Consider the following 288,358-nt stretch of genomic DNA (forward strand, 5'->3'; position numbering starts at 1 on the left):
CTCTCAACTTCCATTCAATCTTCCTACCCAGCTTCACACATGTTATTTGCCTTCTCACTATTCCAAGTTTAGTATTGCCTGCATCTAGGAACTTGTTAAAAATGCATAAATTTAGGCCGGGTGCGGTGGCTCACACCTGTAATCCTAGCACTCTAGGAGGCCAAGGCGGGCGGATTGCTTGAGGTCAGGAGTTCGAAACCAGCCTGAGCAAGAGCGAGACCCTGTCTCTACTATAAATAGAAAGAAATTAATTGGCCAACTAATATATATAGAAAAAATTAGCCGGGCATGGTGGCGCATGCCTGTAGTCCCAGCTACTCAGGAGGCTGAGGCAGAAGGATTGCTTGAGCCCAGGAGTTTGAGGTTGCTGTGAGCTAGGCTGACGCCATGGCACTCTCTCTAGCCTGGGCAACAAAGTGAGACTTTGTCTCAAAAAAAAAAATGCATAAATTTGGTCCTTACTCCTGATATACTGAGTTAGAATCTGAAATTACTGTTGACAATTCCACCATTTAACACCCAAGTAATTTGTATGCATCTTAAAGTTTGAAAAGCTCTAATTTCTATTAGACTACCAATTCCTGAACTTACACTTTAGGTAATGATGAGCTATAAAGTTTGAACTAAACCTCCAATGAAACAATTAAAAAGAACTGGATAAAATACGAAATGAGCTTAAGGCAGTCTCAGACTGGAAAGACTTCTCATGTGTCTGTCAGAAGCAAACAAAAAATTTCCCAAGGGGAAAGTTTCATCATCACAGGCCTAAAATTATTTATTCAAATAATTTTTCAAGGAGAATATCTAATAGGCCATCAAAGATACCAGATGTACAGAAAACTAAGAGGACCTGAGTGAGAACCAGCAGAACAATAGACTGTAGCAATAGACTCACTGTGACTTCAGATCAAGAAATTATCAGATACAAACCATAAAACAACTATGCTTATTATATTTAAAGAAATATTTAAAATATCTAAACTTGGATCACTTATACCTATAGTGAACACGAAGTTTTAAAAAGTGACAGGACAGATTTTAAAAAAGAATCAGGTAGAACTACAACTGAAGAATAGTGACTGAAATTTAGACACTATCGATGTGTTTAACAGCAGAGTAAGCTGAAGAGAGAATGTGTAAACTGGATGATGGTCAGAAGAAATTTTATAACAAGGAGAAAAACAAGAAGACTGAGTAAGACACAGGGCAAAGATTTACCATGTTTAATTGTATACACACACACACACATATTAAGTCTTAAAACCTATGCTTGAGGAGGAATAAAGGCAAATCTTCCTGTTACTATGACAGATAAAACCACTTAAAACTTAGGGCTACAAAAGAACAATTTTGTTCTGCTAGCAAATTCTGTGGGTTAAGAATTTAGATAAGACATAGCAGGGATGGTATATCTCTTCTCATTGGCGCATGGTGCCTGGAATGGATGATTTGAAGGTTAGGATCACTGGGATTGTCAACAGGAATGTCTACACTTGGTCTCTGCAGTCTGGTAACTTCAGCTTGGTCTGATTTGTTTATATGACAGCTGGATTCTCTGATGGTGCGTACCCAAGAGCACCAGGCAGAAAATGCATGACATCTAATGACCTAGACCTAGGAGTAAAATAGCATTATTTCCACCAAACACTTTTTTGTGAAGAAGTCAGAATGCCACCCAGATTCAAGCATGGGGGAAACAGACACTGTCCAATTAGCAGAGTGCCAAAAAATTGGCTGCCATTTAAAAAATAACCTTATCAAACCTAGGAAAAGCTGGATATAAACTAAGGACAAGTCTTCTTAAAGGTATGAATTATTATAATAATGTTATAAAGTTGGTCTGATATGATGTTCATGGTGCTTTATTGGGCATCTATTTTAATATATTTATAGGGCTACCAGTTACTAGAGGAGAAATGTCAAGCTTATTTGAATTTCTTTCCACAGAAAGATAACAAGAGAGTTCTTAGAGAAATAGGTAATTTTTTAACTGTTGAGCTCTGATATTAAACTGTTTAAACATATTGTCAGAATAATCTTCCAAATATTTAGGGAGAAATAAATTTTAGCTTCAGGAAAACTTAATTCAATAGAACCATATGTAATACCACAAATACTTGGTGTAAGAGTTAGAATAATGGAAAGTGAAAATAAACAAACAAAAAGCCCATTCATCCTAGTCAGTCTATTTGCTTAGACCACAATAGTCATCCACACCTTACCTACTTCTCTAGACTCAGTCATATACTTACCCCTAAATCCACCACTGTGGCCAAGGAATAGAATGCAGTGATTGGTTTTACCTAGGTCCCCTACCAAACCCTGGAGGGTAGAAAGACATTAGTTTTCCTGAAAGCCAGCAGATACAAAGATGGCAATCGGGAGTCATCGGGATGGGACAAATAGATGCTAGAAGAACTGTTTAGAAGTGTCCATGGTAGGAGAAGGTATATTCCAGACAGAGCAAACAGCTGTGTAAGGTTCTGCAAGATCATGGATTATGTGGGGGTGGGGGGAATGGCAAAGAACTATTATGACCAGAGTAAATAATATCCAAAATCCTTGGCCACCAAAACTGCAGGAACCACACTATAATTATGTTACACTTAAAGGTTGTTTCATTATCAACATTCTTTCAAAATAAAGCAGAGACCTATATTTTTACAAAGCTGAGGCATGGGACTGAAAAAACTACAGAGAATGAGAGAGTAAAAATGCAAAAATATAACATAAAAGTTTAATTCTTAAAAATCTCATTTATATTCTCAAAGATCTTAGCAGCTCTCCTTCCAGCTGATGTTAACTACCCTCAATTATAGGCTCTATTCATGGGGCCATGAACTTGACACTTAAAAGCTTCCCTTGAGAATTACCTGTCAAAAATATGCTTTGTCCAGATGAAAACTAAGTTTATAAATACTCCAGCCTGCTTGAACTCTGTCTCTGTAGACTAATATACTGTTTTTTTTTAAGTAGGTGTCATTTAGGGTGACCTTTCCAAAATAGAGTTAAGGATTCAGGAATCACACTGGCATTGTACCTTGGATATCACCTTGCTGCTTACAAAGCGTGTTTGTGAATGTTGCCAAGTTGATTACTTACAACAGCCACATAATGAAGGTATATTGATGCTCCTTTTGCAGAAGGACAGGCTGAGGCTTAAGAAGACTAACAGTTTTTTCAAAGATGCACAGATGGTTGGTGACAAACGAGACTCAAGGCCACACTTCCTTACCCCAAGTCCAGCACTCCATTGGCAGGTGCCCACTCCCGTCATTAAGAAAGCAGGTATCACCACAAGCTTCTCACTTATCAAAGTACAACTTGAATCACAGAATGCACAGCATATTTTAAGCTAATTCATATAACTTGAACTATGGCAACAATTTGCCTATATTCAGAATACTAGAGTAATAGAAAATGGATATAAACTACTCCCATTGTATAGTTGAACCAGGTATAATTTTTGACTCTCCAAACTTTTAAATATCGATAGCATGCTATTGACCAGAAGCCTTATCAATGATATAGTTGATTAACATGCATTTTGTATGTTATATGTATTTTACATTCTGTATTCTTTCAATAAAGTAAACTAGAGAAAAGGAAATGTTATTAAGAAAATCATAAAGAATATACATTAAGAGTACTATACTGCTATTTATTTATACCATAAGTTTACACCGTCTGTTTACAAGATGAATTGTCTTCCTAAAGTGGTGGGCAACCTCAGCTGCAGACCTCAATCTATGGTACATATCTGACATTTCGCCTTTATGTGGTAACATCCTGACTTTTCTCTGCTTCTTGAGAGCACTTCCTGCTCTCAAGCACTGCTAATGGCACTTTGTATGGGTTTCATTATGTTGTTCAAGGTTTATAGTATTGCACTAAACGTGATGAAACACATGCGAGAACCATTGAGAGATCACTTTTTACTGCAATATGCAATTTATTGGAGAGATGAACTACTCACACAGAGACAATTAGCATCACATGGGGTTTTAAGCAGGTGCAACGCTTGTGGCAACAACAACAGGAGGTGGCTATAAAATTGTTACAGTAGTACAGTATGTATTACAGTTAATTTTATGCAGTTATGATTCAATACTGCATCTTTACATTTGTTTACATTTCTATCAACTGCGAATGGTGCTGTGCATAGTCTGTTTTTGTGTAAGTTTTGATAAATTTTAACTTTTTATAAAAGATATGTGTATATTTTATGGTAGTCAATACCAAAATAGACTAGTATCTACATATATTTTATGCATTCATGACATAACTTTTTCTTAATTTTTTCTGATATTCTAGGCCACATGATTTGTTTGAGAGTTTTTCCAAATTGTAGGAAATCTCAAAAAAAAATTTCCAATATATTTATTGCAAAAATAATATAATAAAATAAAATATAATTGGACTCACGCAGCTCAAACCTATGTTGTTTAAGAATCAACTGTAATTTTTAGTTGAACACTATCATTTCGATAAAAAAATATAATTGGCATACAAAACAAAAATAAAACAATACAAATGTGTGCAAAACACCACATTGTTTGGAGGGACTCTACATCTGAGTGGTATGTTCAAGGCCTTCCACATTTTGACTCCTGTCACTTCCAGATCTTAAGTCCTTCCATTCTCCCTTGCTCCATGGCCCAGGTAGTTTCAGCTTTGAATTCCCCCTACTGTTGCCTATATCTCTCTCATGCATAGAACGATCTTCTCTCCACCCCTTCCATTTATAAATTCCCACATCTGATTTGGGTTTTTAGGCATAGTTCACACGAAATCTCAAGGCCATTTTTCTCTACTGACCCCTCACGCTATCTCGTAACTCCATTCATGTGCAGTCTCTATCTCAGAGTGTGTGTGCGTGACGGGAGAAAGGCAGATGGCGGCATTGTGGTTCTCTGCAGTGTTCATTAAATTGCCATTGTTTTGTCTTCAAACCCAGCTTCCTGGTTTGGGTTCTAGAAATAAGTCCAGCATTGCCAACCAGGCCAGGTGAGTCTTAATTGGTTAAATGTAACTTTCTTGTTATAAAATTACTGGCGTACCTATCTTAATAATCTTGCCAAAATATTCCCCCCAAAGATTTACCACTTGACATTTCCAGCAACATTGCACGAGAGTGCTTATTTCCCTGCACCTTTGCCAGCACTGAATGTTAGCAATTATTTAAATTTTTCTAATCTTACTTTATTTTTGTTTTAATTGGCATTTTCCTGATTATTAAAGAAGCTGAGGCATTTTTCATATGTATTTTGGAATTTCTTTCTCTTTTTCTTTAACTGTCATCATTATCTTTTGTCCATTATCTTTGGGATTTTTTTCTTTATCAATTATAGGAGCTTTAAATAGTGTACTTTATTTTTGTTTAATATTGCACATGTTGTAGATATTTTTTAATGTACTGTTTTTCTTTTGAATTTATTTATAGTGTTTTGTTATACTGTTTATAAAATTTTTACTTTGTTAAATATGTACCTGTTCTCCTGTCTTGCTTAGCAAGGGTAATTCTGACATTATTACTCAAATATTTTTCTATAATGTCCAATATTTAAAGATATTTAAAAATATTTACATTATATTAAATATTTTTATAGAACTATGACTTGGTTATTTGTTGATAGGTAAAATACAGTATTATCCTAAAACTTAGTGGCTTTAAATAATACCATTAATTTTTTCTCATGATTTAGTGGTTTGGGAATTTGGGCAAGGCTCAGCTGATTGGTTCTTCTGCTCCAGATGGCACCTGATGGTTCACTGAGTCAGCTGCATTCAGCTGACAGCTGACAGTCAGTCAAACTGACACATAAAATTAACCATTGCACTTTGCTTGAGGTGTTTTGTGGATATGCTACCCAAGATGGTGGCCTAGTGGGTATTGGGACCCAGGAAGAAGGGGTGTCAGGGCAGGGAGGAGGAGGGAGAGAAAGGAAGGATTGGGTGAGTCATCAACTGCAGGAAGAATAGGTAAAGCTGGAGTTGTGGTTTTGTCTCCCACTCCACAGTAATGTTAGAGAAGTGACCCAAAGGACCCTATACCACGCTGACACACACATCCCATGAGATAGCAGACATTTAGGTTTCTGACCAATGAGGGCACTGCTGGTGGGGTTGTATTAACCAAAGAAGCAATCATGACTATAATAGAATTGTAGTTGCACTTCCAGAAAAAGAAAGAAACATTTTTCCTGCTTCCTTTCCCTTCCTGAGTATCTGATACTGATGTAGATAGAACCAGAAAAGGCAGGAGAGGAAGAAAAAACAGCAGACACTGTCCCTCTTTTCACTTCGAGCTCTTTAGGCCAAGAAGCTTTTTCTAAGCACCTGACTTATGCTTAGAAAAAGGGAACTAGTGCTTTTAGTTGCATACTGCATACAAAATCCAGATCTATAAATTGGACTAGACTGGAGGGAAATTTTAGTAACAAAAGTGACCAGAAACTGTGGAATCTGCCCTAGATTCATAATAGAATGGCAGAAAAGAGAGTTGAAAGAACACAGTTGGTTTAGTAATTGAAGAAATTAAAAAATACATTGTATTTTTACTTGCCTCATGTAGTTTGGATTAATAAATGCTTTACATTTGCAAGTTGACTGCCAATAAAATGCTTCCTTGTTCAATTTTCCTGGGGAGTTGGAGTAAGATGGGGGTGGGGCAATGAGAGAGAGATGGAGAGAGAGAGAACCTTCTATATGATGCTTTCCCTTCAGATTGAGCCAATTTAGGTCCCATGTCTATTTCTGAGTTAAGTGCTCTGAGAAGGGAAAACTAGACTCTAATGGGCTTATACTACTAGTCCCTGTGTATCCTGGGAGATGGGAGGGAGTCAACTTCTCTTATGTCACATGGGCTATGTGGAGGAAGGTGGATTCCTACCAAAACAATCAGATAAAGAGGAGAGGGAGAAGGCATGCTGCTGACTAGGCACCAAAGCTCTACACTACATGGGGCCGCCATATGTGATAGTCATCTGCTTCCATCTTGGCAATCTCCCATGTGGCCCCGGGCAGTGTTGACTTATTTCCTTTGGCTTACTTCATGCCAAAGATTTCCTCCATTACTCACATTCACTATCTATGCCCAGATTGGGATAGGACAGTTGTCATTTCCAGCATATAACTGGTGACCAACAGTGGCATTGTGGTCACTTTATCATCCACACTCCTCTCCCCACTGGCCTGCCTCAAGGGAAGGCTCCTCTAACTCCCAGACCTGTAATGAATCAACCTTGGCATTTGTTACTTTGCAAATAACCTTCTGTTATTTTTTTGTTCTTTTCTTGTTGTCCCCTGGAGTGAAGTTCTAAAAACAGAATTTAAAATTCACCTCCCAGTGTGTTTATGATTTGTTCATTCTTCCCATGCTGAAAATGTGGCTGATGCACACTTCTTCTGCAATCCACTCAGCAATTCTGCTTTTGTGTTTGCTGGTTAATTTTTCATCTTGAACAGATGAATGGCACAGCATTATTGGTTGAGTATTTAATATAATATTTTAAAAGTTAAACATAATATAATATTTTCAAAATTATACAAGAAGCCAAATTTTTTTGGCACTTTAAGAAGGAACTTTTATTGAAATTTTAAAGTTTTGGAAAATATCTTATGACCTAGGGCTCTTCCAGATTGAGATTGCTCTTTCATGATTTTACATGTTGCAGTAAAATGTAGTATTTGCCTAGAGACAACTTATATAAATGATCTGGAAGTAGGGTTCCTTTGCTGGGTATGCTTTCAAACTGTTAACCCAGCCTTATATATAGTCATCAGCCCCACTTTCTCAGACTTAATTGCTCTGAAAGTCAAGTAAATAACACAGAGTTTTGTTCATCATTCTCTTCTTACTTTGGAAGCATCATGGTAACTGAGAACATATATGGTTGAATTGATCAGATGATTTGTGTTTGTGGCTTTGCTTCTTTTTCACTCTGCATTTGACCTTTGACCTCTGTTGCTTCTCATGACTCTAGTTGATGCTAATTTAAAACCTTGCATGATAGGCACCAGTTATTCTTTGTAGGTATGGTAAAATTTGGGTGTGAAACTATCTAGTCCAGGACTTTTCTTTTTAGGAAGGTTTTTTATTGCTGTTTCAATTTCAGTACTTGATATTGGTCTGTTCAGGAATTCTATTTCTTCCTGGTTGAACCTAGGGGGGCTGTGTGTTTCTAAAAAAATTGTCCATTTCCTCTACATTTTCTAGTTTATGTGCATAGAGGTTTTTGTAGTATTCATAAATTATATCTTGTATCTCTGTGGCATCCATTGTAATTTCTCCTTTATTGTTCCTGATGGAGCTTATTAGAGATTTTTCTTTTCTGCTTTTCATTAGTCTAACCAATGGTGTGTCGATTTTGTTTATTTTTTCAAAGAACCAACTTTTTGTTTTATTAATGTTCCATATAGTTTCCCTGTTGTCAATTTCATTTAGTTCCAAATTGATCTTAGTGATTTCACTTCTTCTGCTGGATTTGGGGTTGGTCTGTTTTTATTTTACCAGCTCTTTGAGACAATTCATTAGGTTGTCTATTTGTGATCTTTTCAACTTTTGGACATAGGCATTTATGGAAAAAAATTTCCTCTCAGGACTGCTTTAGCTGTGTCCCACAGGTTTTGATAACTTGTGTCTCCTTTGTCATTTAGTTCAAAGAATCTTTTGATTTCCATCTTGATTTCCTCATTTATGAAGTGATTATTCAGCAGAAGGTTGTTTAGTTTCCACGACTTTGTGTAGAAATGAGAGTTCCTGGTGGTGTCTATCCTGCAGAAATTATTCCACAACATTGAGAAGGATGGAATCCAACCCAACACATTTTATGAAGCCAACATAACCCTGATACCAAAACCAGGAAAGATACAACATAAAAAGAAAACTACAGATCAATATCCCTTATGAATATAGATGCAAAAATTCTCAACAAAATCCTAGCCAGTCAAATCCAGGTGCTTATCAAGAAAATAATCCATCACAACCAAGTAGGCTTCATCCAAGGGATGCAGGGATGGTTCAACATATGCAAATCTATAAATGTTATTCACCATATAAACAGAAGCAAAAACAAAGACCATATGATCCTCTCAATAGATGATGAAAAAGCATTTGACAAAATTCAACACCCTTTTATGATAAGAACGTTCTCAACAAAATAGGCATAGATGGGGCTTACCTAAAAATGATACAAGCCATATATGACAAACTCACAGCCAACATCATACTGAATGGGGAAAAATTGAAAGCATTCCCACTTAGAACTAGAACACGACAAGGTTGCTCACTATCTCCACTTCTATTCAACATAGTGCTGGAAGTCCTTGCTATAGCAATCAGACAAGAGAGCGAAATTAAGGGCATACAAATGGGAGCAGAAGAGATCAAACTCTCACTCTTTGCTGATCATATTATATTATACCTAGAAAACCCCAAAGATTCAACCAAGGGACTCCTTGAATTGATAAATGAATTTGGTAAAGTCTCAGGATACAAAATCAATACACACAAATCAGAGGCATTCATATACGCCAACAGCAGTAAAAGTGAGAATCAAATAAAAGACTCAATTCCCTTTAAAATAGCAACAAAGAAAATAAAGTGCCTAGGAATACATTTAACTAAGTAGGTAAAAGACATCTGCAGGGAAAACTATGAAACACTGAAGAAGGAAATAGCAGAGGATGTAAACTGGTGGAAGACCATACCATGCTCATGTGTAGACAGAATCAACATTGTTATAATGCCTATACTGCCCAAAGTGGTCTACAGAGTTGATGCAATCCCTATTAAAATGCCATCATCATTTTTCACAGACATAGAAAAAATAATTTTACGCTTCATATGGAACCAGAGAAGACCCCGTATAGCAAAATTAATCCTAGGCAATAAAAATAAAAGTAGGAGGTATCAATTTACCAGACTTCAAATTATACTACAAGTCTATAGTAATTAAAACAGCTTGGGACTGGCACAAGAACAGGGACATTGACCAGTGGAACAGAACAGAGAACACAGATATAAAACCATCCTCGTATAGCCATCGAATCTTTGACAAAGGAGACAAAAACACACACTAGGGAAAAGAATTCTTATTCAATAAATGGTGCTGGGAAAACTGGATAGCCACATGTAGAAGACTAAAACAGGACCCACACCTTTCACCTCTCACAAAAATCAACTCACACTGGATAACAGACTTGAACCTTAGGTGTGAAATTATTAGAATGCTAGAGGAAAACATTGGAAATACTCTTCTAGACATTGGCCGAGGCAAAAATTTATGAAGAAGACCCCAAAGGCAATCACAGCAGCAACAAAAATAAATAAATGGGGCCTGATCAAATTAAAAAGCTTCTGCACAGCCAAAGAAACTGTCAAGAGAGCAAACAGACAATCCACAGAATGGGAGAAAATTTTTGCAAGCTACACATCCAATAAAGGGCTGATAACTAGAATCTATGTAGAACTCAGGAAAATCAGCAAGGAAAAAACAAACAACTCTATCAAAAAGTAGGCAAAGGACATGAACAGAAACTTCTCAGAAGAAGACAGAATAATGGCCCGCAAACATATGAAAAAATGGTCAACATCTCTAATCATCAGGGAAATGCAAATCAAAACCACAATGAGATATCACTTATCTCCAGTGAGAATGGGCCTTATTAACAAGTCCCAAAACAATAAATGTTGGCATGGATGTGGAGAGATAGGAACACTCCTACACTGCTGGTGGGACTGCAAACTGGTTCAACCTCTGTGGAAAGCAATATGGAGATATGTTAAAGCGATACAAGTGGATCTACCATTTGATCCAGCAATCCCATTACTGGGCATCTACCCAAAAGAACAATTACACTCTATGAAAAAGACACCTGCACTCAAATGTTTATAGCAGCACAATTCACAATTACAAAGATGTGGAAACAACCGAAGTGCCAATCAATACATGAGTGGATTAATAAAATGTGGTATATGTATATCATGGAGTACTATTCAGCTGTAAGAAACAACAGTGATATAGCACCTCTTGTATTTTCTTGGCTAGAGCTGGAACCCATTCTATTAAGTGAAGTATCCCAAGAATGGAAAAATAAGCACCACATGTACTCACCAGCAAATTGGTATTAACTGATCAATACCTAAGTGGACATATAGGAGTAACATTTATCAGGTGTTGGGCAGGTGGGGGGGAAGTGATGTTTATATACATACATAATGAATGTGATACACACTAACTGGGGGATGGATACGCTTGAAGCTCTGACTCGAGGGAGGCGGGGTGGCAAGGCCAATATACGTAACTTTAACATTTGTACCCCCACAATATGCTGGAAAAATTATATATATATATAAAAATAAAACCTTGCAGCAGAAGTTAAGAGTGCAGGCTCCAGAGTTAATCTGCCTGGGATAAATCTCTCTGCCTATTTCTGGCTCTGTGACCTTAAGCAAGCTCCTTAGCTCCCTTTGTGCTCCAGATTCCTCAATAATAAAGTGATAATAATAATACCTATTTTAGAGGGCTGTTGTGGAGATTCAATAAGTCAACATATGTAAAGCACTTAAAATAGCATCTAGAACAGAGAGTTAGTGCTCAAATGTTAGTTGTTTTTGTCTCTGTTGCCTTGCTCCGATCCCCTCACACCTCTGAATCTTGATGTCCTTACCTATAACATTAGGTTCATAATTTCTTCTCACATTTAAATAAACTACGTGGACCTGAACGAGGAGCACAGAGGACGAAACCATTAATAAAATGTTGGCTAATTAGCACCAGGGAGCTTCTTGCCAAGGCTGTCCTGCAATTCCAGAAGCATTAGAAGGTGACCCTCCTCAGACTTCTGTGAGATGCTCATTAGCGGATCTCTCTCTCTTTCAACTAAAGGGCTTGCCCAAACCTCCAGCTGAGTCGGAAAACTGCATTTCCTTCCAGGAACAAATTCACTTATTATTAAATGTTATTTATTCATCAGTTGGGGGAGCTCCAGTGATGACAGCATTGCCTTTGACATTCTGGAAGATAAGACCCCATGACTCAGGGAACAGTCTGCTCGTGTGTCACCCACTCAAGTGCTCATGCAAGGCAAGTCTAAACGCAGCATGTGGGGACAGTGAGAGCTGGAGAACTCGGAAAACGTCATAAGGGAATGTGTTGGTGTCTTAGTTGAGGGTGGGTCGGATATATCACCCAAAGACAAGAGGGCAAGGGGGAAAACTGCCCAAAGAGTAGGGATGTGTCGTCTCTGTGCAACTTCTGTCTTTGCACCTATAGTTTACTCTTTCATCTCTGTTCTCGCCATTGTGCTTGGGATATTTGTAGTGTCGCAATTGTGACCAGCAAGCTCAGCCTCTGTTAGCTGCTGAAGTGCAGACTGCAGGTGACTTTATCACCACTTCTTACTTGGTAACAAAAATCACGTGTTTAGATTAATGCATAAGTAGTCAGGGACCATTTCAAGTGATGCTTTCTGATTTCTTCAAAAACTTTCGAATTTACCTAAAAATGCACTTGGAAGCACTGAGGGTAGGTATGGTCTAAATGAATGCTTCCCACTACTCTTTAATCCTTGCTTTGTTTTTTAATCACGTTTTTTCCCCAGCACTTTTCACTGATTCTGTGTGCTTTATTAAGATTTATATATTCTATTTCTGTTATGGCTCATCGTCTATCTCCCTTAGAATGAAAATTCTGAAATGTCTAAGAGCTTGTCTGCTCTCTTCTGCATTTTGTTGTGTTATGTGGGGCGGTGCTTGGCATGCTGGGTATTGACTGAATATCACGACATGAGTGGCTAACTGTGAGCACCCATCAGAACTCCAGGCATCCTGCTACTTCCCTTTCTTGCTTCTTTTTATCTGCGAGTTGGCTACTGGGCCTGCTATCATGCCAAGGCCCCGTGGTATAATGTCAAAAAGTGCTTAGCCAGGCATTTAACAGGCTGTTTAGGACATAAGTTACAGCTTCTTATTCCTTCAGAGGTATATTTATGAAAGTTGTGTTGCAACTGGTGCATGTTTAATTGAAAGTAATACGTTTCATCTGCTTTGAGTGGCAGGTGGTTAGAACTGTTACCTGTGTTTTCAGCAAACCTAGAGGAAGGAAGAACAAATGCACATGGTTTGACTGGGAGCTCAACATAAGGATCTCACCCCCCAGCAAGTGAGGAGAACTGGACGTCTTTGATGTTGAATGGAAGCCTCTTTAGGGGTCATAAATGGGGCCCAGTGCTTTGACTGAAGCATGAAGTAGCCCATGTTGGCATGTATTAGCCGTGGCCTGTTATATAAACTAAATTCTGTACTTCTACTGTATTTATAATCATCATAATAATTAAAAATAAAAAAATATTTCTTCAAAGATTACATTTTTTTCCTCCTTCCTTCCTTCTCCTTCCTTCCTTCCTTCCTTCCTTCCTTCCTTCCTTCCTTCCTTCCTTCCTTCCTTCCTTCCTTCCTTCCTTCCTTCCTTCCTTCCTTCCTTCCCTTTCCTGATGAGGACATGTTCTATTAAAAAATATCTTTAGGCCGGGCACGGTGGCTCACGCCTATAATCCTAGCACTCTGGGAGGCCGAGGGGGGAGAATCACTCAAGGTCAGGAGTTCGAAACCAGCCTGAGCAAGAGTGAGACCCCATCTCTACTAAAAATAGAAATTAGCTGCACAACTAAAAATATATAGCACAAATTAGCTGGGCATGGTGGCACATGCCTGTAGTCCCAGCTACTCGGGAGGCTGAGGCAGAAGGATCGCTTGAGCCCAGGAGTTTGAGGTTGCTGTGAGCTAGGCTCATGCCACGGCACTCTAGCCTGGGCAACAGAGTGAGACTCTGACTTAAAAAAAAAAAGAAAAAAAAAAACAGAAAAAATATTTAAAATAACACTCTTTTTGGTCCTATCTGACCCTTTTGACATGCTTTCCTTCTAAATAGATGAGTCCCAAAAGAGTAGGATTTCTTTAAACCCACATGTATGGGAGGATCCACTAGGCACCAGGATAGTACTGGGGGAAGGTCTAGGAGTGAGAGTGAATGAAGGAGACATGCGCTCTACTTTCCAGAAACGAGAGCTGAATTATGAAAAACAAACAAGCCTCTGAAACTATGCAGACAATCCATGTGTGCAGCTTTCCCCAGGTTTTCAAAAGAGCCTACACCGCAAACATGTTAAGAATTGTAGCTAAGTGTTTTTCTTAGTCTCCCTGAGCACTCCCAAACTTTTTCTCACCTTTTTAGCCAGAGTTGTTCAGAATCCGATTTCTCTGTATCTTGCCCCAGGTACACGTAGGAAGCAAATAGACAAACTGCTGCTGGGTGTTTAGGGGAAGCCGCTTCTGATCTTCACTTCCCTGAGATACCGAACCGCATTCAATTGCTTTCTCCCCACTTGCTATCCCCTTTATCCTCCTCTCTGTTGAACAACGATTTGTAAAATGTTCCATTCGAAGCAGCCTCATATATCATGTTAGCCACACATTTTAATTGTTATATTAAAAAAATTTAAAACCCCTAAGTTTCAGAAACGCTTGCTAATATGCTGGAGAGTTCCTACAGCTGGGACTGTGAGTTACTGCCTTTTGTACTATATCCCCGAACTCAAAGTTTGAAATAAAACTCTGCTGTTAAATATAAGGAAAGAAAGAAAGAATCGATCTAATTTAGTGAAGAATTTTTTTTTGACATTTCTGTGAGTTTCATAAAAGGTCAGTATGTGGTACGCTGACTTTATTATAAAATATTGCTAGGTTTAAAATAATTGTCCTGTTGCTTGAAATAGCAGGCAAGGGTACCCTTCTCAAATGTCGCACGTGAGCGCGGAGAAGAATCCAGGGCATCGAAGACTAGAGGCTCTCTCGGTTTCATCCACCTTTCTTTCATCTCAACAAACGGGCTCCCACTCTGCTCTCCTTTGTAAAGAAGAGAAACGCTTGCTACTGTCTTATCTGTGCTGCGTGCTGTTGTTTGTGGTTTGACAAGAGAAAGATATGTTGTGTGTGTACAAAGATTTTGTTCAGGTGTTCACCCCTAGAACAACAGAATTTGCCATAAAACAATATTTGCACCTGAGTTTTGCGTTCTCAGAGTGTCATAGTAAAAATCTAGAGTTCCTGCCACATTCTGGGCCAGAAATAGACAGAGTGAAGAGTATAGTAATAAGTGGAATAGAGTTCAATAAAAAAGTGGGTTCTTCCTAAGGCAAATAAAAAATGTTGATAAGTGTGTAATGAAAGGCCATCTCCAAAGAAAGAAAGGGCTTCCCTTCTCGTTTCATGGGAAGGAGCTGTGAAAACTGAAAAGAAAATGGGAGCCTGAATAAAGGACTTCAAGGAGGGCATTTTTGAAGGGACTGTTTAGGAAAAATTTAGATGGTCAAAGGATCTTTGCAACAATAAAAGTGGATTACCATTTTCTTTGTTCATGTGTAAATAATTTTTACCAGTGGAAGGCGGGCTCTAATTTTTTTCCCTCCTGTTTGCTTGATTCAAAGCTGTCTGTACTCAATTGGCTTCCAAGTCCTGTGGATAGTGCCCGGAATGTTACACAAATTCATTCTCAGACTTCTAAAATATTCTCAGTGTTGTGGCATCTAAAATATTTTAGGTCAAAGGTTCTTATGAAATTAAAATAAAAGGTAAATGTTTACATAAAATTTCACATGCCTGAATCCAAAAGTAAGTTCATAAGAAATCCTAAGCAGCCTTATACACCAGGCGGTAGTCTCTGGTAAGCTAAGAAGAACACATCAAAATGAAACTGCAATTTTAGAATTAATGATTGAAAATTTTTAGATGTAAATTAAGTTCTCAGTTCCTTAAGGCCTATTAGCTCTTCCAGCTCTACATGATATCTGCTATGGAGAAGACATTGTGCCAGGGACTATGGCAGAACCCATAGATGAATAAACCATGATTTACAACTTACAATCAGCAATGGAGACACATGCATTCTCCTTCCCAAGCTAGAAGACAGGAGACGATAGGTGCTTGTGCAGAAAGGGGTTAACTCAGGACGCCTGGGTTCCTCAAATTCTGCACATTCCTAAAAGAGGCCTATTTTCAGGACTGGCTTTTGGCTGACTCCTAGGAACCAAACATTGAGTCCTTAGGATATTCTGCCAGGTAAGAGTGTCTTTGTATGCCTGAGGCCTTGGATCATGCTGTATCAATTTAACCAGATAATTTAAGCCAACAATGTGATTTATCATAAGCACCCACTTTTGGTGTGTATCAAGCTAGAGCATGAGTAGCTGAGGTCAGGTACATGGGTGTTGTGTGCCTATGTCAGAGTGACCTCTGATCAAAATCTGGGCCCTCAGGCTTCCCCGGTTGGCAACACTTTGCACGTGTTGTCACATATCATTGCTGAAGACTTAAGTGCGCCCTGTGCAACTCCCCTGGGAAAAGACACATGGAAGCTTGCTCTTATTTCTCCTGGATTTTGCCCTAAGTGCATTTGCCTTTGCTGATCTTAATTGATAGCCTTTTGCTGTCATATTATAATTTGTAACTGCAGTAGGTGGCTTCTGAGGCCTGTGCATCCTTCTAGCACATCGTTGAGCCTGAGGTCGGTCTTGGAGACTCCTGATGCACAGCGCTATATAAGACAAGCAAATCACAGAGCTGTGGGGATCCCTTTACTCATGAGCAAGGTGGTCTTTCAAGGCATCAGCCCAAGTGTGAGGTATAACTCAGTGGGTCACGCATGCGTGCACATGTGTTATTTTTCTTACATGACCATCTGATTTTGCATCTGCTTTGATTGAGAGGAATCATTCTTAAAGAGTGCATTTTGGACTTCTTATGGATAAAAAGCCTCTTAAACTGTGGCTTCAGTTTCTATTCCCGGCTTCACATCTATTGCTTCCCTCAGCTCATACCTCCGTTATTGTATCGCATTCCCTGTGTCTCAGGGACATGTCCAGATCCTTGCTCGGGATCTTCCTTTTGCTCTGAATGTCCTCTCTTCAGCCCTTTAGAGCCCTGCCCCCCACTTGTTTAAATGACTTCCTCATACCCAAGACGCTGAGCTCCAATGTTTTCTCCTTGGAAGTGGCCCCCCTACGTCATCAGGGAGCAGTGAACACTCCCTTCCCAGGGCTCCCTGTTTTGCCAGTCCGTGCACAGTTACACATAGCAATCGTTATATTGCTTTGTTAAATGTCGTCGTGTCTCTTTCCCCTACAGTCTGTGAGCTCCTAGTGCCGGGCTGAGCATGATTGAGATCGCCATTCCAACTGTCTAGCGCGGTGCCCGCCACCAGTAGCTACTAACACAGTGTTTATTACAGGAAGACACCTGCCCCTGGACTAAGGAAGGAAGACACTGGGCCCCAGGCAGATGTCAAGGATAGTGGTTTCATCAGGACCACTGACCACTGACTGAATCTTTGATACTGGCAATGTGAGCTGTACCCAGCCCCGTGATGCCGGTAAACAGCCATGGCGAGAGAAATCCTCCCAACCGATTGTGTTCCAGAACAGGCTTCCTGCAAGGAACCATCCTTCCCCATGTGACTTGGATAAGACTCTCAGATGGTCCCTCTTTACCTCCGACAAGGCCAGACACAGACCCTCCAAAGTCCCATTTTTTATCTTGTAAATGATCAGCTGAACTGTGCCCATTGACCAAGTAGAACAAACTTGTTAACCAAACTTCAGCTACATTCCTCTTCTCTCCTTAGGCCCGTGAGCTTTGGCCCATCCTCAGCCAGAGCCAGCATTCAGCCGCCCTCCTGCAGGGCCCTCCTGAGGGTGGGCTGACCTCAGCCTCAATCTTCTCTGTCTACCGTCCGGCTACGCCATCTCGCTGGTCCGTCTTGTCCCCCCATTTCCCCCCACTTGGTTCTGTCTAGCCATGTTTACTCCTCTTTCTAGAAGAAAACCCCTCTGTGCCGAGGCCCTGGCACACTTGCAGATCTCATGGTCAGACGTTCTTGTCGCAATAGTTCCATCCTCCACTGAGATAGTCTTCCCCCGCCCCTTGCAATTATCCTTTTAAATAAAGCCTCTCCTTACCAATGTCTACATTTTGTTTTTATTTGATAAAACCCTCTGGTTGACTGGAAAATTCTTTGTATATAAGCATGTTCATGTCTCCTTATTTATGAATAAAATAAACTGCCTGTGATTCTCAATGCCTTGTTTGCATAAATGCTAATAATTCATTTCCTGAATTCAAAGAACATTCATCCATTTACCTCTAACCCTAATGAGTTTACTTCTAGTTTACTTGAGTCTAGGTTGGCTTACTCCCAGGGTTGAAGGGTCCTTGTGTGTCCTTGTGCCTCTTTCTCCTGTCCCCTGACTTAATGTAAAGGCCACATGCCATGGGCCCCTGGTAGGGGAGGCTTGGTTTGCAGGTTCCTACTGGGATTCTCCAGACTAGAGGCTACAGGCTCCTCCTCCTGTGCACTGACACCTCATGAACCTCAGGTCCTATTTCTTCAGTGCATTATTTACACCTGTGGTCCTCAACCAGTGATGGTTTTGCCCTTTATGGGACGTTTGGCAATGCGAGGGAGATATTTTTGGTTGCCACACTGGGAGGAGACAGTTATTTATTTATTTTTTTTTGTAAACGTTTTTTCCTTTTCAGCACATTATGGGGGTGCAAATTTTAAGGTTTCAAATAATGCCCTTGTCTCCCCACCCCACAAGTCTGAGCTTCAAGTGTGACCACCCCCCAGACGGTGATAGCAGCCAAGGACACTGCTAAGCACCCTGCAATGCACAGGACAGCCTCCTGTAACAGAGAATTGTCTGACCCCAAATGTCAGTAGTGCCAGGGTCGGGTAACAGTGGTTTTCGAGAATATTATAAACTTAGTCAAAGAAAATTTACTTGTTCAAAAACTGAAAGCAGAACAGCAAAACCTGTCTGAGGGATATATCTATCTTCCTCTGATCACCCTGCGACTATGTTTTCTATCAGGTGCTTAAAGCTCTTGGCGAAAAAAATGATCAACAGCTTGGCAACAGAAATTTATTGATTACTTTGCAACATTAGGTACAACATAGATAACTTCATCACATGGTTACAATCCAGTATTTGTGCTTTGTAAGATAAGTAAACATTTATTCGAGCACAAGAAAAGTTTAAACACAATATTCTGGGACTGTTTAAAAAATAAATATATCATTTCCCATTTTCTTTTTTTAGCACAAAGAAGCACATTTTAGTTTGAGATGGTGGATATATTTTAAAATTTGACATTTGGTTAATGTGTCAAATGAAGCATAAAACCTAAATTTTGACTATTTGTGCAATAAATGACTAATGAGCACTGGGAAAGATTCCTGGGGTGGGTGGAGGGAGGAAGTATAGCTTAGGAGGGAGCTTTCTTGGCATTTCAAGATCTGGATGATAGATCAGATGAGGCCAGCATTGATGGTGCGGGGGTCTTGTTCACATTTGAAATTACTCCATGATCATTAAAAACAGAATAAAATTATAGTATTTCTGGAAATCCTTAATAAATGTGTCTTTGATCAAGAAAATAAAAGTCAGTGTAGTTCATTTCGTTGGAAGGAAAGAAGACTTATTAGGGATACATTTAGATACCTTTATTTTCCAAAAGAGTAAATCTCTATTGTTAAAATACTTAAAATATGATAAAGTCTTCTTTCCCCCAAATTGAATGCTAATATCTCTGAGTTAGGGACAGCCTGTGATCCTAACTGGCCACGTCAAACACAAGGCTATTACCCTGCTTCCATCATCATTATAAATGTCGTTGGAGTGGCACGTCTGCTCTGCGGGAACCAGCACACTCATCATGGAACAAACCACTGAGCTCAGGTCAATATGTGACTTTAAACGTCAATCTCTTCATATCTTACGAAGCGCTAAGCTAACTCAATATATTATTTAAGATAATAATCTCTTCATAATTTACAATAAAATAAAGTGAAAGTTTATTTTTTATATATTTCAAGACACAAGCAGATTAATCTCAAAAGAGCATTTTTTTTTTTAAGTAACAAAACTTTCTGTTAGGGTAAGGATTCTGTAATCATGTTACCCAAGTAATATAGTGATGGAAACAAGACAACCTTCTATATCCCTCTCCGTCAGCTGAATGCCAACAGGTTCCTGGCTAGCTAGGAGCCCAGACATTGTAGGGGAGAAGTGAGATATTTATCAGCAGGTTGTAGTGAATAAATAAAATTACCTCCATGGAGGACACTGATATCCTTTTATCAATATCCACTGATAACTGGTCTGAAAGTGGAAATCTTTTATATAAAGGCCTGTGGATTTCTTGCCCATATCTTAAGTGTTTCCCTGGACTGGCAACCCCTTAATATGCTCAGAAAAGTAAAATATAGGTTACAGCGTAGTTTATAAATTGTGTTGACCAACGAGTTTATTTCCAGTTAATTTACCTAATTGCAGCCATTACAGATCATTTTATATGGTTAAGCTTAAATGAGTGTAGCTTTCCTGGAGTTTGGGCCTCATAACGAGCAAATTTCTCTTTTTCCAGCCCCTTTAGTGCAAGCTCTTTGGAACTCACCCGCGGGTTGTATGGGAACGAACTGACCTATATTTTGCATTCCCTCAGATTTATTCCATGTGCAGTGAACTTGAGTAGCAGATTTTTTATAGCTCTGCTAATGTGATGTGATGTTTTGAGAACAGTTAGAGCATTTAGAACAAACCACTGTAATATAAGCTGGAATAAAGGGAAGGAACAATCTACAGGGAAGTCTGCCTTATCCCAGTTCCAAGAGCCAGTCAAAGAGACTCAGGCTCCCATCCTTCCGCTCCTCATGCATTTTGCAGTACTGGACAACTGCATGAAAGATATCCCCCACTTTCCAGGACTTCTGATGGACCAGCCGCACGACATCTAGGAACTAAAATAAAACACAGGGTTAGGACTCAAGGATGGATCACAGAGGGTCTTCAAAGTCATCTCATTCAACCACCCTTCCAAAGATGTTGGCTCTCTCTCTAGTCTATGTTTGACCATCTTCGGTGCCAGGGGACTATTTTCCAGGACAGTCTATTTCCTTTTTAGACATTTCAGATTATTGAAGAGTTTCTTTCATGGAACTGGAATCTTCTTCCCTGCTGTTGCCATTCATCAATTCCAGGGGACTAGATGGAAAGAGACTAATTCTTCCTTTAACCATCAGTCTTTTAGATATTTAGTGCTTTCTTTGGGTCTGCTTTTCATATATCATGGGTCCCAATCCCTTTTATCTCTATCACAAATAATATCTCATTGGATGTGTGTATTTAGGCCAAATAAATCAAGTGCTGAACTTTTAGATAGGGCCACCTATTGGTTCCCTGTTGAGAGGCAGCCCCCTTCCCTCCCATGCTAAGATCAAACATCAAGAGAGGCTGGCTTTCCATAGAAATCGGAGCAGGAAAAATAGAGGGAACACCCCAGATTTGTCACTTGGTTACTGATACAAGTTTCAACTGGCCACAACCTAGAGAGGAAGTTCTGGACTGCAAGTGAATTGTGGGCTTTGAGGAATAGAAGATGGGGGACATCATTACAGAGATTATTCTCATCATGAAACTGTGTGAAGTCTAGCACAAAGGCCTCTCAAACTCTTTAGTCAAATACTTTTTAAGGAAAGTAATAACTAACGAGAGCCAGAAATGGCAGGAAGTTCTTTAACACATGGAATCTCATTCAATTCTGTCACAACCCTGTGAAATGGGCATTGGCAGATGCAAAGGTCATGGGCTCGGGAGCTGATAAATTGACAGTAGGATCATGGTGTTCTAACACTCCAGTCCAGTGTTCTTTGTACCACAATACCTTTCCATATTTTGGTGGCAGGAAAACATTAGAATTGATATTTATTTGGAACACTGGGAGAAGAAATAGCCTGGGAATCTGGTATCATTTCATGAAGAAGAAATTCTTATTTGTTAAAAACATGAGGACTGTGGTTCAGTTACTATTTCTTCATTGTTTCCTTCTAGAATATTTTTAGATCTAAGATTTTATTTTTCCTTTAAATCAAATGTTCTTATTGCATTTGTTTGCTGAGACGTCAGAGATCAGCTAGAAACTGTAATGCTAATGTCTTTCCAGTTTGAATTTGTTAATTCGTTTCAGTTATGGAGAAGTTGTCTCGCAGAGATCCACTGTTAAATTATGTTTCTTCTCCCAGCTGTGATGGTACCAACTATTGGCACAACTACAGAAATCAGTGCATCATTGTACTCGCTTGCCTTGTATTGACTTAATCAAAATGAAGCAATTTTCTAGGCTGGAAAATGACATACTTAACTTTTAATACCTAGAAACATAAACATTGGCTTAAGGAGTTTTAGGATGTTGTGAAAAGGGAGCCAGATGGAAGGCAGATGGCAACCACATACAGTAATCTCTGCAGGGAAGGACAACATCTTAGCCATCTTTTCATATCTTGTGCCTCCACATAGTAAGTGCTCAACGAATATTTGCTGAATAACATGATGGGTGGGAGACCAAATGTGAGTCAAATACATTCAAAGTTCTCAAGAGGCCTATTTGAAACATGGATGAACATCTAGTATCATTGAACTTTCACTAAGTATTCATTTTTGAGTTTTAGGTTATATATTTGTACATAGGAGAGTCTCTCACTGTGGTGATGACCACAGCATGGTGTCAACTGGCCCAAAGTTGTCATAAACCCCACCATGTAGGCCACTGTGCCAGAAGTTTGTGGTATGATCATTATCTGTCATGATTTCTAAGTCCAGGCTGATATTCTAATAAGGTGGCATTTAAAAATGATCTGGCCCCACTAAATATAGCCTGCTCTGAGGCTGTGATGACTTAATCTTAGATATTGAGACCTTGAAACATCTTTGAAACTAATGAGCAGGAAGGTTTCATGCTTTCTTTTCTTCCTCCATTAAAAAAAATAGATAACAATGAAAAAAATTGTAAAGAAGCCAGAAAAGGACATTTCTAGTTCATTACTATAGATAGACTTTCAAAACAACATTGTGCTTAGCACCTGGCCCTAGAGCTATCCTTATGCCTGCCCATGCTATTGTCTTGGTATTTTCATAATCAGCTTTAGCATGTCAGGGATCTGCGTTTTTCTTTCCACTGCAAGGAAAGATAAAAATAAAAAATTTTCATTTACTGCCATTTCACAGTCAGTAATAATTAGGTTCCCTTCCTATAGATCATACTTGGCATTTCTTTGAGCAAGTGTTTGTCTTAGGAAACTGGAAGAATTTACAATCTGTTGTGATGTATCATCTATAGACTCATTTGAAGAAAGACTATCACATGGGAGATGAGTTTATATTCCCAAGTGCATCTAATACATTAGATTCATTATTTATAAAATTATATCATGGAATCTATGGGCGATGTTGTGAGCTGTGTAATTTTTTGGAAACATTCAACTTAGATTTCTGAAAACCCACTGCCTTCTTTTGCTTCGAGGCAGAATTAGATTTCATTAAAGTGAGTTGGTCCCCATATTGCCCCTGCAGTTATGGCCTGTAGAGCCACAATTCTCTGCCTTGGCTACACCCTGGAATCCTGAGTACCTTTATAAAGGTACTCAGGGCCTCATCCCCAGAGGAAATTCTGATATACGATTGGAGTCTCGGAGTTTGTAAAAGCTCCCCGGGTGATTCTAACATACACTCTAAATTGGAGAATCCTGATTCAGTTCAAGACACTTATGTTTACAAATGAAGAGCCTTAGTATCTAATTCTTCCTAATTTCCCCCTTCCTTGGCGATATATTCCTTTGAAACTGATACTTTCACTGTAAGTATTTTGGATACTTAGTTTACCACACAATATCATCAACAATTCTTCTCTCTCATTCTCCTTCCACCACTTTGCACGTGGAACGGAATAAGGAGTTAGAGGGGAGACCACTTCTGTCTTCTGATCCTTGCTTTCATAGGAAGGTAAGCATATATGTTTCCTCTCTCTGCATATTTCTTTCTATGCACTGCCTCCATAAAAAAGAAATAATTCTCAACGCAGCCTCAAAGACGACAAGGGCACCAGTTTATTGTGAAGAAGCCAGTCCTCAGCTACCCCAGCTAACAGAACCCCCTGGAATTTAAACAGAAGAGAAAGAACTGGAGAGCAATGATCATTGCATTTAAAAACTGGGACGATTAGCCACTTATGTGCCTTTGTTTTTTTGGTTTTTTTTGTAACCAATTGCTGCCATGATTTTTCTTTTTTTTCTCTTCGCTAGATTAAATTCCACTGATATCAAGGCTTACCAATTGTTTTAAACTTTGAATGTAGGATTACCAGCAGTCTTTCCCCTGGAATTTAATATGCTTTAAGGCCACCTCAAGTTCTGGCACTCCTTTGTCATATTTCTTCTGGAAGGGAATCTCAAGCTCTAGTGCTCATTAGACTCATTCAATTGAGAGAAATTGTTAAAAATGCGTATTTCTGGGCCCTCTTCCCAAAAAGTGATCAGGGCCCAAAAGGGGCTTAGGAATCTGAACTATGGGTAAGTGTCCCAAGCCATTCTGTTTCATGCCTATTTGGCTCATGGGCATAGTTTGAGAAATACTAATTTCTCCCTGTTCCTCATCTTCCCTGTCCGGAATAGGTTCCCATCGTATCTCAAGATTGCTATTTACAACCTGAGCCCCTCTTAGTTTACGTTCTCCTTACCTTTGGCTCCATCCTAAACTAGAATGTAAATTCCCAGAGGGTAGAAAAGTTTGTCTCTTTTGCTCACTGTATCTCCAGAGCCTAGAACAGTGCCTGGCACGTTATAGATATTTGATTGGCTCTTGATGAATGTTTTGAATGTACGACTTCTAAGTGCACTTAGCATTTTAATGATTAGACAAAGCACAGATGAAAGCGAAAGCTTCAAAATGAAGACGCCATTCCTCAGGAGAGGAGTGACAGCACCTTGGGCACCAGAATATTTTGAATTTGCCTTTTGAGTTGAATATCACTAGAATTAGCTGTGAGTTGTCTTTCAGTGCCCTCCAACCCCAAGGCCAAGTTTGCAGGCAGCGCTGGGAGGACGAGCCTCCTCATGAGGAACTCATGACTCCCTCTTCCCCTTCAGCGCAAGCCTCTATCGTCCTAAGGCAGGAAGGTTAGTAAGTTGGGAACACCATAGTGGGAAACATGTTGCCGAAATTAATTTGTCCAAAAAAAAAATTTCAGGATTCACACAAATAGGAACTCAGGGTATTTATCTGTGAATGTTGTTCAATGCCCGAGTGACAGTGGGAAGATGACACGTTCTGAACTTAAGGGAGACATTTCTTTAACCTTCTCCAAACTGATAAGGAGCTAAGGAGACACTGCCTCTGTGAAAAGATACTCTCTCTCTCTTTCCCACATCACTTGAAAATAGCCACTTAACTACCTGGCTAATTAAAAAACAACCAGAATGAGGTCCCCCAAAAGCACTGTTGAGAGAAGAAAGAATATCAGAATGTTGGTTAAGGGTTTTCTTTCTTTAACCAGTTTAGTCACAGACAACAAATGGTGCCCATTTATGAACAAGCCACTACATGCAGAAAGCCTTAACCGGCTCTGAAAAAAAAAATGAGATTTTTTTTCCCCTAAAATTATATTATTTGGAATTAAAGTCCTTGAGGTGATGCTAGTGGAATGAGGAAAACATCACTTAATGTCTTTCTTGATAACACTAGTGGAATGTTTATTTTCTCAGAAAAATAGTTACGAGCAAAGGCGAGCATTCTCTTTGAGAATTGAAAACCAGGTAGGGATAAACAGATATCAAGTCAGGGCATGATTGACATAATCGAGGTGTTAGTGAAATACCCTTGTACCTAATGGGGATTTATGATATATTCATATGACATTATTGTTTCCTCAGAAAGGTAAATTGTATAAAAATCTATTCCATTAAGATACCATCTGAAAATGTAGCATGGAGAGTGGCTAGAGATGAAGTCACCTTTCATTTTCCCACGAGCTTGGGAATCTTCTCCTTCTGAGAATGTGCTTGTCCTCTCCCCATGGCAGGGGGTCTTTGGGACAGTCTATGGCATGGGGTGGGGTCAATTGCGATTATGCTCTTTCTCTCTGCCCTTTGCACTGGGCAGCTGGGTGTTAAGGTTCGAGGAGACTCACTTAAACAGTGAACCACTCATCACCTTGCAAATAAAGATACAAGTACAGGAGGGTACCTAGAATTCATTGCGGTAGAACATTAGGAGGCCTAGACGTGAAAAGAAGTGCAAGCTTGTTGAAGAAATACCGAAGTGGGAGAAGGCACGACAAATGAATTAGAACTCCTTTTTAATTTTTTTAGTAGTCAATCTCATTGTCTGGTGATACAGAGATGGGGAAGCTGTTTTAATTATCACGAGCATGGCAAGAAGGTGAAGGACATCTCATTTCAGGCTGCTAGAGTCTGGCGCTGAGAATTCAAACGCAATTAGGTGTTACAAAAATCCAGATTGTAACCCCAATGGCGTTTAACTTGACAGAAACACTTTTTAACTAAAGACGTATAGAGAAAGTAGAGCTCCGGGGACTAGGCACCACTATTGCTACCCGAGGAATCTCTCCGAGTCCCGATTTACTCATCCGTGAAAAAGGGACGGTAATATCTATTTTACTTTTCTCAAAGGACTGTTGAGAAACAAGTATGATGCGGTACATGGAGGCACCTTGTGACAATCAGACATGAAAGAGCTGTCCCCTGGCTGTGACAGGCAGATCCTAAAACAACCGCCAGGATTTTTAATACTGAGACCATGAATAGAATGAGATGTCCTGCCCTCTATGTGCTACCTCACCTGGCAGAAGAGATTCATCAATTAGCTTCGAGTTAATCGAAAGAAAGACTATCAAGTGATCTTGACCTGATCACAGGAACCCTTTAAAAAGCTGGGCTTACTCTGGCTGGTGGCAGAAGACATCAGAGACTGACAGCAAGAGCATGAGGGGGCCTTGTGGGGAAGGATATCGGGCAGCATGTAGAAGCTGAGAATGGCCCTCAGCTGACAGCCAGCAAGAAACGGGGACCTCAGTCCTACAACTGCAAGGAACTGAATTATGACAACAAGCTGACTGAGCTTGCAAGCTTGCTCTTCCCTGGAACTTCCAGATGAGAGCCCGGTCAGGCCGATACTTTAATTTCTGCCCTGTAACACCTGAGCAGAGATCGTAGTCGAACCCACCCTAACTTCTGACCTACAGAGTGGTGTGTTGTTTTAAGCTGGTAAATTTGTGGCAGTCTTTCACACGGCAATAGAGAATGAACACAGAGCAACATTATCATCAGTTTCAAATGATTTAAAAGGAGCATACTTTTAAACTATGGAAAATTGATCTTGAAGACATTGATACACAGATTCATGCTTTGATAGCTGAGATTCTACCTACCACAACTAATGGGAGGTTCTAGAGATCAGGAATTAGAGCGATAGTTGCTACGAATTTTAATGTTGACCAAAGATCTCTTCTCAGCTTTATATTTCTGGCGGGTGGAGAGGGACAGTGAGGAAGTCTCCCTAATGCAAACACATTTGGCAGGAAATTAAAAATACCTTCTCTTGGATACCAAGCCACAGCCTGTTTTAAATATCAACGTGGTCTCACTTTGGTTTCTTTCATATATCAAGTCCTTTCCTTTCATCTTTTATTTAATGAAATGTTATGAAGAAGTTTGTCCCAGAGCAAGAAAACACCAAACAATAAAAGACTCTGAAAAAAAGTTCCCATTTCCTCAATTTGCTTTTCTCACCACCACCAGTTAGCCAAGACGAACTGAGGATCAAAGAAATAGGAATTATGATTATATTTTTTGCAGGTGGAAGATTCCAAGGGTCCAGCCACAATTTTGAAGTCAAGTAAAATCAGGATCAAATAATTTAAATTCAGATAGATTAAGTGAATGTTTACTGGGTTTCTAGCGGTGATAAAAACACAAAGGGTTTCTAGCGGTGATAAAAACACAAAGCTTTACAGATATCTGACCCAAACATGGAACATGGTACCTTTTCAATTCTGTTTTCCTGAGATTTCTTAAAGTAGATGGTGGGAATCCCAAGTTCGGAGGCAGCGATCCACTGCAGGGTGGCTCGGAGCTCGGCGTCAGGACACTCTGGCTCCAGGTCAAAGTTGATCACCAGCAGACTCCTCTGGGCGCTGGCTGGTCCCACAGGCAGTTCGGTGGCTCGTTCTGAACACAGACAGGACCACAGCCTTACTCCCTTTTCCACAGGGATATCCCAGGCAATTGTGTGTCAAAATTATGGGAATGCAGCTTACCCTCTATGTTTTCTGACTGTCCTTTAAGAATCTCCTTTTCTTCTACTAATTCACTTTGGGAGAAAACAACAGTATATCGTTGGTAATATTTAGGAAGAGTAAGCTGTAAATGGAGGATGAGGCGATGGGTCTTACTGATCTAAAGGCTTCTGAAGTTCATTCTGGATTTATGGTTTGTGAGATGTAATGCAGGGGGTAATACCAGTGTGGCTGTTACGTAGGATTACTGGGTCTGCAATAAACATCCCCCTCCAACAGCAATAAGAAAAGTCAGATAACCTGAATGATTTTAGTTGGGATAATTAATGTGGGAAACTGAGAGATGCATTCTTCTCTCTTCTCCAACCTCCCGTCCATAAACCTTCACAGGTGTGAACAGTCAAGGAGAGATTTTTGTACGTAACTAGTTCTGATTTGGAGATTTATCTTTCTCTTGCATTTTACTTGTCATTTAATGGATCATAAGTTTCTATCTTGTCACAATATTTTGTTTCTATATTGTGATAGCAACATAAGCTTGCATTTTAATGTGGAAATATATATTTTACATACATATGGTTCTTTGATCTGAAATAAGAGAAAAGAAAGTCAATGAACTGCAGAAATTAAATTGTACAGTAAAATATCTCAATTAAAATTGTTCTTCTTTTTATTGGGGAAAAGTGCAGTAGGCTGAGGGTGGTCTAGAACAAGGGACTCATAACTGAAGTATTTCATTAGATACTGTAAGATTTAATGTTAGACGTGTTTGCATATGGTATTTGCTTATTACAGAGCCTTGTACCTTGGTGGGAGGACTCAGTAAATGCTTCCAAAGTGAGAGCATGTGGCCAACTACTAAAAAAATGTGACAATCTTGACAAGCCTGTGGTTGTCCTATACTTCTGTCCTGTATAGAAATTAGAGCATAGGTGACCTTCAAAAATGTGTCTTTTTGATGACAGAGGATTCTTTCTTGTTCTCTGTTACTGCTAAGATCTGGCTGATAAATTCCATTGAATTTCTGATGTTCAGAGAAAGAATATAGTCACTTTTTCATTCATACCTAATTATTTATAGACATGCCAATTTTTAGGGCCTAGATTTTCTTCTAGATCTCTGTGTGAGTGACATAAGTGGTATGACAAATGGCAGGGACAGTTTCTGCTATTAAGGAGCTGCAGGATAGTGAGTATGGGAGGTGATGGTCTTGGCTCTCCCTAAATACAGGATTTCCCTGGGTGCATCGGCTCATACTGCAGGTAAAGATGGAAAAAGTAGCTAAACAAATGTTTCCTGGAGGAAAAAAATAGATTTGCTTTAAAGTAGTTTTTGTTTATTATTTGGTCCCCTTTAAAAACTAAACTAAACTGAACGAAAAACAAGATAATGTGCATGTTCATCTCTACTTGTGAATAACAGGTGTGTGAAACAGTGAAGGCTGCCTTGCAACCTTCAATCACTGAGGAATATACCCAATTAAATGGCGAAATAAAAATGCGTTAGATACAGAAAGTGGTTGAAGAAATAGATCAAGGAGTAACTTTAATCTTATACCTATTTACTATTTTTCTGAAATTTCAGAAATTTCCAAATCGTAAGTCATAATGATCAAAAATATATTTCAACTCATTTAATTTTCCAGAGTAATCACAAGTTCTCGAAGTAGTCCTGACCTCATGTTGCCCTCTTTTCTGTGCCATATTTTATGAAGTACATGCTGTGCTTCTCTAAGTGCTTTCTTCTGCTGGTATTTCAGAAGCCCCCAGATTACGGGAAGCACAGTCTCTGAGTGAGAACAACACATCGCCATCATGGCAACTATTTGACATATTTCATGGTAATAACCCCATGTGTCCACATGTAAAAGAAAAGCTGTTTACACCCTGATTCTATTGGAATGACTACATTCTATAGTGAGGACTGTGGAATAGTCTTCTTCGATTGGCACGGTAGAATTTAAATGGATTTTTGCTTCTTTGTGTCCAAGTAGGTAAAATGCCATACAGCTCTGATTAGACTGATAAGCTTTATCTAAAATGATTATTCCATAGGGTGCAGATTCGAAAAACAGAAAGCAGGTGGTGGTAGGCTAGGGGCCATGCTGGGCCTGCAATCTTGCTCCAGTGACATGGAACCGTGGCAGTACAGACATGATGAATTCGGTGGCTGGGCACAACCTGAATGACCAAAATGGATTGCCAGATGGAATTGGAGTAGTGGTCTCACAATCACTGCATCTCAGTGGCTACTTACTTAATCATGGGAGGAGATGGCATGTTTTCCTGATAAATGTCCAGGTCCATAGTGCCAAGACTGCTAGTGGCACTACTGTTGCCATTGCTGACAAAGCAAAAGTTTACACATTAATGCCCGTCTCCACCCCCTGGCCATGCTGCTGCTCCATTGTTGTACCAAGTCCTTCCTTTGGTCCCCAGAAGAATATTGCTTTGTGTCTGGGACTCCTGAATTGATATTTATTTCTGACCAAATCAGGGGAAGACATAACAAGACACAAATTTAACAGGCTAAGCCAATAATAATAATAATAAATAATAATTTGTAATTTCTGAAGTGATGTCACAACTGGTGGATCAGATCTAGTGGATAACAATCAGCATGCCTTTTTTCTTTCTCATTCAGTTACAGTGACGATATTTATCTATTGGCAAGAGACTTCTTGCTCTTGGTATACCTGCAGAGATAAAGAAAACTCTGAAAATGCTGACTGGGGAGATACCTGTTTCTTGGATTTTGATAGAAAACAGTGGGCTCATGTTCTCCCATTGCCATTCAGGGAATTTTTCTCAGGGATATTTCATAGGATTTCATAGCGTGTGCATCTGGCTTGTTGTTTTTCTGTGGGACTACAGAATGTACAAGTACAAAGATGGGTAATATTAAAGTTTTACCCTGCAATATTACAATTTTCAAGGGAGCAACACTTGATACCTTTTGTATTGCAGAGAAGGAGGACCACATATGGCATCATTTTTGTAGGCTGCACAATCAACATATGGTCTAGTTACTAGCCTGGAACTTAATCACTGAAACACAGTAGAGTTGAGCCAATTTTTAGTGGCTCTATCTGTGCTGTAAAATGGAATGTACCCAATTTTACCAAACCTACTGAATCTCCTCATACCTTTTCTACTTCCAAAGATGTCTCTTCCAAGCAAAGTTTTTAAAGGATGAGCAGTGCTGTGTCTTGTAATGGGACAGTCTTCCCTTGAAAATACCATGAATAATCAACCGGATTCCCTCAATGTTAAATTCTTGTCTTAGGTTTTGGGTGGGGCACTGAATATATTGACAGATTAAAACATGATGACTCCAAATTGTACTGGAGATATTTAACTCTATAAACTTCTGCTGTTAAGTCCAAAGATCCAAGTTCTCTTTGCTTTTTGTTTCTATCTTGTAACATTTGCCGCTAGTTTTTGGCATTTAAGACAAGTTGTTTAACATTGTGAAATGTTCTTAAGTATAAACAGACTGAACTGCCAGAGATAAAACTTTCAAAGATCCACACATACACTCAGATGATTCCGAATCTCATTTTCTAATTGGCCTCACTGGATAGTCTATGGACTTGTTGGTCCAATATCAAAGAAAACTTTGGGCAGAAACATAGAGATTCTTTTAGGCATTCCACCTCAGAGAAATAGTTTTTAGTTCATGTCTCCTGATTGGCTTACGTTCTTCCGAATCTCATCTCCTAAGCTCCCCTCCAGCTTTTCCAGAGGAACAATACAGAGGTCAGGGGAGATACAGGGAGGAACAGCCAGGCCAAACAATACAACACAGTGTGGAAACACTTGCCTTGTGTAAACCCAACCTGCATTGCACCTGAAATACAAATGAACTGGAAAGCATAAAACACACCGGGTGTACTAGCAGCTCTCATTAAAAAAAATCACCATCATCATCATTGAATGTACTAGCCATGGCTTGCGGGGAAGGAAGCACAGCTAATTCTTAATCTTGGCCAAGGTAATTTAAACCATAACTGAATATTACAATTCCTTTCAGCACAACTCACTACAGGCTGGGACTCTGACCTAGTGGAAACTTTCCTTTTTGTGCTTTATCTCCCTATTAGAGACTGTTTGCAGAGAACCACTAAAATGCATTTTTGGATTTTGTGTTAAGACCAATTTCCCTGGGAAGTCAAGTGAAGAAGCAGGTACCTCAGGGATTGCTCGCTGAGCTGTAGAAAGCTGCTTGTGTCATCTGGGTTGTCATCCTCGTTGGCCAGCTGGGACCAGCTGCCTGTGCTCTCCTCGCTGCTGCTGGGAGGGTTGGGGAAATCTTCAGGGGCTCTGGCATCCGTGGAGACTTCAGCCTCTGGTACATCTCTGGCATCAAGGCTGTGACTGTAGATGGCAAGATATTATTACCAAGACAGGAGGCACAAAACGAGACTTTTCATGGAGGTCGCTCTGTTGAGCCCAGACAAGCAGGATGTTGCTGGACAGTCTCTCTTTAGGCTGACCCTTCTGCTGGTGCCCCCGGTCCCAGTTTGCCCTTTGGGGATACTCTCCATCAGCCAGGGTTCTTATCTCTTCTATGGATCTCTTTCCACTGACTCTCTCCACTCATTGGAAAAACAGATTAAAGTACCCTGGCTTGCAAAAATAAGAACTACTGAGGGACAGTGGTGTTTAAAAAGAAGATATGCAAAGCATTCCCCCCCAGAGATGATGATTTAGAGGTTCCTGGGAGAGAAGCCCAGAAATCTGCATTTTAATCAACCACCCCTGGTGATTCTAATGCACGTGGTAGGTAGAATGTGGGAATAACCTGTCCAGTTTGGGTGCTTTACCAAGTCGCTTTTCCTACAAAGACCTCCTTATTTTGAACTTGCAGCCACCTTTTACTCCTTCCCTTCCCTCTGAAACCCGTGATTTATATTAGCACTACCTTTCTGAGTTAGTGCTTGCATATTTAGACTAAGTAGTAGCTGTCCAGTGCTGTTTAACCCTTGATCTGACAGGCCTTTGTCTTTCTTGATCTCCTCCGTGGCCACCCTGCGAATTTCTGCCTCTCTGGTCCCCTCCTTGCCTGGAACCTGGTTCTCTGTTTTTCCTTTAAGTGTAGCTACAGCCAGCTCCAATTCCCTGCACTCATTTCCACAGTCTGTCGCTAGGTGCTCACATCTACTCACCTGTCTATAAATATAGCTTCCCAATCTGGGCCTCAGCCAGGACCCTCCTTTTTCAGTTAGTCTTCTGCATATCTCCAGTCTGTCTCATTAGCATCTAAAAATCAATAGATCTAAAGCAAATTCTAATTGCCCTCACACCCTCTTCCTGGTATTAAAGTGTGGCTCTTTCTAGCATGCTGTGCTGCTGAGCTTCATGAAAGAAGATCCTTAACAAGCTTGGTTTTCCTTTCTGAAATGTTGAGATTTTTTTTTTGCAACATGGGCAGGGAAGAAGCAAGGGAATAGATGCCATCAAAGAGACAGTAGTTACTTAAATTCAAATTAAAGAAGGTTGATTGATAACAAATGGAAACCATACACATATTCCCCAAAAATGCTGTTAGCCCCCAAAGCACAATGAGGTTCATAATTGGGAAAGGAGAGCTGTATTGCTCATAAAGGGTTGATGCCTGGGGTGGCCAGTCCCACAGGTTGGAAAGCAGAGCCTCGGGCCACAAGCCAGGAACATGTTGTTGGAGGCAGAGACAACGGAAACAGGAATTTATACTGAGTAGGGTAGCCAAGTATACATATTTAACAAGCCATAGGAGCTATAGGGACGTCATGAATATTTATGAAAAGAGAAACGCCTGTGCAGTCATGCTTATACCCCTTTATGGGGTCCATTCAGTCAGCAGAGGGGCTTAGGATTTTATTTTTAGCTTACAAAGTATAAATGAATCAAGGACTGGACACAAAAAAAGAGGGCTCCAATGTCATTTGCCTAGTTAAAAAGTAATTTTCTGGACTAATTCCTTACTAAATTAGAACCTTTTGTTATTACAAAAATTTGTTCCAAGATATTTCTTACTAAAGAAGTTACATCTCAGTGATTGACATTGAACATCCCGATTAAAAAATGAGTCTGTCAGTGTATTTTACTTTATCTCAATTTCATGCTCTATTTAAAGTAAATCTCATGTTCCATGTCACATAACTTGGAATTGAGAATGAATAATCATTATCTGAAACACCAGTTTTCTTTTTCTTTTGAGAGAAATTTATAGTTTTGCTCATTTATTTATGAATAATGCACAGATCTGGTATGCAGATGTATGCAGATGGCTTCTCTTCTTATTTTACAGTTCACACGCAGAGATTTAGAAAACCTTATATACTGTTAAATTCAACTGTATAATCTCTGTGTTGGCAGGGACTTCAGTGGTTATCTAGTCCATAGTTTACATTAGGGTTCACTTTTTCCATGTTCTATGGGTTTTGACAAATGTGTAATGACATGTATCCACCATCATGGTACCACACAGAACAGTTTCACTGCCCTAAAAACCCTCTGTGCTTCACCTATTCATCCTTCTACCCCAACCTCTGGTAACCTTTGATCTTTTTTTGTTTAGCCTTTTCTGAGAATGTCATATAGTTGGAATCATACAGCATGTAGCCTCTTAAGATTGGCTATACTTAATAATATGTATTTAAGGTTCTTCCATGTCTTTTCATTGCTTGATAGCTCATTTTAAATTATTTTTTAGTGTTGAATAAAATACACTGTTTGGATGTACCATAGTTTGTTTATCCATTTGCCTACTGAAGAATATTTTGGTTGTTTCCAATTTTGGGCAATTATTAATAAAGGTGCTATAAACATCTGTATTCATGTTTTCGTGTGGACATAAGTTTTCAATGTAGTTGAGTAAATATAAAGGAGCATGATTGCTGGATTGTATGGTAAAAGTGTATTTAATATTTCAAATAACTGCCAAACTGTCTTCCAAAGTAGACATGCTTCATTTTGCATTCTGACCAGGAATGAATGAGAGTTCCTATTGCTCCACATCACTGTCAGCGTTTGATGTCGTCAGTGTTTTGGATTTCGGCCATCCTAATATGTGTGTAGTGGTATCTTACTGTTGTTTTGATTTACAATTCCCCAGTGGCCTATAATGTTGATCATCTGTTCATATGCTTATTTGCCATCTGTATGTATATATATATGTGTGTGTGTGTGTACATATATTTGTGTGCATGTGTGTGAAGTGTCTGTTTAGCTCTTTGGCTGATTTTAAAGTTTTATTTTTAATTGACAAATAATAATTGTGTATACTTATGGGGTACAATGTGATTTTTTAAATACATGTATATATTGTGGAATGATCAAATCAGGGTGATAGCTTAGCCAACACCTCAAATATTTATCATTTCTTTTTTTATAAGAATATTTAAAATTTTCTCTTCTAGCTATTTTGAAATATACAGTATATTATTATTGTTACCTCATTATGCAATAGAATACCAGAACTTATTTCCTATGTCTAACTATAACTTTGTACCAATTGACCAACATCTCTCTTTTCCCTATTCCCCACCCCCCAGCTATTGGTAACCACCATTCTACTCTCTACTTCTATGTGTTTTACTTTTTTAGATTCCACATATAAGTAAGATTATATAATAATTGTCTCTCTGTCCTTAACCTATTTCACTTAACATGCTATCTTCTAGGTTCATCTATATTGTTACAAATGACAGAATTTCCTGTTTTAAAAATATATTATAAAACTATAAAACTTAAAACAGCATGGTACTGGCATAAAAACAAACACGGTTGACCAATGGAATAGGATACAGAACCAAGAAGTAAAACTACATACCTATAGTCAACTAATTTTTGGCAAAAGTGCGAAGAACACACAACGGGGAAAGGATAGTGAAAGCTGTGTTCAACTTGTTGACTGCAGCTAAACATTTAAAAGTCACAGGCTGTTTGTAAGTAATGAACAATGGGCATATGTCTCTGAAAGACAACACAGGCCTTTTCTCCAACATGTTTTCCAAGGCCAGAAGCTTAATTTTTGATTTTGTTTTCCTGTTTTGTTTAGCTAGAGACAAAAAAATAAAGAAATGATACAATGGTTTCATATTCAGGAATCTTATGAACTTTCTACAGAAAATGTAATTGTAAAAGGAACTGACACTTTTTTTAAGCAGCCTGAGAGAAATAATTACCTTGCCTCAAATTCAAATAGCATTGTCAACTACATTGCAATTTTCTGGAAAAGAACTGTTGAAATAACAATACTCCAGTGTTGCTTTGCACTTATACCGCCGGAATCACACCATGCATCGGAAGGGCCAGCCTTTGTGAACACAGTGTCCTTGCCAAGATCTTTAGGATAAGACCTAAGAAGAAAAACCTGACAGAAGAGATGCTAGGGAGAAGAAAAATGAGAAGAGAGAAAAATGATGCCAAAATATTTAATGTCAAATGCCAATGCTAAAATTTATTTAAATTTAACTATTTTCAAATAAATAATTTGGCATCATTAATCACTATTATTATTATTTGCTTGAGAATTGACATGAATGAATTTTAAAAGGTAGCAAACCACAGGAGACTAATTTGAATGGGAAGAATGATACTTTCTGCTATATAAATGAATTCAATTTGTTTTGGGGATTTTAAAAAGAAATTTACTTTCAACTTTTTTTTACAAGTGGGTATCATTGTTTTTTCTCCCCTCAGGAATTCAGTTCTTGCATCAATACAGTCCCTTTATGTCTAAGATTTAGCCAGACTTGATAAGTACTAATCAAGACGCAAACTCCATTCGCATGCACCCTCTCTAGTCCAAGAGATGATTCACTCACCTGCGGTTTTGACAGATGCTCACATCTGTGTCCCTGCCTCTCACCCCATCTGGGACTTTTTCTTCATTCAAATGCTCTTGGGCTTCCTCTAGGGGGCTGTTTTCAGAAAGGCAGAGCTGGGGTTCTCCGGCACAGGTTTCTCTCTGATCTGTTTCTATCTGAATCAAAGGCACTTCCCTTGAGCAAAGAGACTGTCTGGTGTGGTTTGGAGGGACAGCATCACGACACGAGGAAGTTTCCTTTTTAGAATCTAAACTGCTGTGGCTTGCAAGAGGAGCAGTTTTGCTTGGAGATGACCCTGGAAGATGTTTGCTTTCAGCAACAGAGTCTCTCCTGGGGTAATTGACAGGCTCCTGAACGCGCAGGGTTGGCCCGCTGTACACCCTGCTCGAGGCTAGTTTATTTGCACTTTTCTCCCCTCGTAAGGGGCCAGGCACAGGCTTGGTAGCCGAGGCCTCCGTGTCATCCACGATAATTTTGTTCTGGCGCATGAGGGCCTTAATTGAGCTTGCCCACGTCTCGTGAATTAGCATGTTTGTGATGTGATCAGTCCCACCTCTCCGATACAAGCAAGAGTCAGACTGGCAGAGACCCGACGAGGAGGCGCTCCCCACCGGCTGCACGTTTAGGAAATCTTGCTGGGAGCTCTGAGCAAAGCCATCTAAGGAGTTGGCTTTGATGGGCACATTGACTGTCAACTGGGCACATGGGGACCTGCTATCCGGCACCGACGACTGCCTGTAACACAGCGGGGACCGCAGGGAGGGGGACAGCAAGCCAGCCGTCCAATCCTGGCTGCTTCGCCTGGACGAGGCGCTGTCTCTGCTGTCTCTCTCGACGTCCCTCAGCATGTACCGATAGAACTCCTCGGTGATGCTCTCCGTGCTGGACTGCTTCGAGGGACAGCTCGGCCTCACGCTCAGGTGGTCACCTCTCCGGCACGCCTGTTGCATCGCTGAGCTCAGAATGCTGCTGGCGTTCTTGCCGGCGTAGTAATCCAGCAGCAACTCAAAGCCTCTCCCTTCACTCTCCATCTGGTTCACCATGAACCTGGAAAACTCGTCGGTGATGCTCTCGCAGCTCGACTGTTTGGAGACGGAGCTGGCCCTGCTGACTGGCTGGCTTAGGGTGCTCATTAAGCCCAGGCTGTTGACATAGGCCCTGGCTTCCGAGTCCTCCTCGGGAATGCTTTCGCAGCTGGAGGCCTTCAGCCGGCTCCACCTGTCCCCACTCAGTAACCGATTCCGGGGGTAGCTCTGGGCTTGCCACACGCCGTCCACCATGGAGAACTCCGTTAGGTTCATGATCTTGGCGGCCACTTCGTTTGCAAAGACATTGACAGAATCGGGGACGTCCTCAAGGTTCACAGACTCGTCCACGACCCTGTTCATAAGCTTCTCCTTAAGCTCGGGGTGCTCATCTGTCTTCCTCTTGATCTCACTGAGCCGGGGCGGCTTGTGTTTCCGCACAGCAGCCCCACCTGCCTGGCTTTCCTTCTTTCTCTTCAAGGACCGGCAAGATGCGTTGGGTGTAACCAGAAACTCGTTCCCTCTTTTCCATGCACAAAACCAGGGCTGTTTCCCATTGGCGTTGTCAAGGCAGATCGCTGCGATTTCAGTTGCCATGGAGACCACTGTCTCTGCTAATTCTTCGGCAAAGTCTGCAATGCAGTAGACGTCTGCATGCTGTGCTTGCAGCATGGAGTGAGCAGGAAGAGGCAAGTCATCCCCTAACAAGGACAGGTTACCTTGAGCTTCGTTGTTTAGAGGTGTGGCACAATCGTACTTTTCTTGGCTGTCTGGGTTGATACTGTTCTCAGCATCCTGGGAGCCACTCCTGCACTGGCCTATGGTCAGTGACCTTTCTGCTTTGAAACAGGCTCTGCATTCGTTCTCACCATGACTGGGTGTCTGATGAGGGTTTTTTGTATCCTCTGCCACCATTCCTTTCAGATGTATTTCCTTGGGGGATGTTTTAGCAGCGGAAGAATCGGGCACTCTGTGACTACATGATAATTCAGATGGCAGCATGGGGTTCTTGAAGAGACCTGGCCTCATGCCACCCTTGCGGTCTTGCTTTGGACGCATGTCATCCACAAGATCATTGGTGACATGGCTGGTGCCGTGCACATCGCTAAGTGGATAGGTGCTGGAGTGTTCAGTGGCTTTTGTCCGTGCTTGACCAGCAGCCTGATCCAATGGCTGGCAGCCTAGTTCTGTCTCCTTGGAAAGCACAGCAGGACGTTCACCAAGCTGTACGATATGGCTCATCTTCTTGAACGTGAAGCATATCACATTGAAGAGCAGTTGGTTTGTGCTTTCCATTAAGGTGTCCAGAGTTTCCAGGGAATGCCTGCCACCGTTGGGGTCACTTATTTTATTTTTCTGGTGAACTTCATCAATGGAATGCTTCAGGATCACATTGGACAGGGTCTGTGCCAGATCATTCCTGAGGACATTTTCTGAGCATAGGGTCTGAGGCTTTGAAGCGGTTTCTATGATTCTCCTGTTCATGGATTCCATGAAGTCTCCAATGCTGTTGTAGGTGTCAGGCCTTGTTAAAACCAGAGCAGCCTCCTTGAGCAACCCCTCCACAATGGCTTCCTTTCCCAGCTCCATGCTTCTCCCTGTTGCTAAACCATAAGGTGGAGGGGTTGCTTCAGAAGACTCAGCTGTAGGTAAGAAGCCACTTGGAGCCACAGGGTGCGTCGCCTCTTCTCTTTCATCCAGGCCACAGACAGCAACGGCACTTGCCACCTGAGTCATGCCACACAAAGCAGATGGAAAGGAGTATTCGCTGAGGGAAGGCTCCTTGGCTGCTGGGGATGCTTGCGTTTGCAGTGCTTCACTGTCACCCAGAGGACAGTGTGATGCCAAGGCCTCTTGCTCCATTTTGAGTCTTTCTGTGGCCTGTGGACTGGAAATGGTTCCAATTACAGTGGCTGCACATGCCAACGCTACTTCTAGAGCACTCTGGGGGTGTCTGCTGGTGTCCGCTGGAGCGGTTTCCACGGAGACTTCCGTCTCGGGCCACGAGGAGACGCCTGGCTCCAGGGCAGCATCGCTGCCATCTGGACTCTGGACAATGACGATTTTGGGGAGCTCATTCCATGACCGAGGGACCACGTTATCTTTTGTGGAATAGCAACTGGGAAGCAGAACATTTCCTCCAGACACACTGACCGCAGATTCCTGGGGTAGTGTAGGCTGAGACTGAGATAATCTAATAAATGCGTCTTGCAGCACGGATTCTGCTAAATTTGTAGCATACTCGCCAGTTGTGACTTCTCCGTCTTGTCCAGGAGGAAGAGAGTTTCTTGCATCTTCCTGGTCTCCTGGGTCCAGCTGGCTGGCCTGCTCAGCAACAGTGCCACATGAAGAAGGTACCTCTTTAACCATCGTGGAGGAGTAAGCTTCTCTTGGAATATACAGTGCCTGTGATTTTTTCACTTGACCTTTAAAGGTTTCTGAACAATAACAATTTGTGGCGTGTCTCTCATTCCCCACAGCCTCACCTTTCCACTGTGAAGGCTTGGCTGAGGGTCCCAGGCCCTGCAAGGCTGTGTTCTCTGCTAGGTTTTCTGGAGCTCGTTCTGTTTTAACGAATGGTGTATGATATTTGCCAATGTATTTGTCTTCCAAAGCATAAAACAACTTTGCCTTGTAATTCCATTCCTCCTGGGTAGCTTCCTTTGGCTTTTTACTCTCCAAAACATTGGCTGAGACATTTATATTTTCATAACCTAGTGTAGAGAAAAGGAAGATCACTATCACTTTTTGGATAGCAGGTTTTCATAAATCTAAAGTAATAATTACTTCCTAAAAATACCTTAAAGTATCAACTATCTTTTTTTCTTCAAGTATAGCATTTTGAATATTTATTTAATAAAAGTGAACCCCAAAAAGCTTTTGAATTTCATAATGGAATTCCACCCAATAAACTGGCTATCAGTGTGGGATACATATGCAAGCCCTAGAGTAGGAGAAGTTGTTTGGGCAACTGAGGGTTCACTGATCTTTAGGGAAAAGCAACCCAAACAACTGCATCTTAGAGCTTCCCATTGGGTACAGAGGGAGGAGGGAGGATGATTAGAGCAACATAAGTAGTGGGACTTGTTGCAAAGATTTGCTCTGAAATTTACATAGGACTTTCCCCAGGGATGGTGACAACAACATCTGGGGTATACCTTTCTCTGTGGCTAAAAGAGAGGAAGAGGAAACCATTGTTCATTGAGCTCTGTTAATGAGTCAACAGCAAGAGCTGAATAAATGAGTGCTAAGCACTTTCCTGGGTTATCTCCTTCTGTCCTCACAAAAATCGTTAGCTACAGGCACTGGTGAACTCCCAAATTACAGATAAGGAAACTGGAGCTCAGAAAGATTTGGTAACTGGCTCCAGGTCTCACAGTCTCTAAGTGGCAGTGCTGGGATTCAAATCCAGGCCAGCCCTACTTGGTTCCAACTAAAATATGGCTTGTATGGAAACCTCAGGGAAGTTAACTTTCCTCCCAGTGATATCCTCCATCTCTTGGCAGGCAGGAGGATTTCTCTTTAAAGCACACACATTTCCTTTGGCATCCCTAAGGCATCGTTGGGGAGTCTGGATCCATCCGACCATTAAGTCTGCTAAGTGCTTTTGTCAGCATCTTCACCGGTGTGCTCTCATCCTCCTTCCTTCCTTAACATTTAGCAAGTAACGATTGTGATGCGTCAGCCAAACTGACGGGGCCTGAAACTTTTCTGAAATCTCACCCAGACATTTTTTATATGGTGACTAATTTCAAGATGCACATTTGTTTTATTGGAAAGTTCTCACCATTCCTATATTCTTCCACCTCGCTTTCCTCCTCCAAGTGCTCAGATGCGGTGAGAAAGTCTTCCTCAATTGAGGATAAAGAACAGTTTGTGTCATCCTCCAGTTTCAAGACGTTTGTTTCCAGGTGGAGCTGCCGCTCCTGCACCAGTTCCAGACCAATCAAAAATTTGTTGATTTCAAAGATGATGCAATTGGTACTGTTTGGTCTGTTACCTCTTGCACATTGGACCAAGCAGATATCTGGTAGCCAAGGGCACTAAAAGTGGAGAGAAAAGAAGGCATTTAAGGAAAATAAAAGACTATTGCCTCTGACCTTTCTCTTTCCACCAGTCTCTCCTGCTAAAATGAGTGGGGACCTTTAAAATACTTCAAATATCTTCTGAGCTTATATTGATGGATTGCTTGAAAAAAATTCAAGTGTTGTTTGGGAACACAGGGTACCTAGGAGAGAGTTTGACTTAGGGGAAAATAAACCAGCTTTATTATATATTCTAGTTTCTCCTGGTCAAAGCAAAATCACACTAGGCAAAGTTAAATAAGAAAGAAAGATTTTATTCAAGGCTATTGCAATAGGGAAGAGAGGTCAAAACTGAGTTGGACCACAGCTCCACAAAAACATAAGACAGTAGGGTGGCTTTATTCAAAGGAACAGTAAACTTTCTTATATTTTTACAGCAGGAGTTAGTTTTACAACTTGGAGCAAGGCACCCACAGAAGTTAGGCTCCTGTGTGCCCACAGAGACTGGAAGATTGGGGCACTATCTTCCTTGATGTTTATATTTCAAAGAGACAACCCTTGGGTCCCAGTTTTGTATACATTCCTGTGAGTGAAGCTGGCAAGAGACTTTTAGAAAAAAATTACCTCTCAAAGGGGCAGGGAAAGAGAAGGAATTTACAATTATATGTTTTTTGGGTTGAATGTTCTAAGAAAAGGGAGGTCAGGGACTGGAGTCAGGAAGAGCCTGCCTAGAGCTTGGTCAAGCTGAGGACAATGTTAAGGTGGTCTTGGTCACCTCTATGGATAAACTGAGTTCCATTGTCTCAGATCAGTACTTTTCTCTGCCTTGATGGTATTCAGTAAGACCTATATCAGTACTTCGCATGTACAGTAAGTCCTCTATCAACTACAGTTAGAGTTTATAATTTGTATTGCTCATCTGAAGCAGCAGACAACAATGAAATTTAAAGAAATCCACTGGAAGTGAACTAATTATCTCTAAAAGACTGGCATGTGGGAAGAGCAGTGATAAAGAGGCCCAAATTATCGAATGGTGTCCCAGTTAGACCTGCCAATTCTGTTCAATTCTAGGGTTACAGACCAGATCCTTTGTCTCCACTATGTGGTTTCACTATTCATATTGTTGATCACTTGGATAGTAATAAAAAAGTTTTAATAATTCTAAGAGAGATGATTAAACAATGAAAAATTCAATCTTTTTCCAAGGGGTTCAGGAATCCCCAGGGGCTGGGAAATAGAATTCACTTGTGTGCATCTGTGATTAGGTCTGATTTTCAAGGAAGGTGGCCCATAGCCTTACTTTTCAAAGTGTGGGTGTGGACCAGAAGCTTAGACACCACCTGGGAGCTCCTTAGAAATATAATATATAATCTCAGGCCTCAGCCAAGATCTACTAGGTCAGAATCTGCATTTTCCATGAATCTGTTGGGGATTCCCACATGCATCAACATTTGAGAAGCACTGGGCTATAGCTTTTGGCGAATCCACGTGGGGTCTGTGATTCCCCCAAATGGTGAGGAACTGCAGCTATAGAGCAACCAGTAATTGGCTTGATTAATTATTTTTTCACCAAACTTAGACATATTACACTAAACTGAAACTTTCCATGTGCCTATTATACACTCAGGTAATTGTCCTGGGGAGTACAGGATAGTATACTCCCAATGGGTCAGCCACGAGTGAAAATAATTATACTTAAACCATATGCAGTTGCCACATATACAGGGGATCAAAATAGTTGCATATTGGCCATTTCATTTCATTCAAATTAAATATGTACAACAAAGGTAAAATGTGGTAGGAGCCAAAGAGATATTAACAAAGCGATATAAATAGTTAAGCAATACTTCAAGATGAATTTATAGAAAGAATTTTATTAAATGTGCAATATTACACTGCTATGGTATTCTTGGAAAAATATTTTATTAATAATCTTCTTGAATGTAGATAAACATCCTGAGAATCTTAGCTAAATAAAGGCCAAACAACATAGCCTCTATGACAGGGGTCCCTGAACTATGGCCTTTGGGCCACATGGGGCCCGCTGAGGACATTTATCCGGCCCGGCGGGTGTTTTTGCCACCGCTGCCTGTCCTGCTTAGCAGCCAACTCATCTGTCCCGGGCCCACAGTACGCAGGTGTGGAATGTGCGCCGCACTCTCTAAGGGCCCTCCAACAGTCTGAGGGACAGTGAACTGGCCCCCTGTTTAAAATGAGGACCCCTGCAAGATAATGGCAGATATCATCATATAATTTTTATGGTAGCTTATTGGGGGCTTTGCATATCTTTTTTGTCTCCAGAGCTCTTAGATAGAAAAGGTATGTGGAATTTTTAGCACTCTTTTGATGGAAGATCTTCAGTGTGTCCTTGGCAATTCAACTCTTCTAATCCCAAAGAATACCTGTGTTGCTTTTGTGCCCCAGCATCATTTACTCTTCTTGTTCTCATACTCTGTGGGGCACCATTTTCTGCCTCACTCACTGTCCAAGTGATTCACATGGAGTTAACTCACCTCCAACTCCAGAGGCAATCATGTGACTCAGGCCTGGCCAATCTGAACAATGCATTTGTCAGGCCATAATGATAGGTTCAGAAATGGGCATGTGACACATGACAGCCAATAGGACACAATGAAACTTCTGCTGAGAACCACTTGGGAAGTACATTTACTTTCTTTCTCTACTTGACTCCAAAAAGATATTGCCTCCTTGTGGGAAGAGGTTGTCTGATAATGGGGCCAAAGGAGAGAAAGCAGGAAAGAGGCTGCAAGAAAATCCATGTCCTGATGACATTGTGTAAGTCCCTTGATCTAATCTACCCACTGGAGATTTTTAGTTACTTGACACAATATATTCTCTTTGTGCTTAAGCCAATTTCCTGTCATGTTTAATTAAGAATCCTGTCTGGGATTAATCAAAGTCTAGCAAGTTTATCTCAAGGTCAGGTGCAATTAATGTCAATACCAATTTTCATAGAGATATTAAAAGAAAGCTGGGATTTCCCAGTAATAACTGTACTTGTCAAAAGTTAGGAAAAGTGCTCTATAAAACAGAAGCACTTTTAAATAAATCTGTTAATTTTGTAAAAAAAAAAAAATGGAAATTTACTCTCTGCTCTATTTCAAAGGCAAAATGCACAATTTGTTGACAAACCAAAAATTACTTAGGATTCATGTAAAATTTATGGTATACAAGCCTTGTGAGTAGCTACAAAGTCAGGGAGATCTGATTACCTAGAAATAAAACCTCCTCATTTATTAATTGACTTATCACTTTCTTTTAAAAGCAATTATTATGTATTTTGAAATTTGAAGATAAAGTGTTTTCTCTGAAATAGGATTTTTCAGAGAGGAATATAGTTTCAGTTGTATTTTTTGGAAAATATTGGGTTTCTTAAAATATTTACCCTGCCTCCTTTTTAGTAATAGAAAAAAATTAAATAATTTGTTTTAGACAAAGTGCTTTTTACCCATTTCATTTCATTCTTTAAAGTAATCCTGTAAAGTAGAAATCATTATTATCCCAATGTCACAGATGGGCAAACCAGGGCTCAGAAAGATCCAGACTCTGGCTTCAAATCCAAAATGACATTTGTTTTATTTTTTTGCTCCCTGGCTAGCAAGATTCAAGTTATAATAAACAGTGAAATTCCCACTTTATTTATGAAAACCGTTACACTGTTGTGTAGATATTTGCTCAGGCCAGGGGCCAAGAAATATTGCTTGTCTTCTGCCTTAATTTAGTAGGAAAGGAGCAAAGGTTTTGACTCCCAGGAGAGTCAGTTTTCTACTCGGGCTTCTCTACCTGAAGTTTCATTTGTTATATTGATGAGTAGTACTCTAGATGAAGCAAAAACCTTTTAACTGGTAAGAGCTTAACACCAGGGAGTAACAGCAGAGGAAATATAAACACAGGTCTAAATATTATTTGTGGTCATCATAGCTTTGCCTAACTTAGAGCCATTTTCTGTATTTTTTCAGAAAACTAAACTTCTCACTAAGGAAAAAATATTATTAGATTGATGTCTTGATTAGCAAATTATAATAGGCTATGTGTAGAGCTTCATAAAACATCTGGAGTAGAGTGCAAACTAGAGGATGATCTTCTGGGCTTTTTGAGATTTTGAAGCATTGAAGGGTAAAAGAAGAATTTAAAAACTGATAGCAAAACTAAAACCCAAGAAAGAACAATTTGATAGAAAACAGATGCCCATCACTTTAATCTGGAGCTATTTTATATCACTATAATGTATATTATATGTATTTTTCCTATAAATTAATTAAACAAGTTTATCTATTTACCTACATTTCTTCAAATAAATAGTGTTGTAGTGATTTATACAGTAGGAATGAACATTAATGCATTGAATGATAATGATAGTATTTTAGTTTCTATTTTATTTTTAATAACATTACTTTTTTCTGTGAATTTTATTCTTTGGGTCCAGGAAATTCCCTTTCCATCCTTGGGGCTGCCATCTTGTATTTACTAACTTGGCTAATTTGGTATCCCCTAAGGAATAAGTAACATCCAGAAGGATGGTATTCTGGGATTCTGGGATTGCATGGTATGAATATGAATTTTGGTACTATTACTAAGAGAAGACTATTCTGTTTTTCATTATTCAGTAGATTTGTAGAAAATCAAGTGAAATAACAAATGCCTAGTGCATCTAGCAACATGAATTTGAAAAGATAATAGAATTTACGAGGTGATATAAGGGAAGCTCTGTCAAACTCTAAGGAGCAATATTAGGAGAAATACGAATGAAGACTAATTTTGAATACAAATACATCATTGATTCTTATGTGACAAGACCTTATGAGTAGCATCTGTTTTGGGTTCATACCAATTTATGCAGAGCTAACTATAGATAACTTATCATTAAGTGAATGGCTTATCAAGAACTTATATTTCTTACCTGTGAAACTTCAAAATCTGCTTGGAGATTGCCAGATGCTAACCCACTTAGGAGGACAATTTCATTTTCTTTTGGCTGTTGGACGTTCATGGAGCTGATAAGTTTTGGAAGATCTGGTGAAACGTTGACCAACTTCTATAGGGCAGGAATCTTTATTAGTTTAGATGATGTTTCATTTCCAAAATGCTACTCGTAAACTATTTTACTTGCAAAATTCATTTACGCATAACTGTTCATACTACAGATTACACAATCTACTAAGATTATTACTAGAAGAAATTTTGTAAAATTAAAGGATAAGCATTTAGATTGGAATAGAAAATTTAAGCTTTAAGAGCTGTTTAGTTGTAATTTTCCAAAGTAAATATTTAGTATTAATAATTACTATCACACCATATGTATAAACAGTACTTTGGAAAAATTTTCCCTGTTAAAACCTTGAATAAGATAATTGTCTAGTAATAATCTTCTGTTATAATAAAGTCAAAATAATAAAAAAATTATGACTAACATTGATTCATTCTGCTTGTATACTAGGCACTATGCTAAAAACTATATATATGTTAAATCTTACTTCACTGAATCCTCACAACAACCCTGAATGGAGTAGGTACCATTATTACTTTCATTTTACACATGAGCAACCTAACGCCCAGAGAAGATTAGTAACTCGCACGAGTTTATGTAGCTAAATCAGTGCCAGAGTTTGCTCTTAGCCATAGCAGCAGATTGTCTGAAATCACTCACATAAACAAACACACCATTTTTAGATGCCAACTTGCTTTGGTCCTGCCTGCTCTCTCTTCGATGAACTCTGTACCATAATTCTAACAAATTAAATTATGTGCACAATTTCTTTTGAAAAAGTCTCAGTACTACACAGATGATGCTATTTGCAGCTTGCTGAAAATTTGTAATGGGTAATCTGTGTGGGCAGTTGGGTTTAAGACGTTTCAGGTGCAGCATTGTTGATATAGGAGTAACTGAGTGATTGCAGGTCTACCACTCTGATAGTCAAGCTGCAATTGGGGAGCTGCTAGACAATAAAGAGTATTACACCAAGTGATGAGCTGAAACCATCGTCAGCGTTGGGCATGGATCACAATCGTATCACAACCACTTAATTCTTCCCATTGTATCAGCAGGCTCTGACTCCAAAGGGCTGAGTATACCTTCGAGTCCTCACATGTTTTTGAGGATTTACATCAGGGTCCTCACAACTTTGGGTGCACTTGGGAAATTTAGCTGCTACAGGATGCAAAAAGTTCAAGCCCCAGATGAGTGCAAGACAAGAAAACCAAGGTTAAAGATAAAACACTTGATGAAGGCAGCAGGAAGATGCAAATCTGAGAGACAAAGGGCAAGGCTGGCTGGTATCAAGCCAGTTTTGGAGAAATCTTGGAAAAGTCATCTCAGACAGGGTGTTTTAGAATACAGAGGAAGGGAAGAGCAGAGAAAGCTACTTTGAAGCACTGGTAGGCAAGAGAAAATGAGGCTACATGGGAAAGCAAGCAAGCTTCACAAATGTAAGAAGAATGAACAGGAAGGTAGCAGGGAAAGGGCCAGGGAAACAAATGGGCTATGATGAAACCATCTAAAGAGTCTCCTACAAAATGAGCATCGTTTACAGACGAAATCATGTTGCATAGCCCTTGTGATGAGCTCCTGGACAGCTCGAATTCCAAGTGTTACCTGCTGCAGGTGCTCTGTGCTGCTGCGTTCATCCTTGTTCACATCCAGGTTCACAAAGCAGACCTGGGAAAGAGGGCAAAACAGTTAATTAAGGGAAAAACCCAACGGACCCTTTAGAAGAAAGAAACCAGAAATCAGTTTGAGGCAAATGATTTGAGAGTCCTATGCATTTTAGATAGTTTGGCAAAGAAAGAGTCATTTTGCCTTTGGGCTTCTATGTAGATCTCTGACATTATACTCAGTCTCCCACTGGTCCCAGAAACTGTCTTCTTCCTTCCAAGGCCTAACACTAACAAAAGTCTTGGTGTATTAGAGCCAACGTAACAAGAAAATCCTTAGGTCTACGAGGTGTTACTGAATCTCATGGAATACGAATAAAACCTTATAACGCTTTAAGCCTCTGTTTATAATTGCAATGAGCATTCTCTCCATTTTTCTCTTTCTTCTTCTCGCTTCCTGCTCCCTTTCTCTACCCACTTTTAATGAAGTGCATAACAAGTGGATTTCTCTTTGCCTCACTGTTTAGTCATTTTAATTTATTTAACCTTGTTATATAATTGGCCTCTTTGTTAGCCATCTTAGATAAATGTCTGAATAAGTTGGTCTAAAAACAATAGCTACATCATTAAATAATAATTTTGAACAACGATGAAAGACGTGCATACAGTTATGAGCCAAATAATGATGTTTTGGTCAACAATGAACGACATATGCGACTATGGTTCCATAAGGTTATAATACTGAATTTTTACCACACCACTTTTTTATGTCTAGATCTGTTTAGATAGACAAGTAATTACCATTGTGTTGCAACTGCCTCCTGTAGTCAGTACAGGGACATGGTGTACAGGTGTGTGGCCTAGCAGCAATAGGCTATATGACATAGCGTAGATGTGTAGTAGGCTATGCCATCTAGGTTTGTTTAAGTACACTCTGTGATGTTCGTTCAAGGACAAAATCGCCTAACGACATAATTCTCAGAACACATATTCCTGTTGTTAAGTGACTCATGACTGTAATTTAAGTCCTAAACACATACAGATAGAAAACTACTATGGCCATTCCAATGGGGCAATGGAGAAGAAAACTTAAGAAAAAGTTTCAAAGAGGTGAGTTGTGTTCTTGAAAGATAAAAAGTCTTCTGTTGGGCAGGGGATGGGGCAGACAGCATGAGTGATACTTGAAGGGGAGAAAGTGCAACATGCTGTCAAGAAACAGGGAGTGAGAAAAATCTGATTGTGAACCAGGCCTGGGGAATGGGAAGTGTTAGAAACAAGGTCTCATTAGGTTTGTGTTAAGGAGATAACGTGAAGGAGGTTTTATCTAATGTTTTGCTAAAAATCATCCAAAGGCTTTTATTTCTAACTAGTTGATTTGGTCATAGAAAACTGAGAACGTTAATTATCTAGAATTTAGTTAGAGGTTTGGACTTATTAGATGCCTGCAAATAGATGGTGTTTTCTGATTTCAGTTACTGTTTGGGGTCATGGTTTTTCAGAGTCCGTCCTTTTTCTTTTCGAGGTTAAAAAACATAATTGAAAGATTTCATGAAAAGCTTTAAATGCTCAAATAGTTTGTGCATTGCTGAAACGTATGATCACTACTATTTTCTTCCCAAATAGTGGGAGATTTCCTCAAGTCTCATGGGCTCACAGGGCAATAATCCTTGTAGTGCATCTCCAGGATGCAGATGCTTGTTAAGGATAACTCGATGGGCACTAGGGAGCAGGTAGGGCATGAGAAGACCCACACTCTCATTCTCAGGCTCTTTTCCTCTTGGTTAATAAGATGGGGACGTAGGGAGGGCCTGGACTTGAGCCCCTTTGCAGACAGCACAAATGCAGCATAAATAGTAGATGGAGCTCAGAAGCAGTTCATGGTCTGGAGCAGTTTGAGAATATACAAGTAATTGAAACTTTGTCCTTGGAAAACCAGGTCAATATCCATTGGTACTGAGGGACTTTTAATAACATGCAGCTAGGACTGCAGTTATTGAATTGATGAGGTGATTTGCCATTCACCTTAAAGAAAGTCCCATTACCTTGCCCCTGGGCATCAGAAAGCTCTTATTATTCTGCATCACAGTGGGAGAGGGCAAAGCAGAGACCAGAGACCAAAGAAGGCATCTATTAGAATGATTTGTCTGCCCTCCAGTATTTTCTTTGCTTCTCAGAGGATGAACTCTCTTTTCATGCATTCTGGGCTACAATATGAAACTCTGCCTACATCTAGAGTTCATCCTACACATTTGTGAGCTGGGCCAAGACAGGAACAAAGTGAGACACAAACGGACCACTTGCTCATACTTGACTCACAATCTTGGTGGGAGAGGAGGATCCAAGATTTTTGGAGGCCTGATGTGCATACTGTTTGGAGAGACCTTCTTTAAGAAAAGGAATGACAAAATTAAAAATTCTAAATGATGTGTGAAGAAGAATATTTACTTATTTAGAAGGAAAACAGAAATTGCAACAAAACTCAAATTTAAAAAGGTCATCAAATACCACAAACATGAAAACTTGCAGAAAAGGGATATTTTAACTAATCAACTGTCCTGGACACCTTCATAATACTTATTTTTTACACTTTTGGCTATATACTCTTTGATCATCTCTTTACATGAAAGTAGTTTTGAAATATCATTTTCTCTAGAGAAACTAGAAATGTAAGCCAGTCTTCCTCTACTATTATTGATCGAATTTTTTCAACTTCCAAATTTTTCTTGATAATATCTTATATGTTTTTCAGCTTACTGTCAAATTCAATGAGAAACTATTATGTAATTTCTTCCATATATGAGTTGTTACAGGCATACTCACTTTTTATAGTACTGTTACAGTTTTGTACTCTACAGATAAAAGAATTTGGATTGATTCTCTTTTGTGTGATTCCCATAAAAAACCATGCATGGTGCTTTTATAATTTTCAATGCTGTGTTGTCAAATGAATGCCTGCCAGGAGAGAACTTCTGGTTAACGAGGTATCAATTAGAACCCAATCTTGTGTTTAAATTCTACATGTCTGATGACTGGAAGGATTTTACATAAACTAACTACCAGCATGTCAATCTTATTTTTTCTCCTCTACCTACATATAACACTTTTGGTATCAGGACTGTAGGGCATGCTCATACAGTGGTATCCCTGACCTGACAACTTTGTGTCGCGATGTCTGGTTGAGTTGCCACTCTCGATGGTAAAAGAATTTCTGGAAGTCATTCCTATGTGTGGATGGCTAGCAATCACTTAACTGTACGTGAAAGTGACCTCAAGCCACGTAGATATATCTCATGTAAACACAACCCCACTGTTTCCCTTGAGCCAGATCCCATAACAGCCTATGGTCACTCCAATGACTCTCAACATGAGGGCAGATAAGATGTAGTAGGAGTCTAACTGGGATGCCGACAGTTGTAGTTAAAATATGTTACTTTTGAAATTTTTACAAAAACATATAGCCATGTGAATACATCGCTAGTCCCTGTCTGAGGGCCTTGGATGGTGGTCTATGTACCTGAGAACCCCGAAACCTAAGCCTTGTTAGTTTTATTAATCACTTCTGGTGAAATGGTCCATGTGGCCTGATTGCTCTTAGCAAATTTTCAGTCTCTGTGACCTTGGGCTGTTTACTTGAGATTTAGACATCCGCCAGTGCTGAACTCCAAGTAGAGAATATAGGACAAGCCTCTGGTGCCGTGTGCTGAGAAGACAAACAATACAAGGCATTGCTCTTGCCCTTGGGGAGTTTTGATCTGTCTAGAGGCAGGATACATCTATAAAAAAATAATAATAATAAAAAATTATGGGCTGTGTGTGCTGGATAAGGGAGTTTGGAGAACTGGGTCAATAATAAATGACATCTCAGAGAAGGCTGGATTTGAGATGAGCTTGGAGGGCAGGAGGGACACACTTAAAAGCAAAAAAGGGATAATTGCACTAAAAATGAGTAGGTGCTTTTTCCCAGATCAGCATCTGTTGATCAATGACCTGACAAGAGGCTCTGTATTAAGTAGGAGGTGAGGAGAAGGAGACAGGGGCAGTGAAGTCTGAGGCAAGAGCTGGTTTCTAGAGGAATTCCAGGGGTGAGACAGAAGCTGGCGGGCAGAACGCCTTTCTTCGTACACAGTGAACACTGGGTATCATTCAGGAGAGTTTCTGTCTACTGAGAAAAATTGCTGCACAAAAGAGAAAATTACAATTTTATGATACATTCTCTGTGCAATAAGGGTTGAGAGAGGCCTACCAGTTAGCATTGGATGTTAATATTTGCCTCCTTATCAGTGAGTCTGCTCCATTATCACAGGAGGTTATGAAGGAAACTTATAGTAATAGGAAGCCAACAGGAAGTTATTTTTTGGGTGGGGAGCAAGGAGGGTTGGGGTGAGTGCTATGTGTGACTAACATGAGAAAGCTGAGGGGATTCTGCATCTGGTTCTGTGAGCTGGAGGGAACCCCGTGGGCGGGGAGGCTGGGGCTGTGCCCCCCACACCAGCCCCCGAAGGATATAGCACAACTGCTGCCCTGACCCTTCACCTTGGTCTGGAGTGACTCTATTGAGCTATCTGTAAAATGCCTGAGTGAACAAATCCAAATATGCCAAATCACCCAGGAGAGGATATTTTTTAAAGTATGTGTGTTTATGCGATTACCTTTTTTCTTGTTTTCTTGAACATACAAGTAGTCTATGTTCCTTCAGCTTTCACTAGATGGTTATTTCATGTGGGCAGGCCCTGTCCCTCACCGTACCCTCCGGGTGCAGCATGGTGCCAGGCATTTGTGAGATGCTCGATAAATGCTTCTTGGTAAATACATATAAATAAATGAAGCGGAAGCACCGTCTCGGGTGATAAGAGAGGGACTCTTGGAATAACTGTTTCCGTTATCTATGTGATCAATTCCAATGCAGCCAATAAACACAATTTTCTTCCAATAAAGATATAAGGGACTATATGGAGAAGTTAGAGGGAATTAACTGGGCTAATAATCCAGCTATGAGCTCCTATTTAAAGTACTTAGATTGGCTGCTGCCTTGCAAATAAGGATTTGCTAAAACATAGAGAAAGACAAAATGTTGAGAACCATAATTGGTAATAAAGACACATAAAAGGTGTTAACGTTTTTCTTGGAAGAGAAGCTCCTTTCTCGTCACATAAAATCCATTTCGCTTGAGTCTGCAGATGTCCTGTTTGGACCAGCTGCAGACACGCTCCGCCAGAGCAGGTGGAAACAAACATCACCCCGAGGGGACACAAACACTTCTTCTCTTACTTAACAAAGCTAACTTTGTGGTTGTACTCTGACTTTTATGCTCCAATGCTGCTCTTCTATCATTATTATGTTTTTAAAATGAAATATTATGGGAGCAAATATCATGGAGAAAATGATGCTACTTTATGATTTTCACTTTTACATAATCTAATAAAATATTCTTCAAAACTGTTTATGCACAGCAAAAATGTAAATGTCTCTAGACAATATGCTGGTTTCTCTGTTTAGTATGGGTTATTTTAGTCAAGCAATCTCAATTATTTCTTTTATTTATAACTCTTTTTTCATAAATAAAGTTCCACGTAGGCATTTGTGAAAATAAAATTTTACTGTGATATTTTATTCGCTAGTGATACAAAATATATTTTTTGTGAAAAACTAATGTGAGAAAGAAGTTGATGTTAAAATTTAGTAAAGCAGGACAGAATAGAATAACTTTTAAGTGGGTTGTAATTCGTAGCAACTTTTGTGAGGTAACTGTATTTGCTATATAGCTTTATCTGGAGAAGAATTAAGTCATGCAAAAATATTACTATTATACCAGATAAAAAAGGTTAACTTTTTGAACTGAAAATATATAAAAAAACTGATGATGATGATTGGTAGCATCCAACACGTATCACATGTGGGTAGCTTTATGTTTTCACGTGTTAATTTTAGTCAGCATTTTAGGCTATTCTGAGAGTCAAATGCAATCATCAAAAAATGTCATTGCTCTCTACATCCACTAAGAACAAATCACTATGCAAGAAGTTAGATGACAGCAGCGATTTTAACCTAGAACGTGAGAACTTGAACTTCCTTTGCTGGGAATGTTTTTTTTCCTCCTAAAGTTAGCTAAAATTTTAAGGAAATCATTCTTAAAAAGATCCCATTTAGACAATATTAACCTAAAGCATGATGTCAAATTGTGTTTAAATTCTAGGCACTTGTGTATTGGATATGATCAGATATATGCTTATAGTTTTTCTTAGAAGAAAACCAATTCCTTCTTTCAGCAGCTTCTAACAATGCAGCCATCTGGCTGTGTAGTATATGACAGGATCTCTTAATTTGGTGTTATCAAAATGCTGATCCACAAGGCTTCCAAAGAAAAAATTGTTTCCTTTCTTCCAAAAGACTTCTGTTAGATTCAAGACTCTGGACCAGAATTATCTCCTAAAGAATATGGCATTTTTCACTGATTAGTCCTTTAGGCTGATGATACTAAAATGGCAATTTTTTCATCAATGTTGTCCTGCTACCATGCTTTAGGCATTCCGGAACACACTTGACCACATGAGAAAATACTGCATTTGTATCCAGCTTTTGCTTTGAAATGATTGCAGCAATCACTGCATGAAATGAAATATGAAATATAAACTTTTATTTACATTTGCGACTGTCAAACTTCTCTGCATTTTTCTTATTGTCAATATTTTTTAAAAAAATCTTCAAAATGCAGTTTTTGGGGATAGTTATTCAAGCCATTTGTGATAAAAGGCACAGGAAAGGTATAGAAATTTCTAAAAGATGAGAGATCTTTTAACTAAACATACATTCAGCCAATTTTATTGCTAGCTTAAAAAATAAATTTAAAAACATAAGTATGCCACTCAAGATTTGTTTTGCCACAAACATTTTAAGATGTTTGCTATCTTAAAAGTCATTTCTTTTGGAACAAGAGGATATACTTATATGTAATGTCTGATGTACATTTTCCAGATAAGTCACACATTATGTGTATTTTAGATTTCCATTATAAATATTTGTTGCTAGCAAGTGTTTCCTTCTTGCAAGTAAGCCCTAGGTAATTATTAATATTTGGACCAAATGAAAGCCAGAAACTCAGTAGACCAATGCGTTTCTATACTCACCTTCTTGGAAAAATGTTCTCTGGGTTATACAAAAATAAAGTGGTAACAGAAAATTCCATATTTTAAGTACATAATACCATAAGATGTTTTCCTACATGTTTTTTTAGGAAAAGTCTTTTTGTGATTTATGAGACTCTGGAAGTTTCTCTAGGGTGGCTGTCTATCAGTCAGCAATTATTTGTTGAATTCCACTAAATGCCAATACTAGACCGATCATGTGAGGACTTGTTCTCCAAGTTTAAGGCAGAAATGCTAGACACTGCTTTTTCTCTGGGATCAACATAATTTTTACCTCCAAGGGACTTCAGGAAGGTTAAATCAGGATTCCCCAAGTATTTGCTTACGACAAGACAGTTCTGTATTCCCTGACACATTAACAATCACTGAAGAGGGAATAATCTTGGCAAAGAGTCCTTGTACAACAAATAGTTGCTGAATGAATCTCAATGGTGATGATGGAGCTGAGGGTGCTGGCCAGGGAAGGAAGTATACAGTGGCTGGCTTTGCTCCCAGGTCCCGTGCTGCCATGGGGGAAGGAGACGGTAGCTAAGTTCAATGGCTTGTCAATCGTCAGGGGACTAGTTGGGTGTCTTACTATGAGGACTACTCTGATTTCCTGAAAGGGGGAGAAGAAAATGGAAGTGGAAATTCAAGTGCCCAGAATAGGAGAGAAAAGAAGTTAAAAAGAAAAAAAGGAAAAAAGAAAAGCAAAACCCCAAGCAAATAAACAAAACGACAGTAGAGCAAAACATTACGTATTGGTTTACTGCTGAAATGAACTGTATTCAAGGTCTGAAGACTAAGCTTAAATTTTCGTTCTGCTTCAAAGGGGCTTTATGACTATGAGCACTTAACCTTCCCGTGTGGCACATCAAAATCACTTGGGCCAAATCCTTACATTTGCTTACTCCTGGGCTTTCCACCAGAGCTAGGCAATCAAAATCTCTTGGGTTGGGGCCTGAGGTTATTTACTCATTTATTTATTAATTATTTCTATTGTTACGTATTTATGTTTTAAAGATAACTTTATTGAAATATAATTTACATACCATACGGCATACCCATTCCAAGTGTTTACCTCAATGGCTTTTAATATATTCATTGTTCCCAAGAGAAGCTGTACCCATTACCAGGCACTCTCCATTTCTTCCCAGATACCTTCTCCCCAGCCCTAGGCAACTACTAATCTACTTTATATCTCCATAGATTTGCCTGTTTTGGACATTTCATATAAATAGAATCATGCTATATTTATTTTCTTTGTGACTGAGATAGAATATTTATAAAGAACAGCTATTTCTGAGAATGTAAAATAACTAAAAATCTGTCTCCTGGACTGTAACTACTTTTTCTGCCACCCAAGTTCTATTAATATTTATTTGGTATAAATATTTATTTCCATTTAATTATGTAAACATTATTTGCTGATGAAAACATTAAATCGCTTTTTTTTTTCTGAGCCTTTATTACTTATGTATAAATACAGAATGTTACCTTGTTTTTCAGGGCAATGGATCATTTAATTAATGACTTCCCTGTTGTTCCCGGAAGCCTTTATGACTTAATGCATCTAAATGCCCACCAGCATCATGCACGCTGCCTATTATCATGTGTCATAATGCCAGTGAATGACTGCAAGAGACACGAAATAGATACCCAACGGCTTATATGGAAGTACAAAAAGTTATAATTTACAACAGAAATGTAAATCTGTTAAAAACATCAGCCATTCCTTAATCATCATTTTTTAGTAAATTTCTAAATAGGAATAGTGCTGTTTGAGGGGAACTTGTAGAGCTGGAGACAACAGATCCTTCATTATTAAGAGAAAAAAAATACTGGATCAGATGAGTAAATACCAACTTTTATATTCAGATCAACCACTTGAATCTAACGTATAATTTCAATTTCTCAACATAATGTATGAAAGGATATATATGGGTTAGCTTTATTGTAAATATTTTATTTTTTTATTTATTTATTTTTTTTACCACAGCCAACTCAGAAGGATATTGTAAATATTTTAAAAGATTAGTTGACAATGTACTTTTCTTTGATGTTGAAAAGCTAATCAGTTAATTGACAAAAATCTTCCTCTAGTATGATGGGATAATCCATTTTTGACTATGGTATAAGAAAAAATGCTATAGACATAATAAACTGAACAAAAATATTACATTTTAAAATCGTGTAGAATTCTGTTTTAACTCTTCCACTAAGCTTCCATGAAAGATTATTTCTTTTTCACCTTTAAAGTAACAAAATGCCATAACCTCTAGTGATTGATTTCTTCCTCTTCTTAAAGTCCTATACATTATTAGTGCAAAGAGAATGTAAAAAAAAATAGAAAGTCATGTTTGTAGTCTGAATAGCTCAATTATTTTAGAGTGGGTGAAAGGCAATAGAAACACTGAAAATCATTGGGAATAAATGATAGTGAATCTAATTTTAAAATGCAAAGAAGTTTATTTACTAGACATCTAATTTGCACATCTCATATTTTTGACAACCAAACCGTTAAATAACTCCAAACTTTACCTCATGGATACTTGATAAGTATTTTGTGCATTTTTAATAATTAAGTGATGCTTCAAACCCATTGATATAAGTAAAAGGTATGAAAAATAAAAACTCAAAACAGTTACTAAATGCACGTCCTGGGTGATTCTACGTAAGGAAGCGGAGTAGGACTAGAGGATTTTGTCCTCGAATCTAGCTGCAAAGAAAGGAAACATCCTTCTCTGTTTTTGAATCAAATTATCCAGATTGACTATTGATAAAAGGCATCAGAAAGTGGTGGGTTGTTCCCCCGAGACTCTCAGAACCTCTCTGTTTGGCTGTTCTAGGTCTGTATCCCAAGGCATGTATCCAAATTATGGTTCTTATGTTAATAGATTGGATTCACAGAACCCATAGAGACTCATTAATTTAAATTTTCTAACAGACTGGCAAATGGTGAAAAGTAATCTTTTAAAATAAATGACCATTGAATTCAAACTTTTGAAAAATCGAATTATTAGGTCTGTAGTTTCCACATAAATAGATAAAACAATTAGAGGAAAAAGAAAAACAGCAAAAGAAAATATGAGAGGGAACATCTATTATAAAAATTAATCTTTCTTATTTGTTTCCTTAGACAATGATTCTGATTAATGACTAAAATAGAAGCTGTAGGACATTATGATAGGTGAAATAAGCCAGACACAGTAAGATAAAAACTGCACGATCTCACTTATATGTCGAATCTGAAAGACTTGAACTCAAAGCAGAGAGTTGAACTGGGATTGCCAGAAGCTGAGGGTAGAGAAAATTGGGACACGTTGGTGAAAGGGCACAAGCTTTCAGTTTTAACATGAATAAATTCTGGAAAGCTGATATATAGCATAGTGACTACAGTTAATAGTACTGAATTATGTACTTCAACTTTGGTAAGAGAACAGATTTTAAGCGTCCTCACTCCCCTCAAACAGACAAATGGTAATTATGAGTGGTAATGGATATGTTAATGAATTTGTAATAATCAGTACACAATGTATATATATATATAATAATCAGATGTATACCTTGAAAATATATAATTTATATTTGTCCACTAAGTATTTTTAAATAATTTAAAAATTTAAAAAAATCTAAATCTAAGACTTTTTGCATGATGAATACTCTCATTTTTTTTTTCTTTTTCTTTCTTTTTCTTTTTTTTTTTTGGTCTCTGTTGGTAAATATGATGTATATCTGAATTTCTGACATTTTCATCCACTTTACTCCCCTAAACTTCATTTGGGCAATGATTTTTGGAAAAATGGCCTTCATGATGTAGGTGTAGTTTAAGTTAGCTTAGGCTTGTTAACAAATCATGGCAAATACATTTTGTACTTGAACTCCGGTTGTGGAATCAAGTGTTCAAAATACATAGGAAATTCAGAAGCTTGCCAGACAGTTTACATTCTCCAACCCTACCAAATATCATTGGCAGCCCCAGGGTAGGGAGCTGTTTTTCGCTTTTGTAAAGTTTCATATCTCAACATTTCTGACTCTATTCACTGAAGTACCCATTAATCTGACCTCATCGCTTACAGAAATGAAAAAAAGAAGAATTCTCTGTAATACCATTATGTTTTTCTGTCCGAGATTTAAAATTCCAGGCTGCAATGGAAGTACACTGTGAACTGTTTATTTGTAACCTTTGGAAAAGGCTCAGAAAGAACCCTGTCCCTGTGTAAGGAGAGACAACACTGGGCACTGCCAACTGAACGATGAAGTTCATTCTTTTGTCATTCCTCAACCTCATCATCGTTCCACATCTGTTGCCAGCTAACATTTCCCACTTGAAAGGAAAGCACAATAAGGCGTAAAAAATATTCCTGGGCTTCAAATAGCTCTTGCCAAACACATTTTTATTTCACTATGAGTACGTGAATAAGATAACAAACACAAGTGGAATAACTCTCCAAAATGTAAGTGCGAATATATACAGAAAAATGTGCTTCTAGTATTTTTATTTTAATATAGAGTCACAAAGTTTTACAGTGAAAAGTGACTTTAAAAATCATCTGGTGCTGATTTTCCTGAGTTCTATATAGATTCTGGTTATCAGCCCTTTATCAGATGTGTAGCATGAGAATATTTTCTCCCTTTCTGTAGGTTCTCTGTTTGCTCTCATGATAGTTTCCTTGGCCATGCAGAAGCTTTTTAATTTGAACAGGCCCCATTTATTTATTTTTGGTGTTGCTGTGATTGCCTTTGGGGTCTTCTTCATAAATTCTTTCCCTAGGCCAATGTTTATGTTTAGGAGTGATGAACAGATTGGAAGCCCCTGAGTGGTGTTTGGTTAAGTACTGGGTTTCTCTGCAGGTCGATTAGAGGGGACTCAGGCATATTCTTGGAAGACTTGACACTATCACCATGCATAGCATATTAGTCTGTTCAGGCTGCCATAGCAAACTGCCATAGAATAGGTGGCTTAAACTACAGAAATTTATTCTCTCTTAATTCTGGAGCCTAGACATCCCAGGTCAGAGTGCCTGATGGTTTGATGCCTACGGCTGTCTTTCTGATTTGTAGATGGCTACTGTCTCACCATGTCCTCACATGGTGGAGAGAGAGCTCAGGTGGTGTCTCTTCCTTTTTCTTTTCTTTTTTTTTTTAATGAGAACACAAGCCCTATAAAATTAGGGTCCTACCATTACAGCTCATTTAGCCTCTGAAATTTCCTTAGCAGCTCTGTCTTCAAATGCAGTCACATTGAAACTTAAGGTTTCAATATATTAATTTTGTAGAAATACATTCAGTCTGTAACAAATAGGTTGCAGTCCCTGCAACCAATCTATTTCTCCAGAGATAAAGTCTTTGATTTATTGCTTGGGATATGAGTATTAAAAATCTGTCTATCAATGTTCTTGTACCTTAGAAGTATGTGGGTCTTATGTGTAGAGATTTTCACTTAAACTCATTTTTCAGTACTGGAGCCTGGCTAGTGTTATTATGGAATATGTGTTGAGTTCCACAGATTTATTGAAAAACTGTGGGTTGAGTGCCTACTATGCACCAGTTACTGTGTTAGATGCTAGAGGTGCAGCAATAAACAAATCCTTTTGCTGAGATGGTGGCCTCTTCTGTAGGATCAGAGAGGGAGTGTAGAGCTCTAATTCTTCCTTGAAGAGACTTACAATGAACACTCCCATTTCAGCCTCCTGCTTAACTTCCTTCACTATGCTTGACATCTAATTTTTAATTATGAATAACTTCCTGAATTTTGAGATGTGAATTCACTTGGCATTCCTCACTGAAGTCTTTTAGTATTCAGTGTTCTGCTACAATCTGTTTGGTTTTTATTTTCTGAAACATTGACATCTCTCATCTATTGTTCCATTTTATTTGTCCTTTTTGTTCTACTTTAAGTTTGATTTCAAAAGAGAAGGGAAAATTCATGTATTTAATCATCTATACATAATAGAACACTTGAACATTTCTTCCCATGAAAGACAAGATTTCTTCAGAATGGAATTCTGGTGCCAGCTATTATGCTAATAAGTTTTCTTCATGTATTGCCTTGGCAGTGATGCGGAAGAGGAAGGCAAGGGAAATAATTTGATATAGGCAGTAGAAGTGGCCAAGGGAATAGAATGGAAGGAGGAAAGAGGCATTTCAGAGATAGCCTGGGGGGAATTTGATGACAACATGGGTGTGAGTGAAGGATGAATGATGGAAGAGAGGGTACAGGATTTTTTTAAGCCAGGGTTATTCAAATAATATTTCATTCAAGATACAATACTTTTGAGGCTGAGGGCAGGGAGCTTTCTTCAGTGGGAGAAGGCAGGAAAATAATAAAGGCAGAGCAAAATTCAGGAAATTGTAGGGATTGGGCAGAAGACATTGCAATGGGTTAAAGAGCTGTTAGGAGAAAGTAGCGTCAAGTATAGAATAATATTGGAAGAAGTTTGGCAATAAATCACTTAATCATAGACTGTTGAGATCAGGTAAACTTAGGGATTAAATATTATAATTTAGTTGTCCTCAACTGGGGTAGAAAAAGGAGGAGTTATCAGAATTTTCTAGGGATTTTCATAAAATATACACATTTGATTTCACAGTATCCTTCACAATCAAAATTTACTAAAGTGACCCAGTCAATGGGGAGGGAGAAATAAAGGAAATGAGAAAGAAGGGATGAACGGTACAGTAATGTGAGTAACAGAAAATGAACATATTAAATGGAAAACAAAACAAAATGATAGTATGAGCATGAGATGTCAAGTAATTAATGCTGTGCCACTTGCCTGCTTCTGGGATTCCCCCCATCCCACTGGGGAAGGTCCATCTCCAGGTCCATGGTTCTTGCCTCTTACATCTAGAGGGGAGCCCCAAGGAACAAAGTGTCTGGCAGGGGACACTCTAAAAACGTACTGCTGCTTCTGACAGTACATTGAAGATTCCTACTCCTTCTGCATCTGCCATGACTATGGAAAGGATTGATAGTGGTGACAGTGGAACTTCAAGTGAGAGTTCCAGCAGAGGCTAGGAGGAGCTGGGACACCCTTTTCTTAGCAAGTGCTATTGCATGCGGAGGACGGCTGATGGCACTGGGATTTCCAGTGGAGGGAGCTGAGGTTGCCACCTGAAATCTACTGCTCCAATGCAAGCTGTGCTTTATGGCAAATCTGCAAATGCCAACAGCAATATTTAAGTATAAATCTTCAAGACCCCAGGATTCTAAATTGCTACTTCAGTTTCATTTGATATATGCCTGCTAATGTCTCCAACAGTCCAGAGACCCTGGGAGTGAGAAACTGTCAATGTTAGTTTGATGAAGCAGTTCTGAGGGTGCTCTCAGGTTGGGTTTTTATGTTGTGTGCAACAGATCTCCTCATTCCATCCTCACTGATAGGAAGAAGCTAAGAAATGGCTGTGCAAATATTCCTTCTCACCTTTCAGATATCCTCTTAAGCTGCTACTTCCTCAAAGCAACCTTCCCAGCCAGCCTGCTATTATTGTCTCTTACAGCACCTTGCACCTGTCCTTTCATAGCAGTTGTCATAATTTACATAAACTTTATTTCCTTTTTTCCCTCAACTAGAAGGTAGTTGCAAAGAGAGGGACCATAGTCTATCACTGGTACGCAGCTTCTATCAAAGTCATGGCACAGCAGATGATGAGTAAATACTGCCAAATGAATGAAGAATGACCAGGTCATTGATGGACACTTGGAGATAGTGAAGCGACCATGTCAAATGTCCCACTTTGGTGAAAGTCTGTGTTGTTTTATTTTCTAAAATTTTTAATTTTTAGTTATGATGGTTACATAAAAATCATACATATTTATGGGCTACATGTGATGTTTTGATACAGGCATATAATGTATATTAATCAAGTCAGGGTAATGGGAGTATCCATCACCTTAACATTTCTTTGTGTTAGGAACATCCCAATTCCACTATCTTAGTTATTTTAAAGTATACCCTAACTTCTTGTTGATTGTAGTCTTCTTGTTGTGATATCAGATATTGCTCGTTCTATCTCCTGTGTTGTTTAGACCACCCCTTCCAGCACAGTTTAGTTGGCAGAAATGTTACAATGAGTCCTGGCATAACATCATGGTACCTGCTTTCCCTGGGCACTGAGCTAGCAATTCTCATCTTTTTTTTTTGACTTGAAAGCTTCTTAAATGTTTCTTTTTCAGTTTAAAACTAAACGAGAGAATAAAGCAAATAAACCAGAAAATTTACTTTGCTCCCCAGGAAGTATTATATGATATACGAGCACGAGCCAGAGAAAATCATATTTCCACAGGGAGAAAATGAAGTCAATAAAAGTTTGCTTATAGAGTATTGATAAATGTGCTTTTTAAACCAATTATCAGGCAGCTTTGAAGTATGAGTGGACAAAATCGCCTTTACACTCCTTGTGGCTGGTATTGGAAAGGCCTTTTATTCCTTTGAATGGCTGCATGTGTATATATTCATGCAGATTTTAAGGTGGGTTGGCCTGCCAGTGTAGCAGCAGCTCATGAGAGCAGGTAGGAGGGTCCCCAGGGTTGAGAAAGAAATAAAATCGCAAATCATCAGTGCTCAAAAGGCACATCTGACCTGTTCAATGGACTGAGAAAGTTGCATTGAATATCTGCACTTGACAACTTAAGCTTGTGCTCTCAAATGCCACTGCACAATTGGGAAGGCAGGCAGGACTGAAAACAGGAACTGGCTTGACTTTATCTCTTGCTTCTTTCTTTAAAGTCCTCTTATATACCATGAATGAAAAAAAATTCCAGTGTTCTCTGTTAGTATTCTATAATATCGTTGAGAGAACATATTATTAAAACAACATACTATCCATCATGCTTTAGGTAATGAATATTAAAGAGTTTTTTGTATTCATATAACGCTTACCTATTATGAACTCAAAATATCTCGACATGTTGTCATTGAACTGACAATATTTTTTATTGAGGGTAGGAGGCAGCAAAATCCTCAAATGCTCAAGCAGAATGCAACCAAAAGCATTTCTTTCAAACTCTATCCTTTCCTAGTGTTCTTGATAGAACTCATAATTTGTTTTATTCATAACTTGAGGAAATACTTGAACGCCCAGCGAGTAATAAAATCACAAATGCGAGGGGGCGTCCCTGGCCTTCAAGGAGTGTGTGCTGGAGGACATGGAATGGATAAAAGAGGAGAGAGACGTCCGAGCAAAGATTCGGAGGTCTCAGAGGCAAGGCGGGAGAGGATTCCAGTAGCCTTTGCCAAGGCTTTGTGACCAGAGGGAGCACGGTGCATTTAAGAAATTAAAAGGAAGAGCTGTGGAGTGTGAGGAGTGAGCAGAAGAATGGAGGATGTTGAAGCCAGAGGGATGAGCAGGTTTCCGATTATGCTGGGCCTTGTAGGCAACTGCAAAGACCTCCCCTTCATCCTGAACACAATGGGGAGCCGATGGGAAGAAAGACCCCAGATTGGGGGAAGTTGGCATGATGAGGTGGGCAGTTTCTGTAGCCTGCACTCTACTCTCCTCCCCAGCCCCGACATCCCATTAATAATTAGTCTCATTTAGTCTCCGTTTCTTGTGTACCTACTGAGTTGCTGGGATCGGCCTTCATTTCCCTTTTGTTCCTGCAGATTGCTTGATTCAGAACCTCATTCCCTGTGACCAGGAGCAAACGTCTCCAATGGACGTTTTCATCTCCAGTTCCCACATTCCAGCCCGTTTTGCTCTTCCCAGAATAACAAACTTTCATTTCTTTCTAATGTCCAGGGAAACCTTAGCAAAGGGTGTGAGTCATTGCATGTGCTAACTGCCTCTGGTACATTTTCTCACTATACATATATTATGTTATACTTTGCATTCTTTAATCCTCACATGCATTATATCATCATATATGCATTAGACCACGCATTATGCCATTTAATCTTCATCACCCCCAGTTAAAATAGGAATTATCATTTTACTGTGCTATGCTTGTGAACCCTGCACCTTAAACTCTGGCCAAACCTGACCAACAGTGTTTCCTGAACATGCCCAGTGGTTTCTTTCCTTTGCACCTCGGCTCACACCATTAGTGTTGCTGATGGCACCTGTCGCCTGTGCCCCACTCCCCACTCCTAATCAGAACATCACTCAGTCTTTAACTAATGTGCTAACTTCTTCAATGCCGACCCTAATAGATCTCCTAGTGTTCTGTGTTCCCCTTAGCATTTGTTAACAAGAGCTGCTATGTAGCCTTATAACATTTATATGGTAATACATAGAAAAGCCTTTTTTATTAGTTTATAAGTTCCCAAATAGGTGAATTTACTCATTCACTTTACAACTTTTTTCCTTGTAAATTTACACAGAGTAAAAGCTCACTCTTTTTGGTGAATGGTTCTATGAGGTTTGACACATGCGTAGATTCTTGTAACCACTACAGGACACAGAATGGTACAAACATGCCGAAGAATTCTTTGGTGCTGGCCCATGATAGATAGGTCCTCTCCCCACCTCTAACCCCAGCAATCACTGATCTGTTCTCTGTGTATTTTTGCCTTTTCTGGAATGGCCTATGTGTGGAATTGTATGGTATGTAACCATTTAAGACTTGGTTCTTGCACTCAGCAAAACACATGTGCCATGTATTTGTGTTGTGTATCAGTTGTTTATTTTGCTTTATTGCTATGTAGTATCCCATTGTATGGATGTACCATGGTTTTTTTTTTTTTATCCTTTCACTCATTCATCTAGTCACTGTACACAGATTTTTGTATGAATATAAGGTTTCATTCCACTTGGGTGAATATCTAGGACTGGAGTTACTGGGTTGTGTGTTAAGCGCATGTTTAATTTCTAAGAAGCTGCAAACTGTGTACCAGAATGGCTATAACATTTTTCATTCCCTGATTATTCACTTTGTAATTTTCTCCTTGTACTTGTAAAAAAAGATCTCCGCAAACATTTTCTAAATCGATTTCTACAAATGGTGGGGCTGAGCTGCAGGCATGGTCTTCAGAGGAAACTGCACGTGCCAGCTAAATATGCCAGCTAGTGACTGCAGAGGCTGATATGATAGGAGAGAGAGAGAGGAGAAAGATTAAATTCTTTTCCTGAAAAATAGAATCTTATGGTAGACTAGGAAATATGGGTTTATTATTTGCTACCTTATCCTCCTATTCTTGTTTTAGGTGATGTGAAACTTAAAATACAGTAAAAAGCATTCATTCAGATGCTACTATATGGAATTCAGGGTAAATTTTATCTTATCAATGTAGACTAACATTAAGCACAAATATAGAGGGCACTCTGCTAGCTGTTATGTGAGATATAAAGATGTAGAACACAGGATCTTTTCCTGCAGTGAGGTTGGTTGGCATATCTTTGTGCCATCCGCGTTGATAATTATATTAACAGCAACAGAAGTAATAAGCTTTACAATTTATTGAGGTCTGTGCTGAGTGCTTGCATGTACCTTAGCTCACTCAATCCTCATAACAACCAGATAAGCTTGGCATTGACCTGTACTTAGATATAGATGAGGATATTTGGGGGCAGAGAAATTAATTAATTCCCCAGGGTCATGAAGTCTATGAGCAGGGGAACTAAAAACTTGAAGACAATTCTGATGCTATAGTCTGTTCTTTTAGTCACTACATCACCATCACCATGCCTACCCTATGAGAAAGAGCTCAAAAAGGAAATGAACAGATTAAATAGGATTGAAGGGACGTGTCTAAATTTCCATAAAGACCAAAAGCTTTTAAGGACATAGCCACACTCCTTGTTTGTGTAGAATAGACTGAATAAATTCTTGGGCCTCTTATTCAATACAGAATTCATGGTCCCTTTCTGGTAAACTAATTAATGGAAAATTATTAAACATAAATTAAGACCAAAGAAGACCATTTCTTTTCACTCACTCAGGAAGGTAATTTTCTAAAATTGTGGATCAGTGACCAAACTCATTTTTATATTTAAAAAGAATAATCCCGAGGCCTTTTGTTTCTACCTGACTGCATTAATTAAACAATGAAAGAATCATTACTTAGAAATGTGAAAATAAAAATGTTCCTTGGGTTTAAAGTGGACAAATGCATTTTTTTTTGAGTGAAAGAAGCAAGTCTTAAAAGGCTACAATGTTTTTAAATCTGATTAAGATTTGGATACATTCTTAGCATTTCTTTCTAGTAGCCAAACAAGGGTGTTTTTCTTCTTCTTCTTCTTTTTAACCATGACAGTGACAGGAATGTGATATGTACTTCCATGACTTTGACATTATTTGCAGTCATATTCATGATGGTTGTTGAGGAGCCTTCACTACTCTGATGTTGGGTTCAATTGGTGGTTTGAAGACGGCCACCAGGAGCCCAGATGGAGGGGCAGAGCTGGGGAGAGGCATTCCCCAGGGAGACAGGGGGAACATGGGGTTTTTCATGGGGAGAAGCAAACTTCAGAAGTTTGATGGGTGATCGGGGAGGACCGTGGAAGGAAGAGACCTTATCAAGAGCAGCATGAAAGGGGAAAGCAGTAGCTTCATCTCTAAGAGGAGAACCCAGGCTGAAGCTGGTGACAAGGGCTCCATGAATCACCCAGCATTTGGGGCCGACCTTGAAACTTTTAAGGCACTTGAAATGCTCCATTTTCACATGCGTGCTTCAGACGTGACAGATGTGGATTTCCCTTTCGTAGTGTTAAACCTTCTCCATAACATAACACAGTAAGAGGGGATCACAAGAGTAGGTGTGCTCTATTGGTTCAAGATACATGTACCTAAGGGACAGCAGTATCCGGGATAAGAACAGAAGCCAGTTGCCATTATTATTTTTCATTATTGTCATTATTATCACTAGCTGGACTCTCAGCTCTACCTACTACTTGGTAAATAAGAGTTTACAATATGAGACTCAGATAAGGAAATTGCTTGCCAGTGGCAATTGCTGCAATATTTGGGCTGAGGTAGTTACACTCTGATTACTCAAGAAATGATTTTTTGGGGGGAGGTGGGGGAGGAATAGCATCAGCTGTGGCTACAACAACAACAACAACACCCCACAGAAAACAAAAACAAAACAAAACTCTTTTCATTGATAAACTAATGGATCTTCTGGCAACTGAATCTAGACTTTACCTTTATTAGCCTGTGAGATAAGGATTATCACCCACTTCCTTTCAAAGGTTACAAATGGGCATTCTCAGGTTAAATTTAGCAGTTGTACAGTCTGGAAAATGTTTAGTGAGGAATAGGGAATGTTTTAAGTGAAATCAAGGTAGCAATAAACAAGTGGGTGATTTCACATAAAGAAACCTGTATTTCTGGCCTCTTACAAAAACAAACCCTGGGGACAAGGAGCCTACATTTCTTCAGGGCAGAGATTACCCAGACCTCTTCCCTCGTGGTGCCCAGACCTCTTCCCACGTGGCAGGCCAGACCTCTCTGCCACTTCCTAGTGTATCCTGGTTAGTGTGGTCTCATGGAAAATGCCTGTTGTCATTGTTTTTGCACAGCAATTTATTTTAATAATAACACATGTCTCTGTACCATGTTTCTATTAAAAATGGAAAAAATTAAAATGCCAAGACTATGAGTATTTTAAAAAATGGTAGAGAGCCTGTTTCTTTGTGAAAGTGAGTACCAGATCTACCTATTTAATATGCAAAGTGCATCTGTATTTAAAAGAAACAACGTAAAATCATAAAGTAATATTACAAAACAATCCATCATAAAGCACTATACAGGTATAAAGAAAAGATGCATGATGAAACAATTGGCGATCTGTAAAAGAAAAATGAAATTTCAAAAGCATTTGTTTTGGCTGTGAGTAAAATAACTTCTTTTGTGAAATTAGTTATGCTTTAGGGAAAATAACTTGCTTGGGCAATTGCTTTTTACAGATGGTAGGTTTATTTAATAAAGCCTATTGACTACAGCAGAATTCATGTGTTCTGAACAGAAACAAGCTTTTATAAATAAAATTATAGCAGGGAATACTGTTGCTTGGCATGTTAAGCTATTGCTAAGATTTTATTATTTAATTTAATGGAAAATCATTTGTGGCATCTGCGGAAAGCACAGATCGATTTCTCTCTTGCTCTTTCTCTCTGTCTAGTAGTGCCCAATTAACTATTTAACTATATTTTTCTTGGTGTTGATGCCAATTTTTATTTAACCCTTTTGGATATAGCATCTCTGTCATAAAATGACTTATTTTGTATACTGAGAGAGGCTGCATACCTTATTTCAGACTGGTCAAAATTAGTAAGAGGTGGTGTCCCTGTTGTAGTTGGAGTTAAAGTCAGATTTACTATGAAACTGATATATATACAGTGGCAATGATTGCAAGAATGTAGAATTTTAGTTCCTATATTACATTATGAACTAGTTTTTGTTTTTGTAATTTTTTTTGGTTAAAAAGTTATAACTGGACAATATTATGAACATAGAAATTTATTTCGTGAACTCAATATGCTCCTATAGCTTTCACCTAAGTAATATTTCTGGACAAACTGGGAGTACTACAGAGTTTAGGTGGCTCTGTTATGATGAAGTGCTGAAGAGAGATTTAACTGCTGGAAGACTTTACTTATTCATCCATCAGTAGTTGAAAAGATTTCATTAAAGATTTCACTACTTTAATTGCCACTATAACTGGTCTAATCATTGAATAGTTATAGGAATGCAGTGTTTCCTTGGTTCATTTGTCTTGGAACTATGTATTTGGAGTTAAGAATGGGAAGAAATAAACTGGTCCATGTTTATATCTTAATAATCATTTCCCAAATGAAACTGAATTACATTCCCCATGCTATAGGTTTGAAGGTTGAGTTTTAAAAAGATTACTCTGATTGATGTTAAACTGCAAGTAAAATTATTTGCCATTGCTCAGCTCAATTTTTCTCTCTTTTAACATTTAAATTGGGAAGAGAGAACTACCAGTGGAGGTTACTGAAGTACCAAATCATAAGTCCTGGAATCTAAAAATGAAAACATTGGGATACCAGAATTCTGTAACTCTCCCAGGCATAGCTACCTTAAATGTAAGAAGCAGGAATCTAGTCTAGCACTTATGGCTCATTATAAAAGCAGTGAATTCTCCAAACTCAGTATTTCTTGGCTGTGATGCAATCTTACCATGTGTGTGGCACACACCTAGGACCCAGCTGTGTCACCCCTGTGGTTCTTGGGAGACAAGGGAAACCAATGCGACCGTGCTGAGTCGAGCTACTGCTAGTGCTGTGAGTGATAAAGTCCTTTTTCTCTGACCCAGCTGTCTCATGTCTTTTTCTAACATTCACAAAACAGTAACAGACTAGTTTATTAGCTTGAAAGTAGGATAACATCTCAGATTTTTCACACTCCTTGACAAGACAGAGGTACCAGCATTGCTAAGAGGTCAAGTAAGGTAAGGATTGAAGGAAAGTGTATTGGTTCTTGATAAACTTAGCAGAGAGCAGTTTCCACGGAATGCTGAGAACTGAAGCTTAATTGCAGTGGGTTTCATTGCTGCAGTGGAGAGACACCAAGTCTAAACTATTTCAAAAAGTTTGGGTATCAAAGGGTGCAGAGGGTAATCTCTAAAAGAGAAAATAGATTCAAAAGATAAATCTATTTCAATTTTTTTATTATTTCATTATGCCCGGCCCCCTTAGGCTTTTGAGTTTGTGATTCTTGACTTAGGGCTGCTGCTGTTGGTTGTGTACTGTATAACCTCAGGGGCACCAATAATTTTCTAGTCATGGAAGAATTGCAGGGTCCTCAAAATCCTTCTCTGGAGACAGGCTGTGCATGGATTTGAGAAAGGGCTGCCCTTCGGGTCTGAGACAACGCTGCCCCAGGTCACTCTCAGGATAAGTCTGGCACTGAGCAAACTAGCCCCAGACTGTCGAGATGATTTCCTTCCCAGCACTCAACAAAATTACCATGAGCCAACTATGCACCAGAAACAGTACTGGCGTAGCACATGGGTGTAGTTTTTGCAAAGACTTTCAGTTGCAATGATTCAGGTGAAAGAGGCTAAGGAGAAGTGGAGTGAAGCTTCAAAGAACGTCCTTTATTCCAGGAGACCCTTGTGGTTTAGCTTTGAAGGGCATAATTCACAGTGGAGCTCAAATATGCTCTTAGAAGCTGAGAAGCCAAAATCCTACAGAGTTACCAGAAAGAAGGAGAGAGGTACAATTAACTTTTTGTAATAATTACACAATTGAATAAGTGCCAGAGAAACTTCCAATGTTTCTTTTCCATTTTTTCTCATGCTTTCCCTTGTATTTTGTCTCCGAAAGATTTTCCAGCAAAATGTGGTTTATTCTACTACTAAAGCAAGCCTGTGTTCAGAAACTCCAAAGAATTATGATCCCAGTGCCCATGAACATCTGCCCTCATCATCAGCCACAGGTCACATCCTTTCTGTACCTCCCGTCCTCGGCTCTCTCTCTTGGGTCTCACCTTGACACATGGTAATTCATTTTCTGGAAAATGGTAATTTGTGCCTATTTGAAGTTTATCCTCTTTTAAAAAGGTTATTCATTCACCCTCTGTCCCCTTTTGCAGGGGACAAGCTGTTTGAATCTGCAGCTGCAAAGTTCCCCTTCACCTTCCAGGGAGAACTGACAGCAGAGCAGCCAGAGCCCCTGAGCCCCCAGACGCATGGGGATGATGGGGCCAGGGTCCAGGGCTGCAGTGAGCATGGTTTCCTGGTCACATATTGCTCAGGCAGTGGCAAATCATGCTCATTTTGGTTTCCATGCCAAGTGAAACACATTTCTCAGCTAGTTAGAGTGGTTTGGAGCAAAAGGAGCATCCTTTCTTCTATAATAAATTTTCATTGCAGCACAAACTTATCAGAGCAGATAATCTCCGCAAATCCACCCACTGTTTTTAGCACCCATTTAAACTGAGCTAGTAAATAAATGGAAGGTGTAATACTTCAGAGAGTGCAAATGTGTTTTTGAGGCATTATTGTCTGTTACTCTTCTCTTCCTTTCTTTCTTTACCCATCCTGTGTCATTATGTTTATTTTTTTTTTTAATGTGAAACATCTAGGATTATCTTTCTTCACCTAGTTTGAAAATTCAGCTCCACAGAAGTGACTTGAAAAGTCTATGCACTTTTAAAAATTTAAGTGGTGAGTAGATGTGTAGCCCAGCTACTCAGGAGGCTGAGGCAGGAGGATCACTTGAGCCCAGGAGTTTAAGGCTGCAGGGAGCCATGATGACACCACTGCACTCCAGACTTGGCAACCATAATGAGATTCTGTCTCAAAAATATAAAAATAAAAATTCTATTGTGCAAAAAAAAATTAAGTGATAGCTGAATTAGTGATGTCAAGTTTATTGCTGCAAAAATAAATAAAATGAATTACTTTTTTCAGATACTATGCTCATTATAATATTAGAAGCAAAAAAAAAAAAAAAAACAAACCCAGTAAAATATATGTAAAGTTGATCGGCTCTATCCTCTCTGACTTCTCCTATCCAGTACCCACACTCATGAGATTATCAATTTTGACAGCTTAGTGTGAATTCTTCCACACCTTTCTTAATACATATCTATAGCTATCTATCTGTCTATCTATTTATCTATCTGTATATTTATGCATATTCACAGATACAAGCATTTTATTAAACTGTTTTGCAATAATGGAATTTTATTATATATATTACATGTACACTCATGTACATGGACACTCGTGGACCTTTTTATCCCCAATTTTGCATATACACAGTATAATTTTCAATAGATGGGATCATAATATATAGTGGATTTTCCATTTGCAACTTATGAGAGAGTGTTTTCTTGGTGGGTAGGATGAGGAAAGTGCAATGTTTATTCTTTTTCTTTTTACTTATTAGGTCAGTAAATATGAAGTGTCCAATTTTAATTAAAAGTTTATTACATCTCAAACAGGAAGCAGTACAATTAATCAAAGTATGCACTTGAACTATTGACATAGTTTTGCCATCTTAACAGTAGATCGGTTATACCAGCAGTGAAGAAGTCTGCAGAGCAAGTGGCAATGAAATCGTGAAAGACGTTTTCCACGGCTTGTTGAGAATTGAATATTTTTCCTTGCTAGAAGTGGTACAAAGCCTGGAAGAAGTGGTAGTCAGTTGGTGCAAAGTCTGGTGAATATGGTGGATGACAGCGAATTTCCAAGTCCAGTCTTTGTACTTTGGGCAACCCCAATGCTCAATGGGGTTGAGCATTGTCTTGCAAGAGGATTGGCCTGTCTCTGTGGACCAATATCAGCTGCTTAATCACAAGCATCCTCATCATTTCATCCACTTGGTTGCAGTACACATACTCTGTCATTGACTGACCAGGTTTCATGAAGCTGTAGTGGATAATGCCAGTGCTGGACCACCACACAGACACCATTAGCATTTTTTTTTGAGGAATATTCGGTTTTGGACTGTTTTGGCATTTCATTTTCATCCAAGCATTGTACTGAATGCTTGCCATTGTCAAAATGAATCCATTTTTCATCACATGTAATGATACAGTATAGGAATGGTTCTCCTTTATGTCATCACAGCAAAGAAAGGCAAGCTTCGAGAGGATTTCTCTTCTGACATTAGTTTAATTCATGCGGAACCCATCTATCCACCTTCTTTACCTTGACATATAACATATATTCGTGTGTGCCCATGTATATATACATATATATTGGGGATTTGGGCATTTTTACTTTATTAAAATGACATCATATTATGTGCCTTTATTTATATCTGACTTTTCTTATTCAATAATGCATTTTTGAGATCTCTCCAAGTGTAGCAATATAGGTCTAATGCATTCTTCATAATGACTACATCCTATTCCATGGGCTGAGGTAGCATAATTCATCCACCCATTGGCTTATTAAGAGGAATAACTGTGCTTCCAGGTTTATTTCTGCTAATTTGTGTTGTTACTACCACTATGAAGAATGCTATGCATAGATTCTCATTTTCAGTTACTCTTATGGGTTCAATTCCAAAAGTGGGATATCTTGGTTGAAGGACACATATGTAATTTAAATTTTAACACGTGTTTGAGTCTCCTATCTAAATAGGTTGGAACAATCTAAATATCCACCAGCAATATGTGAGTCGCATTCATATCAGTAATATATGTGCATAGCTCTTTTAAACTTTTGCTCTTATAGCTAAGCAGCTTAGAATTGGAGGAGGCTTCCTTGATGAAGTACACTGATCTCTTGGTTCTTGGTTTTTTTGGTTTTTTCTTCCTACTCTGTGATGCAGTGGAAAAATTCAGGCTACAGAGACTTAGTTTGCCATTTCATCTTTCATTAATCTTTCCTGTAACTTGGTGAACCATTTCAATCTGCAGACTTGAGTCTTTTTATAGTTCAGGTAAACATTCCCTTTTAAATCATTTAATTATTATTTTTCCCTTCATTGTTTCTTATTCTCCTCTTGAAGCTCTGTCACACTCATATTTCCTAGGTCTATATCCAGCTTTTGTGTGCTTTTATTTTCTAAAATTAGAGGTTTAAGATTATTTCTTTTGCTTTAGTTTCCAGACTATAAGTTTGAATCTCTACAGTGACTGTCTTCCATTCAACCTATCTCCTGAATTCATTAGTTTTTAAATAATGGTTTTCAGTTTTAGGAGTTCACTTTTGTATGGTGAGTAGGTTTCCCTAAGTGCTCTGTACTGACCAAGCCTGGCCAGTCTAGAAGCCCCAGCATGTGCCTAACCCAAGAGAGGCAGCTGGGTTGGAGTTAGAACTGGGCCAAGAAATGGCTTAGAACTCTTTACACCACCTCCTTCTAGGAATATTCTGACTTTTATTTATCATTAGATTGTCAGATCCTTGCATTGTACCTAGTATACAGAAAGAGCTCTATTGACATTTACTAAATTTATTTAAAACAGTTTCTTAATATTTAATTGCCATAACCATCAGGGTTCTTGTTTGTAAACAACTGAAATGGATTCTGGCTAACACAAAGAGAAAAGAAATTTACCACCTGGGTATTGGGTGACATAGAACCAGAAAAGGGAAGACTGATGAACCAAGCTTGGAAAACAGACAGTATCCTCAAGAAGCTAAATGGTTGGATCCACCCTGGGTCAGGCCATGGGAAGACTCTGATTGTCACTGCCATTGTCACATTGGGAGTTATGACTTGCAAGGTTGCCATTCAATACATGACAGTGTTGCCAGCACAGAGTAAGTTCTGAACTGCCCCCACCTCTGGCACCAGGAACATGTGATTGGCCACACTTAGGTCAGATGCCTGTGCACTGGCTGGAGATGGAGCACCTACCTGTCCTCTCACCTTCTAGAGAAAGTGCAGTTGACCCTTGGACAATACAGGGGTTAAGAATGGTAACCCCCATGCAGTCAAAAATCCACTTTTGACTCCCTCAAAGCTTAACTACTGTTGTTACTTACTTACAGTAGCCTTCTGTTGACCAAAAGCCTTACTGATAAAATAAACAGTTGATTAACACATAGTTTGAATGTCATATATATATATATATATATATATGTATATATATATATAAAATATGCTGTATTCTTATAATAAAGTAAGCTAGAGAGAAAGAAATATTATTAAGAAAATCATAAGGACGAGAAAATATATTTACTAATCATTAAGTGGAAGTGGATCATCATAAAGATCTTAATCATTGTCATCTGCACATTGAGTAGGCTGAAGAGGAAGAGGAAGAGGATGGGCTGGTCCTACTGTCTTGGGGATGACAGAGGCAGGAGAGGTGGAGGAGCGGAAAGGGGAGGCAGGAGAGGTGGGTACAATCGGTGTAACTTTGCAGAAATGCATGGTATTTCTTACATTATTCGCTTTAGTTTTAGTGCTCATATCATAGAAAGGTCCATGTGGTAAAAGAAGTCAAAAGCAGTCTTGAATAATCTGAACCCTTCTGCCAGACTGTCTAATGTGAATTTGTTTTCTGGTACTGCTTCTTCTACATCTTCTTCCTCATCACCTGGCCTGGCTCAGAAGCACTTATCTCCACTAAGTCATCTTCTGTCATTTCTGTTAATTACCCCACAATCTCTTCCATGATTTCCTTGATTGGCTCTGTTGTAAATCCTGTGAGATCATACACAATGTCTGGACACAGTTTTCTCTAGCAGGAATTTATTGTTTCAAGCCTGATGGCTTTCACAGCTTTTATTTTATTTTATTTTTTTAAATAACAATGATGGCATCTTTAATAGTGTAATCTTTCCAGAATTTCTTGATGTTCTTTTTATCAGAACATTTGTCAATGAGTTTTATCAGAATTTTTGTCAATGCTCTTCCATAGCATTGACAATTGTTTCCATAAAGTACCCATGTAATTAGCCTTAACAGTTTCTATGACTCCCTGGTCCAGATGCTGAATTACAGATGTTGCATTTAGGGGCAAGTAGAACACTTCAACACTTTTGGTGTCGAGCTATGGGGTCTGGGTGGCTAGGGGCATTGCCAAAACATCAAAAGAACTTTAATAAGCAGTTCCTTACTGGCAAGATATTTTTTGACTCCAGGGACAAAGCATCGATGGAACCAGTCCAGAAGAGGATTCTTGTTGTCCAGGCCTTTTTGTTGTGCAATGGAAAGACTGGAAGCTTGTGTTTATCTTTAAGCCTTCAAGACTCAGGGGCTATCAGCTTTATGGATAAGCACGGTCCTGATTATAAACCCAACTGCATTTGCACAAAACAGTAGAGTTAGCCTATTCTTTCCTGCTTAAAACTTGGTGCTTGCTTCTTTTCCTTACTAATAAATATTCCTTGTGGCATTTTGTCCCCCCAAATATGATATTTTCAACTGCATTAAAAACTTGTTCAGGCAGGTGGGAAGGGAGAGTAGGGGATGAGTAAATTCACGCCTAACACGTACAATGCACACTACCGGGGTGATGGGCACACTGATAACTTTGACTCAAACTGTACAAAAGCAACTTACGTAACCAAAACGTTTGTACCCCTATAATACTCCAAAAAGAAAAAAACTTGTTCAGGAAGATATCCCTTCTCTTCAATGATTTTCCTAATGGCATCTGGAAACTCTTCTGCTGCTCCTTATTTGGAAACAGCTGCTTCTCCTGTTACACCAAACTTCTTTCTAAAATTAATAAATCGTTCTTTGCCAGCATTAAATTCTCCAGCTTTAGATTCTTTATCTTTCTTTTGTCTTAAGTAGTCATATAATGGCTTCACTTTTTCTCAAATCATATTATAGTGTACAGGTATGCTTATAGCAATCTAGCACCCACATAAAAGCCACATTTTCAATATGAGAGAAGAAGGTATTTCATAAAAGGTGCAAGGTTTTCAAACCTGATGGTGTAGCGAGCTGCAGTGATGGCTTCACGAAATTCCCTTCTCTTTTTAATAATCATCCGTACACTGGGTTTATTTATTTTGAAATGGCGGGCAACTGCAACTACAGACCTCAATCTATAGTACATGGCAAGCAATTCAACTTTTTCTTGTAATATCATGACTTTTCTCTGCTTCTTGGGAGCACTTCTAGCATTACCAGTGGCACGTTGTAACATGGGTCCCATGGTGTTATTCAAGGTTTATGATATTGCCCTAAACATGATGAAAATTTCATGAGATTCAGGAGAGATCACTTTTTACTGTGACATGGAATTTATTTGAGAGACAAACTCCTCACATGAAGAGGATTAGCATCACACAGAGTTTTAACAGGTACTTGCAGCACTTGAGCTTACCTCAATAGCAACAGGATTCTTACAGTGGTACAGTATGTACTACAGTTAATTTTATGCAGTTATTATTTATGCATCTTTACATTTGTTTACATTTCTCTTGACTGCAAATGGCATCATGTGTAGTCTGCAAATGTTCATGTGGGTAAGTTTTAATAAATTTTAACTTTTTAATAATGATAGATTTGAATATATTATATAGTAGTAAATATTAAAATAGACTAGTATCTACATATTTTATGCATTCATGACATATCTATCTTTTTCTTTATTTTTTTGACATTTCTAGGCTGCATGGCTTGTTTGTGAGTTTTTCCAAATTGTTGCAAATCTTGAAAAATTTTTCCAATATATTTATTTTTAAAAATTTATGTATAAGTGCACCCTTGAAATTCAAGCCCATGTTGTTCAGGGTCAACCGAAATCACTAATTGCTTGCCTAAACATAGGAAAGGGTTTCATATGCTAATGAGCCAAAGAGACCCCAACAGCAGTGTGATGGTTAATTTCATGCATCAACTCAACTGGCTGTCCAGATAGCTGGTTAAATATTATTTCTGGGTGACTGCCTTCCACTCAACCTAGCTGTGTATGTAAGGGACTTCTGGAAGAGATTAGCATTTGAATGGTAGACTGAATGAAGCCATAGGCCTCTTCAATGTAGCTGGGCATCATACTATTTGTTGAGGGCCCTAATAGAACAAACAGGTGGAGGAAGGGTATATTTGCTCTCTGCCTGACCCAGGAGCTGGAACTAATCTCCTCCTGCCTTCAGTACTGCAGGTTTGCAGGCCTTCACACTACAACTGGGATCTACACCAGCCAGTCTCAGGCCTTTGAACAACACTACTGGCTTTCCTAGGTCTCCAGCTTACAGATTGTGTAAGTTCTCAGCCTCCATAACAACATGGCCCAGTTATTTATATAAGCAGTTATCTGTAGTTGTTTACTGTGTCTACTAATTATTCTTTCAGCTAGCATGATTAATATTTTAACATAAAAATTCAAGAAGGTAGAAACCATGGTAGATTAATTCTATCCATACCAGACCAAACATATTGAGAAGCTCCATTGACATGATGTGACAATGTATTTTCCAGAGGTGGGGACACCAATATATATCACCTTATATGCTCTTTCTACAATGTGCCACTGACACTCCTCCAAGAAGAGGTAGGGTCAGTGTTCCTTTACCTTTTATCTGGGTGGGCTGTATCTACAGTGGAAATAACTCTGATGATTTCTTAAAATAGGCCATAAAATGTGATATAACTTCCATCCGGCTCTTAGGACACATGCCTTGGGGACTCTGAGCCACCATGTAAGAATTCTGGCTTCCCTGAACACCCTGTGCTGGAAAGACCACTTGAAGGGGCCACACAGAGAGAGAGAGAGATGCCCAAGGAGGCCCAGCTGTTTGAGGCCCCAGATGCTTGAGTCTTTCAAGCTCAGGTGTCAGGCATGTGAATACGCAAGTTTTCAGATAATTCCAGCCCTCGGGCTTCCAGCCAACGCAGCTGATACCCAATGGAGCCAGCCGTTGAGTCTTCCAGCTGTGCCTGAGACATTAGGGAGCAGAAAAAAGCCACCTGCCTTGTTTCCTATATGAATTCCTGATCCACAGAATTTGTGAGCATAATTGAAAGGTTGTTTTATGCTACTTAATTTGGGGGTCACTTGTTGAGCAGTCATACTAATTGGAACAGATAATCAGAGACTCATAAACTCTCAGAGATGGAAAAACTTTGAAAATAATTAGTAAAAGCAGTTTATTTTACATATGAGATAATTAATTCAGAGGGGCAGAATAATTGACCCAACATCTAACAGTTCATCAGTGGCAGAGCAAATGTTCTCTCCTTCCTTATGCTGCCAGGAGGGTACTGGTCTGGCATGGTTCACCCCACGTGAGTTACTGAATTGGGATAAGGCCTTCAGTTTGGATGAATGTTGGTTCATATATTAATAACTCCAGATACTCAAGATGAATAAAGTCAGGATGGAAGAGCTCTGGCATTGCCTGCCTTATAATACACGTGGCAGAGCCAGTCTAGAAAAACAATAATTATATGTGTATATGTGAGTATGTGGCTATTAGGTAGAAAACAGGAGGTGGAGGACTCTTTTCAACTCTGATTCAACCAGAAGTATTAGGTGGGTAGTCTTGAAAAAAAAATGCATCACTGATGTAATACTTAACACACAGAGAATATTAAAAGACTATGACTAAATAAAGCCTGAGACCTCAGGAATCTTTGTGTGTCAATGTATTGCTTAGATTTTAAGCTGTGCTGTACAAACCTTTCCAAATTAAAACAACATGTCAATAATCATGTACTTTCAAAGCAAACTGTTTCTGGTAAATCCTTTAGACTATTGTCACGTGGTTTCTTCCCTTTATCTGTTAACAGACAAACCTGCTACTTTCAGTACCCCATGGACTGAAAAGTTTACATACATCAGTCCCTCTGTGAGTAATTTTGATAAATGTGACTTTCACATTTACCTCTATGAGCATATGAGCATTTAAAATATTTTTTTAATAGCATAAAATCAATAACTTTGAATCTGAGGTTAATTGTGATTCAGTGCCATGAGGAAGACCAACCAAACAACTGCTCCCACTGACTTATGGTTAATTTTCCGCTTTATGAAATATTACAGGAAATGTACAGCAGTGGTAAAGCAGGGTCAACATTCAGTTTGCAGAAATCTTCATACAGGTGGACAAGGATAAAAAGCTGCAGATTTAAGCATAAGGTCAAAGTTTTCATAATGTGCTCCTGTGACCTTAAGCCAAGTAATTGTCTGAGACAAGGCAGATTGTATTTTTGGCAATTTAAAAAGAAGTATTAGCAATGCAAAAAAATTTACTGTATTATACAATGTCATGAAAATGTGTTTTAAGTGCAAAAAATCTATAATGGTTGTAATTTATATAATTCCAGATCCATGCTCTGTATTGTATATTAATGCTCATGACAAAATTAATCTTGAATTATTTAAAATGGTCAGAAGTATACCACTGATAGTACGTGACCCTGCTTTAATTTTACTTGAGCCTGCTTTCTTTCTCTTCTTCCTTCCCTTCCCTTCCTTCCCTTCCTTCCCTTCCCTCCCCTCCCTTCTCCTCCGTTTCCTTCCTTCCTTCCTTTTTTCTTTGCTTCCTTCATTCCCTCTCTCTCTCCATCCCTCCCCCATTCCTTCCTTCTTTCTTCCTCCTTTTCTTCCTTCTCTCTCTCATCCCTTTCTCCACCCTCCCTCTTTCTCTCCTTCATTAGTCAAAAACATGTATTCCTGCCAATCAAGTTTCCATTCAGCATGAGATACCCAATGCTTTCAAAGAAAAATTAGGTCATTTTATTCCTTTGCCAAGAAAATTTTGGCTCTGAGAAGGCAGATGCTATGTCTACCTCAGCCACCATTATAGCTTGAGGGAGTAACACGATGCCTATTAAAGTAGGAAGAACATAATTATGGAAGTAAATACAAATTATAGAATATGTTCACAAAAATGGGTCTCAAAGATCAGAGGGTTTTTATAATAACTGTATTATTTTCTTATGCTGCAAATATAGGAACCTTGAGCACATGTTTTTAATATATGCAGATGTTTCTGTTTTTCAAAATTAATAATCCTATAGTTAGAGCTCAGGTGCATGTGTACGTGGCCCCGTGAACTTACTTCCTGAAATCTGAGGCCCAGCAATAGGGAAATGTATAATATACTCTGATTACACCCTCTTTGAATTACATAAGACTTACTTTTCTTTTATAAGGGGCTGACCTGTGTTTGATCCTCTCTCTGAGTTTCAAACCACATATGAAATGTCTTTTCTGGTAGCTTTTGCAATTTCTGGTAGATTGTGACTAACAGGATACAGTAAAATGGGACAGTAAATTAAGGTTTATAGGACTAAAAATACAGTGCATAATTATAGCTTTGTGAAAAAACAAAAGCTAGATTTATATAGGAACTGATATCTTTCTTGCCAAAGATGCCAGATTCCTCTTCAAGAGGAAAAGAAAAGGCAATGTAAATGTCTAATTTTCAGATGTAAGACAGGGGGAAATGCTGTAAAACATGTAATTTCTTAGAACACTTCGAGTAGTTAAATTAGTAAAGCCTAGTAGAAAAAGCAAAGAAAGTTTGTACTAATGTAAAATTACAAAAGTTTGTACTAATGTAGAAATTGTTATGAAATGGTTATTTTGTTAAAAATTTCAAAGCAAATCATACATTATTGGGAAGCAGAGACCAACCAATTAAAGTCTTGTTGGTTAAGAGTGAAGTCCTTCAAACACTTGATACAAAAAAAGACCAGAAAGATTCCTCTGGTACAACAGGAATAGTTTTCTTTTTATCTATACAAAACCATCAATGCAGAGAAGAAGTATTTATCTTTCAAAATGTTGGCTGCTTGCTCTAGAACAGATGTTGGCATACTTTATCTGTAAAGGGCCACATGGTATTTCAGGCATGCAGGCCATAGGGTCTTTGTTGACTTACTCAATTTTTCCATGATGGTGGGGAAGAAGCCAGAGACAATACATAAATTAATGGGTGTGATTGTGTCCCAATAAAACTTTGTTTTATGGACACATGTCAACAAGATGGTGGAAAGGGACTCTCAGCCTCATTCCCCTCAACAGAAACATCAATTTGAACAACCATCCACACATGAAACTGTTCACACCTTTACAAGAGCTAAGGAGACCAGGTGAGAGATTATAGCATCCAGTATAGCAAAGAAATAAGAAAAGACCCACTGAAGAGTGTAGGAAGGATAGGTTTACATTACTCACATCATCCTTCCCCAATTCCAGACAGCACAGAGTGGAGAGAGGTATTCTCAGAGTGTGGGAAAGAGAGGGAAGAGAGTACCAGGTATTGGCTCAGATCTCAAAATTGGGCCCATACCAGTAAAGCTCAGCACCAGGCAGGCTGCCACAACCCCACACTCCAGGCTAAGACCTGTGGACTGAGACTCCAGGCCCACCCTGGTGCCAGGTTGGATCCCCTAGTCCCAGTTCCAGACCTATATGGAAGACTTGGTCTCTGGTTTCCTGTCCCACCAGGCTGACCTTATAGCTACCTTGGCTGTGGGCTTTCCCCCAGCATTGGGCTGTCTTCAGGGCCCCAGGCTTTAGGCCTGCCCCAGTAGACCCCCATGACAGGCTGTACCTTATGGACTGAAGCTCCCAGACCACTCTTGCAGAGTCAGGCGCCAGGTCAGTCTCCATGGACCTGGGACCTAGACCTGCTCCCATGGACTCAGGCTCCAAGCCCTCCCCAGCACCAGGCCAGCCCCTGTGGACTCAAGCTCTATATCTACCCCAGTGGACTTAAGAGCGAGGGCCAGCTCCTGCAGACTCAGGCTAAATGCTTACTTCAGTGCCAGGTCACCCCTATGGCCCCAGGCTTCAGATCAACCCATTTGGATACAGGCTGTAGGTATACCCTGTGGAGTCTGTCCCCAGGCTCCAAGCCTGTCCCCACAGATCCAAGCATCAAGTCCACCCCAATGGATCTAGGCTTTAGGCCCAACCTCAAAGACCCAGGCTCAAGGCCCACCTGCCTGCTGATCCAGGCACCAGGCCAGTCAGTGCCAGAACTCTGGCAGCAAACTTTCCCTCAAACCATGCATGAAGATATCCATATGCAGAAGAACAAAAGCAGATCCTTTTCTGACACCATATACAAAAACAAACTTAAAATGTATTAAAGACTTAAATGTAAGACCTAGAACTATAAAACTCCTTGAAGAAAAGAGAGGGCAAAAGCTCCATGATATTGGTCTGAGCAAAAATTTTTAAACCCGAAAGCACAGGCAACACAAGCAAAAATAAACAAATGGGATTGCATCAAACTAAAAATCTTCTGTACAGTCAAGGAAACAAACAACAGAGTGAACAGACAGCCTATGGAATGGGGGAAAATATTTGTAAGCCATGTGCCCAATAAGGTGGTAATATTCCAAATATATGAAGAATTTAAACAACTCAATAGTAAAAAATAAATAACCTGATTAATAAATGGACAAATGATCTGAACAGACATTTCTCAGAAAAAGACAAACAAATGGCCAACAGGTATATGAAAAAATACTCAACATTTCTAATTGTCAGATAAATCTATTAAAACTACAATGATATATCATCTCACACCTATTAGAATCATTACTAACGAAAAGGCAAAAAATAACAAGTGGAGAGGATGTAGAGAAATTGGAACTCAGGCACACTGTTGGTGGGAATGTAAATTAGTACAGCCATTATGGAAAACAATGTAGAGTTTCCTCCAAAAATTAAAAACAGAATTACTATATGATCCAGCAATCTCACTACTGGGTGTATATCCAAAGGTAATGAAATCAGTCTGTTGAAGAGATGTCCGCACTGCCATGTTAATTGCAGCATTATTCCCCAGAGCCAAGATGTGGAATTAACCTAAGTATCCATCAACTAATGAATGGATAAAGAAAATGTGGGGTATACATACTTGATGGAATACTATACAGCTTTAAAAAGAAGATAATCCTTTCATCTGGGACATGTTTGAACCTGGAGGATATTATGTTAAATAAAATAAGCCAGGCAAAGAAAGACAAATGCTGTGTGATCTCACTTATATGGTGAGTTTTAAAAAACTGAACTCATAAAAGTAGAGATTAGAATGGTGCATAAGAGGGGCTGGGGGTGACAGTGGGATTGTGGCTATGTTGATCAAAAGATACAAAATTTCAGTATCAAAAGGAATAAATTCAAGAGATCTATTGTACAACATGGTGACTATCATTAATAACAATATATTGGAATCTTGAAAATTGCTAAGAGTAACTTTCATTTACTTAGTTCTTTTTTAGAGACAGGGTCTTGCTCTGTCACCCAGGCTAGAGGGCAGTAGCATCATCAGAACTCACTGCAACCTTGAACTCCTCCTGGGCTCAATTGATCCTCCTGCTGCAGCCTCCCAAGTAGCTGGGACTACAGTTGTGTGCCACCACAACTGGCTAATTTTTTAGTTTTTCTAGAAATGATGTCTTGCTATGTTTTCTAGGCTGGTTTCAAACTCCTGGTCTCAAGTGATCCTCCTGCCTCTGTCTCTCAAAGTGCTGGGATTATAGGCGTGAGCTACTGTGCCCAAGCCAAGAGTAACTTTTAAGTGTTCTTGCCACAAAAAAATAAGTATGAGCAATGCGTATGTCGATATCTTGACTTAGCCTTTCCACAATACATACAAATTTCAAAACAACATATTATATAAGAAGAATATGTACAATTTTATCAGTTTAAATAAATAAATACTTTATTTAGAAAAATAGGCAGTGGGCCAAGTTTGGCCCAAGGACTGTATTTTGTCAACTGTTACTCTAGAAAATCAAGAATGATGACATCATAAAATTTTATTTTCCTAAATAGTCCTTAAGAGATTGCTTGGCATTTGTAATTGGAAGACCTGAGTTCAGGCACTGATTCCATCACTTTATGATCTTGGACAAGCATGTAACCTTCCAACAGCCATGCATGTTACTTTGCTTACAGTATCTGTTCTGGCTGCTTCATAGGGTTTCTGTGAAAACTCAGTGAGATAATATTAGTCTAAGCCCTTTGTAAGCTAAGGCATTATCTGAGTGGATAAAGCTGTTATTAACAGGTAGTAAGTGAGCAGAGAAATTTTCAGAATGTCACCTAAAATTGGTAGCAATAAAGAGGATGTACATTTGTTAGGTCACTAAACAATCACTTTTGTAACTAAGAGGACCTCTGTCTCTGTGTAAAAAGGAACAGGCTTATTGTTCAGTCACCAGGAAGTCACAGGGCTAGAAAGGGCTATAAGTAATGTGAAGACAGTGCAGGAAGGGCTGGGAGACTGGACTCTTGGCTAGATTGCCCGGGACTTACTCTTGGTTACTTTTTACTAGCTCTGTGACTGATCTGCATTATGCAAGTTAGCCTCGCCAGGAGATGATAATACTCCCTACCCTGCAGAGATGTTGTCGGAATTAATGAATCCACCTATTGTGCCTAGCTTAGCAGAGATCCTGGAAGACAAGAAGTTTTCAATAAATATCAACTCTTCTTTTTATTGAAATTATGCATAAAGTCATATATATTTGAAGTAGAAGATTACACAGAAGTCATTTAATGCATCATCCTCCGGGGAATATGGGAATCTCCTCTATGATGTTGTGGCTCTGTGTTCACCCTGTCTCTGTTTGAACCCTTTCTTTATTAGGAAGCTCATTACTTTGCACAGAACTTCTCAGTATAGGTAATCCATTCAATATTTCTCTCATTAGTATAGGAAAGTTATTTCTCCTAGAATAAAATAAAGCAGTAGTTGGACTATATCCTCTTGCACATTTACAAGCCCAAGTTACACCATGGCCAGCATACTGTCACCTTAATAAATAGCGCCCACTGGATGCAGCTTATAGAATGCAGCAGTGGTGAGTAAACCTTCCTTCACCTGCTTCTCAAAGGGATGACTGGCAAATCCATGCCCATCTCATTTTTTATAGGCAGTGCAGGTTACTAATTGCTTCCTGGCATTGATACTAATACATTTTTTAAATTTTAAGTATTAATATAGTTAATATCAGCTATGGCATTAGTAACAGAGTATGCCTACTGATAGAAAGGTAAACAAAGCACTGCACAACTGATTAGAAGCGGGCTGTGTGAATTTTTCCCATAATTACCATCACACTATGAAAATGTCAGATCCATTCATTTCACATTTTTATATGTTTGTATATAAGTATTGTTTATTATAAATTGGTCTCAGATTTGTTTTATTTTCAAATAAACGGTGTGATGTAAATTTTCATGCACCACAGGAATCCATTATTTTGCCTCATCTTAAATGTTCTGTGGAGCTTTGTTTTAGGCAATCTCTAAAATGTTTACCATTGATTAATTTTGAAAGGTGCTTTCATGAGCTAAAAACCCAAGTGAACTTTTCTTAAGGAAATTAATCTCCCCTTTAGTTTCCAGGCACATGAGTAAGCCTCATATCCAATTTTTTGCCTTTCCTCTTTCTTTGGAGCAAAAGGCTCCCTGCCTATATGAAGAGTGACAAAAGGTTGGAATAGACAGAGAAAAAGAGCATCTTTGCAGACAAACTTACTAAATGGAGAAAAATAGTCAATAAAATCGAGTTGTCATAAGAGTAGTAAAAAGCCTGTGGCATTGATTGATGAATTTCCTTTGCTGTTACTTCAGTCAACCAAAAATATACCCCTGGTTATTCTGCCTCTTAGGTAATTCAACAGGATGTGTTTTCACAGACTAAAGTATCAGAGCAGCAGTAATCTCCTTAGTTAACAGAATACTCTGCTGAAGGTCAGTGCAAAAATATCTATCTATATAATATATACATATAACTGCATATATATGGCAATAAAATTAGGCTGCTCTCACTAATTAAGAAAAATGTTACTTTCTTCCAGTTCTGTACTTTCAAGAACAATGAATAAGCATATAGAAAGGGTCTTACAATTTTGAGCTCATGTAGTCAAGTCACTTGGAAATTTGTGATGATAAATGAAATAGCAAGTAAATTTTTTTTCATACAGATATATTTGTCCATAAATTTCTGGTTGAAAATATATAACAGTTTTGATGATTTCAAGGATACAGGACTAAACGTACTGTAGGTGGGTGATATGATTATGTTGGAAAATAATGAGTGGCATAAATAGACAATTTGGTCTGCTATCCCATTAGTACCACAGAGAATGACTTAGTTTTAGCTATTCAATATTTACCATTCCTTGACAGTCCTCCTTTAATGTCTAAATAGCTTCTATCCGACAACCACATTGCATATCAATACGTGTAGTAAGGGGAACATATTACACATAATTTATTTTGTGGGCTCATTTTCAAATTATATATTTTTTAAATTTAAATAGTCAGGGCTGTTTAAAAAGTTATCAATGGCTGTCCTGGACATTGAGTGACACTTGTTAAAATGTTTTCGGAGAAAAATGAACAAAAGCATCTTCTAAAGTTGCCTCCATGTATTACAACAAATCTTGATTTTTTTGTTGTTGTTCTGAGGAAAACCTTGCTTTTTTTCACAAACATTCACTTGTCAACTTTAGACAAAAATGAGATGTTCCTCCTCGAGAACATTAGATGCCTTAACTTTTATGGGAGAATGTCAGCTGAACCCTGAATGCTAAAGGCTTAATGCTAAAGGATATTAGGCTGCCTTTAACTGAAGACATGAAACTGCTGACTCCAAGTCTGCCTAGAGTCACAAACCCAAACACCTCCAAGGACCAGGCAGGTAACGTAAAGTGAAATGAGCTGGAAATAAGAAAAAGTAGTGAGTTCTGGGTCTGGCATGACAGTGTGAGGAGCTCTGAGGACCAACTTCCCAGTGAAACAAGAAAAGTTGACCAAAACTATAAAAAAAATATTTTAGTTGTCTAGAAATTGCCCCAAAGGCATACAGAAAATGAAGAAACATTTATTAAAAAAAAAAAAATCTACTAAAACTCCCCATTGAAGAGAGGGTCTGTGACATTTAAACCACAACCCACGACCTCCTGCCTCCCTTCCCCCTGCTGCATTTGGGATGTGTATCTGCAAAGATCTTTCTTCCTCTTCTCTCACCTGCCAAGCAAGAATCACTGTGTCTCACTGGGAACCAGAGGCCGCCGGCATTTCTCATCCCCCTCAACTCCAAATTCCTGGTTAGTAAAGCCAGTAAACTGGGGGCTCCGATTATTATACCTGGGCTCTTTCCATAAGACTGAGATATCAACCCAGATTTAGAGGGTGAGAACACTAGGGCCATGGCCACCCTCACTCATACCTGCTTGAGGGAAGAGGCTCCACACCAGGAGAGGCAAGCCAAGCTCCAGGGGATGTCACTCCACCCAGGGCCCAGAGCAGTGGCTCAGAGAGTTTGCCCAGGAGGAAGAGGTCTCTAAAGCTCTCCTCAGGGGAACTAAGTGTTCTTGAAACTGAATCTGAGAAAGTTCAAGCCTAAGGGTACTCTGAAAAACAATAGCACCTCTTAATTAAGAGCAAAAAGCGAAACCGAAAGCCAGTTAGTGCACTAGAGAGAACCAGGGGAAGAGACAGCTAAGAAGAGCCCTCATGGGATCAGAATATGAGCTTCAAAAGCAACTCCTGCTGAAATGTAATTGGATTAGACTGCTGAGCAATTTGTACCCCAGGGCATCATTAGAAACAATAGAGCAATCACATGGTAAATAGTGAAGTCTAACAGTCAGGATTGCAAGACCAAAGGAGCAGACAGCTCTGTGATGACTCCCTGCACTCCAGGCTGGGCACCAGAGCGGGAACTTGTCAGAAAGTAAGAAAGAAAAAGAAAGAAAGAAAAGAAAGATCAGGGAAATAGGGAGTCCAGCTAAGACCAGTGTCATCCTAGGTCACTGTACAAAGTTTCAAGGCTGTGTGCTCTGAGGAATGATACCAAAAGCTTCACACAGCATGGGAGAAACAGACTTCACTAAAATAGCCCAGCCAAATTACAACAAGCAAATGAAAAATTAAGCAACAACAAAATAAGCCCTAGATAGAGGGGAGGGGAACTCAGTATCCAGAGTTACAAATACAGACAATATATTGTCTAAAATGGCCAGTTTTCAACCACAAAAATTATGAGATATGCAAAGAAACAGGAACACGTGATCCAAACACAGGGCAAAAAACAAACAAACAAAAAACACAAAAACCCTGGCAACATAAATTGACTGAGTAGGACTAGATGCCATATTTACCAACCCCGTGCAAACGGGAATAGAATTGCTCCACCCAACCCTATGGTGAGCAAGTCTATTATCGACATTTTCCCAACAGCAAGTGCTCACTTCATGTCTGTGTGCCACATTTTGATAATTCTCGTAACATTTCAAACGTTTTCATTCTCTATTATGATGGTGTGTGGTGAGTGATCTTGGATGCTACTATTGTGATTGTTTGGGAGTGCCACAAACTGCACCCATATAAGAAGGTGAACTTAGTGGATAAATGTAGTGTGTGTTCTGACCATTCCTCCAGCAGGCGATTCTCCTATCTCTCACACTCTCCTTGGGCTTCCCTATTTATTGAGTCAAAACAACATTGAAATTGGGCCAATTAATAACCCTTATCTCTCACTTTAAATTAAAAGCTAGACATGATTAAGCGTAGTAAAGAAGGTTTGCCAGAAGCCAAGATAGGCTGAAAGCTAGGCCTCTTGGACCAACCAGTTAGCCAAGCAGGGAATGCAAAAAAAAAAAAAAAGTTCTTGAAGGGAACTAAAAGTGCTACTCCAGTGAACACACAAATAAAAAGATAATAAGAAAGTGAAAGAGCATTATGCTGATATGCAGAAAGATTTAGTGGTTTGCATAGAAGATCAAACCAGCCATAGCATCCCTTAAGCCAAAGCCTAATCCAGAGCAAGGCCCTAACTCTTTTTAATTCTATGAAGGCTGAGAGAGGTGAGAAAACTGCAGAAGAAAAGTTTCAAACTAGCAGAAATTAGTTCATGAGGTTAAAGGAAAGAAGTTATGTCCATAACATAAAAGTGCAAGGTGGAGCAGTGAGTGCTGGTGTAGAAGCTGCAGCAAGTTATTCAGAAGATCTAGCGAAGATAATTGATGAGGGTGGTTACACTAAGAAAAAAAAAATCAATGTAGATGAAACAGCCTTCCATTGCAAGAAGACACCATCTAGGATTTTTATAGCTAGAGAGAAGTCAATGCCTGGCTTCAAAGCTTTAAACGACAGGGTGACTCTCTTGTTAGAGGCTAACACAATGGCGACTTTAAGATGAAAACAATGTTTTTTTTACGGTTACAAAATTCTGGGGCCCTTAAGAATTATGCTACATTGCCTCTGCTTGTGCTCCCGAAATGGAAGAACAAAGCCTATACGACAGCACATCTGTTTACAGCATGGTTTACTGAATATTTTAAGCCCATTGAGACCTATTCCTCAGAAAAATAGACTCCTGGTCACCCAAGAGCTCTGATGGAGATGTACAAGGAGATTAATGTTGTTTTCATGACTACTAACATAATGTCCTTTCTCTAGTCCACGGGTCAAGGAGTAATTTCAACTTCAAAGTGTTACTATTTGACAAATATATTTTTTAAGACTACAGCTGCTAGAGAGAGTGATTCCTTTGAAGGATCTGGGCAAAGTGGATAGAAAAATCCTTTGGAAAGGATTCACACCATTCAACACGCTATTAAGAACATTCACGTACTGATGGGAGGAGGTCGAAATATCAACATTAACAGGAGTTTGGAAGAAGTTAACCCCACTCTTCATGGATAGCTTCATGGGGTTCAAGAAATGTGGTGGAAATAGCAAGAAAACTAGAATTAGAAGTGGATCCTGGAGATTCAATGGGGTTGCTGCAATCTGACTATCCAACTTGAATGAATGAGGAACTGCTTCTTATAGGTGAGCAACGAAAGTGTTTTCTTGAGATGGAATCTACCGATGAAGATGCTGTGAACGTTGTTGAAAGGATAGCAACAAATTTAGAATATTGCATAAACTTAGTTGCATAATCAGCAACAAGTTTCGACAGGATTGATTCCAATTTTGAAAGTTCTACTGTGGGTAAAGCTATCAAGCATTGTATGCTACAGAGTAACCTTCTGTGAAATGAAGAGTCCATCAATGCAGCAAATATCCTTGTTGTCTTATTTTAAAAAATTGCCACAGCTACTTAAAACTTCAGCATCCACCACCCTCATCAATCAGTAACTATGGACATGCAGGCAAGACCCTTCCCTGACAAAAAGATTACAACTCGCTAAAGGCTCAGAAAATTGTGAGCCTATTTAGCAATAAAGTATTTTAAAACTGAGGTATGTACATTTATTTCTTAGACATAATGCTATTGCTCACTTAAGATACTATAGCCGTGTGTACATAACTTTTTTTTTTTTGAGACAGAGTCTCGCTTTGTTGCCCAGGCTAGAGTGAGTGCCGCCTTGGCGTCAGCCTAGCTCACAGCAACCTCAAACTCCTGGGCTCAAGCAATCCTTCTGCTTCAGCCTCCCGAGTAGCTGGGACTACAGGCATGTGTCACCATGCCCGGCTAATACTTTCTATATATATATTAGTTGGCCAATTAATTTCTTTCTATTTATAGTAGGGATGGGGTCTCGCTCTTGCTCAGGCTGGTTTCGAACTCCTGACCTCGAGCAACCCACCCGCCTTGGCCTCCCAGAGTGCTAGGATTACAGGTGTGAGCCACCACACCCAGCCTGTACATAACTTTTAAATGCACTGGGAAACCAAAACATTCATTTGACCCAGTTATGATGAAATTTACTCTGGAACTCCAGAACCGAACCCGCAATGTCTCTGAGGTACACCTATATAAGGAAATACTATGGACGGTGACATGCTGAAAAGTTAGATAACTTAGTTAAAATGGAAAAATTTCTATAAAGAAACAAACTACTGAAACTGACTTAAGAAGTACAGTAAATCTGAATAGATTCACAAAAGGTAAAAGATTGAATCTATAATCAAATAATTTATAATTACATATAGAAAAGCTGAGAACCAGATGGCTTCACTGGTGGATTCTATTAAGCATTCAAAGTAGAATTAATACCAATTTTTTACAAACTTTTCCAAAAAATAAAAGGGAAGGAAACAATTCTCAGCTCATTCTACAAGGCCGATATTACTCTAATATGAAAACTAAGCAAATATGTCAAAAGAAAACTATAGACTACTACTTATTATAACTATAGATGCAAAAATCTTCAATAAAATACCAGAAAATCAAATCCAACAAGGTATAAAATAGATTATATACCATAATTAAATGACATTTATCCCAGAAATGCAAAGTTTGTTTAAAACCTAAAAATCAGTTAATGTAATATACCACATCAATAAGATAAAGGAGAAAAATCACTTATCTTTTTACTTATTTTTATTGTATTTTTTAACTCCTTGATCAATTTGCATTGATCATATTAACAGACAAAGAAAAATTATTTTTAGTATTAACATCTCTTCATGTTAAAAATAGTCAGCAAACTAGAAATGTAAGGGAACTTCCTCAGCTTTATAAACAACGTTTACAATTCAAAATTAAAGAGACAAATGACTCCATTAAAAATAGTCTAGAAATCTAAATAGGTATTTTTTTCAAAGACTATATACAAATGGGAAACAAACACATAAAAAGATGCTCCATATTATTAGCCATCAGGGAAATGCAAATCAAAACCAATGAATTATTTCATACCCACTAGGAATGATGTAATAAAAAAGACAGATAATAATAAGTTTTGCTGAGGATGTGGAGAAATTGGAACCCTCCTACACTGCTGGTTGGAATGTAAACTGGTGCAGGTGCTTTGGAAAACACTCTAGCAGTTCCTCAAATGGCTACACATAGAGTTACCGCAACCCTACTTCTACATTTACACTTAAGAATAATAAAATATATGTCCACACTAAATTTGCACCATAATGTTTCATTATTATTTGTAACAGCCAAAAAGCATAAGCAATTCAAATTACCCCAACAATGGAATATTATTCAGCAACAAAAACAAATGCAGTACTGATACATAGCACAACATGGATCAACCTTGACAGCACCATGTATGATTCCATTTTTGTGAGTAGGAAAATTTATAGAAACAGAAATTAGACAAATCTATAGAGACAGAAGATTGGCAGTTGCCTGGGGCTAAGGAGGAAGGTGTGGTTGGGAAGTGATGACTCAGCAATGTGCAGTTCCTTTTTGAGGTGACAAAAAATGTTCTGAAGTTGATTGAGGGGATGAATCCACAGTTACACCAATATAGTAAAAACCATTGAATCCCAAACTTTAAATTGGTGCATTGTATGACATGTGGATTATATCTCAAAAAGATATTAAAAATAATTGACTCGCTTTTCAGACATGTTGAGACAGAGAGGGAGAGAGAGAGAGAAGATAAAAAAAGGGGGGGGGGCGAGAAGAGGCCAATAGCTCCTAGGCTCAGTTTGGAGGCTACAACTGATATTATGGGGGCTGTTAGCGAGCTGTTGGGTGCATGCCCCACTCTAGGGGACAGCCTGTATTCAGTTGTAGATGCTTAGTTCTGAATTCCCAAGAGAAGCTAAAATGGTATATGGATTTTTACTTTAAATCTCTGGAAATACAGTCAACTAATTCAAATATTAAAAACTACCATGCACATTAACACTGTGATTTGATGAGCAGATAAATTTTGTTTGCAAACATTCATTCTGGATATCTGTCAGATAATTTAACTCTTAATTCCCTGCCATCCAATTCATAAAGATTTAGTGGACAAATTCCTAAATCTTTAAGGTTTGTTCATTTCTTCAGATTAGTGCTTCCTAATATATATATATTTTTTGAGTAATAGATTCTACGGAGAAACTGATGAAAAATCCATATTCCCCCCAATACACACTCAACATTTTCATATAATTTCAGTGGTTCATGGATCTCACAGTAAGAACTCTTGGTCTAGAAACAGTACATCTTCTTCCTGGATTAAGCCAGCTCATAGAGAGTTTGTATGTGGATGCCTTAGGGTCCTACAAAGAACTACTTTCACTGATGGTACTTTTGCATCTGGCTGTCAGTCAACATTAGGGACAGTTCCAAAAATAGCTGTAGGGACCTCATTGTTGTGAAGATAATATTGACATAACAAATAAGAGAAACTATGTTACGGTGACTGTCTCTGAGGATTCTTAGTACAAATTTTCCAAAGGTCATAGAACCAGTAAGAGTGGGGTTGATTTAGAGTAATCAGTAAATGTCTGTTGTGTAATGGAAAACTCACTCCTTCTCTAAACTGACTGCCAGTAAATGTAGAGCAAAACTTTGCACTGTTGTGGAGCAAAGGTTTTGTACACCAACTATTCAACTATGTCCTTGACTTCATATTATTATTTTTTTACTCTTAATTTTCCATTATTTTGGCTTTCTTGTTTCTCTTAATTTCTTAATCTTGTTATGTTTTATGACATTTTTCCCCTGGGAGACACTGTTGCAATGGGGGGTGGCAGGTCTAAAGGAGTAGGTAAAAATAATGAATGCATTTGGTAACAAAGCCTTATATTTAAATTTACTCCCAAGGGCCTCACATTGCCACATGAGCAATTTCTGTTGTGTGTATGTCAGGTGGGAGGGCAGAGTGGGGACCACGGTGGACCACAGGGGCAAGGATTCATCTGTGCTTGTTACTGTATAAAAGAGAGCATCATTATCAGATTATCTCAACCTTCCTTTCCAGTGGCAATTCCTCCTCTTCGTTCCTATTCTGCCACCTACCCTCCCACACTATTCCCTGCATTACTCCACTTTTTTTTCATACTTGGGACTTGCCCAAAGTATTCCTGTTATCTGGTCTTATCTTGTCTCCATACCTCCATGTATCTGAATCCTACGTATTTTACAAGGCCTGTCTCCAATACACTGCACACTATGAGTTTTTTTTTTTTTTTTTCTGATTCTACTGTACCCAAGCAAGATTTAATTTCTCCTTACTCTCTACTTTTCACCCTCATTTTTCAGCCTTCTCTGACCCATAATTTATATACTGTGCTGAATTCATTATACTGTTAACTGTGAATTTCTTAAGATGCAGAAATCTATTTTGCCCATATTGCTGTAGCCCTCAGAGATTCTGGCACCACAGTTTGCACATCATTAAGATCGAATAAATGCCAGCTGGGCAATTAAGTGTAGGCATCGTCCCATGGGACGACCGAGGACAATGCTGCTTTGGTTTGATGGCACGGACATATCAGATCTTAATGACATTTATGCCTGTGGATGATATAACTAGGTATGACCTGAGAGCAATTTATATACAAATGTGACAATCTTGAATGTATTAACAGTAATCGAAAAGCTAAATACCTAGGAACTTTTCAGTAATACTAATTTTAGGTCTTCAGAATGGATTAATGAAAATCTTTTAAGCCTCAAATAAACATGATAATCCTATAACGAAGAAACTGCACCTTTTGTGACATTTTAATAATATTTGGGTGGGGGGAGGGAGGTCTCTACCAGAATACTGAAAAAATGCTATACCTCTGCATTAAAGGCTAGGGAATTTGAGCTTCAGACCTGGCTTTGCCACTGATTTACTCTGTAGGCTTGAGAAATATCTCCCCTTCATTGTTATTTTGTTTTCTCACCTGAAAAATAAGCACAATGGGCAATATATCTTTTCAGGTTTATTATAGCTTTCGGGTTCTGTGATTTTGCAAATGGAAGCTTAGTCACTTAGTTTGGCAGAATAGGAGAACACTTGTATATTCTGTTTGTTTAGCAGATGGTATAAATGCATTCACTAGTTGATATTTTATTTTGGTGCTATCACTAGGCTCTGGCAAATGAATATTGTGAGAGTGCTTCCAATGTCAAAGTGTGCCAGTGTCAAAGTGTTTTTCACTGCCCTGGCATTTTGCATGGCATTTTAAAAATTAGGATAAAGATGGTGAATCAGCTCCTTTCGAATTAAGATGCAGTTCAATTAAAAACAAGAAGCCATGCTTCTTCAATTAGACACTGAACTGACTCAGCAGCCCCTGGAGGAATTATGTGACACTGGGGGTGGCAGTGTGGGGGGTGGTCTGGGAATATAGTTATTCATAAAACCAGAACCCTAAAATAAATCTAGAAATTAGGTGCTCCAGAATTTCAGGAAAAAAAAAAAAGATACCAGCAGCTTTTCAAGATTGTTGGGGTCTTTTTGCTTTTTTCTGCATTCGTTTTCTCTTGATTTTTGCATATTAAATATTTACAACAAATATGTGGGGCTTCAGTCAATAAAATAGTGACATTGGAGCTGCAAAGGCATAAACAGAATTGAAAAATCAAAACAGTTTTGATAATCAATTTGAGATGAAAGTGAAGTTTCGAGAAAGTGTTATTCTGAGGATTATTGCTTGGGGAAAATGGGTAGATTTCACAACTACCAATAGAAATGAAAAAATTGGGAGGCAGAACATATTTTTGGACCCTTACCTTCAGTTTTATTATACTGAGTTTGGGTATTTTTGAAGGTTCAGGTGGGTGTCTCCAACAGGCACTTGGAAATACTTCTACAGCCCAGAGATGGTGATGGTGAGCACACAGACGTGGCTAAAGTCAGGAGATAGGGGTGAAATGGCCCAGTGAGAGCAGCGGGCAAGAAGGGACCAGGCTTTTGGACAGAACTTTGGGAAACACCACATTAAAGTGCCTGGCAGGGTGAGTAGAAGTCCAGGATGAAGACAAAGAAGTGATGATGCAGAGGCAAGAGAAGAATTAGAAGAGAGACTAGTGTTCTCACAGCCATGCAGAAATAGCCAGTTCTCAGAAGCTGGGTGGGGATGAGAGTCCACTCAGTTCTACCAGGAGCTAAGTAATGTAAGCAGTGAAACATGTCAGTGGATTTGGTGACACTAATGAGAGCAATTTCTGCAAAATGGTAAAAAGCGTAGGCCAGAGAGCAGAGACAGTGTACTTCTTATTGGTTTTTAAGTTTGGTGGTAGAAAGAGGGTCATAGTGGTGGTTTCACATGAAGTGGGGGAAAGTGGTTTTTGTTTTGTTATCTACTTTCTAAAGGCAATTTGGAGAAATACAAGTATTTATAAGGGTGGAAGAGAAGTACATGCAAGAATATAAGAGTGCAATGGTGAATAGCGCTTTTATTAAGAATGATGATCATTTGTTCTCTTTTATGACAAGATAATTTAAAAGGAGCACAATATTGAAGTAACTGAGAAATCAGCTGTCAGTTCCAAATAAAGTAACCTGTGTAGGAAATTGCAGTAAGTTTCCCAGTAATTAATCTGAAAGATAAAACGTGATTTGTTTTTCCCTGAATTGTCCTGAATAATAAATGCTTTAAAGTTTTAAGTAATGTTTAAAAGTTTTTCATGCACATAGGTGAACTGAAAATGTCCGTAAGAATTTACGAGGCAGAAAGCAGGTTCCAGAGTGGTCTAGGCCAGCAGTCCCCAACCTTTTTGGGACCAGGGACCGGTTTCATGGAAGGCGTGGTGGGACGCCTTTGGGACAATTCGAGTGCGTTCCATTTATTGTGCGGTCAAACCTCTCTGCTAATGATAATCTGTATTTGCACCTGCTCCCCAGCGCTAGCATCACCGCCTCAGGTCATCAGATATTAGAGTCTCTTAAGGAGTGTGCAACACAGATCCCGCACATGTGCAGTTACAGTAAGTTTCATACTCCTATGAGAATCCGATGCGGCTGCTGGTCTGACAGGAGACGGAGCTTGCGCAGTGATGTGAGCCATGGGGAGTGGCTGTAAACACACATAAAGCTTCACGCAGGCTCGCTCTCCCTGTCTCTCACTTTTTGCTCTTTGGCCCACTTCTGAACAGGCCATGTACTGGTACTGGTCCATGGCCTAGGGGTTGGGACTGCAGGTCTAGACTAACAGAAAACACGAGCAAAGGAGCACAGATGTTTGCAGAATGGCAAATATTCTAACAAAACTGGGAAAGGGGCAGTGAGGGAGAGTGAGGGCAGATTAGGAGGCAACGTGTGGACAGGGCTGGTGTAGAGGGTCGTGAATCTGATGCTTGGATGCAAATATACCTATTGGCTTCACTTTTATCTTTTGATCTTTGGGATCACTGTTTCATGGTTGGGTTGATTTTACTAGTACCATAGTTTTGACAGAAATATATATATATATATATATATATAAATGTATAAGTATACACACACACACACACACACACACACACACACGCAATTAAGTCCTACCAACATTACATCACAGATGCTGTGGACCAGACAATGCACCAGGTGCTGTCTGGAATATAAGGTGAAGGTTGTCTCTGGTTTATAAAAAATTGTAATATCCACCATGGAAGGGCAAAAATCTGCTTCTTCCTTTAGCACTTTTTCATTTCCTAATAAACCTTTAGGTTGAGCTTGTCTCGTTTTTACAAAAGAGGGAAATAATAATCCAGAGACTAAACTTAAAAAGCAGGTAACCTAGGGTGGTTAGTAGCCAAGGTTACCTTTTAATTTATTCTATTTTTTTAACTTGAGACTCCAAGTTATTAAAAAAAAAAACTATTACTTTTAACTACTTTTCCTGGGATTTTGGAAGGACTGATTAAGAATGACAAGTTAATTCAAACAAATAATTCAAGCAAATTATTTTAAAAAGAAATAGGAAATTATGTAGTCAATATCCTGGAAGCTTAGAGGTATTTTAATGAGAAACGTTTTTTCTTGTTGTTGGTTATTCTTGATTGACAGGCTTTCCCCTCGGAGGAAAATTGCTATAATAACAGATATTTTGTAAAGTGTGAAACTCAAAGCTACTCTGAGCTATTTTAATAATGGATTCTTTTGTCAAAATGAATTTTTAAAAAGTTAAGAAATGGTACAAACACCCAAGTTTTAAGAGTGCACTCAAATCTATTCATCTAACTGTATTTTTAGCGACAAAAATGTCAAGATACATAAAATACTTCATTATGTGTTTGAAATGCAGGTTCACGTGTAAAAATTATACTCTCTTGCTATTTTTGGGACCCTGAGACATGCAGATTATTGAGTACTTTTTATGAAAGGGCCCCACAATTTAAGCCTCTTCTTCTAGTTGGTTGATCTCTACTTTCTGAGGGTCTCCCTGAAGACCCTTAAATCTATATCTTGCTCTAATTTTGTCAACAAATACACCTTTACACCCAACAATTAATATTTACCTGACTTCTTCACTTGGATGAATAAAGGACATCCATCATAATCCCCCTTCCCACCTCCGACTCATTCTTCCCTCCTTAGTCTTCCCCAACAGAGTAAATTACACTTGCACGCACTCAGAAGCTCAAACCCAAACCATTGGAGTTGATTTCTCTCCTTCCTTCATGTAATCCACTAACATGTGCTGTTTAGTATATATGTACAACTTTGTAGCCTATGTTTTATATGCAGTTACACTGTGAACCTTTGTTTCCATGTGCTTAAATATTTTTTTGCAAACCTGGTTTATACGGGTTCCATAAGTATTCGCTGTGTAGATGTTCTAAGTTTATTTAACCATTTCCATACTGCTGGGTATCTAAGTTCTTTCTAAGTCTTTCTATCACATGCCACTAATTTTATTGAATACTTATCTGGTGCTTATTGTGAGCAGGCACTGTTCTGACATTTTATAATACAAATGATAGCACATTTAATCCTTACAACCTGTGAGATAAATACAATTATCATCTCTATTTTGCAGAGGAAGAATCTGAGACAGAGAAAGATTAAACTTGCTCAAGATAATATAGCTGGAAAGAGGGGTAGCTGGGGTTCAAACCAAAGTGGTCTGACTGCAGAACCCATGTTCTAAGTCAGTCCACTGTATTATCTTAGATCCATCACTTTGTGCTTTGATTGTATTTTACACCAACCTGCATGTAACTGATCATTCCTTTAGAATTTATTTCTAGAAGTGAATCAACAGGCATAACCATTTTAAATGCTTTGAATACAACATATTACAAAATTACCCTCCAGAAAGATTGTATTGACCTTATCAATTAACACTCCCAATGTCAGTTGCTGGGTGTCCGTTTTATAGTGCTTACATCAATATTGGGCACAATAATTTCAAAGAATCTTAGGCAGTTTATTCAGAATAAATTGTATAATAGTTGTGGCTGCATCTATTTGATTACCAGAGAGGGTGATTTATTTTCTAATGAGTATGCTAGCAATTGTATGTCTTTATTTTGTGAATTTCTTACATTGGGCTTTTGACAACTTTGCTATTGGAAATTTTCATTTCTCAAACTGAATTACAGAAACTATGTATTGAGATTAACACTCTGAGTTTTTCAAATATATTGCTTATGGTTATTTTCTAACACGGTTGTCATTTGGTTTTTTATTTTGTTTATGTTGTTTACTGAAGCCTGGACATTTTAAAATTGGTTTCTGTAGTTGCATCAAGCTTAACCAGTCATACAATTAATCACCTATATTTACTTCTCAATTGCTTCTCCTATTATGAATTATTAGAAGTCTCTCTGCTTATTTAATGCTTAGACATACATTGTAATTCCTTGAGTCAGAAAAAAAAGTTAATGATCTCAATTTTTATTACGTATAATTTTACCTACAATGTATGAGATACAATTTGGACTCAATTTTCAATGAAAATAAACTTGTAAAACTTTTTCTTTAATAGTTGCAGGATCTGAGACATTGATAAATGTATGAACTAGGTCTAAGGCCAATACTATACATAGTATTTACATATTACTGCTACTAATAGACTATACATTAGTACTATATTATTTGGCCATGTACTTTAGTCTTCAAATTATTTACTAAAACCTCCTCATTTATTACTTTTCTTGGTTTCTATTTCTTCCACCTTCATGGAGGTAGAGCCACCTAAGTACTTCAGTGTGTGACTATTCTCCACCATCCCTCTGTGTCAGGCTTCCCAGTAAAATGACTTTTCTAATTCATTAGCTTCCGGAAGCTCTGTGAGTTTTAGTAGAAATTTCATTTGACAGAGAGTCAAAAAGTTTTCTCCAGAGCTGTTGAATCTCCTGAGGTGCCTCAGGAGCCACTGCACAGGATGAGATGACACTATGCATACAGGTTCCAGGTTTCCTGCTGTACTTCACTCAGGGCTGCCTGGTTTTATCTGCTCTATTTAGAGCTGCATTGAGACACAAGCCTCCAAAGTAGATGCCTTCTGGACCTCTCTAAAGAGGATGGGCATTAAAACTCCTGGAAACATCTTAAGATGGAAGAAAGGAACTTGCTCTCTAAGAGCAGTACTAGATGAAGCTGGAACGGATAAGTTCCTGGTGGTGGAGCCTGAGAGATTCCTCTCTCCCCCTCACCCCTATGAGGTTACTTGCTCAAGTAATCCTTGATGCTGAAACTGATTTCTAAACTGAGTGGGTCTGTTTAAATATAGGCCCTTTATTTTGCTCAGAGACTGACTGACTTCTGTCAGCATTTGATTTTCTTTTTTAACTTTTCTGTAGACAGCATTCAGCTTCTCAAAAAACTGTTGAATAAATACTTAAAGAGTATCCATGTGCAGTGGGTACTGAATTAAAAGCCTGATAAGGATTTTTTCAGTTTTGGATTCAATCCTGGTTTTAAATAGTAATGTTCCATACTGAAGTATGTAGGGATAAGAGGGTATTGTGTGCAATCCATTCTCAAAAAGTTCAAAAACAATGATATATGTATATTTACAGACACACATATATACACAGAGAGAAAAGGATAAAGCAAGTTTAGCAAAATGTTAGCATTTGGGGAGTCTGGGAATTCTTTACACTCTTCTTGCAAGTTTTCTGTAAATCTAAAATTAAAGAATTAAATAAGTTCCAAACTTAATATTTTTAAGAAAAATATTAGAAGCTGCTCAAACACTTGGTAAATATCTGGACTAGATGATTTAAAATGTTCCTCCACAGTTCTGTAATTATGTATTTACTTGACCATGTGAGTCTAGATTCTTTCATAGAACAACTTATCCAGTGGGGTATTTGTCACATATGGTATAGATTTATTTGGAAAAATAATATAAAATAAAATTCAGTCATCTGAGATGTCATTTTATCATTGTAATCACTGGGTTGGAGTAGCATAGGAGACCCACAGAATAGTTGTAAAACACCTTAGTTTTACAATATCATGGGTAGAATGTGGAAGGGCACTTGAGAGTTTTATTTACTTATTTGCAAATATATAAGACATTTTTAAATATGGCGATTTATCAATTAAAATGTATGCTAGAAAGAAGGTATAATTTTTTTTGAGGGTGACAGCTGAGGGTTTTAAAATGATCACTAAAGAAAGAGCTTGGCAATAACCACAAATAGAAATAATGTGAATGGCCAATGTAATGTTGATGAAGCATTAAAATAAAAGATGTTTCCTGAAAAACCAAAAATTAAATTCCAGTAAGCAGCAAAAAGCAATAGAAGATTTAAAAAGACTAATTTAGCCTTTAATTAAAAAAAATAAGTGAAGAGAACTGAAAAGTCCAAATGTTACCATTTAATTAAGGACCTCTATTAAGATAATGTCTCAGCTGTTGGGTTTTGGAGATTGGCTTCCAATTCCATTATCCTTGCCCTCATTTCCTTTCTTTAAATTACAAGTTTTTTAAAAAAAACACACACACACACCTTGAGGATTAGTATATATATTTTTCAGTAGGGCAAGCCAGAAAGAAAATAAAATTCTATAGCATGGTAGGCAATTTTATTTAGAAACACATAAGCGTAGTTTTCATATCTGATGGCCTTAGAAAAGCTATTGAAAGTTCTTGTTTAGTGTGCCTATGGTATTCCTGGCAGCTCTAAATTGCTCTTCACCAGGACTCCTCATATTAGCTATGAAATGAATGTAGTTCCTTACTGAAGAAACAATTAAAACTCATTATTTGATGCTCAGAAACAAATACTGAGATATGCACACAATGCCCTGAATGTTTTCTAAGCCTGAGACTGTCCTTCAATAACAATTTTAAGAAGATGTCTTGAATCCAGAAAACATTGGTGCCACTGAGGTACTTAGTTCTAAGAATCCACAAATCTAAATACTAGAGAAGTTCGTTATAATGAATTCCAAGCCAATAAAAATTGGATATAAAAAAGTTGGCCACTAATTTCACACAGGAATAAATTAAGCTAAAGAAGGAGGGATTAACTTAGAGTTGGGTCCTCTCAAGTTATGAACAAATTGCAAAGCAATACAGAACAGCAGGACAGCATTGATAGGGTTTCTCAGATTCTATTGTGATTATTTGTAAATAGACTTAGGTTTGGTATGATTTTGTGAAGCTATTTTTTTAAAATTAAATTTTTATAAGGATATAATTTTAAAATGCAGTCTTTTATCCCCCTTTAAATTACACTTTTATTTTCATGCTGATGTGGAGAAATGATTTTGGAAAGAAATTAAATACTTTTTCCCTGACCATTTTGGCTACTCTTTCTGTGTGCCTATTTTGCTCCCAAGTTCTTTCTCCTGGTCCACAATCTCTATAATACAGTTCTATTTCTCCAGTAGCTAATAGCTTTCTCTCAGCAATGTGCAACTCTAGAGGCTTAACTTTCATCTACCCAGCTTAGAAATCTGTGCCACACCAGAAAGAAAGAAGGTTTAGAAATTAAGGAAAAGTGACTATGAACAGTGTTGAGAGATTAGGGCTAGTTTTTCATAGGGATCCTGAAATTTCTTTTAGGTTTATAGTCTTGTACAATTTTTTTTTTAAACATCTTGTTTTATTTTTTTAATTGAAAAATCAAATCAAATATATTTATTGTGTACAACAAAATGTTTTGAAATATACAGTATTTGTGGAATGGCTAAATCCAGCTAATGGACATATGCATTAACTCACATAGTTATCATTTTTGTGTTGAGAACACTTAAAATCTATTCTCTTAGCATTTTTCAAGAATATTGTTATTAACTACAGTCACCATGCTGTGTAATAGATCTCTTGTGTTTATTCCTCATAATTGAAATTTTGTATCCTTTCACCAACATCTCCTCACTCTCCCCCCATCCACCACCACTATGGCCCCAGCCCCTGGTAACCACCTTTCTACTCTCTACTCCCAGGAGTTGGAGTTTTTTAGATTTAATTTTTAATGTTTGTGCAAGTTCAAATTATTATAAACTATTGGTAGTAAATGAATCTTCCAATGTGCTCTTTGTTTGTGTATAGGTTTTGCCTCTTTTGGAAAGAACAGGGAGAACCACAAACACAAGATAAACAGTTCAACCTCACTGTTGTCATCAGACACTATATAGAGACAAAAGTTAGGAAAGCCATATAGTTTTAAGTCTAAATTTGACTCTGTGGGGATTGGTCAGGAAGAGGGGGTTTTCTTGCATATAGAAAGAGCCAATAGTAGTTCTTACATTTGGAAAAGTTAGCGTTTCTAATTGTAGAACTGAAATCCAGAGCCCCAAAACACAAAGTTTAGAGAAGAACTCTTTGCCTTTCACTACACAATATTTAGCATCCCAAGTCTCGTGAGTTCTTTAGGCGGGAGACTTTTTAAATATAGGAGCCACTCGAGTGACAACTTTGACCAAAATGTGTCCACTGATAGCTTTTCCCCTCCATTTCTTTCCCTTTTACAATGTATAGCTGTGTAGAGATCTGTATTAGAAAATGCCTGAATTTTCCAACTCAGGATTGAATTTGCAAACAAAGTATCAATATTAAATTAATTGTCACCTAATCCTTTTTTGTTTTCCCCAGAGATTCTTAGCTAGCAACCAGTTTTCTGGATGAGGGATCAAAAGTACTAAAAATAGAAGAATTATAATCATTTGCTTAAACAAAGAGATTGACTTAAGTGTGTTGAATGGACGCTGCATTTCTTGTACAGTGTGAAATATTTTACATCCTCTGTTTGCCGGTTCTGGTTCTTTAATTCTGCTCATTATATATATAAAAAGCCTCTCTATCCCATTTTAAGCTTCCTTCTTTTTTAACAGAAATGCTGGCATGCAACTTACCTCCAGGAATAGCTCAGAGCTGATGCTCTCAATTTAGTCACGAGAATTACATTACATTTCTCTACCCTTTGGAAACACTCTTTCCCAATCTCTGAAATCAGGACCCTATAGGAGCTAGGTGACTTCAATCAAAATGAAACATATATTTTTGAAGAATATATAGGAAGAAGTACATTTCATAACAATATATACTCACATTCTAAGCTATAGGAATTACATTGTTTATCTATTCTAGAGGAACATGTCTTTCTTTGAAAACGAAGGCTTTGTATGTAAAACTCAGCTCCAACATATTGAAATGCATGCCTGTGTATTAGGTTGAAAAGATTTTCAAATAATGATGATAACATAAGAACGGTGGAAAATTTTCATGTTGGAAAATACCTACTAGCAGGGATTATATTATATATTGAAAAGAATCCAAGAGAGCTGTTGGATGCTCTTTTATTTCTCATCAAACAGTTCTATTTCTGAAACTTTTTCTCAGCCATTTTTGAAAATATAAACTTTATTTTTTCTTTTCAAAGAATTTATCGGATTAATTTACCTGTTGAAATGAACTTGCAGAGAGTAGAAAAATATCAGGTCTGTATGTTATTTTGTTAATGGTCCATATAAGCCAGTTATGTAGTTTCAAAAGAATACTTTCCAGCCGTGTATTTAATGAATTATGGAACTTTATCAGATAATATCTTGAGAATTCTGTATACTTACAGAAGCACAGTTTTCAGACTTGTCTTCTACAAAACCAATTTGGCAGGGCGTCCTCTGATTCTGCAACCAGTAATCTGTTGACTCAAGCAGGCTATTGCTGCAAAGAACCTGGGCAAACAGAGAGAAAAACCTCAGTGCTTATTCAGCAAAGCTTTCTGTTTAATCAGGCAGCTCTTTAAAACAAAACAAAACAAACCCCACAAAACTTGTAGGTGTTTTCTTTTCCTAGGAGCATCTGCACATTAGAAAAGACTTGCAGGATAATAGCAACTATAGAATGAATATGTAAAATATCCAACCAAGAACTGGCTTGATGAGAACATATGGATGTTAACTCTGATATTTCTTCTCTCATCAAGTCCAACACCTGGAAACGTCAATGTATGTGTGACTTTTGCATAATTTACAATCACATGATTGCTTTGAGGTCTGGCTCAATTGCCAATGGGGATTAAACTTCATTTAGTGTTAGTGTCCTTCCATACTCTTTTTGAATTTTTTTTTTTATTTAAAAAAATGTAGTGGTTTTCTTTATGGTGTGATATTGATTCTTAAGTATTTCAGCTCTGCTAATATGCTGAAATACAAAAAAATAAATAGTATAGATTTGAAACAAGATATGATTTTTCTACAATACCTAGGGTACTAAGTTAAGCTTAATAAGTATTAGGAATAAGTAAATTGTATTCAAATAACCATTTTCTATAAAGAAGTAGTATGATTAAGCAAAAGGAATTTGAATATTGACAAAACCAAATATGATTACAAAGGCCTATTTCTGGACTTAGATTTTTAAAGCAAGGAAGAACAAGCATATTTTGGAGCCAAAATATTTTGAAGATAAAATATCATAAATAACCAAATGATTCAATTTAAAATGCATCTTTACATTATTCAAATACTGTATAATTTTTTTTCTTGCCTTATTTAAGACTCCCAATGCTTTTCTAGTGCCTTCTATTTTATTAGGGTACATGTCTGCTCATATTTGACTACTACTTTCACTTAAGCAACATAACAAATTTAATCACTTTGGTTAATGCCACTAAAATAGGATGGAACTTCAATTACATTTCATTTGTACAACAAAGGACCGTCTTGTTTTGTAAAGATAGAGATACATTAACTTTTGTCTCTGTATAGAGTTAATCAGATATAATTGTAAAAGATTTCTATATCATTTTGTTTTAGATGAGTATTATAACATTACTTTTAAACCTTTTCCCACTCAATGTTTCTTATTACCTAGTGATGATAAATATTCATCATTCTTTTCTGGAATAGTACAAAGAGACACTTTGTGGATGAGGAAATAATTGAATGATGAACATGGGTTATTACTGCAGACAAATACTGGCTATGGAATTTCTCAGTTCTCTTAAAGATTTCACCTAAACTTTGGTTCTTACAGTGTGGACCAGGACCTCTAAGGGCCCCAGAGATCTTTCAGAGGGTGGAGTGGGCAAACTATTTTTACAGTAGTACTAAGACGTTATTTGTCCTGTTCATTCTCGTTGTCTCATGAGTATTCAGTGGAGTTTTTCAGATGGTGCATGATGTGTCATAGCACAACAGACTGCAGAAGCAGTGAGGGAAGCTCAGCTGTCTTCCATTAAGTCAGACATTAAGAAGATTTGCAAACATGTTAAATTGAAGTCACTCTTCTCACTGAAAGGTTTCATTTTGGAAAACATAAATATTTTGTATAAAAAATGTTATGTTAATGTGTTTATCATTGTTTTGAAATTATTCTTAAAATAATGAGGTATTGTTATTTTAAAATTTGCATTGTTATTTGAAAATTATGCAAATAAAAATATTTCCTAGCTTTAATTTGTAATATGGAAAATAGCATTAAGGGTAATCAGTATAAACAAAAGTTTCTCGAGGTCCCTAATACTTTTGTTAAAATGCAAAATAATTTTGGGTTCAAAAAATTGAGGACCATTGACCTAGATGACTTTTATTCACAATAGAAAAAGGGTCTAAGTCCACATCCCCCATTGTCCTTTACTTTTAATTTCAGCGTAGAATAAAGTGTAAGAACATGGGCATAGGCGGTCTCCCTGGGATGACCTTGGGCAGATCACTTTAACTCTGAGTCTGTTTCCACACCTGTAAATGGGCATGATAATATCCACCTGGTGAGATCACTGGGGCATTCAGTGAGATGCTATGTGTGAAACACTGAAACGTGCAAATGGAAGGTTATACTCTCAGAACAGGGTTTCTATTCTCACTATTTGAAGGAAACTGCAAAGGACAATAAAAGCTGGGTGCCTTCTGCTTGAAATTAGAGGATTGAGAGTATTTTAGATGTGTTAAGGCAAATTTTCTTTAGCGAAGATTCTGGTCTAAGGTGTAATTTTAGTTATGCATTTTGTAGTATGAATAGTTACAGATACTATTTTTGCATGCTTAGAATCTTCCGGGAATTGTGCTAGAATTTTCATATATATAGTTTTTTTACTTTTACATTTAATCTTTCTTGCAATGCTATAAGGTAGGAATTATTTTGAAGGTAGTGATCTTTACGAAAATTCTCATTTTGTAGATGAAGACCTTGAGACTCAGACAGATTGGGGTTTCTGCCCCAAGTTGTTTGGAGCCTGACTTTGGATCTGATCTTGAAGACAACAAAACCTATGTGTGAAATCACTTAACAGGGCTGCCTTCCATGCTCATACCAATGGGTCTGATTTGGGGTGTGTTTCTGAAAACTTATATGCATCTAATTGTTATAAATAAAACTACATTTTTATGGACTTCCATGTTAAAGTTAGTTTTCCATCAATGAAACTCTGAGGTGACATTTTTCTTGTAGGAGGGGAAATTTTTTTCCTCCTACGAGGATGTGATGTAAATTATACAATTTAATTGATCTGCTTGGCAAGTCTTATCAGTATTTCAATTTCTCAAGGGAAAGCATGCTCTTACTTCTATTTGAGTGACCATGAGACAAACTGATGTCATCATGTTTCTGCTCCTTGCCTCCCCTTAGAATTCAGAAAGCCCATCAGTACAACAAAGCACTTAAACTATTAATTCTGCATCATAATAACTTTAGAGATTTAATACAGGCATCAAACGATCATACTGGTTAATAAAATGCCTCACAATGCAGTTTAATAAATCTTCTGACTAGAATCACTTCTTAGTCATTCCAAAGCTCACCCTCAAAAGTCAGGTCCCAGACCCTGTATACATTCTAATATATGTAGGGTATATGCTACCATGGTTGCAACACAATGCCAACAGAAAAAAGCAACTGTCACTTGTCAGTGTTTGACTTATTCTTGTCCTAGGTCAGCCTTAGGTAGGGGACAGAGTTCAGAACAATTCCCCTGGGGCTTTCAGGAAAATAGTGGGCTGAGTGGGCACATTTTCCTGGTAAAAAAACTGAGAAGTGAAGGAGGAGGTACCAAAAGCCATCAGTCTGACACCTCACACTTTGAGATTCCTACAGATGAGAAAGGGGCTGTCTGTGGGTGAGGCTGGCTGGGAGAAGAGCTGCCTACCGGTGGGCTTTCACCTGCGTTTAACTTCTCTAGCAGAGGGAAATGTGCACAGATAGCTGAATCTTTCAAGCCTTCTACTTTAAGGATATTTGGGTTTTTGCACCTATTTTTAAAATATCAATTAATGACAACTAATAATTTACAAAGACCCTGTTCTATCCTATCTGAGAAGTTAGGAAAATGTCAAGTGATTTATGGACCCACTCACTCAATGGAAAATGCTAGAAACACTTCTTTTTTGGCTATTTCATGTCCCTTGGGATACTGGGTATCTTCCCAAGGCACATCTTTGCTTTTGAGGAAACAGAAATAGATGAGTAATCAACTGGAATTTAAAATAAAAATTAAATCTTTCAATGCTTAAGAAGAAATGTTTTGAAGAGAGAGTTCTTTGTCTAGGGAGAGTATTCATTCACTATGTATCTTTAAAATTTCAATTTTATCATCATAATTAAAAATCAGTTCATATGATTAGATCAATAATTAAAATAAGATGTATTTCCCTATAAATTTCATTAATATGTAGATTATTAATTATTAAACATCTTTATATTCTTTAATCATTGGCCAAATACTACTACTTTTATTGAAAACTCTCTGGACTAAAGTCCTAACATACTTTATCTGAATTAAACTCCTAGACTTGTGAGGTAGAATCTAAGGGCTAATGTTTGTGAAGTGCTTACAACAATGCCTGGCTTATTGTAAGTGCCCACTAAAAGTTAGCTATCATACTAAGTGTTATTCCCCTTGACCAGGCTTAGAGGGGTGAATAAGTTGTCTAGCTATTGCAGAACTAGAATTTGAGTCAGGCCTAGAATTTGAGTCAGGCCGTTAGATCTTAGAGCCTACACTGAAGCAGTGCTCCATTGCATGTTGGTGAAATTACAGTTTCTTATCCTCAGGTTCTACCAAATAATGGTCTACACATCTATCCATCCCTCTCTGAGCCCTGGTATAGGTGGTCAGGGGGTTTGAGTCCCAGTCCTGACTCACTGTTAGCTATCTGTGTAGTTAAGTCAGCCACTAGCTTCCCGCCTCCATTTGCCTTTTGTAAACAATCAAAGCAAGAGAACTGAAAGCCCCTTCTACACCAAACATTGTGTGATTCCTTCTCCTTCCCCCTTTGCTCCTCCTGCCTCTCCATTTCCCAAATACATGAACAGCCAAATAAGCAAAGATAATAAAAATGCAGGCTTCAATAAACCACTTAGCATTATATGTTAAGCAATTCCAACCTGTGAAAAGCTTTTGGCTTAATGGGTTGGAGAAATCATTGCAAGAAGAGGAGTGCTTGAAGCAAGAATATGTGCTTGAGAGTTTAATGATTTTGAGGCTTTGTGAATATAATCTCCCCATTGAGTCACTTTCTGAGGGGCTGGGGGATAGAAAACCTCACCAGGCTCTCGATGGCTCATTTATTTATCTGCTATTTTTAGTTGTGGGCTTACTTATTTAAGAAGAGCTAATAATGAATGTTCTATGTCTTCTTAAGTTTGAAGTAATAATGGCACTTATTCTCTTAAAAGTTCACGAGTGTCCTAAATAAGGAAGAAAGGTCCTTTTGCTCCATGTGACAGTCACATTCCTTTTTATATAGAGAACCAAGTTGCAGGAATTTAGTATCGATATTAGACAGAGAGGGACAAATAGATGCTTTGTAACTCAGAAAGAGTCTTAAATATTTCTAGGCAGTGCCTTATATTTTTTTAAGGTAATTTATATTGGAGAAGACAGTGACTTATGATTAGTTGCAGAGGTTTGGAGGCAAAGTTGAAATTCTATTCCATCCCATCTCTTACTGAGTGACAGTCACTTAACTTCTGTGGGACTTAGTTTTTGCATTTATTATATGAGGGCTATTAATTCTAAACCACTTCGGAATATTGTTCCAAGGATCAAATAAGACAATGCTTGTAAAGAGCTAACCTCTTAACAGATTGGGCAATGGATACATGATTGTTCTTAGTATCAGAAGTGTATTAAAATTTAGACAGTATCTTTTCCATCTGAACATTTTCTTGACATTTTCACATTTGACAATTCCTCTTCTTTTGTTTATTATTTATGATATGTCATTCTTATTTTCCTCTTCCTTCTCTACTTTCCTGCTTCAGTCAGTATTCAGTCAGTAAATAGTCATTGAGTTCTTTTGATGTTAGACGCTGGGAACATTAAGATGAATAAACTCTATTAGAGAAAGAACAAGCACTCACAGGACTGTAATAAAGGATAAGAGGTGCCTTGATCAATAGCAATCCAGGTCAGATATCACTAAGGATGGAGTGGTCAGTTCTAGCTGTGGGAAGGGATGACAAAAGACTTTTACACTCGACCAGAGTGTTGAAGGAGGAATCTGAGTTGCCGGGAGGTGTCAGGGAAGGTGGGGGAGCCATGTCTCCCTTTTAAACTAGTGTTTCCTCCTCTGATGCCCAGTGTTAAGTATTCCCTACAATTTGGCCTTTTGTGTGTTGCTCTTTCACTCCCCTCAATCATTTTCATTGTTTCTTAGTCATTCCAGGACTCTTGGGGCACTAATGGCCGCCTGTAGAGATGACTCATTCATCTGTAGCTCCAGCTTTGACCTTTCTCCAGAGCCTGACTTTTCATATTTCCAACTGTTAGTTGTTACTCTTGGATCTCGTGCTGTCATCTTGGACTATTCCTTTCTACATTCAAACTCCGTTCCTCCCCGATTCCGGTGCCTAAAAGAAACCCGACTCTCTGACTTCTCTGTTTGCAGTTGATAGCACAACAATCCTCCCAGTTACCTGGCTTGAAACTTTTGTGCCATCTGGAATACCTCTTTATCTATTTTTGGTCTTACAGTCTGCTCTCCAAAGTTTAATTTGTTCTCTACAATGGTGAGTAATACAGAACTGGTCTTCACATTTATGGAGCTTGAAAGCTTAAATAAGTAAAGAAACATTAAAATACACATTTAGTTACAAATGTGGTAGGTGTTGTGAAGATATCAACATGGTAAAATGCTAGAAGATAAAAGAGATGAAGATTGCTGTGGTCTTAATGTTCATGTCTCTCTAAAATCCATATCCCCAATGTGTTGGTATTAAGAGGTAAAGCCTTTGAGAAGTGATTAGGTTAAGAGGGTCTCACCCCTATGAAGGGGGTTAGTGCTTTTATAAAAGAAGTTTGACAGAACTTTTTTGCCCTTCCTCCAGTTGAGATAGAGCAAGAAGTCACAGTCTATGAGGAATGAGCCCTCATCAGATGCTGAATCTGCCATCACCCTGATATTGGAGTTTCCAGCCTCTAGAATTGTGAGTAATAGCTTTCTGTTGTTTATAGGTTACCCAGTCTTTTCTTATAGAAGCTGTAATGGATTAATACAGGGATACTTGGGAATGGAGTTAGGGAAGGCTTGACATACACAGGTGCCCTAACCATTCATATCTAATTCTCTCTCTTATCATTCTTTCTCCCCTACTCCTTACCTCTTTAATCTATCTAGCTCACTGAAACCAGAATAAATAATAAGAGTCTAGGCTTTGAAGACAAACCTGGTTTCAAATTTCAGTTTTTCCATTAATTACCTGTTTAGCCAAGGCTTCTTTTTACCTGTAGCGACTTCACCTGTAGTGACTCAATTTTCCCATCTACAAAATAAGGGTGTTATTCCTACTCATAATGAAGGATCTTTTATAGACATTAGAAATAATGAATATAGATAGCATATGACTAAGTGTTCACAAAGAGTAGTTAGCATTATTATTATTATTAATATTACTGATGTTATAAAATTCTATCCCAAGACCTTAACCTCAGTTTACCCAACAAACATCAATATAGATCTTCTAGAACTATCAGGAACTAGCTGGGCCCTACAGAACGCAGAAGAAGGACAGTATTTGCTGCAGGTGAGGCCCAAAATTTTATGGGCTTGTTGCTAAACAATGGCCTGGCATTCAAGACAGATCCTAATTCAGCTAATCATACAATGAATAGTTATTAAGTGCCAATGACTAAGATATTGCACTTTTTCCAATGTAGGTGATTTTTTTAGGCTTTTTCTTTGATTATTCTACTCTGCTATAATCTACTGGTTTACTGAAGAGCTGCATCTCACAGCTTTTGTGATGCAAACATTTTTCTTCACATCACTCCACCTCCCCCTTGAACATTTCATCAATATTCTCCAGCCATCAAGATCTAACTGAAACCAAGCCCCACTTCAATGTCAAATATTTCATAATTCTTGTGAAATATTTATAATGAAAATAAAATTTCTATTTCAGAATATTGGAATGTACATGCAAGTCTTTTCCTTCCCAATGTATATGAGTATTAAAGTATTTTATTCAATTTCTATATCACAATTTTCTCCCAGTATATTGTTGGTACTGAGTAACTGTTTGTTATTTGACAACAAAGTCTATTTTATTTGATGTAATAGAGATGTATAATTTTCCTTTCCAATGATTGTGTTTCCAAACAAAAATCTGTGAATTTGAAAAATTATGTGACATATTCATTATGAAGAAAAAAGTTATATCTGTGCACACAATGATATTTTATATTTCTGCAAGGCTTTTATTTCCCACAAGAATTTTATAAAAAGGTAACAAAGAATTTTAATGTTGAGTAGGATCCCTACTTTCTAGTCCTATACTATCAAAACATTTCATTTTCTGATCATTGTAAGCACAAAGATGTGAAACATCCTCAAAGCTCTTAAGAGAGGGAAATGTCACACACAAAATGCTGTATTTGATTAATGTATGCACTGTGATTAATGTTAGAATCCTGCTTAAAATTAACCACATAAGTTATCAGAACAGGACATTTACTCTTCTTTATAAACAGAAATTTATCATTTTCCCCACCCCAATCCCAAATAGCTGGACTCAGAGAAGTTAGGATATGCAGAGATATTGAGACATTGATGCTCTCAGCTGTCTGGAGACTGCACAGAGCCTGGGGTGCCCAATGTAGGGCAAGCACTCATGTCTATCTTCTTACTCAAGGATTCTAAACAAATATTTAAATATGTGTCATCATGTGCAAATGGTGTAAGCACTGTCCAAAGGAATGTGCTTTTAAATTTATTTTATCCTTTTTAGTATTCTTTGAAGTCTGATAATGTGATGCCTCCAGATTTGTTCTTTTTGCTTAAGTTTGCTTTGGCTACATGGGTTCTTTCTTGGTTCCAAACGAAGCATAGAATCACTTTTTCTAGATCCATGAAATACAACATTGACATTTTAAGAAGGATTGCATTGAATCTGTACATCACTTTGGGTGGTATGGGCATGTTCGCAATGTTGATTCTACCAATCCACGAGTGAGCATGATATGCTTTTAAATTTGTTTGAGTCATCTACAATTTCTTTCCTCAGTGTTTCATAGTTCTCTTTGTAGAAATCTTTCACCTTCTTTGCTAAGCATATTCCTAAGAATTTTATTTTGTTTGTAGCTGTTGTGAATGGTATTGAGTATTAATTTGACTCTCAGCTTGAGTGTTATTGGGGTATAGAAATGCTACTGATTTCTGTACGTTGATTTTGTGACCTGAGTCTTCACTGAATTTATCAATACTAGGAGTCTCTTGGTGGATATTTTGGGTTTTCTAGATATAAGATCATATCATTAGCAAAAAGCAATAGTTTGACCTCCTCTTTCCCACTTTGGATTCCCCTACTTTTTATCTCTTGCCTGATTGCTCTGGCTAGGACTTCCAGCACTATGTTGAGTAGAAGTGGTGACAGTGGGCACCCTTGTCTTGTTCCAACCCTTAGTAGGAAAGCTTTCAGTTTTTCCCCTTTTGGTATGATGTTGGCTGTGTGTTTTCCATATATGGCTTTTATAATTTTGAGATATCTTCATTCTATGCCAAATTTTTTGAGGTTTTCTTAATCATGAAAAGGTGCTGAATTTTGTTGAATGTTTTTTCTGCATCTATTGAGATGATGGTAGTAAGTTCTTTGTTTTTACTTCTGTTTATGTGGAGAATCATATTTATTGATTCACATATGTTGAACCATCACTGGGATGATGCCCACTTGGTCGTGGTGGATTTTTTCTTTTTATGTATTGCTGAATTTGGTTTGATACTATTTTATTGAGGATTTTTGCATCTGTATTCATAATGGATATTGCTCTGTAGTTTTCTTTTTTGTTATGTCCTTTCCTGGCTTTACTATCAAGGCAATACTGGCTTGATATAAAGAGTTGGGGAGGATTCCCTCCTTCTTGATGCTATGAAGTAATTTCTGTAGTATGGGTACCAGCTATTCTTTGTAGATCTGGTAAAATTTGACTGTAAATCCATCTGGTTCTAGGCTTTGTTTTGTTGGAATATTTTTTTTTTATTATTACTGCTTTAATCTTGCTGCTCATTATTGGTCTGTTCAGGAGATGTATTTCTTCCTGATTGAATCTTGGGAGGTTGTATGTTTCCAGGAGTTTGTCAATTTCCTTCACATTTTTATGTTTATTTGTTTATAGATTTTCATGGTATTTACAGATGATATTTTGTATTTCTATGGTATCAGTTGGAATATCTCACTTTTCATTTCTGATTGAGCTTAATTGAGTCCTGTCTCTTCTATTCCTTGTTAATCTAACAAGAGATCTATCAATTTTATTTATTTTTTCAAAGAACCAACTTTTTGTTTCAATGACTGTTTATATTGTGTTTATGTCTTCCATTTTGTTTAGTTCTGTTCTGATGTTAGATATTTATTTCCTTCTGCTGGCTTTGGGTTAGCTTGCTCTTCCTTTTTAGTTCCTTGAGATGTGTCATTAGATTGTTAATTAATAATCTCTCTGTCTTTTTGAGGTAGGCATTTAAGGATGTGAATATTCCCCTTATGGCTGCTTTTGCTGAATGCTATAGATTTTGATAGCTTGTGTTCCTTTTGTCTTTCAGTTCAAGGGATTTTTTTCATTTCTATCTTAATTTCATTTTTGATCCAATAATAGTTCAGCAGCAAGTTGTTTAATTTCCATGACTTTGTATAGAAGTGAGTTTTTCTCTTAGAGTAGATTTCTAGTTTTATTCCACTGTGGTCTGAGAAGATACATAGCATGGTTTCCATTTTTTTTTTTTTTAATTTGTTGAGACATGTTTTGTGGACTAAGATGTGATCAATCTTGGAGAATGTTCCATGTGCATATAAGAAAAAGACTGTATATTCAGTATTTTTTCTGTAAAATATTCTGTGAATGTCTGTTAGGCCTACTTGTTCTAGAGCTCCATTAAAGCGCAGTGTTTCTTTACTTATTTTCTGCTTGGATTATCTGTCCAGTTCTGTCAGTAGCAGTTGAAGTCTCTGGCAATTATGTTGCTACTCTTTATATCTTTGCTTAGGTCTAGTAATATTTGCTTTATGAATCTGGGTGCTCCTGTATTAGGTATTTAAATATTTAGGATTGTTATGTCTTCTCATTGAACTGCTCCCTTTATATAATGACTATTTTTGTCTTTCTTTATCATTGCTGATTTAACATAAATTTTATTTGATATAAGAATGGCTATACTTGCTTTCTTTCAGTTTCTATTTGCAAGGAATATTTTTTTCTCCATCACTTAGCCTTGAGTCTGTATGAGTCCTTGTGTGTTAGATGTGTTTCCTGGTTACAGCAGATACTTAGCATTGTATTTTTTCATCCACTCAGCCAGCCTATGTTTCTTGAGTGGGGCATTCAGACAGTTTACATTAATTGATAGAATTGATACGTGGGGTGCTGTTCTTTCATCCTTTTGGATAGTACCTTATTACTCTGTTTTACCTCTTGCAATATGTTTTATATGAGCTTCGAGCTTTAGCTTTTGGGTGGTTTTACCTGGTGGATATCTATTGTGTTGTCTATGTATAATGCAGTTCTGAGTATTTCTTGCAGGGAGGTCTGGTCTTGATACATTTCCTAAGTGTTTGCTTGTCTGGAAAAGCCTTTATTTCTCCTTCATACATGAAACTTAGTTTTGCAGGGTACAAAATTCTAGGTTGGCAGTTGTTCTGTTTAAGAAGACTGAAGATGGGGCCCAAATTTCTTCTGGAATGTAAGGTCTCAGTTGAGAAGTATGCAGTTAGCCTGATGGGCTTTCCTTTGTAAGTTACTTGATGTTTTCACCTCATGGCTTACAGGAGTTCCTTCTTTATGTTGACTTTTCTCAGTCTGATGACTATGCGTCTTGGTGATTGCCTCTTTGCAATGAATCTCCCAGGTGTTCATTGAGCCTATTGTACCTGGATATCTAAATCTCTAGCAAGACCAAGGAAGTTTTCCTCAATTATTCCCTCAAATGGGTTTTCTAGCCCTTGTATGTTTTCTTCTTTACTTTCATAGATGCCTATGATTCTTATATTTGGCCATCCATTTTTCTTGTAGGCTTTGTTCATTCCTATTCTTTGTTATTTAATTTTGATTGACAGAGATAATTTGAATGAGTTATCTTCAAGGCCCTGAGATTCTTTCTTCTCCTTGGTATAGTCTATTCTTAAAATTTTCCATTGTGTTTTCCAGAAGTTCTCTATTTGTTTTTTGTTTTTTTTTTTTAAACATGCCAGTCTCTATAGTGAATTTTTCATTCATATTTTAAATTGCTTTTCTGGGTTATTTGGATTGGTTTTACATTTTCTCTTGGATTTCACTGAGCTTCATTACAATCCATATTTGGAATTCTTTATCTTTTATTTCAATCTTTTCATTTTGGTTGGTATCCATTGTTAGAAAGCCAGTGTTCCCCTTTGGAGGCATTCTTTTGCTCTGATTTTTCATACTCACAGAGTTCTTGCACTGATTTCTTCTCATCTGGAGCAGTTGTCACTTCTTATTTTTGGATTTTCTTTTGTTCAGAAGGGGCTTTCTTTTCCCCCTCACTCATAAACATGTGCATGTATTTTTACCCATATGTTGGGTAAGAATATTTGGCTTTGCTTATGGGTGCTTTGAAGGTGACCTATATTCTAGATAGATGCTTTGGTTATAGATATCCTTACCGTGGTGGTTGTCTCAGTTGCTAATTGGTTGTAGGCTACAGCAGTGGTGAGCTATGTGTGTGGGCAGATTCCCTAGCTCTCCTTGATGAAGGAAGATACAGGTATTTGGAAAACTTTCTCTTTCCCCAGCCCTGTGGTGTTCTTAACAGCATGAATTGTATAGGCACACCCAATTTAATCTCTGAGACAGTAGGTTGTGCTTGTGGGTAAGAATCAACCACACTCTGTGTGGTTGAGTCAGTAAATGCTGTAACAAGTTCTGCAAATTGACCTCCCTGTAAGTAGGTGGTACTTGCCAGAAGGAACAAGCTGCAGATCTGTGAGATCTGTGACTGGATCAAGCCCTAAGGTGGAGCACTCAAATATCCCAAGTGGTGGGTCCTAGGACTTCCAGGTGAGTCCTTATTCTCCACCACAGGAGGGGTGGGTGGGGAGTGAGAGTCAGCAGGGCTAGGTTGGGTGAGCCTACCCTGAGGCTCCTCAAAAGCTGGTAAGGTAGCTGTTTCGGTAGGCGTCCACTCCTAGGTTTCTGGGAAGAATCACCAAGGAGGAGCTGAGGTGGACCAATCCAGCCAGAACATCTGCTTGTAGGTGAGAGTCCATCTGAGATTCACAATCTGGCTGCTGGGAGTGGGTTTTGCTCTTCTTTCCACTCCGTTGCTCTGAGGTCTCCCTTGTGTCTGCCTGTAGGCAGGCGCTCAAACTAGCTCTTAGTTTGAGCTCCTCCACTGTGGTGATGCAGGCTAGGACCTTCCCTGTCCAAAATCCCACCCTGGACTAAGATCATGGCTTTTCTGTGGGGGGCATGGTGCTCTGTGAGTGCACTGTGGCTCCACACTGCAGTCTATTTTCAGTTCTGCCCAAGTGGGCTACCTCACTTCCCAGGATTATTTCACAAATATCCCCTCCATGCCCCCAAGTAAATGCTCGAATCCTGGGAGTATAGGATCTGGCCTGTGGGCCTCTTCCTGAGTCCCTGAAGATCAATCCCTGACTGTGCCAGGGTGAAGCATGCTGGTCCTGAGTTGCCTATGGGGTGCTCAAGCAGGTTTTATGTCTCTCTGCTTTGACATATGCCATGCTCTGATGGCCCAGCCAGGCAAGCAGCTCTGGCTACGGTCAGTGAGCAGAGAGCTACAGTCTGAGCATCCTTTAGTCCACCACAGGTCTGTAAGAGGAAATTTTTTGGCCCCCTGTCTGTGGAAGCCTTGGTATGGTGGATGCACCAACAGAAGAGAAGCAGTCACTCTCGAGAGCCCTGGCTCAATCCTCTCTGTCGGCAACCATGGGTGGGGGAGGGAAAGGGAAGGCAAAGAGTCTGGATGGAGGAAAACTAGCACTCTGGTTGTCTCTGTCATTCTCTCCAGAAGCCATCCTGCCCAGAATGTCCAGGCTCTGGGGTCTCACAAGTCCCCCAGAGGACCCATGGGCCCCTGTGGCTCCTGCACCTGGGCTGGAGTTGGAAAATGTTTGTGTGTGAATAAGCAAGGCAAAAACTGAGGGGCTGAAGCCCCCTGAGGAGAACGAAGGTGCACAGTGGATTTAGAAGCAATATGGTGCCTGCTGTCTTGGCTCAGCTCTGTGGTGACAGGAAGGGACCCCAAGGGGGGTGGCAGCCTGGTGCTTTGTCCTCACGAAGCTCCTAGTTCACTGCTGCCAGCAGCTTTTGGGCTCTTCAGAGCAGAAAGGCTCTCCAGCAGCTCCGGAGCCTACTGACTGCCAGAGATGGGAGGGAGGGAGGAACTAACCACCCCACCTACCCACTTTGCTGGACTCCAAGCCTCTTAGAGGTTGATCTCTGCTGATATCTTGCTCCTTCTTGTTCTGCTCTGTAACTTCTTCCCATGGAATCTCTGGTAGGTTCTGGCACTTTTCTCACAGAATTGTACCTGATTTGTTTGATTGTTTTCTTTTTCATCTGAAACTTTTCCTTCTTTCTGAGATGATGTGGCAGCTGATGTCTCTGGTCAGCCATCTTGTCTTTGCCCCTCTTGAACTCAAGAAACTTTTATCTTTCAATGAAAAGAAATCAATTGCTGACCTCGGCCAGATATTCTTTAATGTCTTAAAGCAATCTAAGATTCTACAAAAAATTTTTTAAGTCTGGAAAGTTTAGTCACTAGCTTAAGTGATGCTTAATTGCTGACTTAAACATTTTAGAATATCTTAAAAGTCTAGCATACACACACACACACACACACACACACACACCATATACACATGCTCATGCAGGACTAGAAGTCATTAGATTTTGTGTAATTTTTCACACTTAACTTCATGTTGATTTATCCTATGCCATAGCAAACTTTCTAAGAATTCTGTAGTCTTTTGTTTTCCTCTCTGGGATATAAATACTTTCCCATTGTTTCATAGGGAAACTGTGTAATGCCTATTTAAAACACACTGAACTACTGAGAGGGAAACAATGACACAACCTGGAAATAAAATTATTGTGTTGAAAAAAAAATTGGCATCAAAACCCTAGTGATTTAGTCTCCATTTCTCAGAAGGTTTAATTAAATGTTAAGATAAAAATATTCCTTTTAATGACGATTTTACTGGCTGACTGCCTGAATTCTTGTGCATCAGCCTCCTTTGACACAAAGGAAAACGGTTTTCAAAGTATGAAAAATCATGTTTCATTATTATTCTGTAATTCTGTTTGGATATAAAGCATTTTTGTATTATACTATTGACACCTACTAAAATTTGGAAACCTTATAACTGATGATTAGAAATGTGTTGAGAAAATAATGGAGTCTTTTAGCCATTGGAACAAAACAATTCTCCATGATCAAGGAGAATTCACCAGATCACAGGCATAGCCAGTTGGAAGTGTTGAGAAGGAAACAGCGATGGTCCCCAAATTCATTTTCTCTTCTGCAGAGGCAGTGGGAGAGAATGCCCCCAGATAAAAAAGAAGGTGACATGGTCATAGCTGATGATGAACATACTAAAGACTAGCCTCCACATAAACTAATTGTACTTTTCTGGCAGGACAGTCCTTATTTATGGAGTGATTTTTGCAATATATATTTGGTCTGACTAAGCCTATTTCTGCTAAATAAATATGGACTGCTGTGATTTGTGGAGCATCCATCACTGACAAATGTCACATAAAGATATAACTGAGCGTAAAATGGAGATTTTCATGAACAAAAGGGCTCCTTTCTTTGAAATAAATGTCCTTATATATGCAATTAAAAGACTTTGTATCTTAACTGGATCAAAGTGCATTCTAAGAAATGAACTACACAGCTTCAGTACAATCTAAGACATCTCACTGTATTCTTTGTGCCTCTCAATTGCTTGTATCTTGGAAGCTACACTGTATCTCAATGTGGTCACAAGGATATGAGCACAGAGGAAAATTCAGAGTGTGGGGAATGATTGGGGTTGGTAAAGAAGTATCAAGCCACACTTGTCTACTTCTGTCCTATCACACAGATGTCAGCTGGCTGAAGAATTCTTTGAAAGCTTATTAGAGCTTTTTCCACATGAATGTGATAACTGAGTTTGAGTCTCAAGTAAAAAAAAAATGCAAGAGTAACAAAAATACTAAGGAAATGCAAATATAGTATAATTTATGAATGACCAGCAATGGTTTAAACAGAATCAAGTTAGACATATAAATAGAAGACAGCTGATTAATTTCTCTTTAATTGCTATTTAGAGTCAGTATAATGCTGTCATATTTATAAGATCAGTGAAAGGAATGTAATTTTAATGTGAGAAGAAGCAAAATACAAGAAGAAACACAAATGTAGAAAAATATATGGAGTGCATTAAAGCCTACCATTGATTTTGGATTATTTTGTGTTGGCACATTAAGTGCAGACAGTGCAGAATTTGCCACTGGACGGAAGAACAGTGAATTCAATGGCCATGTATCACAGTATTTGTGTATGCCTCTGGTCTTGAATAAACAGTGACAATTTTCTTTTCTCAGACACTTTTCTTTGGGGGGAAAAGCTACTGGAAACAACTACCTTTTAAGATGCATGCAGATGAATACATAATTTGCTGAGGGATACACCTGCTTCTTGGATGCTTTATATCCTGGAAACTATGAGCTCTGGTATGGGTTTTTCAGGGGTGAGTCTCCTTCTCAAAAGGCAGAGATGAGCCTAATAAATGTGGGCACATAAAGGAGGGGCTCACTTTAGGGGACTCATGTTCAGATGTATCTGAGTCATAGCCTTCCTTCCCACTTTGACACTGGCAGGGCTGAAAACTTTAATCAGAGGGTGAGCCTGGCAGCATACAGGAAAGATGGATACTATTAGGGCTGGTGGGGAACATAGTGTCTACACCAAACTACTGAGCTGAGAGGGTGTCTTAGATGAAGAACTGCAAGCAAAGAGAGGAGGCTGCAAGGCTAGTGATAGGAAGCAGGGATGGCTAGTCTCTCATTAAATCCTCAAAGATAGAAAGGAGAATTTTGAATGCCAGATTAGATATTTTTAAAATTCAAGACCCCTTCCATTTCTGGATAGAAATATTTAATGCATAACTTAAAGAAAGTTTGGGGTCATTACAATAAGAATTCGGCAAAACAGACCATTTGCTTAGTTCCAGCAGTGCAGTATTACTCTCAATTCCACAAAATGTGCTAAGCTATTTTAGGTTGTTAGAGTCCTACTTTTTGGTTAAAAAAAAAAAAAAGAAAGAAAGAAAGAAAATAAAAGGCATGCAAGACGCAAGATCCTTCCAGGAGTTCTTCACACATAGCAAAAAGGACATTCAAGGAACTGAGCTGTGGAGAATAGAACACGACTAACATATCGGAATCTTAAACATCATATAGCAAGAGTGTGGGAGGCTAATAGAAGTGGGGCAAAGTCCAGGAGTCCTGAAAATGCTGACATTGGAATAACAAGCTGAATCATATTCAAAGTGCAAAATAAGCCATAATTGATCGTTTTAAACAAAATTTCCCACGTAGGATCACCATGCTGATGTTTTGCAAAGAATGAATTCTCCATGTAGCACAGGCAGCCCCACGTCTCTGTTTCTGTGTGGAACCAGTTGCTCTAACATCAAAAGAAGACATCCAGCTTCTTGACCTGCTTTTGCTGAAGGCAGAGAATGTGGGTCTCTGCCAGAAGCCTTCATTATTTGTATTGTCCTCAGTGCAACCCTGAAGCTTCCCAGAAGTCGCTGGGGCTCAGCACATACACAAGTTTCCTTAGGCAGTGAGTGAAATTGCCCCCAGAGAGAATTTTGTGCCTGGCTCTTTAGCTGCAACTAGGCTGCCTCTGGACTCATGGCTTCTCCTCCTCTCTGCTTCCCAGTCCCCCTTCCCAGTGGTTCATTAGTACTACCCTTCAGGAATAGCTTAGTCTAAGGAGTCAGAGTTCATTCTTCTGTTTAACCCTCAGGGTCACAGAGTCCTACTGATCTTGACTTCCAAATATGTCCCACCAGGTTCCTTTACCTCTCCTCCCACTGCCCCATCCCAGTTCTATCTCTTTCCCCGTCCTCCCTGTCTCCACTAAGTACGCCCCTCCTAGCATCCGGGTTTCCAGTGTCCCCTTGCTCTGAGGAATTCTTTTTGGAATTACCAGATTAGCTTTCTTTAAATTTCACTTTTAGTTAGATAATTGCCTATTTCTTTTCTTTAAAATATCTCTGTTTCTTCAATGCTTCTGATTACTGTTACCGAATGGTGATAAACAGGACATTTAGCTACTTGACAAACATTGGCTCAGCCATTCTCTGGTATCAGAAGCTGGCCTGAAACCATTAACAGGCAGCTTGATCAGAAGAGAGGGTTTATAAACTGAAGATCGTGTATACTTCAGGGGAGAAATCCTCACGTCTTCCTTCTACAGCTCAATCATGTTGATTTTGTTTCAATTTACTTTATTTATTTTTAAAGTCCTTCCTTCCTTTAAGGAATCCACTTCTACAAATAAGGAATATTATACCTATTTTACATCATGTGAATATCTAACTTTTAAATACAGTGAAAATGCTTCTTAGCTTCTTGGAAGTATTACTGGGGCTCTTGTCCAAGAGCAATCCAATTATGATTAATAAAAATGTCTTTAGAGATATGGAGCAGATTGTGAAAAAGCCTTCTAATTTGTATGGCTGTCCCTGCACGTGTTAATTAAATTGCTTTTGTTAATTACATGTCATCAGAAAGATATGGGCTTAGATAAAAGTGTATTTTACAGAATAAGATGAAACATCAAGGGACCTTCGTCCTGTCATTCTCCAGGTACATCTGTGCCCCTGTTGACAGCAAATTTAAGTCAGTTGAAAGGGGGCCCGTCATGGCCAACAATGCTCTTGAAACTTCAAAAAGCTGTTCAGATGTCATATTAAGATCAAACTCTGCCTCTGGGAACCCGAAGTATTTTCAGTCTGCTGTCTTTGATAAGTCCAAGTTTAAGGCGGATTTAATTAACATGACATAAAAAAGGGAAGGATATTTCAGGTGTTCATTTTTCTCATCACATGAATCTTATTAGGAGGCTTGTTCCCGCTGTATCCCAAATATCAAACTGCAGTCTGTGAAGCAGAGCATGCATCGAAATTGTCCAGCTGTTGTGGAAATACAATGTTGAATATAATGCTTTCAAAGCAGAGGAAAATCTAAGAGGCATTCAACATAATGAGGGTGCATTGCATGATATGTTAACATCGATTTTTAAATTCTATTTAACAAATTCTATTTAAACAAATTTCTATTTAAACAAATTTTTCTATTCGATTTAAACAAATTCTATTTAAACAAATTTTCCCCTTATATAAAGATTATTTAGAATCAACTAATATTGATGGAGCATCAACTATGTACCAAGGGGTTACACAAACCTTTTAGTATATAAACCACAGCAACCTTCAGGAATGAGTCAGAGAGGTTACATCACTGGTGTAAGATCATACAGCAAGAAGAGAAACTTGGGATCTAATTTAGGCCTTTGGATTCCAAGCCTAGGTTTGATACACATTCTACTGCCTCCCTATAGATTAACAGTTTTTGATTTATTATAAAGAGACCATGAAGGCCTTTCACTTAGTGTTTAGAAATTATAAAATTATAATTTATTATAATTCATTAAATTATTAAATAAATTATAAAATAATTTATTAGCATATTTCATAGAAAATCCCTATGGTTCTGTTTAACAATGGTGGTTGTATTTGTCTTACAGGAAGGAGTGGTTGTATGAGAAGGGGCCATCAGGCAATGCCTGTGTGAGATATGATTCAAGGGATATCAGGGAAGAACTCTAGGGGCCCCTCCTCATCAGCAACTTTTTCCCATTTTTTTCATGTAAAATGTTATAATTTCATCATTTTAAATACATTATTTTGGAGAATCAAATTACATACATTAAAACTGCCCCTGGGTCTCAGCGCTCATTAAATTAGGGTGACATAGGGTTAGTTCACATTCCAACTTGGTTGGATTAATAGTTTTCACTTGGAACTTCGTAATAAGTAGAACGCTGAGGTCATGTCCAGGTTCAATAGTCTCACTTATCAATGTCAGTCAAGGCAAAGGGTAATAGCAGTAGCAGCAAACGGGTTTTATTTGTCACCACTATATTAAGCTATGCAATCACAAATACCTCAGTGTGAATTTATCTGATAACTTTCCTAGCTCTTAAAAGAAAAGGAGAAGGGAGAGAAAAGATAATTCTGAAGCTAGAGCTAGGCTGACCATATAACTTTCAAGGGAATAATAACAAAACACTTTTGAGCACAAAAGGAGTCTATTAACAAAATACCAGGACAATGTATGCAAACTGCCACTGCCTGATGGTCATCTAAGCTCTGGGGAAAGGTAGTCTCTCACTATCAGAAACATATTGATGAGTTCCTCTTTCAAATAAGTGCATAGATATCTTCCTTATGATATGGCTTTTTCACAGCCATGGATTCCAGTGACCATATTTTCCCAACAACAAAGAGGAACTGAAGCAATTGTGTTTGGGGAGGATTCTAAAAACCCCTAGAGATTCACTACAAAACATATGAAAAAACTTCAGTCAATTTACCTTTTTTTCAGAGATTGATTATCCAACTAATGCATTATCTTCTGGACCCTGGTTCTGTTTCTTCCTCTGGTTAATTTATCAGTATGTCAGTTCTAATAAAATGGGTTGATGGGGAAAAGATGAAGCTGTTCCATGAAATGAGTTTGGGGAATTATCAATAGATTTCAATTATCCATTTTACTCTCAGTGAAGGTTGATTGACTGAAGAGTGGTGAGTCATCAGGACAGCCTTGCTACTTCCAAGATATAACTGTCCTTGTTCTTTTTGTCTCTTTTGTACAGAACGTACATTATAAGTGCTTTTATGAATATACAGATCCTCACCCTCCTAGTCCCATTACCTGTGATTAACAGTATTGAAGAAAATTGATCAATGATCATTGAAATTAGCTTGCATTATTATTTAATAATAAAATAATTAATAAAGGCATGACAATAGTTTGATATTCAGTGTCTTTTCTCCTGCAGTTTCCTACTTTTCAAAACATTGACTGTCTTTTTATTGAGGAATTTGGTTCTGGATACAAAGAAGAAAACATTAATGAGCCACTCTTTTGTTGGGAGGGCAAACCATTACTGCCCACATAGTGTACGACATGTAGCACACTCAGCAACTAAATAGTCTTTTAAATGCAATTATCATGTAAGCTTGAGAGAATATTTGAAACGAAAAAAATGTGCTATGAATATTTAAAAACATATTACCTATACGGAAAGGTATTTGTTCCTTCTGCATTAATTTGCAACAGACCTTCCTAAATATGGTTGAATATTCTCTTTACACATTCAAATCTGGATCATCCTTCAGAATGTAAATTAAGATCTACTTCCCTACTGAATTTATTGCTGTGTATTGTTGGTCCAAGGTCTCCCTTGGCTCTTAGCTTATAAAGCCTATAATACTCATTTTCACCTAATTTATATAGGTGTACCTCCAAAATATAGCAGTTTCAGTTCCCGGACCAGCACAATACAGCAAATACCACAATAAAGCAAGTCACACAAAATTTTTGGTTTCCCAATGCATGTAAAAGTTGTGTTTACACTATATTGTATCTATTAAGTGTTCAGTAACACTATGTCTAAAATAACAATGTGCATACCTTAATTAAAAATACCTTATTGCTAAAAATGCTAATGATCATCTGAGCCTTCATGGAGTCCTGATCTTTTTGCTGGTGGAGGGTCTTGTCTTGATTTTTATGGCTGCTGACTGATCAGGGTGGTGGTTCCAGAGGTTAGGTAACTACAGTAATTTCTTAAAATAAAACAATGAAAATGTTTCCCACATTAACTGACTCTTCCTTACTTGAAAAATTGTAGCATGTGATGTTGTTTGATAGCATTTTACCTATTGCAGAACTTCTTTCAAAATTGGAGTCAATCTTCTAATTCTAGTTCTCTTGCTATTTCCACCACAGCTGCAGTTACTTCCTCCACTGAAGTTTTGTACCCTTCAAAGTCATCCATCAGGGCTGGAACCAAATTCTTCCAAACTTCTGTTAATGTTGATATTTTTACCTCCTCACATGAATCATGAATGTTCTCCATGGCATCTACAATGGTGAATGCTTTCCAGAAGTTTTCCAATTTACTTTGCCCAGATCCATCAGAGGAATATGCAGCAACTATAGTCTTACAAAACATATTTATTAAATAATAAGATTTAGAAGTTGAAATTACCCCTTAATCCATGGGCAACATACTGGATGCTGTATTAGCAGGCATGAAAACATTAATCTCCTTGCACATCTTCAACAGAGCTCCTGGATAACCCAACACATTGTCAATGAGCAATGACATTTTGAAAGAAATCTACTTTTCTTAGCAGTAGATCTCAAGAGTGGGCTTAAAATACTCAGTAAACCATACTGTAAACAGGTAAGCTGTAATGCAGACTTTGTTGTTCCATTTATAGAGCACAGATAGAGTAAATTTAGTATAATTCATAAGGGTCCTAGGATATTTTGGAATGGTAGGTAAGTGAGCATTGGCTTCCACCAAAAGTCAACAGCTGAATTAGCCCTAAACAAAAGAGTCAGCCTGTCCTTTGAGGCTTTGAAGCCAGGCATTGACTTCTTCCCTCTAGCTCTGAAAATCCTAGATGGCATTTTCTGCCAATAGAAGTCTGTTTTGTCTACATTAATAATCTGTTGTGTAGTGTAGCCACCTTCATTGATGTCCTTAGCTCAATTCTTCTGGATAACTTGCTGCCACTTCTCCATCAGCACTTGCTGTTTCACCTTAAATTTTTATGTTATGGAGGCAGCCTCTTTCCCTTAACCTCATGAGTCAATAAATTCTAGTTTTATACATTTTTTTTCTGCAGCTTCCTCACCTCTCTCAACCTTCACAGAATTGAAGAGAGTTAAGGCCTCTCTATGGATTAGGTTTTTGCTTAAGGGAATGTTGTCACTGGTTTGATCTTCTATCCAGATCACTGAAACTTTCTCCATATCAACAATAAATCTGTCTCACTTTCTCATCATTTATTTGCTGTCTGGAGCAGCACTTTTAATTTCTTTCAAGAACTTTTCCTCCCCATTCACAATTTGACTAACTGTTCAGTGCTAGAGGCCTAGATTTTGGCCTGTGTTGGCTTTTGTCATGCCTTCCTCACTAAGCTTAATCATTTTGAGCTTTCCATTTAAAGTGAGAGATGTGTGATTTTTCCTTTCACTTGAATACTTACAGGCCTAGGTAGGGTTATTTATTGGCCTAATTTCAAAATTGTTGGGTCTCATGGAATAAGGAGGCTCTTGAAGAGAGAAAGAGCTGGGGAACTGGCCTGTAAGTGGAGCAGTCAGAATACACATGACATTTATCAATTCACCATATTATATGGGCATGGTTTGGATGGCCCAAAATAATTATAATAGTGGCATTAAAGTTCACTGATTTCAGAACACCATAACAAATATAATAATAGTACAAAAGTTTGAAATATTGAGAGAATTACTAAAATGTAGCATAGAGACACTGAATGGGCATGTCCTGTTGGAAAAATGGCACCAATAGACTTGCTCCACTCAGGCTTGCCTCAAGCTGTCATTTGTAAAAAACGCATGCTCTGTGAAGGGCCATGAAGCAAAGTGCACTAAAACAAGGCATATCTGTGGTTATCTCACATAATATTTTGACTTATAATCACTGTTTGACTTTTTACAAGAGACACCATTATATCCCAAACCATACTGGGCAAGGGCAGGAGCCACTTGTGATCTATCTTTATATCTCTCCCCAAGATCTAACAGAGTTTTGAAAGTGTTTAGGTTGAACCATTTTAAATTGCCTATATTTGATCATTTTTGATCAGTAAAAAAGAGCAATTTCATATGGTTGAACTTAGTAACAGCTGCTCTAGAAATATAATTCTGGAATGAGTGGGGCCCTATTTAAAAATTTAAAATCTTATTGATATATATGTTTGTTTATATACACACACATACATGTACATATCTACACACACAAATATATATATATATATATATATATATATCTCATGAAGTTATTCAGAATTGAAGTTATTTAGGAAAAAAATTTTAATTTTTTTGGTGGACATCCAGCCCCAAACAGTTCTGTCAGTTCAGTAGCTTCAAGACATAATTTTTTTCATAAAAGAAATAAATATAACCACCTCTTTTCCAGGGAAATAACTGCAGCTGAGATAACAGATCATAAATACTTAACTCTCAATTTAATAAATATTGAATTATTTTTCTGGAACTATATACTTAAGATAATATTGTTATGCTGTAGAATGACATTAGTAATAAAAAAAATCTTTATGTTAAGTGCTTATAATATACCAGGTACTACTCTAAGTATTTTACGTCTATTAATTTATTGAATACTTGCATCAATCCTGTAAAATAATACTATTATCTTGATTTTTAACATGAGGAAATTGAGACATGAAAAAGTAAAGTCATTTGCTCAAGATTACATAATAAGCAATGGTGAGCTGGGTGTCAAATTCAGGTAGCCTGGCTTGAATCTTGCTCTTAATTACCACAAAAATTCTAATCAATAAAAATATACTTATTTTTGAAATTAGAATAAACTAAAAATCATTTAGCCTTGTGAAATGCACAGCCTCTGATGAAGACTTTATAGTTTGGAGTTACAAGGTTGAACAGATACCTAAGGCTTAAAAACCTGCAGTTTTAGCTCTTTTATAAACAACTCAAAATCATTTTGAATTATAGTTCCTCAGTGTCCTGCATTAAAAACTGGAATTTATAGCACTGACTACTCTATAGAAATTTATGAGAGGCAAAAGAATAATAGACCATATAACATATGCTAAGAGCCCTTAATTAGGCTTATTTTAATATTTGATTATGAATGAATATATGCAAATGCTTTTGTAAAACTGTGGTTAATGTTACTTTTCTGTAATATATGTTTTCTAGTGCATATGTTTGTTAATTTCTTTAATACTCAAAAAATTGGTAAATTATACAAAAGTTACATAAGCAGAGAATAAATAAGCTACTTAACTGTGTAATCAACAAATGAATATATATTAAGTTTATGTACACATATGCATGTATATAATGAATATGACATACATATACATAATACACACACATATACAGTATGGTTGGTAACAGAATTTGTCTTAATTTACATCACCAATATTTTTTATTATTTTTTTTTGCAAAAAATGAAAAATAAAGTGATTTCTTCTATGTTTGGATGAGAAGAAACACATTCTTCTCCAGAATTCAGTATTAAATAGTGCCAGAAGCATTAGGTGGGAATTAGGATCTTGGGTATTTTGCTTTAAGTCTCTGGGTTTTAGTGGGATTGACAGGGAAAATGAGGTCACTAGATTAGATGATTTTAGGTTGTTCAAATGACAACTTTCTGCAAGTATCTTAAAGCAAGATTGTTTATCAGCTCTCAAGTCTAAATTTTAGGAACTACAATTGTCTTTCTCTTAATAAAATAAGCCAGGCATACCCTTTGCTTTAGGAAAATATCAAAAGCAGAACAGCCATAAAGTTTTCTTAGATACAGACGTAGGAGCTTAATATAATAATTTGAGTCATTCAAAACCTGTGAAGATTTTTTTGGAAAGGAGATCCTAGAAGCTGTTATCCATGGCTAAGTTTGGGAAGACACACTGGGGAGGAGGTTTGGGTTGAGGTGGTGCAGCAATGAAGACTTATAATTTTCAAGTTGTACCTTTCTGAACTGCTTGAGTTTTCCAATCGTTTCCATGAATTGCATTTTCAGTGTCGTCAGTGTTTATTTGGGAAAGCAAAATGTGGAACATTTTGTTGTTTTTATTGTTGTTTCAAACAAAATTTCAAACTAGTGCTCAAGTTCAACTGGAGAGGAAAATGTGATGCAAGGCAACCTTACCTTCTTACATGCGGTGATAGAGCCACCCAGGCTGTTTCCCAAGCTGCCGTTGCCACTGCCCTGCTGGGGTTCTGAAGCGTCATGCATCAGTGGTGACTCCAAGGTGCTATTTGTGCCCCAAAACACAAAAGAGAACACATTCCAGTGAGTCATCTCTATATTTAGAAATGAATGAATGAATCATGACATGGTTTATCAAAAATCATCTTTTCAGATTGCATTAAACCCTACAAATCCCTCTGCTGAAACTGGCAATTCTTTGTTGGACATGCCTTTGGAATTTTAGAACTGCTATAGACAATCCTATTGTGAATTTAAAGCTGCAGCCCAATGTATTCCACAGTGCCTTGATGGACACAGTTGCATTTGTCTGACTTCTAACAGTGTTAGCAACTTTTCTTAAGCAAGCAGTTTTAATATTCAAATAAAGTCTTCTCAACTGCCTTGTTAATTCAACTCTGCCAATACCAACACATAATAAAATACTTACTGCATTTTTTAAAATGAGGGTAAAACATACTTTTATTCAGGAGGCAGGATGGTACCATGAAAATAATGTGCACTTTAGAAAATGCAGGTCATTCCTTTACCATCTCTGTGGCTGAAGACAGTCTATTAACTTGTCTGTCTCCAAAATTCTAGACTTATACCAACCACCATCTGTGTCAAATCTTGGTGGACTTGACTGTGTATTGGGCTCTATAAATATTTTTTAAATGTTTAAAATTATTTCTACATCTTCAAGAAGTGATAAAGTTAAAATTTTACCAAACCTGATTTTTATGATATGATTGGAAATTTAAAATTGAGTCTCATTTAAGTACAAAAATCCCTCCAAGTCTTTCAAGCATTTGTAAATATTTCTGTTTTGGAAATATGATACTTTGGAATTTAAAACTGTATTGATATTACAAGTCTGCATGCTTTATTTTTGTTGTTGTTGATCACAAAGAATATGTACTTCATTAACGTATATCTTTAGACTATGATCTAATAGTTCTATATATAATTTTCATTGAATTATGTAGATTTTTTTCTCCTGAAAGAAGTGCCAAATAAAAGATCAGTTAAATAAACAAGGTATTTCTAACTAACATATAACTCATGTTTCAAGCTCTGAATTAGTTGATTTTTATTGCATTGCAATTGGCCATAAGTCAAATAGTGCATTAATATAGTCTGTTGGCATTTCATTATTAATTACTATAAATTATATTTTAAAAAATGACTAACTGATGTAACTATGTCACAAATAATAGATTCAGGCAAAATTTGCACATAAAATGCACATAAAGTCTGTTCTGTTTTAAATTCTCATATATTGTTTTCTGAGTAATTGTCACCTTGAGGACTAGATTAAACCTAATATAAATGAAAGGATGACACCTGTGTCATCATTGCTTAACTGGGGAAAGAAAGATAGTGAAAGAGAGAGAAGAAATAAAGAAAGAAGGAAAGGAGGAAGGAGAGAGAGGGAGTGATGCAAGGAAAGAGAGAGAGGAAAAAGGAAGGAGAAGAGGAAGAAAGCAAGAAAGGGAAATCAGCTCCATTTCCTGGCTACCAGTCCCTACCTACTAGGCCACCCTGCCTTTCTACATCTCAGTCTCTTCATTTATAAGTGACATGTTTGGAGTAAAGTCTGTGGTTCCCTTGTAGCTCTGGAAGTCACTTGCAAAATATCACGGAGGGCCTGAGTTTCCAGTCCCTACTTTTATAGGTTTCCCACAATGTGAAGCCTGTAACTTTTTAGGCTCCCATTTACCTCAAACCCAAAGGCAGATATTCCTCTGAGTGCTTTCCTGGCCACAGGACAATTTGACTTTTACCCAAAGGCCAAACAGCTACTACTGTTAGGTTCCAAATACTTTACATGTGGAAGATAAGACCATAGACCAAGCTAACTTTGGTACATAATAGCGTGGCCTGTGAGTCAAGGAAATCATATGCATGATTCTTTCTAGGAGGAGCCAGCCAAGACCCTGTGCTCCTTCCTGATGTAAAACATAGGAGAAACAGCACTTCACCTGTCTCTGATTGCTCTAGAAGGGGGGATCACATTTAACTCAGGCAGAGCTGGTCAGACCTAAATTGGGGTAATGTGAAAATAGAGAAAAGTAAAAGATCAGCCTTGAAAATTACTTATTTACCTATAAAGGACATTTTATATGGCTTTAGCTAGACAACCTGCTACAGTACTTTTTACACACCCAAAAACTGAACAACTGTTCAACTCATTTACTAGAAGAAAAAATTGACATGTCTACCCACAGATAATTTATAATGAATGTCCTTCTGCCTCTAAGATTATTTGAGATCCTAGCTGGAAGTAGAGGTGCAGAAGAGAATTTGAAGGTTTTGTTGTTTCCCTGCAAGGCTCACCCCATTTGGTCTAATGCTAAGCCTGTATAGCATTATTAAATAAATTTAACTCTGTATATGTACATATATGTGTGTGTATATATATATATATACACATATATATATATATATTTGCTTATTGTTGTGGGAATTAAATGAGGAAATAGTCACATGGTTCGACAAAAAATCAGTGCATTAATTAAGAAGTGTGATACAACTTCACTGTACTAACATTCAAAGTAAATGCATCTTCTCATTCTAGAAGAACATTATATATGCTGTGTTATCATCATTCCTTTAATCATGTCTATTATCCAAAAAAAGTAGGTAGGCTTCTTTTAAATCATGTGATATGGGTGTGAATTTCTATAGGTGACTTTACAATATGGCTCGATCTGTTCCCATGCCTTTGGGATAGAGATGGAATTTTCAGGATATTCGCAAAGATGCTGTGTTTGGTCTCTAGAGAAGCAGAATATTTGCTGCTACAGGATGAGGGAGAGATGGCAGCGACATGAGACTCATGCATTTATTAAAATGAGCTCAAATTGACATTAAAAGAACTGCTGTCAAGATACAGTACAGATTTATAACTTGCTCCTAATGGGAAAGGCTGCAAATTCTTCCCTGGGACATTTTCCTTTGATTTTGACAAGTGTTGACAATATTTATTAGGCACATCCTTTTAGATTGGTTTCATGCTGAAACTGTTAAATGTGTTTCAACGAGGAGTTAGATAAAGGTGGGAAAGAAGGTACAAAGCAGAATTTGAAGTAGTGGCTTTAAAGCAGTATTCAAAAAATTTCATATACAAATAAATGAGATGCTGAGTTGCCACTGTACTGCCATCATCAATGATTCATGCAGTGTGAATAACTAGGTCACCATCAATGGTGAAAATGTCCCAGGGGAGATTCAGTTATTTCCCCAGAGAGAGAAGCGTCTAGTTACTGGAAATTGAGTTGTCTATATATTGCTACTCGAAGTTTGGCCCATGAACCAGCAGTGTTGGCACCACCTGGGAGTTTGTTAGACACCTAGGAACTCAGGTCCCTCCCTAGAACTACTGAATCAGAATCTGCATCTTGATATTAAACTCAGGTGATTTATATGCCCATTAGAGTTTGAGAAGCATTATCCAACATATTATATTGAATATGCAGTCTCATTTGCCCTTTGCACATGATGTTACTTCTTTTAGGAATGTTCTTCCTTGTTCCTCTCCTCCCTTCTTGATAATTTCTTCTCTATTTTGGGGGCTTCAGCTTATAAATGACCTTCTCCCTCCCCTTGCCAAGGAGCCCACAACTCCTCTCTGACACACTTCCAATGCCCCATGCACACGCATACACACACAACAACTCATACACACTCACACTACCTCTCTCCCACTTCCGTATTCCCAGCCCCACCCAACCCAGCAAGTGAGACACTCTTCCTATGTGTTCCAACAGCACCCTGAGCCATACCTTGTTGTAGCAACTTGTGAAAACAGTAATATAATTTTGTAATATTTGTCTGTCTCTTCTTTAGGCTGTAAATTCTAAAAGGGTAGGGGACCACTTAGAAATCAGGATGGTGTTAGGCAGTGGTAGGTTCACAAGAAGCATTTATTAAGGGTGTTTGTTCTTATCTTTCTGAACATCCTGATTAATCTCAAATGATTAGGCACAAATAAGCATTTGAATTTCATTCTAAATTTTCTGCAGTGGTGACAGATGGTGGGATAAACCACATCTGAGAAGATAATTTAAAGAATTTCCCAGGACAGTTCTAATGAAAGGAGATTGTGCTGCAATGGTTGCTAAAATGCCAATTAAACACAGTATAAAGTTAAACAATTTTAACAGATTCTAAAAGATAAGATTTGCTCTTATCTTCTCCCCACTTAAAGAATGCTCTTAGTAAAATGTAGCAATTATCTTTCATTTGATTGTCTCAATCCTATTAAGACTACCTACTCTTGATCTTTATACTAAATCCTTTAATCTCAACATTGGAAAAAAGTAAAAACTCGGATTTATCAGAGGAGATCTTGAGCAAGGAATTGAGATGCTTTCATTAAAATCAATTTAATAACAAACTTCAACAAAGAATGTAGAGGATTTTAAAATATGCCTTCACACAGTTCAAAATCAAAGTTTACTCAGTCAATGTCATTATTTTACCTTCATCCAAAGGAATTTGTTTACTTGTTACATGAAACTCAGGGGTTTACGTCGATCTTGCAAAACTTGATTTGTTTTAAAAACACGTGATGTGTTAAGTGTCTACTACCTTCATTTTCTGACCAATCTGTTGAGAAAGACTCTTTCCTTAACCAAACTTTAGTCAGGCTCCTCGGAGCTGTCTTCTCAACCAGGCCTGCTGTACTCAGTTTTAGAAAAGAATCCTGCTAAGTCAGTTTGGCAAGAATCTACACACCTTGATATCTGATCAACTTCCCCCCTTGTGATACTTAAGTCCCTGGCCTATCTTTAGCAAGAATCCTGTTAGGCCAATTTAGCAAGAAAGAGTCTCTCTACTCTTACTATCTTCTTTTAGTAATTTTTCATCCACTGACCCTTTTACTATGCCCATTGGTTATAAATCCTCACTTCTTTCTGTTTTGTATTCAGAGTAGAACTCATTCTCATACTGATGTTTCTCTCCCCTACTGCAGTAGCTTGCATAAAGTCTGTCTTGTCATTTTTTATATTTCTGCAAATGTATGTAGGTGCATGAGAAATTTTGTTACATTTCTTGCCATTTTTAACAAGTATCCAATGCAAAATTTTTCCTTTACACATGTACTTTTCTGGTTTCATCTCCTAGGTAAGAAGCTTATGTGTCCTTTTGTTTTCTAGTTTGGAGACATCATATCATCCATGAAAATTCAATATGTCACCAACTCATCAATTGCTGAAAAATCTATAAAATCCTCATTAATTCTGTAGACTTTTAGTAAATGTATTATAAGAAATAACTGTCAAAACCTTGAAAATATTTAGAAACCACCATTTTGTATCCTGTTTCAATATTTAAAGGTGATTGAATAACTATAAAGTGAATTCCATCCAGGGTTTGTTATCCCCTAGACCAGTAAAATAAAAATAATAACAACAATAACAATGTTAAAAAGTACCCAACCTTTTATTTCCCAAGTAAGGACATTAAAAAAATTCCCTTAGTACCTCTGTTTTCATTGTTATTCTTCAAAGGAAATATATTGTAACAATGTAACAGAAACTATGATACATTATCTAAGAATTAAGAATATTTCTTTCTAAGAAAAAAATAGTTGACAAGCTTTTACTATCATTTTTGTCCTCAGATAAGTGAAAATCTGAGTTTGGGTACCACTTATGTGAGGTATTGCTAAGAGGCAATAAAAAGGATATAAATAGGCCATTCCTTATTAATCATAAAAGAAGTGACTCATTCTTGGCACAAAGAATGGCCTCAAATTAGGTATACCCTAATTCAATCTTGACTATTAAAAAAAGACAAAAAACAAAGACATGATTACAGTATTGTTACTTCATTTGCTATATAATTATAGACACCAACAGCTGGTAAATTCCTTATTTTCAGTACTAGCTGTGCTGAAATCCTGTCTACTGAAAAATTATATTGAATATTGTCCAATTAAAAGGTTTTTATTCAGGCAACTCTAAATCTATCAGATATGTCCAGTGAAATGTGAAATCTCATGTTAAACAGACACTATGCAAAATAACTGGATTACAATAGAAAATACAATCAAATAATAAACTTTCTAATATAAGAAAAAAGCTGCACTTTCAAGCAGAATATAATTGGTAATTATATACATAGTATAAAATAAGATTTTTGAACAATCTCCTGTGTGTCAGATACTGTGTTTTGCAAATTCATATATTATCTCTCATTAAGGAGGTGATGGCAGGTAATGTCCTCATGGATTTAATCCTTACTATGTAGATTTATTAACTTTGTATCTTAAAAAGCTGTTTCACGATTGCAGGCTGCATTAAAACCCCTCTTATAACCCTTGTTCAGAGAAAGGATCAAGCAACAGAGCCTGATGGTTTAGCTTTTTTGATTCCCTTTTCTAATGAGGGCAATGGGGAAATCTTTCAAAACATATCATAGAAATGGTGTGTGTAACATTATTTTAATGTAAGATAAAAAAGTACACATCACTGTTGCTAAATGAATTTTGCACAATATGTCCATATTTATACATGAATACCACTAGACACTATAGAAATTTTTATTCTTAAGTTCTTTATTTCTAAAAACAAATTTAGTTGTATATTTTTTAGATGGTCAAAGACATGCAAATCACTGTAGTCTGCTGTCTGCTGCATCTAGACTTTAGTTTAGATATATCCAGAATAAATAATGTATGTTACAATAGCTGCTTCATCTCCCTTTGTTTCTGTTCTTCCTTCAAACCACTTGGGCAGGTGCCTCACTCTGTTATACAATCTTTTCTATGTTACTTCTAACAAAATGTACCATCATTTAATGCATGTTATTTAGTGCTTAGCCCTATATGATATGCTTTATACAGTCATTTGATTGTATCCATTTTATAGATGAGAAGTTGAGGATTAATGAGGGTAGCATACAATCCAAATGTCTCTGCTAAACAGATCTGAAATTTGACCTGCTGCTCTTAACATTATGCCATGTTTTATTCTATTGTGACCTCTAAGATTCCTTCTAATTCTTTGCTTCTATGAGCATGACATCTAAATGAATCTAAAGATAGCCAGGCCCCAGTGCTTTGGCATTCAAAAAAAATCCAAGTTCAAGTTTCCTTTCAACCACTTACTAGATGGATAAAATTGGACCTGTTACTCTAACCTCTCTCAACATTAGTTTCCTCATCTACAAAATGCAGATGATAACAGAAGCTGTATTTGGGACTGTTGTGGTGGTTACATGGCATCATTACCTGTAAAAGAGTAATCTAGTACCTGGCAGAGGTAAGCCTTAATGTTAAACTGTGAAATGATTGCACAGTAAGCCTATGCATTTAGTTACTCCTAAGAGTCTCCTCTGTAGGTTTTCAGCACATTTTCATATTAAATTCAACATAACATATGCAGACCTTCTTTAAAGAATTCATCAGTATTTAATATAGTGACATTTCTCTTTTTTTGTTCTCAGATCTAGGTTTTCAAAATATAAACAATAAAAATTTCTATACGTCTGCTAATTCTCGACTATTATCATGATGTTATAAAATGAAGAATAAGAAAGGCTTTTTTTTTTTGTAAATTCAAGAAAACAAATAATTCATTCAATTAGTCTAAGACTATACAAAGATGTGGCCTGTTCAGGCACACAGTTTTATATCTATCAACACTGGAAAATATTAGGATAATTAAAGCAGAGCTCTAAAGTGCATCAGTCTTCGTTTAAGCTGACATTGGTGAAAATTTGAATTGGAAGTGTTTCTAGAGGAAAGTAGTTGTATTGCTAAAATTCTGCTTTAACTGGCAAAATTTTATTAAAGATTACTTTAATAAATATATAAGAATTATTTGTTTTTCTAAGGTATTTTGTATATATTTTCTCTGTGCTTCTGTTTGCCCTGCTAAGGACTTGCTTGGCAAATCCTTTCTTCCAGAAATCCTGGTACGTAGGCTTCTGCGGAGACTCTGCCTCACTCATTGCAAACACCACATCATGAATCCGGATTAAGGAAATGTTAACAGAGGGAAGAAAAGGGACGGGAGCCTGGCTTGAGCCATGCCTATTGATCATTTGCATTTAAAGGAAGTTATATAAAAATAGTATAATGAAGAAAGGGGAAGTAGAAAAGGAGAGATAGGAAATGTAGGTGGGTAGGGAAAACACGGATGGGCTGACACCATTCTGAGGTGTCTAGGGATTGTTGTGTAGAACTTAGACTTTAAGGAATCTTTATTGATATATAAGTGGAAAAAATGAATTTTGTTTTGCCTCTCAAATTAGGAAAACATATATTATTCTGTTGATCAAAATAGTGTGTGTTGTTTTACATGTTGCTTCTGGGAGTATAAATTCATATGGCTTTTCTGAAAAACCACCTGGCCACTCTTTTTATGACTCTTATCCATGCATACCTGTCACCCATCAATGCCTTTTATTAGGAATCTATTTTAGAGAATAGACACCAAAGACTTATGTACTGACATATTCAACTCATTATTATTAATAGAATAAACTGAAAATTAGCAATATATTCATCAATAGGTACATGGTGCAGTTAGTATGCAGACATGGAGATGATACGCTCTCCTCAGAAATGTCGCAGGAAAATGTTCCCATGTTAAAAGAAGACAGTCGAGTACAAATGTTATAGTGGGCAACTCTTCACAAGTGTATCGTTTTGACATATGAGACTGATCGGGTCATTTCTGTGCTTAAAACTTGCAGTAGTTCTGCATTTTCCTTCAAGCAAAATTGTAAGTCCTTGCCATGGATCAAGGTCCTACAATGCATGAACTCCCTGTCACCTGTGACCATGTCTCTTGGCTTTCTCCCTTCTTCATGTCACTCTGGTCACATGGCTCCTTGCTATTTCTGGAACAGGCCAGGCTCAGCTGCCTCGGGCCCTTCCCTAGTCGTTGCCTCTGCCTGGAGATCTGCACACCCCATCTCATCACCTCCTTCAGGTCTTTCTCAAATGCCAATTTCTCAGCAAGGCTTCCTCTGACCACCCTATATAGAATTGCTACCCAGTCTTCCTAACTCTGCCTTTCCAATCTCTTCTACCCTGCTCCATATTTCTCAGTATCAGTGTGATGTCTTAACCTTCTATGGAATGTAGTTATTTCCCATGGTTATGATTTATTATGTATCTCCTCTCCCTGTCTGCCCCCTCCCCACACCTACAGGTTATAAACTTCATGAATGCAGCCATCATAGTCCAAGAATAACACCTAGCATATAGCAGGATCTCAGTAAATGTTCGTTGAATCAATGCGTTAATAAAAACACAAATATATACATAGTTTCATATGAATGGAAACATAAAAATATTAATAGCAGTTAATGGGGCTGCTTATGACATTGTCATTCTTGTCCCTTTCTATATTTTTTATACATTTGGCATAACTTATTTTGTGACCAGGAAAAGGTCTTTATTTTAAAATCAGTGGTACAAAGATCTTTGGAAATCTAGTGCTTATGAACAAATTAGGAAATGCAAAATTCCATTTTTACTTACAGTCCTAAGGAAATTCCCCAATTATTAGATAACATTTTGCCTTCCAAATCAAATGAAACTTGTAATCTTAAACTATAGGTTACTGCTGTAGCGATGGGTTCTCATGGGTCCCACCAAAGGTAACAGGCAATTCAGCTGTCCCCGTAAAGGGGATGGATGTGACTGGCAAAAGTGGCAAAACCAACAAACTCAGCAAACACTGCTTTAAACCAAAGGTAATTTCCCAAGGCGAAAGTCTTAATGCTGCCTGAGAAGAATGGTTTATTAAAGGTTAATTGTCTATGAGTCTATATCTTGCCTCTTTCATATCTCTGGGGGATGAAACTGTCAAATGATTTCATAGTTGTCTATGTAGATAGCTGGTGGAGTGCAATTATACTTGGACAATCCTATGGAGCGCTTCAGTGATTCTGGATAATGAGACTTTATCAAGAGCCAAAGCTCTTGGAGGCGGCTGGATAGAGTTTCTGGCACAGTTTAGAACAACAACAACATCACACTGTAAATATGGATCCCCTTAAAAGGAGTATCTCCTGATTTCCTGATCTGTATGTAAGAAGGGCCAATACTAATGGCTTCATTTTTCTTTAACTACCTTAATGGACTAATGAATGTTACTGAACTCTTTATTGGGTACATTGGAGTATATTATATAAATATTCAAAGACTGTAGGGATTTTCAAGAAGAACTAAACACTCAGTCTATTAAAATGGGATGAAAGAATATTCCTTTAAAAATGCTTAAGAAGATAGCCTTGCCCAGGTGATTTCTGCTCTTGGATATTTTGGCAAGTGTATTAGGATTTAATCAATGGCTTTTCTAAATGTACCTGGAATTTCTATTACTATAGCTAGAGATTATTTCCACATAGTTCAAGTAACTTAATCCCCTAGTCAGGAGTGCATTTTCATTTTATGACTTGCAAAAAAGTACAGCTTGTTAAATGTCAAAAAGTTATAAATAAAAAAATAGAATAAATTTAAAATAGAGGTAGTTTTATATCAGAAACATTTAGCAATGAGAGTATAAACAAAGAAGACAAACTGGGAGCTATATTGGCCTGCATCATGTTAAAATAGTTTAAATTAGCTGCCACTACTTGAAAACTGGAAAAATGTACCAATAAGCAAACAGACTAAGTTTCTGTCTTCTCCAGAAAAATTGGTGAATCAGGCTACACTGGACAATAACTGGTGAACTTGAGATCCCTCTACAGCATGCCTTGTGGGCCTGCTGCATTCATTTTCATTACAAGGATTGGCCTGGAGAATATTTGATTACGTGACCCTGGGGTAACAAACATCACAGATACTTTTTGTCTCATATTTTCTTCTCTCAGATTTTTTTTCCATTTCTGTTTTTGCTTTTGTCTTTTGCATTAGCAAAGTCTTTTGGTTTTCTCTTTTGGAAGACTTTATTTGGAGACGTTTTGGGTTCACAGCGAATTAAAGAGGAAGGTGCAGAGTTCCCATATACCCGCCTTGCCACTCCACACACAGCCTCCCCCATTGTCAACATCCCTGACCAAAGGGAGGACATTTGTCACAGTTGATGAGGACATCATGATCACCCAAAGCCCATAGTTTACATTAGTGTTCATTCTTGGTGTTGTATTAATGCATATTATGGGTTTTGAAAAATGTATAATGACATATATCCACCACTATATTAATAGCATCAAACAGAGTATTTTTAGTGTTCTAAAAATCCTCTGTGCTTTGCCTATTCAACCCTCCCTCACCCACCCTCAGATTTTTAGAATTGTAGAACTATGTCATGAATTAGCTTTGCTCTTAGAGTTATTTATTTTTAAATTTGCATTACCTTTTGAAATAAAACACTTTGAAACATAATTTTATTAGGATTTGAAAAGGTCTTTTTTGCTGTCATAGCAGAGGGCTTGATCTATCCAGCAAGCTGCTTATACAGCTAACAAAGAACTGGAGTTTTTTTTTCCTTCCTCTTGGAGACAATATCTATAAAAAATCACAATTCAGTAATTATATCTTTACCTGTCAATGTTCCTCTGTAACATTTTAAGGCACACTTGTATTTTGTATTGAAGGAGGAGGGGGTTTACAACTTAGCTGGGGTTGAATTTCTACATTTGTTATTTAGTTCTTGGCGTGAACAGAATATCTGATTCAATATCAAACTCCATAAAATACTTAGTTCAACACCTGCCTGTTAATTAGTGCTCAATAAATGTGATAAGGTCAATAATGGCACCACATTAAAAATCTTGTGATTTGTCTTTAAGTCAGCCAGGTAATAACAATGATGATCTTCTAATTCTCACTCCATGCTTTTGTCTGTAAGGGTCAACAGTCCTGAGACACTAATGTTAGTGAACCTATCAGATAGAAATAATCCATGAGTGGAACTTCTATAGATTTTTGTTTTTTCAATCAAACCACGAGTGGAACTTCTACAGATTTTTGTTTTTTCAATCAAAACAAAATGTGTATAGATTATAATTGCAATATTTAAAACAAGTAGAATGAACTAAGCCATGAACAACAGCATTCATCCACACATTAAACAGCTATGCCATCTGAGAAGACTAGCAATTAATATAAAATCCATCAAAAAATGAATATTTCTTATGCCATGTGGTATAGTGAAAATATTATGTGCTGGAAGTCAGAGGACTTGAATTGTGGTCTTAACTCTGTCTCTTTCACTAGTTTGAGCTTGCAAAAGCTAGTCTCTTTGAGCCTCAGTTTCCTTATCTGTTAAATGGGACTAATACTATTCAGTTTACAAGATTTGTTGTTATCAAAGAGAGATAATCTCAATCAATAATAATAAATACACTTGATCCTAGTCATTGTGACATCACTTCAAATCCGCATAGCATCACAATAAGGCAGGTGCTATTCACCTAATATATTCATAATGACGCCGAGACTCAGAAGGTTGGCATTTGCTCAGAGTTGCACAGTTAGTTAATCAAGAGGCTTAATTTGGAGTCTAAAGCTAGATGAACCCGTGCCCAGTCTGTGCCCTTTCCTGGATGTCCTGCTGTCTTCAGATGGTACAACTTGCTTTTGCCACATGCTAATTGTCTTAAGAACTGTTTTTCTTTAGGGTACTCCAGTTTTATTGGTATACTGGGGCCCAGAGGAGAGCAATGCAGACAAGGGTTCAGAGTTAGCACAAGGACCTGTCTCATGGGGACACCAGGTTGGATGGCTACTCCTCTTGAGAGAAGAGGGGTATTTGGGTCATTGAGGGCTATCACCAACACACTATGAGGTCTAGGCTTCCATGAAACTAGAATAGGAAACCATCCTTCTTTTGTGATTTGGGGGATGAGGAATGCTCTGCCCAACTAAAAAATTCTGCTGTCTGTCTAATCTTGATGCTGAAATCCCTACTGATGCCATAGAGTCATTTATTCTAGAAGAGGGTAGCAGGACCTGAAGGAATAGGGCACAGAAGGGATAAAATTTAACAGTAAAGAAGTGGTAAGGTGCGCAGCACAGCTTGCTGTCTGGCAAGGTTATCCTAAACCAGGAAGCCTGCAATGTCTGGGTCAAAACCTGAAAGTTAGGATCCTAGGGGGTGCTCATGAGATGCCGGATTGAAAGAGGAGGTTGTCATCAAGATTTGCCTTTATAATGCCCTTGATCCCACGTTCCCACAACCAACCTGGATTCCTGGGAGTGTCTCCTGGCAGTCAAGGCAGCGGAGAGGCAGGTAGGTGAGTTTGGTTCAACTACCCACATGGCTGATGGAGAGGACCACACCCACAATAAAGGAGTTACAAACACCAGCAGATGTGGAGAAGAAGCAGGAGAGAAGGGTAGGGGGGAAAAAGAAATAGAAGTTTTAGTATTATTTAAGAGGAAAGACAGATTCACAATAGGCTGCCTTTAAAAAGAACCAAAGTAGCTAGATGATGAGATTGTAACAATTTTTTAAAAAGCTCAGAAATGTCTGCAAATAGCATCTGTCTTGGGTAATATGCTGGATTTGTGTCTGTGATTGAGCTTCACACCTTTGATGTATCAAAGAGTAACTTACACGTTGTTGATAAAACTTTTATGGATTTCCAATCTGTTTTATGCATATCTATAGGTGAGAAACACATTTTGGTTTCTCAAGCTTCATATTTTAATAGAGAGACAATGGTAGGGCAACAGATTTTTATGGATAATTATTCCAGCTTCTTTTAATTCCTTGTAGTTAACATTTTTATACAGTGCTTACCTGTAAGGCATGCTCTGTTACCTTTTTTCAATGCAAATCTATAGTATGTTACTTCAAATCTCAAAGGCTATAAAAAATCACAATAACTATGAAAAAACAATAATATTGATGTATATAGAAGCAATAAGTGAACAAGAAGCCGTCAGTGAAATTATCTTTGCATCTCATTGCCTGGTAGTCACTGGTAAGTCATTAGAATTCAATAAAATTTTACTGTGTGAATAAAGAAACCAGAGAACTAAAGTAGTACAATACCTGAGATAACAAGGCAGGAATACCTGGTGTAGGAGCAGAGGGAGAGTACCAGGTATGAATAAGCAACCATCTGTGATCACTTTAGATGCTCTCCAATCTAAGTCATTCACTAAGGTTTATAATTCTCTCTGGAAAAGTCTTGCACGTTTTCTTTAGATTTGCTCTCAGAAAATTCATTTATTGATAACATTATAAATAGATTCCTTTTTAAATTTTTCCTTTTTGTTTATGAATCTTAAGAAATATAGACTATGTAACTGGTTTATATTCAACAAACATGCTAAATTCATTTATTTAGTCTAATAATAGATCATTTATCTGTAGATTGTTATGGATTTTCTATGTATGCAAGCAAATAGACTGCAAATGTTGAGAGTTTTGTTTTTTTCTTTTCCAAATGCCTTCCTTTCTGTTCTCATTATTGCTTTACTGCATTGACTAACATCTTCAGGATATGTTGAATAGAGTAATGCAAAAATCCTTAAAGTTATACCACCATGTATTATAATTGCTGTAGGCTTTTTTGTAGATATTATTTACTAGGTTAAGGGACTTCTCGTCTATTTTTATTTTTCTGGTGCTTTTCTCTATTATACATGAAAAGTTTTTGCATTTTATCAAATGTCTTTCTGCACTTATCGAGATAACCATATGGTCTTTTTCCTTTAGATTGTTTCTTTTCTCTATTAAACATGAAAAGTTTTTGCATTTTATCAAATGTCTTTCTGCATTTATCGAGATAACCATATGGTCTTTTTCCTTTAGATTGTTTGATTATAATGCTTGGTTTTCTAATGTGAAGCCAGTCTTGAATTCCTGAGATAACTCAGATTGATAACAATATTATCTTTTGTACATGTTGTGGGGCCCAGCTTGCTAATCTTTTGGTTGGGGATTTTTTCCTCTCTAGTAATAAATAAGATAGTCTGATAAAATAAATTGAAGGTATTTCTCATAAAATAAATTGAGGGTATTTCTCTTCTTCTATTTGCTGGCAGAGTTTGTGTACTAATGGAATTGTCTGTTTATCAAATGTTTGGCAGGAATTTCCAGCAAAGCTATCTTGGAGTGAAGCTTTTCTATTGGAAGGTTTTTGATCACAGAATCAAATCTTTAATGTTTATAGATTATTCATGGTTTCCATTTCTTCTTCAGTTACTTTAGAAAATTATATTTTTACTCAAAACTGCCCATTTTGTCTAAATCTTACTTTTATGTATTGACATAATATTTTATAATATTATAATCTTGTCTGTAGTATCTGTAGTGATGTTCATTTTTTAACATTCCTACCATTGTTTTTATGTGCTTCTACCCTCCTTTAAAATTAAGTATACCAGGGATTTGCCAATTTGACTTGCCTTTACAAAGAAAAAATTTTGATTTGTTTATCCTCTATAGTCTATATTTATTTTTTATTATATTAACTTTACATTTTATTATCATTTCCTTTCTTTACTTTCTTTGGGGTTATTTTGTTTTTTTTTTTTTTAATCTCAGGGCATAGATATTTACTATGTTTACTGTTATCTTTAGCCTATTTTTTTTAATGTATGCCTGTAAGGTTATATATTTTTCTTTTAAAATGGCCTTACCTGCATCTACAAGTTTTGAGATGTGGCATTTTTATTATCCTTCAATTAAAATTACTTTCTACTTTCTAATTACAGATTTACAGATCTGTGTGCTATTGAAAGCGCATTTTCATTTCTATTAAATTTATCTTTTAATTATTGATTTCTAGTTGAATTTCATTGTGCTCAGCTAACATGTTCTTCATGATGTTAATCTTTGTTGAGAATTGCTTTACAATCCAGTATGGATGGCCAAATTCCATAAATGTTATATGAATTCTGCAGGTTTTGGTTGTAGCATTCTATACATGTATATTAAGTTGGTGGTGATATCCAGATCTTCTAAGTTCATATCAATATTTGTATAATTTCTTCTTCTAGTTCTATTTGTTTTTGCTGTTTTAATTTTGAGGCTGTCTTATTAGGTGAAAACAAATTTAAAATGATGTATCTTTCTGGAAATTCCACCTTTTGTCATTGTGCAGTAACATACTCTGGCAACACTCTTCTTTCTATTTTAAAGTTCCTTTTACCCTAAAATGGTAAAGCTGCCTCAGTTTCCTTTGGTTACTCATTGCATGATGTATCTTTTTCCATACTTCTTAGTATTTAATGTTTAAAATATGTCTTACTTTGAGTTTTAAAAATTATACTTAGTTATCTTAAAAATATTTACCTTATTACATTACAAAATTAATCAACATCTTATCCTCCTGTTCAATACAGGAATCCTAGAACACTTTAACTAACTCCCACAACTTACATTATTGCCTTATATTTTGATTATTTGGACCCACTAGGGTATAATTAATATTGTTTATATAGTCAATATTTGCTTAAGTTTACTAAATATTTAAAACTTTCTTCCTGCTTTATTTTTTTTGTATTTCAGCCCTCATATCTGGAATGGCCCTCCTTCTGCCTAAAGTACGATAATTTTCCTTCAGTGAGGAATAACACTTGGTTTTTGTCTCTATGAAAATTTCTTATTTATTCTTGTGAAGTATTTCATGGAGTACAGAATTCTAAACAGACATTTATTTTCCTTCAACACATTGAAGATATCACTGCATTGTCTTTGGAATCTCATTGTCTTTGTGAAATCAGCTATCAATCTAACTCTGTTTTGAAAGTAATGTATCTTTTTATCTGGCTGCCTTTTAAGAGTTTCTGTTTATCTTTGGTGGTTTGATGATATTTAGCCAGTAATTCCTTATTATCTTATCAACTTTTCAAATCTTTTAGTAAATTTAAGAATATTTTATTATAATTTTGGTCATTTTCAGCAAAAAGATTGATGAATAACTTTGTTATGTTACTGGGACAAAAACTCAAAGACCTTTAAAATTTATCTAGCAGTGTTGAGAAGGACAGAGAAAGGATGATAGCAACCAGTGGGCTTCAAGGTTGAGAAAAAAGTGTGGAGGATAAGGGAGATCTAATAATTTGAGAAAAGAAGAACAAATTAGCAAGAACTTGATGACTGCCTGAAAATTTTTTCAAAAAGAATTAGAAGTAGTTAGAGCTGGATGGGAGAGAGAATGATCAATTTTTCTATGACTCTTTACTCAAGTTCAGTTAAAAAAAAAAAGCAACTTAAAAATGATCAGGTTTTAGAATGAGATGCAAAAATGAAGGAACGCATCAATCATCTACTTTCTCTTTTCTCACGTAAATTCACTCAACTAAAAATAAGTAGATTAATTAATAAATAAAAAGACAGACAAAGTGCAAGTCATCACCTAAGTCCTAAGCTCTAATGTTTAAAGACATTGAGCTTACAAAGGAAAAAATGTACCTGTGTTTTTCATTTCATGAAAAAAACACTTCAGAAATTGGAATAATCAATATTACTAACTACATTTTATCTTTGCACAATTTGAAAATAAACTATTTTTAAGCCACTTACCTATTCACAAGGGTTATTATTTAACCTATCCATTTTTCCAAAATGATATAGCAACATTCCTGCTTTTTTTTTTTTTTTTTTTTTGAGACAGAGTCTCGCTTTGTTGTTGTCCAGGCTAGAGTGAGTGCCATGGCGTCAGCCTAGCTCACAGCAACCTCAAACTCCTGGGCTCAAGCAATCCTTCTGCCTCAGCCTCCCGAGTAGCTGGGACTACAGGCATGCGCCACCATGCCCGGCTAATTTTTTTTTTTTTCTATATATATCAGTTGGCCAATTAATTTCTTTCTATTTATAGTAGAGATGGGGTCTCGCTCTTGCTCAGGCTGGTTTTGAACTCCTGACCTTGAGCAATCCGCCTGCCTCGGCCTCCCAAGAGCTAGGATTACAGGCGTGAGCCACCGCGCCCGGCCTACATTCCTGCTTTTTATATAAGTTCTATTTCTAATTACAGGTGTGTTTCCTAAGTACCATTAAGCATTATCGAGGTGTTCAACTACATTTTTTTGTTGGAGTAAATCTCAATTATTGTGGTTTCACTGGCATAGTTTTCTTATTTAGTTCTTACAGCTACCTTTCCCAACTCATTTTCTTACAGAAAATGAAATCAGGGCCCAGAGATGGGACTAGTACCGCCGTTTGAAGGTTAGCAACGAGTACTCGTTTTGTGCATTCAGCAGTAGCCGTTTGTGAAATAAAAATTCACATGGTAATAATCCTTCAATTTCTAAGGGTAGATCATGAGAATAAAATACTTTGGAAACATATCAATAAGTAACAATAAGCCACATACAACTATTTTCGAGGCCTCAAGTATTATGCCCCATGTAAATCATAGAAACAGAAGATGTTTACTTACTTAAAAGACCATAAAATAAATATGATATAAATATGTACTTCAGGTTTTATAACTCCACAGATTTCTGAATAGCCAAGGTTCAAGAAACCTTGACTTATTCTTGGAAATCACATTTCATCCTTTCCAGGGGAAGCAGAGCATGGAATTTTACTGAGGCTGGGAAGATGAAGTGTTTCATCCTTATTAGGACAATACAGACATTGGCACAGCAGGTTTATGCTGTTGCCTCATTAGATGCCACTGAGAAAAGTGAATTGAGAGCAAAAAGCAAGCAAATCCAGCTACAGCAATTATGTAAAGAAACTTTGGGGCTGCTTATTACCTTACAACAGTTATTCTCTTACTTCTAAAATCTCCAAGAGTGCTATAAACATATTTCTGAGAGAAATCCTATAAATTTTACATTTATTGCAAATTAGAGTTGCAAACAGGCAACAGAGCTTCTGTGTGGCACAAGCAAAGAGGCCAATGCAAAACTTTAAAATGCAGGAGTGTTGTTCATTGTAGCTCAGGGAGGGAGCTCAGCAGGTCATCTAGTTTATTAGCCAGTTTCCAGGCAGAGTGGAATTGAGTGAGTCCTATATAGAAGAGCACCATGGTTAGAAATGTCTTCCCTTGTGAAGGATTTAAGCTAAGACGTGCCAAGTAAGAAAACAAGACTCTTTCCCCCCCCTGAAGACCTACTTTGAGATAAGATTACTGTCTTTTAGGTATACTTTCCTAGTCTTCATTATGAATTTCCCCCAAATCCGGCATGCATGTCTCAAATGTGGCTGCGTACCAGTTATGATACAACTAGAAACAGGAGCCTAGAGGAATGTTTATGTGCATTAGTGTTCTTGATGTACTGGCTCAATTCCTTTCCATTGTTGATAGAATGAAGCTTATTGCTTCAACCAAACTACAAGTGCCGGGTCTGGCAACAATAAATTGTCACGGTTATATGTCCTAGGCCTTCTTGTCACTGATTCAGATTTAATTCCGAGCTCCTTGTTTTCTAAGATAAAGTCTTCCAGGAACACACAAGCATTTGATTTCTCCTGAAATACCCAGTCAAAATGAGATTTCTTTCTACCAATTTAACAGTTCCATAAGCCAGCTTGTCAGCACAATAGTCGGAAAGAACGTAATCCTTTCTAAGCAATTATAAAACCAGGTAGAAATCTATGTGTACATTCGTTTTTTTATTCTTTCAACAAACAGCTACTGAGCACCAAGCATTGTGCAAAGTGCTCAAGATGCTGTTGTGCATAAAGAAGACAAAAAGCCCTGCCTTCATGGAGTTGATGTTGTATTGGAGGAAAGAGACAAAAAAGCAATACATGAAAGTAAAATATGTAAAAGATTAAGGAAAATCACATTTGAATATTATTCTTATAAAGTAAGTATTTTCACACTGGTTGCCTACTTTTCTCTGCACACAAATAATAAGAACCAGGTCAGGAAGCATTAATATACACATTCAGGGTAGTTAAATAATTTTTTTCAAAGTCTGACAGTAGGTTATAGAACATGATCATAAAACCAGACTTCCAATTTCATTCCTTGGGATTTTTTTTCCATTACAAAGCACTGTCCACACAGTGCCAAAAGTAAATTAAATGTTCCCAAAGAGCTGTGTACTGAGTATCATGGAAATAAAAATTTAAATGATCTGAAAGAGTGAATATATATCTGAATGGTTCAAGTTTCTCCACTCACAGCCTCAAAAAAAAAAAAAAAAAAAAGAAAAAAGAAAAAAGAAAGCATGAAACAGCTGGACAATTAGCAATGGAGCACCTGTTATTCTTTTTTCATTTTTTTAATAGAAATTACTTTCAAAGGGATTATGAGTTTATTTGCCTCATTGCAGGTGTTCCTGTTCCCTTGGCTTATTGGTATGGGGTAAAGGAGGTATCATTTTGGGAGGAAGGCAGTGGAAGAAGCTAGGGGCAGTACATGGGTCTGATGGTTAAACAATTGCAAGGAAAGGCTTCACTGGAGGGTTTGGAAATAAACTCCCAGGCTTAAATATTTTCAGACTGTTTAGATGGCCACAGGAGCACAATAGTTGTTTTGTCTAGGTTGAATAATTATGATTCTTAAGAGGACAGGAAAGTCACCAAGAAAATGAGGCACCAAGTTTTAAATAGTGTTCCTTTTTATTAAGCCATAGTTATTAGCCCTCTGCTACATGCCTAAGACTGAGGCGGAAATGCCAGGGGCACAATGGTGTGTCAAGCTTAATGAAGCTAACTGTGACCGATACACTTGCAAAAGGTCAGGGAGTATGCAGCAGAATGGACAACACACTTAGATTCATTTCTGCCACGATTGTGCTCTCAAGCAAAGCAACAGGGAGAAATGAGCAATTATCTAGCAACATTAATCAGTGTGGCCGTTCAACGTTGACCATCCATTCAAAAGACAACTCCTATTTATTGCCCAGGTTATTCACTGACAGCTTTCTTCACCTGCTTTCCTCTTTTTCAGACCTCAGAGGCTGTCTGAAAACTAAGATGCATAGGTAAGATAATCGCGATTGTAATTTACTTCTTTCTTTTTTGGCAAAGTCTGTTTGGTTTTACCCCTAATAATAGAGCCAAGAAGGCAATCATGCCCAGCTGCAGTCTGGAGGTAGTTAAAGCAGCCAGGCATGGGAAGAAAAAGCAGCGGCAAGTTTAAGGTATGTCTTAGGGAATAGGAAAGGTCAAAGACTGAGAGACTGAATTTTCTCACCAGTTCTATAGAGTGAACATGGGGCTCACCAAGAAAATAAGAAAAATATCAGAATGTCCAAAAATTCAGCAAGAATAGAATTGGGAGTGAGAAAAGGAGAGCTATTCTTGATTAACCGATTCACCTGAGAGATCACATCCCTCTGAGACTTTCAGTCTAGATTTATATTCTCCCTGCCTACCTCTCCCCCAAGCTTCAGATCCAAGCACCCAACAGCCTGCGGACTGTCTCCATATATACGTTCTGCATCTATCTCAAATCCAACTTACTTCTTCCTGCTATGTTTTTCCCTAGGAGTTTCCTGCTTAGTTTTTTGGCATCACAACCAGCCCAAATTCTCTAAACTAAAGCAAAATTGATTTCACCCTTGAACGTTTTCCCCCTCACCCCAAATATTCAATCCATTACCAAATTTTGCCAATTTTACTCTCTAAATATGCCTTGCATCATTCCCTTCTTTCCATCTTTACTATCCCTGAAAGGACTCAGTCCCTCCTCATGCACCATAGATGAAACCAAAACCAAGACTGAGGGATGAAGTAATTTAGCCTTGGGCAGGAGGGATGGAGTCAGGATTCCAGTCTAGGATGTTGAACCACCCGCTCCAGTCTGACCTCTCCACTCCTCTCCTACCCTGCCTCTCCTAACTCCGACACAGTCCAGGTTCCTAAACATGGTATGAAAGCATAAGGAAGACTTTATTCAAGGCTATTGCAATGGAGAAGAGAGACCAGGATGAAGTCTGAACTCAACTCTGCTTAAATAAAAGGAAGGGAGCTTTTAAGAGCAAGAGTGAGGGTTGGGGTGGAGATCATAGACCATCTGTGCTTGTTGACTGGCCTTACCCAAAGGAAAAGTAAACTTTCTCATATCTCCATGACAGGAAGTAGTTTTACAGCTTGAAGCAAGGCACCCACAGAAGTTAGGCTCCCCTCTTCCCAAAGAAAGTGGGAGGTAGGGGTGCTATCTCCTTTGATGTTTATATTTAAAGAAGATGGCTTCAGGTCCTTAAAAAAGACATTCTTGGATTATAAAGCTGGCAAGAGGCCTCTAAAAGGATTTATGTCACACAGGGTTAGAGAAATAATTTACAATTACAAATTTTCTAAAGAACTTGCTCTAAGAAAAGGGGCGTCTGGACCCAGAGTCAAGAAGAAGCACATCTAAAGGCTGGTCGAGCTGATGGACGTGGTAAGGCTGTCTTGGTCTATGGATGGCAGGGGCTTCCACCATCACGCCCTTTCCTTCCTCTCCATCCTCATTTCTGACCACAGAAGCTCTATGCTATCATCACTAAGTCTGTGGGACTAATTTTGTTATAAGGGTGTCTTTAGAATTTTCCTCCCAACTAACCTGTTGTTTGTTGGCTGCTTCTAGGAATAGGGTCTGGTGCTGGGAGGCTGGAGCCCTGAGCTTCTTGTTCACCAGGAAAGGGAGTCGAGGGAGCCTGACATTCCCTACCCTCAACTGCCAAACAAGGTCTTTGGCATAAAGACCTTTGTTGCACTCCAAAAACAATATGAATGCAGGTATGGAAGCAGAGAGGAAGAAATGCTTATACGCTGTTGGTAGGACTGCAAATTAGTACAACCTCCATGGAAAACAGTATGCATGTTACTCAAAGAACTAAAAGTGGACCTACTATTTGATCCAGCAATCCTACTATTGGGTATCTACCCCAAGGAAAGAAGTCATTTTATCAAAAAGACATCTGCACTGGAATCTTTATTGCAACACAATTCACAATTGCAAAGATGCGGAATCAACCCAAATGCCCATCAATTCACGGGTGGATTAAGAAAATGTGGCATATGCATACCATGGAGTACTACTCAACCATAAAAAAGAAATGAAGTAATGCCTTTAGCAGCAACCTGGATGAAACCAGAAACCATTATCTTAAGTGAAGTATCTCAAGAATGGAAAAACAAAGACAGCATGTACTCTCTACTAATTTGGAACTAATTTATGGGCACACATGGGCACAGAAAGAAGTAAAAATTATTGAATATCAAGATGGGGAGGGGTAAAAACCTAACTAACGGGTACAATGAACACTGTTTAGGTGATGGGCACACTTATGGCCCTGTCTAAGGCATTATAAATACTAACCATATAGAAAAACATTTGTACTCCCTTAATATTTTGAAATAATTTTAGAAAACCTTTCATCACTTTGAAGAAGGCAGAAATGAGCCAAAATACACAAAGGAGAGGAGGGAAGTTCAGCCTACTTTGATGTTTTGATTGAATTTGAGAGCTGACGCTGTCAGTAGAATTTGTGGGCTTAGAAGCAGGGGAGGTGGAATATTGTATTAATCATGTCCATCTTCCCCATGATTATAAAATCCAAATGTTCTCTAGCTAGAGCTATGTGAACCTTCTAAATGAAATATTTTAATCTATTTATTTGGTAAGGGGTAAACTTTTATATACCAATCCAAGGTACTTTGATGGGAGACAATGAATGCTTTTTAAATGTACTCTTTCAACATATTATAAACCTCTGCATATTTGTGAGGGAATAAACATTTACTTTCAGCGCTCTGGACTCAATGCCCCTTTCCTTATACTGACTTTCCCGGCCTTCCAAATAAGATATTAGCATCTATGTTCTCTGTGCTCAAGGGTAAACTTGGCCCAAAGATTATCAGGTAAAGTTTATGTTTCATTTATTTGTCTAACAATTATTTGTCAGAGCTGACATTGTGTCAAATGCTATACGAGACACTGCAGATACAAGGGTTGCCAAACTTAGATGAATCCTGCTTTCAACAAGCTCACAGAAGGTAGAAAAGGTGTGAATGAAGCAAATAATCATATAAACAAGTACAAATGTATAACTGCAATGATACCTAGAGGGGATTTGACTTAGTAAAGGGAGTCCGTGGAAAGCTTCACTGGGAATCTGTCTTCTAAAGGTGAAGGGACTTGGTGTGTAGAAGTGACTAAAGGTAGGTCAACCTCACTGATGCTTAGACAGTGAGGAAACATACAAGTCAAGAAAAGTTTGGATGGGAAGACAGGAGTCAACCATCATGAGACCTTTGAGGCATTCTGAGTAGATATTATTCTTGGTCCAATCTAGAAACAATGGTATTTCTTTAGAATGTTAGTGGCTGAATTTTCATCTGCTATATGAATATCAGTCATCAGTGAGCAAAAAAAAAAAAAAAAGGTGTACAAGATATTTACTCAGAAGTACAAATCCACATGACACCTAACCCACTTTTACCAAGTGCCCTTGATTGAAATGTTTGATTGTTTCTTCCATCTTGGATGCCAAGCTTTTATGTCCTTCTATTTAGTATGTGGTAATCAGTTGAAATGCCATGGTTATAGGATTGCCAGGACTAGATACATAAATGTTTCCAGGTTTTCTATTTATTGTGTTCCACTAAATCAGTGCATGGTTCAAATTCATATTCCTTCAGAAGTACAATTCTTTAACAAAGAAGATGGCTCAGAGGAAGAAGTCAATAGAAGCTAGAAGGTGTTTATAAATGATTGGGACTTTGCTTTGTTTTTGATAGATGTTGGTTGTAACTTAGCCATGTTCTTCCTCTAAGAAATAGCCCTAGAGCCACATAGAGTCAGAAGTCAGGCTTCTTCGGGGCTGGGCTGTGCTGCTTCTGTGCACTTTACTGCCAAACAAATGAGATTAGAGAAACAAGTAGATCCCCAGAATCATTAACTCTTTACATGCTTGCTGCCTTTCTAGAGCTGCATTAGAGAGTTGAATGAGTGAAATTGGAGGATTCAGGTAAAACTTAGCTATTAATTCTGGTATAGAATTTTGTGGAATATTGTCTTTTGATATTTTGTGGAAAGTTCTCTTTTAGATTTAATTTATACTCATTGAGCAAATCGATTAGATCCTTCCTCTTGATTATTTATGTGTAAGTTTTATTTTAGTTTAAGCTTGAACAAGACCACTAGTTTAGCCATTTTTACTAAATTATATTCATGCACCCATACGAAAGTTGGCAATGTATAGTGGGAAGAGGTCAGTGAAATTAGTTACTGACTATTAATCCTGACAACAGGGGTTGTGTAGCACATGTATGTAATATATTGCTGTATTAACATGATGTTGAGAGGCACCAGGGGATAGATAGGAGGGGCGTCTCCATGGTGGGCATGGGAGCACAGCCCTTCTTAAAGCCAATGCTGTGAGGAAGTAGAAAAACTTCAGAAGGAATGGATTGCTATAACCACGGAAGTTGAATCAAAAAGCACTGGGACTCTGGATAAGACAAAGATCTTGCTGTCCCATTTTTAAAGTGAGCAGGAAACAGCTGCATGTCAGTGAACACCTGGATATCAGCAGCAATGTTGGGGACAACAATTTTGATTGAATTCCATCAGCTTTTGTGCTTTCCATGCAAGATGCAGCCTAAAGTACTAAGTGACCCACTCCTGTCCTCCTCCCCCCATTTATATATATTCTCTCTCATTCTCACCTTCTCTCTTTCTCTCTGTCTGTCTCAATTTACCCCTCTCCGTCCTTTCCTCCCTAATGTTGAAGAGGAGCTTCTGCACAGATAACTGTACCTATTTATACAGAAGGTCAACCTGGGTGTTTGCAGGTGTGTGCAGTATTGCCGCTTTCCTTGCTATGTGTAGTTGAAATGTAGTAATATCTCAACAAATGTCATGAAGAACCTTCTGGGTTGCCTTCTTATCTGGATGACATATGATTTACCTATTGGGTGACTACTTCTGGACGTCCTTATAACTCAATAAAATACTTCTTATAAGGTTGTCTTAATGACAGCTGCCACTTTTGAATGCCCTTTTCTTATGATCTTGTGATCTCAGCTCTCTATTCCCCCCCCCAATGCCCTCCAGCATTGAAATATTGACATTATAACCAATAGGCAACAATGACAGCTCCTGTTTATGGAGCATTTACAATGTGCCAGGCACTGGGCTATGACCTTTATATGCATTATTTCAGTTAGGGTTTCCAGCCTCCTCTAGCTTGCAAAACAGCAGTGACATCATATTGTTTTTAGGATGAAGACCTAGTGGTCCCCAAGGCTTAACATATTCTGATCCCCTAACTTTTATTTGTCCCTCTCTCTGTCTTGCTTCCTTTACTCCAGGCACACACTGGAGTTGTCTAAACACTCCCTTGCTCTCCTGCTTCAGGGCTTCTCCAACTGCTGTTCTGGCTGCCAGAGGCACTCCCTCATAAGCCTTCTTTACCTTTCTTGCTTAAGTATTGTTAACTTTTATATGTTCTTAAAGACCATGTTCTTTCTTTTGGAGCACACATGTCATTATTTGACTAATGTCTTTCTCTCCCACTGGTACCAAAGTTCCATGACAATGGTCTGTGTTCATTATTGCATATCCAGCTGGTATTATCTGACATACCATAAACGACCAACATGAGTAGTGAATAAATAAATGAATGAATAAATTCTGTTTTCCCAAGGCTTATGCCTGTCTTATATTCAACCTCTGCTGTCTATGAAGAAATCTGATTTTGTGGCAGCATTTTCCCTCTCACTTCAGAGGCATGTAGAATTATAGTGAGGGATTAGACAAGTGTCCATCTCACCAGGGTCCTGGTCATTACAGACATTGCCAGGAAACCCACCACATAGCTTTAATCCAATTAATCCATGTGCTTCCCTTTAGAACTTGAATAACATTGTGGTTTTATGGAAAGGGAAGAGAAGGGGATTGACATTTATAGAGGGTCTGCTATCTTCCTGGAACACTGGTGCTTTTCATATATTCAATTCAAATTACTATCTGTAAATGAAAAATAGAATAATAACTGTAAGGTATTTTGGAAAGATAAAAACCTCAGTAATCGTAACTACAGTAGAAAATTTCTCTGAGGATTGAGTTTTTGAAATATTCAATTTCACCCTGCATTGCTTAGTGAGATAATTCACTCATGGACAGATAATGTTTGTAAAAGTGGAAAAGATTTTCAGCAATGCCATTCCCTGCAGAAAATCTGGTAAACTTAAAGTCACTGATAATTGTCCTCCAAAATATCAGATGTTCTTGCTATTCATAAGCAAGTCCCTGCAGATACAAGATTGTATAAGGAAGTAAAAGTCCTATTAATTAATAGACTGACCATTTAACCATCAGTCTCCATTAACTTCCTTCACATTAACTTTGAGTGACTATTTCTGTCCACTACATAAGCACCTTTTGTAGTTGTTGATGGTTTAAAAGGCTATGACATTTATTTTTATTTTATTTTTTCAAGATTCTTAATTTATTTTTAAAAGACAATACAAAATACTTTTAATTAAGTAAAATTCTAATAAGTTCAAATGACACACTTTGCAAAGATGAAGGATTTCAGAAAGGAGGAAAGAGTGATGTTAGAGAACTCTTTAATCACATGTCAAACTACCACCAAAAGAAAGTCTGGCAGAGGGAGACCTGTTAATCTCAGAAGAAGGAGAAATCCATTAGGACTATGTTGAGACAAATGCTTCACACAAGATAGATTTGAGAACTAACAAAGTAAAGGGAGTGCTGGCAAAATTGATGAGATTATTGAATATATTTACAGAACAGACACAGTTTATGATCTTGTGACACAAAGAGCCATGTTAACGTACAATTTTGAAGGGAAAATTATGATCTTCCCACCTAATCAACACCTAATTCATTATCTGGTCATTACTTAACTCACATTAATTTTTAAAATATTGACATAATGAGCTATTTTTTCATTATATTATTTTGAAAGGTAAATTCCCAAAGATATTAATTTTGTTCACCATTTAATATTGCACTTACACTTCATTGTAGTGAATTTACTTCACATCTCTTTGTTCGGGTTCCATTTGCCCTCATATGATCGAGACCATATTCAAGTCAATAGCCTTCATTCTTTCCTTTCAAATAAGTAAGTAAGCCCTCCTCCCTATGTTTTGCCCACTTCCAATAATCCATGCCAGTCTCATATAATCTTCATGCATATAACTTGAATTAGACCTTCACCTTTTCTGCTTTCTTATCATATGGAAAATATCTTTGACACAATAGAAATGCTGAGGAAACTGCTATCATTAATATTTTGTGCATGCTTCTTCTCTTGCATGAAGAATGACTATGCTCTACAAGGGCTGAGTGCTATTATGGCTGTGATAACAGCTTCTCTAGATAGCATATTCTCCAGATACTGACTCTCTCTCCCTTGCACACCTTTTTTATAGTGATTCATGTGATGAAACTGCAGCTCATTTTCTACATTACCTGATTCCCATGAAATCACCACATTGTTTTCACCTTTGCAAGAGAGGACGACTAAAAGAATGTCAGGTCAGTTCACTGACCTGTTGATAATTACCCAAGTGAAGTGAATGTATCTTTTGAATTGCTATTTTGAAGCACTCTTGATTGTCAAAAATTAAAGTAAAAATTAGAAATCTTCAGATTATATTGAATGCATGAGTCAGTGATGAATGTATTACATGAGGTCAAGATTTCATTTAGAGAAAAGTTACTTCAATTGGTGTTTTATTTTTATCTGAATTTTATTTTTGGTTTTAATTACCCAAAAAAAGTCTTTAATTTATTTGTGTGAGTAAATTAAATAGAAGAACTGGCTACTCAAATTGAAAATGAATGGGTAAGTTTATTCATAGACAGCCTATCAAAGTGATTTACTGCATTCTTTTTATATTCTTAGTTCAAAATAATTGATTTGTAAAAGAGAAAGCAATTAAATGTGTTGTTTAACTTGTATTAATACTGAAATATAAAATGATCAATTGTCCTTGTATGTTTAGAAGCAATACTAAATATTTTAAAATTCTTATCATTTTATTTAATGTATTTTAGTTTCTAAGAAAAGTACACTAAAATGTAAAATGTACAAATTAAAAAATATAGTTTTAGGCATTAATACCCCTGATATAAATTGATATCTGCTATATATATATATATATATATATATATATACACATATATACATATATTTAAAATGCATGCGTAACAAATTTAAATGTATGTGTGTCATATTAATGAGTAATTGAGAAGTATATCCCATAAAATGTTATCACTCTATTTTATTATTGATTTTAAAACAGTTGATCTTACTTTTAATGCAGCAATCATTTTAAAGAACAACTTAAAACTTTTGAAATACAGTCCATTATCAGAGTCTAATTAAATATGAATAGAACATTTATTTTGAAAGAGTCCCAATTTGCCACAGATCAATTCCTCTAATGCATAGGAAAATTACTTTTTCCCATTGCTTATAAAGAAAATGATTGATTGATCAGGAAATTGATTTAATGATGGATATAGGCATACCTTGTTTTATTGTGCTTCACTTTATTGCACTTTACAAATGCTGCATTTTTTACAAATCGAAGATTCGTGACATCCCTGCATTGAATAAGTAAGTCTGTTGGCACCACTTTTCCAACAATGTGCTTACTTTGTGTCTCTGTGTCACATTTTGGTAATGCTATCAACATTTCAAACATTTTCATTATTATAACTGTTATAGTGATCTTTGCTGTTACTATTGCAGTGGTTTTGGGGTTTCACGAACTGTGACCATCTAAGATGACAAACTTAATAGATAACTGTTATGTATGTTCTGCCAGCTCCACCAGCCAGCTGTTTCCTGTCTCTCTCCCTCTCCTCAGGCCTCCTTTATCCCTGACACACAACAGTGTTGAAATTAGGCCAGTTAATAATCCTACAATGTCTTCTAAGTGTTCAAGTGGAAGGAAGAGTCACACATTTCACGCTTGAATCCAAAGCTAGAAAGCTGACTACGTTTAGTAAGGAAGGAATGTGGAAAGGTGAGGTAGGCTGAAAGATAGTCCTCTTGTGTTAAATGTTAGCCAAGTTTGAATGCAAAAGAAAAGATCCTGAAGGAAATTAAAATTGCTACTCCAGTGAGCTCATGATTGATAAGAAAATGAAACAGCTTTATTGTTGAAATGAAGAAAGTTCTAGTGGTCTGGAGAGAAGATCAAACCAGCCACAAAATTCCTTTAGGCCAAAGCCTAATCCAGAGCAAGGCCCCAAGTCTTCAATTCTAAGATGTTTAAGAGAGCTGAGGAAGCTACAGAAGAAAAGTTGGAAGCTAGCAGAGGTTGGCTCATGAAGTTGAAGGAAAGAAGCCATCTCCATAACATAAAACTGCAAGGTAAAGCAGCAAGTCCTAGTTGGGTGCAATGGCTCACACCTGTAATCCTAGCACTTTGGGAGGCCAAGGTGGGAGTAGGAAGATAACTTGAGGCCAGGAGTTCGAGAGCAGTCTAAGCATAAGTGAAACCCCCATCTCTACAAGAAAAATAGAAAAAAATTAGCCTGGCACGGTGGTGCATACCTGTAGTCCCAGCTACTTGAGAGGCTGAGCCAGGAAAATCACTTGAGCCCAGGAGTTTGAGGTTGCAGTGAGCTATGATGATGCCACTACACTGTAGTTCCAGCAACAGAGCAAGACTCTGTCCAAAAAAAAAAAAAAAATGCTTATGTAGAAGCTACAAGTTATCCAGAAGATCTAGCTAAGATCATCAATGTAGGTGGCTAGCTACAATAAACAACATATTTTCAGTGTAGAGAAAACAGCCTTCTATTGGAAGAAGATGCCATCTAGAACTTTTGTAGCTACAGAGGAGCAGCCAACACCTGACTTCAAAGCTTAAAGGACAGGCTGACTCTTGTTAGATGCTAATTCAGCTTCTAACTTTCCGTTGAAGCCAGTGTTCATTTACCATTCCAAAAATTTTAGGACCATAAGAATTATGCTAAATCTACTCTGCTTATATTCTATAAATAGAATAACAAAGCCTGTCTGACAGTGCATCTGTTTACAGCGTGGTTTACTGACTATTTTAAACCCACCGACTGCTCAGGAAAAAAGATTCCTTTCAAAACATGACTGCTGGTGATAATGCACCTGGTCACCCAAGAGCTCTGATGAGGATGCACAAAGAGATGAATGTTGTTTTCATGCCTGCTAACACAACATCCATTCTGCAGGCTATGGATCAAAAAGTAATTTAAACTTTCAAGTTTTATAATTTCAGAAATTCATTTTGTAAGGCTATAGCTGCCATAGATTGTGACTTTCTGATGGATATAGACAAAGTAAATGAAAATCCTTCTGAAAAGTGTTCACTATTCTAGATGCCATGAAGAATTGTAATTCATAGGAGGTGGTCAAAATATCAACATTAAAAGAGTTTGGAAGAAGTTGATTCCAACCCTTTTGGATGACTCTGAGGGGTTCCAGACTTCAGTGAAGGAAGTAACTGTAGGTGTAGTAGAAATAGCAAGGGAACTAGAATTAGGAGTGGAGCCCGAAGATGTAACAATTGCTACAGTCTCATGATCAAACTTTAATGAATGAGGAATTGCTCCTTATGAATGAGCAAAGGAAGTTTCTCGATGTGGGGTTTATTCCTGTGGAAGACGCTTTGAACATTGTTGAAATGACAACAAAGAATTTAGAATATTGCATATACTTGGTTGATAAAGCAGCAACAGAGTTTGAGAAGATTGACTTCAATTTTGAAAGTTCTACTGTGAGAAAAATGCTATCAAACAGCATTATATGCTATAGAAAATTCTTTCATGAAAATAAGTCAATTGATGCAGCAAATAGTTTTGTTTTCTTATTTTCAGAAATTGGTCAAACTTCAGCAACTGCTACCCTGATCACTCAGTAGCCATCAACATTGAGGCAAGACTCTCCACCAGCAAAAATAAATATTTTGACTCGTGGAGGGTTCAGATAACCATTAATGTTTTTCAGCAATACAGTATTTTTAATTTAGGTATGTATGTTGTTATTTTAGATAGGTTGTTGCATACTTAATAGACTACAAGATAGTGTACACAAACTTTCATATGCACTGGGAAACAAACAAAAAATCATGTGCTTTGTTTTATTGCAGTGATCTGGAACCAAACCCACAATATCTTCAAGGTATATTGGCGTTCTATCTTGTTCCACTAAGAATCTGTGATAGCTAATGGAAAAGATATGTACAATAAAGTGGCACAACATAAGTTAAAACTCAGGGATAAGGAAATAGAATTTATAATAAGAGGTCAATATAGTTAAAAACAACACAGATATTCCAGTCATAAACTCCTACACTGTCGTTATAATTGAACTTTGAATTTGTTTCTGGAAATTCTGGCAGCTGAGGTGAAATGAGAACATGAGCAGTTTTATAGACATTATTTTTCTGAAGGAAAAATAAAGAGGGTATTTAGACATGGATTATAGACATGTTCTGCTGTATCAGAAAATTTCAGATGCTTCCAACTGTGTTTTGGAGATTATTGTCATTATTATTATTTTAAACAAACTCAATGCAGCATTAAGTATAATCAGGAGTTCAGGGTTTTGTTTTTGGCTCTATCTCTAAATATTTGTGGGATTTGAGAGATTCATATAGCATTCCTTGCCTTTGTGTTCTTCATCTCTAAAGGAAAGGTTAAGGACCTGCACTGAAGTCCTTTCTAGTTCTAATAGCCCGTGTCCAGTGGGTTTTCATTTCCCCAGCACAGAAAGAACAGCACTTGGTATTTCAAAAGGCATTTTTATCAGTGAATCTCTTCGTGGAAACAAATTGTTTTAAGAGGTTAGGGTCACCTGTAAATTATGTCAAATACTACTGAGAATCACTGCAATATGTGATTCTCATATGCACATATGCAATGAGAAAATGCAAATGTGAGTGGACAACAGGATGAGTGCGATTCCCAGTTCATACTCTGTGTCCCTGGGAGGAGAGACCTATGTGCTATTTATTGGCACCTACGTGGTATTTATTGTTATGATCCAGAGCTGGTCTGTAGGACATGCTTTCTGACTGCTTGCACAACTGGTCAGAGTGAATCTCATTCTTCCCTTCTTCCAACTTCATCTCCATATCACTACATCCAGAAATGTATTTTCAGGTAGTGATGAGGGTCTTTTGAAGTCCATAGCAAAAGGAGAGTTTTGTGAGACCCCCTGGAAACCTTCACAAGCCAGGCAACAGCCTATCTTACCGCCTACCATTTCAATCCTGAAGACAGCTGGGCCAGGCAGAATGGGCTAGCTAGGTTTATTGTAGCATCAGACAACCCCCAAATCCCAGGAGATCAAAACAACAAAGGTTTATTTCTTGCTCCATGCTACATGTCAATCATGGATTGGCTTGGGGCTCTGTTCCACTTTGTCCTCATTATAAAACCCAGCAACTATCTGAAACTTGTTGTTTACCATGGCAGAAAATAAGCATGAAGCAAGTCATGCACGAGCTCTTTAACACATCCACTTGGAAAAAACACGTGTTTCTTCTGTGCTCTTTGCATTGGCCAAACCAAAATCCATGGCTATGTTTTTTGTATCAAGAAGAGCAAGTACAATTCCACCCTATGCTCAGGAGCACAAGTGGAAATATTGATGAATAGCATTAAGGACCACTCAATAAACATGTGCCAAAGAGTTAATTCTGTAGGGTCTCCAGGTCCAACCTGATCTAACTTTATGTTCTCGAATCATCTTTGACGATTGGGTGGCTGTTTCAGCTTAGCTACTAATGACTAGCATATTGCAGAAGAACAAACTGTCTTATCACTCTTCCATCTTATTTAATAAAGAAAGAAACATGGAAGGATGGTGAGAAATAAGAAAGAAATCACTGCTATTAGAATTTCAAGCATCATTTGAGAGCCAGCTTGATCAATTTTTGGTTCAATTAATGCCTGCAGTAGACAGATTAATGACACCCTTCCCAAAGATGTCCAGGTCCTAATTCCCATAACCTGTGAATATATTACATTATATGGCAAAGCAGAATCAAAGTCAAGGTGGAAATAAGGTTCTTATCAGATATCCTTAATATAGGGAGATAATGCTGGATTATCTAGGTGGTCTAATATAATTGTGAAGGTTTTAAAAGTGGAAGATGGCAACACAAGAGGAGGTCAGATGTCAGACTGATGTGTTGCAAGAAGAACTCAACCCTTCACTGCTAGCTTGGAAGGTGGAGGAAGGCCATCTCCAAGTTAGGGATGTAAGCAGCTTCTGGAAGCCAGAAAAGGCAAAGAAACAGTTTCTGCTGTAAAACCTCCAGAAAGGAATGCGGCCCTGCCAACACCTTGATTTTACCCCAGTAAGATTTGTGTCAGACTCCTGCATGCAGAACTGTGAGATAATACATTTATTGTTTTAAGCCACTAATTTTGCGGCAATTTGTTAAAGCCTCAATAGAAAAGTCATACATACTATGCCTTTATGTTTTTAAAACTAACTTGCAACTTTTAAAATCATGGATATTCTAAGAAGTTTGGGCAACCATTTAATTAATTTGGCTACGTAATATGCATTTTAAATGAAAGGAATAAAAAGCACATTGGTCTACATCATGGTTTGCATTTTTTTAAGAGAGAAACTCTCTCAAACAACTAAGCAGAAATGTGGGTTAGTACACAGGTAGGTGTTTCAGTGTCTGGACTCTAAGCTGTATTAGGAACAGGCACAAACTCTTCAATTCATGTGCTAAAACCCCTGCCTGGGCTGTTACTCTCTCTGTTTCTATTGCTTTCCTGTAGCTGTGTCAGAATCTCTTATAGCATCCACCTGTGTTCCCATCTGCTTTTGATTCAGAAACCATATTTTGAGGAAGACTGAATCAAAAAGCATTGAGGAAAAAAATGGCACATCAAGATTATATACTAAGCTAATCAAGGGCAGGGACCACTTCTTGCTCAATATTACATATGCTTCCATGACTTTCCTGGAATAGGGGATCAGAAATGTCTGAAATAAATGAAGCCATGAGGAGGTCTTGGAGGCCTCTGGACTGGGTGTGCGCAGGCATTACGAAACACAGGAACATCAGTGAAGCCAAACAATACTAGACTTAGAGTTAGAAATCCTAGGTTTCAAGTTCTGGCTCTGTTATGCACTGGTTGAATCAGCTTGGACAAGTCATTTAAATTCTCTTAGCCTTGGCTTCTCATCTTAAAATGAGAATAAAGATAATACCACTGACTTTCAGTTTCTACTTAGGGCTATTCTATTATCCTTCACAAGATGTCTGGCTTTCAACAAAAAAAAATATTACAGGCTATATAAAAAAATTAAAGAAAAATATAAAGCACTTCCAAGAAATAGAGCTATCAACAGAACCAGACATAGGGATAGTACAGGTGTTGGAAATTTTCTGGCAAGAAATTAAAAATAATGATTATTATTTTGGTAGCTCTGATGGAAAAGGTAGATAGCATGTAAACTCAGACAGATAATTACAGCAAAGACATGAAAACATAAGATAAAATCAAATGGGAATGCTAGAAATGCCACACATGGCAACCAGATAAAGAATGCCTTTGACAAATTCATCAATGAAATCAACTCTGCAACTCACCATCAAATTGGTATTAACTGATCAACAATTATGTGCACATATAGCAGTAACATTCATAGAGTGTTGGGCAGGTGGGAGAGGGTGGAGGGAATGGGTATATCACACCTAATGAGCGTGGTGTGCACCATCTGGGGGATGGACACACTTGAAGCTCTGACTCAGGTTGGGCAAAGGTAATATATGTAACCTAAACATTTGTATCCCCATAATATGCTGAAATAAAAATAATAATAATTTTAAAAAAACACTGCTGAGGAAAGAACCAATGAAATTGAAAATAGGTCAATACAAATTATCCACCTGAAACAAAAAAAGAAAATAAAACAAAAACAAAGCCAGAAAAGAGCACCCATGAACTGTATTCTTATATATGTGTAATTTGAATTCTAGAAGGAAAATAATAAAATAGAACAGAATTGGATACATTTTTTAAGAATTAATAACAGACACCAAATCACAGATCCCAGAAACTCAGAGAACACTAGGTAGTTTAAATACGATACCTCTATACCCCCCCCCCCACACACATACACACACTCCTTGGCATAGCACATTCAAACTGCTCAAAATAAGAGACAAAGAGAAAATCTTGAAGGCAGGCAGGGATAAAAGGCACATGGCATAGAGAAGAACAAAGGTAAGAATGAAAATAGCTTCTTGGCAGAAACCATAAAACAAAAAACAAAGGAATAACATCTTTAAAACAAAAAAAGGAAAAAAAACCCTATGAACCCCCAAATCTGTACTCATTAAAAATATGTTTCAAAAAGTAAATGAGAACTAGAATTTCTTAGACAAGCAAAACTGAGAATTTATTGCCAGAAGATCTACCTTACAGGAAATGTTAAAGAAAGTTCTTTGATCAGAAGGGATGTAATAACAGGCAGAAACTTGAATTTACACAAATGAAGTGTCAGATCTAAAGTAAATAAAAGTAAAACAAAATTCATTTTATCTAATTTCTAATTGTTCTGAAAATATTTGATAATTTAAAGCAAACATAGAAATATATAGTGTGTTGATGGCATTTGTAAAAATAAAATATAGATGACATTAGCACAAAGGACCAGAGTAGAGAATTAGGAATGTATACTTATTAAAACCTTACACTGAATATGAAGTGGTATGTTATAATTTGAAGGTAGACACTGGTTAATAAAGCATATATATTCTAAACCCTAGGACAACTGCACACTTTTTAACAAAACATAAGTAATAAAAAAATAGAAGAGCTAAAGCAGAATCATAAAAATTCTCAAATAACCCAAAGGAAGGAAGGAAAGAGGAAAAAAGAATAAAAAACAGATGACATAAGTATAAAATAGCTAGTTAATTGATAGATTTTAATCTAGCCCTATCTAGGATTATAATAAATGTGAATGGTCTAAACACATCAATTAAAAGAAAGAGATTGTCAGATGGCATAAAAAGGTAAGATACAATATGCTGTCTACAAGAAATAACTTTAAATATAAAGACATAGATTAAAAACAAAAGGATGGAAAAAATTAAACTAAAAGAAAGCCAGAGTAGCTATGCTAATATCAGATAAAGTAGACTTTATTCTGAGTTATATGAGCTATTCACCAGAATAGCTTTTTAAAAAAAAATCTGTCATTAAACTACCACATTTAGAGAAGTTTGTTCAGTATGATAGGCTGCAATAGCCAAAGGTTCCCTGTTCCTTTCATTTTATGCATGCTATTTCAATCCTCACGTCTTTTTCAAGTGTTTGAAACGTTGTTGTTCATATTTCCCTATGACAAATCACTGTGCTACCTTCTTTACAAGAGTAATCTTCTGTTGCTCTCTACCTATGGGGGAACATTAAAAACAAACCAACCCATTCTCCAAGGCAGGCTTTCTTTTGGATGGGTGGGTATTGTTTCAGTTCTTTTAAATGCTTGATTTCACCTCTCTCTTTTAAGAGAGTGAGATGTTCATTCATATCATGTCCAATTGAGAGTCACTGCTACAATAAAGGTCATATATTATAGAAGTTTAAAAATAAGAGGGACCTAGAATATCAGTGAATCCAGCTTATATATACATCAGTATATCCAGGAGGGCACAGAAGAGCAACAGGTCAAGCCACTTGCCCAGGCAGTCACAACCATTAATTTCAGAACAGGACTAATCACCAAGTCTCCAGATACCAAATACATCACTTTTTTCTCTTCCCGCCTTACAATTCTTTGTAGCTATAACTCTTGACAACACAGAGAAAAACTCCATTCAAATGAGTAGTACTAGCCAAACTGACAGGAAACCTACATTCAGTATACTTTATTTTTTTAAAAGTTCATCTTTTATGAGTTTTGATTGTGTCATTCAAAGTGTCTTATAAAAACTCAATTATTGAAATCAAATCCAGTAAGCAAAACACAAATAATAAAACAATCCAGTATACAAATATGAAAGTAAGAGAGAGCCTCTTTCTTAAACTTCAAGCTTAGATATGTTCAAGGTGACAAGTAATTTCTGTTTGCAAAAAAGGTATTTTCAGCACTTGCTGGCTTTTAAGACAATCTTCTTGCTTTTAGGTTGCCCCCATATGTTCTAATGCTACCGGTGTTCTTACAAAGTATTTGCCAAAATTTCTTCTTCTCCCCATCTGAAATAAATTATGGATTTTCAGTCAATACAAGAGAGAAAACTGGAAGAAATTTGTGCAAGACTTAGCTCCATAACATATTATTTGTGTGGATTTTCTGATTCAATTGTTTGCTTTATTTAATTTTATTTTACTTCAGAATTTTCAGATAGGAAACGGAGATAATATTTGCCATAATTGGCTCACAGGGATGTGATGATGAAATAATTTAATATATGGGAATATTGTTTGATGAAACATAAACCTAACTGTACACATACTAATTACTGATATAAGTGAAGCTGACTTTTCTTCTGCAAGGGAAAAATTCGTGTATTGTATTATAATACAATGTAGTACAGAATACACCGGATGAGAGACCTGTGATTCTTTTTTACTGTTTTAATACCTAGTTGTGTGAACTTAGCAAATATTTTTTTTTTTTTGTAAAATAGTAGACTAGAGAAACTTTAAGATTTAAAATTTTGATATCTAAGAAAAAAATTTTCCTTTAAGAAAATTTTTCCTGAACTGGACTACTAGCCAGAAAAAACTTCTATTCTGGGTCTATAATGCAACTAAACGTCAGGACGTGTAATCCCTGCATAGCTCAGTTTCCTTGTTGAAGATATCTTCCAGCTTTGATGACCTTAAGAAATCTCTACTGTAATTCACATAATTTATTGCACATTTAAAATTAAAATATTCATAGTAAAAATGAACTGAAGATTTCACAGAGTAAAACTATTAAAGTATAATAACTCCAAGTACCATAAGTGTTTTCTTTTTAAAAGCCTATATTTTAAAGTTTCTAAAGCATATAAGTCAAATTAAATTTTGAGATCAATCTTCACAGAATATTTCTTGATTGAAATTTCAGGCATTTATGTCTTTGTTTAACTGAAAATTTTAAGAAAATGGAAAAGCCAACATAAAAATATATTCTACAATTAACTCAATGTATTACTAAATCATTTTGTTTTCTCTGTCCAATTGTAAAATAGAATATCTTAAATTGCTTTAAAATTCTTAAAAGAAATGATGATTTATAATCAACACTTAATTTTGTTAGATACTAAAAACATTTCAGATTTGAGAAACACAAATCTTGACAGATAACAATATATTTCCTGATCATTGCTATTTTCTTGAAAAAGCTTGTATAGAATATCCAATCACCAATCCTTTAAAATTCAGTTTTGTGGACAAGTGGCAAGACTAATACATAATTTGTATATATCATTTTAAAATTCTAGTTTACTTTGTGCATTTCAATACCTATGGCTATCAATTAAATCTTATAGAAAATAAATTACATTTCTTATATTCAATGAAATAGAGGATTGAGTCAACTCATATAATAGGGTTAATTTATATGAACAAGAATGCTAATAAAATATCTGAAATTACTGCACTTTTGTGGAAGTAAGTCCACATTTATGGAAATGTAACCTCTCCATGAATAAACAATCATAAAAGGTTTCATTTGCTGCAGATGACATTAAATCTATATTTACATTTTAATAGGCTACTACAAGATACAGAGCAATATCATTTTAAAAGGTCATTTTATAGTACTGCAATAGAAATAATTTTAAGAAATTGCCACAATGTGTTTCTAATATTTTAGAAAATGTTCTAGTGCTGGAATGGGAATATGATCATGATTCAGGCACCAATGTGTTGGTCTGTATAGCTGGATTGAAGCATGCAATCAGTCATCAAAAGTGTCTCTACTGGACTGTTAGGACCCCTTAGTTCCCCATTTCAATTCTAAGGACCATTTGCCTTAGGCAGTAGAATAGATGGGTGGAGAAAGTGCATCTACAATTTACCTGACTTTCAAAACACCTTTCACTTTTACCTAAAAAGCACTGGCTTTCTTTTTCTTTTTTGTTTTCTTTTTTAAGTCTTTAAAAATCTTCCTGTAGTTCTTATTGTCCTCTTCATGCATTAGGGCATATTGGAAAGACTTAGTGGTGGTCCTTTGACCTTGTTTGGGCTATAGGGTTCCAGACTTTTCACTTAAGAGGTGCTTCAGGGGACGCAGAAATCACGGGCGGTCTTTTCAGAGCCCAGTGCTAGCCCGCATGGTGAAAGGGCGCTTAAGGAGGAAATGCCTGCGGAGCTGAGAACGTTATTCGCGGAATACAAATACTTCAGGGCTCTAGATGGCAGGCTTCAATGCCTTTGAAAAGCAGTCTCTATCCTCCTTCTCCTCCACCCCACACCCCTGGCCTCCACTCCCACCCCCATCTCTGCTCCTTGGCGACATAGTATCAGCTACCTGTGCGCCCTGGCCCCTGCATGCTGGGTTTTGCTGTTCTCCAAGAACCCGAGCTTCAGGGGTTTATTCCACTGTCTGATACTCTGGCCTGGAAGCCACCTGGATGCTTGCTTGGGTAAAAGAGGAAGTAAGGGGTGACCAGACGATCAACACTAAGCCCTTGCCAAGGAGAGCCGGGGCTGTGCTGCAGCCAAGAGACACCCTCGCCCTGCAACGGCATCCTCTGCTCTCCGTGCGAACGCTCCTGCCGGGATCACAAAGAGCGCAAAAGCCACCACAGCCCCAATTTAGCTCTGAGGTTTATGAGGGATGAAATATAAACACCTCCGGTTCTTAAATTTGCAGAGGACTGAGTCCGAAGGAGCGCAGAACAGGGGCAAAAAGAGAGGAGACAAGAAGAGACACAAACCCTGGAAAACACATTACTTGCTCTCACCTGGCAGCGCCTAAGGTGGCGTCCCTAATCTACACTGCGTGGGGACCCAGGGCTGGGTGGCAGGGTCGGATATGGTACAGGAGGATCTTTCAGACTGCCACCTGGGGGGTGGGGGTGAGGGCTGCTAAGGAGGGTGGGACTGGAGGAAACGAAGGTCTTTTCTGCCTGGGATCTCGGTTTGGGCGCAATCTAGGTGTGGGTCTGGGCTTAGGGGCAATCTCCCCCTCCCCTTCCCTCTATTTCCACCCCAGCAACCCCGACATTCGCCTGGGTCAAGATGGACAGGAAGTTGGGGTACTTTTGCCCTAGTCCCGATCTCTCCTGGTTTGGACCTTTGTACAAGGCGCGAAACCTTTCCAGGCTGTGCCCACGGAAAGGCCGGCTCCCGGATCCCTCCAGGGAAGAGCAGACCCCAGCCCCGGGTCCCCGAAGGCTGGCCCCAGGCTGACCCGCACCCCGGTGTCGCTGTGGCACTCAGGCCCCACCCAGCCTCGCACCCGGTGGAGCAATTGACAGGCATCGGGCGCGCCCCAGAGATGCTGGACAGGGCTTACTTGCAAGTGCCGAGACCTCAGTCTCCTCCCGGGGAGCCCCGCTCCAAAGCAAGCGCCCCGGGGCAAGTTCCCGAGCTACTGGCGATGCAGAATGGAGTTTGAGGAACACCGTGTTGGGCACGGGGGAAAGCGGGTCTTACCTCGGCACCGAGAGCAGGGAGTTGCCATCCATTGTTGATTGGCGCGTAGAGAAGAAAGGCGGCAAGTGCAGGCTGAGGAGGGGAAGTCTGCCGTGCCGGGATCGGCTCCCCGAGCGCCAGACCGACGCGCGTGGGGACAGGGGCGCGCAGGCTGGGGCGGCGGCGGCGCCCGCGGAGACTCGCTCCTCCCCGGCGGGGAAGCGCCGCGCGCTGCAGCCGCCGATGTCCCCTCCCTGCGTCTGCTCGGATCTTGCAAGAGCGCTCGGCCAACGCTCCTGCCCTTCTGCCCCGCTCCCGCCTCCTCCAGGGCGGCCCCAGTCTCTGTCGCCAGTAGCGCCTTCCGAGCTTTCGCCCAGGCTCCTGGAGCCCAGGAGCAAGAAGTGACTCGGAAAAAATTTCTCTTTCCCCGCCCGCCGTCCGGTCTCCTCCCCTCCTTTTCTTTCAGGCGAACAGCAGGTCTGAGCCCTGAAGTTGTTCACCCACTTTCCCCGATTTATGCTCTCGGTCCTCGCAGTGCCCACGTTCCCCACTGGTCGCGCACCACCGCTCCTTTGGCCGCCTGTCTCGGTTGCCTTTATCTTTGTGTCCTGCCATGTATCGGTTGGTCACTCACAATGCTCCCTCTGACCTCCCACGTGTTGCCCCTCTACTTGGACTTTAGTGGTTTAGATTCTCACATCTCTTCCTCTAATCATTTTGCTTAATTGTGACCCAGTCTTCTCTCTCTGGGTTAAAACGTGTGTGCAGGTAGAAATCTCAAAGCCTATGACAGCGGCCAGCCACCTGAGGCCAGCACTCAGCACCCGGGAGGAAGAGCTGCCACAGAAGCCCCCAGTTGCCTGCCCGCTATCTCCTTGAGCAAACATAATGGCAGCTGTTTTAAGAAGACAGACATTGATAGTAGCAAATGTCTGTTAAGAAGAGGGCATAGTTGATTCCGCTCTTTTTTTTTTTAATTGTAAAACAAATTAAAATAGAAAACTCTGGGAAATGGAGCAAATGTACTTTTACCTATTGCTCCTAGGGAGAGTGGAGAGTGCGCACCGTCTCGGGGATGGACATGCTCGAAGCCCTGACTCGGGTGGGGAAAGGCAATATATGTAACCTAAACATTTGTACCCCCACAATATGCTAAAATAAAAATAAGTAAATATTAAAAATTGAAAAAAAAAAAAAGAAAGATGGTGCTAAACTCTCATATCAGTTTTTGCCTTCCTCATGCACTACCACTTGTTTACTGTTTTTTATACAATTTCTGTATGGGCCTAGTAAATTAGTAGATTGAGTTCCATAAGCAGGATCCAAAAATCTCTCAACTCATAGGAAGTTCTTGCTTAAAAACATTCCCATCAGCCCTTCCTATATTCTTTGTACAAATTGTGTAGATGATAGAAATGAGCAATTAAGGCTTAAAACAAAGGCAGGGGTCACAAAAAATTATGACTCACAGTCAATGAAATGGCGAGTGGAAGCTCAGTCTTTACTAATGAGCGTCCACTTTTATTCCTTTCAATTTTTTCTCTCTATTTATTAACAGGAGATAAGGTTGTATCGGATGTTGATGCGGAGAGAACAATGTTTGCTTTGAAGGAAGAAGATCTAACCTCATTTCTCTCTGTCACCTTCTAACTGTGTCACCTTGGACAAATCTCATGATCTTTTTAAGCTTGTTCCTTCACCTAAATGACAGGAAATAGAACCCTGGCAACAATACTGTGAGGTTTAAAAAATGTAGGGGGGTGCTTGTCATATAATCTTGCTATTTACTTTCAAGGAGTAATTCTGAAAATACTCTCTGCAGTGTTTTGAACCAGCTGCAATGTGTAAAACAATGTATATGCTGACAAATGTACAATGGCTGCAACTTGTGAATTATTCAATTATTGTTTTCTATTGTTGACTACTTCCATCAATAAAACATTATTGCTATAACTTAAACATGTTGGCTGTTAGAACTAATGGATATGTTCTTTCAGGTTTCCATAGAGGTCTTTATTCAGGAGAATCTTCTAGACTTTTAGTTATAAATAAAGAAAAACATCCTTTATAGGAAGCTACTTCAGAATATTTTATAATTTTATGTTTCCCCCAACAGATTTGCTTATACCCTGGGATTTGGACTAAAGAAATTTATATAAATAAATGATGGCTGGAAGATTGGGATTGCTCAAGAGGAATGAACTATGGCTGGTTTTGGCTAAAAAAAAAATGATGGTTTAATTACCTTTTAAAGACTTATAGCATAAGTCATACTATTGCAGTAAACACCTTCATATAAGTACAGGGAAAACTGTGAATAAGTCATGGTTTGTCTTCCCATTTTGTGCCTCTTGGTCTTACTCTTTTCCCAATATTTCTAGGCATTCTGTATTCACTTCTGTAAGTCTCTACCCTTGGCTGCTGCTATGGTTCGAGTGTCCCTGCCAAAACTCATGTTGAAGCCTTCATTCCCAGTGTGGCAATGCTGGGAGGTGGAACCTTTAAGAGGCACAGCCTAATGGGATGTGTTTGGGTCAGCAGGGCTCTGCCATCTGGTATGGCTTGGTGCACGCTGCCCAGACTGGGATAGTTCTCTGAGAGTGGGATGTCATAAAATGAGGTTGCCTCTCATGTTTTGCCCTCTTGGAATGTGCTCACTTCCCACTTCCTAGCAGATACCGGCACCATGCTGTCTGGACTTCCCAGCTTCCAGAAGCATGAGCCAAATAAGCCTTTTTTGTCTTTATAAATACCCACTCTCAGGTATCCTTTTATAGCAACGCCAAATGGACTGAGGCAGCTGCCTTCTATCCTCCCTTCTAAAGAACTAGCTGATAAAGCTTTGGAATTACTAATCATCTCAGTATAAGTGGACTGACAAACATTTGTAAAACAAATTGAGAAAGAAAGTTCTTCAGTTATGGGCTCTGACAGGGCACTATGAACATACTTGGTTTACCCACAGTTTTTCTCTTTTTCACCAGAAAACTAAACTCAATGTCTGGGGATTTGTATGTAGTTTACAGCATTTTAAAATGTGTCTCAGTCACATTAGAAAAGGTAATTGCATATAGACGTGTGGCCTCAGGCAAGTCTCTTAACTCCTTGAAATGTTAGGTTAATCATGTGTAAAATGAGAGAATTAGATTAAGTAACATTGAAGGGCTGTCACATCCAGTGTTCTCTACCAGATGGTCTTTAAAGATTGACCATCTTTAGATGACTATTTGGTGATCTGCATATCAGGTAGATAAAGAATTTTAAACAACAATTTTTCTGTAAAGGATAAGTCTGTGTGTGCGCGCGCATATGTGTGTGTGTGTGTGTGTGTGTGTGTGTGTGTGTGTGTGTGTGTATGAGTGACATGGTGCGGAATGGTGGTGGCATTACTGGCATTACTATGCTTCTTTCTGGTCGAGACCACTGCCTCTCATAGCCAGGTTCTTGCAAGTTTCAGCATCTCTTTTTAACACATAACAACAAGTGGAAAGCTTTCTTGACATGACTCAACCCAATATCTAGGATGAGAGCTACGTGCATAAATATGTGCAACTCTAAATGTTATATGATTTTATTTTAACACTGCTCTTGATTTTCTCCTTAACTACAACTTGGCTTGCCCCGAGGCAGTGTGGCTAGGGGGATAGCCTGGACATTCTCTGGCTCCTGTGAAAATGCCAGAGTATTTAAACCTTTGGACAAGAAGATTATTTCCTGCTTGGGAATCAAGGTGGAAATGATTCTGCTATTTCTAGAAGTGCCAGTTTGGTACCTTAATGTGTAACCATTTCATGCCCGTATACTTGGAGGCTGTGTTTGCATCATGGTGTGTAAGGTCCCCAGACAAAAGACAGGACAATTTAAACATGTAGAAGTCATTGTCAAAGATTTCAGATTGTTTCTACCCATCCCAGGATCATCACGACTCTAAAAATCCTCCAGACCTCTGCATCCTGTGACAAATCGCCACTCCTGAGATGTGATCTAGCGTTGACAAGAGCATCTTTCTTTATTTGACCTTTGCAATTTCACTTTTTTGCCATCTCTCTTCCTCTGTGCTCCTGTTCTCTGACCTCTTGGTTGGATTTATCTTTTGGTGCTTGCTTTTATTTCTCAGCTACTGGCTTGGGGTCTCCCTCTGCCCCATCAACATTTCCTTTCCTTGCTTACTTGAGGACCAGTTAAAGTCACAGAGACAGCTGATACCTTGCCCCTGAGACCCTCTGTTCCAGAGCCTTTTCTGCCTTCAGTGTGTGTCTGTGGTTTCCCTTCTGGGACAAGTCCTTGCTGCAAACTTTTAAAGTTCAGGCTTGGGGACCTTATTCTAAGCTTTGACTAAATTTATTTTATTGCTGTCTTTTATGAAATGAGTTGTGTTCCCTAATTTCTAACCCCCTGTAGCTCAGAATGTGACCATATTTACAAACAAGTTCATTGCAAATGTGAATAGTTATGATGAGGTCATACTAGAGTAGGGTGTGCCCTTAATCAGATATAACTGGTATCTTCAAGAGACAACGTAAGTACAGAGATGTGCAGGGAGAACATCATGTGAAAATGGAGACAGCTATTGGTGTGATGCATCTACAAGCCAAGGAATGCCAAGGATCACTGGCCATCACCAGACACTAAGAAAGAGGCATTGTTATGAATTGAATTGTGCCCCCCCCAAATTTATATGTTGAAGTCTTAACCCTCTAGTACCTCAGAATATGATTTTATTTGGAGACAGGGTCTTTCAATGGATAATTAAGTTAAAATGAGGCCATTGGTGTGTGTCTTAATCCAATTGATTGGTGTCTTCATAAGAAGAAGTTCTTCTTACACACATGGATACCAGGGATGCATATGCACAAACAGATGAATGACCATGAGAAGAGACAGCTAGAATGTGGCCATCCATAATCCAAGAAGAGAGACCTCAGCAGAAATCAACCCTACTGGCACCTTGATCTTAGAATTATAGTCTCCAGAACTGTGGGAAAATAAATTTCTGTTATTTGAGCCATTCAGTCTGTGGTATTTTGTTATGTCAGTCCTGGCAAACTAATACCGGCTTAAAATAGCTTCTCAGATTTCAGAGCCCTCAGAAGGACCTGACACAGTTGCCATCTTGATTTCAGACCTTTAGCCTTCTGAACTGTGAAAGAACAAATTTCTGTTGTTTTAGCCACCATGAAACTGGTTCTCTCGCCATTTTCCTCACCCTCTTTTATACAGATGTTGTCAATCCATTCTTTAATTCATTTGGTAAGCATTTATTGACCCCACATATAATAGCAATAGCTGAGCTTTATTGGGTGAACATTGTGTACGTCCTCAGCAGGATATTTGAGGCTGGACACATAATGAATAACAAGATTCTGTTCGTATTGGTTATTTATTGCTCCAAAGTGCTGTACAACAAACAATCCACAAATTCATGTCTTAAAACAAAAAGATTTTATTTTTTTGTGTGTGATTAATTAGGTCAATGATGTAGAATGGGCTTCTCTGGGAAGTTCTTCTGCCTCATCTTGGCTCCCCCACCTGTCAATCAATGATTGTGATAACTGTACTTCTTGCCTTTATCCCCAGCAGGTCAACCCAGGCATGTTCTCACAGCAGTGGCAAGGTGCAAGAGCATTATCAGAAATACAAAAAACACTTTTCTTGGCCGGGCGCGGTGGCTCACGCCTGTAATCCTAGCACTCTGGGAGGCCGAGGCGGGCGGATTGCTCAAGGTCAGGAGTTCAAAACCAGCCTGAGCGAGACCCCGTCTCTACCATAAAAATAGAAAGAAATTAATTGGCCAACTAATATATATAATATAAAATCAGCCGGGCATGGTGGCTCGTGCCTGTAGTCCCAGCTACTCGGGAGGCTGAGGCAGGAGGATTGCTTGAGCCCAGGAGTCTGAGGTTGCTGTGAGCGAGGCTGACGCCACGGCACTCACTCTAGCCTGGGCAAGAAAGCGAGACTCTGTCTCAAAAAAAAAAAAAAAAAAAAAAAAACACTTTTCTTATATGTTTTTTACAATAAATTTGCTAACATTGCATTGGTCAAGGAATTCATGTGACAAAGCCCAAAATCAAGTGGGAGGATACTAAAAAGTTACCTGCAAAGAGTGTGTGTGATGGTTAATTTTATGTGTAAACTTGGCTAAGACACAGTGCTCAGATATTGTGGTCAAACATTATTTTGGTTGTTTCTGTGAGGGTGTTTTTGGATATATAACATGTAAATGGGTAGACTTTGTATAAAGCAGATTGTCCTCCATAACATGCATGGACCTCATCCAACTAGTTGAAGGCCTGAATAGAAAAAGTATGACCTCACCCAAGCAGGAGGGAATTCTGCCAGTAGATGCCCTTTGGACTAGAGTTGCAACATTGGTTCTTCCTGGGTATCCAACCTGCTGGCACACCTTGCAGAATTTGGACATGCCAGTCTCCATAATCATGTGAGTCAATTCCTTAAAATTAATCTCTCACTCATTCTCTCTTTCTCTCTGTCTCTCTCCATGCACACACACACACACTCAATTCTGTTTCTCTATAGAACCATGACTAACAACGGGTGGATCTAGGAGGAGGGGAGAACTGGACCCCTTAAATGCAATCAGATAATCAGACTTTCACAGTGTCTGTCACAGGCTAAAAGAGGAAAAGCTATGAATATTGGTGTATTCCAATGCAATGGCTTGGGTTTCAAAACAGGTTGTAAACAGAACTGTGGGAAAACAAGAACTTGCAATGAACTTTACTTGAAAGAGACAATATGCATCCTCAAAGAAGTGGCATTGGATCTTGGTCATAGAGAAGGAGTAGGATGTTCCTGGGTGATTACCTGAGGGACAGGATGGATGATGGGGACATTCTTGGCAGAGGAAGCAGCATGTGCACTGGCTTGGAACTGTGAGGGGACTTGGCTTGTTCGAGGACATTAGGCACGTCAGAGTGGACCAGACAGAGGGAATGAAGGTACGTTCATGCAGCAAATGAGTTTTATGCACAAGGTGAAAGAGGATCACGACCCTATCCCTATCATGCTAAGGAGAAGGAAATTGATTCTGGAGACAGAGGAGAGCAAATGAATTTCTGTTAGACAAAGAATTAACAATTATTAGGACAATATATTCTAAAATATTGAGCACATGCCAATTGAACATTGAAGAAAGGAATGTGGAGCGTCAACAATTACTTTCAAATGAGGGAGGAAGCTTAAGTACATACTCAATGCTTTTTCTTATCTAGGATTTTGCATTTCTTTTCTTTGAAACCACTAGTGAATGTACTTGATAGTGAAAGAACACACGGTACCATTGGAAGGATTTGGGTTTGCTTGTCCTATTGTGAAGACGGCCTTAGAAAGAATAATCCTTAGGCTGTTAACAGCTAAAGAAGACTAATGTGATAACATGACATGAAATAATGTTTAAAATTCCTCTCTATTGCCAAAACAAATTGATTTTTTAAAGGTGGGACATTTCTCCGATTCAATTCCAATTTTGGGGGACACAGAAAATGGCGACAGAGAATACAATTCTTTCCGTAGGAAGAGCATAAAGTGAATAGAACATAAAACAAAACAAAAAATAATATAAATTTCACATACTTGGATGGTGCTTTTCAATTGTGAGCTAGAATTTTCTTGAATGCATTCAAACTCTAAATACACTTTTTCTGAAGATGCAGCACATTGACCTGAACTGGAGGATGATAATGCCTTCCACACGTTAATCTTTTTCTGGTAGGTTGGTATCAGGAGTTGTATCTAAAACCCACAAAATAATGAAAGATTTCAGAATAATCAGATCTCTCTCTCTATTCTTGAGGAGATGATGAAAGAGTTTTAAACACAGGAATCCAAGTGATAAATTAGCCTCTTGAAACACATTTTCACAACAGAAGTATTAAAGAAATCTTCATGTGGGTATGCGTATAGATACAAAGAGGAATACAATATATTAGAGAAAAAAGAAGCCTGAACCCCATCGCTAGAGTTTGTAATAACAAAAAAATAATAGCATGTTGTTTATATTTCCTGATCCCTTACTGAACGTTAAACTCCAGGAGGGCAGGGAGTATGTATTTCATCATCTATTGCTGCATAAATACCATACTAAAGCTCAGTTTCTTAGAACAAGAATAGTTGCTTATTACTATTTCTTGCAGTTCTTGAATTGATGAGCACCACTGGACAATTCATGCTTTGGTTCTTCATATAGTTGAAGTCAAATAGCAAGTGAGGCTGGGATGCATTTGGAGGCTTCTTCACAGTCTGGTGCTAGTGCTGGGATAGCCAGGGACTGACCAAGCCTCCCCTCAACTCATCTCTGTCTCTGTATCTCTCTCTCTCTCTGTCTCTCTTTCTCTTCCCATGGATTTTCCATATGGCCAGCTTTGGGATTCCTCATGGATAGCAGCCTCAGGGTAGCTGGACTTCTTATATGTTGGACTCATCAAGTGTTCCAAGACAGAGGATATGGAAGCTGCCAGTCATGTGAAGCATGGGCCTGGAGTATATCACCAAGTCCACTATATTCCATTGGTCAAACTGTCACAAAGCCTACCCAAACTCAAGAGGAGGGGAAATCAGCTCTACTTTGCAATGGAGAAAACGATTGAGCATGTGAGGAGGTAAGAAATCAATGGTGGTCTTCTTGGAGACAGCTGTCACAATCTGTTTAAGATCACCATTTTATTGTTAGTACCTAACACCAAACCTTGCCTGGAGTACATACTCAGTGAGTATTTGTTTACTAAATGAATGAACAAATGAATAAATGAGAAAACTGAATATTAGAGTAGTTAGGTGAATTGTGCATCCAGTAAATGGTGGGGATAGGAAAATAAGTCTTCTTTCTTTAAGTCTAATACTAATTCCATGACAACATATTGTATAGCAAAGGGATCAAAGACATGAAGATGATCTAAGACGTTTTAGGCATTCCTGTGAGATGGAGGATGAGGCTGGGATTGCCTCAGACTGCCCAGCACAAGGGGAATACGCTAGGAAGAGGCCTGGAGGCAACTTGCATCTCATGGAACACTCAGCACAATACTCATGCTTTAACTTCCCTCCCTCCTTCTGTCCAAATTAGTATGATAGTTACTACCCTCGAATTCATACAAATGATTTCCCATTCAAAGGAAATCTATAAAACGGTTCAAGTCTTCAGACTGGAACACTAGGTGAAAGCATTACGCTCAGCCAGACAAGGTAAAAGGGTGTGTTACCCACTCTGAAATTCCTATAGTAAGCTCTCACCAAACTTGGACTCTACAGGGGAAGAAAGGGTATAATATACTGTTCTTATATGTGATGCAAGAGCTCAGGAGCTGCCTTTGCAGATTTTCCCAATTCATTCAAGTCTGAAAGTGCGAGAAACCTTTCCAAAAACCATGTCGTTGAAAGATTTCCAGCCTCATTTGCAAAAAACATTTCCTTTCTGAAACTTTCAGCTTCGTGAACATTTCACCAAACCAAATTTACTCCCAGGATATTATCTTGTGGCTGATAAGGGTTCATTTTTGCATGTCTTTTGCTGGGGGTGGCGGGAGGATGGATGGTAGACTTAAGTGAACAGTGCTCGTGAATCACCGCACTGGACACCTTAAAACATCCTCTGACTAATCATGTCAGAATTCTTTACAAAATGCAAAAGTTAATCTCCGTGAAGAGCAGGGTAACATGGGAATAGAGACCTGGAGAAGTTGCTCTAATTTGCTCAAGCAGAAACTCTTGTTAGTGTAAGCATTGACCGGGGAGCATTTTAACCAAGGCTTTTATGTTTTCTGAAGATGTGCAGAGTCGCCCACAGGAGAGCACAGAGCCCAGTGCTCTTGATTAGGACCACGAAGCCTGACGTTATAATAGCCTTAGCATATTTGTAAACTACTTCCACTCCCTAATTCACAGCCCAGTTTTGCTTCAGAGAACAACTTGCCAAGTCCCGGATTTAGATTCTTTTCTGGCAAAGAAATAGTCGCCAGGGCATCGCTGTCTTTTATGGCTAAAGCACAACAGAAAGACGTGGAAGGGTGATTTCCATGAGGCAGATGGATCCTAGACTAAATAACCCACCCTCACCCTGAATGCAGTTTGAGATTTTCAGTAGCTGTCTGAGATATCCCTAATATTTGTGGTGACATGAATAGGTTGCCTCAGGAACACCCTGCTGGACGATATGAAATAGCTTTCATCACCGAGGGGAGCTTATGGGGCCAACAGTGATAAAAAATTTTCACCTTGCATTCAGTTGTTAAGCAAGAGCACATTTATTCTCCAATAGGCAGTTGTGCTCTGATCATAGCTAAGTATGGGCGTGGTTTCAAGGTTTTGTCTTGGTAGTGGGGATGCTACTTCGTTTATATAGAAAGAAAGGTGAAGAAATGTTCCCACTGTTTTATAGAAACAGCTTTTAATTGATATGATACAAACTTTAAAATATGCTTTTATATATATTTTTAAAGGCAGGTGTAACTGAGGAGTTCCTTTAAATGGTATTCTGTGGCAAAGGGATAGGGGAGCAGGTAAAATATGTGATCAGTTTTGCAAAGGTTGGAAAGAGGCAGCAACCTCATAAAATATATTTTTAAAAGTAATTGCAGCACTGTCATTCCCAGGGGGCATGAATGGCCAGGTCTAGTAATTGGCTGCACCAAATGTAGGGCACAATGAGTGATTGGTCTGGATGTTGTATTAATAATTAAAGTGACTGCGATACTTTTGCAAGTCTACACAAAGTTTGTGTAAAATCACTAAGTACAGGAGCTTATGGACTTCTGGAATTTTGTTGCTGTGAGTGGGAGCTCTTTTCTGTGGCTTCAAGACCTACATAAGTCCCTTGTCAGAAACCAGCTGGCAGCATCCAGGAAGTTATTCTCCAAATTCCATGTCCTCGTTACACTGGACTTTGGGAGAAGCACCAGCCTCAGTTACAGGCCTTGGCTCTTAATCCTGCGTCAGCATCCTCAACATTCAGACAACTTTAGTAAGGAAAACTTATTGCTTGGGTTTGCATAGGTCCTTCCTACTTACTTCCTAAGAAAGGAGGTATATATACATATATATATAGATTTATGGAAATGAAAGATAACATTTTCTAGGGGTGTTGTTTGTAAGGAATCTAGTGACAATATTTATGTGTGATGTGAAGACACCCTGGAGTACCATATAGTTATTAAGGCAATAATTTACTAATACTTTTCCACGTAACTTTTCTTTTCCCTGTTCATGTTCCTCAGTGTTATTTAGAGATATAGAGAAAATAAGTTTTCTGTGTGTGTGTGTGTATGTATGTATGTGTATATGGCAAAAGGGTCGAGGGAGAGACAAAAGGAGAGAGATTGATTTGTATTTCTAATTAGTGTTGATGAGACTGGTGTTGAGGGAATGATCCCTTCTGGTCTTTGTAATCAGTTTTCATTTTGGCCAACTGAATCCTCATTGCTCCTATATTTCCTTATCTTTTTTTTTCCCTAAAGGTTATGTTTCTGCCCAAGGGCCAAGGAAGGTTCAAAGTTTTTCATGCTAATCCTTTTTCTTATTCAAGTGACGACATTCCTTTCAAGGGATAAATTATCTTATTCCATATGTGTATGTGTGTTATCTTCTCAAGTAGATCTTGATTCAACTAATATGTATATTCGCTTTGTGCCTACCATACTTCATGGCAATAATTGGTTAACACCTCTTTAATTTATTTAGTCAACAAATATTTACGATTACCTAGTATATGCTCACTGTGCTATGATAATTTCTGGAAGCCACAATGTGAATGAGAAGCAGTCTAAGGCAAGAAAGGGTTTACAGCTTAATTACATCATTAAACGGGTTATAAATTTAAAGTTAAACATTTGCGAGCCACTTTATAAAGTTGTTTGACATATATCATTTCTTCTAATGTTCACAACCACTGGTAAAACAGATATAATTCCCATTTTATGAATGAGAAAACAGTCAGAGAAAAACATCAATGGCAATGACAGAAATGGAACAAAGCTTTAGTTTTTCTTTTTGTTTAAAAAAGTTCTTGTTATTAATACTTTTAATTACCAGAGGAGATAATTATATTACCTATAGAGGTTACATCAAGAATATCATACATTCTTTCAGGCATAATTATTCTAAATAACTTATTTTATGTTAAAGGTAAAATAATATAAGAAAAATTTATAAAATAACATTATGTCATAAACATATTCCATATGATTTGCCATCAATAGCTAAAAGCTTTTCTTTTTAACTTTTGAAATTACTTTTAGTAAGTTCTTAATAAACAAATAATAAAACTCATTGCTTTAATGAGTACAATTCAATGAATTTTGACAAATGTATACACCAGGGGTGGGGGACCTATGGATTTAAGGCAACATGGTGACCTACTAGGTCCTTAAGTATGGCCTTTTGACTAAATCCAAATTTTATAGAACAAACCCTTTTATTTTTATTAATATATTTTTGTTCATATTTTATATTTTTATTTTATTTTTAAAATGAACATATTTAAAATGCTAAAGAATAAAACAAGTTTCAAAGAAATGTTCCTCCCAGATTAACCGGCACAATTAAGAACATTAGCAAGTCATCAGGGCTAAATTAACAGCTGCTGTGCTTATGATTTAGTTCCAACTTCCCCTGCCTGACTGGTGCCACTACCTCATGAGGCTGGTTGGTGAGAGTTTGAGGGAGTTGAGTTCACCAATCTGTTGTCTATCAGCTTTTGACAACAGGGCACTGTGTTTCTCTTTGAAGTGGAGTTTGTGAATAGTGGCACAGCTCAATGCTATTTTTAAATTCTGTTTGCTTAACAGCCTGTCATGTCAAAGAAGACCAAGAGAACACTGAAGGAAGAAAACAGACTTTTAAATGAGGATTGGGAATTGCAATATTATCTTGTTTCTGCTAAAGATAAACTTATTCACTTCCTTTTTGGTACTGCAATACCAACATTAAAGAAATCCAATGCTCATCAGCATTATAACACTCATAAGGACCACAGATATTTCAAATGAGAGGGAGAGTGTGTGGTGTGCACCATCGGGGGGATGGACACGCTTGAAGCTCTGACTCAGGTGGGGCAAAGGCAATATATGTAACCTAAATATTTGTACCCCTGTAATATGCTGAAATAAAAGCAATAAAAAAATATTAAAAAATAAGAGGGAGAGGCACTAAAGTTTGCATTGTAGAAATTAAAAGATGAAAAGCAAACACAAAGACAATTCTTTAGAACAGTAATAAGACCTGGAAATAATGCCACTGAAGCAACTTATAAAGTAGCTTATATACTGGGGGGGGGGGAGAAAGGAAAGCCATTAAATAATGTAGAAATTGTGACAGAATATATTGTCATAGTTGTAGGATGCTTAGATCCTGATAACATTGCAAAGTTAAAACAACTACCTCTTTCAAGGAAAATCATAACTGATAAGCAGCATGAATTAGCCTTCAATGTAACAGAACAACTTCATGCATTACTTCAAAAGGAAAATATATATTACTCAATCACTTCGAATGAATCAACTGATACCACTGACTCAGTGCAGGTTTTATATTTTGTTTGGGTCGTAATAGAAGATTTGATTTTTCTTACCATGAAGAGGTACTTTCTTTGGGCACTCTTGACAACAGAACACGGGGAATAGATATATTCAACAATTTTCAAGATAAATGTTGTGAAGTTGGACTGAATTTGACAAATTTAGTGAGTGTATGTACAGAAGGTGTTCCTTCCATGAGTATTAACATGTCCAGATGCTATCATTTCTTTTCATTCTATCTTGCATCAGCAAAATCTCTGTGCTAAAGCTTCGATTTTAAGTGACATTTTGCAACAAGCTATAAGTATTATTAACTGTATTCGTACAAATGCAACAGGCCATTGTCAGTTTGGTAACATGCTAAAGTTGAAGGATGAGGAACTCAGTGTGGATTTGCTGTATTATTCCAAAGTGCTTTGGCTATTGCAGGGACAGGTGTTAGCTAAAATTTTATTGCTGTGAGAGCAGATAGTTAAATTTTATGAAGAACAGAATCAGCAAGGTAAATTACTTAAAGAAGATTTCTATAGGAATGCAGCATTTCTGTGTAATATCATGTCAAATCAAAACAACTTGAATATTTCTTTGCAAGGTAAAACTAAGTCTACATATTATATGTGACAAAACAAAAAACAAAAAACAAAAAAACCACACAAGCATTTAGGGGAAAAGCTATCTTTTTCAAAACACTTCTTCTTCCAAAGGAAATTTTGTATATACATTTTCCCCAGTTAGCAAAGGCCACTGATAAGCAGGATGATATATGGGAATCATGTGAAGAATACATAGCTATTATAGACCTATTAACTGGAGAATATAATAAAAGGTTCCCTGACTTTGAAAATCATGACAACACAATCAAATTAGCATTTTAGCCTCACCTAGTTGATATCACCAAGGTGCCTAAGAAACTACAGATGGAGTTCATTGAGCTCTCAGTAGACGATATTTTAGAGTCATTGTTCAATGCTAAGAAAGATCCAATTGAAATATGCAAAAGTGTAGTAGAATACCTGTGCCTTTGGCAACATGCGTGAAAAACACTTTCTTGCTTTTTATTCACTTATTGCTGTGAATCTATATTTTCCTACCTAACCCAAATCAAGACACCCTTAAGGTCACAAATGACTGATACCCCTCTAGAGGATCAACTGAAACTGGGAACATCCATGCTGCAACCAAATATTCAAATGCTTTCCAACAAAAAGCAGACACAACGAAGTTGTGAAAAGGTTAGTTCACTTTAAAATTAACACTCTACAAAAAGGACACCTGCACTCGAATGTTCATAGCAGCACAATTCATAATTGCAAAGCTGTGGAAACAACCCAAGTACCCATCAATCCGTGAGTGGATTAATAAAATGTGGTATATATATACCATGGAGTACTATTCAGCTCTAAGAAACAACGGTGATATAGCACACCTTGTATTTTCCTGGTTAGAGCTGGGACCCATACTACTAAGTGAAGTATCCCAAGAATGGAAAAACAAGCACCACATATACTCACCAGCAAACTGGTATTAACTGAGCAGCATCTAAGTGGACACATAGAAACTATAGTAATAGGGTATTGGGCAGGTGGGAGGGGGGTGGGTATATACATCCATAATGAGTGAGATGTGCACCGTCTGGGGGATGGTCACACTGGAAGGTCAGACTTGTGGGAGGGAGGGGGGAATGGGGATTATTTGAAACCTTAAAGTTTGTAACCCTATAATATGCTGAAATAATAAAAATTAACAGATAGTTTTTATTTTTTGAAATTATTAAGTACATGGTAGTTATATTTTTACAAAATAATGTACATTTTTAAGTATATCTTAGTGAAGTTTCTTGAATGTGGGCTTATTTGATCACAGCTAAATAAATGTGGCCTTCCAACCTGAAAAGGTTCCCCACCCCTGGCATACACCCATCTAACCACATCTCAAATCAAGGTATAAAATATTGAAACCAGATTTTGATCTTCGCATTACCCCACTCTACTGCCTTAGACTGTCACTCAATTCTTGAATGTGGATTTATGGGGACCACATGTAGCCATGGAGGAGGGGATGGTAGTTGACTCAGTACAGTCAAGCTGACTCAGTTCTGCTCTGGCACTTCACTTTCAAATCGCCTAGCCACGAAGTTCCCTACCCACAAAGCCCAGGTAGCAGAAGGGACAAGGCAACCTAGTGGAAAGGCAGGGCACCACTTCTATACTAGATGTTTCTGGGAAGCAAGCCTTCTTAAATCTTTTCTGGGTGCATGCTCTTGCTCTTCTTTCCTCAGCTTTTTTCTTTCTTTTTTTCACTTTCTCATTCTTTCACATACTCTCAACCAGGCAAAGCAGCCCTTTTATCTGAATAATTTCTGGTCATTCATTGCTTAATGGAAGGTGAGCTTTGTCATTTTTATCTCTTTTTTGTTTGGAGATACATATTACAGACAATTTTAGAACAGGAAACCACAGGCAATTGGGATATTTCTGCCAAACATAAACGAAAGTATACCTGTAGGCAGGAGGTTTAGAATATAACGGCTGACCTACCGTTAGGAAGTTGTGAAAATTATTCCTCTGTGAAAAATGGGAATTAGAGCCCTTTATAGGAGATGTCAAACAAAAGTAATGTACGAGTCAGATTAGATGAGTCACAAAGAAAAATTCCCCTGCAAGCCAAAGGAAGTCAGCCGGGAACAAATAACATTTCTACAATAGCAGTATTTGTCACTTAAGAAAGCAACATTAAAGTTCCGTGTACCCTTCCCTCTGTGTGAAAATAAAACATTTCTGCTTTTGAAAACATGCAGTGCTGAATGCCGATGAGAAAGCAAACGAGGAAAGCGTTGACTATCATACGCATTCCCAACGCAGCACGCAAAGCGGTTATTTACTCTGCAGCTAGGTGTGGGAAATGCACACATGAAGCGTGAAAATAAAAGGCCTTTTTTTGCTCCTTTATAAAATATACTAAGCCCTCCAAGGAATCGTTCCCAAAGATATGTCAAGCTGTGGACTGAGCAATTGGAAAGAGAATTGGGAAACTAAAAATAGCAGAAGCAATGTGCTGTATTTAAGGAGAGACCACGATGTGTTCTGTAAATACCTCTGAAGTAGTATTTTGCAAGGAGGGTTTACTTGAAAATTGATCATTACTGCTTGAAAAAAGTAGAACATTTCCTTCTAATTATCTACCTGAGATATATTTAACTTGTTTAGGTTTTGGATCTATGTGATAGGCTCTATTGATAGCTTTATTTATTTATATTGAAAGATAAAATTGTATGCATTTATCATGTACTACACATTGCTTTGAAGTATATACGCATTGTGGAGTGCTAATTAACATATGCATTAACTCATATAGTTATCACTTTTGTGGTGAGACCACTTTACACCCACCTTCTTAGCATTTTTCAAGAGTACAATATATTAACTACAGTTACTATGTTGTATGATAGCTCTGTTGAACTTATTTCTCCTATCTAACTGAAATTCTGTATCCTTTGGCCAACACCTCCCAAGCCTCCATCCACACTCCCACCTCAGCCACTCACTCCCTTGTAACCACCATTCTATTCTCTACTTTTATGAAAAGGGTCAAAGTATTCAAATATTGACTCATTGATATCTCTGGCAATGCAAGATCATCATCTTTTGTCTTTTCTCCTATCAGTGTTCTTTGAAATTAGATTTTCTTTATATAAATTCCACCTGTTTACCTATTTTCGTTGCATAGTAAATGGCATTTTCCACAAGGAACAATTTTAAAGACTAATGTGTCACTACACTTTGTTCAAGTTTGATTCCAGCTCTTTGCAAATTTGTGTCTGATTAGTTTCCTCTAAAACTTCACATCAAAACAAATAACTCAGAAAAGAAAAGTTGCATACAGCTATCACTATTATTCTGAATCTTCTATCTATGGCCAAGAATATGCAGGGATTGACAACATGAACTGTGCCTAAATTTGAGCTCCAAGGATTCCAAAGCTTTACTTTTGAACATCTGTAGCTGAGGCTGTATGTGTGTGTGAGAGTGTAGAACTGTAAGTTCCCCAAATTAGCTTCCATTTAGAATAGCACATTTATTTAAGGTAAAGAAAGAAAAATGTGCTCATTTGAAGCTTGCATGTATATCATTAAAACTCAACAATAACTCCAGCAACAGAAGTTGCAACAACAGAAGATTTTTGGGGGAGCAGGAATTTTTCACTGATATCATTGTTTAAAATTGTCTATGTATGGTGATAACAATAATTTAAAAAAAAAGACCTAACTGAACTCTCATCAGTTTTATTATTACCTGCATCCTGGGTGGACTGCTGCCATGTCCTCACTCAGTCTATCCCACCACTCCTGGCCCCTACAGGACACTCTCCAGCTGTGGGTGGATGAAGGCTTTGAACTGAATGTGCAAAGGAAGTCTTCACTTGATAAATGCACTTTTTATATCTGAAAGTTGGTGTTATCATAAAAATGAGACCACTATCAAAATGATCAGAAAGCATCTTTTGATGCATAAAAGATACAGCAGAGCAGGACTACCCTCGGTGGATGAAAATTATAAAGCCTTTTCCTGACAATCATCATTATTCAACACAATGGCTACAAACACCATGCTACTATATTTTCTGGAGTTGCCAAGTATTTTCCAATCTCATATCCATTACTCTCCACTCGCAGAGCATAAAACAATGTTGAAAATTAAAATACATCAATATCATTGAGCCAAAGGTTAGTGACCCCATCTTAATTCCATACAACCAAATCATGACATTGTTTTCTAGTAGGTTGATAAAAAGCTTTATAGTTCTTTAGGGCCAGAATTAAAAAGAAAAGTAGTGTTTCACATACATGTCATTAACTGAAACCTATTTTTCAAATAATGGGCCATACCATCTATGTGTGTGCCTGAGAGAGAACAAAGACAAGGGGAAAGCTTATTTGATTGAAGATAGATTTATAGGTAAACACTATGTGTTTTTTATTACATAAAAAATACCTAACCATCACCAGTCTTGGTCAACTTTTTAAAGACGCCTGTTCTGCTTACTGTCTATTTGTTGTCCTCTCTCCCCAAGATCCACTCTGGTCCTGCTCAGTGCCTCTGTGACCCCTCCTTACCACCTAATCAAGGTCCCCCCCCTCACCTCCTCACATCACACCCAGCTAATGGGAGATGCTGGCAGGAGATCAGAGTGCAGGAGGGGGAGAGTTTGGAGTGTGCCATCTGCCTGCTGCGGTGGCTGCATCTTTCTCTGACCGCTCCGGCACCTGTCCTGTGGCTCACTCCTTGTCAGAGTTCCCTCCCTTTGCTCTGCCTCAGGCCTATGGGCAGCAAGGGCTTCCTGCTCTTGCTAGTGCTGGAAAAACTCAGCATCTCTTGTTGGCTTCCTTCTCCTTGTCCACAATTCTGTCACTATTCCATTCCTTAAGTGTGAGTCACAATCTCAGCTAAAAGTGTCTTCTGCCTTCTGTTGCTACTCTGACGAATGTGATGCTTTTGGCAGGCTTTCCGAGACCCCTGAGTGAAGCTCCAGTCTACCTGCTTATGCACGTCCCAGTCACAGCTATTCTACCTGTCCCTGAAATGCCATCTCAGCTACCTTGTGGTCTGGGTCCTTGGACAAGATAAACTCTTTGCACTTCAGTTTTCTTGTCCAATGGCAAAAGCAATATATATCTAGGAACTTGGATTAAATGAGATAATGCATGTAAACACATCTATCAGGGTGCCTGGTGCATCGCAGTCACCAGAGAAAGGCTAGGTGGTATTATTAGTATAGCGATTCCAGAAGACGCAGCCTCCTTCTCACATTGCCCTTGGTTTGAAACACCTTATTCCATTTCTTTGTTTCGAGTTTTAGTGTCCACTGCCCCATAGGAGCCATATTTTTTTGTACCTTGTTCTTACTTCTTTGGAATCGAGGTGCACAGAATCGATTTAACCACAAATTCTATGATCGTGACACAGTTTATTCATTTTGTCAATACGTGGCCCCCTTTTACTTATTCAGGCAGTTAATTTTGGTAGTATAATAAGCACCCACCACTCAGATAAAAGCTATGTTCTTGATGTAACCTACCAACCTTCTAGTCCATCTGTTTGTACCCATCTAATATAAATATCATCTTGAATCTTATTCCTTTACTTCCATTTTTGTCTACTTTAATTACATCTACATATGCACTTCTTAAAAAGTATTATTTATTTTAGTTGTTTTTTATATATAAAGATGGTAAATGGTATGTATTATGTAATCTTTTCATTTTTTACTTTTGTTTTTCTAAGATTTCTCAATATTGTTGCATATTGTTATAGTTCATTAGTTTTGACCACTATCTGGTATTCTCTTGTGTGACTAGTTTATCCATTCACTCTCTTCTGATAGACACTTGGGAAGTCTCCAGGGTTTTACTGTTATGAACAGTATTGCTATTGGTACTCTTCTATTCACTCCTGTTGTTCTTGTGCAAATTTCTCTTTGGATATTCCTAGGAGTGAAATTGTTGGGCCTCGAGTATATGAGTGTTCAACTTTAGAAGGTGATGCCATACTGTTTTTCTAGGTGCCTGCACCAATTACCACTCCAAGTAGCAATGCATAGTAGATTCCGTGGTTCAAAATCTCATTCAACCTTGGTTTTATCAGACTTAAAATTTGCCAAATGAATAGTATGGACTTATAGTTCATAAAATGATAACCCAAATGCACTTGTGATATCCCTTTTCACTCATGATATTAAACGTCTCTTCATTACTTTTTCTTAGCTTGATGAGTTTTTTGTGTGTATGTGTGTGAGAAATTGTTTTCTTGTCCATCTTTTCTCCTTTTACTATTGAGTTTTCTGTGTTTTTAAAATGGTTTTAGAGTTTGTTATATTAATACATTTTTAGAGTTTTTGTTGTTATAGAAATTTGTAATTTATGTCTTTATTTTCATTGAGGCATCTTTTGATGCACAAAATTAATTTTAATATAAATAACTTACTGATATTTTCCTTTTAGTCAATACTTTGTTTTCCCCTGTTTAAAACATATTTCTCTATCAAGATCTAAAAGATACTCATCAATATTTCTACTAGGGGTTCAAAGATTTGTTCTTGGCATTTAAGCAGTGGCCACCATTTTAAAATAAAAATTAGGCATGTATGAATAAATGTTTTTATTGTCCAACAGGATAGTTTGTAAGATGTAGTTTGTCCAAATGTAATTGTCTTAGAGACATGTTGATGATTTGTAGAGGATGAAAGGAGTGCTTGACATTTTAATTGAATATGCTTTCTCTTATCCTTGAATTATAAACATTTGTACAAATGCTAAAAAATTAAGATTTTAAATATTTGTTCAAATGCAGTCAGATGCTCTCAATTTTTCTATGAAATAGCTATTATATACTTTTATTTACCATGACCATAAACTGATCTCATTCCAACTCCTCTTTCACTCAATTAATGCTTATTAAATGCCAATTCTGTATCATCACAGTTTCATTAAGTGCCCATTAAGTTTTTGTCTCATGGCAAATACACCTGTGTTTGGAATAATTAAATATTATATGGAAAATATATTTCCTTTTATACATTTTCAAACTTAAAATACAATAAGGATTTCTTTATGCTGAAATCAAACATATTTGAACATATCTGAGGGAATCAGATAATTATCTATCTTTCACTATATTTTTCTTATTGCTTGTTTCCCTCACTTCCTTTCTAGTGGCTACCTTTCTGGAACCTATACTCAGGTGTGCTTTTCTAGTTGTAAGTTTAATATATTAACATATCTCAAAGCATGCTTTAATGTAAGTGGCCCAATATTTTTTTCATTTTGCTGCAGGTGATTTTTTCAAATCTGCTATTGAGACTTGATGAATAAACAACTATATCACATATAAAAATACAGAGCATTTATTTGTGAGATTTGATTTCTAAAACAAGAAATTATTTATCATGAGAATTCACTAGATCTAGCCTTGAAAACAACAGTAATATCATTTCTGGCTCACTGATGCAAACGGGCTCCTAACTATTCCTAAAACAATTACTGCCAGGTGTACATCCAGGTTTTGTGGAACCCAAAGCCAATACTATTTTGGTGATGGGAGGGCTCTTTATGAAAAATAATATGACATTACATATGTAAAATTAGATATAAAGTAAATATTAACTTAGAGTGAAGGAGGAAAAAGTGCACATTTTTAAAAGCTAACAAATACCACAAACATCATGAAATTCAGAATGATATAATAACAGAATGATACCATAGTATTTTTTTTCTTAATTAAGTGCCAGGAACAATTCTACACTATTTTCTTTGTTTTAATTTTGGTAAGTGATGTCTTAACCCATTGCAGTTAAAATAACTTTTGCAAGTTTTGTAGAAATATTTGGCTTCATGAGCTCTTGGCTAGTTCCCACCAGAGCATTAGAAGGAGCTCTTGCAAGGGAGGAGCGCTGAGGACTATGAAGTTTGCCATAGTGCACCACTTCCATTCCTAGGTCCAGGGCAGAGTCAGCGTCCCTACAGCCCATGGTCTGCTGGCACTGGTGTGGCTTCAGGAGGGAGATGAGGATTGTATGTTGAGAAGCACATCCGTCAGAGTTCTTAGTGACATAGTGATCTGCAAGGTCACTTTTCATGACTACACAGCAAAGTTGTTTCTTCGGTGGACATCTGATTGACTCAAGTGACAGCAAACTAACCAATACAGACTGTGATCCAAGTTTTATGTGTCAGCTTGGGCTATGGTGTCTAGTTTTTAATCGCTCATTAATCTCAGTGTTACTGTGGAGGTATTTGATAGACGTGGTTAATATCTACAATTAGTTGACATTAAGTAGATTATCCTTGATGTTGTGGTGGGCCTCTTCTGATCAGCTGAAAGGCCTTGAGAACAAAACTAAGTTATCCCTGAGGAAGCAAATTCTTCCTTAAGAAGCAGCAGTTGCTGCCTGACAGTTTTTCACGTTTTTTTGACTTGTCAGTTTCCCCACAATCATGCAAGACAATTCCTTGAAAGAAATCTCTTAATGTGTAAGCGTGTTTACATATATATGTATCTTTCTCCTACTTATTCTGTTATTCTGGAGAACTCTAACTGATATACTGATTAACCCTCCTGCTAAAGACAGTGGAAAATAGAACAAATTTAGAGTTGAAAACTGCAGCAACCAAAATTCAGATCTTGAAGGATGAGTTTAAGAGTAGACTGGACACATCTGAAGAGCATATTCTTTTCTTTCCAGTTTATTTACTTATTCTTCCAGTTCACCATCCACAACGAGGTATGGCAACATAAGAAGATAGAAAATTTAGAAGATAGGCTGAGAGACCCACAATATACATGAGTTGGGTTATTTTTTATACCCGAAATGCCAGAAGAAAAGGAGAGAAAATGAATCAGAAAAACTATTTGAAGAAATAAGGAGTAGATATTTTTAAAAATAACTAAAAGACATACATTCTACATTCAAAGAATCCAGCAAATCCCACAATAAAAATAAAAATAATTTCAAGTAGGTCTATCCTAGTGAAATTACAAAGAAACAAAGACAAAGCCAAAATTTTAAAGGCAACCAGAATAAAAACCAGATTACCTATAAAAAATGCATTTGCTATGCCGAACAGAAACAATGAGTGTTCCTTTGTAAGTTTAAAGAAAATAAGAGCCAATCTAGAATTCACATTTTTAAAAAGGTTAAATTAAGAGACTTTCAGACAAAACAAAAATTTGTCACTCTCAGATAAAGCCTAAAGGAGATAAGAAAGTATGTCCATCAAGGAGAATAAAAATGATCTGAGAATGAAGTTTGGAGAGGGCAACCATTGAAAGGAAAAAATATATAAATATATGTCCAAATTTAATGTACCTTTATTATATAAACATCAATAATGTCTTATGTAGTTTAAGAGATATATAAAATTGAAATATATAATACCAATAGTAATATTATTTAGTAATTAATATAAAATTTTTTAAGATTCTTACATTTTTTAGAAGAGGAGTCATGGATCAGTTAATATTAGACTTAGATAAATCAAGAATGCATGTTTTATTTCTCAAATAAGCACTAAACAGTGTATAATTTCTAAATTTAGAGAAGAAAAGAAATAAAATGCTAAAAAATGTAATCAGTCCAAAAGTATGCAAAAAAAAAGAGCAAAAAGAAAATTCAACAGTTGGACAAAAATGAAGGATGCGGCAAAGTGATGCATTTACACTTCAAGATATTATAAGTTACATTTAATGGAAATGGGATAAATGTAGAAAGTAAACAACAAAAGTTGTCATAATAGATTGAAAATAAAAGGCAAATACCTGAAAGTTCAATATCTAGAAAATTCAAATGAAAAATAACAGAAAAAGTAATGCAATGCAAGCACTAACTGAAATAATGCAATGTTAATGTCAGGAAAAATCTACTTTAAGACAACAACCTTGCCAGGAATGAAAGGGTTTGTTTTGTAATCACAAAAATGTTAATTCATCAAAAAGTTAAGTCTTCTAAATTCATATGAACCTAATAACATGGCATCGAAATACAGAAAGACAAATTACTAAAACTACACACAGAAATAAAACCATAACCATAATGGGAAATTTTAAAACACTCTCTCTCCGTGGTTGATACAATGTGTGCTCAAACATTAGGAGGCTTAAACTTATTGGAATAGCATGATTTGCAACTTTGACTCCATTTATACAAATAGAATATTGAAATGAGCAAAAGTGAAATACACAATTTTTTCTCAATCACACACAAAACATTTCCAAATCTAACCAAGCTTGCAGTTCAAATAAATTATATAGGGTTGAATTTATGGTATACATTATGTAATATGATTTCAATATATACATTATAACATATATTCCCTGACCCCATCTCTGCATTTCCTTGCTCTCTAGTGTGTTACAATCTTTATCTTCCATCTTCTGTTTTTTGTAGCACACTTTATAAACCACTTGTCAATTTTTTGAGTGTCAATTTATTAATAATACCATCTGTAAACCCTCTTACTTGAGCACAGGTATAATGTAATAACTCAAAATGCCCAGCCAGGAGATGAATCAGCCAGACACCTTGTCGACTGACAGGTGAGTGACACCCTCTCCTCCCTTAAGAGATCTTGGTTTACCGTAGGTGATTGAGTGAGGACACCGGTGTTAGTTTGTAGAATAAATACTAGTGGATACTAGTTTATTTCTTATCTTATTAGATAAACAATGAATGGAAGAGAAGGGCATTCAATAAAAATATTGAAATGCTCTAATTTTCTTCTTCTAGCATCTCATTAGATTGAATTTTTTGCACATTTTGCCCTATTTCAGTGTTACTTTCTATGTTGCAGTGTTTGTAGTGCTGTAGTAGGAACTGCTCATCACTCCCTCCATATCCCCTTGCCCATCTATAGCTGCCATTCCTGGCAGGTGACAGATGCCCACTGCAGGTGCCAGTACTTCCCTTGTTCTATGCCTAAGAATGTTCTTCTTTCCACTGGGAGCAGGAGGCTTCAAGAAAACAAAAGCCTGCCTGAAGCAGGCATGATTAATACCAACAATCAAAGGAAGACTAACTCAAGGTGGAATTGAGAAATAAAAAGGAAATGGGGAGAAAGCTCAGACTGCCTGGTATATATCTAGATACAGCTAGATCCTCCTGGATCTAGCTGGGTGTGAGATATACACTTTGGATTTTCCAGTTATATAAGCATTTTATACCCTCCACCCTCTTTTCTGTTAAACCAGTTTAAGATGGACTTTGGTTATTGAAAACTCAAGAGTCCTGAGTTACCACACATACTCCTTCCTCAAGTAGTCTTTCTTCTCAATGAACACTGACAAAAATATAATATAATAAAACACATTATCCCATTTTATTGTATGCTTGATGTTTAATTTTATTTGGACCCTAAATGTATTTGGATTTCAGTAATTTCATTTGCCTATCACAGGGGCAAATTTTTACCATGCAGGAAAGAAATGAATAATTAATTCGCCTCCACATCATCAATGTTCAGTTACTGTTCTAGTGCCCAGCACAGAACAGAGCATGTTAAAGGCATTTTTGTGAATGTGTGTTGGATGAATGAAGAATGGAGCAGCACGTGTGGAGGCTCCAGGATTGCGTGTTTGAGGAATGAAAGGAGGCCAACAAGGCTGCTGTGCAAAGAGCCAGTGGGCTGCAGAAGAGGCTGGGAAGGTAAACAGGTGGCCAGGTAAGGACCACCAGGTGGCACAATCCCAGGAATGACTTTCACATTATAGTTTACATAAATATCTCCTCTGGAGCACAAGGTGACTATGAATGGTGCCTTTGGGCTTTGGAACTCAACAGCCCTGAAACAAGTGTTGAAGAGGAGGGAAGAACACCAAGTTACTTCACACCAAGGAGGTGAGGTAGAGAAGTTTATTGGAGGAAAATGTCATAAAAAACTAGGATATTAAAGGCAAATTTTCCAAACCTATTGTTGCTTATGGTTAACCTTTCTGTCTACTCTGGACTCACACACAATTACCAATTGCTACTTCCAGGAAATTCTAACATATATAACTTTACTTTAGCATATATGGAAACATGAATACATACGATCCTTTTTTCTGCACTTCAAAAAATGCAAAAGGCACAGATGCCACGGATTCTCAAAGCATTCCTCATATTCACCCTACATTCTAACGGCCAGTCTTCTAGTGATGTTTTGAATCATTTTTTGTATTTTTTTCTTGTTGAGAATATTTTTTCACACTTTACTTTCAACACTTTTTGATGTATTAAAGTGAGACCATTTTATTACATCTCACCTCCCTTGCAAAAATTTCCAAAAACCATAATAAAACCCACATGTAGTTCCTGAATGTTATGTAACTTTACAGTAAATAAGCAGAGTAAAATATGCAAGGGCCTGCGTGTGTGCTCTTCTATGAAAGAGCTTTTAAACAATCATAAGTGTGGTTAACATACATAAAAAAGAAGAGCAGATGTTTGCTTTCCATTGACTTTCCAAAGAGTTGCATTGGTGATTCCCTGAGAAAATTCAAGTTCTCTTTGTTTCATAATACCAGTGATCTTCCAAAGGATGCTGTCCATTTACTGACTCAGAGCAAAATTAATTCTTAGGCCCATTTGCTGCAGAAGCCAGATATATCTGGGGTTAAATTATGCCTCTGCCATATTCAAATTCTGTGACATTCATTTAAAATTGCTTAAATTCAGCCATCTCAACTGCTCAACGAAGATAACAATTACTTTGCTATAGGATTTTTACTGCACATAGTAATACAAACAACCAATCTAGTGTTTGACATATGTTATCACTGTTCTTTAAGAATTGATAGTATTTTGTCTGTTTACAACTAAATTCCAAACACATTATGTTTATTATTTAAATCTTGACTCCTTTTGAATATAATAAATGTATCCTAGAATGCCAGGTCCTCTCCTTTTGAGAGTCTGTATTTGAGCTATTGGTATTTTAGAAAACTAACTGGCAGCAATATTTTCTTCTGCTTCCTAGTTATGAAAAATTGAGTAAACAGTTCAAGAGATAGACATATGGAGATCAAGCTACAAGGCATATTAGCAGAGATGAACAGACCAGTGGCCAAGAGATTTCCCTAATGTTTCTCTACCCACTGGTACAGAGTCACCATGTCATCACTCACAGAGACAAGTGCCCCAGAAGATTTCCATGCAGAGGTGCAGACCATGTGTGCAGGTTGTTCAGAAAACATAGAGGACATGGAAGAGAAAGGAAGCATTCAGTCCCTAATGCAATCAGAATTTAAATGACTCCTTGGAGAGACATGAACAAAGGTATGGAAATGAGGTCCAAAGCAATTTCTGACACTTTGTAAAGTGTGGACATTCTCATCTATTAAACTGGGATAGAGTGGAACCAGAATGGCCTTCTCTTCAGAGATGAAACGGGAAATAAGTTTAGCTAGAGAAAGGAAAACTTGCCTGTTATGTATTTAACTGTTATGTCTCCCTCCACAGAAGTAACCACCACTGCAATCATGAAGGACATGTCTTTCTCATACAAATTATTCACTTTTATCATATATGAACATATCCACAAACTATATACAACTTTATATATGTACATTAGTTTTGAAAGATTTGTGTAATGATAATGCATTTTTATGTAATATTTTAAGATTTATTCACATTGATACAAATCAGTGTAGTTCATAAATATTAATGTTGCATTGCATTTTATTGTGTGAATATACCATATAACTATTAATAGGCATTTAGTTAGTTTCCCAGCTGCTACAATCAATGTCTTTTACATGTCATTTATATCCTCTTGCAAGAGCATCTTATGGAATTACAGAGTGGAATTGCTGGTGCATAGATAATGTGCATTTTTAACACTGCGATATATTTTCCAAATTATCCTCCAAAGGTGGTGATGCTAATTTACACTCTCTCCAGTGGTATGTGAGCTCCCATTTCCCCACATCTCACCCCAGAGTTAGACAGACTCACTTGTCTTGTCTAGGAAGAATTGGACTGGGCAACTACCCTGAAGAAAGAAGTCTGGCCCAGGTAAGCCTCCCCTGGACAGGATGGACTCAATGGGGAAGAATGAGTTGAGCGTATCCAGGTGCTTTTTCTATATTTACTAATCAGAGCAATCACTCCGGAGATGTGATGATTAATTTTATGTGTCAACTTGACTGGGCTAAGGGATACCCCAATAACTGGTAAAACATTATTTCTGGGTGTGCCTATGAGTGTGTTTCTGGAAGAGATTAGCATTTAAATCAGTGGACACAGTAAAGAGGATCTTCCTCACCACTGTGTGCAGGTGGCATCTAATCCACTGAGGGGCTGAGGGATTTGCATTTGAAGGGAAGGCAGATTCCCTCTCTTCTTGAGCTAGGACATTTATCTTCTCCTCCCTTTGGGCATCAGGTCTCTTGTTTCTTGGGCCTTTGGACCCCAGAACCTACACCAGTGCTACCCTTTTGCCCCATCCCCTCCTGGTTCTGAGGTCTTTGGACTCAGACTGGCACTTACACCATGGACTCCCCCAGTTCTCAGGCCTTCAGATTCAGACTGAATTACACCACCAGATTGCCCAGGTTTCCAACTTAAAGACATCAATCATATCATGGGACTTCTCATCCTTCAAAATCACATGAGCCAATTCCCATAATGTTTTCTTTTACATATACAAGTACATTCCATTGGCTCTATTTCTATGCAAACCCTGACTAATACACTGGGGGAAATGTGATTAAGGGGAGAAGAAAGGCCAGGTGTTGGGCCACATGAGAGTCATTCTCTACACCTGGAAGGAAACATCAGGCTCGGGAAGAAGCACATCTTCCCTATCCCAACTTGAGGTGCATCTTCAAACTGAAGGTTTTTATCTTTCTCCAGAACTTTAAAATTCTTAGACATGTTGCTATTGCCTACCATAACATCTTTATCGTCTTATTCTGAAATCTAGAGTATGTCAAGCCTGTTATTTCATCCTCCGTGTCTGTTAATCTTGCATTCATTTATTCCCTCTCTCTTTCCATGCTAAATTCTGGTATTTTTCTCAGCTCTATTGTATAGTTCATTAATTTCCTCCTCTTCTATAATCCATACACAACATTTTAGTCAGTCAGTGCAGGTGTATCATGAAACTATTTGGGGATGGGAGAGGCAGTGACTCTCAATTCTGACTGTACACAGAATTAACCACTTGGGTAGCTGTAAACATCCTATTGCTGAGGACTCATCTCAGACAATCCAATCATAATCTCTGGGGATGAGAACCTGGACACCAGTAGGTTTTAAAGTTCTACAGGCATTTTCAATGAGAGGCCAGTTGTGAGGCTTTCTGCTGCACAGGAGGAAAGATGGAGGCCTCAGCTTCACACCATCATTTTTTGGATGGCACTACCATGTGCATGACTAATTACAAACAGAATGGAAGACGTAAATTCATATACTTGGGCTCTTAAATTCTTAAGGGATGATAACAAATCTCAAATGTATTTATAACATATTTCAGTATATAAGAGAGAACAAACAAACTTTTAAGAAATATTCATTTATCTACATTTCAAAATATGAAAATTCTGAAATGGAAACTGTTATGTTGAAATATTTTTCCTTTAAGTGGATAATTAGTTTTTGCTATATCAGAGTAGGTTCTAGATATGTGAGGGAAAAGTTTATGGACAATAAAAATGATAATAATGGTAGTGTTTGAGTATCTTCTGGGTGTCTGGGGCTCTATATGTGTCTTAGTCTGTTAGGGCTGCTACCATGAACCGTGTAGCCCACAAACAACATAAATCTATTTCTCACAGTTCTGGAGGCTGGGACGTCTAAGATCAAGGCACTGGTAGATTTGCTGTCTGGGGAGGGATGTCTTCTTGCTAAGGGACCAGGCAGCTTTCTGGGGCCCTCTATAAGGGGTCCATTCATAAAGGCTCCACCTTTTTGATTGAATAACCCCCCAAATGCTCCATCTATACCATCATGTGGATGATTTTCTTTTCAAAAAAAGAATTTTTTGAGAGGGAGGGAACACAGATGTTCAAACCATAGCAATATGTTTTCTTCAATTTTTTTTTTTTACAAAAAATTGAAATTATTATTTTCCTGTTTTACACCTGAAGACATAAACATGGAAATGTTCAGCTAATTGTCCAAGTCTGCACAGCTCATAAATAGCTGGGCTGGGATTTCCAACCTTTCTAACTTCAGAGCCATTCCCTTCCCCTTCCACTATTGCCAGTTGGTTATTGCTTATTTGTAAGGACAAGCATTATTCACAGTTTATTTCACTTCCCAGAGAATACCTGCTGCCAGCTCTCTGAGGCCTTTGGCAGCCACAGCCAGTTCTCTTTGGGCAATTACATTCACAGGTGTCTCACTCGTGTAGAGATTTTCCTACACCTGGCCATAAATATTCTACAATTCTAAAAACTCTAAAATCTGTAATTCTCTGTTGTAAATCCATGGCCTGGTGACTGGCATAGAGAAAGTATTTAATAAATATTTATTGAACAAACAAATGAAATGAACAGAGCATGAAAAGATCAGAAATGAGTTCTTCAGGGACTTGGGTAAGGATGTGTAAAGTCAGTAGTCAGGCTGACTTCGTAACAAATGCGGCATGGAGCAATAAAAGTAAAGTGCTTTGAAATTCAGTCAATCTTGGTTTAAATTCACATTTTACATTCCTAAACTCTGTAAATGCAAAGTTTTGATCCTTATTAATTTGGTTTTCCTTCTCTGTAAAGTGAAATTAATAATGAAAACATCTAAGCATTATTTTATAGACAAGAAACTAATATATATATAGAATGTCCAGAATAAATAACTTCTCAAAGTATGGTATCTACTTTCACTGTGTGTGTTTTATCTTATGAGGTTTATAAATGTCCTTAGTGTGTTTATTTTTAAAGAAACTGGGAGAAAATCTATGCATTTTCCATAGAGAATCTGAATGTTTTTTTAATAGCATTGAGTACACTGGAAATCAACGAGCCAACATATTAATAAAAGATTTCAACAATATATGTATTGCATAGCCAGCTTCTAATTGTTTAGTTTTAATTTTGGAAGTTTATATTAAAAAGAAACTAAGTGTTATGCTGGATTAAAATTATTCCTGACTTGTTTACAATAGGCTAATTTTGTGTACTTTTTAAGACAAGTGATGCTTTTTAATTATTTTTTCCCTAATAAAATATCTGCCTAGGTTTTCATAAAGTGTTATAAAACAAATATTTTAGAAAGAAAGATGGCCATGATACCAAACCTAGTAGATAAGGACTAATTCCTAATGATTTTCTGAGCAATAGCAAGAGGAGATGCACTGACCCCAAAATATGAGAAAAATATAAAAGGTGAACTAACTAGGGATCCCTAAAGGTAAATACTTAGGCTCTTGTTTCTTGTCTTTTCCTGAAATCCAAGTTTTTAAATGCTAATGTTGAATCACAGAAGTGATTTGTAGGTTGCCTCAATGGATTTGCTCATAAAAAGACTATTTCAACTGTATTCTAAACACATTCCTGTTTAAGGCCACAGAGAGTTTTTATTTTATTGTTGGAGGAGTTCCACCTTGCCACATTCTACTATTTCAGCGGCAGATGTTTCTAGCCAACCCAGTGAGTCATCACATGTTTTTTGGTGCATTTGAATTTCATCACAATGTGCATATTCTCAAGTAATTGTTTTTAATGCCAGCCTTGAGCTAGCATACTTTTACTGCCATACTTTTAACATACTTGAAACCATGTGGGCTCCAATTAGAGAGCCAGCTAAACAATTAGGAAAAAGCAATCATTTTAAGTAGGTTTTCTGGAAGGGCAGTTGTTCTTTCACTGAATTTACTGGCAGTGTTATACTATCATGTCATAGGGGGAACAATGAGGCTGGTTAGATACATCCTCTTTAATGGATGATTTCCTCTTTTGAAAGCATTCGGCTGAGTTTCCCAAAGTATCTAATGGGAACCGAATACTAGCTTGATTTTCTATGTTCAAGAATGAGAATATAGCATGTAGATTTCTTAAATGAGAATTTATACTTTTTCACACTTCCTACAAAATGGAAAACAAGCTGTTTTCCAAAATGGTTGTATCAGTACAGCTTCTACAAAATATATGTGTTCTTGTTTCCTATCCATGTCAACATTTTATGCTTGTCAGATTACTAAGTAGTTGTTAATCTAATGAATGTAAAATAGCATCTCATTGTGGTCCCTATTTGCATTTCTTAGATCACTAATGAGATTGAACATCTTTTCACATGTCAGCCATATGTTTTTATTCTTTTGTATAATACTTTTTAAATGTCTGTTGTGTATTTTTCTGTTACATACCCCACTATCCTATTTTCATGTATCGAATAATTACCATTTTTCCAAATGATCTTCAGTACTTTGTTTGTCATACGTCACAATTCTTATTCCTGGGTTCCATGTTTAATTGATCAATTTGTGAATACCTGCACACAAATTTATCATATTAAATCTTATGGTTTTATAATAAGATCTTATACCTGCTAAAGTAAGCCTCATTTCAGTCTTTTTCTTCTTTAGGAATGTTTTGGGCATATTTTGCCCTTTGCTTTTCCAAATAAATTCTGAAATAATTTGCCAAATTTTACAGGAAGTGTTATTGGAATTTTTATTAAAATTATACTGAGTGTTCAGATCATACTGGGGAGAACTAAAAAATGATTGTACTTATCTAATAAAATGAGATATCTCTATTTTTCAGTCTTTTAAATGTAAATACATTTATATAACTTTCTTCATAGAAGAGATACAAACATTTTATTAGATGAACTCTGATACATTTTAGTGTTTATTTTTACTATAAATGGTATGTTTTTAAAATTTCTGTTTGTTGCTGGATTTTACAATATTGATTTTTGTTTATTCATCCTCTGTCCAGCTGCCTTTCTAAATTATAATTTTAAAGATTTATAGAATTTTGGGGGTAGTGACTGTATATAGATAATCATATCATCTACAGAATAAAAAATCCCAGTTAGCTTCCAATTGTTCTTTTCTAATATTTATGCTTTTAGTTTAAGGACTTAATTTATCTTCCTGAATATGTTGTATTCATATATATATATGTATATACGTATATATATATATATATATGTATATACGTATATATATATATATGTATATATGTAGTAGTAGTACTACTACTGATGAAATGATAGTAATAGTAGTGTTTGAGTATCTTCTGGGTGTCTGGGGCTCTATATGTGTCTTATTCTGTTAGGGCTGTTACCATGAACTGTGTAGCCCACAAACAATAAAAATCTATTTCTCACAGTCCGGAGGCTGGGACGTCCAAGATCAAGGTGCTGTTTAGAATATTTGTCTCAGTTTAGAATATTTGTGTTCTTTATCTTTTCAAATATTGCCTGTCTCTTTTCTCTCCTTATGAGACTCCAGTGAGATATACGTATCTCATTTTTGTTCTATCCTTCATATCTCTTAAGGTGTGTTCACATTTGCTCTTTTCCAACTTTGTGTGGGATGCATTCTGTGTTATTTCTAATATATCTTCTACTTCTATATCTTCTAGTTCACTGTTTTTAACTATTTCTAAACTTCTATTAAGCCATCTATTGAATTTTTTAATTCAAAGTTATGTTTTTCTGCTTCACTAGATCATGTGTTTATTTAAAATCATGGCTCTTATTTACGCTTAATGATTTATGTTGCATGTTTATCTTTGAGACCAAACTCTTTATTTCTGTTAAACTTGTGCGTATAGCTCTATGATATTTTTTACTGGCAGCTTGAATGTGTGGTACATATGCCTGAAGAAAGATCATTTTGTACTTCTGTTGATTCTCATGCAGAGTAGCTTTCCTTCTTTGGTGCTTGTCAATCCTTGTGAACTCATAGTTTGGACATCATCTGTAGAGGATCTATGTGCTTATATTGGGATAGCTTTTCTCTAAAGGTGGTTGGCCTCTGCTTTGTCAATAGCCAAGGGATATCACAAATGTGGGTCTCTTTCTACCTCCCTTTCCATCATGATTTAGTGTGGAATTGTCTGGCTCAGGTTCCTTAATCCCTTAAGGCTCAGCTTTCATCTGTCTTAACTGAGCTACTATTGGTGTCTGCCCTCAGGACAACTCTCCTGCCCTCATTGTTCACTGCTCAGTCCCAGCTGCTTGCTCTGGCCCCAAATCACATTTTTTTTTAACTGGGATGATGAAGTGAGTATGGGGCCCCAAAGAATGTCTTTACCTCTTTTGAGACTGTAAAAACTACATATATTTTCTCCCATAAGGTGGTTTCTTAATTCAGTAATAATGTTGAACATAAAAGATCTATGTAAGAATCATTTTACTAAATTTTGCCTAAGAGAATTTTTCCACATTCCAGTAAGCCCAGGTTTGTTTAGAAAATTATATTACACAATTATAATAAATAAGATAAAAAATTACAATTGGTTATGAACATATATGAATATTCATTAACATTTGTAGTATGTTTCCTCTGTGACAGCTACTATGCTATGCATGTTGGGTTATAGTTAATTTTTCCAACAAACCTATAAAGAAAGGGCAATTAATATTCCCATGTTAGCAAAACTTGGAAACTGATACACAGTAAGGTTAAGTCGCTTGCCCAAGGTAGCATCTTTAATAAATGGAAGAATCATGGGCTTAACTAAGGTAATCTGACTCCAGAGCTTGTTTTCTTTAAACAATGTAATGGGAACACATCAGGGTAGCAAAACATCACTCTATTCTCCTGAAAGAGGCTGTAGTCTAGGTTCTGGAGCATTCTCAAATGTTGGCTTCTCTGAGAAGGGCTCACACCAAGAGCTCTGTCCATGGTAGTCTCAAGTGGTGGATGTGTCCACAGCCCCTTGAGATTCCAGTCCAGGGATGAAGGCTGGTCTTTCATTCCTGCTGGTTACTCCAGTCTCTCATGGGTTCACTCGGAGATTCTCTCACTGGCTTGTGTGAGGCTCACAACACAATATGGAGTATATGGCCACTTACCAAACAGAAAAACCTGGGGTAAGTGCAGCAAGGAAAATCTTTCTTTTTCTCCTTATTCTTCTGCTTTAGAAAATCAAGAACATAGACAGGTTTATATATTACAAGTTTCATATCAGTGTATTAACTTGCTAGGAGTGTTGTAACAAAGTACAGCAAATTTGGTGGCTTAAACAACAGAAATTTATTGTCTTGCAGTTCTAGATACTAGAAGTCCAAGATCAAGGTGTTTGTGGGGTTGGTTCCTTCTGAAGGCTGTAGGAGAGAATGTGTTCCATCATCTCTCCTAGTTTCTGGTGATTTGATGGCAATATTTAGCATTACTAGTCTCGTAGAACATCACCCATCTCTGTCTTCATCTTCACATGTCACTCTCTCATGTGTGCTTGCATCCAAATTTGCCCTTTTATATTGACACCAGTTATACTGGAATAAAGGCTCACCCTATTCCAGTATGACCTCAACTTCATTACTTACATCTACAATGACTCTATTTCCAAATCAGGTCACATTCTGTGGTGTTGGGAATTAAGATTTCAAAATATGAATTTTGAGGGTCATCATTTCATCCCATAACAAACAGTCTATACTCTTCCATTCTCATGTGTTTCTCCTCTAGCTCAGACATATAAAAATAATGGCTTACATTTTTTAAATACTCACTATGTCTGTACCAAATATTCTTCTAAGTATGTATGTATTGATGTTTACTTTTCAGCACCTTTGATGTAGGTGTTACCATTATGCTGATTAGACAAATGAGAAAACTAAGGCACAGGGAGGTTAAGATACTTGCTGAAGGTCAGAGAGTGAGGAAGATCCATGCCTGGCACTGCTCTGGGCACCTGCTATTTAACACTAGGCAACATTGGCTCTTTCTGGAGGTCTCTCTCCACATAAGTACCCAACATGAGGAAGAGGACATGTGCTTGTGGCTGGCACACCCTCATTATCTTTAACTATGGGTCTATATAATAATCTGTGTTATGTGCCGTTAATACTGATGTTCTAGCTCTTTTAGAATATAAGGATTTCTGCAATTACCAACCTTAGTGTGATTTGAATACTATCTATGGAAATTATAGTTGGCCCTTTGCATCCATGCTTGGCATCTGCAGATTCAAACAACCAAGGATCAAAAATTATCCAAAAAAAAAACCCAAAAAAAACAACAATGAAAAATATCAATAGAACAATAAAAAGTGATACAAATAAAGACATACAGTTTAACAACTATATACACAACATTCATATTGTATTAGGTATTATAAGTAAGCCAGGGACTATTTAAATTATGCAGGAAGATGTATGTAGGTTATATGCAAACACTGTGCTATTTTATATCAGGGACTTGAGTATCCATGAATTTTGGTATCCATGAGGGACTGATTCCAGCAATCACTGTATTTGGCTTTGGCAGCTGCTTTGTAACTTTTGTATTTTTATTCAGTGGAAGAAAAACCTCTGTTTGCATTTTCCTTTAGGAAACAGCCACTCTTTCATCCTGTATAAGGATTTTTATTTCTTTGTCTAATTTTTCAATTACACTTATGTAAGGAAAGCCTGAATTAAAAATTAGGACTCAATTCTCTACTTGGTAATAAACTGGGAAGTTTTATGAAGTAAACAGTCTATATAAACATCTTTTAACCAGATGTGTTATAAAAACATCTTAAATTATTGATATTGTCCTGTTTTGAAGTATATTGAAATATACTGAAATAAACACTGAAATAAATTAGCTTTTAACAGAGGCTAGTAATTAAAATAGGAAGTTACTAGAAAAGAACTGCCTGATATATACTTAGGTAGAAAAATATTTATTTAGGGCAGAACTGTCCTTCTGAACTCTAGCTCAAATGTGATATGTATTTTAGTGTTTTGTTTTTCTAGTGAATTTTATTTAATATATTTTTCTATAATTTGATCCTAAGACCTGAAAACATATTGAAGACATATATCATAGAATTGAGAACATTTTGCAGAGCTTAAACATTTCTATTGAAGTGTAAGAACAAAAATCAGTTGCCCTGTGAGATGAGATTTAAAACTAATGTGTATCCATTTACTTTAATAGAATGCTTTTACTTAATCATTATTTGTATGAAAATATGTTCTGATGAAATTTTCTAAACAGAATTTTATTTTATTTCTATTAAATATGTAATTTCAAATGAAGTCATAAAATGCATAAATAACTATAAGCTTCAGCTGCCGTTCTAAATTTAACTAACTGTTACTATAAATAGTCATACCATAGTCTCTAAATCAAAGTGTTTACAAATTATTCTTACAGAGTTATCTTTAGCATATTCATTAGGGTCAACTAATATGGTATTAGATTATTAAGCATGAAATGTCCGATTACATGAAGTACTAAGTTTGACAGTTGATATCTCTGACATTTCACTTTGACATTTTTTGTTTTATTTTTACTGTGAAGGTATATCCTCAGTCTTTCAAATACATGTTTTGGTTTGTAATTATCTTTCAAAGTTTTTTTTAGGGTAATTTTTGTGAAATCATGGATAAGTAAAAAAATTGTGTTATTTTTAAATATGAGTTCTGCCATGGAACCAATGCAGCACAGACAGCTTGAAATATCAACGAAGTGTTTGGGAAGGATGTGGCTAATGGACACACAGCATGTTGATGGTTTGAGAAGTTCTGTTCTGGTGATTTTAATCTTAAAAATGAGCCATGTGGCAACCTGAGATCAAAGTGGATAAAGATGAGCTGAAAACTATAATGGAAGCAAATCCATCTCAACCTACATGTGAATTAGCAACAAGGTTTGACATTACTATTTCAACAATATTGGACCATTTGAAACAAATCGGCAAGGTAAGGAAGCTGGATAGAGAAATGGTCTCGAAACTTGCCTTTCTTTGCTGTCACAACATAAAGGCAAATCATTCCTACACCATATTGTTACATGTGATGAAAAATGCAGTTTTCTTTAAAATCACAAGCGTTCGGCACAATGGTTGGATACAGATGAAGTACCCAAACCGAATATTCATCAAGAAAAATTAACGGTGTCTGTTTGGTGGTCCACCACTGGTATTATCCACTACAGCTTCATGAAAGCAGGTCAGTCAATACAGTAGATGTCTACTGCAACCAATTGGATGAAATGATGAAGATGCTTGCTATTAAGCAGCCGAGATTGGTTGATAGAGACAGGCCAATTCTCTTGCAAGAACACACTTGACAGCCAAGCGTAGTGGTTCATGCCTGTAATCCTAGGACTCTGGGAGGCTGAGGCGGGCAGATTGCTTGAGATCAGGAGTTCGAAACCAGCCTGAGCAAGAGTGAGACCCCGTCTCTACTATAAATAGAAAGAAATTAATTGGCCAATTAATATACTACACAGAAAAATTAGCCAGGCATGGTGGCACATGCCTGTAGTCCCAGCTACTCGGGAGGCTGAGGCAGGAGGATTGCTTGAGCTCAGGAGTTTGAGGTTGCTGTGAGCTAGGCTGACGCCACGGCACTCACTCTAGCCTGGGCAACAAAGTGAGACTCTGTATCAAAAAAAAAAAAACACACTTGACCACATGTCACATTAACAACACTGCTCTAACTACAGAAGCTGGGCTTGGAAACTGTCATCCACCGTCTTCACCAGACTTTGCCCCAAATGATTACCACTTCTTCTAGGCTTTGGACGGCTTCTCACAGGAAAAATAAAATATTCAATTCTCAACAAGCTGTAGAAAATGCCTTTTGCAATTTAATCGCCACTCACTCTCCAGGCTTCTTCACTGCTAGCATAAACAACATGCCATTAAGACGGCAAAACTGTGTCGATAGTTTAGGCGCATACCTTGATTAATTGTACTGCTTCTTCTTTTACATATAATAAACTGCACTTTTGATGTGAAACAGAACATTTCATATTTAATATCCAGTAACTTTGGCTTGTAAATTCAGTTTTTGTGTTTTAAGAGACAAAGAAAATTATTGACCTATGTTTTGGTCATATTACGCATAAAGGTATAATTTTGTGATACCAACAACTTAAAGGGGTCAGGGATAGAGAGCTCTTCAGGACCAGAGACTTTGTTTGCAATTGAAAACAAACTGGTATAAATTCAAACAAGAGGAGTATAACTTTAGGATATTAAGTGCAATCCTCATAATAACCACAAATAAAATAGCTCTAGAATATAGGCAAAAAGAAAATAAGAAAGGAATAAAAAGTTTCACTATAAAAAGTCAACTAAAAGGCCGGGCGCTGTGGCTCACGCCTGTAATCCTAGCTCTTGGGAGGCCGAGGCGGGCGGATTGCTCAAGGTCAGGAGTTCAAAACCAGCCTGAGCGAGACCCCGTCTCTACTATAAATAGAAAGAAATTAATTGGCCAACTGATATATATATAAAAAATTAGCCGGGCATGGTGGCGCATGCCTGTAGTCCCAGCTACCCGGGAGGCTGAGGCAGAAGGATCATTCGAGCCCAGGAGTTTGAGGTTGCTGTGAGCTAGGCTGACACCACGGCACTCACTCTAGCCCGGGCAACAAAGTGAGACTCTGTCTCAAAAAAAAAAAAAAAAGTCAACTAAACATATAAGAAAGCAGTAATGTAGAAAGTGATGGTCAAAAATGGGGGGTGGTTACGCTTGAAGCTCAGACTTGTGGGGGGAGGTGGGCAAGGGCATTATACACAACCTTAAAATTTATACCCCCTTAATATGCTGAAATAAAAACAAAACCTCTTTTTGTAAGGTATATAGAAAAGAAGCAGCAAAATGACAGAAGTAAGTCTTTCCTTAATCAGTAATTATTTTCCAAAACAGTCTCAAAGAGGACAAAGTGGATGACTCCTACTTCCTGATTTCAAAATTTACTACAGAAATTAGAGGAGAGGGAGTGGGAAAACATGACCAAAAAGAAACTTTCAGTGGTCATTCCTCCACACGAACATCAAATTCAACAACTATTTACACAAAGAAAAATCTTCAGAAGAGCCAAAAGTTGGGTGAGTGATCACAGTACCTGGTCTGAACGTTGTATCAAGGAGTTAACTGAGGAGGGCACAAAATACATTCTGCATGCAGTGTTGTGCCAGTGTGCTGAGTGGAAAGAGATTCTGTGTGCTGTGGGACTTTGCATTGGAACTCAGGGCTGCCCTGTCACAGTGGAACACAGCAGGGGCAGTATTCTGCTGGTGCCCTTGGAGGGAACATTGAGACCAGCCCAGCCAGAGGGAAATCCTCTGCCCCAGTGTAGAAACCCAAGTATCAGCTAGACCCAGGACTGCTAACAACAATTGGCCTGTGGCCTGGAGTAAATTCTTAAGGCAGTTGGGACACAAAGGTCCAGTCTTCGGGCAAGTCCTATGGCTGTGCTGGCTTGGAACTAGTGGAGTTGGGGTGCAGATGACACAGTGAGACACCAGGTGGCAGCCAAGCCAGTGCCTATGTTACCCCTCCCCCAACCCCAGCCAGTACAGCTCAGAGAGAATCTTCTCTCACTTGGGGAAAGGAAAGGGAAGAGTTCAGAGGACTTTGTTTTGCAACTTGGGTACCAGCTCAGCCACCATAAAATATGAAACAGAATCCTGAAGCGCCTGATTCCAGGCCTTAGTTTCTGGGTGGCATTTCTAGACTCACCCTGGGCCAGAAGGAAACCTATTGCCCTGAAGGTAAGGACTCAGTTCTGGATTCATCACCTGACAAAAGAGAACTTGGGCTTTGAATGAACTTGAGAGGTAACCAAACAGCAGTCACCATGGGATGTGAGTGAGATTGGGCTGGCTTCAGGTGTGACCTGGCATGGTCCCAGCTATAGTGGCTATGAAGGAGTGCCCACATCACTTATCACCAAGCACACAGTGTGAGGGAAGAGATTGAGAGATTTTGCCTGGTAATCCAGGGAATTCTTGCATATCTTATCCAAGTCCACCAACGCATACCTTTAGGAGTTTGCAACAGTCATAGAGTTACTTGACTTCTGGCATTTCTAGCACTGATACGGCTGCAGTGAGTAAACCCTTAATTACAACATTCAATTCCCTTTGACTATCTGGAAAGCCTTTTCAAGAAGGACAGGTTTGAACAAGCCTAAACTGCAAAGATTAGAATAAATACTTAATTCTGCAATGCCCAGACATCAGCAAACATCCAGAAGCATCAAGAACATACAGGAAAACATGACCTCGCCAAAAGAACTAAATAAGGTACCTGTGACCAATCCCAGAATGATGGAGATATGTGACATTTCAGACAAAGAGTTCAAGATAGTTTTGTTGAAGAAGCTCAGCAAACTTCAAAAAAACACAGAGAAGGAATTTGAAAGCCTATCAGAAAAAGTTAACAAAATGATTGAAATAATAAAAGTAATCAAGCAGAAACTCTATAGCTGAAAAATTCAATTGACAAACTTAGAAATGCATCACTCTCCACAGCAAAATTGATCAAGAAGAAGAAATAATTAGTGAGCTTACCGACAGGGAGAGAGTGGCATGGAATAGTGAAGTGCTGACTGAAAAAAACCTTAACCCTAGAATATTATATCCTGCAAAAATATACTTCAAATGTGAAAGAAAAATAAAGACTTTACCAGACAAACAAAAGCTGAGGGATTTCATCGAAACCAGATTGGTCCCACAAGAAATGCTAAAAGGAGCTCTTCAATATGAAAGAAAGGACATTAATGAACAATCAGAAATTGTCTGAAGGAATAAAACTCACTGGTAATAGTAAGTACACAAATATAGAATACTCTATTGCTGTAATTGTAGTGTATAAACCACTTATGTCTTGACTAGGAAGACTAAAAGACAAACCAATCAAAAGTGATAACTACAAGAACTTTTTGAGAGAAATATAGTATAAAAAGAAATAAATGGAAACAACAAAAACTAAATAGCAGAGAAGGATGGAGTTCAAGTATAGAATTTCTTTTAGATTTCTCTTGCTTGTTGTGAGCAGAGTTTAGCTATAATATGGTTAAAATAATTATTTATAAAATGCTTTTTGCAAGCCTTATGATAACCTCAGATCAAAAACCTAAAGCAGATGCACAAAAATAAAAAGAAAAAAATTAAAACATGCTACCAGAGAAAATACCTTTTAACAAAGGAAGACAGAAAGGAAGGAAGAGAGAGAGAACAGCAAAACAACCAGAAATCAAATAACAACATGGCAGTAGTAAGTCTTTACCTATCAATAATAACATTGAATGAAAATTGACTAGAATCTCCAGTAGAAAGACATAGAGTGCCTGAATTAATAAAAAGCAAGACCCAACTATATATTGTCTACAGGAAGGCCACTTCACACACATAGACTGAAAATAAAGAGATGAAAAAAGATATTCCATGCAAATGGAAATCAGAAAAGAGTAGGAGTAGCTATACTTCTGTCAGACAAAATAGAATTCAGGAAAAAACTTTAAAAACTTTAAAAAGAGACAAAGAAGGTCATTATATAGTGATAAAGGGGTCAGTTCAGCAAGAGGATATAATGATTCTAAATATACATGCACCCAACACTGGAGCACCCAGATATGTAAAGCAAATATTATAAGAACTAAGGAGAGAGAGATAGACCCCAATACAATAACTGTTGGAGACCTCAACACTCCACTTTCAACATTTGACAAATCATTCAGAGAGAAAATTAACACTTAATCTGTAATATAGACCAAATGGATGCAATAGCTATTTACAGAATATTTAATCCAACAGCTGTGGAGTACAAATTCTTCTCCTCACCTCATGAATTGTTCTCAATGATGGACCATACATAAAGCTACAAAACAAGTCTCAAAAAATCACACATTAAAAAGATTATTCATCATGATCAAGTAGGATTCATCCCAGGGATGCAAGGATAGTTCAACCTATGCAAATCAGTCAATGTGATACATCATGTCAATAGAAAGGAGAACAAAAGCCATATGATCATTTTAATTGATGCAGAAAAAGTATTTGAGAAAATTCAATATCCCTTCATGATAAAAACTCTCAAAAAACTAGATATAGAAGGAACATATTTCAACCAGATAAAAGCCATATTAGACAGATCCACAGCGAGTATCATACTGAATGGGAAAAAACTGAAGGCTTTTCCTCTAAGATCTGGAACAAGACAAGGATACTCACTTTCACCATTTGTTCTTCAAAATAATACCTGAAATTACAGCTGAAGCAACTGAATAAGATAAGGAAATAAAGGGCATGAAATAGGAAAGGAAGAAGTCAAATTATTTTTGTTTGCAGACAGTATATGACCTTATACCTAGAGAAACATAAAGATTACACACACACACACACACACACACACACACACACACACACACAAATTATTAGAAGCAATTACAAAATTCAGTAAAGTTGCAGGACATAAAATCAACATATAAAAAAATAGCATTTCTATACACCAATAGCAAACAATCTGAAAAAGAAACCAAAAAAGTAATCCCATTTACAATAGCTACAAATAAAATATAATACTTAGGAATAAACTTAACCAAGGAAGTGAAATATTTCTACAATAAAAACTATACAACATTGATGAAAGAAATTGAAGAGAACACCAAAAAATGGGAAGATATTGTATGGATTGGAAGAATCAATATTATTAAAATGTCCATACTACCCAAAGCAATCTACAGATTCAATGCAATCCCTATTAAAATACAAATGACATTCTTCATTCATATAGAAAAAATAATCCTAAAATTTATACAGAACCACAAAAGACCCAGAATGGCTAAACTCATCCTAACCTAAAAGAACAAAACTGGAAAAATTATATTATCTGACTTCAAATTATACTACAGAGCTGTAGTAACCCAAACAGCGTAGTATTGGCATAAAAACAGACATATAGAGTAAAGATACAGAATAGAGAAATGAGAAATAAATTTACACCTCTATATTGAACTTATCTTTGACAAAGTTGCCAAGAATATACATTGTGGAAAGGACAGAATCTTCAATAAAGGGTGCTGAGAAAACTGGATATCCCTATGCAGAAGAATGAATACCTCTATTTAGATCAGTGGAATAGAATGGTAGAATGGAATAGAATGGAGATTTTAGAAATAAACTCTTGTGTATGTGGTCAAATGATTTTTGACAAGAGTGGCAAGACCACTCATTAGGAAATGGACAGTCTTTTCAACAAATGGTGATGGAAAAACAGTATATACATGTGGAAAAAATGAAGTTGAACACTTAAGTAATACCATATGCAAAAATTAACTACAAATATGTCAAAGACCTACATATAATAACCCAAACTATAAAAATCCTAGGAAAAACATAGAGGGAAGCTTCATGACATTGGATCTAGCAATGATTTTTTGAATATGACACCAAAATATAAATAATAAAATAAAAAATAGACAACTTGGAGTTCATCAAAATTAAGAAATTTTGTCTATCAAAGACATTGTCAGCAGGGTAGAAAGGCAACCCACAGAATGGAAAAAAATATTTGCAAATCACATGTTTGACAAAGGGTTAATGTCCAGAATATATAGGGAATTCCTAAAACTGAGTAATAAAAAAATGAAAAACTCTATTAAAAATGGATAAATGACTTGCATAGACATTTCTCCAAAGAAGATATACAAATGGCCAATAAAATTCACAAAAAGATCTTCAACATCACTTATCATTAGAGAAATGCAAAATAAAACCATAATAAGATGCCATTTCATACACATCAGGGTGGCTACTGTCAAACAAACAGACAATAAGTGTTGGTAAATGATGTAGACTCAGCACTTGGAAACCTTGTGCATGATTGGTGGGAATGTGAAATGCTGAAGCTGCTATGAAAAAAAAATATGGCATTTTCTCAAAAATTAAACAAAATTCACCTATGATCCAGAAATTACCCTTCTGGGCATATTCCCAAAAGAATTGAAAGCAGGGACATCAACAGATATTGGTACACCCATGTTCATAGCAGAATTATTCACAATAGCCAAAGAGTGGAAGCAACCCAAGTGTCCGTTGATGGATGAATGGATAAAGTGTGCATACAATGGAATATTATTCGGCTGTAAAAAAGAAATTAAGTTCTGATACATGCTGCAACATGGATAAATCTTGAGGACATTATGCTAAGTAAAATAAGCCAGTCACAAAAATACAAATGCTGTATAATTCCACTATGTGGTACCTAGAGTAGTGAAACTCATAGAGATAGAAAGTAGAATAATGGTTCCTAAGGGCTGGGGTAGAATGGATAGTTGTTTAATAGGTACAGAGTTTCAGTTTGAGGTGATGAAAAAGTTCTGGAGATGGATAATAATGATGGTTGCACAACAATGTTAATGTACTTAATGCTACTTAATTATACACTTAAAATGGTTAAAATGATAAATTATGTTATGCATATTTTACCACTATAAAATTTATTAGTGTAAAAACTTTTCCAAATTAGTAAAGGCTTGTTAAAAATGTCAGACAATACAGAGGTGCATAAAGCAAACTCTCACTTACCCAAGGATTCTGTATCTTTGAAAGGATAAGATTTCAACCAATTTTATGGTATTAGCCCAGATTTCATAAGGAACACAGGAAGTGCAAGTGAAATTTAACAAAATATGGGACTTACAAAGAAGATAAAAGTGTCCATGACAAAAGAGCAATTAGTTACACAGGGATCAGGAGTGTTTATCCAAATATAGGGCTCACAGAGCTTGAGTTCTTTCTAGATGGTTAAATAATAACTGGAGCACAGATGGGCCTTTTTGGCTCTCTGCACATGTAAAACGTGATGGGTGTTTATAAGCTAATCCCTTATGGCACAGGAAAGCATTTGTCTATTTTATACAGAACTTATTTTTACACTGAATACCTCCTTAATCTTGAAATTTTAACCTGAGAAATCTGCTCTGTGAAAATGCTTAGTTGAATAGGTTTTCATCAGAGGCTTGTTTCTTCACATTTGTTGTTTGCCAGGTTAAATCAATGGGTACAAAGGCCAGTGTGCCCTTGATTACTTATAATTCTTACCTTAGAATTAGCCAGACACCATCCTTATATTGAAATAAAGTGGTTTTTTTTTTCCTTCTTGCATCTTTTTTGCACTTTTCTACTCTGCTCTGTTATTCTATTTTGCAATTCTCTCCCTTCTCTTTCATTTGAAGTATCCTAGCCTAACTGAGGCAGGTAAGGTTTCCTCTGTGGGTACTTTCCCATCTACCACAGCGCATACACATTCTCTTTATTATAGTGCTTGGGCCCACGGCCTTCGAACTGTCTATATCCGTGTACCTTTGTTCACTGCTTAGAGACTTCATGTGGGCAAACCTTATCACTTCTATATATTATCTACGCACAAATAACAGGACATTATTGCCACACTAGATACATAATAGATGATCAACAACAGCATATTGCCAGCATATGGTGCGAATAGATATTCTTTAATAATATGTTACCCACCAGCACCATATCTGCCTATTGGAATAGAAAACTTATTCCACATGTCTTATTCAAATCATTCTTTTTTGCATATATTTAGTAGCCTCTTAGACACGATCTCTCAATTTTCCTAAACACCGCATATTAAAATGTATTCTCTAGACTGATTTTCTAGCCCTCTAATTGGTTTGTGATTGTTAATCCATGTTAAGATTCTTTTTCACAATATATAATGTTTTTATGTAAATGTAAAACATTATTATGATTCCCATTTTACATATTCATGGATTTGGAGAAAAATGCAATACTACATTTGAAATTTCTTAAAAGAAATTTTCTTGTTTAGAATGTTCCAGACTGGTCAATTTTTTTTTTTGTTTCAAGAGTTGCTTTGTGCTGCACAAATAAAGTTGTTATTTTATAGTTTATTTTTCTATACATTTGACACGATGAAGCACATAACAAATTTTACTTTAAAACTATGATGACTGGCATTAATTCAGTGCATAGCACCACTCTGAATGGGGAGGAAGTACTAACTCTTGCCTACAATTGCAGGTGAAGCCAGTGCTAATTTTGTCTATACCTGTATATGAAATCAACACTAATCCTTACCTCTGCCTACAAATAAGCCAGCATTAACTCTTAACGTGGCACCTGTGAAGTAGTGTGGCAGAGGCTGATGTGTGTCTCCCCCAGCGGTTCTCAAAGTGTGGTTCCCACGGCAGCCGCAGCAGCATTACCTGGGATGTGGTTGGAAATAGGCAGGTTCTCAGGCCCCACATCAGACTTCCTGAAACAGACACTCTGGAGGTTGGGCCCAAGTGTCCTCCAGTCACCAGGAACAAGTCGTAATTGATTTAAGCCAGTTTTGTAAAGTCACCTTTATCTATTCATTTTTTGCCAGTGATTAGTTGGGAATGGCATGTTGACTACTTTTGGGTGACACATTATAAGGAGAAGATAACTATTCTCTTGCAGGAAAGATTCTGTTCCCTGGTAAAAGAGAGAAGCAGCCACACAAAGAAAAATCCATTTTCCCACCAACACATCATCTACTTCTTGCTTTCTGCATGAGTACGGTTGTGTGATATCTGCAATGTCAGCTGTCAGATTGAAGCTCAAGGGGGAAGGCTAAGAGAAATGCAGAAACACCATGTTACCCGGATACTGCAGAGCTCCTGAGCAGACCTGGAAGCCACCTGTCTCAGAGTTCTTGCAGCTAGCCAGGTGTGCTGTATTTGCAGTCAACACACTTTAACGGATATAAACTGTGAAGGCTAACATTTCAGTAGATATCATACCAATTACAGCTTATAAATGGATTTCCTGCTAAACCTCATTTTAGATATCCTGTGGCTCATAAATAACTATGAGGAAAGCATATTCAGATTTGGAGATTAGTTTTAATATCCAATCCCCACCTTTTCTAATTATGCTCTACAGCCACTGTATTGTGGGAGCTGTGGCAGAGCAGAGGGACAGTAGATTTGGGATGGCATTAGGAGAACGGAGGAGAGAAGAAGGCCCGTCTGGTGAGTGGATATAATTCATGCCTCTCCTGGGGTGGAAAATATGGTGGCTGAATCTCAGTGAGCAAAGGAACAAACGGATTGAGATGAGACTGGGTAGGGAATTGGGAAGTGTTCTTAGGAATTGAGATCTTAAGTGCAGTGGGTTGTAACAGCAGCTTTTTTTACACAGGGAAGTGATATACGTGCTGTGGGAGAAGAGAAAAATGACTGATTTTGTCTTGAGGATTGGAAACTGCAAATTTTATTGTTTTATTTTATAGTAATTAGTGTTTGACTTAATAAGGTAACACTTTGGGAGTCCCTAATACTACCCGCAAGGTCAGTGATTTGCTAGAAAGACTCATGAGACTCAGCATAGAGTAATGCTCATGTCTAAGATCTAAGACATTGACACAGAAAAAACACAGGAGCAATCTGAATAAACACACAATCACCTTCCTCTTTCCTGTGCGTGGCCACACAGATCACCTTCTGTCTCCAGCAGCAAAAATGCGGCTACACATGTACGATTCTTCTGTCCCCTTGAGACTGGTCATGTAGGCAATCCCATTCTCTGCTTAGCAACTACCCAAATCCCATACTCCCCAGAGATGTTTACCGCACGTCACATTGTATGTGTGAACTCTGTAGTTATAATAACCTTATCAGTTAAGGAAGGTGTTAGAAACCAAGCCAAGAGCCAGCCAAGAACCAACCTTGAAAGCAGAACCTTCAAAAGAAAGCAGCCCATGGCCGGCTGTGTGAAGTGTTTTATGAATGGTATATTACCATTTAAATAATAAACTGTGCCAGATTATTCTTGCACATTACATATTTAGCTGATCAAAGCACATTATTTTGTCATGCTTTCAGGTTGATATTAATCAATTGAAGTATGATTTGTATGGTAAATAAGAAATAAAATTGACAAAACTTTAATATTCCTGTCAGACACTAGAAGAGCACTAAAAATGAGGATAACATATTTAACTTTAGTGAATCTTGTTCACTTTGCTATTTTTTAAACACTATTTTATCCAGCATCCGTGTATAGAGAGGTAATGGCCATGGATCAGATGAGCCATTGGATGAGGGCAATGATGAAGAGGTTTAAAGAAATCTTTGAGGAGGAGTGCAAAGTTGCTAATAAAGGCAATGAGGACATTCCTTAGGCGGCTTTGGTGTAACATGCCAGTGAAATGCACAGTGGAAGAACATGGGATCAGTTCAATAGCCTAAACAAGCAATCATTTTATGTGACATGATTCCATAGAAATTTAGCCTAAATTCTATTCTCAAACAGATGAACAGTATTAATCTTGCATGATGATGCTGAAAATTGAATAGGGTTTTTCACTTATTATGTGTTTTAGAGGTTTTCAAAATTAAAATATATGTTCATGTTTTCAGGAAAACAACATAATCTCTAATAAATCTCAGAAGTAGTATGAAGATATCTCAAAGAACTAAAAGTAGAACTACCATTTGTTCCAGCAATCCCACTACTGGATATTTAACCAAAGGAAAAAAAGATGTTCTTAACAAAGACACCCAAACTTGAATGTTTATAGCAGCATAATTGACGATTGCAAAGATGTGAAACAACCCAGTTGCCCATCAGTACATGAGTGGATTAATAAAATATGGTATATGTATACCATGGAGTACTACTCAGCCATAACAAAAAATGGTAAACTAATTCCTCTTACATTAACATGGATGGAGATAGGGACCATTCTTCTAGGTGAAGTATCACAAGAATGGGAAAACAAACATCACATGCACTCACCATTACATTGGAACTAATCGATGAGCAGTTATGTGCATATATGGAAATAACACTTATTGGAAATAAAGCAGGTGGAGGGGAGGAGGAGATGAGTAAATTCATACCTAATGGGTATAATGCACACTATCTGGGAGATGGGCACACTTATAACTGTGACTCAAATAGTACAAAAGCAATTTATGTGACCAAAATGTTTGTACCCCCATAATATTCTGAAATAATAATAAAAAATTTTAAAAAAGAATTTTATTTTCAAAAGAATATTATTCTCTGTAGAAATATAAGGTGGAATTCCCATCAGCCTTTAACATACAGGGTAACAGTTTCTTGGAATATTTAAAAAATATCCTTTTGAGTTCTGGTGAATAGGAACCCCTTAGATAAAGACCAGCTTGCTTTTCTTGTGATTGATCTTCTAAATGCAAATGTGCTAATGCTGCTTTCACGAGTTTAGTTTTGCATTTTATTATCTATGTTATCTGAAGTATTTCAGGCTTCTCTATATTTTGAAGCACTGATTGACAAGGTATTCATTGTGTTTCAAGATTGTTACCAACTGTGAAAGTTGCTGACAGTGAACACATGTCAAATTCTGATGCCAGATTATATAAATATCTTTTAAAGTAAAAGTTGTTTTCAAGGACCTCCATCTTTTGTTTGTATCTTGCTACTAGCCAGGATTTTTTTTTTCTTTAAAAAAAGGATAAAAGCAAGGCAAACATCAAAGAAGCATTATTAGCCTCTCTTGGGGGTATTATTAATACCTTTTCTTAGGTAGAGCGGTCAAGGTGTTAATTGTGATATGAACACCTGCATTCATTAGGTCTGTTTTAGTTAAGGACTTTTGGTAGCTCCAAATTGACACAAATCTATGGAGGGAGGACCTGGTAAGCAACGGCTGCTAGGACAAATTAATGCATACATCTCAAAGCACCCTTTTGTTTTAGCTTTCTTTTTACAGCCTTATGGAGGTGCAATTGGAATATAATAAATGTCATATATCGAAAGTGTACAGTTGGATACATTTTAGCATATGTATATGCCCATCAAATAATTATCACAATAAAGTTAATGAACATAGTCATCAACCTCAAAATTTCTTATACCTTTTTATAATCCCCCCATCCTTGGCCTTCTCCAGCCCCTGCCACTGTCCCCAGTTAACCACTGATACACTTTCAGTCACTAGAGATTAATTTGCATTTTCTAGAATTTTATGTAAATGATATCATACAGTACGCACTCTTTTTCTTGACTTTTTTTTCCATTTACTACAAGTATTTTGAAATGCATTTGAGTTGATGCATGGATCAGTAGTTCATTCCTTTTTTATTTTTGAATAATATCTCATTATGTGCATAAACTACACTTTGTTTACCCATTAACCTATTGAGGGACATCTTACATCTTAGTTATTTCCAACTTTTGCCTATTATTCATAAAGCTACTATGAATATTGGTATGCAAGTTTTTGTGTGGAGATATGCTTTCATTTCTCATGGATAAATATCTAGGGGTGGAATAATTGGATCATATGATAGATATTAATATATGTTTAAATATATAGTAACTACCAAAATGTTTTCCAAAGTTGTGCCATTTTACATTTTGACCGGGAGTATATGAGAGCCCCGGCTTCTCAGAGCTTCCATATCCCCACCAACATTGGAACAGTTGTCTTTTTAATTTTAGCCAACCTGAGAAAGGTGAGATATAGTTAATTGTGGTTTAAGTTTGCACTTCTGTAATGACTAGTGATGTTAGCATCACTCCATGTGTTTTGCCAGCTCTAGATCTTAGCTGGTGATGTGTTTGTTCAGAGATTTTGAAGATTTATTTTCACTCTTAGGTCAAGTATTAAATGTCTGATTTCCTTAAGTACTAGTTTTGACAGTTGATATCTCTGATCTTTCACTTTGACACTTCTTGTTTCATTTTTATTGTGAAGGTACATCCTCATTCTTTCAAACACACAGGTCAACTTGTGATTATCTTTCAAAGTTTTTTTTTAAGCAATTTTTGTAGAACCACAAATAAGTCAAAAATTTGTATTATTTTCAAATGTGAGTTCTGTTGTAAAATCAGTACGGTGCAGATACAAGTGTGAGCTGCCACACCTGGCCTCTAGGTCCTGTTCTTTAGACCCAGTTGATGAGTCTGGGTCTTTTTTTTTTCCCTGAGCTTTTTATATATTAAAGCACTTTGTGAAGTTGTAAAAGAAACAAAGTCAAGGACATTTTCCATGGAATATCTTGCAGGAATAGTCTAGGAAATAGATGATAGGAAAAACAGTGGTAGGAGACTCTAATTTCATAACTGCAAGTATAGATTGTTTTATTCTGATCTTGAATATTAGACAGTGTTTAAACAACTCATTTGGTACATATCATATGCTTCCTGAGAAATTCTAAATTTCAGTATCAGCAAGAACTTTTAAAAACATCCAGTCTTACTTCCTCACTTTAAAGAGGAACAGATTGGGATGAAGAGCAGTTCAGTAACATCTCTAATTTCCCATAATTAATGGCTCTATTGTAAGGGAACTCCAGATTATTTTTCTCAGTAAGTACACTTTTTATTTCCACTATATTATACTACCTCACTTGTTCAGTTGCATTTTTGTATTACTTCCTCAATTTTTACATGCTTTAATTTTAAGCATCCTTCCTTACATTTCTTTTATATCCTAGAACAATTAACAAATAGAGCAAATTTTTATTAAGCATTTAGTCTGTACAAAACAGTGAGCTAAGTGCTACACATAGATTTTTTTTCTTATTTTATTCTCTAAACAACCCTGTGGTATAAGTACTACTAGTACCCCTATTTTAGAGTAGAAGGAATTGAGGATTAGAAAAGTCAAAAGACTTGTGCAGGGTTACACTGCTAATATGAAAACAGAAAATTGCCAATTCTTCACTTTTAAATTCAGTGTTGGCCAGAAAATATACTTGAAGCTATAAGCTATAAGCCTGTGTATGATTTTAAAAAAAGAGAAAATTTTGACACAGCTACTTCCAGGAGACAAAATACTCAACTAGCCTTCATAGTTTATTTAAATGGATAAGGAAAAGTCAGTGACTATGTGTATAAAATTACCACAGGAATTATTATAATATATACTTACTTCGTCTTATTAAACATTTTAGTTTTTATACACTTTTTTATGAGAAAAGTAATTTTTGTATTTTTAAAGCTTAGTTTAAATAGTATAAAGAGTTATTTACTTATATCATTAAATTTAAAGATACTTGATAAAGAAAACTACATTTGTTAAAATTGGTTTACTCAAAATTGTGAACTATGTTTTCCTAATTGGGTTGACTTTATCCATAAAACTTCTGAAAGTTAACTCACTATGTGCTCCCTAATGTAGCTCTAGTTAAATAAATCTGTATAACTGGGCAGATTATTTTAAATTTAGAATTATAGAAGTCATATATCCTTCTTTAAAACTGCATACATTCAAACAAAGTAACTCTGGCAGATTAATTTAAAGTATTATGAAGAATTTTAATTTCCTGTGACCCAAATAAGTGGGAAAGTTGGGATTTGAGCCTAGCCAATGTGATTCTTGAACCCATTAGCCTACCCATTACATAAGAAGGGCACAAAATGTGTCCCAACTTGCTAGTGGCAAGGGTTATTTAAAATGATTTTCTTCTAGGTCAAAGTATTAGACCTTTAATAAGAACTTCATTTCATGACCACATATTATTATGGCATATTATTATGACTAATTAAAAGGTGATACACATTTTGGGGGAACTGAAGATTATGCTATATTTTTAGTTACCTAATATCACAACTCACTGTCCAGTTCTACTTCCCAAGAGGTGACCCTTGGTAACTAACCTTTTAGAGAAAATTTTTATATTAACAGAAACACAGCTAACTGATGCATATATGATTAGAAAGTTTTTGGCTGGTACTTCTAAAAATCAGATAAATTTCATGTTTCTTCTTCTGAGTACAGCATGGGGAGTCTTTATCTGTGTAGGTGCTATATAAAACATCTATATTCCTTGAAGACTTAGATAAAACAGTAGATAGAATGCGCAAAAACTCCAATAAATATCCCACTTGGAAAACTTTTGTATAGTTAAAGGACTGACACATTCATTTCTACTTTTTAAAGGGTCATTCTATAGTATTATAAACAGAAATCGTTAAAAACCCAAATTGTCTTACTGATCCATAGCAAACTTCTATGGTTGGTTACTTAGGGGCAGATCAAGCAATTTAATTGCTGTATCATTTATTCTTTCAATGAGCCACTCATGGTTGCCCCCTATTCTGTGGAATTGGGGGCTTCCTAGTGAAACCTGAGTTCTTCTAAAAAAATCCATATATTCTTTATTTCCTGGCAAATTAAATGTGAAGGCAATCCAGATTTTTATACTAAATGAGGGACCCATCAGTTGTCTGAAATGTCCTGAGCCCTATCTTCACTCAGTGCTTATGGATAAATATCAGAAGGGTCTTTTTCACCATTTTCAAGTTACAGTTTAAGGAAAGGGTGAGAGTGTTATGGCTATTTTATTTCTATTTTCTTGCCTAAGAGAAGAAATTGGGAACCTAAGTTGAAATTTAAATGCAACCTTTTTTTCCTTTATTGGAAATTTAAAGGAATATGTTCTCTGTAATCTGTGTGTATGTTTAATATACATACAGATTATATATATATTTACATTGGTAAAGTTTATATAGGAGTAAATAAGCAAGATTATCAAATAATTTCCTTCAGTATTGACATTAAACTATCTTTTTAAATGAAGCACAGTGATTTTGACTTAATTATCCAGGATTCTAAAACTGTTAGTCCTATCTCCTCCTCTGTAAAGGAAAATAATCGCATGCCTGTTGCATGTCACACACTTGGGGAGAGAAAGAGAGAGAGAGAGAGAGAGAGAGAGAGAGAGAGAGAGAGAGAGAGAGACTTGTAAAAGTGATGGGAGAGACTTGTAAAAGTGATGGCCAGTAGAGAGGGAATGGGAATGTAGAGAAATGCTTATTTACTATGTATTTGTCTATTGTCTGAATTATTCTCAGTATGTATATACTGTGCATAACTAGTAAATAAATATAGACAGACTATGAACTGCTCTGAAGGAAGAGTACAGCTTTCTATGGGAGTGTGCAGCTGGCTTAGTCAGATGGGACAGGTAAGTCTTCTTTGACAAAAAATTAGAACAATGGTTCTCAAAGTATGGTCCCTAAACTGGCAACATCACCATCACCTGCACACTTTTCTAGAAGTGCAAATTTTTATGTACTACCCTGGACCCACTGAATTAGAAACTCTAGAGGAATGTGCCAGAAATCTGCGTTTAAATAAGCCCTGCAATTGTTTCCAATGTACGCTAAGGTTGGAGAACCCCTGTGTTATAAGAAAAAGTTGAGAAAAACCAAAGTGTTTTCCAGGTGAAAGTCTCCTAGGACAACTCTCAAAACTGTTCTCTTATCCTCATGAGGCTCTGTACACTTCCTGGTGTCAGCTAATCCCACATCTTTCTGTGAATCTCCCTCTCCCCAAATTCTTTCACTTACCCTCGGAAACTCAATCCATCTTTACCTAAACTCTCTGTACCTTCATCCTTTTCACCAGGTATTCTCTTCCTTTTTTTTTTTTTTTTTTCTCCAGCAGGAATGTAGCTATTCTTTAAGATCCTGCTTCCTCTCAATCCCTCTCAAGTGGAGTCTGTCTTTTCTTTCTTACTACAGGTATCAGTAGAGTTGAGATGGGGTTCCTGTCCTTACTTCTCATCGCCACTTCCAAACCATTTTTCCTTCTTTCCACTAACAACCTCCAGCTCCACCAAATGCTATTAGATTCTACCACTTTCCTGCATAATCCTCTCTACTCAGTCTCCAGACCTCTCAGTACCTCATTCTCTTTCTTTGAAGATTTTAACACCTGGCTCACTCTTTTTTTGAACACTATTCCTGTCATAATTCTTGGTGACTTCTTTGTTCACATTCAGGAGCAACTTTTAATATTATTCTAATATTTCAATATCTGGCTTTCATTTCCTGGACTTCTTATCCTCCAACAATCTTATCTTTCTTTCTGATGTAGTCACTTCTCTCATTGTCATATCCTCTACATTGTCATTCCCACAATCCACTTCTGTAATTTCAACTTTAGACCCATCGCCCTCCAAACATGACCTCCTGAGTTTCCAGAGCATTTAACTACATCCACTCCAAAAATTATTCAATCACATTGATTTCTCCACCTCTCTTTCAATTCTACCACCTTTTCTCTTTCCGTCATGCCTCTTATTTTCCTCTTTGCCTAAATTAGAATCCATAGTCCATCATTATGATCACTCCTGGGTATAGACTTTTCTCTTCCTTGTCTGTACTCATCATGGGCATAAGAAAAGCCCAGCTCTTGTAAGAACCAGTTTCTCCAAACTGGAAACCAATCAACTGCAAAAATCACACAGTCATTCTAATTGTCTCTCATTATATTTACAATCACGATATTCAAAGAAATATCACCCCACTGGCTTCCAGGCAATTTCACAACTTTCCCTAGTTAACACATTCCCCCCACTCTTTCAGTACAATTACTTCACACCTATTTTCTCTTTCAACTGCCATCTACTTCCTCCTAGTTCCTCATTCTAAGCTGAAAACACTACCTCTCATTTCACTGACACAAACGATCATCAGAAGAGAATTTCTATATTCTTATCACTACATTTAACAACATAACATGGATCTGTACCATATGTTCTGCTTTTCTTCTGTTATAAAGGATAAAAATTTCTGGCTTCTATTTAAGGCCAACTTTTCTGCTCATACCATGAGTCCCATTCCTCTCTGGCCAGCAAATGGGCCCTTCTCCTGAAATTGTCCAGGTATGATTCTTCCCATTCAAATGCTGTCTCTTTGTCCTTTGAGTCAGCACACCTGCTGTAGTCTCTTTCTTCCTACAAAGCAGACCAGGATAAACATCTCTGCAACTCCTATTCTGTTATCCCTTTACATCTTCAGAGGAAAATGCCTGAAAGCTTCTCTTCATTCTCTGTCTAAGCTTTCCTTGGGCAGAACCACAGCAATGTGTTCAGCTCATCATAAATCTTTCCAGATGAAAATATTTTAACTGCACTTTGTTATGAATTCTTTGCCATCAAACGTCTGCATTTTCACAGTTCTCTTGGTGCCATATAATAATGGAGTGACTATGGGAACTTTTAGAATCTGGCTACAGGGAATTGAGTTTGGGATATATGTATTTTGTCTTTGGTGAGTTATTTAATTTTGTTGTTTGTAGTCACATCTAGGCATATATTTTTTGTAAGCCATCCAGGTATAGGAATGGTCTCCAGGAACACCATGACAAGCACAGCATTTTCACACAAAGATGAAGAGATGAAGAAACATATGTTGTATTGTGATGTGGCTATGTTGTACCATCCCAATCAGGGACAGTATGTGAGCCATGGGAAGAAATCAGGTTTGAACTATATGGATCCAGAAAATAGTCTATGGAATATTTTTCCAAATATTAGAGTTCATGACTAAAGAAACCTGATAGAAGTTTTTGCTATTCAGATTTTGCAATAATTCTCAAAATTTGCACGGCATTACCAATAGGAAATTGTGAAGCTTAAAAGAAAATTTCCTAAATTATCAAATAAAGCTATGCCAGAGGCAAGGTTGAATTATTTTTTATTCTTTTTGTACAAATTATTTTAGAAAATCGTTTTCTTGTGAAGAGTTGAACAAAAATATGGAGCCAAAAGAAAGTGGGAAATAAAGTTTTGTAGAGCATGGTCAGCCAGTTAGTTAATATTAATAATAATTATGTTATTTCAATGAATTTTATGATGTTTGTAATACATATTGGGTTTTAAATGTATGCAGTTTCGTTGTGTCTTAATTTTTTATTCTTAATAACAATTTACCACCTAACCTAACTTTGTATTTATAAGTTTTATTCTTTTTATAAAGAGGGATTCTAAAATTATATAAGCTTTAAGCCTCAGAAAACTAGATCTGCTCTGGATGAGAACTGCTGATCAACTGATAGCATGGTTTTATTGCTATTTTTCTTATTCTCTTTAGAGCAACCAGGTCCTATTCTCTTGTTGAAAATAATTGGTGAGAAAAGTTTTTTAGTTCCTTTAATTCTTCATTCTTTCTCTCTCTCTCTCTCTGTGTGTATACCTACTCACATATGTTTTATAAATATTATCTATATATATTAATACATAAAGACTTCTCTGAATCACATGTATCTGATACCAAGAAGTGCCATCATTGTTCCTTAGCAGTAGAAAAAAAAGGATGTCAGATAGTTTATTGCGAATTGCAAATGTCTCTTTATCTATAGAATATAATGTGTTAGTATACACTGACAAAGTTTTTAGTATTTTGAAATTTTGGTAAATTGGATTATATGAATTCATTATGCAGTATTTTATAATTATAAAGTTATTCTTTGGGAAAATAGTTTATTTCTGGGACAGTTACCCTCATTAACAACATAACTAAAGGAAAACTATCTCCTAACAAAATGAGTCATAAAATAGCAGTGCAGGTTAACAAGGGCTAATTTCTGTGACTGGCATCAAAGGATAAAGGGCATTCTCTTTGACACATTCATGCACTGACCAGGTTCCGTCTGTACTCAGGATGCAAACAGAGTACCCCTCAAGTGTCAGCTCCAATTCCTGGGTTGAGACTGTCTGGTATGGAGATGAAGTGTGGATCGCAGTGGGAAACAGTGCTGCAACCTATGAGCAAGGTAAGGTCAGGTAAGGATGAGTGGCAGTCCTCATCCTCATATTGGTCAACTCTGGATTATATCTCAGTCATAGCAAGAGATTCTCCCCTCTTTAGGGTCAGGACTCTGTTTTGGACACTGTTGAATCCCTTACATCTAACACAGTACCTGCACCCATGATGTGGTCAAAATTAGTTCTTATTGCATGAATCCTCTTTGTGCTCTGTTTTTCCTACTTCTCACACTTTCACATAGTATATTCATTTACCTACTTGATTATTTACCTGTATCCTTCTACTGGGATCTTTTCACAAAAGCAGGCATTTCTTTCTTTCTTTCTTCACCGATATCATCTCAGTGCTTAGGAAAATGCTTAGCTTATAGTAAGTACCCAGTACACATTTATTACATCAATTAATTTATACAATTATTCTTATTTCACTATTTTACATACCTGCTTTCATCCAGGAAGTCAAACTGTAAGGAAGGAAGAGTGCAGGTTCCACTCAATCACCATGAAACAAAATCTTTACCAATTATGACTTGCCTTTCTTCTACACAGCAGCACCCATCTCTTAAACAGTTACCTCCATTGTCGTCTTTTTACTCTGCTAAATAGGAGCTTTGTGAACTTTTCAAATGCCTCCTTAATAAAAAAAAGCCATGTCTTAAGGATGATGTTCCCTAAAATTTTTCTCATAGAAAAACCATTTCCCATAACCTAAACATTTGTACCCCCATAATATGCTGAAATTAAAAATATATATAAATTAAAAAAACATTGCATATATACCCTAAATAAGAAACTCAAAGCCAGAAATACCATCAATTGATTGTACAATCCACCTTCTTGTCCCCCCATTGCATTTTTTAAAAAATTTTTGTTTCTATTGTTTCTGTCTAAGAGGAAGCAACCTAGACGAAGAAATTCTATCCTTAGTGTTCACAAGCCTATTTCAGATGTTGAGTAGAGTATCTTCATGGACAGGTTAAAAACGGAGGCATCTGGGATGGAAATGGCCCAAGGAAGCTAGAGAGAAGAAAAACTAGAAAAGCAAAATCATATTCATTGCCTGAGCAGCAAGTAGAGGCCTGTAAATGTGAACCTTAGTGTGTCTCTGAGTTTTTAATGTCTCCAGGAAAGTCGATCTTACTGTCTCGAGACAGTGTAGAGATAGATTTGGTCCTCACTTCTGACCAAGGGAGACCACATAGGGCAGCAGGACCAGCTTAATTCAGATGGCTTCTGAGCTGCTGGAAGTCAGCTGAGACCCAGAGAAGGAGAGGGGCCTAACCTCTGTCTCCTGAGTAATGTTTCTCAGGGCCCCTGGAGCAGGATACTGACACAGGCTGATAAGGCACCTGGCTGCAGAACCAGACCTATCCGGATCCAACAGCATCCAGCCAAAAATGACTCCCATTTTGACCTTACTCTAGCTTTTCCCTCATTATAATCTCATTTGAATGCTAAAAAATCCTACCGCGGTGTGAAGATTTAACATGCTAATGAGACAAGCAATGTAGGACGAAGCCTGTTTACAGAACTAGGCAGTTGCAAGAAGAATCTCCACCTCTACATGTTTACATAGCATTCCTTTCCTACCTACCAAAGCCTCTTTAAAACTTTCCCCTAACTGCCCTTGGGGGAGCCAGGGTGGGGATTTTTTTCCTTTGTGCTGCTTCCCTTGTGCTCCAGCATAAGCCCCAGTAAAACCTTGCTTGTGACTCCCATTTGGCCTCTTTAGAAAATTTATATTCTCTAAAAATAGAAAATTTTAATTTCTATTATGTAGCGAGCCCAAGGGCCTATACTAGTAACAGACTTACAGAATAACCACCCCGAAGGTTTAATATGCAGAAACTAATTCATTTCAGAATTAGTTTCAGGACTTAGAAGTAAATGGAATTACACAATGTTAAAATTCTTAGGACTTGAGACCCTGTTCTTTGTACTTTGGAGGCACCATGTATCAGAGATGGCTTTTTAAGGATTTTTATGCCAGTGTAAGTACCAGCGCCACTAAAGCAGCTTGTGCTGCTGGCTGGGGTGCCGGAGTATTGAGAGTAGAAAGTGTTTCAATTCACAGTTGCAATCATGAGTGATGCACCTCCACCCCCATGCCCCCCAGTGTGATGTCATCTTTGTTCCTGGGTCCAGAAGAGAGAGACTTTCAATGCTGAGCCCCTCTCACTTTGGTGTGAGCCCTCATGGCTCTTTCCCTGCAACTCAAGAATGTGCCATTTATGCTAATATCCAGGGAAGACCTTGCTAAGATTGACAAAGGGTGTTTCTCCCCCACCCCCTTCTTCTAGCCTGTGACTATAAGATTAAGTATCAAGTTTTTACTATGCTTTTGAGGTGTTGCAAATTTGGTCCAGGGACTCACTGCGTCAAAGTTATCTGGAGCCCTTGGGGACACAGATTCAGACACGGCAACAGGACTATTGAGACAGAATCTCTGGGAGTGGGGCAAGAAAGGAGGACTCTTTATATGACCCTTCCAGATATTTATGATATAATTCCATGGGCACCAAAACCCTAAGACACAACTGGGGGAAAAAAGAGTTTGACTTCATGATAAGAAACAGCCCCAGATGTTACATTTTCTTTTTCTGCTTCTTTCATCCACACAAACATGAAAAGCTGTACTGTGATCTCTGACACGCGTGTGATTTCACTTCTTGCACAAAGAACTAATTTCCTCTGTGAGTCCATTTACACTGACGGGCTGTCCAGGAGTTTCTGTAGAAATCTTCTGCATTAACAAAACATTTTAGAATTGTCATGTTTTTCTTAAGAACCCCTTGAGATATCAAGATATGGTGTAAAGATGTAAATTCAGTAGCTTATGATATATTTGCCTCTTTTTTCTCTTGTGTTCATACTGAAAAATAAATCTGAGTATTTTTCCTTATGAATAATTCATACACAGTGACAAAAATGCAAAGGAAAAAAGCATATTAATATTTCCATAAGAAATCACCCCATAAGCTCCCGATTTGAAAGTCATAATGTCAGTCTTAGAAGTCTACAACATCTGGATGTTTATGGGTTTAACTACAACAGAAAAGATTACCTGTTTGTGTAATAAGTCTTTCAAATTCAGAATGTAATGCAGTTCATGTTTTTCAAATAAATCCGGCTGTTGAATTCAGGATTTATATTTGACAAGAAAAGGAGAGGTTGCTGTATTAATAGTCGGTAACCACCACCTGTTTTTGAAACGTGACCTCATGGTGTTGAAATAAAAGTTAGCTGCTTTTATCCTTTTTAAGTTAATCCATTTTTTTTTCCAGAGTGTTTCTGGCCTCAGTTCAACACAGAAGAGAAGGCTCTATTGGGAGAGAATCATGATTAACTGTGCTAGGTCTGAGAGAAATTGTGAAGCAGGCAGAATTTGGTCTGGTGGTGTCAGCAGCTCTTTTTCAGTAGCTTTTTCTCCTCTCTAGGAAGCCCTTACCTGCACACCAGGTTTCAAGCACTAGATGCTTTCTTTACTGCCTTAAAGATCTTTCATAAAAAGGAGAGAGAGAAAGGGAGAGAAGAGAAAGCAGAGGGCATGGGGAGGGGGCAGTGGGGAAGCAGGGAGAGATGGATCTGGTATCATTCATTTGTGTTTTAATCAAATTTCATTCAACATATTTTGATTTTTTTTCCCCCAAGGATCACGTATATTTTACTCATGTTGAACTATGAAAACAAAGGGGGAAAAACAAAGAACATGTGTAGCAGCCATGCAGCACCAAGGTAGGATGGGAGCTAATATTTTGGTTCAGAGAGACACTTCCTATAGTCATCTTTTGTGGATTTATATGTGCATTTGTGTCTCTTGTGTATTAACTATCCACATCCACAATTAAAGGACATCCAATAACTGCCCAGGTAGATTGCGCATGAAAACAGAGATTGTTTGTTAAAATCATTGAAATGGCAGTGAGTTTTTCAGTAATCCTCTTCCATCTGATTTCAGAAGTCAGCATTTATGAAGAAGTATGATAACCATTCCTTACAATGATCCCATTAAAGAGTTTTAGATCCTAAAAGGAGTGTTTTGGTTTTCTTCCAGATAAACATGTGTGGTCTCTATTAAAACGGGCTGATAGCTTAATGATTTCCTGCGCCTGATGTTTAAAGTGCAGTTTTCTTGCCTTTCCACCTGGCGAATGCAGTCGTGCTGACAGGTATCATGTCTTTGCACTGCTGGTTCCTTGCATATGCAGTTGTCAGGAGACTCTGCAGCCCTCTTCCATTGGCAGGCCTGCACTTTAGTCATGCAGATTTAAATACAGAGTAAAGGAGAGAAAGTGGATAATTACCAAGACAATGGGAAGGGAGTTGCTTTCTCCTTTTAGGGCCTGCATCCACACCTTTGCCATGCACCCTTTGCCCAGGGCTCTGGACCACAAATGCAGAAAAACTGGATGCAAGTTTTCTTTCTTTCTTTTTAACTTCAGTATTATAATTGGTTATATAATTATTATATAACAAGAAGCTGTGTATTCTGTTGGGCATTGTTAATCCTTTCAAGTGTATTTCTTCCACCACATCAGGGAGATATGGCTGATTTCACAATATGCATGTGTAAATCTGCATAAATTAGATGCTAGGTGAATATAATTTTTAATTCGCCATCATCCAAATCCACATTTCCTGGCCTTATGTGTTTATGTAACAGCCCACAAAGCACCTACCTAACATCTGCACTAGGTAGATATTGAGAAAATTCGTCACTTTGAGTTCTATTCACAGATTTTTCCAAAACCAAGGTAATTATAATCATTGACTATAGGTTAATTATGAATACATTTTTTATTTGAAACATATTAATAATTCTAACAGTACAGAAACTGGAAGTTGTGAAGTTTCATTTAACAAAATTTGATTAAAGATGATAGTAGTCCACTAGCTATCTAGTTTTGAGACATATTTCATCAATAAAATAACACTAAGATAGGTAATCTCTAAGATCACTTTAAATCTCATTCTGTTATTACATTCAAGATTACAAACCAGGTCTTATGTATGTTTCTTTTTCCAGCAAATACCAACCTAACTTGTGCCTTGCATTTATATAATAAACAATGAAGCATTTGCAAGCAATATTTTTCCATGAAATAATTCTGTAACGTGGGTATTTTGTCTTAATATTGTTAAATAAAAAAAACCCAAAAAAACCTGTGGGACTTTCCCAAAATTCCAGTTCATGAATGGCCAAAGAGAGACTTAAACCCAGGTGTTTGTGTGTGTGCCTGTTTGTGCATGAGTGTGTGTGATAACTTTGAGACCATTTACCTGTGTTTTTTTAAAAACTTTTATTTGAAAATATTAAGAGGGTACCAGTGTTTGCGTTACCTGGATGCACTGTATAATGCTGAGGGCAGTGTTTCCAGTGTGCCCATCACCAGAGTGCTGTACATTGTACCGGATAGGTAAGTCTTTATGCCTTACCCCCATCTCTCTTTCCTCCCTTCTGTAAGTCTCTGTTAGGGCCATTTGTTCTAGAGTCCTGTTTAAAGCCAGCATTTCATTTTGACTTTCTGCCTCCATCATCTGTCTGGTTTTGTCAGTGGAATGTTGAAGTCCCAGCTATTATGATGATATTGCTTATTTCCTTGCTTATATCCAGTGGAATTTATTTTATGAATCTGGAGCTTCTGTGTTAGGTGCATATATATTTGGTATTGTTTCGTGTTACTATATTCCTCCCTTTATCATATATAATAACCCTTTTTGTCTTTTTTTATCATTGATGAAATAAAGTCTATTTTATCTGATATGAGAATAGCTACTCTTGGTCTCTTGTGACTTCCATTTGTGTAGAATATTTTTTTGCCATCTCTTTACATTAAATCCATGAAATTTCTTGTAAGTTAGGTGGGTTTCATGGGGACACCATAGATTTGGGGTTGTATTTTTTCATCCACTCAGGCTATCTATATCTTTTAAGTGCAGCATTGAGACTGTTTATGTTAAATGTTAGTTTTGATATGTGAGATACTGTTTTGTTTATTATGTTGAATGATATCTTGTTTTGTTTCCTCCTTGTGCTACTATTTTATAAGAGCTCTGAGTATTAACTTTTGGATGTTTTGCACTGGTAGGTATTGATCATCTGTTCCATGTGTAGAGCACTGCTAGCATTTCCTGTAGGGCAAGTCTAGTGGTGACAAATTCCCTTAGTGTTTGTTTGCTTGCCTGGGAAACACAATTTCTCCTTCATTTTTGAAACTTAATTTTGCAGGACACAGAATTCTTGGCTGGAAGTTATGCTATTTAAAAAAGACTAAAAGACTTCTGGGTTTTGTAAGGTCTCTACTGAGAAGACTACTGTTAGTCTGATGGGTTTTCCTGTATAATTTAGTTGATGCTTTCATCTTACAGCTTGTAGGACTTTCTCCTTTGCTTTGAATTTGACCAGATTGATGAATATGTGTCTTAGTGAAGTCCTATTTGCTATGACTCTTCTAGCTGTTCCTTGACCATCTTGTATCTGAATGATACCAGGGTAGTTTTTCTCAACTGTTCCCTCAATTAGGTGTTTCATGCTTTTTGCTTTTTTTTCTTCTCCCTTGGGAATATCAATGATTCTTATAACAACTTATTTTTCATAGTCTCATATTTCTCTGCATGATTGTTCATTCTTTATTGCTCATTCTCTATTCTTTTTTCTACATTTTTGACTGACTGGTTTAGTTCAAAAGCTGTGTCTTTAAGCTCTGAAATTATTTCTTCTACTTGATCTAGTCTAATCTGTTGTTAGGGCTTTGTGCTGTATTTTGAAGTTCCCTAAATGTCTCTTCATTTCTTTAAGTTCTGTTGTATCTTTTCTTATGTTATCTGTCTCTTTAGATAATATTTCATCCATGTCCTGCATTATTTTTTGTTTCCTTTGTGTTGGTTTTCAACTTTCTCAACAATCTCATGCATCTTATTTGCCATCCATATCCTGAATTCTAACATATCCACATCTAACACTTTGACAATTTCCTTTAAGTTGGGGTCCATTGCTGGAGACCTGTTGCAATCCTTTGGGGATGTCAAAATAGTTTGTTTAATCATGTTGCCAGAGTTCTTATCCTTCTTCCTTCTCATCTGAAACCTCTTCTCTCAGCTCAAGACAGATAAGTTTGCAGTGCATCTGTACTCCTCTGCTAGGAACTCCCCTACTCAGTGAAAAGAGACAGAGGTCCCTGGATGGTTCTTTTGTGTTCTACTCTGGGGAATTGACCCAGCAGGAAAGGAATGGATGCACTGAGAGGTTGTAACTCAGTTATTCTTCTTATTCATCATGTTCTTTTGTGGTTGTCACAGTCCAAGCAAGTGTTGGGGGATATTTGTGTGTAGTGGTAGTTTGCCAGGCCGCTGTTGGGTGCTTGGGCAAGGGGCTGGGTGAGTCCCTCTCCATGGGGACAGGTGGCATGTGGGCAGGTGGCATGGACCTCTTATATAGTCTTTTTTCTCTTCAGTTGACTCAGTACCCCCCAAACTCCATTTATTCTTTCCACTCACAGGGACGCATAACATTGATTGTCTCTCCCAATACCTTTGATACTTTTTCTCATACAGTCTTTTGAAACTGCTGGCATTATCAACTTTCAATGTTATTTAACATTCTACATGCCTTGTCTCTTTCACTAGGATAAAAACTCTTTGTATTCTATTTCTTTATATCTGCCATGTAGTCTAAGATATCATTGTGCCCATAGTAAACATGAGATAATGAGACACTTACAGGATCTGGAGCCAAGACAGTGGACTAGAAGCAGCCCACACACGCTGCTCTCCCAGGAGAGGATCGAAAGTTGCAAGTAGATGTTCAACCATGATGGATTGTGTTAGAGAGAGCATTGTGAATCATCAGAGAAGTACTGGAGACACTGAGAGTGAAAGAGAGGGAGGCAGAGTGATCTGCATGGCAAGATCAGAAATGACCTAGGGAAAACACCCACGTGTGGGGAAGGGTCAAAGGAGAGAACCCTGGGCCCCACACTCCTCTACAGACACTACAACCCAAGTGGCGAAGGGGACCCACCACAGCAGGCCTCCAAACTGATCATGGAGCTGCTTGGGGACTGTGCCGTAGCTTTGCACTGGACAGTAGGTAAGACCCACCCAGGTGCCATTCATGCACTGCCCACTTGACCCCTGCTGCATGATGCCACTGCTCCTGGACCTGGGCAGAGTGAATATACACAGCCCTGACACTTGCAGCCACCATCTAAATAGCCTTGTCCAGCCAAATCAACCACTGCTACAAGGAGACCCTGCCAGAGCAGATGACTTTTTAAAAATGTCATCTCATTGAATCAATTGAATGTCACATTTCTGAAAGAAAATGAATGTAGATCAAAGGGATTAAGCACCCATTCCTAATTTAGAAAATTCCAGGTGGTATAAAAAGAATGAGAAGAAAATTGTATATAAGACCCTGACAGCTGGTTAGCAGAGTTGGTTAGAAAATAGAGCTACTGCCGGCCGGGGTGAGCTAATCCCTGAGGGCCCTTTAGTTATGATGGGTTCTATGGCCTCCAGTGCCTGCCCAGACAAGCCCCAGACAGCCTTTTGACAAAGGCCTGTTATTGTTCTTAATGAGAATCAAGTGCAGAGTGTGGCTGGTTCAGTGGAATCCAAATCAGCTGTGGAGAAAAGAGCTCCCCGCACATTAGGCATGAGGGTCAGTTATTGCTTCAGGAATGAAGGGCGGCAATATTGTTCTATGGCACAATTCATTGTTGAAATGCTCCTCCAACATGTAAAATTGTCTCCCATGTTTATAAATTATTTTGGCAACCCTTTACCACAATTCAAAAAGAAAAATTGAAACTAGAATTTATTATGCAAAAAAATCATGCAAAAATATTCAGAATCATCCTGAAAAACAGGGATAATAGGAATAGGCAATAGCAGATTTGACCAGACATTAAAATGTATCAAAATTTTACATTAGTTAAAACACTTGGAAAGAACAAAAAGTGAAGCAAATCAACAGAACTGAGAAGAGACTCCTGAGATTGTTATCAATATATGAAAATTATATATATATAATGACTATGATGTTTTAAATAATTGGTAAAAGCATGGATTTAATAAATTAATAATATTGGTATAACTGGTTGGCCATTTATAAAGAAAAATAAGAAAAAATATCTTATTGCATTTGACACATTAAAGGAAATTCCAGGTGGATCAAATTTCAAATATAAAAAATATTTCCAATACGCACTGGAATAAATCAGAAAAAAAGTTTTTCTTTAAATATTTACCTGAAGTAAATCCAATACATGACATAGATAAGTCAAATTTATTTTTAAAATATTTTCTCAAGTCCAAAATACATTCGAAGAAATTATGAGAAATTGAAATTGTTTTTTAAAATTTGGGGTTGACTATATAACTAAAAGGACAAGCTACAAAAGAATGTTTATAATTTTAACTGTCTAAAAATATACTTTCCAAATGTTCAAGACTAAAAAATCAAACAAAAAATTATCAATGGAAAAATTATTGCAAACAAATGAAAAACAAAAGCAAATTTTATTACTTGTAAATGTTATGATAGTTGATATTTTTTAAAGTACAGTAAAGTCTTTAAATCTCTGTGTTTCAGGAAATTGCTATTCTACCCAGCATTGTTTTTACCCTGTGTAAAATCATAATGGATTAAAGTAAAGCTTAGAAAAATACTCATAAAAAATAAAATAAGGCTGTTAGTTTGAATTAGCAAAGGAATATGGGATATTTAATAGTCATTTAAGTAATTTAGATATACTGATTTTGTAGTTACTTATTTGTTGGTCTATTCTAGAAGTTTTATCTCTTACATTAAATTATTGTATTACAGAACAGAAGCTAACATTAAAACAGTATGACTCCCAATTAAACTTTAAATTTGCTTAATATTGTGTGGATATGTTTATCAAAGCATTTTCACATGTGTTGGGATTTTTTTACATGTGTAAGGTTCATAAATAAATATGAAAATGTATGTTGAAATATAAAGTCAGATATTTTCAAGGTGCTCAAATGTTATTTATCCGTTCACTTATGAATTCAATAAGCATTTATTGTAGTCTTAGAATATGCTGGGCATTATGCTATATGGTAAGCCTATGCAAATTCAAATGTTAGCAATTGTTTTTACTTGTTTCAGTAGTTAATATACATACAAGTGGAACACACATGGGTATAGATAGTTCAACATACTGTTATAACACAACCTAATGTTTTACATATAATGTTTTATATTGAAATATGAGTTCTTAAATTTCTCCAAGGGAGCTTTGATTTGGTCACTAGTGTTGTCAATAGATATTTCTTAAAGAATACTTTGGAACCTATTGGAATGTATTTACACTTGAAAAAATTTTTTTTCTAAAAGTACATGGAGACATTTCTAACAGGAGGGACAAAAACATTCCCTGTGGCTTTAAAATAAGAATACAAAGGTTGCTTATTTAGAAACCTGGGTGCTGTGGTCTCAAGTGTCTCACCTCTTACCTTTCAATCAAGTTATCAGTGTACATACAACTAGGGAGTTGAATTTTTCTAGGAGGTGTGGTAAACATATAGGAGGCTTAAATAGGACTCCACTTACCTGGGCTAGCCTGCGCCAGGTGTCGCCTCAGGCCCAGGTGGCAGCAGGATTGGGATTGGGGACTGGGGAGTTGGCAGATTATGAAGCAGGCCCAGGTTGGAGGGAGGGAGAAGCCAGAGGGAGGCAGAGCAGGGCTGCCTGGAGAGAGGATGGCAAAGTGTTTCATGATTGGTTCCCCTCATACCATTTAAAGCCGAATGGGTAGATTACAACATCACCAAATATTATAATTCAGTGAGCTTTTAGTCTTACTGTCCCTCATTCTGTACAACCTAGCCAGTTTCATGTCTTGTCTCTTAGTGTCATTATACACTGCTTGCTTTCCCTCAAACATCTAGGAATTTCCTGCCCTGCTAAAGACAGAGCAAAAACCAAAAAGGAAAATCTGTATCCATAGCTAAAATCCTCCGGATTTGCTTTATTTGTTTGGGTGATTCCAAGGCATCTGGGCTCTCTTGATTTAACACTCTTCAAGGAAACTGAGAGAATAGAGGGCATGTGTGAAAGAGGAGTTTCTTTTCACAGTCGTTATTTTCTCACAATAGGTAGCAATTATTTCTCAGCCATTCTCAACCCATTGTGGTGTCTCTCAGTCTGGGTGGGGATGGGTGATCACATTCCTAAAATGAATAACAGTACTCAGAAGGCTTGAGAACTTGGAAGATACAAGAAAAAAGGTGAAAGTATTGGTTATCATACCACTCTTTTTCCATCTAATGCAGTGGTCTCCAACATTTCTGGCAACAAGGACCGGGCTTCATGGAAGACAGAGCTCAGGCAGTGATGTGAACAATGGGGAGTGGCTGTAAACACAGACGAAGCTTCGCTTGCTCACCACCTCTCACTTCCTGCAGTGCTCCTCCAGCCCCTAGCCCCATTCTAAGTTTCATGGAAGACCATTTTTCCATGGGGGGGGGTAGGAGTGGCGGGCATGGAGGGATGGTGGAGCTCTGCAGCCCAGTCCCTAATAGGCCATGGCCTGGGGGTTGGGACCACAGTTCTAACAGACCCAACACACTGTTTATAAAGTCCCCATGAATCTATTTTTATCAAGTTCTTGTCATTGTGGTCTGTTTGGGGACACAGTACTTACTATACAAAGTGCCAAGTAGGCCCCAAATTTTGAATTAATTATGAATTCCATTAATTGTTAATGGAATTAAGAGTCATGCAAAGCTCTTTGTGACTTTCTAGTTGAGTAGTTTAATTTTACAATTGAGAAGCCACAACGGGTCTCCCGGTCAAAGCCCAGTTTCCCATGCCGCCTCCCCTGTTGAATTACATATAAGTGAACAAACCGTGTACTAGAACCGTATACACACCAGGGTATTTTCTCTAAAACCTACTTACTAGGTTTAAAGTTTCCTAAATGACAAACTCAGGCCTGCTTATTCCAGGTATACTTAATTTTATTGAACCTAGTTATTTTTTATCCTAGATCTTCACATGTTAAAAGCTAAAACTTTACATGGATTTTACATGTAAAAATACATATAAACATACATATGTACATACGAAGTGATCAGTGACTGAGCACTGTGTGAGGAGGTTTTACTTCCAAGCCCAGAATCAGACTATATGCCCTTTGGGGATGAAGTTCAGGACAGAAGTGAAATAGATTTTTTAAAACCAAAATGTCACAAACTTCTCAAATTGGGAAAGCAAAGCCTCTGGTCACTGCTGGTGAGCTGGCCGTCTTTGGGCTTATAGTCAGATGGACAGCGGCCACCTGCGGTCATGTGGAACCTACCTAGGGTCACGGTGGCCAGAAGCCTCTACTGCATTCATGCCATGTCCCAGTCAAGGTGATGGGGTTAGCTCAGATCCACACAGGTGTCAACAGGCCAGGGGCCAGGTCAAGTTTTGTCTGGGTTGATCATATACCAGGTCTTGCTATAACAGGTTGGCATGTATTTACTTATTTAACACTCATCAAACCAATGGAATAGCTATGTTTATTCATCCTCACTTTACAGATGAGAAAAATGAGGCACAGAAGGATTGAAATATTTGCTCTGTGGGTAAGTGGAGGGCCTGGATTTGAACCTAGGTAGTCTGGCTGCACACTGGACTCATGTTTCTCATGCTGCCTAAAAATATGAATGATACATTAGAGAGTTAGATTTTTAACACTCATATGGCTTATTTATTCTTTTTATCATATAGAGAGGAAGAGAAAGAATGAGGAAAATATTTGTTTATAAAGACGAACAGAAATCAATGTTTCTTGATGCTTGTTTGGGATATTTTTCTCTCTTCTTTCTTCTCCTACCTCCCTCCCACTCCTCTCCCCCTGCCCCAGATATGTCATTTGGAAAAAAAAACACAAGAGGTCATATTTTAATTGATAAAGTTTCAGTATCACAGATATAAACTCTCTGGTTATATTTTTAATTGTTGTTACTTCAGAGATCCTTGTGAGAAATTTAGTCCATTTCATAGAGAAATGAATGAAGAAAACATGTGCAATTGCCCATTAGTGGACAGAGTAGTTTTGAAAACAGACACAGCAGAGACCTGGTGACAGATGGAAGTGCTCCAGGCAGCAGTTGCCATACACATTCTTCTATCCGCACCTCCATCTGTCAGCACACGTGGGTTACTATTTTGGGACTCAATTTATCCATCGGAGAATAATTTTCAGTCTTGTTCTTAAAGTTAAAATAAAATCTGTAACACACTAAGACTTCTCCTTTCTGCCACTATATTCTTTTTTTTCCCCCCTCACTGGAAGTAAAATTATTGGGGTAGGGATATAATTATACATTTTTGAGGGATAGGATATGCTGGGATGGGGTGATAAAATATTAAAATTTGACACTAATACAAAATTAAAATAATTAAAAGATGAACTAAGGATATCTTGCCTTCTGCAAGGAACATACTGCTTTAAAAAATATAGTATGATAATAATCCACAGGTAGGACATTCCAGACTCGAAACAGAAGTGTTGATTTTCACTATATCTAAAAAGTAACTGTGAAGCTAATTCTTGAATTTAGAAGGAATATCTAGTAATTAAATTCTTAGTCAAAATGAACTTTTTCTCCTCACAGTTGAAGAGTTTAGAGGTTAGATCAGTCATAGTTTCATTTCAGTAAAAAGAGATGAATAAAATAATATTACTATGTTGGCTGTGGCCTAGTGGTCTCTAAGAGTGAAAGTTCACTATCACATTATATAAGAAAGAGAGTTCAAAGCACACTATATTATATACTCCTCTCAAGGTAACTGTTAAGAAAGGCTGCTTCATTTTTTCCTGAAAACAAACTCAGATGTGTTTCTCCTTTTGAATTAAAACAATGAAATGTTGCCACAGTACAAAGAAAGTAAATCTCATATAATTAGACGTTAGGGTAGGTCCATAATGATGCTCTTAGACCAAGATGTCTTGACGTTGGCTTTCAGCAATGGGGCTTCCAAGAGGGAATGGATCTACCTCCTGTCCTCCAAGAACACCTTATGCTTTTCCCACCCTGACTTGTGTTCCTCTTGCCAAAATTGCTCGGTCTCTTCTTTGCTGCTTATACAACTCCTACGGTCTCTGAATACAGATCCAATTTCTTTCTTAAAGAAGTTCTACCAGATTGCTTCATTTTACGAGTTTCTCTTCCTTCTTTCTACTTCCAAATCACATACAGTCCAGTGGCCAATCAGGGACTCCTACTATAGTAGGAGTCAGTAGACTTATTGTGCTCATTGCATAATCACTGAGGTGAGGTTAGGAGAATAGAGGTATTGTGGACATGCCTGCGAGAGATAAAGGGGAAAAGGAGTAAGACCAGGCAGGAAAAGCTGGACAAGGAGACTCTCAGACTGTGAGGACAATCTAACAATCTCAGCCAGCAGAACAGGGAATCTGGGGCAAAGACCACCTGTTAAAAGAGTCTTGCACCAGGCAGAGAAGGCCAGTTTCTAGAAGTCTTATTGTGCTCATCATTGGCTGGGGGTCACCTAGAGAGAGCTTGGCCTTTGTTCAAAAACTGTGGTGGCCGAAGAAAGTGCTGTAACTGAAGCTGTCTGCCGAATGCCCATCTTACAAGTTCTTTCTTGAAGTGAGGTCCAAAAGGTGCACCTCCAAGCTGTCATACTTAGAACATGCTGATGGAAGTTTTGCACTATTATTTGTGTCTCTTGTGGCTGTTCAATATACTAGGTGTGGTGGGCTGACAAATGCCCCTCTCCTGTAGGTGTCCACATCATAATCCCCAGAACCTGTGAATGTATGAATAAAGGGATTTTGCTGATATGACTGTTAAAAATATTGAGAGAGATATTAAGGATATCAAAAGGATATTGGATACCTGATGGTCTCCAATATAATCACAAGGGTTCTGATAAAGGGGAGGCAGTAGAGTTAGAGTAGGAGATACCACGGGAGAATCACAAGTTAGAGTGATGAGAGAAAGAGTCCATGAGCTGAGGAACACAGGAAGGTTCTAGAAGCTGGGCAAAGAAAGGAAACAGATTCTCCCCTCTATAGAGCCTCCAGAATGAACACAGCTCTGTTGACACCTTGATTTTAAGACTTCTGACCACCAGAACTATAAGATAATATAGTTATGGTTTTCTAAAGCCATTAAGTTTGTTTTTTAATTTATTACAGCATTAACGGGAAATTAATATACCAGATATTTGTGATTTGCCTTCTGAGAGGTATTGGGGATCCAACATTGGATTAAAGTTTCTGCCACTATGAAGCTACCACCCTACAGGGAGACAAAGAATGTAAGTCCCTCCTCTGAATAGGTGATATTTGAGTAGATTATCAAATCAAAAGCACCTCGCTCACACAGCCTAGAAAAACATTTTGCATAGAATAAGTTCTTAATAAATAGTTTCGATTGCATACTATTTGTTCTAAGGATTTTTAAGAAATAAAATCAAGTGTAGCCATAGTATAGCATGCCTTCTTTTTCAGCATAAAATATTCTCATGAGCTGTCTCATTAGATATCACTGCAAGCTGTGATGTTTGTGATGTTTGGTCTGAATGTTTGCGTCCCCACAAAATTCACAGGTGGAAACCTAACCCCCAAGATGATGGAGTTTGGAGGTGGGGCCGTTTGGAGATGATTAGGTTATGAGGACAGAGCCCTCATGAACAGAATTAGTGCCCTCATCAGAGAGGCTCTATAAAGCTGCTCTGTCCCTGCCGTCATTTGAAGACATAGCAGTAAGGCTCCATCTATGAGCCAGAAACCATCCCCACCCCACCCCAGACACTAGCCCCTTGATTGGGACTTTCCAGCTTCCAGAACTGTGAGAAACAAATTTTGTTGCTTTTAAGCTACAGAGTTTATGGTATTTTGTTATAGTAGGCTAAGACACAAACTAAAGTACCAGTTTCCAAAGGCTATTAAAATTTTTAGAAGTTCTCTTCAGTCAGCTTCCAGCTTTAACTTTTGCCATATGTACTAGATGGTGTACTAGTTAGTATTAAGGTGTGGGAAAAATTCTTTCCAAAACCAGGGTTTTGCCCACCCAAACACATATATCCATATGCATATTGACAAATCATGTATCTTTGGGATTTTTTAATAATGTACTCAAATTTTAGTTTTATAAAATGTATATATATATATATATATATATATATATATATATAGTCATTATTACCTTCACCCTGTTAATGACATACAGCGGTCCAAATTTGGGAGGCTTATTCAAGTAGAAAAAGAATGAAATTTAGTTTTTGAAATAGAATGTTACCATTGAAATTGACTTTAGATGATGTTTAGTTCCATCATACACAATCTGAGGATTTTCTATGCCCCTGAGCAAAAGAACTGACTGCTACCTGGACAGTTCTTGCAATGCTATGCTGACTATTTTACAAGGCACCACTTCCATTATTAGGTTGACTTGTGTACAAATATTTTATTTACATTTGCTGAAAGCTTCTACCCACTGGTCCTATTTCTGTTCTTTCAAACTTCATGAAATAATATTAGTGTCTATTTCAGGATACTGGATATTGAAAGCAGATATTATTTTAAATCTTCTCATCAGCAGCTGAGAATTTCTCTACTGTAGCATGGTTTTTAGATGATGCATCATCTTTTCATCTCCTTTGGTTGTTTTCTAGTTTGTTAATGGTCCTTCCATAATATGGTGACTGAAACATGAAATAGTGGCCCAAGCATTGGATCATTCCATTCTTGATGTTCTTCTCTCTAATTTTACTACCACAAGGCCTGGACTAAACTATACAACAACCTTAAAACCTTAAAACAGTATAACTCTACTATCTCCTCTCATGCCTTTGTGCTGCTGTTATCATATTTGACGTTTCAAATATAGCATAAATATCACAAGATATATAACTACCAGAAGATATAATAATAATAATTATTGGTATTTAAATTATAAATCATTAATATTCATTTAAATTTGCTAAAATATTTACCTTTGTTGCTACTCTTCAATTCTTGTCAAAATTCCAAATTTCTTGATTAGATAAGTTTTCTTCAGCCTGAAGAACTTCCTTGAATATTTCTTATAATGTGTATCCATATGTGAAACTTTCTATCATAATTTTTTTGGTCTGAAAACTTTATTTCCCCCTTTACTTTGGAAAGATTATTAACTATAAAATTCTTCATTGGCACGTCTTTTTTCCTGCCTAGAACTTTAAAAACACCATTCTTTTTCTTTTTGGATTGCGGCATTTCTTTTTAAAGATCATACATCAGCCTTACTATTACTCCTTGAAGACAGTATTCCTGCCTTCCTTCCTCCTCCATGGCTATTTTTAAGATTGTCTATTTGTATTATTTTTTAGCTATTAAACTATGGCATATCTAAATTTTTTTTTGTTTGGAATATGTTGAGATTCTTTAATTTGTGTATTGTCATTATCAGATTTTGGAAATTTGTAGGCATTAATTCTTCAAATGTAGCCTCTACTTCATCACTCCATTTTTGGGGAGATTCCAATTACGTGTGTGTCGGGCCCTTGGATTGCTGCTACAATAGTTTGCGGTGGTGCGATATCCTTTTCAGGAAAAGGCTATCATTTTTGCATCTTTAGGGAATGGCTGCTCATTGTTTACAGCTGAGTGCTGCCTCATATTTTGCCCTTAGCCAAAGGCAACTGCATCATTGACATTTATGTTTTCTTTCCAGCAATAACTGCAACCAATATCTGGTTAATGTTACAGAACAAAAGCCTAGCCCCTGCCTCAATTATGGTCTTCCCTGAGGTCCCATCAGAGCTTTAAAGCACGCTTTGGGGTTGTCTGAAGGCGCCATCGCCATTGTGCTGCAATTATTTATTCTCCAGTCCAATCTCCCTTTGTTGTTCAAAGAGCAACGTCCTATAGACCACCTGTGTGCAAAGCTCTGCGTGTTTCTTATGTGAGGCCTCACATCTCTCTTACATTCTGTTCATCATCATCATCATTATTATTATTATTCTCACTGTTATTCAGTTGGGTTACTATCTGTTCACCTGTCTCAAATGCAATCATTGTATCTTCTGTTCTGTCCAGGTTTTGTTATAAACATTCAAAAAATTATTAATTTCAAATATTGTAGTTTGCAATTCTGGAGCAACCATTTGATTCTTTTTTATAGAATCTCATCCTATATTGAAAAATTTCACCTTTTTGTTTATTTTACTTCTATCTTACTAACATATGGAACAATGCTATTTCGAAGCCCTTGCCTGGATAGTCTCTGGGTTTTATTCAGTTGATCTTTATCTCTTGATTATTGGTCACATTTATGCCTCTTTTCTCATCATTTTTATTACAAAATAATTTTTATTCTGAGTGATTTGTTATAGAGCACCTAGATTATATGAATCTATTTTAAAGGATAACTTTTGTTCTAGAAGAACTTAAATGACTAGCAATCTTGTGGAGGCTTGAGTTTAGGCTTGTTATGTCTAGTTTTGTTTTGCCCTTAGCCCTGAATAATGATTCTTACTTCTAGGGCATGGCTTACTTCACTGGAGTCTTATTCACCAAGTTGTCTTCATGTAGCTAAACCCAAATTCCAGTATCTCTCTATCATGTTGATATCTCAGCAATCTATGTTCATCTCTCCAGGCTTCCAGTGGCTGCTCCCTGCTCAGCCTTCCAAAGTCTTTCCCTGTGCCTGTGCAGGTTAGGAGTCATGTAAGGAACTGAACTAAATTTTTTCACAGATACTTAGGTCTCCTTTGCTGTGGGTCCTTCCTCTCCAGTAATCTGCTCCCAATTTCCAGCTGCCTTGGCAACCCTCACTGTAATCTGTGTTTTCTCAACCCAGAAGGACGGCTGTTCTCTGTCTATATTCTGTTTCCTTACACGACAGTTTTGAAAAATTTCCTGTAGAAGAAAATAGAAAGGAATGTGGAATCACCTGATGTGCATCTCTTCTCTCAAGAATCTTAACATTGATTCCCATTAAATGATTTCATACAGTTGAAAGACACAGACACATACACATGTGCGCACACACACGTAGGCAAGTGTATATAGTTATTTGCCACAGGATGGTAGGTCAGATATCAGCTATTCTATTATGGCCAGAAAGGAAGCCCTGTTACTACTGCTTTATTTTACCATTTCACTTTTTTTATTTGCATAAGTCTATGTACCTATATTCATTATATTGTTATACTGTCTTGTGCCAACTATCTCAATTTTTAAAAAACTATGCAAACAAGGTGCAGTGGTTTGTATCACAATAAATGAACTTACGGTCCTCTTTCATATGGAGTCTCAGATTTCAATTTTTAATGTTTCTACATCTTTTGCATTTGGTTTTAGCTGAGTTTTTGAGAAATTTTTTCATGAGTTGATCTTTACCAGGATTCCTCATATTCAGTCCTTCATGATTCATTTTGAACCACAATGTTGGGCTATAAATATACTGCTTTTGAAATTCATCTTATTAATTTTGTGCCATGTTTTGCTGGGATAGTACTTTCTTAAATCTTATTTTACCATGTGCTAAAAGAGAATTTTCTAATACATAAGTACAGCCATTAATTCATATTTCAAACCAAAATATAGTTTGTCAGGCCAACATGTGATTGGTTTAATCGGTAACAAGGACTAAAATTTAGCTTCTCTCAAATAGCTATAAAATCATTATTAGCATCAAGATATGCCATTCACAGTTTTAACAAGTGCTATTTCTGTCTGAGTGGAAGGTCAAATACCTGATTGATAATGAAGACTGACAGCAGAACAGGGGTGAAGCAATTAGTGACTGCAGACTATTAAAGTAATTGAGTGACACAGATGAAATTAATTCTGATAATTATTAGAAGATATTAGACTGATTTGGATTTATTGCCTCTTATAGCAGCATAATTCTGTCCCTTATTGGGGGCAAGTAAATGCTCACTTAAAAGAGTACAATTTTATGATGATGAATTAGTTATTAGTATTTAAAAGTCATTAGAATTTAAAAGTTATTAAGTTAATAAATATTTATTTAATGTCTAATATCTCCAAAGCGCTTGTGAGTACTGCTATAAGAAGTATTGCAGTATTAGAAAGCAAAAGGATTAACATCAATATAAAATAAGATTTGTCTCATAGGTATATTATTTCTAGTCAGAGAAATACATTGATATTATTGCCTTTACTTTTAAACTTTTTAAAAATAGAAATTTATTCTCTATAGATCCACAAAAATAGTTTTTATATGGAAGCTGCTTTAAAATGTACATAGAGAGCAGAAAAATTATGCACTGTTTATGTGACTAGTTTATAATGAAAGATATAAAAAACATAATTTTAAACAATAAAGTCATAATGAATGTTATAAACAAGAAAAATGTTATATTTATTGCTCACCAGGATGTATTGACAAATATCTACATTTTTCAAAAGGGGAAACTATTCATATGTCCCGGGTAAACTTTCATTCTTAACCACAATGTTCTACATTGATAGTGATTTATCTACTTTCTCTGAGAAGGCAAGTCTTTTCCATTCTCTACTCACAGAGTGATTTGTTCAACCCATGTAACCTGGTTCAGAGCTTAGCTTCTTTCAGAGAACATACACAATAAGAATATCTAAACAAGGAGCCGTTCCTGAAATAAAATCCAATAAACTAAAGAAAACTATAGTTTATTGATTTCTTAGATAGCAGTGCTTCCTATTAACTGTCCATTAATTTGATAATCCTATGACACATTGTCAAAATTCACACTAGAAAAGTCTTTCTCTTGTCAAACAGGTTGTAAATGCCATTAAGTCTTGCTTCCTGCCTGAAATAAGCTCATTTCAGAATAAGTACTACTTGTCACAGATTTTATTGAATTAAATCACTGTGGCTGATTGGGTTCCAAAGATGACGCCATAGTACCTGCTTGTTACAGGCGCTTTAGGGAGTGACATTGACATTCCCTATCAGAGGTGGAGTTTAATTTTCCACCCCCTTGGACAGGCCCTATAAATCCTTTGACCAATAGAATTGAATAAAGTGACACTGTGCAGTTTTTATGTAACCCTTGACAAAACTGGGCTCTTCAGTTCTTTGCCTCTTGAAATACTTGCTCTTGGTATACTTTCCTGGGAACTCCATCAGTTGTGCTGTCAGAAGCGCAGGTCACATGAAGAGACTGTGTACTGTGTGTAGGGACCGTGATCAACAGCTCCAGCTAAGCTGTCCAAAGACATCCAGTACAAGCTGACAGCCATACGCATGAGCCTTCCTGGAAACTCAGCCTGGTCCATCTTTCATATGACTGAAGGAGGTTTTTAACTATGGATGGTGGGAACACACCTGCCCTTTGGTGAGCCCTGAGTATTATTCCCTTGAATCCTTTTAGATTTCTTTCCCCTTAGCCTTGGTAGTTTTCTTACTCAGCTGAAAACTCAATGCGGTACTCTGATATCTCTGGGGCTATCTGTACAAGCAGCTCTGTTGTTCCCACTCTCTACCCCACAGACTCCAGCAATCTTGAGCTTCCCAGATCATTGTTATGGGTTCTCTGATCAGTGAGATAAATAGCTGCTACCTAGGTTCGTCCTGCCCACCCACACACACTTTAGCACTATCCTGCATGTTCCAGGCAGTGATCTAGGATAATCATGGGGCTCACTCCATTTATTTCCATCTCCGAGGGATCCAATTCATTATTTGGTATCTTGTAGATTGAATATCATGTTTTATATATTTTGTCTATTTTTGTTTTTGAGCAGGTGTAAGGGTAAATTTTGTTCCTATTACCTCATTTTTGTAGGACAAATCTGCAATTTCATTGAATTTGAAGATGAAACTATCTCCTAGACTATTGGGCTTCTCAAGCTACTGAGTCAACAGGCAGAAAAAAGGGTTGCCCTCCTGGCTGAAGTGTTTGATCCCTACAACCAAGAGGAAATTGGGCTGCTTCTAAATAGTGGGGCAAGAAGCACTGTGTATAAAAATCATGGGATTACCGGGGGCTCTTCTTAGGACTAGATTAATGGTAAATTGCAACAACAAAAAACAGTCATGATTATTGAGGATTCAGACCCTTCTGTAGTTTTAGGCATTTCTCTTAGGGAAGAAACTCAAACCAGCTGAGTTTCTGACTGAAATACCATAACTGGACCCAGATTCTCAGACATCTCTAACCCTCTCACTGTCCTTCGCAACTTACAGACTGTCATTTGTAACATGCATTGTATCTTTAAGCATTTCTCTGTACATTCCCTTTATCTTATTGCTGTAATTAAAATGTGACAATTCCTTAAGGACATTATTTGATAGACAGTTCCTTCAAGAAATGGCTGTTTTTCTTCCTCGTGACACAATTTCTAGAAATTCTGAAGATGAAATAGTTGTTCTACTTACCCCATACTGATGTTTCCAAGAATAGTTTTCCTCTTTCCTACATCAAAATAAATAAATGTGTAAAAAAGTTTAAACCATAATTTCTTTGAAATAAATGGCATATTAACATCTACTCTTGCTTATAGCAATTGTCTACTGATACCACAGTATTTCCTTTAAATTCCTTCAAGATTCAAGCACCTAGTCTCGCTGTTTCTTTCCACTTCTAATCTTGTTCATTCATATAAATAAATCACCCAACTCACTAGCTTAGATCCAGTTTTAATCATATTGTCATATGGTCATATTTTGACCTTTGATTACCTTGTTAAAAATCTCTACTTGAGCTCTTACTCTATTTACCACATCCAAGTCTTTCACTCACTCCATTACCTCTATTTGTACAATTCTTTTTTTAAAATCTTTTTTAACATTTAATCTTATGAAAAGAAAAAACATAGAAAAAATGAAGAAAAGTGGACTTCTTGCTCTTCTACCCTCAGTTCTCTATCATATTTAGATGGTTTTCTCTGGGATGCATGCAGAGCTCATTTTGAAAATTGTTGATATAGCATAAAAGATCACAATTCTTTGACCTGCTGAACCTCCAATCCACTGACTTCATAACTTCTTAGACTGGCCACAACTCCCCATATAGTCCTTACTTCATTCCTTGAACAACTTAGATTCCACTGTTCAACACTATTATCAGTGCCTTAAAATCATTCTCAATTCTCTTACTCGCCCTCCTTTGTATTAAATATTATGCAAGCAGCAAAATTTTCAGCCTGAATAAATAAATTCGACTCTGACTATTTTGCCTATGATTAAGGATAAGCAGAAATCTGACATCCTCCAACTTATAGAACAGGAGCCAGTCACGGCAATGGAGAAGTTGCTGCCAGGAAAACAGAAGAAAAACCTGGAGACTAGATTTGAAGCACAGAACTTCCCATGATTTTGTGTCTCTAATTGGACATTTCAGAAACACTGTTTCTGGAAAGTTCCCCCTAAAAGAAATGCTCCAAGCAAAAGAAGTGATCAATTGTGCTAAACACTACTGAAAATTCAAGAAAGATGAGGCATGAGAATTAACCATTTGGTTAGTTCCTCGTCTCCAGCCAAGTTCTTTATGTTGCAACAATTGTGAATTTTTGCTCTACCAATCTGGGAAGCATGGCTTTGCCCCCAGCCTAATGCCTCTCCTTTAATAGCATGTGGTTCTCCAGACAAGTCTAAGATCAGCCTTTGGCTGTGAGAATAAGGGATGGAGGAGGTAAAGTGCCGTGGGAGGCAATTGCAGGAATAAGGTGCTGAAAAGGGGCAGGGAGAACTTATTATACAGAGGGAATCAGAAGTTTGGAGGAAACAGAGACAATAAATAGAGGGACTGGAGGAAAACCAACAAGGCTGAATGAAACCACTGACCAATATCTGAAGCACTGATATGACGTCAAGAAAAACCTGCTTTGACTCTTCTGCTGCCACCCTGGGGAGCTGTACTGAATGAAGTCACACCGCAACACTCATGTGAGCTACTTTAGAGTATCTAAAGTAAAATTGATGTTGCTCTCTAACACCTTACGCTCAAAAAGAATTTAAGAGTTTTATTTTCATTCTCTTCATATTTCTTTATCACTGAATTACATAATTCAACCAGATGAACTGGTGCTCTGAGCAGTGAGATCAGCTGGCAGACTTCATTCTATCTACTCTGTTAATCAAGTCTCCTGTGACTGGTTAGTTCAGTAGACAAGAGCTAAGGAGTCCATGGCATAGGGTTTAGTTTTTCTGGGATCTGTAGTGAATATTACATTTCTGCATCAAGGATGACACACTCATTTTCCTGCCCTGCCAACGTCTGGGAATATCAGTTGCTGATTACAGCTCTGTATCTTCCTGGAAATTGCCCTCCGCCACAAGGACTGCTTGACCAGGGTCATACTCTCTTCCAAGGGGTGGCTTGCTACTAATGACTGGCGGATACAAAGATACAAAGGTGCACCCACATTTTCTTACTTTGGGGCAACATGGAAGGTCTATCTCAGCTCCAGAGTTCCCCCATGGAATTGGCTAAAATCTTACATGCTATAGCAGTGAAGCCCAGCTTCACCCTCTGGCCAGTCCTGCCTTCTTCTTTCTTTATAAGTATTTGAGAACAACTCCAAATAATACATATGCACTCAGGTTTTGTCTAAGAGTCTGTTTCCAGGAAATTCAGACTAAGGCAGGAGACAGGACCTGACAATCTTTGTTCCGTTACACGGTCAGAAACTGCACCTGTAAATGCTTGGCTGTTTTTCATGAGAAATCAGAGAAAGATGCAAACCCATCTTCTATCATAGGTAGTAGGTTCTTCCAAGGTCAGGTAGGCCATTAAGCATATTTCTCAGATGAAGGCAAAAGAAACTGCTTCTACTTGCAGCAAAAGTTAATACAAGAGACATTAGAAGTCAGGAATATTTTATTATCACACTGCATTTGTTTGCTAGCAAAGACGTGTGGAAAAGTAATCTTAAATTGTTGGTGCAGCAAATGCAAATGCAGATTCCAACACCTACTGAAACATTCTAACATAGAAACGGCAGAAAATAAACTACTATTTTAGATTTTAATCCATATGTTGGGAAAATTAAGGAAGAAGTTGTGAAGTAGTAAGTTTAATGTGTAGCAGAGATAAAAGACTGGAATTGGGAGAGGCTAAATTCAACAATTCTTTTCTAGCTTTGCAAGAATCCATCTTTTACCCAAATATTTGTTTTTTTTTTTCCTGCTCTTGCCCTCCTGAAGTTACTTCTACTTCTTAAATTGTTGCACAAAAGGAATGACTCCTTCGGAGCAATAAAATGCGGGCGTCTGTCACAAGGTCATTGCTTTGTGGTTTTGAGAGTGGCCTAGATGAGGTAAGGAATGTTATACTCATTGTTTTACTGGTGAATTCCACCATGCTGACAATCTTCTTGGTTCTTTCAGCAGGCATTTGCTCACGCTTCAGACGTTTGTGCTCTCAAACCAGAATACTAACTCCAATCCCTTCGGAGCCAGGGAGCCAGATACAATTCCAGGTCTAGTTTCTTACTGTCCATATAGTTCAAATTGCCTGAGCTATGTTAGCTACTTCACTAAGATTATCTCATTTGATCCTTATAATAACCTTATTTGGATAAGTGCTAATAGCCCAATTTTATAGTTAAGGAGTCTGAGATTATGAAACATAATTCAACAGAAACAGTCTAGTCAGTGTGGAACCAAAATTTGAACTCAGGTCTATTGGACTCCAGAGATTATTTTATTATCCATACTCATAAATGTGAATTTTTTCTCTCTTCATAGAGTTTGTACTTTGTTTTATAAGCAGTAGAGAGCCCTTGAACTTTTAGAATAGGAGAGTAAAGAAATCACTGTGGTGTTTAATGAGTACTGTTATTCCTAAAGTAGACAGTTGGCTGGGGGATGGGAAAAAGATTGTGAAAGTTATTGTAGTTGTTTACATGCAAAGCTATAAAAGGTTCTGAGTGCCATGATACTGATAATGGACAAAGAGGATGGACACATGAAAGATACTTCAAAGCTGCAATAGGACTTAATCTATTGCTTGGTGAATAAGGTAGAGAACAGTGAGCTATGCAGATGGTATTAAGTCAGATAGAATGGTGAACACAATGATTGATATACTTATTACTTTCATATATTTTGATTTTATGATGCTTGTGGACTTCCATGACTACAAACCAGTTGGAAATTCAGTATGATAACACCAATTCAGTCTCTATAAACAATATTAGACTCTTGCTATTTTGATTAAAATAATTAACTTTAAAGTATACAATCGACAGTACATCGTTTAATTAAATATATTCACACAGGATACATAAAGCCTGATATTGATTTAGTAAACAATTAAAAAAATCATCCAGGGAATTAAATGGAATCAACTTGAATGATATAACAATGTCGTGAGAGGTCTCTGAAATCTAACATGAAAATATGGACTCAAAACTACCGGAGACAAAGTGTCAATATTTCTCTGACAAAGGAGAAAGTCTTTAAATAAAAGAAATATCTTTAAATAAAAATGTGATATTTATGATTCCTAGCTTGGTTTTCAAAAGCCATATGCAACATATTTTTTAAAAATTAACAGATTTCCCATATGCAACTTTACAATTCTGGGCTCCCTTCCGGAATATTGGAAGATCTGGATACCTTGGGCAACAGTTTTTTACTTAGATGCACTTGAGTAAAGAGGTTTCTGTTAGAAGGAGATGGCTCCACCTTCACCATAGTCTGCGTCTTGTCCTGCCATTAAATCTCTCTGCTCCATTGTTGAGTTTCTTTGTCTTATTAGTACATGGCTGTCCCTTTAAGGTACTTGAATTTAAGATTGCAGATTTAGGATAAGGGTAAAATATTCTTATTGATTCAAATTCTCTGAACCACACTTACATGAAGACACATAAAAATAATTATTGAAGAGTGTAGCCAGTAGAAATACTTTATTATATGAAAACATTTGATGGAAGATAGACATAAATGTATTATCTTTGACAAGTTGAGCAAACTAATCACTGTAATTTAGGCCAATAAAAAATATGAAATAAGTAAAGTCTGTAATTGTGGTTAGGACATTAATAGTGCACAGGAACAATGCAATTATTTTAATATTTACTGCCTAAACTATGAGGAGTTATAGTTTTGTCTGGCTTGATAACAGTATGTTTGGGTTTAATTACAGATAGTTCCTGCCCAAATATTTTAAAAATCACTGCAGTTTGCTTCTGCATGGCCAAAAGTAAGTCCTAATTATAGTTTACTAAACCCGGAGTTACTTTGGGTCTAAGTCTCCCTAGAAAGGTAGCTCCCGCCACATACTTATTGTCACACTAAGGGTTTTCATTTCCATGATGCTGAAGCTTGGGGCTTGCAAAGCGTACAGCTCTTACAAAGAATTGCCTTCTTTATATAGCCCCAAATGTTGGATCACTTTAATGTGTTCAGGCAGTGTTGATTTTTCTGACGCTTTTGTCTTCGGCCTTCTTCTATGTAGTAGATTTCTTTTCTTTTTTTGGAATATAATTCGTATACTGTACAATTCACCTCTCTGAAGTGTACACTTCAGTGGATTTTGGTATATTCACAAAGTTGTGCAACCATTACCACTGTCTAATTCCAGAACATTTTCATCACCCCCAAAAGAATCTCTCTGTCCCCATTAGCAGTCACACCCCATTCCCTTTCCAACCAGTCTCTGGAAACCACGCATCTACCTTCTGTCTCCATGGATTTTTCCATGAAATGGAAAAATTTCATTTGCCATGAAATGTTCTGGACATTTCATATAAATAAAATCATATAATGCATGGCCTTTTGTGTCTGGTTCTTTCACTGAGCATAAAGTTTTGCAGTTCATCCATCATGTAACATGTGTTAGTACTTCATTTCTTTTTATTGCTAAACAATACGTTGTATGGATATAGCACATTTTGTTTATCTATCGTCTGTTAATGGATGGGCCGTTTTCACTCTTTTGCTCCCAAGAGTAATGCTGCTAGGAACATATGTGTACAAATCTTTGTGTGGACATGTGTTTTCAATGTCTTGTGTATGTACTTAGGAACAGAATTGCTGGATCATGTAGGAAAGCCTATGTTATCTGTCTGAGGACATGTTAAACTCTTTTCCAAAGTGACTGCACTATTTTACAATCCCATTAGCAATGTATGAGGTTTTCAATGTCTCCACATCTTCACCAACACTTACTGTATATCATTTTGATTAAAGCTGGTACTGTGTGTATGCGGTGCTTTTTCATTGCAGTTTTTAATTTACCTTACCCTAATGACTAGCGATAATAAACATCTTTTCATACACTTATAGGCCATTTGTCTAATATATCTTCTTTGGAGAAATATCTATTCAGGTCTTTTGTCCATTTTTAATTGGGTTATTTGTCTTTTTATTATTAAGATGTAAGTACTTTATATATTCGAGATTCAAGTACATTATGAGTTATATAATTTGTAAATTTACAAAGCATTAATTACATTGTTTCTTTTAGTTTTCTTAATAGTATCCTTTGAAGCATGGAAGTTCTAAATTTTGATCTACTTCACTTTGTCTATGTGTTTTTCCCTTGAATGTACTTTTGGTGTCATTTTAAGAAATCATTTCCTAGTCCCAGGTCACAAAGATTTATACCTAGCTTTTAATTTAGGTTATTGTTCCAATTTGAGTTCATGTTTTTCATATTATGTGAGATGGGGGTCCAATATCATTCTTTCACATATGGATGTCCAATTGTCCTTGCATCATTTCTTGAAAAGATTTTTCTTTCTCCACTAATAGGTCTTGGCACCCTTGCAAAAAATCATTTGATTATAGGTGTATGGGTTCATTTCTAGACTCTCAATTCTGTTCCTTCATATATATGTCCTTGTGTAGTACCAGATTTTATTGTGTGTTCAGAAAACAACTGAAAAAAGTTTTTAATACCATGAGTGGGATGTTACATATTTCTACTTATGAAAGTCAGATGAAAAAATTAGATTAAGATAAAAATTGTAATCCTACCACTCTGGGAGTCCAAGGCTGGAGAATTGCTTGAGCTCAGGAGTTCTAGACCAGCCTGAGCAACAGCAAGACCCCATCTCTACCAAAAACATTTAAAAAATTAGCCAGGTGTTATGGTACACTCCTGTAGTCCCAGCTATTTGGGAGGCTGAGGCAAGAGGGTCGCTTGAGCCCAGGAGTTTGAGGTTTCAATGAGTTACGATGGTGCCACTGCACTCTACCCAGGGCAGTGGAGTGAGACTCTATCTCAAAAAAAAAAAAAAAAAAAGAAAAGAAAAGGAAGAGGAAGAGGAGGAAGAAGAAGAAGGAGGAGCAGGAGGAGGAGGAGGAGGAGAAGGTACAGTGCAGAACAAACTCCCTCTGAAGACCCTATACTAAGTCCTATGTTTTTATGTTTTTACAACACTATAGAAACAAAGATCGATATGGCCATAAGGATTGCTGGCTAAATATTCTGTATTTAACCTTACTTCTATGCTGAAAATATATGGATGTTAAATATAATAAACCAATTATGATGATAACATCAAATATTTAGGATGGTTATATCAGTTCATTTGAAATGATAATGATATTTGCTTAGTGGGTGAGTGGATGTCAAATCATAAGAAGCAATAGAAGTAAATGTAGTTAATACAATTTTTTAAAAGTCTATAGCATTAATAATTCTGTACTAAGTTTAGGAAATATATTTGGCATTTGAAGTGGCTAAATAATGTGGCCTAATGTCTACAAATTATCTTTATATTTAATGTAAACACTGTGACTGATTTTAAATTTGTGACATTAGATGAAAGGTGTGTAAGACTTGTACTAAAATTGTAAATAATATTGGAACGATAAGAAAATTTGAATTGTACAGTTGATTTAATTTGTGAGATTTGATGTGTTTTTTTAAATACTGGGAATTTTTGCTTATAAAGTTGAGCTTGAGGAAATTTAAGTAAGTGAGACCAATTAATCATGATAATTTAATCTGTTTAACTTAAGTTGATAAATATTAACCATGGACATTCTTGAAATTTACCAGAAGTAGAATACTGTTTGCATATTATACTTTAAGCTCAAGGCAAACCAAGTTTTAGAATTTGTAACATAAATAAATTGAATATTCATTAAAAATCCTGATTAGCAATCTAATAGACTTTTCTGTGTGCAAAATGTCACACGTGGACATAAAAAACTTGCCTCAAATTGAAGTAGTTTATAATGCAAAATTTTATGAACACTGAGAAAAATATATAGTAAAATTCTCCTATAGAATAGCTTTTATTACTACTAACACAGCTTTAGGATAGAGACTGAAAATAATATGTCCTCCCATTATTATTATTAGAGCAATAAAAATACTGATTTCTTTGTATTTTGAATAATCAGTGTAATTCTGCTGCTTCCAAACGTTTCAATTTCAATATTTTTCTATTTTTAGACTAGAAATACTTCTATTCAGTATCTTCAAATTAACTCACCCAATAAGCATTTGTTGAATTCTTGATGGGTGTGTGGGTTGAAGACAAAAGTAAGGCAGTTATCCTCAACTTAATATTGAATTTGACAGAAAAGTAACCATGGGGTGTGCTGGGTGCTTTCATCCCTTTTTAGTACACCACCATAATCCAGCTATTAATGAGGACTTGTTTCTTCCAGGGTGATAGCAGATTGTGACTTCAGCATGTTTCATCTGTTAACCCAACTCTGTGCCATGCCCAGTAAGGGAGAGGATTGCTGCATAGAGAATGCTTTGGGAAATTTAAGATGCCCAGGCTAAGCCAGAAATCATAATCAAAGTATTTAACCATTGGCTTGGCTTGGGCACTGAGAAATGAGAGAAAATGAAGCTTTGCTGCTAGAGCAGTCTTTGGGGGTTCCTCAGTGTAACAGACATTAACTATTTAGTTGCTGGACTGTGGGGAATTCCTGGAGAAGTGGCTGGGAGTATGATGAGGGAGCACTTGCAAGGTTAGGGGAAGATGCTATTTTTCAACTGTTACAAAATTTTTAAAATATTTTAACAACAAGCATGGTCGATACTGTTGCCTTCTGGCTACATAGTGGCTCTGGATTAAGCTATCTAGAACTGCTATGGAGTTCTGCCTGTCTCCTACTTTTAATTGCAAGCTACCATCACATTACAAAAAAGTGAAATGACATAAATTTCTGTTTAGGATGTCTCATATGAATTAGCAAAGTGATGATCTGACCTTAGAAATAACCATGCTATTACATCTAAGCGTCTTAGGTTTTATTCTTCCTTTGATCTTGGCTATGTGGTCCTTATAGAAGGGCCTCACAAGTGTTGCTTTTAATACCTCTACTCAGATATTCAGGTGGAGATGCTAGTGTACACTAAACTCTTTTAATTCAGAATCTCCCACTCATTGCGGTTAGAGCCACAGAGGCATATAATCAGGTGTGGGAAATAAAATTTATATAAGATTATTGGGTAAAAGCTAATGGCTATTATTAATAACTAGTATTTTATTATGAATTTATTTTTAATTGACATACTGTAAAATTCACATTTTTGATGTAGAGTTTTAGCAAAAGCATAGTCATGTAACCATGATTACAATCAAGATACACCATAGTTCTTGCAAACAAAAAAATTGCCTTATGCTATTCCTTTGTTGTCAACTCTTATCCACACCTCTTGCCCCATGTCAACCATTGAACTGTACATCATAACTTTTCAGTTTTCCAGAATGTCATACACACACACACACACACACACACACACACACACGAGCTATCTGGAAAGTATCCAGCCATTGTTAATATAATTAATGTCTCTATTTGGCTGGATTCTTTCTGGACAGCTCTCTATAATAATTTTTGTGAATGATGCTTTTGGTGTTGTGTCTAACGACACTTTCCTAACACGTAGTCACTGATTTTTATTCTATCTTTTGTTCCAAATGGTTCATAATTTCATGTTTTAAATTTAGGTCTATGTTCTAATTTTATATAAGTAGTAAGATATAAATCGAAAGTTTTTCTTGTTTTGTTTTGCTCTGCTTTCCTTATGGATGCCCAATTTTCCCAATACCTTTCATTGAGAGACTTCAACTTGATTCAGCTTTGCTCCTTTGGCAAAAATCAATTGACTACATTTGTGTGGATGAATTATTGGACTTTTTATATGTTACATTGATCAATATGTCTGTCCTTTTGCCATCCCCACACTTTCTGATGATTGTGGCTTTATGGTTAAATTAGGTAGTGTGAATAGTTCAGATTTGTTCTTTTTCAAGATTGTTTTGGCTTTTTAATTCCTTTGATTTTTCATATAAATTTTAGAATCAACTTGAAAACCTTGACTGCATATTTTTGTATATTTCTTGAGTGGCAGTATTAGGAATTACAATGTACATATCCAGCTTTTCACAGTTTGCTTAGAGATAATAATTGAAGGAACCTTCGGGAAACGAAATAGTCTATTATATTCATACACATTTCTATCATTTTGGTTGCTCTGTCTTCATTCCAAAGTTGCAAGTTTCCCTATTTTACCAGTATTCTTTTACCCTAAAATTTCTTTTAAATTTCTCCTAGAACAGTTGTACTGGTGACAAATCTCTTAGACAGTTTCCCGAGTATGGGTGTCTTCCCTACTTACCTCTGGTCCTGCTGAGTAGCTCTTCCTAAGTCTGTCTTTTTCACTTCACTCCTTCCTCCTCTCCATGATTCCCTGTGCTCTTGCTCAGATGATTGATATCTATTGATATCAAATAAATTGATATCTATTGATATCAAAGATCGGTATCTATTCATCACTTTCGATCCTCTCTGTGAAAGTGGCACAGTGCAGGCTGCTTCCTGTTAGCTACCTTGGCCTTTCCATTAGTAGTTGGGACCGTTACCCATAGAAAGACAAGTAGCAGTGAGAATTGGAAACTGGAACACATCAAACACACACAGCGAGGCAAAGCCTGACTGATTTGGCCAGTATAGACATTATGATTCAGTTTATTGCCGACACATACAATGAAAGAATTAGAAGCCAACAGCGCCAGGTGTCTGGGTTCTCATCCCATATAACAAAAAGAATGCCACCAAAGCAAAAGGGGTCAGATGGCAATTCAAGGAGAGTTGGGCAACTCCTGATTGCTGAGGACCCAATTGTACAGTGTAGCTAAGTAGTTTTATACTCTGCAAGTATGCCTGGAGGGGGTGAGATAGAAAGTCTTATATCGATCAAAACCTGGAGGGAATAAGAAACTATGTTTGGCAGCATCCTAGGGCAGGTTGGAAGGCAAGTGGAGTTCTTCTCATGCCCACAGAAGAGGGTCACAGGGTTTCTGCCCAGACTCGGATTAGCTGTGTTTCAAGCCATTACCTGCGTGGCCTTTGTGGAGATGTGCTTGGGACACCATAACAGAGTCATTCTGCTACAAACCTTTTGATTCCAGAGTCCACAATCTAAATCATGACCGCATATGTTTTATATAAAATATCTAAAAGAACATATAAATATGTGAAGTACCCAAAAGGATAATTAAGATAGTTTCTATATCATTATTATATAGAAGATTAAATGAGGTAGTGTGTTAAATGAATACAATAATGTCTGATATATAGTTAATGCCTCATAAATGTGAGATATTTATTATTTTCTTGAAAATATAGCATTAATCTTCCAAGAATATTTTTGCCAAATGGTAAAGTACATAGAAATGGCTACTTTCAAGCATGATATCAAAGCACTTTCTAAATCAAGATGAGAACCAGAGGCCACCAAATTTTAATGATAACTTTTCTTATTGTGTACAATTCTTTTTGTAACAGCTTTATGGAGTTTTAATTGATGTACAAAAACTGCGCATATTTAATGTGTAAAATTTGATGAGTTTGCACAGATCTTCAAAGTTGTTTTAAATACAAGATTTATGGTAACTCACACATAAAACATTTAATATACTTAAGTTTTGACCATGGTAAATAGGCATGGATTTAATGTAATCCCTTATATTTATGTTTCAGATTTTCTTTCAAACTATTTTCAACTTTCACTTCAAAATCAATGAGTTATTTTATACAACCATCAAGATGGATATTAAATTCTCACCATTTAAATCTTTGAGCTTAAAATTTGATTGTTAACACACTCCACAGGACATTGTATCAGATGGTTACAAACATGGCATTTATTCACAGACTATAATTCTTGTGCATTATATTATCCACAACTTAAAAGGGTTTTTCAAGGAGAAACTTAAAATAAATTCACCTTAATAAAAAATTGAATTTGTTTTAGACTAGAAAGGACATGGTTTCGAAATGAGCCAGTAGCTTGGTTAGTGAAACCATAATTTTGAAAACATAAGCACAAGCAGTATTATTTCCTTTGTCAAGGAAAGAAGAAATTATACCAATGGTATTGCAAAGGAGTTCAGATTTTGTATATTTCTGTTAGCTGTCATGTTCCCATAGAAACAGTGACTGAGAAAATTGGTAATAATTTCTGCTCCTTCATTGTGTCAGTCTTCACACAACATATATGTGGGTGTGTATAAATATATGTCTTTATATATATGCACATATAAGAATATATTAATACATGAAAAAATATAACTTTTTATTATTGTTAACCAACACATTGAAACTCAAATCCTACATACAGATGTAAGTTGAGAAAGCAGACTAAAAGCCCCAGAGCAAAACAAAGTCATCTTTATTTAACTTTATGTCACCTGTTTTTCTTTTATTAAATGACTGAAAATAGGAAGAGTCTGCATAAAATTATAGGTAATAGTTTTGGATTGAACTACATGTAAAAATAATATAAAATTCTTGCTATATGTATTAAAAAATCTACCTATTTCATGAATAAGCTATTATTAGATTATTTAATAGTAATTATTTCATAATATATTATTGTTCAATGTTATTACTTAAACAGTGAATAGTTAAAAATCTTTGTCATTATAATATTTTGGGTTATAATTTGGCATATTTAAAGGCACTTGACATTTTAAACCTGGAGACTACTAAAGGAATACGGTGAATACCATCAATTCATGCATAGGAAATTTTGTTTCTTCAGTATGGCACTAATGCAAAATCAGTACTATATTTCTTTTGGTATTTTTAAATGCTGAATTGTGATGAAAAATTACTACATTACTGCTTTCTACCAGTTTTTCTTAATGTATAACTTAATGTAAGGATGCCAATTTCCTATAGGGAATAATGCATTCAATATATTTTTAGAATGTAGAAGTGTTGCAGTGATAATTTGAGCTTAGGTAAAAAGTCAGGAGGTATCTTACATACTCAAGTCCTTTTTCTTAAGCACTAAACTATAGGTTAGAAGAGCAAAGAAAATGAGAGCTTTTCCAATAGATGTGGGTTTGTGATAATATATTGTTAACCCTTACAGGACTATTTATATTCTCATATCCCTAGAGTTTCTGGATATTTCCTTTTCAATTAAGTTAATTATATGATATTCATGTTATTTATTGTCACTACTTACTTGACACTATGTGCCAGGGACCATGCTCCACATTTTGCATTTGTTGTATCATTAAAACCTATGATTCTAAAAGGCAAATACCATTATTTTTCTGATTTCACAGAGGGTCAAGAAATCAAACCCAGCCAGTCTCAGCTGAGTTTGTCTCTTGACCAGTGTAGATGCCACCTATTGATATAAATCACCTTGTTAACTCATCTTACTTTTCCTCATTTAGGCAGATTGATTAGCTTAATCAATTCAGTCTATGAAAAGAATCAGGTTCCTTAAACCAACTCATTTGAGCCCTCTACCCATCATTTATTTTGTGTATATTATTCCACATCAATTAATTAAATTAACTTTAGTTAATTAGTGTAAGAAACTATCATGAGCATTTATTTTGGGGAGGGAAATAGTCAGCAAAACATAAAACTTTTAATCTTTTAAGGTCTTTTCTTTTTTGGTTCTGCTTTATTTGTTGTCTATAAGTGAATGGCTTAAATTTGCTATGAAAAGACATATTTCAATAAAATTGTATTATTGAAAGACTCTTATATGTCTTTGGTTAGATTTTATCTAGGTATATTTTTCAAAACTATTTAAAATGCATATTTAAAAATTACATTTTACTCTGATGTGTTGGTATTTAATACAGCATGTATGCCAAGCTCCCTCTTTGGTTTCCTATGTAGACCACATGATTGTACGGTTATAGAAGCAGGAGCTCATACTGAAACTACCAACTACCATCCAGCACCAGACTAGCAGATTCTTATGCTCCACTTAGGCTTGGTTCAACTTCTTTCTCAAACTGGCTTTCATTACCTACAGTACATTTACTTACTTGTTCAGCCCTAATATGAATGTAAAGAATTTTCATAATTGCTGACTCATACCCTATTGCAACAAATTTACTAGCTAGAATACAGTGCTTACTTTTATTTTTTTCTTTAATATTCCAATATCTAGTCAAACATTGTTTTTCAAAGTTACTTAGGTCAGCTCCTTTTATCTCTACAAAATTAGCATGGTCATGTCACTCCTTTGTAATACAGTTAGATCCATTTGTCGGGGCTACGATACATTTTGGGTTCCCTTTATATAATATCTTGGTCAATTTTTAAAAATCTGTATAGAATACAATTCATTCTGTGTGATTTACCACTCTATGGGTTTTGAAAACAACAGAGTTGTGAATCCACCAGGATAGCACCAGAAAGAACAGTTCTTTGTATCCCCTACATCTACAATAATTTAAAAAAGAAATAATATGGATATATATTTTCTTTCTTGTGTTTGCTTTTACAATAAAGTGGTTTAGAATATATTTAATAGCTTAGAACAGTTCTATTACCTCAAAAATAAACTTTTCTCTGCAACTCCAACCCTGAATACTATGATCTGTTTTCTATCTCTGCAATATTGCTCTTAGAGAATGACAGACATATAATTATAAAATTACATAAATTTATATGTGAAATGTCAATATGCAGCCTCTGGGCTGGCTTTTTTGACATAGGCAAGAAAAACAAATAAATTAGAAAGCAAACAATAACATTTTGTAAAAAATTAAATGGCATAATTGTCTCTATAGAAAAATCTAAAGAAATCTAAAAAGTAGTAGAATTAGTGAGTTTGGCAAGGCTGCAGCATATAAGATCAATTTTATAAAAATCAACTGCATTTCTATAAAGTAGCCAAGAACATGTAGGCACCAAAATTAAAAATACAATGCTATTGACAATTGGCCAAAAAATGCAATACTTCTAAGAAAATCTGACATAGCATGTACAGGACTTGTATTCTGAAAATCACGCAAATCCCATGAGAGAAATAAAAGATATAAACAGAGAGACAGACATAACATGTTCATGAATTGGAAGCCTCAACCTGGTAAAAATGTCAATTTTCCCCAAATTGATATACAGATTTATAAATTTCCTATCAAACTCCCAGCAAGATATTTTTTGTAGATATAGACAAGATGTTTCTAAAATTTATGAGAAAGCAACAAAACTAGAATACTTGTTATAAAACATTTTGAAAAAGAAGGACAAATTGGGAAGAATCAGTCTATCAGATTGCAAAACTTATTATATATACAATGGAAGACTATTCAGCCTTTTTAAAAAAGGAGATATACTGCCATTTGTGACAATGTAGAGGAACCTGGGGGACATGATGGTAAGTGAAATAAGCCAGATAAGGAAAGAAAAATACCACGTGATCTCACTTACACGTGAAATCTCAAAAAAAAAAAAATCAAGTATATAAAAGCAGAGAGTTGAACTGTGGTTATCAGAGGTGATGAGGGGAAGGAATTGGGGAGATACAGGTCAAAAGGCACAAATCTGCAGTTACATAGGATGAATGTCTAGAGAGATAAAGTACAGCAGGGGGTACTATAGTTAATAATATTGCAAGAGAGTAGATTTGCTGAGAGTAGACTTTAGTGTTGCTCTTAGCATAAAAAAAAGAAAAAGAAAGGAAACTATGGAAGGTGATGAATATGTTAATTTTCTTACCTGTACTAATCTTCACCATGTATATCAAAAAGTTATGCTGTATACATTTTACAAAACGACTTATGTACCTACAGTAATCAAGACTTTGTGGTATGGGCAGAGGAATAGACACATAGATCCATAGATCAATGGAACAGAGTAGAGAACCCACAAGTAGAACCACATAAATATGCCTAAGTAATTTTTCATAGAAGGGCAAAAACCATTCAGTTTTAGTGCCGGAATTAGACATCTATAGGCAAAAACTTGAACATAGGCCCAAGTCGCACACCTCATACAAAAATTAACTTAAAGTGCATTGCATTTTAAAATGTAAAACGTAAGTCTGTAAAGCTAAAGCAGAGGAAACTTAGGGAAAAAAATGTTCAGAATATAGAGCCAGACTAAGGGTTCTTAGACTTAATATCCAAAGCACAATTCATAAAGTTAAAAATACATATATGAATTGGACCCCATCAAATTTAAAACTTTATTCTGTGGAAAACCCTGCTAAGAGGGTATAAAGACAAGGTGCAGACTTGAAGAAAATAATTGTAAATTACATAACCAATAAAGGACTAGTTCTAGAATATAAAAAAGGACTATAAAATCTCAATGGAAAAAAATCCAATTAATAAACAATCAAGTCACACAGACACATCACTGAAGAAGATAAATAGCTGTCAAATAAACTCATGAAAAGAAATTCAACATCAATAGCCATCATGAAATGCAAATTAAGACCACAATAAGATATCAGCACGCCCTTATCATAATGTTTAAAATAAAAAGCAATGATATACCAAATATTGGTTATAATTCAGAAAAACTGTATCACTCATTCATTGTGGGTGAGAATGTAAGATGGTACAATCTGAAGAATAGTTTATCAGTTGCTTAAGAAACTAAACATGCAACTACCATATGACTCTTCACCTGCACTCTAGTGATTGCTACCATTAGTCAAGTCTTTAAAAAATACATAGAGATTTAGGAAGTTGACATTTTTCCTCCAATCTAAACAATCACTTTTTTTAGGTTTTCACATTCTTGTGTTATGAGATAATCAAGAAAACAAAGTAATACTATAAAAATTCAGTCAGAGTCAAGGTTTCTGTTGGATAAAAAAACTAATGATTCATCTTAATTAATTTTAAGTAACATATTTAAGAGTATGATTAAGAGGAAATAGTGGGCTGTGGCACATAATTGTTAAGAAGTCAATGCAACATATGCAGATAAAGTATATTTCATTAAGAAAATGATAGTCATGTAAATAGAAATTTTCGATAATGGAATTGTTCATGATTATGATATTACACATGATAGGTAATATGGTTGTGTAATTTATTTTGTGTTTTGCCATATGCCAACTGAATTTTGTGTGTGAATATCATTCTCTCATCAACAGGGAGGCCTATGTAACCTCCAAATGAAAATTTAGTCAGTTTCAGACAGTGAAGTAAAGTTTTCTATATGTGAGGATTGTATTCACTAAATTGTAGATTCAATTTTCTACTTCAGTTCGTCAAAAATCCTGAAAAGTGAGATACGAATACTAACATCTTATGAAGAATTAAGAAGGGAATAGAAAAAACATTGATCATAAAATCTCTTTTTTAAAAATGGTAGAATTCTTATTTTTCTTTATTTTAATATTTTATATCTGCATTTTTAGAAAAAGCTGCCTTAATACACAAACATTTAAAACTTTGAATTTTGGATGTTATAATCTAAGAGATTTTATTATTAAGTGGTATTTCAAACATTCTAATCAAATCATGTATTTGAATGTACCGGATAACATATATTACTTTAGATAAAAAATCATTTCAGATTCAACTTTTATAATTTTATCTATATTGAAGAGAGGTTTTCTCTCAGTCTGTGTATAAAGTTTCTATATAATATCCTAATTTTCTAGATATTTTAAGATGTCAAAATATCTTGATATACAAAACTTTAAATGATCTATCATCCATTTACATAAGATTCAACACTATGTGTTTCTATAGTATAGCATTTAGACATGAAACAATTCTGTCTAGCCTGTTCCATATTTCTCCTATCTCTCCTCGTTAATAAACAAGAAACAATTTCTGTCTTATTGATTATATGGTTATAGATTATAGCTCTTATTACAATGTAGTTTTCTGTAATTGAATAAACTATTTATACTTTATATAATTCTTTCTCAAAATTATTCACTTTAGAGTGCCACATTGCAAAGTAGTTTACCTCAAATTATTAATTGCTTTATAAAAATGATTTCCTTAGAATTTTATAATATGTCATAGCATATTGCTTGATACTGTACAGTTAGCTTTGTCATTATTCAACGGGAATTATTTGCTATCTGATTAAACATGATGCTTATAGAATTCTGTATAAATCTTTCTGTTACTTAAAGTTGATAATATTTTTATAGCATAATAGTAAGTGTAAGGAAATGTGCTCCCAAATTCCCTGGTATTGAGGAATGCTAAATCATTTTCATTCAAATGAAGAATAATAATGCAATATATATGCAATCTTTTCTCTGATGCTTCCTATCTCAACGTAATTCAGTATGATGGAAAATACTATATTAGAACTAGATCACAGTTTGGTTAAATTTCATGACTATTATTCCCAAATGCTGTCATCTTAAAATAGTGAACACTTACTCATTCCTGTTTTTTGCCTAAAATAGCATTTAGTCATTGATATTTTGAATCTTAAAACAACTAAAATGACTGAACAGGAAAAAAATTATTAATACCATACCTTAAATTCTCATTATTTTAGGAACTAATAAATGTGCCTGCCTTCCCTACCAAAGAAAGTCCAAAAATAAAATAATTGTAGCAAAAATTATAGCCAATTGAATACTAACAAAAAAGCCATTTTATAAAAAAGATACCTGTACTTAACTGTTTATTGCAGCACAATTTACAATCGCTAAGATGTGGAATCAGCCCAAGTGCCCATCAGTTCACAAGTGGATTAATAGAATGTGGTATAGGTACACTGTGAGTACTACTCAGCCATAACAAAATATGATGAACTAGTAGCTTTTGTAACAACCTGGATGGAACTGGAGACCATTCTCCTAAGTGAAATATCGCAAGAATGGAAAACAACAACAACAAAAAACTACACGTACTCACTATTACACTGGAACTAATCCATCAAAACCTGTGTGAACATATGGAAATAAAACTCTATGGAAATCAGGTAGGTGGGAGGGAGGTGGGAGGGAAGGGTAAAATCACACCTAATGGGTACAATGCACATAATTTGGCAATGGACACACTTATAACTTTGACTCAAACTGTACAAAAATAAGTCAGGTAGCCAAAACATTTGTACTCCCATAAATTTTAAAAAGCACAACATCTCAAGGGCTTAATGATGAAATATTATGAAAACTGCGGTCTTTTTTTACCTTTGAAATCAGCTACAAACAATGTTAATCTGAGAGTTTTTCAAGGCTAAGAACATTCTAATTTCTAACCGACTTTTCAAATGTTGGGTAATTTCAGCTTTATTTCCCATAGCCAGTGTAAATTTTCTCCGCTAGAAATAATGAGTGGAGATGTAGCCAATTTAAGAACCAGGACAGTGGGATAGGAAGATCAAGCTTAGAGAGGCTGCCACAGCCAGCTGTGTAACTGAAACCTATCTTTTGCTAGCTAATACAACTTCCAACCCACATCCTAGATAGGTTTAGTGGCACTAATCAATATTAGAGAAGCCCAGGACCACTGTATTGTTATAAAAATTTGAGAACTAATGACTTAAGGCGGGGTATGGATTGTCCAGTGTACCATGGTCCCCACCGTTGAGTTCTGCATGATGGAACATCTGTATAGAACTCTATTCCATTGCCACTACTCAGTTCTTCCAAACTGAAGTCATTCATCAAGTAGTTTTTAATAAGTTATAAGCAGCATTCCTCCAAAAAAAAAATAAAACCAAAAATAAAACCCCTTTCTTCTTTGGGTTATGTTCCCCACGAGGATCTTCAGGAATTATGGAGCTGAGTCTTCTTTAATGGTGTTATTTTTTAAGTTCATTCTTTTCTAATTCAGCACAAATATATGGGAAAAAAGTTACAAACGAGTATATTTTATTCTCTTACTTGAAAATAGCGTAGGTATTCTGTGACTCATACTAAGCAGAAACATTGGTAGATAGATCTATTGATTGAATGACTTAATATTGAAGGTGTTAATTTATACCTCTTTTATATTCAAATTAATGTCTTAAGCCACTATCTGTTCACATTCACAGGCAATCCAGTATTTCTATTTTGGAGCCTCTAAGAATTAACCAAGAATTATGGATGCTTGCTAAATTTTTATAGAAGACTCTGCTCCTTTTGTGTTGGTGCAGATATTTCAGAGCTCGGAGTTACTCTTTTATTAAGGTTGAAAACCCCATGACTTCCTTTGAAACAGGTGCTTTAGAACTGGCTGCTGATTTTACAGCTACCAGAAGGGAAAACCTCAGGGACTCTAAGCTCATTTTTATAGCAGTTTTGAAGGTGTCATCCTTGATGGAAGTTATACCATTTATGTGACTAGGACTAAGTCTCCTGCTCTACCACCACCAGTGTTAGTGTAAATCTGAACTTACTTTCTCAATTTCACATTCAATTGAGGTGACTCTGTTCTTGTGATCATAAGTCTTCAGCCTTAGGTTACACTCCTAGACTCTTGATGTTGTGTACAATGCTCTTTCTCAGCATCACATTTCTGGGTATAAAAGGGTTTTCTTCGTTAGTGGCACAATATGCCAAAATCAACCCTGCACCAACATTGGTCCATACTTCTCTTTACATGGGGAAGAAATATTTAGGTTGTTTCTTAAATTGTGAAAACCACAGATTACCATAGGTTTTTTACATGTGAGGACATACTTAGAGACTTTTATAACTTTTTATTATAAAGAATGCTAGAATGAATATTTTTTACATATGTATCCTATTCATTCAATTTTTTTAGGATAAAAGTTTAGAGTCTCTACTATAGAAGCAATGAGTGAATATTTTTAAAGAACTATGGTACGCATTTCCAAAAAAATTTTTAGATTTGTTGTGTATTTCTCCCTTCTACCAAGGTTGCATATGAGACTTTATTCATACTAACTTATTAATTGCATCTTAAAAGTATCTTGCAGTTTTCAGACAAATCATTGCACATGCTTCAGTTCTTATATCAACCTTGAGACACTGACAATATTATTCCTATCTTACCTATAATAACAATAAAGCTTAGGAGATTTAACTAACATGATTAAGATCAAACAGGTAATAATTGGTTGAGGTGCTATTTGGATTTGAATGAAGTGGATTATGTTTGTTTATTCTTTTGTTCCATATGCATTTGTTCAGAACCTATGACATGTCAAGCAGTGTGCAGAGAGCTGGGTATATGCCCATTAGCTGGAAGGTAAGTTCTTGGACACCATATAGCTTACATTGTAGGAGAAGAGTAGACATTAAAGAATATTTGTGTGTTTATAAATAAGAAATATTAAGATTGTGATAGGTACATATTGGAGGTACCTGGTGTAATGAAAGAATATAATGAGAAGATTGTAATCTAGGGAGAGCAGTCAGTAATGCATAAGTGACATGGCATGCAGAAGGGACTACAGAAGACAGCTCTCCAGAACTTAGAGAGATGAGAAGCTGCACGGCATGAGATGAAGTGGGAGAAATAGACTCCAAACTGTACAGAGCCCACTAGATCAGTGTTTCTCCAAGTTTCAGTGGTGAAGAACCAGTTTTGTTTCTTCATTGGTTTTAATTTTCATGGCACAATGCTTTGATAAAACAAAATAATGAATTACTAAAAACATAAAGTTAAAAAAATACATAAAAATGCAAGCCCCAAATATATTTTGAGTTTCATCAGACACAAAATTACTCTGTGAAATTGCCATGGAAGTGTCTAGATGCTTGCTGCTGTGGTGTCTGCTTTGACCTCCCGGTGGAGTATTAACAGTCACGGGCGCTGGGCTGCAGACAGCAAATAGAGCAGCCCAGCTCTCGGCCACGCTGTGCCTACGAGAATAGGAAACACCTGGGTAACATTAGTGGCTGTGTGTTTTGAGAGGGTCACTTTGGCTGCAGTGAGAAGGGACTAATGTGGTGAAAAGTGGTTTTGGATGGATGAATTGGAAAGTCAATTTATAGTGCAATGATAGCACTGTCAGTGTTGTAGGCAGAATTACAAAAATATTCTCCCCAAAGATATCCCACCCTAATCCCCAGAATCTGTGAATATGAAATATTGCACCATTGATTATGTTATGTATATGTACAGTTGACCTTGATGTAAGGAAATTATCTGTGTGGTCTTAATCAATCACTTGAGTCCTTAAAAGAGCTTAGAGAGCTTTCTCCAGCTGGTTGTGAGAGAAGTCAGAGACTGAATGCAGAAGAAAATTGCATTGCACCACTGCTGACGTGAAGTCGGAGGGGACCATGTGATGAGGAATGTGCCCAGGTGGCCTCCAAAATCAGAGAGCAGTCCTCAGCTGTCAGCCAGCAAGGTGATGGGAACTTTAGTGCTGTAATTACAAAATGCTGAATTCTACCAATAAGAGAAATGATCTTATAAGGGGACCCTGGGCTCCAGGTGACAGTGCAACTGGCTGAAACCTTGATTTCCCACTGAGCAGAGAAGCCACATGGAACTGGACTTCTGACCTGCAGAACTGTGACCTAATAGAACGGGTATTGTTTTAAGCTGCTGAGTTTGTGTTAATTGCTGTTAGAATCAGCAATAGAAGAGGATGGAGGGACTTTAGCAAGGTTTAGTGAGTAGTGATTTGATATAAGAATGAGGGAGCGGTGTCAAAGAAGCCTGCTAAGTGTCTGGCTTGTGTCACTAGGTGGATGATGGTTCCATTTGCTGAGATAGAACATGCTGGAAGAGGATCCAGTTGAAAGGGGAAGAAGGTTATCGAGTTCATTTTTTGGCCATGTTTGTTTCAAGGTGACTGTGATTCATCTGAAAAAGTTGTCAGGCAGGCAGTTGTATTTATAGACCTAGAACCCAATTTGCCAGTTATCAACACAGAGGTGGTGACTAGAGCTGGGGGTGAGAATAATACAAAGTATAAAAGTGCATATAAGACAAAGCATGAAGATATGAAGGCTGACAGGGGAGGATGGGCATGCAAAGGCAGGACTGCCCGAGAGGTGGCAGCAAAGCCAGGGAGTTTGAGATCAAGGAACTCCTATTAATTTCCTACTGCTGCACTAATGAATTAACATAAAATAGGTACTCTAAGAAACCCACAAATTTATTACCCCACAGTTCTGACAGTCAGGAGTCTGGCATAGATCTTTCCAAGCTCAAATCAAGGCACTGGTAGGGCTTTCTTCGTGGAAGCTCTGGGTAGGCTCTATTCTCTTGCCTTTTGCAGCTTCCACAGGTGACTGGCATTCCTTGGCTCACGGCCCCTTCCTCCATCTTCAAAACCAGAAACATCAGGCTAAGTGCTTTTCACACTGCAATCTCCCCTGTTGTCTCTCTTCTGCCTACTTTTAAGGACCTTAGTAATTACACTGGCCTCCTGGATAATCCAGGATATTCTCCCTATTTAAGGTCATCTGATTAGCAAACTTAATTTTTTATCTGTTATCTTAATTCCTAATTTCCCAGCAACATGACATATTCATAGGTCCCAGTAACTGGGACATGCACATTTTTGATGGCCATTATTCTGCCCACCACAGAAGCTGAAGATTTATCTACAGGATGTCTATGGTGATGATCTTGGAGAGAGCTGGTTGTAAGAATGCTAACGGGTGGAAGTAATGCAGAGTTCAGCAGGTGTAGAGTGAAGTGGATATGAAGTTGGAACGGAGTGACCAGGAAAAACCTTGAGAAGTTTGGTTGTAAATGAGTAAAAGGAAGTAGAGGGTAGCCGTTGTGGGTTAAGAAACTAGGAAGAGTTATTTTATGGCAAGTCATTAGCATTTTTAATGGCCAATGTGAAGGATTAGGTTGAGAGGAGAGGAAGTCTATACAACAGAGAGAAGATATACTCATTAGTTTAATGTTCCCTAGAAGATAGGTAAGGGCTAAACATAAGCCTAGGTTTCCCCCTATTATAAACAGACGACATGAGGGTGGGGTAGGTACACTGTTACATACATTTATATGATTATTATTAATAGCAAAAAGCTGAAAAGGTCGCTTTTGATGTCCTCTTTCCCCATTGTAAATGGCTATCAGAAAAAGAGAATTGCGTTTGCAAACTAGGAGCACAATTGTTAAAAATAAACATAGCATATAACAATCATATTTCCCCAGTGTGTGAAAAGTTCTGCCTGCTAAGTGAAAACTTTCATCTCACGCTGCACATAAACGAGAGAGCTCCCCAGTGTGCCCGCGTTTTATGTGCCATGTAGGTTTATTGGATACTTTATGCTGTTTGGGTAACATAAACCATTTCCCACTAGTGCTATCTTCTTAAAGCACTTTAGAGTTTTGACTGAATAACTAACTAAACAGCAGTTCGTTAGATGAATGATATAACCAAGTGATTTTTAATGGAGTCTCAGAAGATTTTGAGAAAAAGAAAATGTGCTGCTAATGGAAACAAAGATGGATACGGAGCGAATAAATTCAGATTTTCACAACTTGGGTCTAGTTCAGTACTCAGCTAAGGGTCAAAGTGACTATTAAGACCCAGGGTCGAAGGGAATAAGTGAATCTGTTCTTTGACATTTGCGAAGGCTAAGGCCCCAAGAAATGGATGCTAACGTTTTGTGCTTTATAAGTAGGAAAGGTATTGTAAAGGTGTCAGTTAGAGGAGATACTGCTCAGTACAAGACCCTTGTGGGGTTACTAAATAAAACACAGGGCTTTCAGATAAATTCGAACTGCAGTAAAATAACATTTTTTTTTTAGCATAAGTATGTCCGAATATTGCATGGAAGATACTTACACTTTGTTGTGTTGTTATAACTTATAATGTGTTGTTTATCTGAAATTCAAATTCAAATTTAGTGACATTATATTTATTTGCTAAAACTTACAACCGTAATCCTAGTGAAAATACAGGTATCTTTTATCTGTTTAGGGCAAACATATGTACAAAAGCAAATCTTGATTCATGGGCTTTCAGACATGGGAAGTCTGAGTATGTTGTTTGAAATCCAAAATACCAATTTTTCTAGGATATTTCACTGGCTCATTGGGATAATAAATACTGTATTTATAATTTAAGTAAGGGAAAATGCTTATGGTTTCTACATTTATTTGGGCCATGGGTTTCCTTGCAGCCTTTCCTAATAGGATTTCAGGACTCATTTTCAGTGGGTTTCTTGTTTTGTTGTAATAAATAAGTCTACATAGAGAGATAGGTTATATATTTTGTATGTTCATCAATCCATCAATGAACAAACCAAATAAAAGTGGACTTAGTGTAACTCAAATCTTTTTAGAGTAGCTTACTTTCCCCATAATATTAAGAAACCAGCAGCAACTTAAAAAGAGTCAACATCAAGCTCCATAATCAGGTTGGATTTCAATTCCTTTAAATCTACTAGTGTTTCATTCATACATTCAGCAAATGTTAATGAATGATTACACTGAGACAAGCAGTGAAGATTTTATATTGCAAAGGCTGGGAAGAAACTGCTTAGTGAGAGTAAAATGCAGAGAGGAGGTCAGTGTGGTGAAAGCAGGGTGAGCCTTGGAGACCACAGCAGAAGAGGGAGTGAGAAAGATCTGCTGGCAGGACCCAGGGCTTTGCAAGACAGGATAAGTAGCTCAGTTTTATTCTTACTTCACTGGGAAGCCTCAGGGTGCTTAAAACATGACATTGTACATCATAAATATATTACATATACAATTATTATTTGTCAATTAAAATTTTAAAAAATGAATAACTTCTAAAAAGTTGCAAACCAAAGGAATATGGCAATGCTGAATTGTAAGACAACACAGTGAAAAAATTGAGACTCATGACTTATTAAATACCCTCTACGTCAAAATAAAATGATTCTGATCTGCCAATATAGCAAAATATAAAAAAAGTCAAAATAAAATTAATACTACTAATAAACATAGCTACAAGTCATAGAAAAAAGTGTTCAAAAAAGTTACATGTATCACATCCGTTATCATGATAATGTGAATGAAATGTGAGCGAAATAAACTTTCTTACTAAAAGTAACAATGTTCTCATATTAGCCAATAACAAATCCTTTAAAATGATTACAGATTTGTTGACTCATAAAAAGATGTACACAGATGTTGATAAACTGTTAAATAGATAACTGTAAGAGCAAACTTTCATTTCTAATTAATTGTTTAAATACACTATTATATATTAAGTCTAACTTTTTAAATTTTAGTATAAATGCTACTTTTCAGACATTCTGTAATAATTAAAATACTAATTTCCTCATACCTGAAAAAACAAACTTTTTTTTCACAGTCATCTTGGAATATATTTGAATGTTCAACTTTTGCACTGATACCTAATAAACAATATTTCATCCTTAAAGGTGAGAGTTTTCTGTTGTTGTTGGTTTTTTTTTTTTTTTAGTTTGATAATGAGAAAGTAAAAGAAATAGGAACTCATAGGGGAAAAATCTATATGTATCCCATATGATTATACATAATTGAATTCTTAAATACACCTGAGTCTGCCAGGATACTGAAAGCTAATTACCAAGGTGGGAAGAACTGACATATGTAGAAGTGACTTCAACATTTTCCACCTCCAAGGTACTGAGACAAAGGGTAGTGCATGTGTGCTTGTGTGTGTATTTTGCAGAATGGTGGTGAGCTGTGTTAACCCACAGTGCTGTGATTATTTCAAATCCCATGCTTTTTGTAGCAGTAAGAGAATTGCCTTTTAATTTCTTTCTGATTTTACTCAGTAAGCAATTTACAAATGAAAACAGATCCAGGAAAAAAAAAAAAAAAACACATGTGATTTAAATTAACCAAAATGGGGACCTAAGTGTGGTTTTGAGAGGTGACTTGAGATTTTGGAAGGGGAGAATGTTTGTGGGGATATAGCACACCTTATGCTTTATGTTATATTTTATGAACCATTCCCTAGAGAACTCCTATGGTATGAATTTGGAGTTTTATTTTTTTTAAATCCCTGGCTTATGCAAAGAATAATTTGGAGTTCTATTTTTATCATTAAGTGGAAAATTCCTACACTAATCAGTTGGAAAATTTATTATGACAAACATTCAGCACTTAGAAATTTCTGTCTAAATTTTATAAATCGAGGAGACAAGTTAGTAGCTGTCAATATTGATATTCAAATAAGAACGCTCCTAAACTGGAAAACTGATTGGATGATTCCAACTTGTTCTACCTTACATTACTGATGTTTTAAATGTGTCTCTAAGTAGAATACATTCTGTTTCAGAATGAAGCCTTAGGAGAAATTTCCAAAATAACTTTTAAAAATTCGCCCTTTCTCAATATTTGCTAAGTGAAATGGAAACAATTAACTGCAAATTTTCTTGAGTTCTTGATCATCTGGCAAATCCAGACAAAGCACAAAGAATTTGTTAGTCGCTGAACAAATGAGCCAATTTGTCTTATGAACAAAAAGCAGATTGTTGTCAGAGGACACATTTTTTTACAGTTACAATCATGCCTAAAAGGACACTATAATTACAGTGCCGTGTTCCTCAATCAGACCATATCCTTGCTCAGGAAAGCAGGAGGTTGCTGTGAGACTGTAATGATTTTCTTCCTTATCAACTGTGAATCATGTCTTTCATTTCTGCAATTAAGGCCTTTGATATGCATGGCCGTCAATAGAGTTGAGATAATGAAACAAATCAGGCCAAACATCCTGTTGTTGAAGTTAGAACAGCTACAACAAATGCTGATCTCCTTTTCCCTGGACTTATGCATATGAAACAAAATGCTATTATAAATATACTCAGATTTAGATTTGAAGATATTGACAAAATCAGATGACCATTTTTAAAAAATATTTTATATGAAATTAATTAACGACAGTGATTCCTTTAATTAAAGATCTTTGATGACTTCAAAAATAGAAGTTATATATTCAACACTATATAGTTCTGCTATCTTAATGGTTAAATAATTTAATATTTAACAAGGTTGCTATATTTGTTATATTCCATTAAGTGATAGTTCATGCTCAGAAACCTTGCTATTTAGATATTTAATTTATATTATTCATCTACTAATTCTATGTGCCAGGTACTATGATGGACTATTTGCATGTATGATTTCAAATCCTCAGCATTGCTCTGCAAAGTAAACTTTATTACTTCCATTCTATATATTAGGAGATTTAAGCTGGGGAAAAAATAACCGTCTCCCCAAAGAGAAACACCAAAGATGCAACCTTCGAATGAAGAACAGTGGGAGGATGAGATGAGCAGAAGGAGCAGGTATCTCTTAAGAGAATGTTCCTTAGCATCAGTGTTGGTGAGACATGGATGAAAAAATATTAGCAGAAGCAGAGCAAAGAGGCAAGAGAAATATCAGTTGTTGTTGGGCCGCAGAAATGTACAGCCCGTTTGGGAGAGAGACGACCGCCCAAAAAGACTCAGAGTCCAGAGGCTTGATGCAAAAGAGCAAGAGGTTTTATTTCCAGCGCAGCGCAGGGGCTAGCAGCATCACCGAGTTAGGGGAGCTGCCGCGCCGACTCTCAAGCTTAGGGGTTTTTTATAGGCTAAAACCGCACGCCGGTGGTTAGGGAGTTTAGGGTGGGGAAATTCCACTGGTCTTGTCTTACACAACTGGTTGCACTCAGTTCCGGGAACTTGCAACAGCTACTTACTGGAAGGGCGGAAGGGGTGTGGGGTCTTGGTTTTCTAAAAGCAAGCGTGGTTACAGAAGCGGAGAGCTGGTTAGGCTAGTTTGGGGTCTTACATTGTCAGACAATAAGTCCTCTAAATAATATAATCAAGTGTCACCTTTGTAGGGGCTAGTTACTCCCACTAAACAAAGCCACACTCCTCAGTCTTTCCTGCCATAGTACCTGGTATGTTTCTATTTCAATTCAAACATAGGTTTCTATTATAGACATGATTCATTTTTATTCTCTTTAAATTGCACAATCTCAATAGGTCCTTAGAGTGGCCTTTATCTATATTTCATTTTTAGATTCTAATTTTAATGTATAGGCTGTGTTTATAGTCATGATTCTGTCTGAAAACATGCTAATCAACTACTCTAAGATTTGCAGTGAGATTTGCATATGATAAAAATAAATACTTTCTAGTTTTGAGGGTCTCAGGGTAAATGTTATAAGTAAAATATATGAACTTCAGTACATGAAAGTTGTACCATCTATTTAATTTGTTCAGAAGTTTAAAAGATTGCTTTTTCGTATTTTGTGTTCCAATAAATGAGGTTGCTGGAGAACTAAGTTTCATGGGCCCTGTTCCTTGGATTATGGTGCTATTGAAAACCAAAACCATGGCTTCAGTTTTCATACATATGAGCTAATTTCCACCTAGGGAAAAGTGTGGGCCCATTGTTATAGATTAGCTGTGGTGCTGGTTTAATGCATATCAAATGAGCTTGGTGTCTTTGTTTAGGCCTTTTTGTATTATTGTTTATCATGTGATTTTTCCTTTCTTATGTTCCTGGTCTATCTTATTTAATTACATTCAAGCTCCCTGATGATGTCCCATCCCTCTCTGCATTACCAGAAACAAGCATGAGTCCTGGAACCCAGGAGCTGACAAATACGTGTTTGTTCCATTAAACAAGGAACAAAGTATCTATGTAATAGATAATGTTGACTATGAGAGCAGGAATGATAAGGGGTAAATTTCTGGGAAATTCACAATAATCTAACTTTCATATGAAACAGATCACAAGCACATTTCATTATATAATTTAGCTATTTTAGTTATGGGTCATTTAGCAGTCAGCTATTGTCCTATTAACACTGTAACAAACTTGCCACAAAACCCAGTATTACATGACAATTTTTTACTTTGGCAACTGTTTGTCATCTGGGATTTGGCTTATCTAGGTTGGGCCTTGTTAGTCTTGGTTCCAAGTTACTTGTCGGGCCATTTAAGTCAGCTCCATGTGGCTGTCACCTTTCTTGGACCTAAGTCTACATGTGGCACATTCTTCTCATGGCAAGAGGTAGAAGGGCAAGAGAAAGACTAACCACACGAACTCACTTCAATCCTCTGCTCATATTATGTCCACTAATAATCCAAGGCCAAAGGAATCCCAATTGCATGGCCATTCCTAAAGTCAAAAGGTGAAGTACACCCATGTCTAAAGTCAAGGGTCAGTACACTCCATCCACAATGAAACTATTACATAATTATGGGTGAATTATGCTATTATAAGGGAGCCGATGGTTGAGAACCATAATTTAATCCACTTTAGCCACTTTCACTGATATATGAATAAAGGAACATAATGTTGCACACCTTCAGGAAGCATCCTTTGTAGCTTTATTTTGGGGGTTGCCATTTGCATTTTATTCTATAAGATGGAGTCCCCTGGAGTTGAGAACTTCATAGGTATGATTATCTGACATATTTAGAGCTGAACAAGCACAAGTGGTGCTTGTGATTAATTTTATCTTAAATTATTAAAGATGTACACATGAAAAAAATAAAACTAATTATAAAATTAATCTAATTAATATTTTATTTAAAAGTAATATATTCTGAGAAAACAAAATAAATCATTGTAATTATGCTAAAACACAGAAGTTAAAATAGGACAACTTTATAACTTTCTTCTTAATAGAGTTTTAGCTATGAGAAAAAAACTACAAACTCTCTTTTTTTCCCCAAAGGAATTCTTTAGCAATGGTATGAACACAATATATTGTATATGTGTGAGTGTATGTGTGTATACAAGAGTGAAAGCAGGGATATCTTTGTACCTATTACAATATTCCACACCAGAGTTGATTGATAGGTAGTAGCATGTGCGTGTATGCGTGTATGTCTGTATGTGTGTCTTTCTGTGTGTGTTTATGTAAGGGAAGAAGAAGAAAGAAAAACACAGATTCTGGTTCTATCTTGAAGTTGAGCCAATAGCATTTGCAGATGAATTACACATGGTGTATGTGAGAAAGAAATGAATGAGAAGATTATAAGATGTTCAGCTCTAGAAATTGAAAAGATTGTGTTGCCATAAATGTTATGGAGAAAACTGAAGGTGGAGCAAGTTCAGAGACAAAGATTAGGAGTTGTTTTGGACATGTTAAATTTAAGATGGTCATTAAGCAATCTGGTGAGTGAGTCTCAAGTCCAGATGTAAGGGCTAGGTTGGAGAGATAAAGGTGAAAGTCATTATTATCTTATGAATATTTTATAATATCTCTTTTATAATGGATGCTTGACTCATTTAGAATTGTTCATTTGTCTAAAAATACTTTATCTTACATGGATATCTAAGTTTATTGCATTGTGTCAGAAAAATATTTTTCCTGCAATTCTGATTCTTTGAATTTTAGGTCATGGTCACTGTGTCAATTTTTCATGTGTTCTTGAAAATATTTTGTTGATTTCAAAGCATATACCATGCTTATTAGTTACAAAGTTCAAATGTACATGCTTTTTTATGTTGCGTTTGTTTTGTCAATGTTGAGAGAGGTAGACCACATCCATGTGTACACTGAAAGATTTGAAAAAATAATTTGTTCCTATTTCCCAATTTTTAATATTTTACTTAATATATTTTAAGGCTTATTAATGAATCTGTACTATTTCAGAACTGTAAAATCTCCATGGTCCTTTTATGATACCTTTCCCTCATAATGCTTTTAGACATAGAGTTTTTTATTTGTTTGTTTTTTGACAACTTTATTTTAGCTTCATATAGTGTATATATATCTTCTCCCATTTATTTTCTTCAAACTTTCCATATATCACTTCATATTTATATTTAATTTATCTGAGATTAGTCTGTTAACATGAGGGTTTAGTTCATTAGCATAATCACTTTTATTTATATTTATTTCTTCAATTTTATTTATTTATTTATTTATTTTTATTTTTTTTTTGAGACAGAGTCTCACTTTGTTGCCCAGGCTAGAGTGAGTGCCGTGGCATCAGCCTAGCTCACAGCAACCTCAAACTCCTGGGCTCGAGTGATCCTTCTGCCTCAGCCTCCCGGGTAGCTGGGACTACAGGCATGCGCCACCATGCCCGGCTAATTTTTTTTTTATATATATATTAGTTGGCCAATTAATTTCTTTCTATTTATAGTAGAGACGGGGTCTCGCTCTTGCTCAGGCTGGTTTTGAACTCCTGACCTTGAGCAATCCGCCCGCCTCGGCCTCCCAAGAGCTAGGATTACAGGCGTGAGCCACAGCGCCCGGCCTTATTTTTTATTCTTAATACTTTTTATTGCTCTTTTTGTCTTTTTCTGCTTTCTACTAAGTTCATAAAGTTTAATATATTCTATTTTTCTTCTTAGCTTTTTGGAAATTATATATTCATTCTCTATTCTGTCTGTGCTACAATTAAGTTGCGTAATAGATAATAAACAGTTTTAATCTTCTGGAAAAGTTTAAGTATGTTAGAACCTTTTACTTCTAATTTCCTCCTACATTCTCAATCTTTGATCATGTCTTTGTGTATTATCTTTCTCTAATGATATGTTAGTTAGTTATAGAATTCTAGATTGACAGTTATTTCCTTCATCATATTGATGCTGTTTGTCCATTTCCTGTGTTTTTAATTATTGCATTTCAGGCTGCTAATTCAATTCCTGGTCATTTATAGGTAATGCATTTTGGATCTTGTTGCTTTTTAAATTTTCTCTTTATTTTTGTGTTCTGATGTTGCACTATCATTTGTCTAGGTGTGGATTTATTTTATTTACTGAGCTAGGGAATAATTTTCTACAATTTTTCAAAAATCAGTGCTTGCTCAACTTAAATTCTCTGTTGTATGACAGTTCAAATAAGTTTAACTGTTTCATCCAACCCTCTGCCTGAGGCAATAGATAACATCATTAGATTAAATAAGTTGATACATAGATAAAATGCCAAGAACAGTGCTGGCGCACAGTAGGATAATGTAAGTTTCTGATATAAATAATAATAATGAAAGATATAATTATGCTCAGAAGGACAGAAAACAGAAGAATCAGTGATACCTAAGATTCAGAACTGAACAAAAAAATGTGTTGATCAGGGTAGGTTTAGTAAAGTGAGTGAGGCCAGATTGGCCGGTATTATCAGATGGTTATTTGGTCAAAATGGTAATAAGCACAAGAGAGAAGGCACATTCAATGATATCATTCCTAATATAACCACATAGGGTGTCTTAGAGAAGTAATACCTGCCCCCAGCCCTGCAAAGCAAGTACAAAGTTGGTTTTGAAAGTGGAGAGTATAAGATAAGTAAAACAAAATGAAGATATTAGGTAGAACTGTATGAAATTTTCATTATTTAGGTCAAGGGTAGTTGATCTTGACAATTTTGGATGGTTTTATAAAGCTACTAAAATGGAGTTCCTGTCCAGCAGGATTTTAAAAGTATAGTCCTGAAAGTTACCAAGAGGTGATAGATGGAAAATAGTAATGACATTAAAGAAGAAAGTCCATGCATCAAAAACAGACTTAAGTAAATGAAGCCATTCGATTTACTCATTAGACATCCCCAGCACTTCAGAAGACAACCAGCCAAACAAGGACAAATATGGAGGCAAAAATAAGATCAAACATTGGGTTGATGGGTTGGCAACAACCACTGGTGTCTAAAATACCCTAGCGGTTACTTGGTGAAGAGAGATTGGTCACTTAAAGAGTTTGGATCCTTACTACTATTGCAATAAGCTACTGGTTATAGTGTATTCAGTTTGCATGAAATTTAGTTCTGGTTTACCTTAATTAGCAATATCTTCCTGTTCAGAGCCTAAAGTTAAAACAAAGAAAAAAACCCTTGCAAGTATTGTTAAAGCGGAAACATCTGGTACAAGATGCTCTCAGCCAACTATCTGACCATATTAGCATATATGTAAAGGTGATACTTGCCTG

General features: G+C 37.1%; 1 protein-coding gene across 6 annotated transcripts; it reads right to left on the minus strand.

Annotated features, from left to right (window-relative positions):
• Positions 1–17,843: 17,843 nt before the first annotated feature.
• Positions 17,844–174,761, minus strand: SPHKAP (SPHK1 interactor, AKAP domain containing). Of its 6 annotated transcripts, XM_076006002.1 has the most exons (14): positions 174,033–174,459; positions 162,976–163,093; positions 145,766–145,844; positions 132,567–132,672; positions 106,698–106,805; positions 48,683–48,745; positions 46,991–47,125; positions 41,832–42,087; positions 37,017–40,758; positions 32,395–32,580; positions 30,461–30,547; positions 28,226–28,278; positions 27,952–28,136; positions 17,844–20,858 (listed from the first exon to the last, which is right to left on the minus strand). In XM_076006002.1, the coding sequence occupies exons 3-14, from the start codon at positions 145,840–145,842 to the stop codon at positions 20,715–20,717; spliced, it is 5,142 nt and encodes a 1,713-aa protein (XP_075862117.1). In that variant the 5' UTR covers positions 145,843–145,844; positions 162,976–163,093; positions 174,033–174,459; the 3' UTR covers positions 17,844–20,714. The 6 variants fall into 6 exon arrangements, 5 of the variants coding, with proteins under 5 accessions (XP_075862117.1, XP_012604913.2, XP_020143756.2 ...); XM_020288167.2 differs by lacking the exon at positions 162,976–163,093 and having other exon boundaries at positions 17,845–20,858; positions 46,991–47,122; positions 174,033–174,761; XM_012749456.3 differs by lacking the exon at positions 162,976–163,093 and having other exon boundaries at positions 17,845–20,858; positions 174,033–174,499.
• Positions 174,762–288,358: the final 113,597 nt, after the last annotated feature.

The sequence above is a fragment of the Microcebus murinus genome, chromosome 8 (assembly GCF_040939455.1).
Source record: "Microcebus murinus isolate Inina chromosome 8, M.murinus_Inina_mat1.0, whole genome shotgun sequence".
NCBI lineage: Eukaryota > Metazoa > Chordata > Mammalia > Primates > Cheirogaleidae > Microcebus > Microcebus murinus.

What these genes read in the sequence shown, in the direction of transcription:
- SPHKAP (XM_012749456.3), bottom strand. Translation starts at nt 174,060, where the DNA reads ATGGCAACTCCCTGCTCTCGGTGCCGAG. An exon ending in CAGATTTTGAAGTTTCACAG is followed by an intron (nt 42,088 to 46,990) that starts GTAAGAAATATA and finishes CTCCACTTTTAG; the next exon opens with TGCCCTTGGCTACCAGATAT. An exon ending in AGCATCTGTCAAAACCGCAG is followed by an intron (nt 32,581 to 37,016) that starts GTGAGTGAATCA and finishes TGCCATCTACAG; the next exon opens with TCACAGCCTTGATGCCAGAG.